The following is a 225,731-nucleotide window of genomic DNA, read 5'->3' on the forward strand; positions in this document are numbered from 1 at the left end:
TGTGGTGGAGGGGTTTGAGTGCCTGAATGAGTCCAGGAGCTATGTTGTCTGGGGTTACATGCCCCTGGTAGGGTCTCCCATGGCAGACAGGTCCTGGATGACAGACGAGACAAAGCGCGGTTCAAAAACCCCTTATGACGAAAAAATCAAGGCGTCCGTTTACCCCGCCCGGTATGGGGTCACCGGGGCCCCACCCTGGAGCCAGGCCTGGGGGGGGGGCTCGCATGCGAGCGCCTGGTGGCCAGGTCTATGCCCACGGGGCCTGGCCGGGCTCAGCCCGAAGCCACAACGTGGAGCCGCTCTTCGGTGGGCTCACCACCTGCCGGAGAAACCGTAAGGGGCCGGTGCATTGTGATTTGGGCGGTGGTCGGGGCCGAGTGCCCGGCCGACCCAAACCTCGGGCGCCAACTCTGGTTTTTGGGACTTGGAATGTCACCTCACTGGCGGGGAAGGAGCCTGAGCTGGTGCGGGAAGTTGAGAGATACCGTCTAGATATAGTCGGGCTCACTTCCACTCACAGCTTGGGTTCTGGAACCACTCTACTCGATCGAGGGTGGACTCTCCACTATTCTGGCGTTGCCCAAGGTGAGAGGCGGCGGGCTGGTGTGGGCTTATTAATAGCCCCCCAGTTCAGCCGCCATGTGTTGGAGTCTACCCCGGTGAACGAGAGGGTCATCTCCCTACGCCTTCGGGTCAGGGAACGGTCTCTCACTGTCGTTTGTGCTTATGCGCCTAGCGGCAGTGTAGAGTACCCGGCCTTTTTAGAGTCCCTGGGGGGCGTGCTGGAAAGCGCTCCCACTGGGGACCCTGTCGTTCTACTGGGGGACTTTAACGCCCACGTGGGCAGCGACAGTGATACCTGGAGGGGCGTGATTGGGAGGAACGGCCTCCCTGATCTGAACCCGAGCGGTGAGTTGTTATTGGATTTCTGTGCTAGTCGCGGTTTATCCATAACGAACACCATGTTCATGCATAAGGGTGTCCACCAGTGCACTTGGCACCAGGACACCCTAGGTCGGAGGTCGATGATCGACTTTGTAGTTGTTTCTTCTGACCTTCGGCCATATGTCTTGGACACTCGGGTGAAGAGAGGGGCTGAGCTGTCAACTGATCACCACCTGGTGGTGAGTTGGATTTGATGGCAGGGGAAAAAGCTGGACAGACCTGGCAGGCCCAAACGCATAGTGAGGGTCTGTTGGGAACGTTTGGCGGAGGCCCCTGTCAGAGAGGTCTTCAACTCCCACCTCCGACAGAGTTTCAACCAGGTCCCGAGGGAGGTGGGGGACATTGAGTCTGAATGGACTATGTTCCGCTCCTCCATTGTCGGTGCGGCGGTTCGGAGCTGCGGCCATAAGGTCTCCGGTGCCTGTCGCGGCGGCAATCCCCGAACACGGTGGTGGAAACCGGAAGTAAGGGATGCCGTCAAGCTGAAGAAGGAGTTCTATCGGGCCTGGCTGGCTCATGGGACTCCTGAAGCAGCTGACAGGTACCGACGGGCCAAACGGAGCGCGGCTCTGGCAGTCGCCGCGGCAAAAACTCGGGCTTGGGAGGAGTTCGGTGAGGCCATGGAGGAAGACTTTCGGTCGGCCTCAAAGAGATTCTGGCAAACCGTCCGACGACTCAGAGGGGGGAAGCGGTGTTCCACGAACACTGTTTACAGTGGAAGTGGTGCGCTGCTGACCTCAGCTGAGGATGTTCTCGGGCGGTGGAAGGAGTACTTTGAGGATCTCCTCAATCCCTCCGACACGCCTTCCGTAGAGGAAGCTGAGGCCGGGGACTCGGAGGGGGACTCGTCCATTACCCTGGCTGAAGTTGCTGAGGTAGTCAAAAAACTCCTCGGTGGCAAGGCTCCGGGAGTTTCTCAAGTCTCTGGATGTTGTGGGGCTGTCTTGGCTGACACGCCTCTGCAGCATCGCGTGGAGTTCGGGAACGGTGCCTCTGGACTGGCAGACCGGGGTGGTGGTCCCTCTTTTTAAGAAGGGGGACCGGAGATTGTGTTCCAACTACAGGGGGATCACACTCCTTAGCCTCCCTGGGAAAGTCTATGCCAGGGTACTGGAAAGGAGAATCCGACCGATAGTCGAACCTCGGATTCAGGAGGAGCAATGCGGTTTTCGCCCTGGCCGTGGAACACTGGACCAGCTCTATACCCTCACTACGGTGCTGGAGGGTTCGTGGGAGTTTGCCCAACCAGTCCATATGTGTTTTGTGGACCTGGAGAAGGCATTCGACCGTGTCCCTTGTGGCATCCTGTGGGGGGTGCTACGGGATTATGGGGTTCGGGGCTCGTTGCTACGGGCTGTTCGTTCCCTGTATGACCGGAGCAGGAGCTTGGTTCGCATTGCCGGCAGTAAGTCAGACCTGTTCCTGGTGCATGTTGGACTCCGCCAGGGCTGCCCTTTGTCACCGATTCTGTTCATTATTTTTATGGACAGAATTTCTAGGCGCACTCAGGGAACGGAGGATGTCTGTTTTGGTGGCCGCGAGATCTCGTCTCTGCTTTTTGCGGACGATGTGGTCCTGTTGGCTTCATCAAGTCAAGACTTGCAGCGTGCACTGGGGAGGTTTGCAGCCGAGTGCGAAGCGGCGGGGATGAGAATCAGCACCTCCAAATCCGAGGCCATGGTTCTCAGTCGGAAAAAGGTGGACTGCCCCCTCCGGGTTAGGGGGGAGCTCCTCCCTCAAGTGGAGGAGTTTAAGTATCTCGGGGTCTTGTTCACGAGTGAGGGAAAAATGGAGCGGCAGGTTGGCAGACGGATCGGTGCGGCGTCCGCAGTAATGCGGTCATTGTACCGGTCTGTTGTGGTGAAGAAGGAGCTGAGTCGTAAGGCGAAGCTCTCAATTTACCGGTCGATCTACGTTCCTACCCTCACCTATGGTCATGAACTCTGGATCATGACCGAAAGAATGAGATCGCGGATACAAGCGGCAGAAATGAGTTTCCTCCGCAGAGTGGCTGGGCGCACCCTTAGGGATAGGGTGAGGAGCTCAGTCACCCGGGAGGAGCTCGGAGTAGAGCCGCTGCTCCTCCGCATCGAGAGGAGCCAGTTGAGGCGGCTCGGGCATCTGTTCCGGATGCCTCCTGGACGCCTCCCTGGGGAGGTGCTCCGGGCTTGTCCCACTGGGAGGAGGCCTCGGGGCAGACCCAGGACACGTTGGAGAGACTATGTCTCCCGGCTGGCCTGGGAACGCCTTGGGGTTCCCCCAGAGGAACTGGAGGAGGTGTGCGGGGAGAGGGAGGTCTGGAGTACTCTGCTCGGACTGCTGCCCCCGCGACCCGGCCCCGGATAAAAGCGGAGGAAGATGGATGGATGGATGGAAATGTTTTTACCCCTTTATACAGCTTGATCATTTTTACGGGAGCAAAGGAGTCGAAGTACCTTGCTCAAGGGTACTACAGAAGGAAGTGGGATTGGAACCTGGGTCCTTTGAATGCATAGCAGTGGATCTAATAATGGGCAGCACGGTGGCACAGCCAGAAGCACTGCTGTCTCACAAGACCTGCATGGTGCGAGAGAACATGGGTTCAATCCCCAGTCAGTCTATGTAGAGTTTGCATGTTCTCCCCATGTCTGCATGGGTTTCTTCTGGGTGCTCTGGTTTCTTCCCACAGTCCAGTGACTTCCAATGAATTCTATGTAGTGTTATTAGCCCACACACCTTATTCACTGCAGTGACTTACACTGCTAGATACACTACTGACACTGGGTTACTAATCCAGACATCAGTGGAACACACTCTGTCTGTCACTTGCACACTATGGGGGTACCTGAACAGCATGTCTTTGGACTGTGGGGAGAATGTACAAATTCCACAAAGACTGACTGGGGATCAAACCCATGTCCTCTTGCACCACCCAGATGCTGTGAGACAGCAGTGCTACTTGCCTTGCTGACATCAGGGGTGGAAACACACAGACTCCACATGGAAGGACACTAGTCAGGAACTGGTCTGAGGGCCAAGATATGAGTGTTTGAATTGGTAGCACTGGGCCACCTGCAGGCCCTGCCACTAGAGCTCATATGGCAGAGACACACATGCTCATGCTGTCACTACTGCTATTTATAGGATCCCAAATTCAAAGTACTATAATTCTGTGGAAGTACTGTTGCTGTGTATAGTATAATAATGATTTTGACTGTGATGTGGATTTGTAAATACAAATCAATATTTGCATATAAAACATTAAAGCAGTTTTTCTATGGGAATAATCTCCTGCTTGGCATATTTTTCTGTCAGAATGGGATTTTTTTCCCCCCCGTAACACCAGGTGGTGGTGTTTTGTACCCTAACAATGATGTTGGTTGACTAACCTAGTACAGAAATCCATACACTAACTCTTCATGGTGGGATGGTGCAGGCGGATCATGTGCTATAGCGAAGTCAGCTGCGAAGCCCAGACATTTGCAGCCAGCAGCAAGTCTTTGTCCTTTGGCATCCTCTGTTTCCATCTCTCCAAGTACAGCATGTGGATTGTTTGTGTTGTATGTCAATAACATTACATGTGTTCTTTTAGCACTTTTCTCAATGCAAAAAGTGCACTACATCAACAGAAGGATCCATTTAGACGTAGACACACAATTCTTGAATATGGTCAGTTTGTCGCATACCACCATATGAATCAGTATACACTACTCAAGTAGCTTTAAAATCATTTAAAAAAAAATTATTATTAAACACACAGTATTTGTCAATCACGCTCTAAAGAGTGAAGGTGATTATGGATTTCAGGAGGAACTCTCCAGCACTCCCCTCCCCATCATTCTCAACAGCACTGTGTCAGTCACGGAGTCCTTCATGTTCCTGGGTCCTACGATCTCCAGGACCAGGACCTGAAGTGGGACACTCCATCGTGAAAAAGGCCCAAAAGCAGTTGCAATTCCTCAGCCAATTGAAGAAGTTCAGCCTGCCATGGGACCTGCTGATCCAGTTTTACTGAGCTATCATTGAGTCTATCCTGTGCACTGCTATAACTGTCTGGTTTGGCTCGGCTACGAAATGGGACAGAAATAGGCTACAAAGGACAGTCTGGACAGCTGAGAGGATCACTGGTGCAGCCCTGCTTACCCTTCAAGTCCAGAATGAGGAAGCATGCGAGCAAAATGGTCACTGATCCCACACACCCAAACTCTTTACACTTCTCCCCTGGGGCAGATGCTACAGAGCACTGTCCACCAGGATAACAAGACACAAGAGCAGTTTTTTCACACTCATGAACAGTTAACACTCCTCTATAGGTCTCCTGTCAGTGCAACATTATCCAACCACTTTTTGTAATTTAATTATTTCTTTACTTTTTTTATTTATACTCGTGTTTGTACACCTGGTAAATATTTATTTATTCTGTAATTCTGTGTCAGCAGTTTGTCTCTTTGTTTGTAAATACTGGAGGCTTCTAGAACCACAGCGAATTCCTTGTGTGCGTTAGCACACTGGCCAATAAAACTCATTCTGGTTCTGATTCTGACAGTAAACATTTATTGAGCACATAGTTCAGGAGAGAAGCAAGTCCAAAAGAGGTGAATTTTGAGGCCCTTCTTGAATGTTGAGAGAGATTCAGCAGTTCTGAGTGAAAGGGAGAGGTCATTGTACCGCAAACCGAATACCTTTTTTCTTTTGATTTTGGACCTTTGGTGGGTATGACCACCAAGCGGACAGAGATGGAGTAATGTAGCAGTTCTGCAGGTTTTTAGTGATTGATCAAATCTTCTAGATATCGGGGAGCAGACATGTTGATGGTTTTTTAGACTGTAACTAGCTTCTTAGTTTGATCTGGGCAGCAATCGGAAGCCAAAGCAGAGACATGAGGAACATGGGAACGCTCTGGCAGGACAAGCATGACTCATGCAGCAATGTTCTCTATCAGCTGGAGATGTTTGTTGGAGGAGGCTTGTAGGACACATAAGAGACAGTTGCAGTGGCCTAGGCCAGATGCCACCATGGCCTGGACCAAAAGATAGATGCATACAGTTTCTTGTGAGATTAGGATGAATCCAGCAGGACTTGGTTCTGGCTTCAATATGTTGAGAGAAAGACAGACTTGATTTAATCATTACACTCATGGTCTTAGCCAATGAAGTAGGAGAAATGAGAAAGTTGCCCATATTAATTGATCTCAACAGTAGGACAGACCAACTGGGAGGTGAAGGATCCCTGTTTCAGAGAGGCTGACTTGTAGGTAGTGATCAGACATCCAGGCGAAGATATCCAAGGAAACATTTATTGCTCAGTAGGGAAAAGAGAAGAAGAGCTTGGTACCATCGCAGCAGCAGTGGTAAGAGAATCCATGGAAGGCGATGACAGGGAAGCGGTGTAGACTGAGAAAAGTAGGGGTCCCAGTACCGAGCCCTGTGGGACACCAGTTGAGAGAGGCTGAGGGGATGAACGGGAGCCCCGTCAGACCACTTCGCACAATCTACAGGATAAGGAAGGACTTGAACCATGTCAGTGCTGTTCCTTTGATGCCAATCTGTCCAAGACAGGAGAGTAGAATCCGATGCTTCACAGTGTGAAATGTGGCAGACAGGTTAAGGAGAATGAGGACAAAGGCGAGGCAGATGGCTCTACCCAACTTCATTAATTGACTTTATTTACTAAACTGTATTTACTACTACTACTACTACTATGCAGTTTTACTGTGCATTTTTTTCAGGAGAATCCAGGTTTGACCATTTTACCTCCAACTGCCACGGAGTTTGGGGCTGGTACTACGGGCGATTTAGTGCCACTAATTTACTTGAACTGCATGTTCTGAACTGAACACTCTGAATTCCCTCGAGTGTGTGAATGTGTGTGTGTGTGTGTGTGTGGTGCTGCATTGTACTGGGGTGGGGTCCAGGGTGCACCCCACAGACCTGAGCTCTGATTCTGGAATAGGTTCAGGACTGATATTACCCTGACCAGGACAAACGGATAATATGAGGGTTGTCTGACCTCTGTCCAGAGTTTAAAATATTAGAGTTTTTTCATAATTTACAACAGTCACACTGAGGGACTGGTGTCTGTGTGCAATCAGCTGAAGAAGTCCACTTTTCCCTTTGGAGTTCAGTAGAGCCATGACCTGTGCTTCAGCTTTGACCCGAGTCAGTCACTTCTGCTCAGATAACAGTGCAAAATACTCACTATCAATAAGTGAAAAGCTTTTCTTTTTGGATATGGGAAAGGGAGCCCTTTTGTCTAAGGAGACTTTCTGGATGAGGGTTCCCAACATCTGTCGGATGGCAGAAGGCCAAATAATGTGTATTGTTACATAGCATATGACCTGCGAATCATCTGCGATCGTATGAAAATGTTAGAATCTGAATTATTAGAAATTTCTGTCAATTCACACTTAATATTTTTGAGAGAATTGGAAATACTAATCTGTTTTTTGTACAGCATAGGTATAGTTGAAGTTTACAATGTTAAGGTAATTACAACTATTTACCCATTTATACAGCTAGCTCATTTTACAGGAGCAATTTAGGGTAAGTACCTTCCTGGAGGGTAGGTATAGCTGGGAGTGGGATTTGAACCTCCAATCTTTGTAGCTAAAGGCAGCAGCTCTAACCCCTGTGCTACCATCCATCCCCACTGTCTTTTAAGACTAATACAGCTGACAAAATCTGTGCTCAGTGTTTATCATTCACATACAACATTCTTTTTATAATAAAAATTGAAAAGTAATTAATCTAATATGGCCTTACATTTACATTTACATTTATTAATTTAGCAGACGCTTTTGTCCAAAGCGACGTACATCTCAGCAAAAGTACAATTCATGCATTACATTAAGAGAAAGAAACATGGCTGCAGACATGTGACTCTCAAGTAAACCTAGTTTCTTAAAAAACTGGCCTTATTAAAAAACTGTTGCAGTCAACTTTCAATGGTAAAAATTACAGTGGTTATGAATGCTCTTTCACACTCTACAGTGCCACTGGTTGTGAATACCATTATTATTATTTAAAAGTGCTCATAATACCAAATTTTAAGTTCATTTCAGTTACTCCTAGGAGAAACCCTGCACTAGCTCAGCTACTAGGCTTTATTTTAGAAAATATGTTGTCAGCATTCAAAATCTTTACAAAATGACATACTTTTTATTTAATTAAATCACTGCAACAAAGGATACAGCATGTTTGTTTCAATAATGAAAACTACATGTACATTCAAAATAAAAATAAAAAAAGTTTTATTAATTTGCTGAGTATTGCTGTTGATCCATCTTCTCTTGAATACTCATAAGGCAGTACAGGCAGTGCAGTACTTGGAATATTTAGAAGATCCAGTGCATTTCCTCAATAGGGATAGTACAGATGGGAGTGAGTCAGGGATGTATCAGAAATAAATAGAAATGACACATTTGTTTTTTGCATTTGTGCAGGGAGCTCATGGTGGCTAAGCGACTCGTGCCTTGCGTCGCAGTTGGCCATGTGTACCTCGTCCTAATGAGACGCCAACACCACAAACATGGCCTGCCACTTGTGAAAAGTGTCGGAGAGAATGTGAAAGAACGCTGGTCTCTTAGCAACAGCACGTTTAGTGGGGAAAAAAAAAAAAAAAACACTGCATAAAAGATGCACTGAAATACTTGGCTTATTATTGTATAATGTGACGGATTTTATGTGAGCCTTCCTGTCTTTTTTTTTTTTTTTAAAGAGAAATGACAATGAAATCGCCACAGAAGAATAGCATCTATCTGATGCCACGCTATAAGGGTGTTGGGTGTACCATGATCTATAGTGTAATTTCGCCGAAAATCCGGTGTTACAATTCAACTGATGTCAAAATGCCAAAAAAACAGAAAAGCAAATGTACAATGACACAGTTGTTGATTCAACACTGTACTTCATTACGGGAACAAATGATGTATTTTTGTGCGAATGTGTGGACTGTTTAGTGAACAAGCGTGATAGGTCACATTGCTCTGTTTGTCTTTGGTTGACGAGATTATTGGACTGCAATTTTACCTCGTCTCCCGGTGGGATTTCGCAGCACAGCTCTCGGCTGAGCAAATTGAGGGGGAAATCGGGTTTCTCCCCCGTCCCCTGGACCCAGCATCTTCGAGAAGCGAAAATGGGTCCACGGAAATCTCTGTCACATTGCTTGGCAGAATCCTGCAGCGCTGTCAGATGCAGCAGATGGTCTATTAAAAGCAATACACCCAGGGGCCTGCGGGGAATTCTGAAAGGTGTGCGGCGTGCGTGTGAGGCTTTTCATGTGCTGTAATCCCACGAGTGCCCCAGGAATGTCTATATCGCACTTTACTTTTGCAATTTGCAGCGCCCCTAAATGGAATGCATTTAAAAAGTGGCAGTATCGAACGAACGTGGAAACGGCCGATAACACCGCTTGTGTGCCACAGGAAAATTAATTTTTGCTCTTTAAAGTTGAAGTCCTAGCAGATGAATGAAAGGTATGGCATGGCATTCTCAGGAGCGGGATGAACACACACTTACTCATCCAGTAATCACATAACTGGTCACTGTGGCTTGGAATTTATCTAATGCTTGTCCAACTAAGTAGCCTCTCTTCTGTCATCATTCTCCTTGACCTGTTTGCAACATTTTACACTGTCGACCACTGGATTCTACCCTCCTTTCTTGGACAGATCGGCATCAAAAGAACAGCACTGAAATGGTTCAAGTCCTTCCTTATCCTGTAGGTTGTGCGAAGTGATCTGGTGGGGCTCCCGTTCATCCCCTCAGCCTCTCTCAACTGGTGTCCCACAGGGCTCGGTACTGGGACCCCTACTCTTCTCAATTTATACCTCTTTCCTGTCATCACCTCCCATGGATTCTCCTACCACTGCTGCTCCAGTGGTACCAAGCTCCTCTTCTCTTTTCCCATGGAAAGTAGCCAGTGCTAGTGCGAGGGTTCTTAGTGCCCTTAGGCAAGAACTTATCCAAGCACTGGGGGTGCTACGTAGATTTCACTGAACTTCCCATTTGTTTGCTTTCAGGCCTGTCGACGCAAATTTGTTCTCTGACTTAAAAGCTCACCTACAATCACATGTCACTTGCTGAAAGCTCTTTTTTTTAAATTTCTGAAAAAAAGGGTGATTGGCAGATTCATACTTGAGCCTGGTGGCTTGTTTGCAGCAAGCCTCAGACTAAATGAAAGTCTAAATGTTTGCCAGTCTTCGTCTGTCCTATGCACAAGCCATTAATGGGCAATCACACCAGAATCCCACCAGACGAAGACGTGACAGCATTTTGTTTGTAGATGTCACTACAACTATCTTTGATTAAATTTTTTTAAAAATATATTTCATACACATAGGGGGTGCGGTGGCGCAGTGGGTTGGACCGCAGTCCTGCTCTCCGGTGGGTCTGGGGTTCGAGTCCCGCTTGGGGTGCCTTGCGACGGACTGGCGTCCCGTCCTGGGTGTGTCTCCTGCCCCTCCGGCCTTACGCCCTGTGTTACCGGGTAGGCTCCGGTTCCCCGTGACCCCGTCTGGGACAAGCGGTTCTGAAAATGTGTGTGTGTGTGTGTATTTCATACACGACTTCCTTTATTTTGTGTGGAAGGGGTGTTCAGGTGGTGCTATAGCTTTGCAGTTATTTTTATCCTTTTTATCTGGCACTTTTGTCCAAAATAACTTACAGTTTAAGATAATAAGCTGGTTTACCCATTTACACAGCAAAGTATTCTTACTCAGTTCAAGGTAAGTACAAGAGAAGTGCAGCAAGAGCCGAGTTTCAAACCCAGACCCTTATATTGCAAGCGAGCACTTCTAAACATTATGTCACCTGCAGCCCGAACTGACACTGCAAGATGAAAATAGTTTAGTGGAAAACAGTATAGATTTAAAACATGCAGTGCATTGTTTCATGTCCCAGCTATTGTAGCTATTAGAGAGCTACCTCACCTCAACTGTTTCAGTAAAAATGTCATGGGTTGTGATAGGTAAGCTTTTGAGTAAGTAATGGTGTAAAAAAATGGTCCTGCAGAATTGGATGGTGAAAGTGTTTCTCCATTAGACAGCAAAGCTCTTCAGGCTCCTGGAATGCGCATCTGCTTTATGCAACCACCTGCAATCGAAAAGCGGCTAGGGGAGGGGCACCAGCGTCATGAGCTGTAAAACGGCTACTCAGTTCAGCACTGGACAGCTCCCATGCAATTGAGGTACTCAAGTAGCAGTGATTTTCCTTCCCACCAATGTGTCACCGCCTGACCTAATGTTCACACAATGGTCGTTTTGTGTAGCGGCCAGTGTTTGACCACACAAAATCAGCCACGAGTACATTTTTACTGCTCATCGCTTACTGTCGGATGGGACTGCATGTAGAGGACAGAAATACAATCGTGTAAACACTGACTGACTTCTGCATTTTCCTGCTGTGTTTCTGTGGAACTCAAACATTTTTTCTGAACTGGAATTCACTTCATTTTCCTTCTCATTTTCTGGCAGACTCTTCTCCCAAAGCTGCTGGAAGTTTCCTTGCAATCTCAGACTCATGAAGATACCAGGTTACACATTTTCTTCAAATAGTACATTTTCCATGGCTTGTAGTAAAACTTCAGTCAGATATCTGTCCAAGCAAGAGAATTTCAGTACTCTTTAAATCCAGAACCTTGCGCATGACAGAATGCTACATCTTGGCCCCTCAGCAACACTTAAGCCCATTTTATACATTTATGACACCTTTGTCCAGCGCAACCTACAGTATCAGCTTTGTACACATAGCTACATACAGTTATTTAGTCATTTATAAAGGGCATTCTTACTGTGTTATTTCAGGGTAATGCCTTGGTCAAGGTTACTGCAGCAGGAGCAGCTCCACATTTGGAAGGAAATGACTGCAACCACTGCTCCACCTGCTGTTAGATCCCAGCTGTCATCAGCGATCCTAATCTGTGGTTTGACCATAATTTATTTATTCTTATGTCATTTTTCTTTGTAAAGCCTTTTGCTTTGCTCTTTGCTATGAAATGCATTAAAGTTTTGTTATTATTTTTTTACTTTTATAGGCAGCTTGTGATGTGATGTGTGCTGGCAAAAACAGTGGTATCGGGTTAACTGGCTGTGCTTTGGTGATTGTGTGTTAGCTCGATAACTTTGTATGAGGGTGAATGTCTTGTTGGAGAAAAGAGTTTGCTAAATGTGAATGTATTTATTCAGTTTTTAAGAGTTATCGTTTTTTGACCCAAGAAATTAGCAATGCTATTGGTAATGTCAAGGTTCAGTTACAGTCATGCCTCTCAGGCTCTAATTCCTCTCTGAAGGTCTGTCTAGAACAAGTTCACAGTGCAGCTCATCAGAATTGTCATCAAAAGACAAAAACGGACCATATTGCAGTTATTCAGTGGACACATTATACAGCACAGTACGCCTCTGAGATACAGCACTCATTTCAAAGTACTTCCTCTGACATACGAAGCTCTGCACGGACTTGCCTCTGGCTATCTTACAGATATACTTACACTACATAATCCAGCTAAGACATGCCCTCGTCTCTCTCCCAACATCACCCCCGAAAAATCCCTGCATCTGATTATCTAAACCAAGTTATGTACTGTGGAATAACAATTACAGCAGCGTGCTCTTATTGTGCACCCAATGTACTCCTACTAATACTGGCTACTTTCAATAATTATACTGGCTGGTGGGGGGATATCAAGGGCAGCAGGTTGCCTCGCTGTTAGAACTAAAGCCTTTGACTCAAAAGATTTAGGTTTATATCCCACCTCCTGCTGTATTACCCTTGAGCAACTTACCTTGAATTGCTCTTCTAAAGATAACCCAGCTGTATAAATGGGTAAACTACAGTAAGTAGCTAGGGCTGGTGGTTAGGTTTTTAGTGCCCTTAGGCAAGAATCAATTCGGTACCTCTTAGACTTCTATCCGTAAATTCATACGGAAATATGGCAATTTTTTTTTAGGGAACGAGTAGATATATACTACTTACTGTGTAAACTGACAGATGATTTCATAGGTGTTTACTTTCAAACCGCAACACTCCAAAGACAAGGGGCAGCAATGCGTCACACGATGTGTACAAAACATACAAGGTGGCAGATCTTCAGTTTTGCAACAAGTCGTATTTATTAGAAATTAATCTTTTAAGAAAACTTCCTTATTATTAAGCGAGGATTTTTGATGATTTTATTAATTTTCTTTCATTTTAGTAGGCCGCGATATTTAGCAATTGTAGAGGTTTGCTGAATTATAAAAGCAGCCCTACAAGTACAGCAGCATAGCACTCTGTCAGTATGGAGAAAAGCGGTCGCTAAATGAATAGATTTAAAAAAGCAGGGTTGCTGTAAGGTTAACTTAAATGATCCACAGGAGCTGTTCTAGTGTACTGTGGTAGCACACACAGTAATAGGGCGCTGTCACCTTACTGTGTGCCGAGCCCCGCGGAACAGCTGGCTCCCATTACGCTGCACAGGTTCAGGGACGGCAAAGCACCAGCCGTTGCACTTAGGGAGAGAGACATCACAGGAGCACATGGGGAACAAAGACTTCCCTTTGTTTCTCTGTGCTTTCTGCTCACAGCAGCCTTCACATCAACTGTGTTTCACTTTCCACCTTTCTACCAGGAGTAGGATAGTGATCATGATGCATGTTTTTCTATTATTCAGTTGTGTTCATTAGACTTTCCATAGCATTCTTGTTCAAACCAGCTCTGCTGACACCATCAATTTATCTGCCACTGACTGTAGTAACTCTCAACTGGCCCATGATTATCTGATGCCTTATTATGGCATTTCTCATTATGCAAGTGTATTTCCATGCAGAGGCTAAAGTAAACACGAAAATATCACTCAGCACTTTCTGTGTAGCTATCAGAGCCTTATCGTGAGGCTCATTACGAAGATCAGAGAAAATGTCTTGGAGATGCTGATTGCTAAGGAGAGGGTGTGCTCTCTCACACCCCACTTCCAGTCCCATAGGGAGAGTTTGATCTTCAGCCCTTTCAGCTGCAGAGGTGCTGCTCCTGAGTTATTGATGAGCTGATGAGGATAAGATGTCCTCATGATTCTGGTTTCATCAGTGAAGCCTGGTTTAGGTGGTACCCCTCTCTGAGCCCTGTGAGAGTTGCTGGATGTGTCACTGAATGTCCCACAATTCGTGATCTTCAGTGGGCTCAGGAAGCTGAAAGACAGGGAGGGTCCTGTCAGAAATAAAGTGACTATTCCAGGTGAATTCTGGGAAATAAATGAAGGTTGAATCTTGGAGTCCTAGTAGCTGGACCTACAGTCAAAGTCAAAGCCAAGACAACCAGGGGAGAAGAACATCTTGGACTTAACCTGTAGACAAGGGATACTATTCAGGATTTAGGACCATTTAGGACTTGGAAACCCCTTCAAAAAACATCCAACAGGAATAGTACCTAAGAAATGAGCTTAATGGGTTCAAATCCCAATGGGTTCAAATCCAACCCCGTGCTCTAGTAACCTTGAACAAAATGCCTTTCCTTAAATTGCTCTGGTAAAAATGAAGCAAATGTATAAATGGGTAAATCATTACAAGTAGCTAAGTATTCAAATGCGACATTATAAGTTGCTCTGGAAATTATTTTCAGATGAATGAACAAATATGAAAAGGTGCAATTATGAATTCGTACATGAGAAAAACATCCATTTGGGTTTTAAACTGAGTGCAGGGCTCCCAGGTTGGTATGCTTGCTTTCAATTTTGTTTTGTTCTATTTTTTACCAGCAATGGACTCTTCTCCTCTTTGAGACGTATGTGTGAGTCAGGGGCGGAGGTGGAGAAATAGACAGATGCAATAGGATTTGGAAAATTGTTCTGTCACAGATGTGGAGGAAGACTTTAATGTACTCGTCAAGGAAAATCCTCACCCCCGTGCCACTATAAACTTGAATTCACGCAAGTGCCAGGGCAAAATGTTATATAAATGTTGTGTATATATGAAGTCTGGACATGCAATGTTCATACAAAAAAAGTAGTTTAAGTTAACCACCAGAAATGCTTCTGTGTGCATCATTCTGATCTGAAAATATAAATTCAAACAATTTTAAAGATAAAGGAAATGCTTGCATTATGGGACCTATCAGACTGTGTGACTTAGGATTCATGTAATACAAGAAATAAGAAGAGTCAATTTATGGATTTCAATTATGATTTCGCCATGGAGGAAATACACAATAATAACAAAAGTGTTTATCAAGGTTCAAGGATGTTTGGAAAAATCCCTTTTAAGTTTTACCTGTTGAAACTTGAGCCCACTGTTGTAGACTGTTGTCTCTTCCATGTGTTTCACACTGCAGTGATCTGTTCATGGAAGGATCTGAATTGCTGGCTAATCCTACATGTATTTATTTAGCTGACACTTTTCTCCAAAGCAGCTTGTACTGTTATAGTATTTACAATTATTTATCCGTTTCCAAGGAGGTGCGGTGGCGCAGTGGGTTGGGCTGCAGTCCTGCTCTCTAGTGGGTCTGGGGTTTGAGTCCTGCTTGGGGTGCCTTGCGATGGACTGGCGTCCTGTCCTGGGTGTGTCCCCTCCCCCTCCGGCCTTATGCCGGGTAGGCTCCGGTTCCCCATATGGGACAAGTGGTTCTGAAGGTGTGTGTGTGTGTATCTGTATCCATTTCCATAGCTGGGTATTTTTTTATTGGAGCACTTTAGGGCAACAACCTTGCTCAAGAGTACTACAGATGGAGGTGGGAATTGAACTTGCAACCTCTGGGTCTAAAGGGAGTAGCACTAAGTACTACACTATTATTATTATTATTATTATTATTATTATTATTATTATTATTATTATTATTATTATTATTATTGTTACACTTTGTCCAAAGTGGGGATTTGAACCATGTTGCTCACTGTTTTCTACTCCATTTAATGTGGTAAGAAATAGAATGTTTCTATTTACCCTCTTTGTATGTTATTTGACAGTAATAATATTTCAGCTAGTAAACTAAATATATGCAAAGGTACCAGTTCTTTGCAAAAATTCTTTTAAAATATTCTTATGCATTTTGTCTCAAGTGAGATTCGTGAACCTATACAAAAATAGAAATTACAGGTAACTGTAAATTTAAAAAGGAATTTATATAATGTATAAAACTGAATAAATAGAAAAAGGCTTTTCAGTGCTGTCATTAAATGTAATACTTGTAATGATGAAACAGGCATGTAAAGCAGATGAGACACAATTCACACCAGGAGCTGCATGGAGAAATCTAAATGTAACTGACAAACTCGCAGTTGCCTGAATTTCTCCCAGGAAACAGTCAGATTAAAGACAATGTCTTTTCATTTTGATCAAAGCCAAAGAAACATGCTCAAAATATTGAAGGAGATCTGAATAAATTACATCATTGTGGTTTCTTGGAATAACTTCACAAAATGACATATGGGCTTTTTTGGCTCTTAAGCATGTTTTCCTTCATCAATATATTTATTTGTGCAGAAACAAAAATAGATTAATCATTTTTTTGTGACCGCGTCTTGATGATGTCCCTACATCTCTAATCCACTCTGTTTCCACTAGTTTACAGATACGAACAGAGGCAACTGAGTAGGACAGTAGATTCATTGTAATTAACTTCCAATAAATTATTTACGTGGTGCTTTTTTTGCATTGTTCAAACTAGCAGGCTTATTTTCAGTTCCTTAAGACTGTAAGCAATATCATTTCTGTAGCATCATTTTTGCATACACACAAAAATAGAAAATATACTGTAAGTCCATCTGTATATGTTTGCCTTAACTGGATTTGAGACGCCGCGTATTTCGGTGTGGGTGTCAGGTGTCGACTTGCTCCTCCACCTCAGTGCTCGTGTATCTGCATTTTTTGCATGCATTTTAAAATGAGAAGCACCCACAGCCTCATTTTTTTTTTTAAATGGCTTATTTACGTTCAGAGCTGCTCTGTTAATCCACTCTGTGTGTGTATGTGTGTGTGTGTGTGTGTGTGTGTGTGTGTTTGAGTGGAATGAAGCACACTCTGTGGGATGAGCATGCACGCCTTCCACTGTGCCATCTGCGCACGTCTATCCAAGGCTTGACGAACTACCGGTGCATGTGCACATGCCTCCCTGCTAGATGCAGGGGGCGCCAAGGAGAACTAAATTTCTCTCCACCCCCGAGCCACCCCTGGCTGCAGCGGATCAGAGCTCCAGTTTTGGCCTCCTGCGAGTTTTGCGCAGGCAGCAGTGAGCTGTGGAAGGGGGTGGCTGTTGCCCCCATTGCTAGGCAACAGAGGCGGTGTGTCCCGGCCATGGCGGTAATGAGCTCCCTCGCTGTACGGTTCAGTTCACAGGGGCCCCACCGGCAAGCAACCACTTCAACAGTCTTCAAAGAGCCCCGTCAGCTGCCCTCCACCCCCAAGGGTGCTATCTCTACAGCCACTGACCAGCCAGTACACCACCTGAAAGTAACAATCAGTACCTTTCTCTCATGACACAAGCTTTGATGTGCAAATATATATATGTGTGTGTGTGTGTGTGTGTGTGTGTGCCTTTTTTAAATCTGAGGATCGAAGAACCCGCTGCAAGCAACTGGCAGATCCGAGGTTCCTGGTGCTTTCCTCTATTCTTGTATTAATATCCAGATATATTGGGGCTGAAAGAATCGCTAGAAAATTCCAAGTCACTGTGGACAGCGGATGTCGCACTGACTCCATCTGCGCATTTACATTTGGGAAATGCAACCTTTCTGAATACATGTACAGCGTTTTTTGCGTTCTTTTTTATCGGAAACGTTACACAAAAACCGTACCCTGCTGTGTTTCGCGGCATGTTGTCCTGCGCATTTCTCAACAATTTTCCATTTAGTGCTACATGAGCTTCAATGACACCCTGGTAATGAAGCACTTAGCACAGAGAAGAGCTCTTCCAGGGCAGGATTTAATATTAGCATTCACACACTTTGTTATACGCCGCAGCTTTTCAATTAATTATTGCAAACAATTCATTGTGTCTCGCTTGAAAAAGCATCTCTTATCCATACCTCATTAATCACATAGTTGCAGTTTGAGCAAGAGAATAATCCTTTTGCAAATTATCCTTATAATCCTTATTACCATTTGGGATATTTAATTTATGGTTGGAACTAATTAATTAGTGGAACAGGAAGTTCATATGCATGAGAAACAGTTAGATATTGGGTTTGATTAGGAGAAACAGACAGGGGGTATCGCAGATGCATTGTGACTATACAGGTGCAGCGCATGGATTTGACTCTCAGGGAGAGAGCGACAGAAAGAGACAAAAAGAGATGTGAAAACAGAGCTGCACTTTGAGCTCCCAGAAACACACGCATCAGGTAGGCTTACAAGCCCAGATGCACTAAGATGATGCTAGGTTTTACTCGGCTATGCGAGATCCACGAAGCCCCAGCGGTGCTGAGCGAGGAAAAGTGGACGTCCGCAATAGAAGCTCAATGTGTGTCTTTCCTCCCTAGCCTGGGGGTGGGAAATGTGAATTTGAGTGGGAGAGCTGCCGAGGGACAAAGGCCAGAGATGGCAGCAAATTTTCATTGTTATACCCCTTCAGATTGAGGCCCACCTTCCTGTAGACATGACACAGGCATGCTGCTGTTCAGTTAATTTTTTTGCATGACACAGATCCAAAGCAGCCATATGAGAGCGCAGTTTGGGACAGCTGGGAGCGTAGTGGTTAGAGGTGCTGTCTTTGGACCTAAAGGTTGTAGGTTTGAGCATCACCTGCAGCTGTAGTACCCTTAAGCAAGGTATTTACCCTAAATTGCTCCAGTAAATTACCCAGCTATGTAAATAATTGTCGATGCCTTTATATTGTAAGCTGCTTTGGAGAAAAGTGTCAGTTAAATGAATAAATGTAAGTAGCTCTCAGGCTTCCCAGGATATGTCACTATTGGCAGTTCTTAGAAATATAGCTATTACTTGACCTTGTTTAACATCACCTAGGGTGTACCTTGATTGCCTTAGTGCTCACTTGTATTTTGATAGACTCTGGATCACCATAACCATAACTTGTACAAGTGGTAATAAGTAAGCGATATTTTGCAACACCAGGTTCATCTTGTTTTCATTCATTCATTCATTCATTCATTGTCACTAACACCTTGTTCAGTGCAGAAACACAGTGGTCCAGAACCTATCCTGAAAACACAGGGCAATCACATACGTAGAGGGAAATTCTGAGTCACTATTTCACCTGAAACACGTTTGCTTTCATAAATACCAGGTTTATTATGTGCATTTTTCCAAAGCACATAGAAACAATTCTAAAATGATCAAATATTTCTATGCTCACATCAGTAAGTGAGGATGTAAAAAATAACAATATTACAAGGCGCCTCAGTAATATGACTTAAGTCCCACAGAGCTTTATGTGCCTGTCTAGTGAGATGCCAAAAGCAGCAATTTCCACCTCTGTGGAGGAAGTGTGAATTGGATGAAGTTCTTCCTGAGGAATCATGCCAGATTCCTGGAGGTGAGTTTCCATCCTTTGTTAACTCCATGGACATGGATGTTCATGTAACCCTGGTTACAGGCGGTACCTACTGCCTACTAAATGATATTTTAAATATGCCTTAGTCTTCCTAGCAACCACTGTTGAAGACAATATCAACTTTAGTATCTAGGAGCATTAGGGCTGTGCTAGGTACATGTACGTATGTATAAAGCTTATTGCAGTTTTCTGAAAGCATTAAAAAAGGGTAAGAAAAAAAATTAATTAAAAATGATTAATTTTAAGATAAGATAATACTTTATTCTCTGTTTACACAGAAATTTGTCTTGCTTCTCCAGCTCAGCAATCCATTCACCTTATTACATCACAAAAACACAAATAAGACAGAAACAACTTGTCAACTTGTCAATTTTTCTGTTTTGTGTATTGTTGTATGTAACTTGTTTCAAATAGCAGTTTTGTAATATGATAAATTCAGAATCAAATTGGAAGTCTTCTCTGGTTGAAAAAAAAAATGTACAGACGATCCTCGAGTTATGATGGTCCAGCTTATGATTTTTCAACTTTACGATGGTGCAATAGCGATACGCATTCAGTAGAAACCGTACTTAGAATTTTTCTTTCCCCCCGGGCAAGCAATATGCAGTACGATACTCCCTCGTGATACTGGGCAGCGGTGGTGATCTGCATCTCCCAGTCTGCCACGCGGTCACTAGTGTATTCAACCAATGCTCTACAGTGTACTCTGTTTCCAGCGTTTTTTTTGGAGACCCCCTGTATTTACGTTGTGTTTTTTTCATCCATCATGTCTACAAAATGCCCATTTATGTCTCCTGCTGCTGGTGAGAAGAAGAAGAGGAAGGCAATTACTCTTGAGGAGGAACGTAATATAACTGCCCAGCGTGAAGGTGGCAACGATAGGTGTATTAAATGCATTTTTGACTTATGATATTTTCGACTTACGATGGGTTTATTGGAACGTAACCCCATCATAAGTCGGGGACTGTCTGTACATCTGTCTAATTCTTCAGCTTTTGAACTTACATGATCACATAGAAAAACCACAAATAGAGACATTTTTCTCAAAATATAGTTTAAGAAATAACTGATATCAGCTATCATTTTGACTGAAAGAATAGGAAAACCTCAAAAATAAATGAACAAAAAAAACAGAACAAAATACAAGCTTATAATTTTCATACTGTGCACCCAACTATTTCCATCTTATAAAATTTCTGTTGTCTATTTTAAGATCAAGTCCGCAAATAACTGGCATACAAAAAGCATAATCAGAAGATGCTGCACTTAAAATGCATTCATTCAGTAATGTTCGGCGCTCAGAAAATGAAAGGAATTATACTAACTATATGACATATTCATTACCAGTCAGATCCTAGCTAATGTATGTTTATACAATAATGTAAAAAAAAGTTATAAACTGAAAGTGCTTTAAAACTGTTTAATGAAGACTGTTGAGTAGGGGTGCGGTGGTGCAGTGGGCTGGACCACAGTCCTACTCCCCCGGTGGATCTGGGGTTCGAGTCCTGCTTGGGGTGCCTTGCGACGGACTGGCGTCCCATCCTGGGTGTGTCTCCGGCCTTGCGCCCTGTGTTGCCGGGTAGGCTCCGGTTCCCCGCGACCCCATATGGGACAAGTGGTTCTGAAAGTGTGTGAGTGAGAAGACTGTTGAATGACTGTGAGCTTTGTAAGAAGTAATCAAGACTTGTTGTCTGACTCCAGACAACAACTCCCATATGGCACCGCAATATTACATATCCTTCCTGGAACTTAATGAGGCTGTAATTTTTGTTGTATTACAGTTTGACTTTGAGGTCACGTCATGTGTATTTCATCTAGTTTCCTCATATTAACATTAATATATTATTGATACTGCAATAATAAGGGCAGAGCAGTGCTGAATAAAAAAGCATCACATGCAAACATGATAAAGTCAAAAAGTAAAAAATAGTGTTGTGTCATCATTAATTCATTAGGCCCAGAGGGAATCGTCTCATCCTCAGAGACATCATTTTTTTCCACGACAATGGCTCAGAAAAAAATGAAGAAAATAAAAAGGAATGATCCTCTGCATGCACTCCAAGAAAGACAGGGATTATTGGCTGATCATTCAGGTCTTCCTTGAAGGTGTTGTGCAGCTAGAATCACATCTTTTCGTAGCTATTTCTCTGCCATGGCTGCATGCCCAAAAACATATCCCCAACACCAATTTTTCCAGGTACCAGGCTGCTTCTGCTCAGCTTGGGTCAGTGAGCAAACACCATCGGGGACAAGCATGGTAATGAAATTTTGTTCACGAGATGCATTGTGATGATTAATGCCCCTGTCCTCCCCCACACTTGAAACTCATCTAGGTCTCTGTAGGTTCAACTAAGGCACGACAGGAGCTGGAGAATATCTTGTTGTGTTTGCAGGCAGCGACAGACCTTGAGCAAAGAAAGGTGGGGGAAGAGGTCTGCAGCTCACTGCTGTTAATGACTCCCTCGGAGGGGTGTGAACCAACAGCATGGCAGAATGATAACTGACGAGCGGGCTCAGACATCACTTTGCATTCATATCTGGGACACAATGTCATATCTGGGGTGGGGGGTGCAGTGTTTAAGGGCCTGACCTCGTTGACAACAGGTGTCTGGTTAAGGTCGCAAAAGGAACTAGGCTGAAAAGCATAAAACAAGCAAGGTGCTTCATATGAATATACGAACCTAAGAAACATCCACCGCTAAAACTTCATCACAGAGCCGAAAATCTGTATCAGCGGGCTTTCTACTCAATGTCTCGTGGATCTGAATTCACGAATCCCACACAGCAGTGTGGACAACCACGCTGATAGTTTGCCGTTGAAAGTCTCGGAATGTTTATTGCATTGATAGTTAGATCATCATTCTCCAAAAAAAGGAACTTATTCCTCCTTTCCAGCTTATTCCCGTTCATTAAAATCAGTTAATAATAAACAAATGGCTGACATAAGCTTGAAAACAGGGCTTGAGGTTTAAGACTTGTTGCTAAGAATTAGTGTAATTGTTTGAAAATAATTCCCATTTTACTTAAGCTCAGTTCTGAAACTAATATCTTCGCTTTAGAGAAAACAAATGCTTTTATAATTATCTTTCGCACAGGACAAACCAAAAATATCTTACAAAACAACATTAAAAAGTAATGAGAACGCATCCTGTCTTTCTTCTCGTATTCTTATTTTTTTTTTGACACGATACTGCTTATTTTGTCTTAACCTTCACTCTTCCTTACATGGCAAAAGGCACAGAGTTAATGAAGTGTCGTATTAACTTCTCAGAAGTATCTAAAGCCCTGAGGTTTATCCAGCAGCTCTCATTGTAATTCAGCTCCTGCAGCTTCCAGAAAGATCACACTGAAATGTGAAGTTTCTTTAGCACTAAATCAGTTAAGCCATCCCTAATAAGTGCCAGTGTTTGATATTTCTGTGCTGCCTTTGTAAGGAGCATATTTATGTCCATGTAATTCATAATATTAAGCGGGTCAGAAATCTGTAACATTCAGGTCTTGTATGTTTCTTTGAAGATACTGGGAGGAAATGTTGAATAGCAGAAAAATCGTGAAATAATGAGTAATAAATTCCTTCAAAATATCAAGCTTACTTTACCTGAAACAAATAAAAAAGTGACTCTGACCCTTTGTCTGAACACAGAGGAACACATCCTTCTGAATGTGATGGTCTCATATTGTAATCAGAGCTTCGTTCATTCTTCACACTTGTGTGAATAGTCAATAGTCAAAACCCAGTAGTCGATAGTCAATAGTCAACGGTTAATACTCAACAGCTTCTATGATCCTTTGTGCTTTAATGTTTGTAACCCATAGAACTGGAAGGTGGGTGTGTCTGAGTTATTGACCCACCTTCCACGGGGGAACATCATTAGGGTGGAGCACTGAGAAGAGGGGTTAGCGGTTAGGTTGGAAATGATCGAAGGGCAGCAGGGTAATGAAACTCCTTCATGTATTTCCAGTTTGTAAAGTTAAGGTTTAATGTGATTCTTGGAACATCCTGGCCAGTAGATCAGCTCAGTTTTGTCGCACTTCTTCTGTTGCTACTCATGTCAAATTTTTGGAAGCCTGATAGATTTCTTTGTGTGTTGTGTCCTGTGTCATGTGTGTGCTCTGCCTTTTTAATTCTAGGGCCTTTACACCCTGTAAAGAAACGGCTGGCTCCCCTTATCATCGCATCTCCCAGTTAAACCTGACTGGAGTTTAACTTTTTACCAGCTTGTTAAATATACATTGCAAACTCTTTCGCTCATTCCTAATAAAACATGGATGTGACACTAAACAGACAATTAGTGTATTTTGTAAAATAAAGTGTATTTTATTTTGCTTATGAATACCTGGTAGATTATAGATTATTACGAGATTCAGCACTACACAAAAAAAGTGAAAATTAATTAAATATATTTTGGGAAAATGTTCCTTCCATAGACTGGTGATACACACACACACACATTTTCAGAACCGCTTGTCCCATACGGGGTCGCAGGGAGCCGGAGCCTACCCGGCAACACAGGGCGTAAGGCCGGAGGGGGAGGGGATACACCCAGGACGGGACGCCAGTCCGTCGCAAGGCACCCCAAGCGGGACTCGAATCCCAGACCCACTGAAGAGCAGGACTGTGGTTCAACCCACTGCGCCACCGCACCCCCGGACTGGTAATAAAAAAATTAAATTAAAAAAATTAAAAGGCTGGTTGAAAACCATTTTTTAAACTGTGCATCAGGTGTAACCTTGGAACAGTGTTCACATACTGACAGCAAAGGAAAAATGCTGCATTTAGGTGTGCTAACCTGGAGTGTCTTTCTGGATTTTCTTGAATATTTAACATACAGAAGTTTTATTTGCTAAACCTCTGTGGATTAACTGAATAGTGGCTGAAATACCCGAGGTGTTAATTCCCTACACCGTTGCATTAAAAATGTCTCTTCTGCTTGCTGCAAGGCGGATGATGTGAAAAGCTTATTTTTATCACAGAACGGTGAATAATCCCAATTAATTTGCAAGCAGTACCACATCTGAAAATTTATTTAACGCATTCTGCTTGTGGGTTCCGCACATGTGTGGATTGTATGGATTAGATGTAATATCGAACACTGCATATCATGAATATACACATCTGTGGTGTATGTATGCTCGTAATCCGTTTACTTGTGTCCTTATTCAAGGAAAATTTAAGTTGCAGCCAAACTTACTAAAGACTTTTTAAAATATGGACTTTTTCATTTGGAACACAGATCTTAGTGGTACTTTGAGATACGCAAATAATTTAACCGCATGCTTTTTGCCACAAATTGTGAATGGATACTTCTGTTGAATTTAACAGTGAATTTTATTCTGAACAAGTAAACAAACGAACATGTTGTTTCAAACGTCAAGCCATTCAAAATGTGTTGCTTTTACTGCCTTGTGCCTTTTAGATTGTCCATTTCTGGTAGCACATGGATGTTCATCTAAAATTGATGACAGTTTTGGGTTGCTTCCCCATTAGCACTCGAGACCTTGGCCGGGTGGGGGGTCCTGGATGTTTCCCCACCGGTTACTCATTCAGTGGATGCCGTAGGAGTGAGCTGCAGCGGGCTATTTTTACTGCATCAAACTGCTTTCCCAGCAGCTCATGAAAAAACTGGGCCACTCTGTTTTTACAGAAGGCGCTCATTTATATCAAAGAGTTCCTGCAAAACTTACACGGTTGCACAGATACTGTTGGTGTTTGAGAACCTGAGCAATCTGCGGCGTGGATGTTGGCGAAACACCTTCAAAACTCATAAATGCCACAAGAAGAATAAAGAGGAAAGGCCTGAAAATGCTTGATATGCAGCAACACTAAGAAACATACATTTAACTTATGTGTTCTGCCTTTTAGTTTTGGGAGCTGCCAGCCTTGACAGAATGAGACACATTAAAGCACATGCTGAAACAGTGAAAGCACTAACCCAAAGTGCAGGACATCTCAAGACCCTGTTGTCTGTCTGCTCTCAGAAACAGTCAAAAATGGCTTGAGGGACTAATAATAACTTGAGCACAAAGTGAAAGCATCGAGGGCATCACTTGGACGCTTAATAATAGCAGAAATGACAGCGGGCTTCCTGCAGATCGCCCCAAAGCCTAATAATATGGATGAACGAGTGCTGGCGCCGTACCGCAGTATTGCATCAAAATAATGACCTTGTGCTAATTCCGCCCCACGCAACCTGTATTCCTGTAGAAGCACAGATTCTGACAAACACACACACACACACACACACACACACACACACACACCTACATCTCTCTCCCCTATTCAGTCGTACCAATCTTTTTCACTTGCTACACACATACTAGATTATCACATTCCCTATTCAAGTCTTCCTGATTCATCTTCACCGACTAGTTACGCTCCCAGTGAGAACGGTGTGCGTTTGAGTCTGCAGCTGCGTACGTGTGTGTTGGTGTATGTCTGCGAGATGGTCCCAGGCCAGCCCTCTGCAAAGCGTAGGATCCACCTTTTTTTCAGAAAAATCCTGCCGCCCACACTGCAAAGGGTGCCTGTGTGAGCAGCCCCTCCAGAGCCCCCCAGTCAGGGAAGGGAGCCCCATTCAAACATTACCCTCCACTGGAGCTCGGAGCGTCTGCATGCTGTACGCACTCGCAGCCTGCTGGAGAACGGCGCGCTGAGCTCTTCTCAGAGCATCTACAGAGCTGATTCAGTTCTCTGACCAACCATCCCCACCCACAGCCGAGGGGGTTACGAGCAGCCCTAGACCCTGAGCCACTGCGCCTTCAACTGCGCCGATCACTCTGTGAAGGATCCAAAACACACCTTAGCTCCTGCAAATACAGGTAAGAAGACTGCTACGAAAATATAATAGGATTACACTCAATGCTCGTCGTGGTCGGTGCTCTTTTGGTCTTGCAGGAAGCATAAGATCACGCTGTTTAGGAATACAGCATGCATTATTAATTACTCTCGATCAATATTGGATTAGGAGTGTCACAGAATCCCAAGTGAGCAAGGCACCTGTTTCTGGGGGCGTTGTGTGTGAACTTTGCTCTGAGGTGGAGCAGGGCTTTGGGGATGACGCTAAACACACTTCTAGCTTCCTTCCTCTTCTCTCGCCGCTCTTGTCCATTTTCAGCATAGCTTCATACATAGAGTCTTTTCCAGCACATTTCGAACTGCACCAATTGCTATGGAAGCTGCAGCGTTGGGTAGTTTTTGTTTTTCTTTTCGATGCTGTGTGTCTGTTGATGATGTGTCTGCCTCGTGCTTTAAACGTCCAGGTGGATCCCACCCACATTTCCGGAGAGCAGAAGAGGTGGACGCTGATGATAATTACCATTTTATACGAGGATTACTAATGAAACACATTGTTGCTGGGATCTACATGGTGTTTAATAACAACATCAAAGGGTAGATGCGTCTGAATGGAGGGAGTGTTATACTATCAGGAGCCTCTCAAAATCCTATAGCAAAATGACATCATTTTAATCGCCTCTTTCCACAAAATATTGAAGGTTAAAACGTCCGATTCCGTTCTTCAGTAAATAATGCAATTTAGCATTATGCACCTTGTTTTCTGAAGGTTTTTTCTCTCTCCCAGGCACTCCTGTTAGAAAACAGCAGTCAAATAAAATTTTCAAAAAAGCAGACCTGTAGACCAGCTTTCAGCACAGTCCCTGAAGTGTCGCTGGATGCTTTCGTTGTTCAAGTGTGTAGAGATCTGCACCGCAATACTGGCAAGCTTCTCCATGTGCAACATTCATTGTTCGCTCAACATCAACGGATGCTGTTAATACTTTCTCAATGTAATCAATATCATGAATGCTTGCGATTCTGAGAGCACGCAGCATGGGGAGAGGGGTGCTTTTCTTCAAAACAATGCATTCCTGGAACACAACCGTTGTGCACGTTAAGAAGCTCTTCGGGCTACTTCAGAGTTGCTCACCTGTCTGAAAAAGACGCTTTATCTAAAACAAGTCTGAACCTCTACAAAGGTGTTTTGCAGAAGTGGCACATGACTAGAAATCCCAATTTGTGTCAGCCACAGACAAGCGAGGAGATGGCATCTGGTCAGAAGCGGAGAATCACGCTCTTTTAATTAACATGAGTGATTAGCCTGGATATCTGGCAGAGAAACAATATTATCCTGGAATTAGCAAGGAGAAGCAGAATTCAATTGCTGGCAGATCTTTGTCATCGGTGTCTCAGCTGAGACTAAGTACAAACCCCCTTGTTCTGCCTCTCCCCATTAAAAGCAAATTGGATCTACATTTCATTCCCTTTGTTGCTTGCTCTCGAGCCAGGAACCCCCACCCACCCCTGCCTTACCCTACACCACCCCATCCGCACACACTTTGAAATACCTTCTTGAAAAGCTTTACATTTAACTTTCCGCGAGAAAACCACAGCAACAAAGGACTGAAATCAGATATGTGAGATTTCCCATTAAAACACATTCCTGAACAGCATTCATTTCCTTGTTGACTCTGAAAGGGAAGGTGAAAATTAATTATTTTTTCCCTGAGTCCCTGCTCTAAATTTCCATTACAATATGAATTCTGTTGAGACTCTTGGTTGAATATGACGCACTGGTATAGCTGAATTAAAGCTTCAAAACGGACAGTGAAGCGCAGCTGTATTACGCCGTACCATTTGTGAAACGTTATCCCCATATTGTTGCCCATGCACATCAACAGCTCCTCTCTGAGTGGGGATGTTAGGTTATTGGCTTTTGTACAAAAATCTCTGTTATTTACATTTATGGTTATTCGTTTAGTGGACACTTTCATCCAGAGTCTTAAATTTTAAATGTCAACAAGTACAGTAAGTGTAGAAAACAAAACAGAGGTCCTGAGAACAGACACATATTCTACATGGTAGACTTGAGAAGCAGATCGATGTGTATGGATTTTTTTATTCCGCCTCCTGGACAATACAGAGGACTTCTCCTTCCTTGAGTATGTGATCAAGTGGGAAGACACATTGATCGAACGCTTCTGTATACTGTATTCCTGGAGCACGGCCGAATAAATTAAAGGGCTTTGCCTTCACTGGATGAAGTGTTTACAAGATCAGTTGTTCTAAGGGGTAATCTTTTCATCCAAGGCTTTATGAAGGCAGATACAAGTAGGAATCGATGAGGTCAAAGACACAATGCTTTCTCCTGGGCATTCACATGTAATAAAGCTGCTGAAGTGAGCATTTTTGTTGGTGGAACAGCAGTTCTATCTATCACTGGCAGTCAGTTAGTTGACGTGAAAACAAGTCAATCATGATTCACTTATGCATGGAAGTGCCATCAAGTTCAGTCTGACTCGTAGCAACCACTCATATGGTTTCCAAGGAAGGGAAGAATAGAAATGGTTTGCTGGTGCCTTCTTCCGAGTATAGGAGAAACCCCCCTCCCCCAGGACAAAACCACCCCAGGACAATAACCCCTTCGGAGAAATAATTAACAAAATTCTTCTGATTATTAGTAGCTTATAAACGCTTCTCTGAATTGTAAAATATTACATTTATTATAAAATGGCACCGCAGGAAGGCATTGTCGGTATTGTATTGTAGCATATATTAATACTTGCATTATAACTGTACGGCTCACTGTTTCACAACATGAAATTATTTGTACAATCATAAAAAAGCATAATTAAAAGAACATAATATTGTATCTTTCAAAAATAAAAAAAAGCAATACAGTAATACCTCTCTCTACGTCGTTTCGTGTTGCGTCGATTTAGACTTTACGTCACCTTTTTGTTAAATATATATGGAAAAATACAATTCGTCTTCAGTCGGCCGACGCGACTTTAGGTCAGTAGAAAATATTAAAAATTGTTAAAAACTTAAAAATCACTTAAAAACAATAAAAAAGTATAAAATCAAATAAAAATAAACATTAAAATATGTAACACAATATATTGTAATCTATAAAATCAATGAAAAGCTTAAAAAGAAAAAAATTGTCTTATTTACCTGCCATTCAGCACCAATAACATTGAGTTTTTTTTGTTTGTTTCTTCTTTACTTTAGCATTAATTGAAGTGTATACACTTAAGGGGAATGCTTATTAGGGGTTCATAGGGGGTCTAAGTCGGTTTTTTAGGAGTTATTTCATTTTCCGTCATTTTTCGACTTAAGTCGTGCCCTTTGGAACCAGTTAACGACGTAGGGCGAGGTATTACTGTATAAACAACATCACTGAGTGTTTCTGTAGCCATCTAATATTACGGTTCAAAGAGTTAAGTCTACTAATGGCACAATGAACTTCAAGTTGTTGTTGACATATGGCATTTGTAACAATATGTGCAGGTCTGACCCTGCTGGTCAAAGCGACTGTTTTTCTGATGCTCTTTTCCTTGCCTGCTTCCATCTTGTTAGGATCTGGGTTGGGGTTATGCTCAGTCACAGAAACTAGTTGCTTTACCTTCAAATCTGTAATAGCGGAACCTTTGCAAGAAAATGCATTCCTCTAAGAACATTCCCAACATGTTTGTGTATTGTTTGAGTTCTTCTTAGCGTATAAATAGTCTTCTATACACAATGTAGGGCCTCCTTTATTGTTCTTGATGATCTCCATAGATCCAACACCAAGTTTTTTCTTACTTTACAGAGGATTTTGTCCTCCTTTGCGTTTCAAAAGAGGGGGTTTTGTCCTAGAAATTTTTTTTTTTTCTGGATCCCCCTTCTTTCATGTGGGGGTGCAGAATCAGGGAGAAATATCCAAACTGCACATACCATCTACTGGACTCATACCCCATATCCCCTAAGCAACCCAGCTTTAGCCTTTGTGCCCCCACATCCCCTGCTTGTTTAGAGCTAACCACAAAACATTACATACATGAATATTTATTTAATCCTTTACTAGTCCATTAGTGTTCTGGCTCTTAAAATTGAAATTGAAACAGCATATGGCATTTTATTACTGAGGCAAAATGAAAGATGAAAAGAGATTTTGACCTTCCTTCCATTTTAGATTTTTATACAAGAAAGCTTTTAGTAGAAGCAATAAAAATCTTATCTCTCATGTTCACTAAAAACTATTCATCACATCATGTGCTCCAGAAAAAAAATTGGTTGGGTCCAAGTTGCAGTCTAGCTGCTTTAATTTTCTAATATTTAATACAAAAATACCAAAAATAGTTCCTCTCTCACAATACTTTGTTTCATATGTAGTAATGCCCATATTTGCAGTTTATTTTACATCCTCTTAGGACCAGTCAGTAAAATCAGTGGTGTGAATGTTCTTCTTCAGGGATTATGAGGTGCAAGACAATTAGTGTGTATATTTTCCATTTCAGTTATTAGTAGAATCGTGCAGACCACCAGGGCTTGGTTTCATTCCACTTTACAGAGTGGAAAAAAAGTAGGGAAAAGGCATTTTACAGTTACAAGAGCAATAAAAAGTATCATTAAAAACAAGCAGGGGAAATAAAGAGAGTAGGATTTCGCGTGTCATTTGTGCGCCGTAGTGTGTTGTCAGTTACAGAAATGGTAGTGTTTTTTTTTTTTTTTCAGCTCTGTCAGGTACAATGGAGATCATTGATGCATTTTGCAAAGGCCTGCCAGTGCTTTTCTACTTCCTAGGGGGGCAGGATGGGAGGGGTTGTTTGGGGGGGTCTTCAAGCCGAGGAGTGGCACTCTCCTTTGTTTGTTCTTTCAGAGCTGGCAGTTCAGAGACAGCGCCCCAGTCTTCCCAGGTCCTCCTTACATGCTTTGTCATAGTCTCCAAATAAAACATGATACTTAAGCTGGATGCAATAAGAGCAGTGGGAAGGTCACCCAGTGATACAATCTTAGAAGGCAGTGCCCTCAGCAGATAGAGGAGCTTTGATGCCTTCGTCACCTTGCCTTGTATTTTAATGAAGTTGAAGTGCGGTCTGAGTATCACTCTGAGCACAAGGGTTTTGAAGCTACACTGACATCCCCCTCTGTACACTGATATAATGGCCTCATCAAAGGGAATTTTTCGCTCTAGCAAGGTACGCCTCAAAGCCCCACTTGGCATTTGGGATGATGTTGTTCCCCTCAAGGCGTTGGGTTATCATATATGTGATGAGACACGGCTGGGAAGACCTAGCCAAGCGATGTCTCCAAAGCCTGAGATCATAAGCATTATCAACACTCCCTTTGTCGTTATCTAGCCATGTCAAACGCAAATCATTCAACTTAATATTAAAATATTAATTGGATTCATGATTTGCAGACCACTGTTGTCCACTGTGCGTCTTAACTGCACTGCAACATCAAAGCTGCATTCTTAAATGCACGCTGCATATCTTCTGCCTTCAGAAACAGGCTTCTGCTACTCGGAAAGTGTTCATTTATGAACAAAGTTTTCAAAGTAAATGATTCTCTTTGTCTTCGGTGGGCTCACCACCTGCCGGAGAAACCGTAAGGGGCCGGTGCATTGTGAGTTGGGCGGTGGTCGGGGCCGAGTGCCCGGCCGACCCAAACCTCGGGCGCCAACTCTGGTTTTTGGGACTTGGAATGTCACCTCACTGGCGGGGAAGGAGCCTGAGCTGGTGCGGGAAGTTGAGAGATACCGTCTAGATATAGTCGGGCTCACTTCCACTCACAGCTTGGGTTCTGGAACCACTCTACTCGATCGAGGGTGGACTCTCCACTATTCTGGCGTTGCCCAAGGTGAGAGGCGACGGGCTGGTGTGGGCTTACTAATAGCCCCCCAGTTCAGCCGCCATGTGTTGGAGTCTACCCCGGTGAATGAGAGGGTCATCTCCCTACGCCTTCGGGTCAGGGAACGGTCTCTCACTGTCGTTTGTGCTTATGCGCCTAGCGGCAGTGTAGAGTACCCGGCCTTTTTAGAGTCCTTGGGGGGCGTGCTGGAAAGCGCTCCCACTGGGGACTCTGTCGTTCTACTGGGGGACTTTAACGCCCACGTGGGCAGCGACAGTGATACCTGGAGGGGCGTGATTGGGAGGAACGGCCTCCCTGATCTGAACCCGAGCGGTGAGTTGTTATTGGATTTCTGTGCTAGTCGCGGTTTATCCATAACGAACACCATGTTCATGCATAAGGGTGTCCACCAGTGCACTTGGCACCAGGACACCCTAGGTCGGAGGTCGATGATCGACTTTGTAGTCGTTTCTTCTGACCTTCGGCCATATGTCTTGGACACTCGGGTGAAGAGAGGGGCTGAGCTGTCAACTGATCACCACCTGGTGATGAGTTGGATTCGATGGCGGGGGAAAAAGCTGGACAGACCTGGCAGGCCCAAACGCATAGTGAGGGTCTGTTGGGAACGTTTGGCGGAGGCCCCTGTCAGAGAGGTCTTCAACTCCCACCTCCGACAGAGCTTCAACCAGGTCCCGAGGGAGGTGGGGGACATTGAGTCTGAATGGACTATGTTCCGCTCCTCCATTGTCGGTGCGGCGGTTCGGAGCTGCGGCCATAAGGTCTCCGGTGCCTGTCGCGGCGGCAACCCCCGAACACGGTGGTGGACACCGGAAGTAAGGGATGCCGTCAAGCTGAAGAAGGAGTTCTATCGGGCCTGGCTGGCTCATGGGACTCCTGAAGCAGCTGACGGGTACCGACGGGCCAAACGGAGCGCGGCTCTGGCAGTCGCCGCGGCAAAAACTCGGGCTTGGGAGGAGTTCGGTGAGGCCATGGAGGAAGACTTTCGGTCGGCCTCAAAGAGATTCTGGCAAACCGTCCGGCGACTCAGAGGGGGGAAGCGGTGTTCCACGAACACTGTTTACAGTGGAAGTGGTGCGCTGCTGACCTCAGCTGAGGATGTTCTCGGGCGGTGGAAGGAGTACTTTGAGGATCTCCTCAACCCCTCCGACACGCCTTCCGTAGAGGAAGCTGAGGCTGGGGACTCGGAGGAGGACTCGTCCATTACCCTGGCTGAAGTTGCCGAGGTAGTCAAAAAACTCCTCGGTGGCAAGGCTCCGGGGGTGGATGAGATCCGCCCCGAGTTTCTCAAGTCTCTGGATGTTGTGGGGCTGTCTTGGCTGACACGCCTCTGCAGCATCGCGTGGAGTTCGGGAACGGTGCCTCTGGACTGGCAGACCGGGGTGGTGGTCCCTCTTTTTAAGAAGGGGGACCGGAGATTGTGTTCCAACTACAGGGGGATCACACTCCTTAGCCTCCCTGGGAAAGTCTATGCCAGGGTACTGGAAAGGAGAATCCGACCGATAGTCGAACCTCGGATCCAGGAGGAGCAATGCGGTTTTCGCCCTGGCCGTGGAACACTGGACCAGCTCTATACCCTCACTAGGGTGCTGGAGGGTTCGTGGGAGTTTGCCCAACCAGTCCATATGTGTTTTGTGGACCTGGAGAAGGCATTCGACCGTGTCCCTCGTGGCATCCTGTGGGGGGTACTTCGGGATTATGGGGTTCGGGGCTCGTTGCTACGGGCTGTTCGTTCCCTGTATGACCGGAGCAGGAGCTTGGTTCGCATTGCCGGCAGTAAGTCAGACTTTTTCCCGGTGCATGTTGGACTCCGCCAGGGCTGCCCTTTGTCACCGATTCTGTTCATTATCTTTATGGACAGAATTTCTAGGCGCAGTCAGGGAACGGAGGGTGTCTGCTTTGGTGGCCGCGAGATCTCGTCTCTGCTTTTTGCGGACGATGTGGTCCTGTTGGCTTCATCAAGTCAAGACTTGCAGCGTGCACTGGGGAGGTTTGCAGCCGAGTGCGAAGCGGCGGGGATGAGAATCAGCACCTCCAAATCCGAGGCCATGGTTCTCAGTCGGAAAAAGGTGGATTGCTCCCTCCGGGTTAGGGGGGAGTTGCTCCCTCAAGTGGAGGAGTTTAAGTATCTCGGGGTCTTGTTCACGAGTGAGGGAAAAATGGAGCGGCAGGTCGACAGACGGATCGGTGCGGCGTCCGCAGTAATGCGGTCATTGTACCGGTCTGTTGTGGTGAAGAGGGAGCTGAGTCGTAAGGCGAAGCTCTCAATTTACCGGTCGATCTACGTTCCTACCCTCACCTATGGTCATGAACTCTGGATCATGACCGAAAGAATGAGATCGCGGATACAAGCGGCAGAAATGAGTTTCCTCCGCAGAGTGGCTGGGCGCACCCTTAGGGATAGGGTGAGGAGCTCAGTCACCCGGGAGGAGCTCGGAGTAGAGCCGCTGCTCCTCCGCATCGAGAGGAGCCAGTTGAGGTGGCTCGGGCATCTGTTCCGGATGCCTCCTGGACGCCTCCCTGGGGAGGTGTTCCGGGCTTGTCCCACTGGGAGGAGGCCTCGGGGCAGACCCAGGACACGTTGGAGAGACTATGTCTCCCGGCTGGCCTGGGAACGCCTTGGGGTTCCCCCAGAGGAACTGGAGGAGGTGTGCGGGGAGAGGGAGGTCTGGAGTACTCTGCTCGGACTGCTGCCCCCGCGACCCGGCCCCGGATAAAAGCGGAGGAAGATGGATGGATGGATGGATGGATGATTCTCTTTGTTTGGAATTCTGTTTACCGACCAACGCCTACAACTACTTGTCTCTAGCAGGGTTGCGGTGAGCCAGAGCCTACCTAGCAATACAGGGCGCAAGGGATACAACCAGGACAGGACACCAGTCTGCAGCAAGGCACCCCAAGCTGCGGGCGCTGGCCAAACCTGCCATGCCACCACACCCCCAATTCTGTTTACTGTCCTAGTAAATAAATACCATTCCAAAAACAGGGCTACCTGCTTCTAACAGCTTTCAGTGTAGTGGTTAGAGCTGCTGCCTTTGGACCTAAAAGTTGCAGATTTGAAACCTGCCACCAGCTCTAGCACCCTTGAGCAAGGTAATTACCCAATTAAATGGGTAAATAATTCTCAGTAGCTTAATATTGTAAGTTGCTTTGGAGAACGGCATTAGCCAAATGTAGATGTGTGTTGTGCCCCTTCATTTAAGGGTGATTGTTCAAGCTGTTAGAAACGTGAATGACTACAAATTGCTTGAGAAATTGACACTAAAATCTAATTAAAACTCTAAACCTTGAAAAGCTGCTGATTGCTATTCAATTAAATTAAATTGCATGCTCATTTTCAGTGTTTTTTCTTTCGGAAGAAAACACAGTTCTCGAAAGTCTTGTATTTGGCTACAGATTTCTATTGATTTTTCCCCAAATTGCAGGTGGATCAGTGTGTGTCTCTTTGTCTGTTAAGAATATAATAAGATATGATCTGCCATGAAATGCAATGCATCAAAATACTATACAGTGGAAAGTTAATATAATACCATTTTAGCTGATGACTAGGCTGGTGGACTGTGTTACCAATCTAGTGACCTTGACTTGGGCGAGTGGTTGACAATTCTGAAGGACAGCGAGTGAGTGTTTTGGCTGAGGCTATTTAAATTCAAGTAAAATATAGAATAAAGCTATGTCAGATCACTAGCTGTTTTCCTTTATTTACAAACATAGTGGAATTCATGTGTTATGAACAAGAGACAGCAACTGAGCGTTGTGTGAATTAAATTCACTAGGCAATAAACAATCAAACTGACTTCAGTGCATAAACTGGTGCTTTCGTGTGTTGGAATGTATGTCAACAGCATGTGTGGAAAACAATTATCTCCTGTCCTCGGAGAAAATAACAAATGGTGTGAGCTTCTTGTTGCATCAGTTGGGAAACAGTCTATATCTCTGTAATACGACATGTCACACTGAGTCCAGGCAATAAAGAGAAATGGGCTGGTGCTGAACAGTCCATCATTTGAGTGTTCCACCATTCAAAAGTTGGACAAGTCACAAAAACCTCAAATAGGTGAGCGATGTCACGGGTTTCTCAGCAATACTGCTGAGCGCTGATGAACGATTCTTTTAGAGGGGTCAAAGTGGAGGAGAGACACGCCATCCACCATCCCCATGCATTGAGGCTGGGAATAATCCCTTTCTGTCCATTGTTTCTTCCACACTCAGTGATTGTTTGTGACTTTCAGAGCCAGCTCTCTGAGTCTGTCCCAGCTGTGTCGGTTGGGTTCAGCTGCCGGCAAGGCTGGAGAAATAGGACAGCTACCCAGCGGGAATACCAACGACTGCAAATAGTCAGCTCACTCATATAGATCTGTTACTAGGGGACAGCTGGTAGTCTAGTGGTTAAAGCTACTGTCTTTGGCTCTAAAGGTCACAGGTTTGATCCTCACCTACAGCTCTAGTGCCCTTGAACCCACTGTTTACCTTAAGAAGTGCTCCAGTAAAGCTACCCAGCTGTACACATAGGTAAATAATTGTAAAAGCCTTAACCTTGTGCATTGCTTTGGAGAAAAATGTCGTGTAAATCTAGTGGCTTAGAAGAGGGGAAAAAATGCACTGGATGTCTGAGAATGTAATGTAAGATGCTGCACCATTTACTAAGGTTTGTGTTTATATTTCAACATCTTTGATTAGCTTTGCAAACAATTGTACCCAAAGTGACCCACACACTTTGCTGTTTTGCCCAGTTTATAAGGTCAGATATTTACTGAGGTAATTTAAGTCAGATACATTTCTGATCTTCTGTAAAGTTGAAGTCTGTCTCCAGGGGACGGAACCTAGTCTTTTGTTCACAAACCCAGGTAAAGCGACACAAGGCCTGGAAAGTGTTCTATCTTGCTATCAAAAATCAATAACTGAGGTTTCAATTTTTTTACGATACACAGTACTATATACATATTTATTGTCCATATACTTGCCATAATTGCAGTCGACTTTGTAACCCAAAAAAAAGAGTTTTGCTTTTCTCTCCGTGTTTTGAATTCATTTGCCCAGTAGGAGAACAAGTGATGTAAGTATAAGTTCTAAGCTCCATTTTCAATAACGCCGGGCAAGGGGAAGCACATAGTGCAGCAGCCAGTATGATATTTTCTTACCATGTCAGCAAGGGAATTAGGAGGAACAATGTCATTTCTGAGACAGGCTACTGCTCAAGCGCATCTAAGCCTTTGTGAAAGTGTTGTGCAGCCTGGAATCACAACTGGGTGGTATAGAGACTCTCTTGGCCAGGCAGGGAAGCTCTTTCTCCTCTGTTGAGGCCTGCTTTTGATAACCTTTGCAATTTTTTTTAATTATAGCTTTGAAGTGTCAGTTTTACACACTGTTTGGTATTCACCTTATTTATGTTTTTTTTTTTTTTAAAATCATCACAACATGACAGTCATCTTCATTATTTATACTCTATGATGAATCACTGATGCTTTCAGGAATGTCAACAGTGAGTGTTGTTCAGATGAAGCACATTCTGAATTTCTCTGCCCAGCATTAGTTCTGCTGCCAGGCAAATAAGAATGTTATTGCTGGAGACAATTTTGTTTTCATATTGATTGTCAAACGATGTTTTCCTTCGTGCTGAAACAATGGCCATGTTAGAAATAGGTCGTGTGTCTAAAAAAATTCTGCCATCATGTTATCTTGTTAGCCCCTTCGGGAATCAAAGACAGAAGAAGAAGTTTCCTAATCAAGTTGCTAGAGCCTTAAGTATTAACATTAATATTATAATATCATTAATATTTTGGTGAACTGTTCTCACATGGTGTACGTGGTGATGAAGCAAACAAGGCATTAGTATGAGAAACAGAATTAGGTTTTATTTGCCAAGTGTGCTGACGCACACAAGGAATTTGCTTTGGTGCTTTCAGAATTACAGACATGTAATACAGTATATGGTCAATAATACAAAGTGAAGTTTATAGGTATATACGTGTATACTGGAGTCATACAAGAGATATACTTTCTCTTTCTTTTGCTTTTCTGGAAATGGGGGGGTGCGGTGGTGCAGCGGGCTTGGCGGGGTCCCGCTCTCTGGTGGGTGTGGGGTTCAAGTCCTGCTTGGGGTGCCTTGCGATGGACTGGCGTCCCATCCTGGGTGTGTCCCCTCTCCCTCCGGCCTTGTGCCCTGTGTTGCTGGGTTAGGCTCCAGCTCCCCGCGACCCTGCTTGGGACAAGTGGTTTCAGAAAATGTGTGTTTTCTGAAAATATTAGAAAGTCTTTCATTTTCACATTTATATTTCAACAGCTTTCTGCATTCTCAGTGTAAGAGAATGTTTAAAATTCAACTTGAACGTTAGCATGGTCACTCAAGCAAACATTATGGTTGCCCTGCAACTCAAAAATAAAGAGGGAAGTGCAAAGATCACACTAAGGGAAGACAGAGGCTGAGAACACATTCCCCGTGGGCACACAATGTCAGCACAATGTCTGATTTTGATTGTATGGCAGCTTGGGGGTGGTGTGGGGATCTGTAGCCACAGAAAGCAGGACATGAGCAGCACAGAGGTTGACTAAAAAAAACCTTGTCAAGAAAAAGTGACAAAATAAGGCCTTACCTTTCAAATGCACATTGACTAGCCAAAATAAGAAGGGAAACAGAATGTTTTGTAGTCTCCTTATGTCATTTCCTTACAAAATGAACCTCCTCCCTCCTTCCTTCCCCTTCACTCTGACTTCCTTTCTCATTCTCTATCTAACAGCAAGTACTTAAAATTTTGAATGCATGCTACAGTAGATTTTCAGTCACCAGCCACTCTATTAGGTATATCTAGCTACCAGGTGGACCGTCTTGTGCCACTAGAAGAGTGTGAGTTCAGCAACAAGATGCTGGATCCATTCCACATATTTTTTGGTTCGTGATGGCTTGACAGCTTCAGACAATATCTGCATATTGTGCAACAGTGTATTTCTTCTGCATTTTACTTCATCCCAAAGATGCTTCATTGGCTTGGTGGGAGGCAACTGTGCCATGCATGGGAGTAAAGGCATTCTTATGTTTCTGGAACTATCCTGAGAAGATGTGTGCTTAGCAACAAATTAAAATATTTAGATTTGCACATTATCCTGCTGGAAGTGTCAGTTTGAAAAACTCTAGGCTGGCCATGAAGGGATGCATCTGTCAGCAACAATGTTTTGATACTTTGTGGCTGTCATGGGGAACAGAGGACGCAGGGAAGGCTGGACCCAAGTGCAGGACCATTTATTTAGAACCAAGGGATCAGGCGTGTTCTTGTTATCGGGGATGGGCGAAGAGTTGGTCGATCGGCTGTCAGGGTGAGGGTGAAGAGCCGTAGCTGAAGTCGGAAGGTGAAGCGAATGGTCAGGAGCCAGGGAACAAAGGACAGGATACGAGGACAAAGGGGAACAGGACATGGAATGTGGTGGGTATTGCTGGCGCAGAGCGGACGGTTGTCTCAATGAGATTCCGCAACTATCAAGAGGCTGAGAGGTATCTTAATAGCTGAGTGCTCCGATTAAAGCCAGGTGCTTAATCGGAGCCAGGTGCCACTGGTTGAGGTGCAGGTGTGGTCGTGACAGTGGCATTCAAACAATGTCCAGCTCATACTAAAAACTTAATGCATGCTAAAAAAACACTCCCCACAGCAATACACTAACACCACCAGGGAGGATGGATCTATGGATTTGTTCTTTTTATACCAATTTTTTTAATCAGCACACTACAACAGACCAGGAAACATTTTCCACTCTTCAATCATGCACTTTTGGTTTCTGCATTTCCACAGGAACCTCATCTTTTTCTTCTGAAGTCACATGAGATGCACCATGAATAGTCTTCTGCTGGTCTAACCCATCAGCTTCAAGGTTCAATAAGCTGTGTCCAGAGATATCATTCTGCACAATACTGTTGTACTGAGCTTTTTTTTTTTTTATTAAATCCCAGTTCCTACAAGATATTTACTATGAATGCTCCAGTAAATTTATCAAGCTCTCTAAATGAATAAATTATTGTGAGCTGCTTTGAAGAAAAGCATTAGTAAAGTATTAGCTTTTGGCCTTCCCGTTTGCTTTAATGAATCTGCCATTCCAGTCTGACTTCTCTCATTGTTAAGGTGTTTTCACGTTCAAAAATATCCCTTGAGTGGATCTTTATCATGCATTTCTCTGTAAACCATTGACACTGTACTGTAAAAATTTCTAGGAGGGTGGTTCTTTCTGAGAGGCTGGAATCAGTGCTCTGGCACCAACAATCATACTACATTCAAAGTCACTTAGGCCACACGTCTAACAAGCATTTGAAGCAGTAACTTGGAAACTGTCTTTATACTTTATTTGCTTATAAAATATTTATTTCATATACCGTGCAACTTGGATTCTCTGAGATGGGCTGTACATGTGGCCGTTGAGTGTATGTGTAATGCTCTTGGTGCTGTGTGTGTGGTCAAGGGTTTGCTTTGCATAGTCACAGAGATTCTTGGAGCAAGAGATTTCACCAGCAGAGATTTAACCGGCTGGGCTGAGAATTAGCGTGTATTAGCGTGTAGCGAGTGTACCCAGTTCACTCTGTATAAAGCTGTTGCACACATGGATCATAGTCCAGAGCTAAAATCACTGGTAAACTTAAGCAAAACATCTTTTTTCCTGCAATAACTGCCTTTCTCTTTATTGCTCATCTGAGCTTTGAGCTGGACAGCTAACATGGTTGTGTTACCTGTTATACAGTTTACAGAGACCTCTCCCAGGCCTGGTTGGTATTGACTGGCTGCTGTTCACATCTTGCTTCAACTTCATCCTTCAGGTGTGAGCTCAAGTGGAAAAGCTATAGATTTTTGTTCAGTGTTGACTTGTAGACAGGGTAGGCTAAATTCAAAACAGTTAATCTGGAAATAACATTTCATTATAAATGACTGAGTAATACATCTATAGATGCAGACATGCACAGCTACATGCTAATAAATGGACTGTTGGGTGCGTTTCTGAAGCCGAATAAGGCTGTGGTCACAAGAGTCAGTTTCAACATTAAATTTAAATATATATTAATATTAATGTTTGGAAAGGGGTACGGTGGCGCAGTGGGTTGGACCACAGTCCTGCTCTCCGGTGGGTCTGGGGTTAGAGTCCCGCGTGGGGTGCCTTGTGACAGACTGGCATCCCGTCCTGGATGTGTCCCCTCCCCCCTCTGGCCTTACACCCTGTATTACCGGGTAGGCTCCGGTTCCCTGTGACCCCGTATGGGACAAGCGGTTCTGAAAATGTGTGTCCCCTCCTGCCTTACGCCCTGTGTTGCCGGGTAGGTTCCGTGACCCTGTATGGGACAAGCAGTTCTGAAAATGTGTGTGTGTATTAATGTTCGGATCATGTGGGAATTATTCTTGTTTCATCCAGGTGGCTATATTGAGTACAATTCTGCAGATGCAGTCAAGGTTAGACTTGTATACACAAATTATTGACTTATTATCAGTGCCCAATTGTGTGATCACAGATGTTACATGATGGATGGCTTTCTCTAGCCCACTGAAGTTCCAGGGAATGGCTTAAAAACTTTCAGATTTGATTTCCCAAGATGGATTACTTTGTTAAAGAGATTCCTTGATGCTATCATCATGTGGGCACCATGTACATTGACTTGTACGTATGATATTGAAGGTAAGGAAATGTGTTACTCAATGCATTGTTGTAAATTAGATATTGTGGTTTGGACCCAGGCCTTGGCTTATTCAGATCTGACATGAGATAGAAAATTAAATATATTAGTTAAAAAATAATTTGCAGTGACAGTTATCATTTCATCACCAATATTTTAATGACTGGGGGGGGTGGTGGCACAGCTGGCTTGGCCAGTTCCTGCTCTTTGCTAGGTCTGGGGTTCGAGTCCTCTTTGGGGTGCCTTGCAATGGGCTGGAGTCCCGCCCTGGGTTTGACCCCTCCCTATCCATCCTTACGCCCTGTGTTGCCGGGTTAGGCTCCGGCTCGCCGCAACCCCCATTGGGACAAGCAGTTTCAGACTGTGTGTGTGTTTTAATGACTGCTTTTCATTCGTACAGAGAACTCCCTTAGAAACTCTGTAAACTCATATCAGAAATTCAAATTTTTTGTGGTCGTTACTTTTACATACAAAACATCAAGGGAATGGAAAAAAGGAGAATGCGGGATAGTTGCTTGGTGATTGCATACTGATGCTGCAGAACTCTCCTTGCCAGTAGATAGTTATTGGTATTACACAAGTATTCCTGATTTTATACTTTTACAGCAGAATTCATCAAAAAGAGCGATGCATGCATGTTTTAACGTCTCATGTCTAGCTCTTTGATGAATTTAGCGATAGAAGTGAAAAAGTATTTTGGTTTGCTGGAGAAAAAATATTTACTTACATGGCCAGCATGAGATGCCTTATTTCCAGATGTTATGTGGATGTAAACAATTTTGAAGCACAAAGGATGGAAAACAATACAGAAGCATGTACCTTGATGACTTTCTGCATTCCTTGGTTTTCTTTATGTAAGGTAACCATTCGAGGAAAGCAGGGAATGCACACTCACGTAGGAGTAGCTTTCTATACATAATTCGTTGCACTACAACCCCACCATGGTATAGAAACCTGGGGCCCCCACCTCCGCTCCCCTGCTGTATCCACCCAAGTGAATTGACTCCCTGTGTGAAAGAGAGGGTGCCATTCATGGTCCGTCTGCAAGACCTGTCCTTACAGCAGTAACCAGATTCCTGTAATGAGAGGGAAAAACACAGCGATGCCTGTTTCCGCTACTGACTGTCAAGCACTGTGTAGCCAGGGCCTCCACGGGCCGAGAAACTCAAGCCCTCCTTAAGTCAGCCCTCGTGGCAAAACCGGAGAGCATGTTCATTGTCAAAAACACTGGGAACTGGGGAAGATGTGTTTACCACGAGCTGACGCCTCTGTTTTAGCTCACAGCCTGATGCATAAAATTAGCTATTCCAGTATAAAGAATGGGGCCACAAGATTTGCTGGGATGTGTGAAGGTGCCATTTAATGTGCTACTAATTAACAGAGTTAGTATTGTGTTTTAAGTTGCTTGTCAGACAATCTTGCTCCCAGAATCTTACATTTATTTAGCAGACACTTTTCTCCAAAGCAACTTACAATGGATACTATGTAGTGTTACCAGCCCTCACATCTTATTCACTCTGATGATTTACTCTGCTAGATACACTACTTACAGTGGGTCACTCATCCATACATCTATGGAACACACACACACACTCTCTGTGTCACTCACACACTATGGGGAACCCAAATAGGATGTCTTTGGACTGTGGGAGGAAACCAGAGCATACCCACACAGAAAGAACATGCAAACTCTGCACAGACTTAGCAGAGATCAAACCCACATTCTCTCACACCACCCAGGCACTGTGAAACAGCAGCACTACTCACTGTGCCACTGTGCCATCTGTACCTTGGGTACAATCTTAGTGAAGAGTCTTACAAAAGTGAAGTTTGATGTAAGCTGTGATAGTTCCTCATTTAAACATAAACAGAACTATCTCACTCAGGATCATAAATTGCTTATCCAAGTCGAGATTGCGGTAGATTGGATGCTATCCCGGAAACACATAAAGCTAGTCAAGGTACACGCTTATATGATTCATTATATAACATAGTCCTGTTATGGGGGGCATGTGGTGCAGTGGGTTTGACCAGGTCCTGCTCTCTGGTGGGTCTGGGGTTCAAGCCCAGCTTGGGGTGCCTTGTAATGGACTGGTGTCCCATCCTGGGTGTGTCTCCTCCCTCTCCAGCCTTATGGACAAGCAGTTTCAGTCACTGTGTGTGCATATGCTTATCATACATTTGGTAATACAGTGGTGTAGAGGGTTGGACAAAGATGCCAGCTGAAGAGTTGCTAATAATCACTAGACAACACCTTAGAGAATGGTATCTGCCAAATGACTAAAAGCAGATCTATATGTATTTGTTTCTTCGCTCTATGCCTGTGTTCAAGCGCTCTATAAAAATAAATTGAATTGAATTGAAGTAGATATTACGGTGCTGAATAGCTAACAATTTGTTCTCTTTTTTAGGAACTATGAAATCTTTTCTGATTGGATTAGTTTGTCATCTCACCTTTGCATGGGCATCAGCCTATTTGCCTGAAGGTGCAATGGATCAGCGGTCAGCCTTCTCTGTTGCTCGAACATCCAGCATGGAAGGGGGTCCCAAGATGGTGGTGACCTTCGACAAAGTCTATGTCAACATTGGCCATGACTTTGACCCCAAGACTGGCATTTTTCGCTGCCGCATCCCTGGGGCTTACTACTTCTCCTTCACTGTCGGTAAGTTCCCACATAAAGATCTATCGGTGATGCTGATGAAGAACAAGAATGAGGTGCAGGTGATCATTTATGATGAAAACTACGGCGAGGAACGCAAGGTGCAAAGCCAGAGTGCCATGTTGCAGCTTGACTTCGGTGACACCGTCTGGCTCCGACTGCATGGGGACCCCAAGTACGCTATCTACAGTAACACCGGGCACTACACCACCTTTAATGGCTACCTGATCTACCCGGACACCTACCCCTATCAGAAGCCCAGCCATCAAGACACCTTCCACAGCTATGGCAAGGAAGAAGGCCACAACAGGGCATTTTCTGATCACATGCAGTCTGACCAAACCATCCACAGAGCTGAGGAGGAGGAGGAGGGAGGGGAGCAGGATGAAGATGACATTCGATCGGCTTTTTCTGTGGCCCGCAGTCAGAGCATCGTTGGAGTGAACATGGACATTGTCAGACACCTGCCCATTACCTTTGACACGGAGTTTGTCAACATTGGCGAGGACTTCAATGTGTCCAGTGGCATGTTCACCTGTCGCATCCCAGGTACTTACTACTTCTCCTTCAATATCGGCAAGCTGCCCCACAAGATCATGTCTGTCAAGCTAATGAAGAACCACCTGGAGGTCCAGGCCATGATCTACAATGATGGTGATGGCAAGAAGGCCCTGCAGAGTCAGAGCCTGATGCTGCCATTGCAACGTGGTGACACCGTCTGGCTTTTTAGTCACCAGCACGACGGCTACGGGGCCTACAGCAACCATGGGAAGTACATTACCTTCACCGGTTTTTTGGTCTACCCTGAGCTTCCCAAGCACAGACCACAGTGGATCAAGAAGCCTGACAAAGACATATGATAGTCCCTGAACTTTCACATCCAGTTTTTTTAAAGGAATGAATGCCTCTTTAAGGAATGCATCATTGTCTGATTTATTTTGCGTTGCATGGAGTTTGAGTTGTCCTTTTCCTTCACTTAGAAGGCACGTAAAAAGATTTGGCTGCCCTCACCATTCTGTTATAAATGTCAGATTGCCTTCTCGATCTGGAGAGACCTTTCCCATGGTGCATCCATAAAGCTGACAGTGGAGAAGAAATAACATGCATTTTGGACAGTAAAAAAATTAAAGATCTTTCAGCCTGTGCTTTCTCGCATGTCTTTCATGCTGCTTCATTTTCATCCAAAATTCTAGAATGCTTTTAACCTCCAGCACAAAACCTTATGTTTCCAGGAGGTGCTTCAGTTTTTTCTTTTCCTTTGTCTGTGTGAACTATTGAAGTACTGACTGTTCCAACATCCAAAGCACTAAATTTTCAGCACAAATGCAGGATCTTTAATGCCAAACCTAAATCCATTTTAAAATGTCATGTTGCACTAAATTGAAACAGAAATCTATTTATTTAAATAGACTGAGCTATCATGATTGGTGTGTAATTAGACCTGAACGCTGAAAGAAAACTAATGATGGACCAATATGTTATTTCAGCTCACCTGTGTTGTGCAGTCAGTGAGATGAATAAAGGCAGAAAGCAGGACAAAATAGTTTGTTCATGTCTTTAATATATTAGATATATTGCAAGCATATTTTCCTGATTTTCTGCATGCTGATATATTTGAAGCTTGTACAGTGCAAAAAAATGACAAGGAAAAAAATAAAAGAATAAAACTGTAGCAGTTGTAACTAGTGTAACATGTTTACAGTTTGTAGCTATTTCTATTATTTCACCCAGAGGTGAACATTTGTTTTATAAGGTATGTGATATTTTGGTAAACTGTATGTTAATTTGTGGTTATAAAAATGGAAAGATGACAGTCACAAGGTTGTATTTTAGTAACTGATCCTGGATTTGTCCTCTTATGTACAGTGTAATACTTTCTAACCATCAAAGGTTACATTAAAAATGTATGCTTTGGTGAAAAATGCTTGACATTTGCAAACGTAATAAACTGATATCAGACTAAAACCTGAGGACTGTCTAGGAGTGTTTTCCAATCACATCACTGCTGGGGTACTGATCCTCATGTTTTGGACCTTTAACTACATGGGTCTCATTCCTTATTTCCCACCATTCCAAATTAGAACATCATAAGATTTCCGGTGAAAGGACACATCCACAAGCACGAGAGAAATATAGTCTTTTCCTTCAGGAAGTTTGTGGTGCCGATCGTAGAACGTGTACTTAAGAGTAACAGCAGTTTCAGCAAGAAAACTTTTGACATCCTGAAAGGCATATGTAGTTTAAACTGTTGGCAAAAAATATGGTTTTGGGATCTATAGCATACAATTCACTGGCGCTTTAACAATGGAAGGTAGTAGCACTTCACTGTAAATATCCTAGAAATACTAAGTTCAACTAATGGTATGTTACTAATACTAATATGTACTGATGTGTCTGTACATCATTTACATTTAGATTTGACACATTATCTTTTTGTATTGCTTTTACATTTAGCTGACATACAGTTGCCAAATCATTGTTTTAATTTAAAACATTCCCAGAGAAATGTTTTACTTTATAATGCTCTATTTACATAGAACATAAAAAGGGCAATCAGAAAAAATACTGTGCTTTTATGTGCCAGGGAGGGTTGTGCAAGCCGTTATGCAGAAAGTCGAACATTTTACAACTGGACCAGCATACAGCATAAGAGGAAGGCAATTCTATAATTTTCAAGATCCATAAATTTGTACCCTGATGTAGATGTCATGGGGGGCCGAGAGAACCGGGACGGCAAGACTCAAGTGCAGAGTCGTTCGTCTGGATTCAGGGGATCAGGCAAGTTCTCGGTGTCGGGGACAGGCGAATGGTCGGTCGATCGGCAGTCGGGGTCAGAGCAGGGATCCGTGGGCAAGGTCAGGAGACGAAGCGAAGAGGCGGTCGTTTGGCGGTCGGTGTTGAAACGAAGATCCGTGGACGTGGTCGGGAGACAAAGCGAAGAGACGAAAACCGGAGGACGAGAACTGAGAACAAGGGTTGCGTGTGAACTGGACGTCACGAAGGAGGGCGCTTGTCTCTGACGAGATTCCGCAAAGGTATGGGAGCTGAGGAGGGTCTTTTAAAGGGTGAGCAGTTAGTCAGGTGCTGGACCAGAGTCAGGTGTTGTCGGTTGAGTTGTAGGCATGGACGTGAGAGTAGGTTATTAGATCAAGCTAAGGCTGTAAAATTACTAACTGTACTGTAAAATTATTAACACAAAACAAACATGCTATCACAACGTAGGAGTTAGAAGGCATGTGCCATATCTAAAATCACTCTTCTGTTACAGTTGGTCCTGGAGCTCTGGCATATTTTATATTGCTGACTATTTTTCAGATGATATCAATTAAATTAAAATTGCTTTCAAAATAATCCTTGCAGTTGGCTAAGTAGGATTTCAAAAAAAATGGAAAGGGGAACTGTGAATAATGGTAACTAATTGGAGATGGCATTGGTGCGCAAGTCGTGGAGGGTAGTGTTGGCCAGTCGGGCTAAGACCCCACCCCAGGCCTGCTGAACATCCTCAGATGTCTGCCTGCGCATCTGGTATGCAGAGTACACAGCCCCCAGGACAAGGGTCTCGAAACGCAGTGGGTCCAGCACCTTTTTCCGGGCCTCGACTGAGGTTAGCAGCCTCTCCATGCCAATGAGGGTCTTGGGCACATTGTCATTAAAGTAGGCGATGAAGGCGCGGCCTTGGCGCATCGAAGCCAGCTCATGGTCAAGCAGGTAGACGTTGTCATCTGCATCAATCATCAGGCCACCCAGCAGAAACTGGGGTGAGTGGGTGGGCAGGTGTGAAACAAACACAAATGTCAAACATTAAATCTCCCTGTCACTTGCATGTGTTATGTGGTGTGCTTTCGGATAAACGAAGAGTCATTTATAGAAATTATGTGAGAGACACTGAACGCGATTATGGCCAGTAAAGTATTCAGATCTGTAAACTTTAACACTGTCAGCTGCTTTAGATGAAAGTAACAAAATAAAATAACGAATATGTGATTTTAATTGCATGAAGATTTTTCATTGAAATACATAATTTATTCATTTAAGACAGCATATTGTATGCATGCCTCCCGACATTTAAACCTAAACCTAATAATTTACTAACCAAGACTTTTGAAACTCATCTTTAGGTGGGCAGTCACACTACTTTTTTCCGTCCTGCCCACAGGGCAGCAAGTGGCATATTGAGTACAGCACTATCTTTAATGGGATTCACATCTCCCCTTGAGCAAAGGTACTTACCCTGAACAGATAATAAAAGTAAATAAAGATTACCCAGCTGTACAAAAAGGCTACATTATTTAAAGTAGCTTCGTGTGCAATAGCTGAAATAAAGAGCCTTGCTTAAAATTAACAGCATGCTTTGCTGTAAGCCCAAAACAGCAAAACTGACATAAAACAGGTGCAAAGCCGATCATATATCTCAGAGTCAAGGTATCCCTGGAACATAAACATTTCGAAAAGGAATCCGAGCAGACAGGTGGAGTTTTTCCAGTTTACAGATGAAAAGTCTCATCCCTAAAAGCTGCCAGTTTCCAAAAGAAACCACAGGGGAGCATCTTTCCTCATTAAGTTAATTATACCCCTCTTCTGCCTAACGATGAAACAGCTACGCCTGTTAGAGCGAAACTGGCTGAGAGACAATTGACTGTGAAATTTTCCTTCAGATCGGTTGCAAGGAAGAGGATGTGGATCGGACTGCGGGAACAACGGTATATTCTGTTGGACGTTTAACTCTTTGGATTAACTAAAAGACAACCTCCTTTCCAGGCGCTCATTCACCTCTGCAGTTTTGGGCATGTAAATAATACCACATTAACTGACACGGTTCAGTGTCCACTGCACTGTGGAAACCCAGCTGTCTGTGAATTTATACTTGATGTTATGGACTTATATTTTAAATTTTGTTTGGGGCTGTTATTTTTCAGTTCAGCATCAACGTGTACATGTTTTATATCAACATTAAAATTCATACAAAACTAGCGGAAACATCAAGTCAGGTGTGAAAGATTCAAGGAAAGTCTGCACTACAAATTTCCATATTGTTTGCACTGGGTCACCCTGAACCTGGGATGAGCTGCAAAGGCTTCCAAAAATAAAGATGTGAAGTTTTAGTTTAATCTCAGGGCAAAACATGCGCCATAAAATTCTGAAAACTGTAGCCACATTGCCATCATCTGGTCAGACAGCCTTCGCCAATCCAAAAGTACTTCTCTGGCCAATTTCCTGGTTGCGTTCGGCTTGAAAAGACGTCAAAGGTGCTGCCAGTAAAAGACTCTGGGTGCCTCCAGATGTGCATAAACAACACAAATTTTCGACTATTTGGTGAAAACTGCAGCTAGTGGGGACATACTGAGGAGTATGCAGAGGAGCCGGCCAGGACCGTCACGGCATAGAGAGTCATGTGAGAAGCATCTGTTTTTCATTTCTGAATGTCCTGAATAGTCCAAGCAGTCACAGCTGAAATTCTGAAAATATAACCTCAACGTGGATTGACTCGCTGTCAAATCTCTGAGCTGCTATTCATCTCACATTGCTATAACATGTCAGATTGTTATATCTATGTAGCATCCAGTTCCGTTTCCTCTACCTTAAAAGATATATTCTTGATAGACATAACCCAGATTCTGCTGTTGAACATGAATTATTCTTCTACATTTGGCAAGAAAATGTATTGCTACCGCACGAGAAGTGCCCTAAAAACATACAGGATTCACCCAAGGGTCTCATTTTCTTCTTCTAAAAAGCTAACATCTGTCCTGCATCATTATTTTAATGAATTCTGGAATGTCTGCTCAACTTTTTGGAACTTTTTACACGCAAATGCAAACTATAATATTGTTATCCTTGCACTGTAGTTAGAGCTACTGCCTTTGGACCCAAAGGGCGCAGGTTCGAGCCTCATCTCCAGCTGTAGTACCCTTGAGCAAGGTACTTTCCCCAAAAAATTGCTCTAGTAATATTACCCAGCTGTATAGATGGGTAAATAATTGTAACCTCAACACTGTAAGTCGCTTTGGAGAAAAGCGTCAGCTAAATGTATTGTACTAAGTTTCTCCATGTACAGTATTTACAGTATCTCAAAGTACTATTTCTGTGTTTCTGCTGCCATGACAGCTATTTTATTTTCTGTTTTTAGTCAATAAAAAAATGTATGGGACTTTCTTATTCTGCGCCGTGCATTGCAGGGGGGTGCAGTGGGTTTGACCGGGTCCTGCTCTCCGGTGGGTCTGGGGTTCGAGTCCCGCTTGGGGTGCCTTGCGATGGACTGGCGCCCCGTCCAGGGTGTGTCCCCACCCCCTCCAGCCTTATGCCCTGTGCTGCCGGGTTAGGCTCCGGCTTCCTGCGACCCCACATGGGACAAGTGGTTTCAGAAAATGTGTGTGTGTGCAGTACATTGCCCATCTGCAGGGATACAGTATATAAAAGAAAATACCCCTCCTGGTCATAAAGCACCTATAACCTGAGAACCTGCAGTACACTGTACATTACAATATGCTTGGTCAAACAAAAGCAATTTAAGCACATGACAAATTTGACTTGTAATCATTCATGTTGATAAAATGGCTGTATTAAGAAAATTGCAGCCACTACATTTCTTCTAATTTCTTCTTGTAATGTTCAACACCTTACAAAATCCTTGGAAAACACAAGGCCAAACTGAGCGTGTTTATTTATTTTTTTTTTTTAACTGTTCATGTGTTTCTAGGTGTTCTATCACTTCGTGAGCAAAGTCCTGTACAAACCTGACAAATCAAAACAGCCAAAAGTTCCAGTTAAGAGCTAGAGTCCACACGAAAAGCTCATCTCCTACCAGGTGTAGATGAAGAAATAAAAGAGACAAAGGTGTGGAATGCATTCCAGAATCGTTTCCATGTGGAGGTAGGTTTTCTTACCTCATACATCAAGTTGGCATCGCTGAGTGACTTGGAGAAGCCCTGGTTAGCAGGGCCTCCGTGCAGAACAAATGGAACATCTTTAAGAAGAATCACACAAGAAACTGCACTAGTCAGGGAACATGTTTCAAACACGCTGCATTCATCAAATGTTTTTTTTTTTTCTTCTCTCTTGAACAACTTATGCATTTTTAAGTAACTTGCCCAAAAGGACTCCATGAATACATAAGGGCTCGGTCCCTATCACAGTAGCAGTGCAGCGCTACTGTGTCCACATCGAATCGTCTCCTAGAATCTCGCAACTTAGTCAATCAGTTTGCATCCAAGGTATGTACCATACTGCTTACAAGTTACTGTACAAGTTCTATTATCTGCATCAACTCTTTCTTTATAGAACTTAGAGAATAAAAACGTTCCAGTGTGCAGAACCCTTAGCATCCGAATCAGACAAAACTTCCAAAAAAGAAACATAGACAATCCAAACACATCTGATACCTTCCTTCCACTAGAACGTTCAGATTCATAAGATCATTTTATGAACTTCATTAGAGGAAGAATAAATCTACTACCACTACTGCTAATAATAATAATAATAATAATAATACATTGGTCAAGGAAAACTCGAACATCTAGATGTCAAATTAGCGGCTCATAGATGGAACCGGGGACACTGAGTGAATAATTTACTATATCAAACGGGATCTGAATTTTACATGCCAACAAATAAAATGATACATTAGTGTACACGTGTATTTTGAACAACAAATGATCATCTTAAGAATGATAACGCAAGTGTGTCAAATGAAAAGAAAAATCGAAGCCAAGACGCGACAAAACCACGAAGCATAAAAAATATATCTTGAGCATAAAATGCAAATTGAAAAAACACTACAGAACGGCGGACACAGAATGAAACGACTAATCCTGTCCCCGCACCCACCGACCCGCCCCCCTTTTCAAAACTTTCTATCGCTACAGCGGAATTTATGGAGCCGAATTATGCACAACGAGAGCCATGATGTTACACCGCTAGTATTGCGAATTAAACCTCCTACCAGTGTCCTTGCGGGACCCCCCCAGACCGCAGAGCCCGAGGGTCACCCACACGCAGAACCTGAGCGTCGCCTCGGCCGACATCATCATCATCGCGCTGGACTCTCACGTGGACGCGCGCGCGCTCTGCAGTTTCCACTAAACATGCCACGAATTCTTGCAGCTGCGCTAAGAGGGTGAGGAAAAAGGAAAGGAACGGCTAGAAAGCGGCTGAGCGAGAAAATAAAACCCGAATGCAAAAGTGACAAGTGCCTGAAAAACGTCTGCGGTGTTACTAAGAGGCCAAAAGCTGCGCCCTTTTCAATACTCTAGACTAACTTAAGTTAAGAGCAGCTCGCGCTGGGACGTTTTTACTTAATTTTTAGCCGAGCTAAGTGACTCTGACTTGCTGGAGAATCAGGACTTTGGAATGTGGCAAGACAGGACTAAGGAAACAGTTCAAAATATGTTTACTGAAACACCATCCTGGAAAAACATGCTCCAGGGTTTCTCATTAAAGAGACACAAACACATCATTTTACACTGTAGACTTTATTTACATAAATAACGGGGAATAAGAATAAAGCGACCCGTCTATGGTAACGACGCAAGCAATGAGCCAAGTGCTACAAGGATGCCATCTCAGGGTCACTTGCTCTCCGGCTTCTTGTCTCCAGCCTCCAGTTTCCCAGCGTCTGCAGGCTCCCGGTATGCTGGGAACACCTCCCAAGGGCTATTCAGGTCAAACTTGCGGAACTCCTGGGACAGCTCCACGGGCTCAGCCACCACCCGTTTCACCTCGTCGTCATATCGCACCTGGAGGGAAGAGGTCCCCAGAAGTTTAGGCCCAACATGAAGCATGGAAGGTCAACAAAAATCTAGAAAGACATCATTAGAAGCACCTGCAGGTCACAAGGGTAACAAGGGTCACTGGCACAGACCAAGAAAAAATGCAACACACGCCCACCGCTGCCATAAATCATTAAGTTGTTAAATAATTCCATGAAATCACCAAATTACAAAAAATCAAGCTGGGAGGAAATAGTGTTATTTGTTAAGGAAGAAAAAATATTTTTCTTCTAGGGGAAGCAATTTTTAAATATTGAATTTTTTCTAGGGGGGTGCAGTTGCGCAGCGAGTTTGGCTGTGCCTGCTCTCTGGTGGGTCTGGGGTTCGAGTCCCGCTTGGGGTGCCTTGCGACGGACTAGTATCCCGTCCTGGGTGTGCCCCTTCCCCCTCCAGCCTTGCACCCTGTGTTGTCGGGTTACATTTACATTTACTCGCTTAGCAGACGCTTTTGTCCAAAGCGACTTACAACGGATACTATGTAGTGTTACTAGCCCACACACCTTATTCACCAAGGTGACTACATTCCTAAATACACTACTTACAAGGGGTTACACATCCATGCATCAGTGAAACACACTCACACATTATGAGGGAACCTGAACAGCATGTCTTTGGACTGTGGGAGGAAACCGGAGCACCCGGAGGAAACCCACGCAGACACGGGGAGAACATGCAAACTCCACACAGACTGAGCGGGGATCGCACTCACGTTCTCTCACACCACTCAGGCACCGTGAGACAGCAGTGCTACTTGCTGTGTCACCGTGCCGCCAGTTAGGCTCCAGCTTGCCGCGACCCCGCTCGGGACAAGTGGTTTCAGTGTGTGTGTGTGTGTGTGTATTTTTTAATTAATCTGTCTTCACACCTTTTCCCAAAGCCTTTTTTCTCCCCAACCACATAACAGGCAAACTGTAGATACGCTGAGTTGGAAGTATACTGTATGAAAAAAGGGTATATAAGTTTCTGTAGCATTTTCATTGTAATGGACTATTATGTAAAGGAGTGTATTTGCCCGTGCACACACTTTTATGCCCACATAGCATTCGTCCTTTTTAAAATATTTTTGAACACAAATTACACAGTAGTTTAACGATGCAAGTTAGACTGCAAAAAAATACCATCTACTGGCTAGAAACATCACCTTTTTCTACCGCAGTATGAAAAACTACCAAATGAACAGAAACAAGTCAAACTAGATCAAGAATGAGTATTCAGAATTTTTCAGAACACAGATTTAAAAAAACAGAGAAAAGTAAAGCGCACTTAGACCCCTTCACTTTTCTCAGCATCCCCCCCCCCCCTCCCCATAATCTGTACTCAATACCACAAAATGACAAAGCCAAAACAGGATAACAATTTCTGCTAATTTCTTAAAAATTAAAAACTGAAATATCACATTGACATAAGTATTCAGACCCTTTGCTTAGAACTTGGTTGAAGCCCCTTTGGCAGCAAGCAAGCAGTGCCACTTACGGACAACTCTGTGAATGTCCTTAAGTCACTCGTGTTGTTTTTTGCTTTGTACTTAGGGTAACTGTCCTGTTCTAAGGTAAACCTTTGGCCCGGTCTAAGGTCCAGAGCACTGAGGAGCAGTTTTTCATTAAGGATACTTTGTTCCATTCAACTTTCCCTGAACCCTGACTAGTTTCACAGTCCCTGCTGCTGAAAAACAACCTCACAGCATGATGCTGCCACCAGCATGCTTCACTGTGGATGGTATTGTGCAGGTGATGAGTGGTGCCTGGTTTAGACATGATACTTAGAGTTGAGGCCATACAGTTCAATCTAGGTTTCATCAGGCCAGAGAATCTTGTTTCTCACAGTTTGAGAGTCCTTTAAGTGCCTTTTTGTGTTTTTTGCTGAGGCACTTAAAGACACTGCTATAAAACCCAGATCTGTGCAGTGTTGCAGTGCTGGTTGTCCTGGAAGTTTCTCCTGTCGCCGCCACACAGGATCTCTGAACCTCAGCCTGAGTGACCATTTGGGTCTTGGTCACCACTCTTACTAAGGTTCTTCTCCTTCGATTGCTCAATTTGGCTGGGAGGCCAGGTTGCGGTTATTCGAAAATTCTTCCATTTAAGAATTAAGGAGTCCATTATGCACTTGGGAACATTCAATGGTGCATAAATTTTTGTAGCTTTCCCCAGAGCTGTACCCCATCACAATCCTGTCTGTAAACTCTGCAGGTAATTCCTTTGACCTCATGGCTTGGCTTGATACAGATTGTCAACTGTGGGACCTTATATAGACAGGTGTGAGCCTTTCCAAATCATGTTCAATCAGTTGAAAGTACCAGTGGTGGACTGCAAACAAGGTGTACAAATATCTCAGAGATGATCAATAGAAAAGCAAAAATTTCTAAAATCCTGTTTTTGCTTTATCATTTTGTGGTGTTGAGTGTAGATTGATAAGGGGGGAAAAAAATTAATTTTAGCATAAGGCTGGAGCATAAATGTGAAAAAAGTGAAGGGGTCTGGATGCACTGTATTTACACAATATCAGTTTTAATTGTTAACTATACTACAAATCACTTTGGGGGGGGGGGGGGGTTAAATAACCAAATATAAATAAATGAATAAATTAACACATTATATTTCCACCAGCACTGATGTGGTTGAACAAAAGCTTTTTCTCTTATGGCATACACACATTTTTTTGTTCTAACTGTAACTATATAACTGTGTTCCATTAAAAATTGAATAGACTTGAGTGATTGACTATGACCAAGTCAAGGATATACTGTAAATTTACTGAAATAAAACATGAAGGAAGCCCCAAGTCTCTGATTGCAGAGCTAAGTAAGTTTTAAAAGTTTAACATAGGTTAAAAATGGGCAAGGGCATCAGAGCAGAAACTTAAGATGCTAGACAGGTCAAATCCAAAACATATCTCACGCCAAACTCAGTCTGTCCTGAAGCCCTCTTTTAATGCCTTAAACTAAAGTTAGCACTTTTTAATATCCAGTCACTTACCAACAAGTCATTCTTATTTAATTATCTTATTTCTAATCACCAACTAGATTTTATGATTTTAACTGAAACATGGCTTGTGACAGCGCTAGCTCAAGAGTCCTCATTGAATCAGCCACTCCGACCTTCAACTTTTTAAATATTTCTCAAGTTGCCAGGAAAGGTGGGGGTGTTGCTGTTCTGTTTAAGGATGCTTACCAATGTAAGCAAACATAACTAGGTGAATTTGCCTCTTGTTAATATCTCTGCACCATTATGAAGAGCAGACCACGATTTTCTAGTAACAGTTGTCTACAGACCTCAAAAATACTTGTCAAATTTTATCAATGAGTTTTATGAATCCTGTCTGTCATCTCCATGGATTGAAAGCTTTCTTATAACTGGTGACTTTACCACTTCAACACACTTTTTTTAAAACACTTTTAAGGGTTTTATAAGTCCCAGTCTTTTTGTCATAGTGGATATTTAGATTTGTTTTTAAACTTGGATATTTACCACTCTTTGTATTAGTCAAATGAGATGTTTGGATGAGAGAATAAGCTATCATGTTTATGTTGAGAAATGTCTTTATGATGAAATATTTGGATGTTATTTCGTGTTTGTGATGTAAAATATTGGAGGGTTTTAACTTTTATTCTTATGGTATCAAATAAAATATGGGGAAAAAAAGAAAACTAATATCCATGTAGATAATCCTACTGACAACTTTGCTAAAGAATTTCTTTCCCTGTTTAACATGTTTGATCTATTGCAGCACGTAAAAGGTCCTACTCATTCTCGTGGTCATACCCTGGACTTGGTTATCAGTATGGGTCCCAGTATTCCTACTACTGAAATAAGGGGATCTAGCTCTGTCAGATCACTTCTGTATTTTCTTTGCTCTGTTGACATCTCCAGTTATCTAACCCAAAACTACAATTAGGGGAAAAAGGTACATTAATGAAAACACTAGTGTTTTCTTTATGGAAGTCATATCTAGGTCTTCATGTACAACAGCAGGCTCCATTTATGACCTTCTTGAAAACTTAAATAGCAGAATTATCAGGGTTTTTAACATTATAGCACCAGTTAAGGTTAACATAATATCTGGCATACAAAAAGCTCCATGGAGAAACGTCTCAGCAGTTTCTACTGAGAAGAGAGAATGCAGGAAGGGTTGTATCTCTTATTGTTTGGGTTGTTGCTGTTCGATGTTGTGCGGAAAGGCGTTGTTTGTATTTGGTTGCCAAATTGTTATTGCTGATGAGTGGTTTGCAGCGAGTTCAAATTGTACAATTTGGAGTGCGATTTACAGAACTGCCACTAGATGGCCATACGTTAATAACATTCTTTGTTTAGCGAAAATGCGATAGAGTAGAGAAGAAGAGCTTGTCTCAGAGTGTGCACGAGTGGAGCGACGGATGTTTTGTTGGCATTTTAATTAAATGTAATGTTGTTATTAGGAAAGCCAGAAGTCGAGCTCGTCATTTGTGAAATCAAGAAGCTGCAATGGGGTTAGTGACAACAGGAAGGCTGAAAGTAAATGGAAGAAAAATAGGCTTCGGATCCACCTTGACACTTATAAAGAAAGACTTTGAATGCTTAACTTGGAGCTAAGCAAGTCTAGACAAACCTATTTCTTTAATATAATTAATGAGAACATAAACAGTAGCCATGCCTTATTCGCCACCGTGGACAAGTTAACTAATTCTCCAGCACAGTCAGTTCCTGAGTTCTCTTCTGCTGAAAAGTGTAATAAGTTTGCATTGTTTTCCCACAATAAAATTACAAACATTAGATCACTCATTTGCTCCACTCCCTCAGACAATGACATGACGACCATCTTACTGCATAAGCAAAACATGCCAGTCATGCCCAAACCCTAGAGGAAATAGTGCAGCACCTTAAACCACCTACCTGCTGTCTTGATATATTGCTTGCTGATTTTCTAAAAGGGGTATTTAGTTGCCTTTCATCAGAATTACTACAAATAGTCAATAGCTCTCGCCTATCAAGCATTTTCCCCATCATCACTGAAAACTGCCATTATTAAGCCTCTCCAAAAAATGAGAAACCTGAATCCCTCCGTGCTTAATAACTATAGGCCTACTTCAAATCTTCCATTTGTGAGAAATATTGAGAAAGTTTTTACTCAATTTACTAACTTCCTCACAGTCAATAACTGCCTTGACTGTTTTCAATTAGGCTTCCGTCCACACCACAGCACTGAGACTACTCTAATAAAGGTAATAAATGACATTCGAATAAATGTGGATTCAGATAAATTAACTGTCCTCGTGTTACTGGACCTCAGTGCAGCTTTTGATACGGTTGCCCATAAACATACTGTTAGGTTTGAAAACTTGGTTGGCTTGTCTATCGGGAACAGTCCTTAAATGGTTCAAATCGTACCTAAAAGGCAGGGATTATTTTGTCACTATAGGCAATTATGAGTCCAAATTCACTGCCAAGACATATGGAGTCCCTCAAGGATCAGTTCTGGGGCTCGCTCTTATTTAATCTGTATATGTTGCCACTGGGACAAATTCTTAAAGATAGCTTATCATAGCTATGCAAACAATACCCAGATTTATTTAGCTCTGTCGCCAAATGACTACAGTCCAATAGATTCACTGCCTGTGCCTGAAGAAAAATGAGTGGATGCAATAGAATTTCCTTTAATTAGACTACAATAATGCTTTTGGTAATAAAACTGAAAGACTCAAACTAAATTAATTCCTGGACTCTAGGGCCCTAAAGACTACAGGCCAAGTCAAAAATCTTGGTGTAGTAATAGATGAGGAGCTTAGTTTCACTAACCATATCAAAGCCATAAGTAAAGTGTCTTTGTACCATCTCAAAAACATAGCCAAAATCAAAGGCTGTGTTCCTAAACAGGACCAAGACAAACTCATGTATGCATTTATCTCCAGTAGACTGGACTACTATGACACTCTCCTGACTGGTCTTCCCCAAAAGACCATCAGACAGCTTCAACTTATTCGAAATGCTGCTGCCAGAATCTTAAATACCAAAAGGAGAGAGCACATTAGTCCATTTCTCAGATCCATGCACTGGCTCCCTGTCTCCTACAGAACTGACTTCAAAGTCTTACTTATTGTTTCCAAATCGCTAAATGGTTTAGCCCCAAATTATATCACCGATATGTTTGAAGAATACAAGCCGGGTAGCTCAGTAGGGACTGGTCAGCTACTGGTATCCAGAATTGAAACAAAACTGGATGAAATGGCATTCAGTCATTATGCTGCCAGACACTGGAACCTCTTTCTAGTGAATATTCCAGCCCCAAATACTTTCAAGTTCTTACTGAAGACAGTTTTATTTTCTATTTCTTTTACCTTTATTATGTAACTGGCACTTTTAATGTCTCTTCTTAAATGTCTTACTACTTTATACTATATTCCCATAATGTTCGTATTGATTTCTAATTTGTGCTTTTACTTATGCTTACTTTTATTTTATGCACTTTCTTACGTCTTTATTTCCGTAAAGCATTCTGAATGACTATTGTGTTTGAAAATGTGCTACACAAATAAACGTGACATGTGCAGCTTCATTTAAAAAAGGACTTCTAATTCCACACTCCTGTTTTGTATCAGAGGAGAAGTAGATATTCTAAGTTAATATACTCAAACAGCTTTGACATTAAAACTGTGAAATTCAGAAAAGCTGAGTAGAACTGAAATGGCACAAAAATTCTAAAGCATGAATTCTCAGTATGTAAATCTTACCTCTACATATCCTGACAGAGGGAAATCCTTTCTGAATGGATGTCCCTCAAATCCATAATCTGTGAGGATCCTTCTCAGATCTGGATGGTTTGCAAAGAAAACCCCAAACATGTCCCATACCTGAGGACAGAAACTCTAATATTAGACTGTGCCTTACAGAAGCATCAACATTAGCATCACCATTGAACAGTGTTATAATAATGACATACTCCCTGAAGTATCAAATAAATACAATCTATTGCATAAGCTTAAACACCTTTTCCTTGTTGTTCAAGCAAACAAAAACAAGACACAGATAACATCCAATCCAAGACAGTGAAGCTGACACTTGGTGCAAATTTTTCAAATTGTAAATTAAACCTTGAAAACAAAGGTTTGCTTGTAAATGGAATGTACAAATGTATATAGAATGTGTATGAACGTATAAATACAACATTTATTTTGTTTATAATTTAGTGTTTAAGTATGGTAAAAGCTTACATCTCTGTAGGACCATTTCCCATTTCAAATAAATGTGATGCTGAAGACTTACCTCCCGCTCATACCAGTTGGCAGCCTGGTGAACAGAGACTGAAGAGTCCACCGGGGTCAACTCATCCGTGTAGGTCTTCACACGGATTCGGGAGTTATAGCGCAGAGACAGGAGGTTATACACGATCTGTCCCAAGTCAAGCAAGAAAAGCCAATGTTAAATGATAAAGGCAGACTTTTAAACAAAGTGTGAAGAATAGTTCTTCTCAGAAATTAACCTTGTTAATGATTCTGACCATAAGAGTTTAATACCTTAAATAAAAGGATAGACAATGTGATATATTTAAATAGCAGGTTATTTTACTGGACCAGTTTTACACAGCAAGGCTGTGTGCTGAAAAGCAACCAAACAATACCAGCTGCTCTCTTTTCAAGTTAAACTATTACAAAAAAGTCATGTATAGGTAGAATGGGTCAGCACCTCAAAGCGATTCTGGTGTGTGGGAATGTCCACTGCTGTGAGGTCCACCATGTTCTTGAACTGGGCATTGGTGTGGTCCCGGAGGAAGGTGAGCACAGGGATGACTCCATCTGGGTGTATCATAACCTCCAGCTCATCGAAACAAGTCACCTTTGAAACAAAAGAAGTCTCATGGAAATGACAGATAATCATGTGTCCTAACTATGCTATGTGTACAAGAATGTATAATTTTCTAAGAGCACCGAAGCAAAAAAAAAAATCATAAGACAGACATTTGTCCTGCAAGACTTCATAGCACAAAGACTTATGTGTTGAATGTTAACGGTAGTGGGAAACTACGATGAGTGAAATGATTCTGTTGCCTAGTTACCCATGTTGCTACTAAAACTGTCTTGTAGCAGCATAGCATACAAAAAACTACTTAAAACACTGCTACATTTCAGGTCTCATGAGTCATCACCTGAATTGTAGCAGGAGGATATGAATCTACAACCTATAAGTCAGGGGAAGTCAAGTGCTAGATCAAGCCTCAGCATGTATGATTTTTACCGTTTAGGTGACATCTTTGTCCAAGATGACAGTGTGTGATGAATGTAAAATAAAAAGACTGCTTATTTAGCTGATGCTTTTCTCCAAAGCAACTTAGAATGTTAAGGTTACAATTATCACAAGCTTACAATTATTTACCTAATTATACAGCTGGGTAATTTTACTGGAGCAATTCAGGGTAAGTACCTTGCTCCAAGATACTACAGCTGAAGATGGGAATCGAACCTGCGACCTTTAGAGCCAAAGCAGCAGCTCTAACCACTGTTGCTACCAGCAGCCTCCAGCTTTCACAATGATGTAGCCATTTATACAGTAGGGCATTTCTTTCCAGGGCACTTGTCAACAGACATGTCTGGGTACGTACATTGAGAAAAGATACTAAAGCAGGTGCTAAGACTCAAAATGACAGCCTTCAAACTTCACAAAACATTACAGTCTGACATTATCAGTAGCATTTTTACCATGAGTTCCCTCCCCCTACCTGCACTTGTTGAACATACTTCGGTAGAATCTCAGCAACATATTCTCCGAAAGCTGACAGCTGGTTGTGGGTGACAGCATCCTTAGGTCTCACGGTAGCTGAATGAGATGAGTAGAAGATACACAATCAGACTTAGTGCAAGCAATGCTGTACAGCTGAAAGAGATGTAGCCTGGACAACTTGAAAGCCAACATTAGTAAACCTTCAGACAAGGCACACGCTTCATATACTTTATTGTACATAATCACACGACTTCCTGCTCTACCCACTACATTTACATTTATTTAGCAAATGCTTTTGTCCAAAATGATTTCCAGTGAAATCTACGTAGTGTTATCAGCCCACACACCTTATTCACCAAGATGACTTACACAATGCTCGCTCATCCATACATCAGCGAACACACTACATCTGTCACTCACACACTATGGGTGAACCTGAACAGCATGTCATTGGACTGTGGGAGGAAACCGGAGAAAACCCACACAGACACGGGAAAAACATGCAAACTCCACACAGACTGAGTGGAGATCAAACCCATGTCCTCTCGCACTCTCCCCAGGTGCTGTGAGACAGCAGTACTACTGGCTGTGCCACCGTGCCACTAAATTAAGCTGTGCATTACAAAATCAAAATTCTACTTAATTACCAGTACACACAACTAGTTAACATTGTAAAATCATTCATAAGATTGTGCTTAATAAAACTGCATTATTAATCTTAGCACTGTGCTGGGCAGCTGGTAGCATAATGGTCAGAATTGCTTTAGAGACTGTAAAATATTGCAGGTTCACATCTGACCTCCAGCTATAGTACCCTTGAACAAGGTACTCACCCTAACTTGCTCCAGTAGTGTAAACTGGTACATAACTGTAGGTAGATTAACATTAAGTCGCTTTGGAGAAAACTAAAAATAAATGTAAATGTTGATGAAATACTGTATCAGGCTACACTCTTTCAACGCACAATATAGTTTCAAGTTTATTGTCATAGGTACAAGTACCGTGTACAAGTATCATGAAATTCTTCTTGAATGTTTCTCCACAGACTATGTAAAAAGACAACAGAAATACTGCACAAACAAAACAATGACAGCGAGTAATGCTAATAGCAATGACAATAAATAATAGTAACAAGAATAACAATAATACCAGTAGACAACCAGAGAACTCAGAATATGAGAATGAGGATGCTTAAAGTGACAGTGTAATTTACCAATGTGCTCGGAGGGAACAGTCCAACTCTAGTGAAGTTTGAACATTGGTGGGTGTTGTATACTCTTACAGCGGTGGGGCAAAAGCTGTTCCTGTACCTAGCTGTGCGGGTTCGAATAGACCCGAGCCGTTTTGCAGATGGTAGGGAAGAGAAGAGCGCCCGTGCTGGGTGACTATGATCTTTCATGATGCGCATCGCCTTTCTGAGGCAGCGCGTGGTGTAGGTGTCCTCGACTGCTGGTAGCTGTGTGCTAATGGTTTCCTGAGCTGTTTTGACCACCCTCTGCAAGGCTTTCTTCTCCTGTACGGAGCAGCTGCCACACCAGGATGTAATACACCCTGTGAGGACGGACTCCACATGACACCTACAGAAAGCAGTGAGGACTGTAGTGGATATCCTGGCTTTCTTCAGATGTCTGAGGAAGTGGAGATGTTTATGGGCCTTTTTGATGCTTGGTGCTGTGTGCTCAGTCCATGTGAGTTTGGCAGTGAGGGTGACTCCTAGGAATCTGAAGCTGTTGACCCTCTCATATGGTATATATTTATACTACATTGAATGCCTGGACAGACAATCAATGCAGCCCCACCCCAAAAAAACCCCACGGAAGAGTGAAAAATGAACAGTAAATTAAAGACACTGAAAATGTAGAAAGAAAAGGGCAGAAGTTTTGTCTTACGTCTTGTCTCGGTCGTCGTAGCCTCACACCTCGCGGACACCACAGAGGAGCTCCTGGTAACTGAACAGGTTACACGACACGACTCATTTCCACTACATGATGATTAACCCGCGTTGTCGGTACAATAAAGAATGCTGAGGACGTAATCATAGATTAACAGGGCAGAATGTTACGGATGTACAACTGCTGATGCTAATGCTAAGATTACGCTAAGTATTTGAATGGGAAGGTCAACGAACAGGCAAAGCTAGCACAATTAAAACTTAAGTGAAAGAAAAAGAGCTGCACTTCAAGTTCATTTGCACTGTGATAACTGATGTCCTACCCTTACATCGAACACACGAAAACATTGCAAACAAATTATTCTCTCAATTTAGGAACTGTCCCTTACTGTTAAAGGACCTCGTAAGTCCGCCGCGGACGAGACGAACAAGTGACGCCGCCATCTTTAACCGGAAGATGGACATTAGAATACCGGAAGTCGTTCTTCTTCAGAGGATTTTTCACGTATTTCCAACAGGGGCAAACAGCGACATCTATTATTATAACAACGTAAGCACACTGTAACGACCCGCCTTACCTTAAGTTTGAGCGGTAACTGTGTTTAATGTAAATAGTTGGATTATGGGTAAATTGTGAATAACGTGTTCAACCACTGGGGGCACTCCTGGGGAAAATGCTAGGGTGACCATGACAGGGAAGACTGGCTTCAGGCGTCGGTGGCTTAAGGAAACGGGATCGGATTGAGAGCATTATCTTCCTGGGCCAGCATCATCAGGATGGCTGAGCGGTCTAAGGCGCCAGACTCAAGGCTGGGAAACCTTCCATACAAATGGGGCCTCTGGTCTCTGAATGGAGGCGTGGGTTCAAATCCCACTTCTGACACATTATTTTCCTGTGCCATGCCCATCAAAGCCCAGAGTACCCCAAAGGATACAAATAGGAAAAGGAGTAAAGGCCCTACTCTAAAGGAATACAAGAAGAGCAGAAAAGAGGAGGGGGTGAGCAGCAAAGATGGAGGAGGACCGAGATCAATGTTTGCTGGTAGGGGACGGAAGCCATACGGATTGGCTGGTTGTGACTGCACCCCCCTACAGTATGATGAGTTCCCCTCTTTATTCAGACCAGAATGATGATATCAGTGAGCAGCCAGATGTTGCTGTAGATTTCCAGAGTATGATAGAAATGTCGGGAGGGGAATGACTTTGTTTTAAATTTGTTTTCAATGAATTTTAGTAGGGTTTTACTGTTCTTATGGTTGGTTAATTATTTAATTTGCTCCTTTTATGGCTGATTTTAAAATTTTAACCTTAAACGTCAGAGGATTGAAGAATGTCTTGAAAAGAGCAGCAATGTTTGATAGGCAGGGGGCGCAGTGGGTTGGACCGGGTCCTGCTCTTCAGTGGGTCTGGGGTTCGAATCCTGCTTGGGGTGCCTTGCAATGGACTGGCGTCCCGTCCTCGGTGTGTCTCCTCCCCCTCCGGCCTTACGCCCTGTGTTGCCGGGTAGGCTCCGGTTCCCCGCAACCCCGTATGGGACGAGCGGTTCAGAAAATGTGTGTGGGTGTGTTTGATAGACTTGCATCCTCTGCCTTCCAGTTATGTTTTTTGCAGGAAGTTCATCTTCGAGACCAGCGGGATGTGGCCGTTTTCTCTTCAGGTTGGAGGAAAGATAGATCATACTGGAGTGTGGGTTGCGTCCACTCAACAGGTGTAGGCATTCTTTTCGGAGAACGAAGTTTTGAGAATGTAAGCACGTTTACAGTTCTACAGGGTAGAGTATTGGAAGTGGACGCCACCTGGAAGGGACAACGCACCCGTGCGATGTGTGTCTACGCTCCAGTAGAGGCCACATCCTGCATATCTCTCTTAGAAGAGTTGACCCCCTTTTGTGTCTGTAATAGACACTTAATAATTGGGGGGGATTTTAATATATATCTGGAGGGTAAAGAGGATGTTAGCATCAGACATTTTAAGAATTTTATGCTCAGATTTGGTCTTTCTGATGGTTTTAAAGTATGCAACCCCAGTCATCCGGGCATTACCTGGTCTAATAGTAGAGGAGCACAAAGTCGCCTGGATTATATTTTAGCTTCCGACTCTGTTGTTTTTAAACGGGTTCACCTCTCTTCTCATTGGCCGACGGACCATTTGATGGTAGAGGCTACAGTTTCCATAGAGTCCCCGTTGCACAGTCCTGGGTATTGGAAACTGGACGTAGATGTTTTAAAGGAGAAAGAGTACAGGGACCTTTTTTATGAGCATTTTAAGGTATGGCAGGAGCTCAAATCTTTCTGTAGCTCTGCCTCGGATTGGTGGGAAGCCACCAAAACAAAGGTGCAAGCCATTACTAGCCAGTACTGTGTTCGTAGGAGGGCTCAATCTCGCAGAGCTATGCGGAAAGTGGAGGAAAAGTTGGGAAAGCTCTATGCCAACCATAATAATGGAAAAGATTTTAACAGTGACAGAGAAGCGGAATTAAGACGACTGTATGACCAGAAAGCTAGTGCTCTCCTTGCAAGAGCCCGAGTATGAGAATTAGAGGAAGATGAAAAATGTTCTTCCTTCTTTAATAAAACGAAGGGCTTTCAACATGATAGGGGTTTTTATTTCTCTGCGAACTAGGCAAGGAGAGCTAGTTAAGGATACGGCCCGGATGATTGAGGTTGCTACAGAATTTTATGAAAGTCTTTTTAAGGGAAGGGAAACTGACCCTGTCACAGGGGATTCTTCCTTACAGCATTTGCGGGCGACCCTCCCGGCTGAGTCCCGGGCTTGCCTAGAGGCACCCATCACTCTGGGGGAACTGTCTGATGTGCTCTCCAGAATGAACCGGAGGAAAGTCCCAGGCTTGGACGGACTGCCGGTGGAATTTTATTCCACATTTTGGGATGTCCTGGGCCCTGTCTTCCTTGAGGTTGTCGAAGAAGTGCTGACCCGAGGTAAGTTAACGGAGAGCATGAGGTCGGGGGTTTTATCCTTGTTGCATAAGAAAGGCAATAGAGCCGACCTGAGCAACTGGAGGCCCCAGACCATGCTGTGTGTTGACGTAAAGTTAATTGCTAAAATCCTTACCGAGCGTCTGAGGAAAGTGATGACCCTCCTGCTCCATGAAGACCAGACGTGCGGGGTTCCCAGGCGCACGGCAGTCTGGATTCTACATCTTTTTAAAGACGCGATCGCCTGGGTGGAGGATCGAAAAATTCCCCTAGCGCTGGTCAGCCTGGACCAGGAGAAGGCATTTGATCGGGTGGACCATACTTTCATGTTCAATGTTTTGGGCAGATTGGGATTGGGCCACGCCTTTCCTCGGGTGGGTCAGGATACTTTATAATGAGGTTGGTAGCCGGATTATTATTAACGGCTTTCTCGGGGAGTGGTTGCCCCGGACGAGTGGGGTCGGACAGGGGCATCCACTGTCTCCCCTCCTCTACGTTTTGTATGTGAAGCCATTGGCGGCGGCAATTCGGGCCCACCCGGGAATAGATGGGTTGCACATTCCAGGAGGTGGGGGCAGGACTGTTAAATTGGCCCAATATGCAGATGATACAGTCCTGTTTGTATGTTCCGACCGCTCACTCGCCCAGGCGCTGCGCCTGACTCAGACGTTAGGTAGGGCCTCGGGTTCGGCGCTCAACCTCGGGAAGACAGAGGTGAAGTACTTTGGATTCTGGGGAGCGCGAAAAGACACCTTTGGTGGTCTCTTGCTTTGTAGCGGTCCCCTCAGAGTGCTGGGTGTGAGTTTTCTTTCAAAAGGAGCAACCTGGGTCAACTGGGAGGAGCGTCTTGCAATAGCTAGGCGGAAGATGGGGTTGTGGAAGGCAAGGTCCCTGTCCTTCCTGGGGAAAACACTGATTTTGAAAGTTGACGTCCTCCCGACCTTACTTTATTTGGCTCATATCTACCCCATGCCTCGCAATTTAAGGGAAGGGTTTGTGAAAGACGTGTTTGGCTTGGTATGGGGTGGGAAGCATGAGTCTGTGAGGAGGGAGGCGATGTACCTAGGGAAGGACAGGGGCGGAAGGGGGGTTCCTGATTTCCCCCTAAAATTTGTCTCTTTTTTGCGCAGCACTGTTTCCGTCTGGCAGCTCCCCTGGAGCACCCGCACAAACATTTTATTCGCCTCTGCCTGTCTTTCCCGTTGCGACATTTGGTGAATTCGTGGTCCAATGCTGGACCAAAGGCCGAGTCTCTGCCAGATCACCTCAAACAAATGGTGAAATGGAGCAAGATCATTCCGAGAGACACTGACGCAAATACCCTCCTCAAGCACAAAGTGTTATATAATGCCTTGTTGGAGAGGAGGGGAATGCGAGTGATGTTAGGCCTTGGGGAAGACATTTGGGCCCGAATTCAGCCAAAGGGGCTTGACAGTAGGCTGCAGGATTTAAACTGGCAGTGCCTCCACGAAAGGCTACCTGTAATGGAGAAACTTTACAGGTACAGGTTGACCGGACGTCCCGACTGCCCGCGACCCCAGTGTTTGGGTGTGGAAACAATTAAGCACGTTTTTTGGGATTGCGGTTATGCCGGGACAGTCTGGTCATTGGTTGAGCCCTTGTGCGGAGAGTTAGACGGCGAGATGGCATTGACTTTTGATAATATCATGAAGGGACTGTCCCCCCAGGTAAGCAAAGCAACCTCCGGTAGGATTTGGTTGATAGTGAGTTTGACAAAGAAAAAATTGTGGAATGCACGCATTAACCTTGTCCGAAAGGGGTTGAAAATGGGAGCTTATGGTGCCTTTTTGAAAATTCGAGCTGAACTGAAGTTCAGAATAAAGCAGGATCCGATTGCCTGGGGCTACCACAAGGCACAGGACAGATGGAAAGGCCTTGTGGATAAATGTGTCTGAAGCTCTGAGGATGGACATCTGCTTTATGGAACTGCATTCTTTTAAAACATATTGTGCTTTCTTGTATTTTACCCCTTTGTATATTTATTTTCTTTTATATTTGTTTGTGTGGTTTTTACTTGTACAGTATTTATTTACAGATTTTAGTAGTTTTGTGTTGTTGGGTTTGTGCACTTTTTAACTTGTGTGGGTTTTATTTGTATAGTGTTTTATCTACAGATTTTAATGGCCTTGTTTTATCAGGTGATTCTGTGCACTTTGAGTTTTTATATTGATGACTACTCATGTGTATGTCTGTTTTGTATTTGTCTGTTTGGAGTATGATCAAGTTTTATACTGTAATTTAGAAGTATTTCATGCATTTTGAAGGAAGCATGCATGTATTATGATATGATGACTTTGGTTGCGCTGCTATTGGGGGACAGTCCTTTTGCGGGTATGTTGGTGTGGGGAAGACATGGGTCAGTTATATTTTTTGAAGCCAGAAAGGGGATTGTTATGAGAAAGACTTTGTCTTGACAATGTATTTTATATAATGGTTGCTTAGTAATTTTGTTGACCAACTGTAGGAAAATGGTGCTGGGTTTGTGTGATTGTGGATTTTTAATGTATTGTTTTGGTTGTGTGTATTATTGATAACTTTATTAAAGTTTGGAAAGAAAAAAATTATTTTCCTGTGCATTTTTTGATGTTTGTCCTTGGTTATGTATTTTACTGATAACTTTATTAAATAAAGTTAAATTAAAAAATATTTCCCTGTGCCCAAATGAAATATTCACAATGAATGCTACCTGTGCGTCCTTCGCCCCATCTGAACCCAGGGCGGCGCCTGCCACAATACATTACACTTAACAGTAGTGTACTGCGCGTTGGTTTCTTGGGTTGTGACGGGTGTAATTATAAATCTTACATTTTCCAGTTTCAGTTTCTTTGTAGTCATTTCCTCGTCTATTTTCTTACGTTTTTGTTGGCAAGGAGCAATCTGACCTGCTTTTCCAAATCCAGCCTATAGGCGGCAGTAATGCGCAATGAAACAACGGCAGCCACCTTCACAAGACGAAGAACTCACCTCTAAAGTTTGCCAGCATACATCATACTGTAATTGGCTGTAGTTGGAACACAACAACAATATACAAACGGTGAAAGACAAGACAACAACAATACACAAAAATCACCCTGTGCAAGTAATAACCAGCAGCAGGATTAAGGAAGAGCAGTACTCCAAATGAGATACAGCAGTTCTGTTGACAGAAGTGTACTGATGGATAAGCAAACAGGAGGCTGTCCGTGGAAATCTACCAGCATCTCTACTGCCTTGATGGTGTTGAGCAATCAATTTAAAAATTTTATGTAAATTGCCAGACATGAAAGCTTAAGAATGCTGACATACATGGGCCTACCAGCTGTAATCACTGATGAACTGAAATCGTATTATTTCTGCATTTTGCTAAGGAAACCAATAGATCAAACTTTACCTTTTTTATATTCAATAAACTAATAACTCACTCAAGAACAGTAACAACCATTTATATAAAAAAAATGCTTAGACTTTGAGCTGTAATTGTACTGAGATTTTTATAATATTGAGGAATCAAATTGAATTTTACTTCATACAAAACTAGGACCTATATACAGTCCAAGATTTTCATTTCTTCTGAAATCTCAAAGAATTTTTAACATAAAACATTACCGAACCTCAGTCCTCACATCTAAATTAAATTCTTAATCCTGAGTACTTCGTGGTTCCTTCACGCAAGTTAAATTACCTTTATAAACCAAAGATTCAACAGTTTAACATACTTAGATTAGTCTGTATACTTAATATTTTTAAGGGAGTTAAATGTCTACCTATGAATATTTTACAATTAAATAAATAAGGCACTAGGAAACAGTCTTAGCATGATTACCAAAAAAGCTATTAAAAAAAAAAAAAAACCTCATTTTAAGGTGTCATGCAGTCTCCATGACACACTTAACTTTCTTACTTGTGCCTCTTCAAGTTTGTTTTAAATAATTTTGTTCCCAAAAGGAACAAAAAAAATTCCTAGACAGTCATTCTGTGCACAGAGTAAAAATATAAAACTGGATGGTAATTGGTAAAGCCTCAACCAAGTAATTACCAAATAACGTAAATCACATCTTTTACCACACTGAAACCACAGAACTGATAACTTCAAAATGACATCCTCATTGTTTTTTCCAAGTCTGTCTTGCATCTTTAGCTTACCGTGGCAAAAAACCCTGCTAAGGCACTTCTAATAATTACACTTTCAAATGATTTACTCAAACAACAAAATCCCAAGGTCATTTGATTAATTTACTGATAGGATTGGGAGGTGAACTGATTTGGAGAAAGTCCATTGATCATCCACAATTCCTGAGTAGTTCAGGATTTTTCAGAAAGCCAGCGCTTAATGGCTTTTCAACGGCAGGCTAAACATAGTGCAAGAAATTGACATAAGGAGAGGGGAAAAGACATTTCCAGTCAAAACAAAAATTAATAAGGAAAATGACCTCCATTGCCTTTTCCTCTTAAAATGTACAAACAGTAATGTAACGACTACATTTAAAACAAAAGCCCATTCAGACATATGAATACCAGAATTTTCTTCATAAAAATGTTATTTTGTCCATCTCTTCTATATGGCATAAAAACAATTGCACAAGCTGCCATCTGCATGTATTCCCATAACTTCACAAACTCAAGTTCGTTTAAACTTTTAGCTCTTGCCACATGATTCTTAGAACCTCTCCTGGGATGATCAGGTGCTGCAGACCTGCTTATGATACTGGTGCAGCATGTTCATCTGGGCACTTCGGACCAAAACATGTGGACGGATGGACTTCAGAGCCTGGCAGGCTTTCTCAGGGCTCCAACAATGGAGCTGTGGATAAGAAAGAATCAAACTGAACTGTGGCAGGGGTTTCAACAGATCACTTGTCTCCTGATCTGCACTCACCTGAATGAGATACGCTGCCACCAAGGTTGCGCTACGGGAGCGGCCGGCCTTGCAGTGCACGTATACGCTGCTGCCCTGCTCCTTGTGTCGCAGAACAAACTCTACACCTTTGTGCAGGTCTTCCAGATTTGGCACCCCAGTTAGGTCCACCGTGCTGAGCTGCAGCTGCTCTACGCCAACTGCCTTCCATTCCTGTGGAGCACATGCTTCTCATGCCTTACCTGTGATTCACTAACCAAGACCATTAGGAGGTGCATTGCATGAGACAAAAGCTCTCCATTACATGGCACACCACCAGCAAAGCTTTGTTTTTGGCTTACTGTGTAGTTACTAATAGCCCAGCAATTTCTTAACATGTTTCCTTTGGGATTAATAAAGTTCTTCGCTACAGGATTAGAGACATTTAGGCCCTACTTTTTAAAATAAAAATAAAAATAAAAATAAAAAAACCCACACACAAATAATGAAATTATCTGTGCGAAACTAGGAGGGTGGCTGTCAACATTTCTTACTTCTCCATTCAATATGGAATGGCCTGAAAGACCTCAACTACAAGACACCATCCCCTCACCCCACTCTGCAGGCAATCAACAACTGGCTGACAACCTGAATGTTTTTACCTCAGGTTTGAAAAGGTCAGCCTCACACCCTACACCCACTCCAATCTTCTTTCTGCACGACCATCAACATCCCCTGCCCCCTCTTCCATCAACACTTCCTGCACCCCCCCTCCTGTTACTCAAACTACTCTGAGGATCTGTGAAGAGGATGTGTGCTGGGTGTTCCAGAAACAGAAGACAAGGAAAGCACCAGGCCCTGATGGCATCCCACCTGCATGTCTGAAAGTCTGTGCTGACCAGCTGTCACCCATCATCACCCGGATCACTAGAGCAGTGCAAAGTCCCCTCCTGCCTCAAACACGCTACCATCATCCCAGTCCCAGAGAAACCAAATATCATGAAGCTAAATAACTATAGACCTGTTGCCTTGACATCTGTAGTCATGAAGTCATTTGAGAGACTGCTATTGGCTGCTAAAAGACATCATTGGACCCATGCTGGATCCCCTCCAGTTTGCCTACAGGGCAAACAAGTCAGTGGATGATGCAGTCAACATAGAACTGCATTTCATCCTGCAACACCTTGACAGACCAGGCACTAATGCATTCGTGGACTTCAGTTCGGCATTTAACACCATCATCCCAGACTTCCAGCACCTGCACAGTCAGCAGTGGCACTCCTCAGGGCTGTGTGCCCACCTCACTACTCTTCTCCCTGTACACAAATGACTGCACCTCCAAAGACCCCTCTGTGAAGCTCCTGAGGTTTGCATACGCTACAGTTATCGGCCTCATCCAGGATGGTGACGAGTCTGCAGACAGGAGGGAGGTTTAACAGCAGGCGGGCTGGCTGGTGCAGACAAAAAATTAAAAACCTGGAGCTAAACATGCTCAAAACAGTGGAGATGATTGTGGACTTCAGGAGGAACCCCCTCCTCCCCCCAAGGTAGGCATTACAGAGGACTGTCCACCAGAAGGATCAGATACGAGAAGTTTTTTCTCAAGCCACCACTCTCATGAACATTTAACACTCGTCTACAGGTCTCCTGTCAGTGCAACAGTATTCGACCACTTTTGTAATTTACTTCTTATTTACTTTTATGTATTTATACTATTTACACTCCCATGTTTGTATACTTAATAGAGCCACAGCAAATTCCTTGCGTGCATCAACTCATTCTCTTACCTACCTCGGCAGAGTTACAGAAGTATTTCGTCTCATATTCCTCATTCATGGTGACAACCCCTCTGACATTTTCTCTGTGTACCAACTAGGAACAAAGAAAAATGGGTGCAGAAGCAAAACATTCAAATTCACAAAGAAAGAGTCAAAGACTGCACTGCTGCTGCCGGCAGAGTAACAAGATTATCACACTTTAATTACATAATGAATAACAAGCTATAAGTAGAACATTAAAAGCAGACGAGAAGGAACTTGAACAAACTAAGATTAGGAATTAAAACTCACTAATGAGGTGACACAACTTAGCTAGGCACTACCTCATCTGTCATAGACTTAAAGGGGAGAGCTCCGAGAATGACAGTCTGGTCCACTCGGTCAAACCACCTTCTCGATGAAATTTTCTCCATAACGACATTGTACCCAAGAGTAGGGTAAAACAGCAGTCTGGCCAGCACTCCAGACATCGTGGACGCTTACAAACAAAGTCGGTAGATATAAGCGCATTCCGGCGCCCTCCAACCGGCCTAAATCACCGGTGGTGGAAAGTAGCAGTTGTAGCGCATAGGCGAGGTGCGAGTTCAGCAGTGCAAAGATGAGGTTTTCTCCTCGTCGCCCTCTGGCGGGTAGGAGGACTACCTGCACCGCTTTTCATGACGTCATGCAGTCTCCATTCGTCAACGCTGTAAGAAATCAGTATGGAGAAGATGGCTGTAAATAAAAGAACGAATCGATTAATTAACACCGTTTGCACTACACTTCAGACCGCCAGTATAGAATAAGCCTCGGTGTATTTCGATTGCTCACTCCCAGAGGTGTAGTCTAGAGCTGATAGCGAAATACACAGTGACAGTGGAGTTGGAAAGGAAAAACTTATATTGATTGACCATTAAATTGAAACACGCACGATTTGATTTAATACATTTTAACGGTGTCTTGCAAACGAGTACCCGAGAGTGTTCTGTGGGTGGATAATCCATACCACAACAAGCCAAAGGATACAGTACATCATCATTGTCTCGCGCCAGGGGTGGTTCATGCAGCCTGGTAACTTACTCTGGTCGCTGCAGTATGTACAGTAATACGAAGCTGTCCCATGCAGTCAGTGCGCTCATAATGACACGTTAGACTAGAGGACCATTGTTTCCCGACACCCTTTCATTATCCAGTGTATCTGAAATCAATGAGAGGTTACAAGTTTAGGGTCGCCGTGGAAACTACCGTCATAACTTTGCTAATCATGTATTACAGGCTACTCCATAGATATACAGTAATTCTGCTACTGACATCCAGATCAATAATCACAATTTCTCGGGATCGGATGGTCTGTTACGGCTAGTGGAAACCAGTGGAAAAGAATGGCACCACTGGTGTGTAAAAATTAAGTTTCCATCACACGTCTGCATGTTTTTTCAGTAAGTTTTGTTAACCGATGAACTTGAAGTATAGAACCAAGCAAAGTACCAAGCTGTTTCGTGTACAGTTATTATGTTATCGTATGTTTATTTCATATGAGATAAGCGTTCATGGTGGCGCAGCGGGTTTAGCCTCTGCCTGCTCTCTAGTGGGTCTGGGGTTCGAGTCCCGCTTGGGGTGCCTTGCGATGGACTAGCATCCCGTCCTGGGTGTGTCCCCTCTCCATCTAGCCTGGCGCCCTGTGTGGCCGGGTTCGGCTCCGGTTCGCCGCGACCCCACTGGCGGCTTCGGTGTGTGTGTGTGTGTATAACGGCGTTTATTCTCGCCACTGATGTTTCATTTTGTTCTTCATAAAACTAGTGCAGCCGGATGCACATTAAATATTATAAAGCGAAATACATGTAAAATCAATTACATAAATATTTATTCAATTTCATGTGAATATAATTTGCATATTTAAAAGATACGCCGACAGATCACGTATTCACGGTCGGTTTCAACAGTAAACTCATGCTTAAAAATTTAAAAAAAGGTTCTTTTTTTACAAGGAAAGTAACAGATTAAGTGGTGACATTAATATTTTCATATTAAATTCACACAGACACGATGTGTTGCTCTTTTCCACTGTGGAGAAAACGTTAGTGAATGAACCATTGATGGGGGAGCGACAAAGAGAATCTCTATAATTTGCGCACAGTGGCCGATAAATAAAATGAGCTTTCGGGCGATATTTAGTTAGAAAGATTACAGTAAACTTTCGTCGCATCGTCACGCATGTAATCGCTGTTGTTTAAAAAATATATAATTTTGTCGATTCCGGCGCCTCCCCTCCATTGTTCCGATGGAGGATGCAGGAAAGGCAGCCATTTTGCAGAGTCCCCGTGCTGGAAGGTGTAGCTGAAGAACATTGCTCAAGAGGGAGAATTTCATGAGGCAAATTTTGTTAGTTATTTAGTGAGCTTCGGTGCTAACGGTCACCTTCGTTCACCACACGTAGTAGTACCGCTCGGCAGTTTCCGTTTACTTTCTTTAAAAAATAAGGTACAAGGGTAAGTTGGAACTGTTTATCTTGGCTTGTTACACAGCTCGCCGCCTCAATAACAACAAGGCGTCATGACGAAGTTAAACATGCAGGAGCGTCCAGTATTTATTTAGAATGGAGTGAGTGCGTGAGACGGCGTGCTGCGCTTATCCCCCCCTCCCCTCTTTTGTTTACAGGCTATTCTAATGTTTGTCGTCAGCGCTTCGCTTCGAGCTGCTATATCGCTGCAGGAAGTCAAGTTAGCCGGCTAAGCTAGTTAGCTCGTCTCGCGCACGTCACGGGTGCTTGTTTTCGGGGATCGTGCCGCTCGTTGTAAGGCCACATTTCGAGGTGCAAATCTAATGAGCCGGCTGTCTCGGCCAACTGCTCGCTTTTCAGTCAGATGCTCGTAGAGGTTCTGTAACCAAGTGAAGTGTGAAGTACTCGAGTCTTGTTTGGTGGGTAGTCATCATGATGATGATGATGTCTAACTGTCGTGTTCTCGGCCTGGCCTCAGACTCGGGGAGTTGCTTTTGAGAAACGCGCTGACGCCGGTCCGAGTGACTTGACGTGTCGTGTTCGTTGTTCTCGAAATGCTGCTTCACGTTCTTTTTGCCGCCTCGGAGGCTGCGAGGACATGACGTTGTCGTTGTGCCTCTCTCTGGCCTGCCTGCCTGTCTGCCTCCTGCCGTCCGCCCGCCAGTCACATGAGGGACTCGGGAGGCCGTCGACGTCGGTCGGGGAGGGGGAAGGGACGGCGGTCCGCCTTCGCTCCCGGCTCCATTTTCAGCAGCCCGACTGCCGCTACACGACGGAAAAAAGGCGGAACGCGAACGAACACACTACACTTCGGCCACCGGCTTCGGCTCGCGTTTGAGGCCCAAGTTACGTCCTAATGCGGAAAAGCCCCCCGTTTGGGTGTGGGCTGAGTTGAGTCCCGACCCGTGTTCGCGATGGAGGGCAGAGGCAGAAGGCAGAGACGTGGTTTCTAGGCCCATGGCGCTCAAACACTGTCCGAATGGTCCTTGTATAGCTGTGCAATGAATGTAAAGCAAACATGGCCGACCCGCTCCTGGCAGGTATCGCATGAACTACACCATGACTGCCGTTTCTCTTTCAAAGAACTGTTGTCATGTAAAGCATCCTGTTCAGTCACCTAACCTGCACCTCATATTTTTTCGTTTTTCCTACGTTAGAAGTTCAAGATTTTTCACGTAGGCTCTACTTTATTGAATCAGGGCATGGTGGTGGGGAGGTCTAGCGTGGCCATGGCATCATCATCCTACATTTCCAGTTTTGCGGTTGAGGGATGGCGGAGCATTCTTTGCAGAGGAAATCTCACGAAAGCATTTGCTGCAAGTGGAACACAATGATCGAGGAATTGAGAAGAGATGCAAGCGTCTTTGAACTTATACGTTAGGTCTGATTTTGTGGAAGGTAAACTGGATCTCACCGTCCTTTCTTAACAAATGCCAAAGGTATATGTACAGTATGAATATCTTAGTGCAGAGGCTCACAATTGATTGCAAAGTAGCTGATAAGATATCCAATATGAGTAAAGTATCTGTACGATGATGTTGAAGTAAACTCGCTGTAACATAGTTTTCATGATTTTCACTGTAGATGAGGGTTCAGAGGTAGTTTCTTTACCTTCCTCCATACATGTCTTTGGACTATGGGAAGAACATGCACACTGCCACTAAAGTACTCATAAACATGCAGTTTTTGTCACTGTCGAAACCTGAGTTGCAGCGTGATCCTGTATTCCTCAGAATTCCTACCAGCTTGGTGGAGGAGGCAGAGTTGCATGTTCTAATCCAGACCGTTCCCTTAATGTTTAGGGAGTGACTACTGCGAGAAAGACCTTATTCTTGTTCCTCTCAAAACGCATGCAACTGGGTCACTGCCGTGAAAAACGCTTCTGCAGGAATGCAAGAAATGATCTACATTTGTGCTTATGATAGAAATAATACACTTGGAGGGATGGTGTGCTTAGTCAGTCTTAATTATTTTTAACCACTTGACCCTCTTACTGTTTGTGAAGAACTGGAAGAATGGGATTTTTTTGACTTTCCCCATCTTTGCCGGCACTTACTCATCAGGACCATAGTCAAGCAATTCATCAGACAATGTCATGGTCCTCCACTGCTCTGGAGTCTTTTGCCTCTGCTCTTCATGTAAATTCAGTGCTTCTGGCCAACTTTTTGTATGGAAGTATAAAGTCTGCTTTAAGTTTCTTCTGATGTGCTAGGTTTTTTCCCCACAGAAATATCTACTACACACTTGAGCACAACTCAGGTTGGGCTTTACTTTTTTCAGGAATAAGGTGTTCCTTTGCTGTCAGACTGGTGCATGATGCGTAACCTGAGGTACCTAGAATTGTCAAACCTTTCGTATGTTGATTCTGTGATGACTGCGTTTGAATATTACGTATCCAGCTTCCTTTGCCCCGCCTACTCCCTGTATACATGGGCCTACTTACAATATGGCTTGGGCTTGCATGTATATTTTAAGTTATTCTATCATTGTGCTGCAGTAAACAGTGTACGAAGAACTAGTGCTTCTCTGATCTTGTGTGTTGCAACATGCAGTTCAGAATCTCTTTTAAAAAAGTTGTCCAATGACTATATAAATGTGTCCCCAGTTATGTGTTAATCTGACACCAGTGCCTCAATTTATGGTTTAAGAACAGTTGAAGTAGCTGTATGTGAATGGAGCTTCTGAGCTACAAAATATTCTTGATCAGTTCTGGTTTTATAGTTCTGATAAGAATGAATTTTTAAAAAAAAAAAAAAAAAAAAAAACAGTTGCACAATCAGTGCCTTACAATGTATCTAATTGCGCAATACTTCTGAAAAGCCATATGAGCGCACACATATTTCCAGATCAGTGACTGTCTGATTGCATGGTGTATATAATTGCCACCTATACTTAAGGAGCTGCCATTTGCTCCAGTTCAGACAGAACATGGTGTGAAAATGTTAACATGGAGTTTGTTCTCTGTGGTCTTTCATACAGTCGAGTGGCTAACATTTTATGAGCTTTGGTTTGAATGGTAAGTATCTTTTATATAATTAGCTGAGTAGTTCTTCATATTGTCTTTCGTTCCCTTCCATATTAGTTTATGGCCAAACTGGTGCATCTTTATTCTGAATTTAGTCATAGCTATTTATAATGTGGAATCCACATACTGGCTGTCTATTATAGCAGGGCCAGACTTGAATGCCCTGTCTAGTAACTGTTTTTAATCTCTTGGAGTCTTGTGCATTTATTTACTAATAAAACTTAAAAAGAAACACTAGATTCTGTCTAGGGGTTGCAAAGCTCAAGTTTTGAGATGAAAAATATTGGCATCTTTTAGATATTGCTAGACCTTCTGGACATATTAGTCAGTATTGGGCAAGGAATGTTAAGTAAATTGGATATAAAGCAGCACAAATCAAATTGATTAGTCATGCAGTGCTTAACTTCTGCCCTGTTCTCAAAATATAGCTCAGTAATCATAAGATGTCAGTTGCTAGTGATAGGGGGCAGCTGTTGGCTGGGAGAAAACACAATGGCTCAAACATAGTGGATGGGATTGGTAAAATTTCTCATTCAGGTAAATGTATGTAGCTGAAGTTTTAGCTTCTAAGTGTGTTTTTAAAAATGGATTCTTAAATTTGCTCAGATTAAACAACCTCCATCCTATTTTTGGAAATTATCAAATGCGTTGACCTGCTGTCATGTACTAAATGGTTTTCTTTTTACTCTATTTATAGTCTTGTATGTGTTGTTTTTAGTGGTATTCTGAATGTTTTGTGCTACAGAAAAGTAGATGTTGGTTTTCCTGACCCCTAGGCTTTTACAGAACAGTTTAGTGTTTCAGATGAAACAAAGTGGGAATTGTTTTCTGTTGGTATAAGAATCTTATAAATGTCCATGATTCAGAGATATTTTGTTGACTGGACATTTTGTACACTAACTGGTGGTTGTCACAGCAACAAGAATATTTTCAATGTACATTCATGAAGGTGTAGTATGTAGATCAGTGCTGTTCTCGCTTAGAAATGTGTGGTGGCCGAATGGCACACAATCGGTGGTAGTTGGGTTGTACGTGCTTGTTTTAAATGGAAACGTGAACTGATGCTGGAGCTCAAGAAATGCTGCTACACTTGAATATTCTATTGCAGATTTTATCTGTCATGTTTACATAATTCTTTTTTTTTTTACTTTTGAAAGAGCTGTCTTGCTTTTCTTGTCCTTGATATGAAAACCTTTACAGGTATGCAGTGCTCATTTCACCTCTACTATAATCCTTCAGATTTAGTATTTTTTTTTTTGAGATTGAAAGACACCTAACAAATTTGAGCCTTCATTTTAATCCCATATCCATTTTGTGGCAAAGATGGACCTGATACAGCTCATGCCTTTTTGTATCTACAGGTTTTAATAAATACTCTGAGCATTGGCCCAAATGACATTTCTTACTTGGGTTTACATAAGTGTGATTCAGGCATCTTGTGGCTGCTGCCTGTCGCTCGTAATAAATGACAAAGTAAAGTGCTAGCTTTTGTACTGTTGATGAAAATAATGAAAATGAGGTCCTTATTGTTCTTGTATTGTGAATGTTAAATATTGCAGAGTTCAGAATTCTCTGTCTGAATGATCTAAACCGAAAATCCAGATACGGAAGTGAAACTGGTGTATTAAGTGGCGCTGTGTGGGCAAGTGTGCTCAAAACAGCAAGTATCATACGTGCTGTGGTGTACATTTCATCTCGTTTGACGTAATTTCTTATACAAAGTCGTGACGCTTGAGAAAGACCCAAACACGTTTTTGGGATCCAGTTTGTGAAAGGACATGGTTCAAGGGCCATATTGCAGTTAGCTTTTGCAAAATTGAAATTTTAGGGGGGGGAAAGGCAAGAAAAATGTAATCAGCTGTTGCTTTTTTACATGTGATGTCAGTCACTGTGGGACTTTTCAATTCCCTACAGTTGTTTGAGACAGCATAGTCAAGTGTTTTCATTGTCCTCTTAACAATTTGGTAAATACATTTGCAAAAGTTTTGATTTTGCCTTTTTTATGGTGAAGTTGTGGTTTTGTGTGTTGGGTTAGCAATAGAAATATTAGTGGTTACCATGTTATCCATTAAAAGGTATGTTAACTTTATTAATCAGCATTAAAATTGCTGGTATGTTATTTATTTTTGCTATTGCACATTGCCTCAACAGCTTGAGTGAAAACCTTATTACACTGTTAGTCAGTGACTTGTATTTCCCCAGGCAGTTGGTTAGCAGATATTTAAACCCACCTACATAGCTTAGTCTAAAGCTGTAATAATGAAAGTACCAGTCTGAACACCAGTGCAGTTTTTAACGGTTTGTGTATGCTTTTTATAATGTTGTATTGCAGGTTTCTATTTACATTCTAAACATTTTAAAAGCTGAAGAATGTCACTGTCAATTCTCTGGAGTAAATTACATATTTTTGCTTACTCACATAACCTAAATTTGTCTCTGTTTGTTGTCGTAAATGTCCATCTTGACTTCTTGTTAGCCCCCCTACAATTCCTGTGTGTAGACGGGCAGTTTATCATAATTACAATCACCATGCTATCGCACTAGTTTCTAATTGTTTCATTTTTTTTTATAGAAATACTGCATGTTTTTAAAGATTTCATTGCATGTGTATTATGCTGATAGTCTTAGACGTGCTTTTTCAGTAGCACAAGTTACAGTACTGCAACATCAGAATTAGTCTTACTAATCCCCATAATTGCATTAGTGCGTTAGTGCAGGGGTGATGTGTAAGAGTTGCATGTCAGCAGGGTTTTGGCTAGTGTGAAAACATACAAGGTAAACAGCTTTTTATTTATTCTATTCCATCAGTTTGTTACAAAAGATGGGGATGTGTAGTGGTAGTGGTGAGAATTCTGGGGGCAAAGGTGCAGTTTATCAAGGGAAGTCTTTAGTCTGCTGCAGAAAAGAACATCAGCAATTTAAGATCCTGTTGGTAGCTTGTTCACAACAGGGTATTTGTGATGGCAAGGAAAATTAGAAAGGTAGACCTGGAGTCTTGCTAAGAGTCAAGAGTTCTGCGCTAAATGGCTTTGCTGAAATCTAGGGACTAGTGATGGAATATATTTATTGTATTGCCCTCCCAAACCAAAAGTTGTTTGGTGGAAAGGATCCATGATTTTAAGATGTACAAAATTTCAAAATGGGCACCATTATCTGGACTTGTCTGGTTGCCCAGGGGTTCACATTTATAGAGGAGATTATTTTGGCTTTGCAAGTTGGAAAATGCATAGAGAAGCAACACTGTAAAGGGTGGGTTGTTTGAATGTCTTAGATGTAGGTGTCTTTGGAAAAAGTTGCAGCTTGTAGCTACTTGTGAGAAATGCATTTTTAAGTATTTTTTAATTTTCAAGCATTGGGTAACCTTTGCATCAATTTGAGAGTCACAGTTGGAGTCATAACTGAATTTTAGAATTATTTAAAATCCTAATTCTTTAGCTGGAGGTGTTAAACTCAGCTGCCTGGGAAGATCATCCATGTAGCTTTTTGTTAAAATTTATTTTTTAAGATTCATGGTTCTAGCAAGTACTTAACTGTTCATTTTTAACTAGAATGGTGTTAATAAAATCATTTTATTGCCATAGTTGTTGGTATTTTATAGAGAATTTTCTGCAGATAGATCAGTTCTGAAACTGATTGTCTAAAAACAGATTAATGCCATTTTATTAAACATGCTTTGTAACTTTCACTAACAAAAATTAGCAACAGAGGAAATGATTTACAATTTCTACATACTGTTATATCCTCATAAGTTTTGTTTAGCTGCAATGTGCAGCAGTTCATTCCTAAAGAGCAAAGAATCATGGGGTCTACTGATGATTAACAAGACTTTTAGGACCTTACAAATTATAAAAGGAAAAACTCCTGGCAGCTGCAAATCAAGGGAGCAAAAAGGCTTTCGGATTGAAGTTTTTCTACTGGATTACCAGTCATCAGATGGTGTGATACCTGACGTTCACTACCCTGTCTGTTTTTATGTTTTTCTATGTTGTGTTGAACAGTCCTGTTATTGTTGCTTGGCTGTAAAGACGCTCTCTGCAAACCTGCTACCGAGGGAGTTGGGGTGTAATATCCCCCGTGGCTTGAGCACTTATGCTTTTGAAGCAGGGATTTGCTACAAGCGGTAATGTCTTTGTGTAATGGCCCTCCAGCCAACTTTCCTTGTAGAAGGCATGCTTGTGCTAATTAAATGGAAGTGGCCAAATTAGTGTTGTTTGAATTGGAAAGGACCTTCAGGAAGTTCAGGCAAAATTCAATTAGTATGTTCTACTTTTGTGGTTTCCATAATGGACAAATAATTTCAGAAACTAACTGAAATTGCCGTAACTCTTTAAAGCTGGTTAAAATGCTTGAGCTGTGAGGAAAAATGCTAAAATGCTCATGTTGATTATTATGTGAGGCTTGTCGCAAGGGTAATATAGGTAACGCAATTGTTAATGTTTGGTTAAGTTTGGAGCAAAATGTTTAAAAGTGAAACAGCTTTGTCTGAAAGCAGTAGGTTTTTGAACAAACGATTTAAAACATGGCTGAGAATTATCCTGTGTATTATGGAATTTAATGCTGAAAGGTGGCGATACCTGTTAATATTGCATCATTGATCCTTACAAGCTTTGTATTAAAATCCCAGGTTGTTGGTGGGTGTAAAAGTACATGGGTTAACTTATTACTTCCCTGACTGTTTCCTCGCAGTGTTTTTTTGAGTGCTTGATTTTGATGTTTCATTATAGTAATAATCACATTTGTCAATAACTAAAGTTACTGAAGTTTTCTACATCAGACCCAGAATGTCGTTTTAAATGCTCTGATCATTATTCTCTAATTGTGTTGCATGAATCTTACCAACTTGAACAGGCTGACTTAAATGGGGGAATTTACATTTATTCATTTAGTTGATGCTTTTCTCCAAAGCAGCTTAGAATATTAAGCTACTTATTTACCCATTTATACAAGTTTTTTTTTTTTTTTTTTTTATAAACTGCAGCATTTTAGAGTAATTGCCTTCGTCAAGGGTACTGTAGTTTGAGGTAGGATTCAAATCTGGATCTTTGGGTTCAAAGACAACAGCTGTAACCATTATACTACCACCTTCCCAATTTGTAACTTTTGTTTTATATGAAGGCGAATTAAATTTGCACAGTATTTGTGTAGTAATGATGTAAAAGCAATCTTAGCCATTAAGTGAGCAGTTCACAGGGAAGAGTCTCCCAGTCTTTATTGTGCCGTTTTCAATCTTTTTTTTTTTTGTGGCAGAGAAAAAACTGCTGTCATACACATTTTGACTTAACATTAAATGCGTTTCAGTGCTAATGAATACTACATAAAAACACATGGCAAGGGCCTTTTTCTTCCGGTCCTCCTCATCCCTTTTGAAGTTGCTTTTTCCATTCCTGCTTTTCCCATAACGCTGTAACCAAGTTTCGTCATTTCCGCGACTTTTTGTGTGCCTTTTTTGTAAGTCATATTTGTCTTCTGTGCTGTTTGGTGTATTTCCGTAGTGATTGTCAATCTCACTGGATGGATAGCATCGACCCCGATGTCCTGTATCTGTCCTCGGAGCAGCACGGGCAGCCACAATGTGAGCTTCCCCATACTGCCCTGGAGGTACCAGTTCTCGGGGGGTAAGAATGATCTTTCTCTGCTCCTCCCTTTTGCCTTTTGCCCGCAGGGCTGACGCATGCTTGCAATGGAGTCAGCCAAAGCTGTACTTAGATTCAAGGCCAGTTGGTTTCTACCGATGGTTGACGCTTGACTGCTGCATGGTATTGTCCCTTATCATGTCCACACTGGGAGTTAATAGGATTTTTGTTAAATTTGGTTTTGGTGGAAATGGAAAAAATTCCTATTTCATTCAAATACGTGGAAGTTTGGGGAAAAAGTGTTTTCCTAAGGTCTGTTATGGACAAGATTTAAAAAAAAAAAAAAAAAAATGACAAGTCTCATTTTATTGTGAAGGCTTCCTTTTTTAAAAATGTTTGCTCTGTTGTGCATGTATTTTTTTGAGGTACAGGTTTGCTGCTTTGACACAACCACACTAGTCTAGTGTTCCCATGACTCCTGCTGCTGAAAACAGGGGAACGTGCCCCCCCCCATACCCAATTGTTTTTCGTACTGCGCATTAGTCCAGGATTACACATTCGTCACTATCCTCATTCACTTCAGGCTGTCACATGCTCTTATCAACATCAATCTGACACTCTATTTATCTGACACTGCACCCAGTACTGCTTGGATAGGAGAAACGCTCACAAAAAAGCAAACCCATCAGCATTTTGTATTGTGGACCCTTGTGTGACTGCGTTTGGCCTTTGGAACTCTGCTGTTCATCCTGCCACTAATCTACATCCACATTTGGGACAGGGAGGTTTCTCCCAGTCTGTACTGTTGTGTATACCCACTTGTGTATGTTGTTGGTTACTTCAGTTTGTGTGTGTGTTTTTTGTTTTTGTAGTTACTTTGGATCATCTTGGACATCCAGCTTTTTTCCTTTCTCCTCATTTTGGATTTCTTTTTTTTTTTTTTTTTTTTTCCTCCATTTAACATTTTGTGTAAAATTTCACTTAAAAGATTGGGGTTGGTGTTTTCTCGTTTCTTGTTAGTTTCTTTGGTACAGCTTTTTCCCCTCTCGGTTTGGGTTTTTAGTGCTTTAACACAGCAGCATGGCTTCTTTTAAACTGGACTTCTTACCTGAGATGATGGTGGATCATTGCACTTTGAATTCTAGCCCAGTGTAAGTAGCAGCCATTTGACTGGCAATGTTTCTTATTTCTGACAGTTTGTGGTATCTTTGCTTTGAAAAGGAACTGAAGTGTTGTGGGTGAAATTTTTTAATTGTTGAATCCAAGCAGTCTTCAAAAATTTACTTTTTTTTAAAAAAAAAAAATTTCAGAAAACAACTTAATATCCAGTATGGCTCAGTGTTAAGTCCCTAACCCCATTGAGATCTGATTGTCACTTTGTTCAGCTCAATTAACAATTTCTGAAGCAGTTCTCTATACCAACAATGGCCTGGACAATATGGAGACATTGTCAAAATTATAAGCTTTAATATAGTCAAGTATTCACTGTGATGTTATAGTGATTCAGTATATTCAGAAATGTTCCGTTTTATTAGTTTATGTATATATTCCTGCAAGTGATTGAGAGTTTAGAACTTTTGACATTTAAGCAAGTGGTCCTTTTTTGAAATTTTAACCCCCCCAGACAAAAGTGAGGCAAAACATCCTAACATTTAAGCTCTGTTTCTTCTATTGTTCTCTCTTGCTTTGTACCCCGGCAGTACCACTTGTAGTATTAATTGGCAGAGTGTTGATCTTCAGTACTCATACAAGAAGTGTAAGTGTTCAGTCCTGTTTCCTTGGTCTGGGAAACAGTTTTATGTATGTTTGCTGTTTTGAACTCCCTGTGCACTCACATTGTTTTGCTTGGACATCAGGTAGGTGTATCTGGTGGTTTTTAGTCAATGGCTCTCTGTCAGAACTTTGGCATTTCCATCATTGACCTCTCAGTAACTTAAAGGGTTTCCTGAAGAACTGTTATCAGTATGACTGAATTCCATCCCTGCTCTTACATGGTATTCACTTCTTGCTGCCCTAGAGTAGCCAGATTCAGTGTTCAAGCAAAACATTTAACTTGTGTGGTCATGTTTTTAGTTGACCTTAGGTGTACACATGTTCCTTGTGTTTTTTGCTACTTGAGTAGGGATATTTTCAGAAAAAGGCCCCATTTTGTGCTTTTCCTCAGTAACGTGTTGATCATTGTAACACTTTTTAGACACAAACGGGTTCTGCGTTAAATATAATGTCTTTAAGGCTGTTAAAGTATATTGTAGCTTGTGGGATATCACTGCTAAGAATTGGGACTTGACGAACTAAATACCACCAAAAATGTCTACAGTAACGACAAATTCTGTCTCAAACAGCAGTGTTCCTGGAGTCTTATAACCATGATAGGTCTTTATGTACATTGCCTTCAGTCTTTATCTATTACTACATACGTAGTAATAGCTGGTAGCGCAGCGGTTAGAGCTGCTGCCTTTGGATCCGAAGGTTGTAGGTTTGATTGCCACCTCTCTCCGTAGTACGCTTAAGCAAAGTATTTACCCTAAATTGCTCCAGTGAAATTACCCAGCTGTATAAATGGGTAAATAATTGTAACCTTAACACTCTAAGTCCCCTTGGAGAAAAGTGTCAGCTAAATGCATAAATGTAATAGTTGCATTCAAGCAATGGCAAAAGGTTTTCAGATTTACTACTCAAGCTATAGGACAGTTTAGTGAAAAATAATTTGTCACTTATTGCTTTACAAATATCATTCCTTAATACCTGATCTTAGTCAAAAAGTTACCAAGCATTGTGACCATCTAATGGATTTAATATGTTGAGTGCCACTTGACAAATATAATAATACATCTCTGAAACTATTATAGATTGCATTAACATTGAGAATTTATTCAGTGAATGGGTTTCAGTTATATGATATTGTATGCTGTATTGCATAGCTAAAAGCAACTTTGTAACTAGAAGGGCTGGCTTCAATATAGCGGTTATGTCTTGAGGAATTTGGAGGCTTGAGGTTTTTTTGTCAGTATTCATGATGTATAACTGAAATTAGTTAGCTTATCTGTGTCCGGGCCATCCAACTTGATCTCTTCCTAGTAAAGTGACTTTTTGTTGGTCTTTTTCTTAGTCATGTTATGTTGGCCTGTTAGCCCATATTCACTTCATCACGCTGCATTATTTGAAATACTATTACCAAAATAATTCTCTAATTGCCTTTCTTTTTATGACTAATTTATTCAAGTGACAGGCAGTTGAGGAATTTCTGAATGGTTTTTCCATAATTCAGAATTTAAACCACTCAATGAATTATGCTTTTACCTTGGTGGGAATGTGTAATAATATGTATGCTCTGTCTCATCAGTGCATAAATGGGAAGCAAAACTAATACAGCGTGTATGGAATTTCAGTTGGTTTTGATTCCTGTGATGCTGAATGCTTGAAGTCAGGACAATATTTGCAACAACATCCAATGATTCTTCAGTCACTTGCTCACAGTATCTTCAGATCATAAGTCTGGTTTGGACTGTAACTGGTGCTGTATTTAAATTTTTGCCTTTGATCTGCAGAATATGATCTTGTTTACAATTTTGTGCTGTCAGTCATAGTGCTGTAGTGTAGAGGAAGCAAATGTTAAGACATAAGGGGTTTACTGGCTCCCCCACCCCTTTAGTATTTAAGTGTTAAATGGGGTTGTGATCTCCTTTCTGCTCTTATCTTTAAAAGCAATATAATGTGTAGTGGATAGTATAGTGGTTAACTACTTGATCACTGGCCTGGAAGCTTACACATTATTGCAAAATTTAAAATAACTTCATGCAAAATAGTAAAAATTTTGGCATAAATGAGTAACGGTAAGTCACTTTGAATATAAATGCCTATTAAGTAAAAATGTTATGTTAAGACAGTAATTATGATTTTTTGTTTCCAGAGCAAAGAAAATGAATGGGACTCTGGACCACCCAGACCAGCCTGACATGGATGCCATCAAGATGTTTGTGGGCCAGATCCCTCGATCGTGGACAGAGGAGCAGCTCCGTGAGCTCTTTGAACCCTATGGTGCAGTCTACGAGATCAATGTGCTGAGGGACAGGAGTCAGAACCCCCCACAGAGCAAAGGTTAGTCTAAAGCTTCTGTTTTTCCTATTATGCTTTTGATTCAAGCCAGTAATCCCTTAATTATAATTAAGGGATTGTAATTCCATCCGTAAAGCCTTAAAAATACAATGCCAACGCTTATTGGTCATAAGAAAGCAAGCCTTTGTTACTGCTGATAGTAAATTATTTTTGGAGTGCTGTGAGGCCAGAGCCCAATGACGGCACAATTGTTGTACCACTGCAGCTTTTCCGTAATTGTTAGGAAACGTTGTTAGAAGGCAGCAGAAATATATATTAGAGGCAGAGAGTTCATAATAGAGAGTAATAATTCTTGGAGGATCAGCTCTTGTCCTGTTGTGTTTTAATCACTAGAGGGGGCCAGCACCCCACCAGCTTGGCCCGGTATTAGTCAAGGCATTCTTGTGCCACATGACTTAACTAGGAAAACACCAGCTATTTCTAGTGCAGTAATATACCCAGTGATCTTCTCGTGTAACCATCAATACGTGTAGTTGGCTGGACACATTTTCAGTAAAGTTTTCAGTTGTTCCATTACTTCTAATGAAATCTCAATCCTTGACATGCATGTAGACTAGGATTTAATAGTATTTTAATTACTAGGTTCACTTAGTACAAAGAAATTAATGTGGCATAAAGTTACCATTCTTTTTAGTATGCCTAATATATTAAGGTGGCATATGTAATTAAGGTGGCTTAAATCTGTTTGTATACCCTTTTTTTGCAGGTTGTTGTTTTGTAACGTATTATACTCGTAAATCAGCATTAGAAGCACAAAATGCCCTCCATAATATGAAAATACTGCCAGGGGTAAGTACAGCTTCTCTCTGGTACTAGAGCTAACCAATGTTAAAATTATAAAAAAAAAAAAAAAAAAAAAAGACATGTATACCTACAATAGTGTATGGTCAGTTTTTCCTCTCATCTAATAAATTGGATGGTTAAAGTTTCTGTATGCGATGCTGTGCTCCTCCATAAAGAATGTCATTGACACTAAAAAACTGTGCAAACTAGAATCAATGAAGCGTTTGCGTTTTGCGTGTAATATGTATATTGTCAGACGTATCTGTAGCATTTTAACCTGAGTACCTACGGTAAGATGCATTTTATGAAATCCTTTGTGTCACTTTTCTTATGTAGATGCATCACCCAATCCAGATGAAGCCTGCAGACAGTGAGAAGAATAATGGTAACTATAAGTCTAAATATTCCAATAGGGTTTGGAGTACGAATAAAGGAATGAACATACCACAGACTTCCTTTTTCTAATGATCCCTATTAGGACAGTGCACAAATCAAGAAACTCTATCTTCCCTGCTAAAAGCTCTGCATTGTTTTTCATTTTTTTCGTATGAATTCATCTATTCGTCCCTGAGTTTGCATGGCCAACCACGTTTTTGCATTCTTTCATGATATTGTGACAGTGGCTTCAAAGTGTTATTTTGAGTTTTTTAGTGCGCGTGTCATATATGGTTCTTTATGTATTGATAATGAAATATTGGTAACGTTGATTTAAATGTGCATTATTGTCCTACTTTGACAGCTGAACCATGTGTGCTTTTCTGTTTTGAGTTTTCTAGGTTGGTTATACATAGCAAACTAAACGTAGAGGTGCACTGGGTCATCTGATCAGAAGCATACCTAATACCCTACTTGCCAACAGTGCTTGTTGTATTTCTGACTTTCTTTCAGCAGTCGAAGACAGGAAGTTATTTATAGGAATGATCTCAAAGAAGTGCAATGAGAATGACATCAGGCTTATGTTCTCACCATACGGACAGATTGAGGAATGCAGGATATTGCGTGGACCAGATGGACTGAGCCGTGGTAAGGCAGCTTCATCCCACCTCCACTTATAGCTGTAACATGTTGAGGAATGTGCTCTTTGAGGACAGTTATTTTAGACTTTGCTTTGTGTAATGATCTGTCTGCATGTGTATTGCAGGCTGTGCATTTGTCACCTTCACAGCAAGGCAGATGGCTCAAACGGCCATAAAGGCCATGCATCAGTCACAGACAATGGAGGTGAGAGCAAAACGTACACCACACAACTTCAATTTTTTTAGTCCATAGTAAGAATTACATTACAAGTAATCCTGCAAGTATGATTGCTACACAACCATAAAACCATATTTAATGTTGTGTTCTGCAGGAATTGGGTTACCTTTTCACAAAATTACCTAACTTACATTTACAGTTTTTCCTAATTTTTTAATTCTAGTTTTGTTTAATGGAGAACTTAAGTGTAAGTACTGCATGAAATGAGGTCCATTGTAAAAGTGTAGTTTTAAGACTGCATCTCCATACCGTTATGCACCGCCCTCTCTCGAACATAGGGCTGCTCATCCCCCATTGTGGTGAAGTTTGCTGACACCCAGAAGGACAAGGAGCAGAAACGCATCGCCCAGCAGCTCCAGCAGCAGATGCAGCAGCTCAATGCCGCATCCATGTGGGGGAATCTAACAGGGTTGAATTCCCTTGGGCCACAGTACCTTGCAGTAAGTGGTTTCTCTCCCCGGCTGTAATATCAACTGGGGTTCTCTATTCCTCTTCTTTTTTGTTACTAATGTGTGCTGATTGTTTTCTTTTTTTTTTTTTTCTAAAACCTTAAATAAGAGATTGAATTGTGAACTTTTTTTTGAGGGGGGTAATGTTGAAACTGGTTAATTTGGTTGTTGAACACAGTTTTTGAAATTGCATGACTGGGAAAGACTTTTTGCAATATTTTAAATGGAAATAAAGTTTGGTTTCTGACTGTCATAATGAGGCTGCAGAAAAAAATTAATGAAATATGCACTTTGTGCATGTTAGGTTTCATAATGCTTGGCTTCATAAAGGACATGTATTACACATTAAAAAAAATGCCCTCTATAGCCATTAGTGTCCTATCCAGTTGGCACTTTTTGACTCTGTGTGCTGCACTGTGGTTACACACCTATGTTGGACTGGTCTTTTCAAAATATCTGATTTGGCTGCAGAGAGACAAGGTTCTTCAGGTTTTCTATATTTTTAATTTTGGTTCTCAATCTATGAAATTTGAACTGTGACATGACTCAAGTCCAACACAGATGTCAGGCATTGTTTTGATGTTAGTGCTGCTCCATGGGTGTGCTGTGAAAATCTCTACCACCTTTTTCTGTCTTTCCTTCCTTCCCCTCTTTCTTTCTTTCATTCTTTCTTTCTATCTATCTCTCCTTTTCCTTCTGACTTTCAACTTTTCTCCTCCTCTTTCTCCAGTATTCACCAGAATGGAAGCAGTCCTGACGCTGTCTGTTCTCTGTTTTGGTGTAATGTCTAGCTTTATTTGCAGCTCCTCCAACAGTCGGCATCCTCTGGGAACACGCTGAACAATTTGCATCCCATGTCAGGTAACCCTCTCATTCTTTTTCTGGTATTTTTTTTAATTTATTTTTTAAATACATCTGGGTTCTTGCTCTGCATAATCACCAAATCACCACGATTTATTATGAAATGACTCTTGTTCGAACCTGCAGGTAATCCTAGGTGGCAGCTCTGGCAATCAGATGATCCTGCCAGGACAGCCCAAGTAACATTTCCCTAAAACAGAGGTTGAGGTGCCTGTCTCTGACAACCTGAAAGCAGCAGCTTGGTGTCCTTAAGATTTGACGTGTAATGTTTTGTTGGTACTGCAAAAATTCCAGTGGTGTATCCGAGTGACAGTTTCAGGATGTCTGTTTTGTAATATCGTATTCACAAAGTGGTATCAGTAATAGAATAATAGTCGTAGAAGTGCAGTTAATGTATATATGTACATTTTGGCTTAGTACTTCTTGAGGAAATGTGCAAGTGTATAGAGATTAGTAAATGCTTTGTTGGTCCCGAAGGAAATGGCATAAGACTGTGCCAGCATGCATACAATAAAGTATGACAGAAGATACCGGAATAGGAAGATACCACACCCAGTCATGCACAAATATATGTGCAAATAGAAGGGGAACTGCAAATAAACAAAAAGCAGCACTGACAGTTCAGCATGCCCAGTGACTGCTCTAGGGTGCCTTCTCAGAATTCTTCTGACCATAGTGCTAATGTCACATGATATTTTCATATTAACAAGAAAAATGACATGAAAACATGCAGGGCACATTGTGTGGACAGACAATGACTATATTCATTTGTGTTTATTCTGCAGATTTTTGTCTCAACCACAATACGTCTGGTATTACATTAACTTTTGTTCACAGCTAGCATAACACCCCTGGTTTCATTCACTGCTGGCGATCTCCATCAGGTCACACATTCCAAAACCTGTTTATAGTCTCTTCTGCAGCCCACCTGGAACATCAAACCTCCAAGGGACAAGCATAGGCAGCCTGCTCAGGAGCAGCAGGGGGGATGTCCTCTGTGCACAAAAAAAGAACTCTGTGGCTGTCACAGCTGCAGCTGTGTGTGGGATAAAGCATCAAGTAAAGCAAAAGCATAACAAATAAGCTCCACGGCTGCTGTGCAGAACGGAACAGATGAAACATTGGTGTAGCTGTGGCAACGAAACTTTGCTAGCAAATCTGCTGATGTCGCTACAGCAGTACAGAAAGACAAACACAATGTAAAAGTACATAGAAATGGCGCAAACTGCTGATCTGGCAGCCCCCTAGTATGACTGTACACGTTGAATGAAAGCTCTCTCTGCTGTGTTGTAGGCTTGAATGCTATGCAGAACTTGGCGGCTCTTGCAGCAGCAGCTAGTGCAGCCCAGTCCACCCCAACTGGCTCCAATGCTCTCACCACCTCAAGCAGCCCCCTCAGTGTCTTGACTAGCTCAGGTACAGGCCAGCAGGTCCATTCCTCTCAGGAAGTTTATAAGGGTTTGTTCAACATATTTTTCAGCACCATATCCAACATTTTCCTTTTGCTCTACACTGATGTTTTTACAGTCAATATGCAGTTACTACAAAGGGCTCGATATTCAGTGGAAACTCGACTGCTGTGAGCAGTGTCTGATCTGATTATTTTCTTTGTGCTTACAGCAGGGTCATCTCCCACATCTAGCACCAACTCCTCAGTCAACCCCATGGCCTCTCTGGGAGCCCTTCAGTCCCTTGCAGCTGGTGCTGGGGCAGGGCTTAACATGGGTTCGCTAGCTGGTGAGCACAGCCCGCAGTTCAGAAATGCAAATTCTTGTTTCGTCACCTGATTTTAAACCGGTTTCTTCAGGAATTTTCACATGTGTAATTCACTAGGGTCTGCCTACCTGTATTTTAATGTTACCCATTTTTTATATTGAATATAGCAGCACAGTGGCACAGCGAGTAGCGCTGCTGTCTTGCAGCGCCTGGGTGGTGCAAGAGGACATGGGTTTGGTCCCTGCTCAGTCTCTGTGGAGTTTGCATGTTCTCCCCGTGTCTGCATGGGTTTCCTCTGGGTGCTCCGGTTTCCTCCCACAGTCCAAAGACATGCTGTTCAGGTTTCCCCATAGTGTGTGTTCCACTGATGTATGGATGAGTGACCCATTGTAAGTAGTGTATGTGGCAGTGTAAGTCACCTTGGTGAATAAGGTGTGTGGCCTGGTATCCATAGTATCCATTGTAAGTCGTTTTGGAGAAAAGCATCTGCTAAATAAATACATGTAATGTAAATGAATAAAGTCACAAACCACCTTTTTGAGCATTAATGTTATGACTTCAGGTGACTTCCACAATGATGGGAAGCCATGGAGTGAACCTGCCACAGAGCAGAGATGGGGACATTGTACTTTCAGTCCACTTCAAATATGTACAACAAATGTGCTAAATTTTGGTTTTCTGGAAAATTTTGTGTAGCAGGATCCCATCCTTTTCTTAATCTTTAGGTATGGCAGCTTTGAATGGAGGACTCGGGAGTGGTGGCCTGTCCAACGGCACGGGCAGCACGATGGAAGCACTGACACAGGCATACTCGGGTATACAGCAGTATGCAGCTGCTGCCCTTCCCAGCTTGTACAACCAGAGTCTGCTGTCCCAGCAGAATGTGGGTGCTGCCGGCAGTCAGAAAGAAGGTACGTGTTTTACCAGGCGCTGCAGTTAAGAGGTCTGCCTCTGCCACAGCCCGTTCATTAATTCTTAATGCCGGAAAGGAGTGATCGATTTTGCTGTAGTTTTACACTTCTACCTGTTAACTCGTTTTTCTTCAGTTCATGTCTTCTACTGACATATCCCTCCAATCAGTTTCAGCCCAGCCTCTGTTTTTCAGTTTCATGTGATGGACTGTCAGTAAATTAATAGTATCGTAGCCTTTTATTCAAACAGGTGACGATATGTAATTTCAGTAGGAATGTTTAAATGTGTTGTCACCTTCTGCTGAGGATTCTATCTTGTTTTAAATCTGCTGCAACAGCAAGTGAGAATCGGACAACGGGTAAGGTTTTACAAATTTTTGAAATATTGCTTCAGTAAAAATTTTTGATGTGTCATAGCTAAACAAGAAGAAATCCTTAACAGAAGGCCCTAATTTTTCTCTAGTTTCTTTTGGTTAATATAGCCAGTGTATAACTATTCTTTGTATATAATCACTTATGCGTAAATTGTTGTAACTTTCTCCATTCTCACAGTTTTCTGGCCCCATAACCTTTTATTTACATTATTTCTCCTTGCCAAGGTCCTGAAGGTGCCAACTTGTTCATCTACCACCTACCCCAGGAGTTTGGAGATCAAGATCTGCTCCAAATGTTCATGCCATTTGGAAACGTTATCTCTGCCAAGGTGTTCATCGACAAGCAGACCAACCTTAGCAAGTGTTTTGGTAAGAAGAGAACAAAATTTTTTTCCTAAATTTTTTCACCATATTATGATGCGGCTGGATCACATTATAGGAATTATGAATCTGAAAAAAGTTTGACTTCCTTATGGTTAATAAGACTGTGGTATTGTTTGCTGACAAATATTGATAGTAATCATATCACAAACATACTTTTGTAGCACAGAATTAGGAGATGCTATGACGGATCTGTTCATGTAGTTGTAAAGCCCTGCAGCCCCACAATTTCCCTTAAGTGTTAACCTCTTTGAACAGGCACATCATTTAAACTAATTAAAATCTCAGTAATTGACAGCTGTTAGAAATGAGAAAATGACATTCAGCACTTTTAACAGCCAACAAACTGGGATTGTCCAACCAGTTGGGAAACTAGTATTGGAACAAATTTGGTGTTTATGAACAGTGTGACTGACATGATGTTTGTTGTGTTTCTAGGTTTTGTAAGTTATGACAATCCGGTCTCATCTCAGGCAGCCATTCAGTCGATGAACGGTTTCCAGATTGGCATGAAGCGACTAAAGGTTCAGCTTAAGCGATCCAAAAACGACAGCAAGCCATACTGAGTGCTTTTTCTCTCAAATGGACTTGGTTAGGAAATGTTTTCTGGTAAGTGGAGTGTGAAAGTAAATGACAAACCCCATTGAGTATTTCAAAAACCTACATTCCTCTGGGGTTGCCTGTGATTTTTCTGTAATAAGGAGAAAGAAAAGCAACAAATGTTAATTTCAAGATTTTGTTCAACGGAAAATGGGTACTTTTGTTGTGGTTTTCACTTGAAAAAAGTTTTAAGATGCCACATCACATAGGAGTTTGCTGTGTAACAATTAAGTCTAAAAGGTGTGTTACACATTGAATTCTTGTAGCCCAATTTTTTTTTTCCTCCTGCTGTCATCCCTTAGATGAAATTCATAGCAAGGACACATTGAATAAGGCCTTATGTTTTCTGGAAAAATTTTTTCCCCTTATTTTCCAGTGATGAAACCCCCCCATTAATGACTCAAGATGTTTGCCCCTGTCCTAAATTTGTCTGAACACGCACTTGAAACTAGAGGACATTTAGACATTTTCACAACTCTGAAAAAAACTCCAGAAGTGTTCTGTTTTATGCAACATTTCTGGCCCATTATCCCAAAATGTGTGGATAAATTATATCCTGTGACTTTTATGAAGCTTATGGAAATTTTGTATAATGTTTTTCTGAGAAGCACTATTATGTATTGTTTAAGATTGTTTAGAAAGAGTTGAGCACAGCTGATTTCAGGAGTTTGTTTTGGAAGCTGTGGGGGGTGTTCCTTTCTGCCCTGATAGTTTGTGTGGAAGTAACGTTCGAGTGCATTTGATACTATACAGACACACACTTTTTACTAAGACTTTTATTTTGCCTGGAAGTACTGATTTGATGCTACAAACTATGCACTCTTGGATTTCTTTAAATTGTGTGTGTTTTTAAGGTTAAGGAAGACATTTGTGGTTACAGATCCTGTTATGGCTTTTATTATACCACAAGCATTTCTGCCCTATCAAAATATACCCTTTGGACTTACGTTTTCATCATAACTTTCAGGTGTGGAAATGTCTTGAATGTCGCTCCTCTATTTGATATTACCCATAATATTTTCTTGCAGCAATAATTTAGTTTTTTTTAAAGAGTTGCAGTGAGGGAGGGTGAATCTTAGTTTGAAAATGTTCTAATTAGAGAAATTCAGTGATCAAAATGATACCACTGTAAAGGTTTCTTTTTGTACATTTGGTTAGCAACTAGTCATTCATCAATATTAAGACTAGTTTGTGCTACCTCTTACCTTTCAGACACAGACGAACCCACAGTACCCATTAATTTTCCTATACATTTTTTTTTAATGTGAGTATATACACAAGTTCTAAAAGCTCCTCAGTCTTTTGAATTGGTGACGTAAAATAAATGTTATGTACTTAATAAAAATGGTAATGACAAATGGAGTTCTTAGACATCCAGGGTCATAAAAGGTGATTTTTATACAAATGGAGAGAAATTGTCCAGATGTATATTTCAAAATTATGCCTTTTCTATTTTTATAGGGGTTTTATATTTCTCCTCAGTGCTGGAGACTATTTATTGCGTAAATTATTTCTCTGAATTAAATTAATAAAAATTTTTACTTCAACAGTATTTTTTAGAATTCTAGTGTTCAAATTGGTTAATGTATTGATATAAATTCGGGTGTGCAAGGTTTAAGATATTAACCTTTTCACTTAATGGTGTTTATACACAGTAGTGAAAATGGTTAACTATAAATGGAATGCTGTACCATGCTGCTAAAGATTTCAAACCATTCTTGGTTTTCAATATGAGTCAACTTGCACAGCTTAAATCAGTGTTTGTATTATTAGATGTGTACACACAGCTCTTCTGCCCCCTCTACCCATCATGATCTCTTCACAAAAGACAGTGATAACAGGAAGTTCAGCAGTTGATACAGAATAGCATGGCCAAATAGTGGTTTTAGAGATTTTTTTATGTTTGTGAACGGCTCTTTCAGACACTATTTCTAAGTGCAATAGAAGCTTTATAAAAAACAGCTTACTATATAATGTGTACAACAAAGTGTTGTACATCCTTACTAAAGGCACATATTCTTCAAATTAATAGTAAATTAAGTTAATAAAGTAAAATCTTTTTATCTTGATGTAAGCTGATCTGAAGCCTTAACTTCTTACCTTCTTTGAATATGTAAATAATGTGCCAAATGATTTCAACTAGGCAAACTTTTCCTTGGAGGCAAATATTCTTATAGACCAGGCATGAAAACATGCACGTTATAAAATGCCAGTTCTGTTTTTTTGTTTTTGTTTTTTTTTTTATTGCCTTTGTTTACATATTTCTTCACTGTTAGCGCTTTCTCAGTTGAGTGGTCAATGTATAGTAACAATGCACAAAATTTACCAACATTGATTAAACCCCACATAACCATTGACGACTATACGCTTAGCCTGGTGACTTTCAGGTGCAGCTTTTGTGTAGTGGATATTTCAGCAGAGCTATTGCTTGGCACACCATGCAAAAAGGGGAAAATTTAGTTCATGCAAGTTGGTATTCTCACCCACACACATATACATGCATCCCATGCATCCACACACACACACACTCTCTCTCTCCCCCCCTCTCTGTCATATATAAATATATATATATATATATAAAAAAAAAATAGATCTTATATTGTGTGTGTATATATGGTTCTGGCCTCCGTTAATGAATTTTTTTTTCCAAGTTAATATAGTAGAAAAAAGGCTACTCATTTGTCAGTTATCTTTTGACAGGGATTACTTTTACCATTTTGTCTTGAAGAAAAGTTTCCTCTAAAGCAATACCTACCATGAAAACACCAGGTCACAGATTTATCTGGACTAAGCAGTCTGTGTGGTGTCTTATTGTGTGCTGTCAGTTGTCATCTGTAGCCTCCTTAGCATGTTGCTCATAACCCCCCTGCCCTTTTGTCTGTTCTGCATTTATTGTTCAGTGTTTAAACAATGTGTGAAGTCCCATGCAAAGATAATCATTTGTGATCTTCCTTTTCCTTTCCTTGTTTCATCGCTGCTTTAACTAGGTTGTTCTCCCTGTTGTTTTGTTTTATTCTAGATATCTTCGTTCCCGTTTGTTCATCGTTTGCCTAGCATGTCGATGTGACGTCAAAAGTTCATCGTCCAGTCGTTGTCCTCTGCGCTTCTCTGATGCTTGAAATTTCATCTTTGACACTTAACTTTTGACGCTTATTAATTATATAAGGTTTTTGTTTGTTTTTGTGTGCTCTTCATTACTGTTGATAGTGCTGCCAATTCAGTGAGTTAGAAAGACTGCTCTTTTTCAAGAAAAATGTATAAAGTTACATTTAAATATTGTTACAAGCAAAAAGAAAATCTATTTTTCTAGAACTTCCTAACGTAACCACTAGATATTGCAAAAGTGTAATTTTTGTAATAGTTCAGCTTGTTTAGAAGTTTTTTTTTTTTCTTTTTCCCCTTTTGTGTTTAGAGCAGTCTTCCTATTCCTTTTTTGTCAGAAACAAATCAATTTATAGAATTTACTTTGTGTGTGTGAGTGTGGATGTGTTTTCCTTGTTAACGTTTTAGGATGTCATGTCACATGCTTAAACTGAGGATGACTTGTAATTTTGTGCTAGCTTTAGTTGACATGATGTATCTTTGGGAGTTCATATGAATAGTGTCATTTCAAAACATGGATTTGCCTTTTTCTCTTCAGTGTGTCCAGCCACCACAAGCACATAATTTGCTTTTCTTTGGAAATCAGCATTTGTCTGAAGTAAATATAAAAGAACTAAAATGGGCAACTGAGTTACTTGTCACAATTTAGTTTAGCATATATCTTGCATGCGTACTTTTCGTAACTGCACTGAAATCTTCAGCAAAATGTGATTTATTTTTGTTTAGAAATTATGAAAAAAGAATAAACTAGTGCCAAAAGATAGCATGTTACTGTTGGTCACTTTTTTGCCTTTCCCAGTAGTTAATCCTTGCAATTAACATTAGTAGTGGTTTTGTTTAAGATTTACTTAGTGTTGCTGTGACTAATCAAAACAGGTGCCATTTAAATTCTTATCAGGTGAGTTTAGATTATTTGAGACCCTGGTATGAGGATTGTGTGCTGTCTAATTGAAACATTTTTTCATCTATCAGAGTTCAGAAAGATTGCTGTAGGAGAAGAGGGTTGTTTGTCATCAGACATTGAAACATTAGTGTTTCTGTCATATTAGTTTTGGTAATTTTTCTTAACTTTTGAATGTGCCCAAATCTTCAGGCTGCATATATTCATGTTGGGATTCCAAATAAAACATCCATCCTATCATACTATAACTTACACGTCTCATTACTGACCCTAGTAAAGATTATTGCTTTGAGGAAATTTTTAAGTATTTCATTTAAAAAGCATTTTGAAGTGTTGTGTAATGTTCTATACTGCTTGTTAGGCAAATATTGCATCTGATGTAGATTAGTTTGTGCAACAAATTTCACCTCAATGTTTTTGAATGGGAGACAGTTTTGTCTTGCGTTAATACATGCATTTTGTTTTTCAAAAGGCACAACTCATCTCAATATGTTCCATGTTAACAAGTGCTTAATTTGTTTTGATGGCACACGGTATGTTCTTGTCAATGAATTGGGGGGTATGTTCAATTACACTTTTAAAATTTTTATTTCACCTTGAAATTACAATATTTGGAGCTGTGCTTCACATGGAGCAAAATACTGCATTAAGGTCTGCAGTGGTTTCAGGGTGTTTTCATTGTACACTATGTTTAAAACCAGGGATTTGTATAGCACATGCCTTACAAAGCTCTTTGAGTGGGATTTTCCTTTGTGATGTTACTTATTTCCCTCTTTGTTATAAATTAGTATGGTGTGACAGTCAAAACAAAAAGCTGTTTTTAATCTTAAATTGGTTCTGTAAATTCTGAAGTTAATGACATTGGGGGTAATCAAATTTAAAACGATTTTCCTCTATTCGGGAATCACAGGCTTCTTAGATAAGTATACTTTGCTGCTTTAGTTTGATGCCAAAAATATTAAGAATCTCTGCTTTTGTGGACATAGCCCCACATCCCCATGCCTTGTTAATGTAGCCAGAATGTTAAAGAAGCAAACAAAGTGTAATCTTTTGGTAGATGAGTTGGTTTTAGTTGAGACTAGAATTTTTAGTTTCCGGCTGCTCTTTTTTTTCCTTTTTTTTGTTTTGTTTTGTTTTGAACGAAACCTGTGGAGTTTTAAGTATAATGATTGATTGTATTTCAAAATAGGTTTTGTACAGTTTCTGCCTTTTCTACTAGGGAAAAATGTTAATCTGTTTTACAATGTGAAATCAAAAGTGAAGCCTTCTAGAATTTGCCTCTATGACCAAACTAAAGTCTGTCCTTCAGTAATATTGAACATTGGGTGAAGACAAATGCCAGTGAAGCTTTTTGACAAAATGCTTTTAAATTTTTTATGTAAAGTTTAGGAGTTATTGAATTTAGATTACTTTTTAAATTTGATTTCTTTAGACTGAGTTTGAAACAAGCATTTGTTTAAGCATAAATTGACAGAAGTAGAACTCTTGGTATGGGGCTAAAAACACTGAACTCAAGCTGTCATTTTGTATGCCATGTGTGGTACCTCCTTTTTGTTTTCGTATGATTAAATAGTTTGAAGATTTATATGCATTTGTCTGAATTTCTTGTCTTCCTTACATTAGCACAAACTAGTACAAGGATTTAGATACTGTTACATCCCTAGATGTCTAAGAAAAGTTTATGCCAAATGACAATGTAGATTATCCATCATCTGTAGCCTAGGCACCACCTTACCACTTCAGAATCAGAACAAGCTTTATTGCCAAGTATGTTCACACATACAAGGAATTTGTCTTGGTGACAGGAACTTCCACAGCACAGACAGAATGACAGTGACAAGACAGATGAGAAGATAAGAGTATGTGAATAAGGGATAAAAAATATATAAAAATATGAAGTACCCAATATACAAAAATACACTAGATACAAATGCAAGGGAGTGTGAGTAGGAGATATGATGTGATAAATAGTTATAAATACAAATATAAATAGCATTATGTATTGCACTGGTTTACTCTCTAGGGGAGAGATTTAGGTGTTCATGAGGTAGATGGCCTGAGGAAAGAAACTTTTCTTGTGCCTGGCTGTCTTGGTGCTCAGTGCTCTGTAGCGCCGGCCAGATGGCAAGGGTTCGAAGAGGAAGTGGCCTGGATGCGAGGGGTCTAGAATGATTTTGCTAGCCCTTTTACTGACTCTGGATGAGTGCAGTTGTGCCGATGATTCTTCCAGCAGTCCGAAATATCTGCTGTAGTCTTCTGATGTCTGATTTCGTAGCTGAGCCGAACCAGACAGTTATAGAGGTGCAGAGGACAGACTGGATGACTGCGGAGTAGAATTGCAGCAGTAGCTCCTGTGGCAGGTTGAACTTCCTCAGCTTGCTAGATCATTACATAAGCTAAGGCTTACCTCTTGTACAAGTAACGAATAATGTTCCCCAACTGTCCTAAAACCATTAACCAGACCATTCTAGGATGTACATGATGGAAAGACACACTGAAAACATGCTGATACCCTGGACTAGCACACTAGCTGCAGTCACTGGTTTGACAAAGGCAATGTTTTGGCAAGAATATGATTACACTGCCACGGTATCGCTTATTTTTTTCTGCTCTGTGATGTGAAAAATTCTCTTTCCCGTTCAACTGTAGAGGACCCTGAAAGAAGTATGCTCAGACCCACACACAGACTTTTCACAACAGTGCCTGATGGGAGAGCCCTGGAAGTTGGATGTCTCCCCGATCATTCCCCATCACCCTTCTTTATTTTGCAGAGCTCATACATAATGCATTTGTAGGTGTTACAACAGGTATGTCCACCTCTCTGGTCTCAGTAAAACATCCAACCTCCACCATCCAGTTTTTCTTAAACTGACCTTGCTTGCAGGCAAGGAAGGAACATAACATCTGCCTGCGATAACATGGTCTTGGTACGCAACCAGAACCACTATTGGGCCACCTTGACCTGGTACTGGTACAGCCTGTTTCACAGTGATTTTCCATTTTTATACAGTGCACAGCCTTAACACACAAAGAAATATTACCAATCACCGTGCTTAGTTTCTATGATAAATTTATATGACTAATATATTTGAACACCACAGTGGCATCCCATGTTAGAGACACCAGTCCTGTCATAATAAAGGAAAAGTAACTGGGATCAGGTAATTTCTCAACACTGTGAGAATGACTTATTAAAACAGGAAATAGTCCTTGCAAAACCTACACTCTTCGCTGTTTCTGTTTAAAAGCCAAGCAGTCTTCAATTATATGACCACGCTTGTGACAATAGAAACATTCCTCTTTAGGATGTGACTGAGGGGTTGGGTCTATTGAAGGAAAACTTGGAGCTGGAGTCTCTTCTCTGTGCATGCAACCCTTTTTGTGTTTAAGAACAAACCCATCAGCCAAAACAGCTGCTTGAGTCAATGAGTTCACTTTCAACACAATGAGGAAGATGACTCACACACACACGGTCTGAAACCACTTACCCAGGTGAGGTTGTGGCAAACCAGAGCCTAACCTGGCAACACAGGGAACAAGGCTGGGGGCACTTATGATGGGCAACTCGAACTCCTCCAATAAAATTAGTTCACGCAGTGAATTGAGACCACTAACTTTGCTTGCACCACACCACATGAAAGAATTATTTTTTCATGCAAATTCAGCAAAAGTTTGGCTAGACGCTTTTAGATTTCGTAACCTCTGTCGGCATGCTTCAGGAGTGAATTTGTATGCACGACAGATAGCTGCTTTCATAGTATTAATGCAAACTTTCTTCCAATGAAAGTGAAGAACAAACATCTTGGGCCTTACCAATCAACTTGCATTGTAGCAAAAAAGACCTCACACCTCTTGGCCAGTGCAGAGATGTGGCAATACGTTCAAATGCCCTAAAATAACTGTCCTCTTCCATTTCCCAGAATGAAGGAACTAAAGCAACATGCTTCCTGACATCAAAAGAGGTTGTGGAAGGACTCGAAACAGGTAGCACACAAGAAGCTTCATAGGGGTTTGACTGTACAGGTGGAACAGGGCCAACCTTCATTGCCTCTAGTTCAAGCTGCCGAAGTCTAACCTTTGTCTCTGCCTCAAGTTCTAACCTGTGTATTTTCAGATGTAAACCCACTTCTGCCTGTTGTGCTTGTGCCGTCTTTTGCATCCAGCTGAAGATAAGCCAAACGTATTTTAAAACGAGCATCAGATTGAGACCCTGAAGAAGTAGGCAAGAGTAGTTCAAAGAGCGGCAAACCAGCTTTGTCAGCTTTCACGTCAACCTCAGCACTAGCTTGCACTACTCCCTCGCCCAGTTCAGCCGAAGGGGAACAAAACCTCTCCTGCAGCAGCGGGTAGAGCCTCAGCAGGCACAGAAAGATCAGGCACGGTCAGGATCCCCCACTCAACCAATCTATTTAAGAGAAATAAAAAGTGTTTTAAGAGCAAGCCTCAAAACCTGAATACGTAAGTTGTCTGCTGAGACAAATGAGCTTTTCGACACTTCTTGAATTGTTCAAAAGTAGGGTTAGGAATAAATGTTTGTCAAACAAGGCCATAATTATTACAATACATGCAAGCACCACACAAGAGCAGAGAGCCAAGTGAAGCAAACAACACGCCAATAAGCAAAAACACGTAATCGGGTTGAACCCAAAACCACCACCACACAAGAAAAAATGGGATGACTAAATCGCTGGGCAACAACATATTGGATAACCAAATTCACAGGCAACAAGGCCCCAAAAGACCAGATTCACAGACAGAAATATTCTGGGCAACCAAATTCTCAGCAACAGCATCCTGGACAACCTCAAAAAAAGCTTCAGGTCTCAGTGATAAGATTCCTGATGAGTCCCCATTAATCTTATATCCCCAGGCATTTGGGGGTAGCTAGGGTGTAACATCAGGTAAGTGGTGACCAGTAATAGCAAGTGGCCAACAAAATCACATGTATGAGAATGAAGTGGTAAGTGCAGGTTCTTTTACTGTGCTAAGTGGTGCAGATACTCGGGTGACTTTACAATATTTACAAAAACACATGCACTTTCCAGTGGGAAAAGGGACTAAGACAGGTCCAAAGCAAAGCTGTGCACTTGGATGCAAGACACTTGCTTAAATTAAAAATGTTCATTTCCCTGATGACTGCTTAGAAATCTTGTGTGAACATCTTCCATGTCTGCCCTTTTTAACTTGCAGCTGAAGGTGTAAAAATTAAGTCTTGATGAACATAAAGGGTTTTCACCCATTCATAGCCCATTAAGTTGTATCACCTAGGTTCAGTTTTGGGAAGTATCAGGAATATTACACTGAATTCAGAGGGACTGCAGCTTCTCCATCCTTGAAATACAGACCATAGCAGTTGGAAGCAAAGATTTCTTTGAAACAAAACTGTTGTACTGGAGGTTCCTGCTCAGAGAAACAGTGAAATGCATGCAAGTGTGTTCACCTTTTTTTGTTGGAAACGTAGATTGTACATTATAAAGGTACTGGGGATTCACTGAAAAAGTACAAATCTTTGTGTAAAATGTAAATCAAGTACATAGTAGCAAATAAATGTCAGTGGAGATGGACAATTACTGCAATGCTTTTCAAAATTTCATATTTTAGGGTGTCATTTTCACATTAAGGTAGCAGTGACTCATGCCATAGTATTTGCAATATCTATAATGCAATTTCTACAGCTGCAATCAGAGGGGCATGGCGGTGCAGCGGGTTTGGCCAGGTTCTGCTCTCTGGCAGGTCTGGGGTTCAAGTCCTGCTTGGGGTGCCTTGTGACGGATTGGGGTCCCGTCCTGGGTGTGTCCCTTCCCCATCCAGCCCTGCGCCCTGTGTTGCCAGGTTAGGCTCCAGTTTCCTGCGACCCCGCTCGGGACAAGTGGCTTCGGACAGTGTGTGTGTGTGAAGCTGTAATCAAATTTACCTGCAGTATAGCTCTATGTTATCATTGTTCCCTAACACTGCATTTGGGGGCCTTTTCAGTTATAGAAAAGAAGTCCAGGTGAATGTCTCAGAAAATGACATCTGAGACAGCAGGAAGTATAATAGGCTGTCAGTGATATGTAGGTCCCTGCTTCAAATTCAGATTCCTGTTGAACATTTGACAGGGTTTCTCCTGAATGGAGAAGTTTGTAAAGCAATGTGTTCAGTAATATTGAGAAGCTGATTATCCATGCAAGCTGCTTTGGAGATGGGGGGGGGGGAGTCTGCATTACCATTCCTTCTACTCCAGTAGGTAATTGGGGGGGCTTATAGATGGTGCAATACAAAGCATGTGACAAACAAAGCTCTGTACCACACATTTTATTTGAAAGTTTGTTGCAGCCCATGCACACCTGCCTTAAATTGGTTTTCAGGAGGCAGTGGTTTCCCCACATGATGACTAACAGACCAAATTCAAGCACAACCGGGGAACCCTGGACTTCCTTCTTCAGCTTGAATCCAGCTCCCACATCAAAGTTAGCAAAGGGTACAAAGATCAGTGGCTTCTCTTCCAGAAGACCCTCCAAATGCTTTTGCCATTCTTTCAACATGCTCTTAAGAATCACTTCAGGGAGATGCCCAGAAAATTTGTGGTACCAGGACCTGGAGCCCAGAGTAATGCAGGATGCCATTCTATGGAAGAGAGTTGAATCACTGTCCATTTCAGATATATATTATGGGTCTATGTATAAACAATTCCCAAGGCAAGGGGTGACGGTGAAATCACTGGTCCACAAGGTACCAGACAGTACAACGTCTACAGAGTGTCAAGACTATAGCAAGAACAACATGAACATTTAGATTACATTTATTCACTTAGCAGACACTTTTCTCCAAAGCAACTTGCAATGGATACTATGTAGTGTTATGAGCCCACACACCATATTCACCAAGGTGATTTACACTGCTAGATACACTACTTACAATGGGTCACTCATCTATATATCAGTGGAACACACTCTCTGTCACTCACACTATGGGTGAACCTGAACAGCCTGTCTTGGGAATGTGGGAGGAAACCAGAGCACCCAGAGGAATCCCACGCAGACAGTGGGAGAACATGCAAACTCCACACAGACTGAGCGGGGATCGAACCCACATTCTCTCGCACCACCCAGCACTACTCACTGTGCCACCGTGCTGCCAAACCACACACCAAGCTAGACTGGGGGGAAGCCAAAGTACCCAAACACAGTCTAGGTGCTCTGAGGAACTTACCTTACTGACTCAAAATATGTTATTGATGACAAAGATTTGCTGACCACAATTTCAGTCATTAGACTAGCTCCTTAGAAGTGAATCACCATTTCTTACTTGTAGTGACCACAGTGTGATATTGATGTCTCCATTAATACCATCAGCATGACACATTGACTCATGTGAGCCTGTTGTGAAGGACATCATGGCTTTCTTGTCCTGCATAAGGGACCAAGAATCAGTTAAACTGCACAAAGTAATCTAGAATGCATCTCAAGGAAATATAAGCAAAAGCTGCCATGCAACATCAAGCCAATTACCAGTTGTACCTTGAAAACACCTTCATTATGCATCCTCCTTGTGTGAAAACCCAGTCAATCCATCCTTTCAGAATAGCTGGCATGCTGAACCAGAGCAAGGGAAACTGATAGGGATGAGAAGACACTCAGCAGGATAACCATATGTTGTGTTCATATTAGCTTTCCATGGGATCTGATTATACTATATATAGGGCAACCATGGCTAAGGTTAAGGAGTAGTACGAATACACGTCAGACCTGGAATATGATGAGCTCTACTTCCTTCACTTTCTGTTGCTTCTCAACGTCAGCACTGAGCCAACACTCTTGCCATGTGAGCATGCTTTCCTCACCATACTATAAATTGTCTGGTTTTTCCAGAGTCCCTGAAAGCGTAAGTATTTCAGAATTATCTGAAAACATGACATGCTCAAACAGACCCAAAACCTGTAATATGTGGTCATAAGTAGTCAGAGGGACACATGGAACTCTTACCAGTTATGTCTTCAGCAGTGGCAAAGGCTTTGAACTTCATCGCATAGAGATCAGACACCACCACATTACAGTTTTGTGCCTGAAGAGCTTTTACAGCAGTGTCTAAAGCAGCTCCATTGAAGGAAGTTTCACTTTGATGGGTGTACACGATGAGCACGTTCTTAGCTGTGGAGATACATATAATGACAGGTTTAATAGCTGTATTGATAGTCCTCTTTACACAACTTCTAGTCACCTGCTTAACTCTTAAAATGGTTCTAATTTTGGTGTTCAAGCTGATATTATGTTTAGATTCTCTTCTCTAAAGTGATGCAATTTACTAGTTGTAACTTTCTCTGAGATGTACGTCAAGAGATTAGTCAAAGCCATTATGGAACATAATTACTTTAAACATTAGGTCTAACCAACTTTGTTACAACTCAGAAGTCAAATATATCATTTTTGGAGTTTAGTCTGTAGACTTCATTTACCTGAGGTGATAAACACCTGAATCTGGCATTTTATACCTTTTTCAGTTTATAGTGTCACCCATTCATTTCTTACAGCTAAATCTGATTAGACAAACAAGAGACATATGAAAAATATAGTGGTGAAACAAAAGACGGTTTTCGGGGTTCTGATGGCTAGTGTGTGTTAGAGATCATGAACTGGCAATAAGATAGAGGAAACAGTAAGCTATTTAGGATTGGGGTTATACACACACACACATTTTCAGAACCGCTTGTCCCATACAGGGTCACAGGGAACCAGAGCCTACCTGGTAACACAGGGCGTAAGGCCAGAGGGGACACACCCAGGACGGGACGCCAGTCCATCGCAAGGCACCCCAAGTGGGACTCGAACCCCAGACCCACCGGAAAGCAGGACTGTGGTCCAACCCACTGCGCCACCGCACCGATTGGGGTTATAAATGGGTCAAATTTGAACAGAACAAAATTTAAGGGTTATTTTTACTACACTTTAAAGAGTCCCTTGTCTTAGTCTCAAAGCAGAGATAGTTATGCGCTAATAAACCCCAGTTCATCAGTTCTAGTTCAGTTCTGTATGGTTAGTAGTTATGTATAGAAGTAGGTAGTAGAGGCAGATAAAACAATGGAGACATCAGTGAGGTACACATCAATAACTTGTCTCATCTGAACTTTAGAAAAGTTAAGGATTCTAATGTTGACAAAAAAATAGAGAGAGAAAAACTCACCCATATTTACCAGTCTATCCACTACCAATGTGAAAAGAAAAATAGGAAAAACCAAATTAAGCCCATGTCCTTGCCCTAATGGACCGCACCTGCCCCAAATCAGAGCAGCAGGATATAAAAAAGCTATTGCTGCTCCCCTGGGTGCAGAATCTCAGCTGGGAAACACAATCTACTTACTTGTCCTTCCTTGACCCTTGTGTTCCTCTCTCCCTCGTCCCGTTTTCGACATCCATGGCTCCCGACTCCAGCATCCCTTCCTCGACCTCGAATCCAGATTCACCCTGAGAACCACATCTGCACATCGACCTACCCACACCTGTCCCCGACCATGACTCTTGCCTGTTCCTCTGTGTCAGTAATAAAAATCCCACTCTAGAGTCCATACAGACTCCTCGGTATCTTACCCTCGTCATTGACAATTACTGCTAAGACTCCACTGTTAAAAAGGCAATTAAAACTGTTATAATCAGGAAATCATTCAACATTTTCATCTAAATTATAACTTGTGTTTTTATTCCTCTTGCTTTTTATTGTTATTACTATTAAATTCTTGTCATTTGTACTGTTTTCTGCGTTAATAAAAATGTAGTAATCACCCCTTTACTTGTCTTTCCAGTGGCCTCACTAGGGGGTGCGGGGAATCCAGACCGCACCAGGTGACACCATCAGGGCGGGTGACACTAAAATGAATGTCTATAAAATTTTTGTGCAGTGTTTCAGCAGAAATTTATTTTTTCTAAAAAAAATCTCTGTAATTAGTTATAACAACAAAAACATTTTTCGTAAGCCCAGCTTACATGTCTCAGCATATGTACAAGGCTGAAACTCTGAAACTCTATTTTTACTTTTTGAACCTTCTAATGTGCTCCGGTCAGAGCTATCATTATCACCCAATTACAATGATGCTTCGAATCACGTAGTTTTGTCTGCACGCGTTATAAGAACACGCTGTTGTTTTCGTTGCTGCTGGTGTTTTTATAGTCGCTGATTTTATCAAATTTTCTCATGTTTAAGCTACAATATTCTGGCAATTATTATTTATGAACCTACATCAATAATGTTAAAATAAACATAATTTTAATGTAGTTCTTAAACATTTTTACTTCTAATTCTATTGTTTTCAAATCGAATTTTCACTGTAACCATGTCACGCCCACACCCTCGAGCCAACGAGGAAACACCTGGGACGCGGCACAGAGTGGGGCATAAAACGCTGCATCAGACCCGCAGCTGATGCGGAACCTTGTTCAGCCTTGTTGTTTGCGATCTCCTAGCTCCTAGACCTTCTACTTCCTGTTCCCAAACACCTTCCTCGATCCCGTCCCTTGTTCCCACGATCCTGTACCTCTCTGAGATTATTGACCCCTTGCCCGTGTATCGACCCTGCCTATCAGATTCCCCTTGTAACAATGTTTGCGCCTTGAAGATCATTTGCCTGTCCTTTGACCTTCGCTCTTGGATTTCCCTGAATAAACCATGAATTCTGCTCTGCACTTGGATCCACTGGTTCCTTCCGGAACCAGCCATAACAGAAGGTTCCGCCACGAATTTGGACCTACAACAAGGTCACCGACCCGTGGTAGAGTATGCCATAGAATTCCGTACCCTTGTGGAACGCAGTGGTTGGGGCGAGAAAGCTTCATTAGTAGGTTTTTGCCGCGGTCTGAACTGCCAAATCCGCAAAGAAATGGTGTTCCGGGGAGAAAGTTGGACCCTAGATCAGTTCATAGAAACTGCAGTGCCCTTGGATAACCAGCTCCGAATCCGTGAACCCGTCCCAGAACCTGTCCCAGAATGCTCCGGTCCTGCTCAGGACGAGGCAGAGCCAATGCAGTTGGGGCATGGGTGCCCAATGTGAGGAGACCTGCTTGAAGTTACCTTGCCAGGCTACGTCAATAGAAGGATCAGACTCTGCCCCACAGGTGCCAGTTCCCCCGAGTATCAAGACCTGGCCAAGGTTTTCAGCAAAAATTTATATTTATATATAATATTTATATAAAAATTTATATGTATAAAATTTATTTCCCTTGTGGGATCAATAAAGTATATCTATCTATCTATCTATCTATCTATCTATCTATCTATCTATCTAAAAAACAAGCCTCCAAGCTACCACCGCATCGCCAGTGGGATTGTGCAATCGACCTCCTTCCAGGTACCACGCCTCCTCGCAGTCACATTATCCTCTGTCCAGACCCGAACAAATAGCCTTGCAGAAGTATATTTCTGAAGCATTAGAAGCAGGAATCATACATCCATCCACCTCCCCTGTGTCGACCGGGTTTTTATTCATCAAAAAGAAAGATGGTGGACTCCGCCCGTGTATTGATTATCAGGGGTTGAATAGCATTACAATAAAATATCCACATCCCCTACCCTTGATCACAGCCGCCCTAGAGAATGTCCAGCAGGCGCAGTGGTTCACAAACTAAACTTCAGAAGTGCTTATAATCTGGTCTGTATCCGGGAGGGTGACGAATGGAAGACTGCATTCAGTACCACCCTGGGTCATTACGAATACCTGGTCATGCCGTTTGGCCTAGCTAATGCACCCAGCGTCTTTCCTTGGGTACATGATCAACAATGGGGTACTTGCATACCTCGACGATATCTTGATCTACTCTGATACATTGGCCAGGCATGTACTAACTGTCAGACAGGTGCTCCAGCGACTGTTGCAGAACAGACTATATGTGAAGTTGGAGAAGTATGAGTTCCCTAAGAAGCAAGTCTTTTTCTTATTGGTATGGAAGAATCCATGTCTGTCAGTAATTCTAGAAAGCGTTTGAGGTCTTACTTGTCTTGTGGGCTAGGCATTTTTTTTATATCTTTTAGTTTGTCTGAGTCTAGTGAGATTTCATTTTTGCTGTAAACATTCCCAAAGAATTCAATCCATCTCTGTTTTATGAAGCATTTATGCAAGTTGAACACCAGCCCTGTCTCCTTTGCCCTTTCAAGAAGTAACAGTAGGTGTTTGTCGCGCTCTTCCTCTGTCCTGCAAATATGCAAATATCATCTACAATTCCAACACACCTTTCCAGGCCTTTGAAAATTTCATCCATGTGCTAATGAAACATGTCTTAGCTTATGTTGAGCCCAAAGGGTAGGCATGTGAAGCAATAATGCCCTAGGGGTGTGCGGAATGTTGTAAGTACCTGTTATTGTTCATCTAGTTGGACATTCCGGTACCCAGCTTATTGTTGAGCTTGCTGAACCACCTTGCCTTATGGAATTCTGAATTTATTTCTTCTAGTGTAGGGGTTTTGCGAGGACATCTTTTAATCACTTCGTTAAGTCTCTTAGGGTCCAGACACAAACGAAGGGACCCATCTTTCTTGAGGCTACATGCCATACTGGAATAGCAGTCTGTGTTCTCTCACTTTCTTGATGACCCCTAGTTTCTCCATGCAACAGATCTCATCTTTGATTTTTGGTTCAATATATATCTTGAATTTTCATGGGCAATCAAGATGTGGTTCTGTATCTTCCTTCAAGATGATTCGCGCTGGGCCTTCTAATTTACTGATTGTGTCACACTGCGCTGGGTATAATTTCTCAAGATCCTCTGTAGCACTTATCATTATTGGGTTCTTTTCTATAGCTTCAAGATTGCAATTGAAAGTGAGCAGATTCACGGCAGTGCACATGGGCAGGGACATACTCCTTGCCTTCGGGGGTGTCGACTGGACCAGGTTCCTCTGTTTGGGCCCTCTGGAGGTCCTGGATGAACTGCCAACGCACAGGAGTCACTGGGCCATTAGCGTCCACAACGTGGAATTCTGTGTTCACCCACCTGGACTTATTGTACTTGTATTGCATAGGGAGCTTCCCCAAACATGGTATGGAGTCACTATAAGACATCAGCTTCATCATACCTGTCGGTTTGAGGACTTCTGTCAGCTCAATGTCACCATACATCTGTCGGAATGTATGGAGTGGGAGTGCATTCCCTTGAGCACCTGGATCTATTTTAATCTTCATGATTTTTCAGTTATTGCAGCCAGGATATTTGATTATAATTGATGCATAATCCTCGGCTTGGGTGTCAACCTTTGTGCTGTGTATGTCTATGCCCTGAAATTTTTCAGCAAATTCCTCTTCGGAGCCTACAATGTTTCATTGGTTGCCTTGGACCTATTTTTGCTTGCCCTCACAGCATCGACTCTCTTTGTGATCTTCTTCTTCCTTTCATCTCTCTTCCCAGGCCTGTTTCATTATTCATTACCTTCTCTTCTTTTTTGAATCGACACATCTTCTTCCAATGTCCCTTTTTCCCACAACCGTTGCAAATGTCCTTATATGCCGGGCGAGATCAGGGTATGTGGTGCAGTCCACATCTCCCACATGGATGTTTCTTCTCGATCTGATAGATTTTTTTTTCCTGCAGAATCTGCATCTGGTGGGTGATGAGCACAGTTTCATGTTTTCTGCCTGCCATGAGCATTTCCTGAAATGTTAGGCCTTTTTACTTTCCCAACAGCTCTGCAGAAGTTATCCATCAGCATGCTCATTATGACAAGCTCCACAATTCTCTCCTGCATTTCATCCTCAGAGAATTCACACAACTGTGTTTGTGCTCAGGCTCTAGTGACAAACTCATCAAGAGTTTCATTTTCCCACTGTCAATATTGCATTAAGCTTAATCTGTGGATCCTGAAATTCATAGCAACCTTCAATTGCTTTCCGAATAACTACCATAATTTTTTGGGTTGTTTCTGCTTGTCGTCAGCCATGCCAGATGCGTTCAGTGTCCATAGGCCTTCATTGCCGATCCTTATTTTGATCTTCCTCACTCTATTAGTACCATTTGTGATTCTATTATCCTTGCACACCAGCAGCATTTTCTGCTTGAATAGCTTAAATGCTTCTGTGAGATCAGCAGAATCCCACTGCATAATGGGATATTTCGATGTCGTGCAGAAAACCATGTGATGGGAAGTGTAATTGTAATTGGGCAATAACGACATCTCTGACTGGAGCACATTATAAGGTTCAAAAAGTAAATTAACATAGAATTTTAGCCTTGTATGTACATTGATACATGTAAGCTAGACTTTCGAAGAATGTTTTTGTTATAACTATAAGGATATTTTTTACAAAAATACATTTCTGCCTAAACACTGCACAAAAATTTTATAGACAGTCATTTTGGTGTCATCCTCTCTGATGGTGTTAGCTGGTGCAGTCCGCATCCCCTGCCTAGTAATGCCACTGGTTGCCATAATTACATTTCCTTTAAAATGTGCCGATGTGCTTGGATGAGGATTAGCAATCAACGTGTTGCCACTCACCAGCACCACCTTAATGTCTTGGTACCTCTACAGGGATTATGATTAATTTCATCGTACATTATTTCATTTAATGTTTCAGTACTTTATTAGCACATGGGCAAACATTTCAGGTGTCTTGTTTTATTCCAGTAAATATTTTCTGTAGTCCTATAAACCATTGAAGTTAATTTACTGGGTTGCTTTATACAGGTTAATTTCATATTTGGCAACATGGTTGAGTAGAAGGCATTGACTTGAATCTAGCTCAATCTGGGGAGTTTACATGTCTGACTCTGCATGGGTTTCCTCCCACACTTCAGGTTAATTGTAAATAGCGTGTAAAGATACACATTTAGGTGGCTACTATTTCCAAGCACTGAAAAGAAAGATCCCTGCAACGTGTGCGGTTGACACTCCTTGTCATGTAATCAGTAGCCTTAGAATACCACTCTTGAGCTATATTAACTGGTATAAACGTTGAAGATCTATTGACAGAGTTTAGAGCTGCCTGGCTTATACCCTTTAATGTCATGCATTTCTCCTCCATTTGCCAGACAAGCATTTCAGAGTCTGTTTACAGGTGGAATATCTCTTTCATAAGGGGAAAGGGACAAAGCTGCTATGTCAGTGTGAAAGAAGTTTGCTACAGTGAGACAACTTTTAGCATATACACAATGCCCCTCCATAAAGGAGGATCCTAAGAGCATGTAGTTTAACCATTTATCTAGCAGGCCAGTTTTATGTAAACTGTTTCTAATGAGTACCTTGCCCTACAGCTACAAGTAGAGCAAGAACCTAATTTCTAGGTCCAGCAGGTAGTAGGACTAGCTCCCCTTCAGGCACACTTCCATGACTTGCTTTAAACTGGTAAATTTCCATTGTAGAAGGGGAGAATATATATATGTATAAATAAAAGTTCTCTGCAGATTAGTTAATACAGCAACTAACTTTCTTTCAAAAGTGGCTGCTGCAGCTATTAGCAAATCACTGATTAATTGCAACTGCTTTCAATAGCATTTTAAACTGCAGCTCAATCCTTGTCTGTACAAGAGGTACAGGGGGGGTTAAAAGGCCAATTAAGTTCACAAGTGAAGTAGCTAAGCACTACAGCTTTTATTTTGAGAAACTCAATTCACATCATACAGTTGCTTTAAGTTGGTTGTCAGGAGGCAGTGGTTTCCCCACATGATGACCAACAGTCAGACCAAATTCACATGTAGCCAATGAATCCTGCACTTCCTTCTTGAGCTTAAATCCAGCCCCAACATCAAAGCTTGTAAAGGGTGCAAAAGTCAGTAGCTTCTCTTGCAGAAGACCTTCCAGACGCTTCTGCCATCCCTCCAGCATATTTTGACGTGCTTCTTCAGTGACATGTTCAACAGCCCAGAATATCTGTGGGGCCAAGACTTGAAACCCACAGTAGTGCAGGATGCCATTCTAAAAAGACAAGGGGGTGGGAGGAAGTTGGTTCTGCTGGAAACCCTTTGGCAAAGGGCCAAGCCATTGAACAAGTCTTGTGACCACTATGACCAGAGTTTAAGTGCCAAGACCTTCTCTGTTGTGCTTATGCAGAGTCACTGCAGTAAGTACTCCCATTATCTTACATGTTTTAGTGTAACCAAGTTACCTGTAGTGGCCAGAGTGCAATATTGATATCACCATTAATGCCATCAGGACAACACATTGACTCATAGGAGCCTGTTGTGAAGGATAAAATTGCTTTCTTATCCTGCATGGGGTGAGGGGGAAGAGAGGTACAGATTACATTATCTGTACTGGACTATTACATTCAAGGCATCAATTATCAGTCACCAAGCTGGTGACAAATTCACCTTATACCTTGAAGATGCCTTCAGTATACATCTTCTCTGGTGTATAGGCAAAGCCTTGTGTGAACACACGGTCAAACCATCCCTTCAGAATAGCAGGCACAGTAAACCAGTACATGGGAAACTGGTTGAGGCAAGAGCAGTAGAGGGGAAAAAAAGAATAATAATAATAATAATAATAATAATTCAGTAGAAGGCCTTTTAAGCAGGTTGCCATAAACACAATTCATTAAAATTAATGAGTTGACACTCATACCTGGAATACAACAAGCTCTGCCTCCTTCACCTTTTGTTGCTCTTCAACAATGTCAGCACTGAGCCGACCCTCTTGCCATGCCAGCAAGCTTTCCTCACCATACTGGAAGTTCTGTGGGTTCTTCAGTGTTCCTGAAATCACACAAGTACATCAGTTGAAAGTACTTTAATAAGCATCTTCAATCCTATACAGGAAGCATAGGAAACTATAGGCATCCAACACCTCAAGTCCTTACCAGTTATATCTTCAGCAGTGGCTGAAGCTTTGAACTTCATTGCATAGAGATCAGAAACCACCACATTACACTTCTGTAGCTGAAGTGTTTTCACAGCTGTATCCAGAGCAGCAGCGTTGAAAGACGTTGCACTCTGGTGGGCATACACAATGAGCACATTCTTTGCTGCAGGAAAGAAGCCATAGTTACAGATCCATGGTAGTTTGACAAGGGCACTTTTACACATGGGGTTAGTGCCCCTTCCTTTACCAAGTAAAAGGTAAGGCAAAAGTAGCCATCAGCTCTGAAGTTAAGTTCCTCCACATGCAAACCTTGTAGCAGTTTGACTTTGCCACACACCAACTTACTTACCCATCCTTGGCGTTCTTAGAAAGAACCACTTTAACAAAGAACTTGAGCCAACACTAGTGACTACGTAGGGAGCGACTCTCCTTCCCTTGTTATAGTAACAAACGCTGATTGACGGTCGACTCACTTTGACAGCTGGCAGCAAACAACCGTGAATCTTAATTTTAAAATATATTCTTCACGTGAACCGATTTAGCTCCTCCACCAAAACCACATAAAAGAGTCCTCCATTTAGAAAAGACGTTAAGGACTTCATAAACGATTTTCACCACCGTATTTGTTAATACCGCAATTATTTTATTTGGTAAACCAATTACAATAATCAATGATGAACATATTATTGCTATTGGTCTATAGTATTATTAGGGTTAGACAATTAAGGACAAGGACAACCAAAACGAAGGAGGAAAAAATAACTTTTGTGACATCGGTCGGACGACTCAGTCTCAAGGAATGAAGGTCTGCGCTCTCACCGCTGCAATAATTAATTATGTAACATGAACTTTTACGGTTTGCTTTTGTATATAATGACTGTTTATATTATTAACGCATTTCTACGGCTTTTCATGAGAGAAATAATGATTATATTGACTCTTTGTTTGGGGAGGCTGCGGCGGAGCACGGGTAACGCTGTCGCCTCTCACGCCTCAGTTGGTCGTAGGTTCGAAGCTCCCTCAGTCTGTGAGGAGTTTGTGTTTTGTGTTCGCGTGAGTTTCATCCGTCAGAAGACATGGCTTTCAGTTTAGTTTGTAACCGAATCGCCCGTGATAGGTATGTCTCGAGGGGGGCGGCGCAGCGAGTTTGGCCGGGTCCCGCTCTCTGGCGCGTCTGGGGTTCGAGTCCCGCTGGGGATGCCCTGCGAGGGATTGGCGTCCCGTCCTGGGTGTGTCCCCGGCCCTCCGCCCTCTGCTGCCGAGCTAGGCTCCGGTTTGCCATGACCCCACCTTGGACAAGTGATTCCTGTCTGTGTGTAGGTGCCCCTCCAAAGCAGGCTAGCAATGTGTTAGATTAGAAATTATCTTAACTTCTATCTCAGCCTTCTGCCACCTCACAGCCGTCCAGACACCAGAGATCAGTGATCACCGGGAGGATTAGGACACAAGAACAAGCAGTGTTTCGTTCCAAATCCTCAAGTTTATTGTGTGTTCACATAGATTATATACAATTTTGCAGAACAAAGAAATAAATTTTCATTGGTTTAAAAAAGTGAGTCAGGGTCTAAGGACAAAACCACAAAAGGTAATGTCAAGCAACAGAGCACTGTGATTGGTTATACATATAGAGAGGATATATGATACTTCAGTCGCATCCGTTGGCCCTTTTACCTAAAACAAAGAGAGAGAAATTAAAAGAAGAACTCCCAACGTGCACTCACATTCTTGACAGGTCTGACACAAACCAGAAGAACAGGGAGGACGGAGAGGTCAGAGAGGTCAAGGTAGAGAAGAGACACAAGAGCCAGTTATTTCTCATACAGTGACTCGGGAGCTATAGCTCAGACTGCGCGACCCTCACAAAGACAAGCGCTTGACGGGAGTGATTACACATGCTTGGCCGCGCAACTATAAATATTGTGTTATTTTCAGATACCGATGCAACTGAATTAAAAGTGCTGACTTAGAGCAGCTAAAACCATTTTTTTTAAATTCTATTTTGAATCCTCCAGGTACATTTTGTCCTTAGCATTATCTTCCTTTTCCCTTTTTTTTTTTTTTTTTTTTTCTTTTACCACCGTGTCCATCAGCAGACTGCAGATCTATTGGTCAGAGTGCTGCTCACCTTGTTCCGTTCACTGATGCTCCTCTCTAACTTGGTCACATTGTACAGCAAGTGTACAGCAGTACTGTAGTGAGAGGAGTGGAATGGGGGAAACGTGCAGTGAAATATGCTGGACCACGAGCGAAGTCCAGACAGTATTTCTTTTCAGATCACCACAACCCCCAGACCAGCAAACTGAAACCATTTTTTCTTCCTATAACCTCATTTGCAATGTGTGACAAACAGTAGTTTCAGACACAGCAGGCAGCCCAGTATCTGTGAAGCTGTTGGAGATCAAAGGAATACTTTCTCTGAAAATTGAGTGGTCTTTGGATGCACTCTGACATTTATTCACTTAGCAGATGGTTTTCTCCAAAGCAACTTACAATGGATACTATGTAGGGTTACCAGCCCACACCTTATTCACAAAGCTGACTTACACTGCTAGATACACTACTTACAATGAGTCACTCATCCATATATCAGTGGACCCCACACACACACACACACACACACACACACTATGGGGGAACCTGAACAGCATGTCTTTGGATTGTGGGAGGAAACCCACACAAACACAGGGAGAACATGCAAACTCCACACAGACTGAGTGGGGGGTGAACCCATGGCCTCTCACACCACCCAGGCACTGTGAGACAGCAGCACTACTTGCTGTGCTACCATGCTGCTCTTCCCCTCCTGAAGGCATTTCATTCTTTTTAGAGTTAGTGATCCACACAGCTAGTTTCTCACTTGGATATTATCTAGGAACCTGAACCAGGCAACAGTTTTCCTAGATAATGAATGGTGCCTAAACCATGCTGCACACATGTCTTATCAGTGTGCACTGAATTGATGTGTGTCACCTGAACTTTCATCCTGTCACGCTATACTCAGTGGTCTTTTTTTTTTTTTTTTCCCCTCTCACTGTAAACAGAAATACAAGAAGGCATTAACTCTGGAATTGCTTTTCTGCAATCCACAAGTAAGGTTTGTCATAAAATTGCATGTGCCCTACAACTGTCTTAGCCACTAGTTTTCATCTGGTTTGTGGTGTTGGTATAAAAAAAAAAAAAAAGGTAGATTTTTGTCAATGAAAATGATTTTCTTTTTCAGTAAAGTTTTCTATTTTCCTTATGAGACCCAGGGTTACACATATGATCAGTTTACATCATAACACAATGTAGGAGTTCCAGTGCTCTGTGGGGTGAGAAATAACCCAACGTGTATCCTCTCAATGCTTTAGAGGGCACTGTAACTGGTTAATGTTCTGCTCACATCTAAATAAACTCAACCTAACAAATCTATTGACTATACATATGTAAACACTTTATTGATATAGTATTACATAATTTATCAGGTTTGGGAATTTTAGGTGCACTGAGGTCTAAGGTGGGCTTCACAGAGCCCAGTGTTTACTACTACCTCAATATCCACCACATGTATCCTTTGGAACAGTCACAAAAACTTAAGGTTGCTTTCTTCACCTTGTCCAGTATGTCAGATCCCACACATTGATTACTGTCCGCTGTACTCAGTTTTATAAGCAGTGTACTTCAGACAGATGCATTCAGCTACCTTTCTAATAGTGATTATAGACTTAGGGCTTGTAGTTCTCAGTATCTACAACATAAACTGAGTATAAACACTGCCACCTGCACGTAACTGTACATGCCCTTTGGCTTTTCAAAATTTGGCCGAACTTATGTCTGCGTGGCAGAGGCTATATCCTTATCACAGGTCGTGGTTACAAGTGTCAAAATGCACATTTCTGGTACTCTCTTTTGTCAGAATATTTTTCAGGTGTTGTTAGATTTAAAACACAGATTGGTGTGTGCAGCATATACAGTATCTGTAGGGGATGATATGCTGCTATACTGAGTCATTAAAGCCATTGACATGCACCTCAAAAATGATCTGTTGAAACTGACAAATCTCAAAAGAACTGATGTGTATGTTATGCAAGTTATTTCCAAAAAGACAAAAGATTTTACATTAACCTTAAGACAAGATTTACTGCACATTATTGTGCAGTTTTTATAGGTGAATAAAATGTGCATGCAGATGTACAGTAAGGACATAATGTCCTTGCATACGAGTATGGAAATTACCATGTCTGTTATATGATATGTGTAATAACAGGGAGCAAAATCATCCATTCAATTGCTTGTCCAAACAGGGTCATGGTGATCTGAAACCAGTCCCAGAAAACACAGGATACAAGGTGGGATATGCTCCAGACAGGACACCAGTCCATCACAGGGCCCTATCTCACACTTGTCCACACACCCCAAGGGCAATTCAGTCAACATTTGACCTGATCTGCATACCTTTTGGCAATGGAGAAACCACCCATAGGATAACATAATAATTTTGTTCATCATCAAATGCATTTTTTTAAATGGCATAAGGAGAGGTTAGGCTGTCTACATTTGTACTGTCTACACATGCAGGAAATTACACTTTATGCAGAGTAGTAGCTATTATATTTAAAATAAGTGTAGCCTGGAACTCTGAACTAGAGATGTAATTAATACATTATCATTCCCTCTTATCTGAAAACACATAATCTAAAGGAGATTTTAAGAACCATTTGTGCTCATTGATACGTTCGTTTTCTGTAGAGGCTTCTGTCTAACTGTTGTATAGTTGCGGGTTCAAGTTGGAGTACATTTCCCTGATACGGATAGTTTGAAAAGCAGACATTAAAATCCATGACACATACCAATGTGACAAGATGCTGCAAAAATATAACTTAAGGACAACCTGATGGTAGTCTTTTCCTTCCTTGGGAAGACTGGCTTACTTGTTGGCTGTACTCACAGCTATTAAAAAGCTCTGGGGGTACATGTACACTATTCTGCTGAACAAGAGGGGTGTCATTTGCTTCTTCAACACCTTTTTCCACAGAAATTTCCAACTCCAACTTAAGACCTCACAGACCTGCATGTATTTTACACACACATAGTCACACATTTGCAGCTATGTGTCTTTCTCCTAAGGTAATGCACAAATTGTATTTTCTATGAGATGTACATCGCTTTGGAGAAAAGCATCTGCTAAATGAATACATGTAAATGTATTTTAAACAGTGGTGCCACACACTATTCAAGATCATTTTTAACATGTGAATAAAACCTGCCTGACACCGAGCAAAGTACAGAACGCATGAGAGAAACAAAGTCATTAAGCAAAGACATGGCTATGCACACACATTCACCACTGGGTTTTGTGTGACTATACTTACTTTCTAGATGGAGATGAAAAGTAACCAAATGGAACATATAATGTGACTCATGTTTCATGGATTTCATTTAGTTAAATTCTTTCATTTTAAAGAAGAACACACAAAAAATACAAATATGCATATTAAAAAATGCAAACAGAAATATGAAAACCCAAAATAAAGAGGTAGCCCCAACCCACTGATTAAAGCCACGTGTCCCAAACAGGGTTACGGTGAGCCAGAGCCTAGCCCGGCAGCACAGGGCGCGGGGACACACCTAGGATGGGACGCCAATCTGTCGGAGGGCACCACAAGCAGGACTCAAACCCCAGACCCACCAGGGAACAGGTACAAGCCAAACCTACTTCACCACCACACCCCCGTTAGTTCCAACCACACTGTAATCAATTCAGATGTTTTTCAACTAGGTAGTCATCATCAAATATATTGTAACGACCCGCGTTACCACGAGTTTGAGCAGGAAACCTGTTTATTGTAAATAGTTGAATTATGGGAAAACTGCAAGTGCGCAACCACTGGGAGGACTTACGGGGAATATAGGAAGGGTTTTTTTTTTTTTAAATTGAACAAATCACACACAATACCAAAACATCAACCCAGAACAGTCAACCCAGCTAGGGGGAATTTAAAAAAAATAAATAAATAAAACTTAAATTATAAAACACTCCTATAACCAGACATTACATCAAGTCCTTAAAAATATCACAATAATAAACAGTCTTAATAGCCTTCTTATTATCACACTCCTTGATAGTGTCTATGTATTGCTTAACATCTTTAAGAGAAACAGAAAATATAGGTTTATTTATTAGCGAATTTTTACCTGTGTATATGATATTTAGCCAAAATGATTAATAAATTAATGATATATGCTTGTTTCTCTGTATGCCTTTCAAAATGGAAGAACCCAACAGTACATATTCATAGTACAAAGCAAAATCCTTACACAATTTATCAATAATAAATTCTGAGACATCTCTCCATAGCTGTTTGGTATAATGGCAGTGCCAAAAGAGGTAAGGCACCATTTCTGGGTGCAGGCTACAAAAAGAACAACTTACATCAATCCTATCCTTGAATCGTCTAAGAAAATGCTTGACAGGATAGAATTTGTGTATTATCTTGAAAGAGATTTCCCTAACCTTGTTAGTTGAGAAGTATTTGTGAGTCAACAGCCAAACTTTCTCCCATGGGACCTCATCAACAAAGGTGTTCCAATAAGCAGTGACATAAGGTAAGGTGGCAACTTCTTTCCGAAACAAAGACCGAACCACTCTGCTATTATTTCTGAGAGACTGCGAAAAACAGATCCTTCCACATGGAGTATCGACTGGGTTCGCTATAGAAACAACAGTAGGGTAAGAGACCCCTCCAAGCAGAGTCACAGAACCGTTAGGAAAAGCCTTCATTAACAGGCCAAACTCTTTCTTTGTGACATGAAACCCAAAACATGACACAAATTCAGTGTAACTCATAAGAACTTCTCGTGAGGTCACCAACTGGCCCGCCAGAAGGATATTTCTGTCGAACCAACTCCTTAAAAAAATACTCCTACCCTTATACAGGATCTCACCATTGTTCCAAGTATAATAGCGGTGTGGAGAAAAATTGTGCTTGTAAATTAGTTTCCAAGCCAACAGAGCCTGTTTGTGAAAGACTGACAATTTAACAGGTAAGTTCTCTACATTGCACATCAGAAGGAATGAGAGACCGCCGAGTTGGTCAAAAACAAATTTCAGAATGAAATTCCAGATGGAGGGATCGTGTCTCAGAAATTGCCTCCTCCAGTTAATTGTAAGAGTGGAATATAAGAAGGTGACTGGTATCAGAATCAGAATCAGAATCAGAATGAGCTTTATTGCCAAGTATGTTCACACATACAAGGAATTTGTCTTGGTGACAGAAACTTCCACAGCACAGACAGAATGACAGTGACAAGACACAGATGAGAAGATAGAATATGTGAATGAAGGATAAAAAATATATAAAAATATAAAGTACCCAGTATACAAAAGTAGTCACTAAACATTGTATGTATGTACAGGTATGTTCTATACAAATGCAAGGGAGTGTGAGATATGATGTGATAAATAGTTATAAAAATAAATAGCATTGTGTATTGCACTGGTTTACTCTCTAGGGGGGAATTTAGCTGTTCATGAGGTAGATGGCCTGAGGAAAGAAACTTTTCTTGTGCCTGGCTGTCCTGGTGCTCAGTGCTCAGTAGCGCCGGCCAGATGGCAAAGGTTCGAAGAGGAAGTGGCCTGGATGTGAGGGGTCTAGAATGATTTTGCTAGCCCTTTTACTGACTTTGAACGAGTACAGTTCTTGGAGAGCTGGGGGGGGGGGGGGGGGGGGGCGATGATTCTTTCAGCAGCCATTGGCACACTGGTCGACTGGTAGTGGAAACAAAAAAAAAAAAAAAAAAGCCTGATGGGGGCTAAGAAATTCATGTTTCCCCGCTTCAAAACGCACAAATCTTTCGCTTGTACTGAAGATGTCCGTGGAAAGAGGCGCAGGTCCTTGAGGAAATCGAGTGCTCGGAGGCGAGAGAGCATTATATTTCACTCACTGTGTTCGTAATGAACGCAGCCTGTTTGTTCTCCTTCGCCTCATCCGAACCAGTAGCGCCACATGTAAAATACCTACGTTACGACAAATATTCAATTTGTCTTTACGTTAAAATACTTTTTTCACTTTACCCTCAGAGCTGCAGTCAACACAAAATACTGATAGTTGTTTTATACATAAATTAACTTGACAAAATTCGAGCATGTACAGGTTAAAAGGGTAACGTAGAAAGTGAAACGTCAAACTATATACACGGGAACCACTCAAAAAACAAAGAATCTCTACTAGCGTAGCCGAATCTTTGAGAACCGGAAATAAAGGACACGAAGACCACGTGACGTCAGAACTTTAGCGCCGGGTTTTTCTTTTACAGAAGGTTCCGGATTTTGCAATATTGACAGTTTCTAACAGATAGACAGTTAATAAGCGAAGAAATGTCGTTGTATTACTAAAGCGAGTAAATGCCTCGAAACACAATTTTAATCTTATTTTAATGAATACAATTATTATTTTCAGGGGGCAGAACGCACTAGAGGCAGCGTATTGTTTCTGGGGGTGTACCTATTTTCGTAGTACCGACCTTGCCTTCTACCCGAAGATGGCGGTGGCTTTGAAGGCTGCATGTAGAGGACCTTTCAGAGTCTGCTGGAACTTTGGAAGAGCCGGTTTCCCGTCGCTTCTTCAGACACAGAGAGGTGTTTTTCAAGTCTTTATTTCATTGACGCTGTTTCTGTGGGACCTCTAGGCTAGCCTAGGGAAACGGAACGAGTGGCATTCACAATCAGGAATCTCTCTCAGTCAGTTCACTTCTTCTAGACTAAAGATTAATCCCAGGCCAGTGGGCCTGCGTATTTAAGGAAATGAACTTGTAACGCCTGCCCTCAGATATAAACACAAAACAGCTAAGTAAATAGTATTAAATATGTTGCTTTGATAAATGGTTTGCTAGGCAGCTAATTGCCAATTAATTTACAACATGAATTCTCTGCGAAATTAATAACTTAGAAAGAAATTCACTGACATTTTTATTTTTTTTTCCTTTTTCCAGAAATTCCACTTCCACTTGTGCGATGTCAGGGTTCACAAAGCATCAAATCTCCGCCCCGGTAATACAGTGTACCCTCTATGACTCTCTGTTACTATTAATGTGTGTTGCCTGTTTCTGTTTATCACGTCTTTAAATGCGGCAGCATGGTGATGCAGCGAGTGGCACCACTGCTTTGCAGCACCAGGGTGATGTGAGAAAACGTGTGTGTGATCCCCACTCGGTCTTTGTGGAGTTTGTATGTTCTCCTTTCTGCCTGGGTTTCCTCCCACAGTCTAAAAGCATGCGCTTCAGGTGGATTGGTGACATGAAATTGTGTACTCGGCCTTGTACGCGTTGCTTCCAGGACAGGCTTCAGTTCACCGTGACCCTGCTTAGAATAAGCGGTTACTGAATGAATGCGTAGTGTAGTTGTCATGTCAATTAAACTGCAGTTTATCTGAAATACTGCCAAGAACAACACTGTAACGTTTGTTGTCTAGAATAACTGGCATGTACTACACATCTGTACCTCTGTAATTAATGCTGTATATCCAACATGTAATCTTGTTTCCTAGGTCATGTGTTCCACCAACATCTTTGTCCAGACCACCCTGGCCAGAGGTCTCAATCATTGATCCTGTGGAAGAGGCCAAACAACATCAAGGTAGGGCAGTTCTGGCCAAGCAAATCTGTTTTTTAGACTTTGTATAAATTTGCATTAAAAATTACTTCCATGTAGTTCCTTCTGTTTTAATATACTCAAAATACACGGCAACTTGTTAGAGTTGCTCATATACAAGTTATAGGTGGTCTTTGATTTACGATGGTTCGACTTATGATTTTTTCGACCTTACGATGGTGAGCTGACGATAAACATTCAGTAGAAACCGTAATTCGAATTTAGATTCCCCCCCCCCAGGCAAGCGATATGCGGTGCGATGCTCTCTCGCTATGCTGGGCAGCGGCAGCAATCTGCATCTCCCAGTCTGGCACGCAGTGTTGTGTATTAAATGCATGTTGGACATACAGTATTTTCAACTTGCGATGGGTTTCCCTGAGCAACGTAACCCCATCATAAATCGGGTACCACCTGTATAATGTTTCAAAGTGGTATCCAAGTTAGTAATGCAAAAATTGCTCATTTTTTCCAGATGTTGTTTCTAAGGTCAGCAACATCCTTGCTGAAGGAAAATACGGAAGGCTGTTTGCGGTTGTCCATTTTGCGAGTCGGCAGTGGAAAGTAACAAATGAAGATTTAATACTCATTGAAAACCACATAGATGCTGAATGTGGAGACAGAATAAGACTTGAAAAGGTTCGCTTTTTTATTTAAGTCCCAAGTAGAGTGAAATTATAATGGAGTAAAGTTATAAAGAGAACATTGACTAGACAGTACAAAATTTTATATTAATTGATATGAGAAGCTTTTAGTTTTTCATAAATGAGTGGGTTTTTGTTTTGAATAATTTTTAATTTAACACATTATGGATATTTTTGGTTAAAATATATATATATTTCAAGCAAAGATGGCATCATGTATGCTCTTCTCTAACTTCTTCCGTATGCTCTCCTGCCATTTGTGATAGATGTTGTTCTTAAACAAATGCTGTAAGTCTGTGAAATATGAAAAGTTTAATTGAAATTACTCAGTGAATAACTGGTTAAAAATTATTTTGTTACCCCTAGATTTAGATGATACATTTCTAATTGAAATTTGTAGGTGTTGCTGGTAGGTGGTGAAGATTTTACACTGATTGGAAGACCACTTCTTGGGTTTGTTTTTTTTTGTTTGTTTTCATTAAACAGATCACTATTTAACTGTTGTCAGGGTGCTAATGTTGTTGCTTCAAAACCTTGACCTTTTAATCAGTTTCAAATTAACTGCATGCAGGTTGCTGCACTTCAGCATGTTAGTATACATGCATATATGTTTCTGTGTGTATTATGTATGATGGAATTATCAGACAATTTTTTTAATGAAATGAGATCATATACTATATACATACTTATATAACAAGTCATTCTGTAACGTTGTGGTTACAAACTGATGTGGGTGGCCCTTGATTTTTTTCATTGTTTTGGGGTGATCGATAACCAGAGTAAATTGTGATTGAAAGATTCTGATGTAAAAGTATGCTACAATCGTTCAGTGCTTTTTGACAAAATCAAGATAATATGGATCATAATACCAAATACTCTTCTTTTTTCCACAGTCGAAATTTGGTTAGAGTTGAGGCTACGGTTATTGAGAAGACAGAATCCTGGCCACAAGTGCACATGCGGTTTTGGAAAAGACACAGATACCAAAGGAAAAGAAGTATGCTTTTAATTATTATTTTCTTTTGTTTCCTCTGTGGATGAAAGCAATGGCTGTGGGTCTGTTGGTGCATACTTAATACCAACATGTAATTCACAAAATTCTCAGAGCATATATGTGACTCAAATATGTGGAAAGGTATTTTTCTATGACAGTGCCTGAATTCCTGCAATGCAATCCTTACCAATTTGTTTCCTTTCTTTTCACTCTGCAAATCACTCAACTCAGTGTAGAAGCTTTAATGTTGATTGAAAATGAGCTCTATTTCTTGCTGTCTGCAAATGCCGGAATTGAATCACTTGGAAGTTTAGCATGAAGATGTTGTATCTCTGAAATGCTATAGACATATTTTAATACTACAGTTCTCCGGTCACAACTGGATTGGATTTTTTTGTACTTGAACCACAGGAAGTTATAGGATATATGTTTATACTGCCTGACCCAACAGGAAGCCATATTACTGTGAATCTAATGTTTCTTGTAAATTTTTTGTTTTGCAGTTATTGTGCAGCCTCAGACAGTGCTTCGGATCAACACAGTAGAAGTAGCCTCAGGACTGTGTTAGGATTAAGCCTTTCCTTGTGCATTTTCTAGTTTGTGACTCTGTAACTGCTTCTTTACGAAATTAAAAATGTTACTCCATAAATGAAAACATGGCCTCTTTTAGACTACCTTTTTTTCCTATGATTTTTTTGAACTGTATAAAAAATTGACTACTGCATGACACACATCAGCATATATCAGATTTTGCACGTTATGTAATGAGTGGACTGTGGACTGTATGGCCTTACTCGATCAACAGCTACTGCTCAAACAGGTCATCAGCACTATTGTTATAGTAAAATCTTCTGATTTCCTTGGTGATATGGAATACTTAAACAGATACCGAAATTCATCCCAGGAGGCAGAGGTTAAGCAAGTTGCTGTCCATGGTTCTGATGTCCCCCTTAGCAGAGAGATTGTGGAAAAGGCTGCTCACGGTACTCGCCAGCTGAGCAGTTCGCCTCATGGAAGTGCAGCTATTACTGGGAGCAGTCAGGATAAAAGCATTACAAAGTCACTGTTCGGAGGTCAAATTACATCTGTTGATAGTCATTTTTGTCCGCATAACTCTAAAGCGTACAACTGCAAAATGTGAAAAATTTTACATTTCACAAGCTGCACTTTTTACATCCATTTAAGAGCATTTGTTGGCGATAGATCACTGTGGTGCTGAAAGTTGACCAACCTGCAGTATTCTTTTAAAAATGTCATAGTATTTTATGATTGCAGTCCAGTTATTTGTTTTCTTATCCATTTTATGACTTAAAAAGTCTGCTTTGTCTAAAAATGCATGTTTTTCTAATTTTTTTCTTTTTTTTTTTTTTTTTACATTTATGCAACCATTGATATAACAGGAATTTAGTTTTTGTGATCTTTATTCTTGATGAAAGTAGCCTCATTTGCAGGAGACCTGGTTAGATTTTTCCTAAGAGTTCTTTATTTCTATTCTGGTTCTGTAATGTTACCCACTCTTCACAGACGTGCCAGATCGTGACACGTGTTGCTGTAGGTTTAATTTATATATAATACCGAGGTTAAAAATGAAAATACTGCAGGCACAATTCAGTTCGATTCAATTAATTTTTATAGAGTGCTTTTCTCACAAAGTGACACATTTGCATTTTTTTAAAGAAAAAAATTATATAATTCAGTTGCATAATCTCCTTGATGAACAAGTGTACTTGATACTATCATTTTATAAGAGGACTTGCACAGAAGTAGGAAGGGAATGCCACGCCGTTATCTGAGCGGCGCATGTCGCAGTACCGTAATCACCTTTTCAGGAGCACACGAAAACCTGCTTTGTTGCTCTTGAAGCTTTTCTGACCACGATCTGTCTTTCTGTAAACATATCAGTAACCTTGTCCAAGTCATTATCAAACATAAGGAAAGATAGCCAATCGGAGGAGGAAATGTATGAATGAACTGGAATCTAGCGCGTTTGACATTTTATTTATTTATTGTTCTATGCTGCGGCAGGAAGGAAAAGAAAACTACCGTAATGTCTCACGAAATGCGCACGTCAAAGACCCCGCTCACCAGAGCTGCGGGGTTACTGTAGGGTATTTCCCAGTGGTGAACTGAAGTAGAGTGGATTTTTTTTTTCCAGAGAATCTTTCCAACATATAAAGTACTTTAGGTCACCTCAGCCACCTAAGCATCTCTAAACCCCAGCCCCCTCCCCCGCGCTCTTTCTTTGCCCCTCTTTCATTCTGATTCCCTTGAAGTCGGAAGAGCGGTTCTGCACCAATTGCGAGTGCGCGGGCCGCCCAGAAGGGGCCGCCGATTGGACCAGCGGCTCTCGAATGATCTGCCTGGGACCGAGAACCGGCTGAATGGCTGGGTGGCGTCAGCTAAACAGCCAAATTCTGGGGACTTTGTCACGGTCCACACCGGCAAAGGGAGGACACGAGGGAAGAGCGATCGGCCATATTGTCTGAGGATGGAAGCGTGAGAAAAAAGGCGAGACAAGGAAGGACAGGTGAGTGGAATTGAGGGGCTCCTTGAGGATTAGAAGCTTCCGAACATCACGGGGTCGCGCATCTCTCTCTCTCTCTCTCTCTCTCTCTCTCTCTGTGCGCACATTTTTTCGAACGAGCCGAAAGAAGAGAATAATAGAGGCATTTAAATAATGCAGGTTGCAAGTCTAAGAAATGATTCGCAACAAATTATTAATAAGCAATTAATCATTCAGTCAAACTGTTGCATTTTTCGCAAAATTATGGAAACATAAGAAATGTCGCTCAGTATACTATAGTCTAGTGCAGAATGAAATACACTGACTGCGCAGGGGGGAAAAAGTCGGATGTAGAAGACGTGCATTTGATGATTGTGATCTGAAATTGTACGCATTATTATGATAATGATTAAAATGTTATTCTCCCCAATATCACCGGTGGCATCCTATGTATGTATATTAAATAATGTAAAAACACCCAACGAAGCGAATTAGTGCATAAATAATATTTATTTGCTGGCAAATTAATTATTTAGAAGATCTACACAGTGTAACTGTAACTGGAGATGATGAGATGCATGAAACTTGTATTATTAATCAGTGATTTCACCCAGTCATTTTATACTGCTTCAGAATATCTTGTTTTTGTGTGCACATAGTAGTGAAACAGCCTGTGCAGAATGAGGGAGCATGTTTAAAAATATTATAAAGCCACATTAAATTTAATAAAATCAGTCATATGTAAGATAAATGTATGCAACAATCTTAGTATGTGTTTATTTAGTTACCAAGGTGCTTCTGTCCAAAACGTTGTTGTTTGACAAAAGTGGGAAATGTGGGTTAAAAGACTGAGTACTGTACATCCAAAAGGGATTATTTCCTAATTTATGTGTGTGAGCTACAATACAACATAAATTACACATAGGATGCCATGTAAAGTACGGTAGATTGTGAGACATTATAATATACAATAGATTAGTCAGAGGATACAAAGTAACGTACAGTAGATTGTGATACATTGTAATATACAATTGATTACTCAGAGGATAGAAAGTAACATACAGTAGACTGCCATGTAGTGTAATATACAGTAGATTGTGATTACAGTGCAGATTACAGAAGCTACTGTGTAACACACAGTACAGCGTAGTTCAGCATAAAAGGCAGCAGATTACAACGAAACTACAGTGTAACGTGCACCAGACAATACTGAGATTTACCAAGGCTACAAACACACTGCAGTGTGTCGCATATTTAGTAGTGTGCGGTGCACAGCACAACCCCACTGTGTGTCCATACTGACTGCACCATCTTTGTGTTCCATTTTATTTCTCATTAGTCCGATGATGATTTGATTTACTCTGCAGTGATTTCGATAAGCAGGGAGATGTCCCTCCCACTGGCACGTGCTGTGTCTAGATCCCCCCTCCGGCCCTGACAAAAACCGATGCCCTCTCCTTGCTCATGGCCCCACCGTGAAGATGTACTGTTTAGAGAAGTCACAGCTACGCCGCTCTTTCCCCTTTCTCAGCCTGAGCGAACCAACGAGACTCCGCCGGAGAGAAGAAGCGGGAAGCGGAAGGCAGGAGGCGGGGGGGCGGACATGGGTGGCGGAGGACAGCAGACGGAGCCCGGCTCCTCGGGCGGCCGCAACGGCGTGCTCTACACATGGGAAGAGGTCCAGAAGCACTGCCACAAGATGGACAAGTGGCTCGTGATCAACAGGAAGGTGTACAACATCACCGAGTGGGCCAAGAGGCACCCGGGCGGCATGCGGGTCATCAGCCACTACGCCGGAGAGGATGCCACGGTAACCATGGGGATTTACATCATATTTACATCGCATTGCCTTTGAATTGCTGTACGTTTGCATTTACTCGTGTGACTGGAGCTGCACTGAGTTAAAGCTGAAACACCCTCAGACTTCTTGCTTTTAACTTTGAATATAAAGCCAGGTATGGAATAGTTACATTACTTATTGAAGTTAATCTGTTCCAGTTGGGTTGTATTCAAGATTATGGGTTTAAAGCGAATAAGTAGAACCAAAGCAGCGTAGACGTTTCAAGACAAAACTGTAAACTCGTGATTTTATTTATTTGCAAATGGATTCAAATATAATTTTACATGGTGTGTCTTTATAATTCTGTTTATGTATAATGCTGTCTTAGAAGTGTTGTAAGAGTATTGAAATATACACTCCTTCAGTCGTCTTAGTTTTCTTTTTCTTATTTAATCCTTGATTTGTCACACTGCACAGAATTTAAAGTAGATTTCACATGATTTAGAGGCAAATTTTCCAATACTACTTTACAAATACTTTTCTATAAAATACTTTAAAAGGCCTTCAAGCACATTATGGCTGAGTTAACAGTAATTTAATATACATTTGATTGCACTATTGGCACATGTTTTGCCTATAAAAAAGACTTAAGTTATCTGATTTAAGATTTCAATACATTTCTTGCTACTAAAGTGCTGTATATCTGGAAGTGGCAGTAAACCTAAAAATCATTTAGTAAATATTTTCATTAAAACAAAACACCTACTGATTTCATAAAAGTTGACCACTTTATTTTAGAGTGAATGATTCAGAAATTTAGGCTAATAGCTGAGATTTAAGAAACAGTGAGGATATGATACAAAATTAAATTGTCTGATGGATAATAAACTGCACTAGCACCAGCTTTTGCTTTGCAGCACCACAAACACACACGCATTGACAGAAACCGCTTGTCCCGAGCAGGGTCGCGGCGAGCCGGAGCCTAACCCAGCAAACACAGGGCGTAGGGCTGGAGGGGGAGGGGACACACCCAGGACGAGACGCCAGTCCATCGCAAGACACCCCAAGTGGGACTCGAACCCCAGACCCACCAGAGAGCAGAACAGGCCAAAGCCGCTGTGCCACCGCAAACATTTTTACATAAAATATATCAGTTATATAAAATATTACACTCTGAAGACACACAGAAAGTGTAATTTGCGTTTAAAATCATGAAACTAATTTTCATCATTGCAAACTGTTTAAATCAAATGATTAGTGCTGCTACTTTTCTTAACACTGTACATATGAAACATATATTCAATATCTTGATCGTTTTTTAAAAAAATCCTATTGTGGTTCAGAGCATTTTTAAAATTTCCATGTTTTACACTTGGTGTTTTTTAATCAGAATAGACTTAATTAGCACATATACCTGTTAGGTTCACAGCGTATTTGTACTTTTGTTGTATTCTTATCCTCTTCACCATATGAATACCTGTTTCATTTTTAATTCTTGTAAAAAATAATACCAGTTTGTGAAAAAAGTAGTAATTAAGCAATTGCCATTTCCTTGACTTGGTCCCTGCAAATGTATTTACTTTAAGGTGAGAATTTCAAATAAAGAGAATTCACACTCTCTCTTATACCTTTCCTTCTCAGATGAATGTTAACCTGTTTATTCAGCCATAATCAGTCAATGGTGATACTCATCCTCTCCATCTCTAATTATTAGGATGCATTTCATGCGTTTCACCCAGAGCCAGAGTTTGTGCGGAAATTTCTGAAGCCCCTGCTGATTGGAGAACTGGCTCCTTCTGAACCCAACTTAGATCGCCAGAAAAATGTGAGTAGAGCTCTAAAGCAGGACATTTCCTTGCAGCTGCACATGTACCTCAACACATAAAAGGTTCAGCTGTACACCGGTCCAGGGATGTTAATATCGAAAACATCTGCTTTCTGAATTATGACCATATTATGGACCCCCTGCAGAACAATCCTACTATTTTTTTTCAATGTCTCCATAGATATGATCCTAATGTCCTTAGACTTACACTAAGTGTTGGTTGCAGCTCAGCTGACAGCTTCGGAAAAACTATGAGTCTGATAGAACAGAACTTCAAAAATGCAAATTTTAAAGATGTTTTTGTCTAGTATTTGTACCCAAGTCTGTGCATATTAATAGTTTTGAGATCAGGTGCTTCTGCTGCTGTGGATTTAAAGTCAGGCATTAAAACGAGGAATTTAAGTTTATTTGCTGTGCTGTTGCAGAAGCAAAGGTTTTTCTTTACATCACCTTACTGTGCTTTGACAGTAGTTTATAAGTAGGTTTCTACTGTCACGTCCACGCCCACAACACCAGCGACAACACCTGACTCCGCACTAGCTCCTGAGTAATCGCTCACCCTATAAAGACGCTCTTCAGCTCCCGTACCGTTGCGGAATCTCGCTTGAGACAACCGCCCTTCCTCGTGTTACTACATTCTTGCTCTGTTCACGATCTCCGGTTTTTTGACTCCTCGCTTCGTTCTCCGACCACGTCCATGGATCCTCGTTCCTGTCCCGTTCGCCGATCGACCGACCCTTCGCCCATCCCTGGTTTTGAGAACTTGCCTCTTCCCTCAACTTCAGACGAACAACGCTCCACTTGGGTTCAGCCGTCCCGGCTCCCTGTGTTCCGCGTGACAGCTACGTACTTGGACCCAGCTAGGCAATTTAATAATAATAAGAGTTTGCCGCCTATAAGTGTAGTGGTAGAAGTCTGTGCTCTGTTTCCTGCATCTTGAAATTTTTTAAAAACTTTTCAGGTCATGCCCCTTGCCCCAATCTGTACGTTTCATATTTGCACTCTAGACTCATTTGTTATGGCATTAGTACATCTCAGAACACAAGGATTTAGGATTCCGAAGGATTTTCAGTTCGTGCTCCATTTTCAGGCGTCGTAAGACTGTATTGCGTACACTTGTGATATTTTAGTAGCCAGCAACAAGAAAATACTGATGAGGAAATAGAGGTACTGGTTAAGAGATCACTACTGTTTTGTGGCTCATTTAGCCTCTTTTGCTTTTGCACATGCTGCACTAAATGTCATTAGTATTAGTACTCATACTAGTATTAGTATTAGTCTTTCATTATCCCCTTTCTGGTTCCTCCTCTGTCTTTCTGTCCAATCCCTTGCTTTTATATGTACATCTCTTAATTTTTTTGTTAATTTTCTGTATTCCCCTCACTTCTGACCTCTTTTCTCTCATCCCCAGGCAATTATAGTGCAAGATTTCCGGGCCCTCCGTGAACAAGTCGAAAAAGCAGACTTGTTCCGTTCAGATCCTCTGTTCTTCTGCCTCTACCTGGGGCACATCTTGCTCCTTGAAGCCCTGTCTCTGTTTCTGTTGTGGAATTGGGGCACGGGCTGGACCCAGACCCTACTGTGCGCAGTGATCCTGACCACTGCCCAGGTACACTGACATCGTGTTACGATTCCTATCGAGTTTCCATCATATTCTCCATCAACAGAGGCATTTATGTAATTGTTGCCCTGGCGTCTCAGCTGAGTCGTGGCAATAATGTCGTTTCCATGGCATCATGCAGGTAAAAAGTGAAAAAAGATGACAGGGAATGCAGGAGCAATAGTAAAGAAAAGTACAAGAAGACACACACACACACACACACACACTTTCTGAACCACTTGTCCCATACGGGGTCGCAGGGAGCCGGAGCCTACCCAGCAACACAGGGCGTGAGGGGGAGGGGACACACCCAGGACAGGACGCCAGTCCGTCACAAGGCACCCCAAGCGGGACTCAAACCCCAGACCCACCGAGAGCAGGACTGTGGTCCAACCCACTGCGCCACCGCACCCCGCAAAAAATTTTATTAAGAAATTAATTACATGCTGGAAGTGATGAAAGTAATTGATCTATTCTGTACTGAGAGTCATTTGTAGGTCACTTTGTAACACACTGATATGTTCCCTAACACTCGCAGTCCCAAGCTGGATGGCTTCAGCATGATTTTGGCCACCTGTCTGTCTTCAAGAAATCACGCTGGAATCATTTGGTGCACAAGTTCGTCATCGGACACCTAAAGGTACTCAAGAGGGCGGACTTCCGACTTCTTCCTTTCTCTCCTGTTTTCTTTCTGGCTTTCATCTGTGCTTAACACAAGAAGTTCAGACTCACTGACCCCGTCTCCCTCTCCTCAGGGTGCTTCTGCCAACTGGTGGAATCATCGGCACTTCCAGCATCATGCTAAACCTAACATCTTCAGCAAGGACCCTGATGTCAACATGCTGCACGCCTTAGTACTGGGAAAAACGCAGCCAGTGGAGGTCTTTCCTTTTATGGTGTTTAAATAAATTGTACATTGTATTATTCAAACTTTGGCAATGGTTTCTCATCATAAAGGCTGTGGTGAATTCTGGAAGGGATACTGTACGAAATGCATTTAGGTGGCAGAAACTTTCCTGATAATGTGGTACGCGAACAAAAGTCTCATAACACAACAAATAAAGTCAGTGTGAGGGCATTGTTTAGACGGGACAAATAAAAGTTCACTACATGAAATTACAAGTTGTTCAGCCACCCAAAAACTTGTTGATTTTTTTTGGATATGATCCCCAGGTCACTTCCCTCTAATAATCGTGTGGATCTCTTATAAGAGCTACTATGCATTTTCACCATCAGTGAATTAATGTATTTAAACTCAACAATGTGCTAATGTGCTTGTATTTATATGAAGCTAAGACAAGTGTTTACACGTGTTCTTATGTCACTTTGATATGTTTTTCAGTATGGAATAAAGAAGCTGAAGTATTTGCCTTATAATCATCAACATCAGTACTTCTTCCTAAGTGAGTCACTCTCATTATCCTTAGTTTGAACAGGGGTTCTGGTTTTCCAGGTCTTTTATCTGATTCAGCTTATGGTTTGTGTAAATTCTGAGCAGTGGCTTTCATGGACAATTAAAAACGGATCATTTGAAATACTCTGAGAGTATTAATAATAATTCTTACAACAATTATAAGATAATTCTTATGAAAAGGGGGGTGCGTGGTGGCACAGTGGCGCAGTGGCGCGGACCGGGTCCTGCTCTCCGGTGGGTCTGGGGTTTGAGTCCCACTTGGGGTGCCCTGTGGTGGCTGGCATCCCGTCCTGGGTGTGTCCCCTCCCCCCTCCAGCCTTACACCCTGTGTTGCTGGGTTAGGCTCTGGCTCCCTGCGATCCTGTATGGGACAAGTGGTTTCGGTCAATGTGTCTTATGAAAAGATAAATATAATTATGTAAATATACCTCATAACAATTATACGATTGTTAAAATTCTTGCATGTGTCGTCGGGGAAGGATGGTACTGTAGTGGTTAGTGCTGCTGCCTTCGAACCCAAAGGGCACATGTTTGAATCACACTTCTAGCCATAGTACCTTTAAGCCAGGTACTTACCTTAAGAATTGCTGCAGTAAAATCACTCTGCTGCATAAATAATTGTAGGTGGCATAATTTTGTAAGTTGCTTCGGAGAAAAGTATCAGTTAAATGTGTAAACAAATCTTAAAATAAATGCAAATAGTTTAACATTCATTGAATTGGTCAGTGTTTAAGCGTTTTTATCCTCTCTTTCAGTTGGGCCACCTCTGCTGATTCCTGTGTATTTCAGCATTCAGATTATGCATACTATGTTCTCTCGTCGGGACTGGGTGGTGAGTTTAACATCATATTAAAGTAATTAGTACAATAAATTATTTAAAATTACTCAGCAAATTATTTAATATCTTCTGTCTCTCTGCTCCTCTCCAGGATCTTGCATGGGCACTATCATACTACTTGCGATACTTCTATTGCTACGTCCCCTATTACGGATTCCTTGGCTCAATTGCACTGGTCACGTTTGTAAGGTAAGGTATAAACGCTGATTTTTACGTATAAAAAAAATGAAAAATGCATTAGTTGTAGTTATTTAAATACACAATAATAAGTGTCTACAAGACATGCTCACTATACAGGCAGTCCCCGAATTACGAACAAGTTACATGTCCTCAGTCTGTCTTTAAGTTGGATTTTGACGTGAGTCGGAACAGTTAGGTATGGTGGGTGTTTAATGTCAGTTTGTCAAATGTTTGTCTTACTATATTGTATATCGTGTACCTTTCTATGCATAAAAAACATTAAAGAAACACTTCCGGATACACTAAAACATGTTTAATATAACAATACAGTAATAATAATAATGCCAACAACAACAACAGTAATAATAATAATAATAATAATAAATTTAACTACAGTGTTTATATTAGAGAGAGGCATAGAAAGAGATAATAATAAATATTACTATTATCGTGATGAACAGAGGACACGGAGGAGGCTGGACCCAAGTGCAGGACCATTTATTCAGAATCAAAGGACTAGGCGTGTTCTCGTGGTCAAGGACGGGCGAATGGTTGGTCGATCGGCGAACTGAACAGAGGCGAGGATCTGAAATCGTGGTCGAGGGACTAGGCGGGCAGTCGTTATCAAAGAGACGTGGAACAGGACTGGGGAACGATGAAGGACAGGACTTGGCTTAGCAAAGCAAGGTAGGTTTGAGAACGCAGAGGGGACAGTTGTCTTGGGTGTCTCGGTTCTCAGCACATTGAAGCCACAATCCGGACCTGTAGATACATCCTGCATAACATCCGCAGGATCACAACTGACTCTGCGCAACTACTTGTTCAGGCCATGGTGACATCCCGTCTGGACTACTTCAACTCTCTCTTGTCTGGCATCCTGCTACTGCCATCAAACCTCTACAGCTGATACAGAATGCTGCTGCCCAAGTTGTGTTTGACTTGCTGAAGCGTTCCCATGTATCTCCTCTACTCGTTTCTCTGCATTTGGTTCCCATAGCTGCCCGGATCAAATTTAAGACCCTGGTTATGGCCTACAAATGCATGAATAGAACTGCTCCCAGCTATCTACAAGACTTGATCATTTGCTACACGCCAGCCAGACTGCTACGCTCTTCCACATCTGCTCGCTTGGTGGTCTCACGCATGAAAATTAAAGCACGGGGGTTCTCGGTTCTGGCTCCGTTGTGGTGGAATGACCTCCCCCTCTCACTCAGAGCTGCTGAATCTTTGTCCACATTAAAACGGGTCTTAAAACTCATCTCTTCCGGACTCGCTTCGCCCCCAATCTCTTAAGTTCACGTAAGGTATAAATGTTCATGATCGTGCTCGGATCAATCCTTTACACAGCTACTCCTGCAATGTAACGTAAATGTTTATATGTATCTCAAAAAAAAAAAACTTTTAGGAAGGTGGTTAGGAATTATCGATATTCCGGTTTTATGCAACACACACACACACACACACACACACACACAAAATGTCTACACCACTTGTCCCAAGCGGGGTTGCAGCAAGCTGGAGCCTAACCCAGCAACACAGGGCACAAGGCTGAAGGGGGAAGCAACACACCCCAGAAGGGATGCCAGTCCGCTGCAAGGCACCCTAAGCAGGACTCGAACCCCAGACCCACCACAGAACAGGCCCCGACCAAACCTGCTGCGCCTCCGTGCCCCCCTGTGTGATGAACATGGGTGCATATAGTGAGGGAAACAAACTACTTCTACTTAAGAATCACACAGCTGCAGTTATGTCTCTTTCTCCTAAGGTAATGCACAAATTGTGTTTTCTATGAGATGTACATCGCTTTGGAGAAAAGCATCTGCTAAATGAATAAATGTAAATGTAATCTGGATCAGGGAACGAGACGAGTGGAAGACGGCGTTTAGCACTTCCTTGGGCCATTATGAGTACACAGTCATGCCTTTTGGTCTTGCTAACCTGCCCGCCGTTTGCGAGCCGGAGCCTAACCTGGAAACGCAGGGCGTAGGGCTGGAGGGGAAGGGGACACATCCAGGGGGGATGCTAGTCTGTCACGAGGCACTCCAAGCAGGATTTGAACTCCAGACCCACCAGAGAGCGGGACCCGATCAAACCCGCTGCGCCACCAAATCCCCCCCAGTCCTTGTAAATGAGTGTAAATTTAAATGTAATCGAGTGAGATTCCGCAACTGGGAAGAAGTGTCTTTATAGACGAATGCTCTGATTGAAACTGATGGTTGAGGTGCGGATTTGGTCATGACAACTACAGAATTTATAATAGAGAGAGAGTGTGTGCGTGCGTGCGCTCGCGCGCATGTGCATGCAAAACATTAAAGAAACTTTAATGTCCGCTTTTGCAATGTCTGTTTTTGTTTCACCTTTTTCCAGTCGCTTTATTATTTCCAATTTAGTTTCAATTGTGATAGTTTTCCTTTTCTTGGATGCATCACCATCACTTGCATCACATTTACGCTTTGGTGCCATGGTTAGGAGGGTAAAAACAAAAAATTTAAGCCAAATACTGTAACACACAAGACACTGTTAACAGCAACATGGTCTGACTGAAAAGAACGAAGTTTTTCCTACCCCAGGCTTATACTTTAAGCTACTTAAGGGTGACAAAAAAAAATTAACTTCCGGTCACTAAAGGGGTGGTTCATAACTATGAGTTGTATGTAAGTTGGATGTTTATATCCCGGGGACTGCCTGTATTTACTGTGACAATTTGCTTACTTGCTCAATAGAGGCATTTACTCATTTAATATATACTTGCAGCCCAATTTCAAACAATTTGTAACCATACAAAATCTGACATGCTGACAAAGTTTGTTGCAAGCTAAAGGAATCATTATGTGGGACAGGTTTATGGAGAGCCACTGGTTTGTGTGGGTCACTCAGATGAACCACATTCCCATGGACATTGACCATGAGAAGCACCAGGATTGGCTAACCATGCAGGTATTGTTTCGTGCAACTTGCTCTCTACTCCCTACGTACATGCTATTGTTTTTCCAGGCAAGAGAAATTCCATACGTTGTTTTTAAAATATATTCAGCTATATATATATTGAATAAACATAGCTGAATAGTAAGTTAGAAGGATTCCTTAAAATTTCATTTTCTAAGCCGTTTTCAACAAAACGGTAAAAGCGGGTGGTTCCGAAGACCTAAAATTCATTTGTCTTCTGAAGTTGAAACTTTGTATTAAGCAAGCAACTTCTCAGTTTGTCCATGTTAATTCCTTGCTGTGCTCATTTTAAGCTGGTTGCCACCTGTAACATCGAACAATCATTCTTCAATGACTGGTTCAGCGGACACCTCAACTTTCAGATTGAACATCAGTAAGTGTAGCACGCAATACGACGCATAAGAAACGTCAACCATTTAGCCCTAACAGTGCTTTCTACACAACTCTGCTCTGTTAGACTCAAAGCAACACACATGCCACACACTCCATACTATGCTTCTTTTCCTCCTTTAGTCTGTTTCCCACAATGCCCCGGCACAACTACTGGCGTGCAGCCCCGATGGTCCGCGCTGTCTGCGAGAAGCACGGCATTCCTTACCAGGTTAAATCGTTGTGGCGGGGCTTCGCCGATATTGTAAGGTAAGCCAGCCTTATAACCCATCCTGATCCTAAACCACTCTCTCACAGCATCTCATGCTCAACTAATTGCACTCATGCTAGTGTCCTTTTCCTTCTATGCTGTACTCACATTTTCCTTTTGTCAATTTCTCAGCTCTCTTAAGGAGTCCGGAGACCTTTGGTTAGATGCATACCTCCACAAATAACCCCGACGATGTTACCTGGTAGGGTTTTGTCACTGAAGAGAAGACGTTTTATCGGAAGCGAAACATCGATTCCCAGTTGTGGCTTTACTGAATGTAATGAGGCCCTAATTTGGTTAACCTAATCTACCTTTTGTATCTAACAATGATAGTTTTGTGATTTTCTAAAAACTGCAATTGTTGTATTTTGCTTTTTGTAGCTGGGAGAAATGTGGAAAGTCCTGTAGACATATTCAAGATATTTCTAATTTTCTGACACTTTATACTTTGGTGGGAGACTGATGCAAATCCTCTATCTTGCCACTATATTACCTTCGTACCAACAAAGCTGAATGGCATTTGCATTTTAGCAAAGGATATTCTGTTAAACAGCAACAAGCAGGAGATAGATTTCTAAAGCACTTACAAAAAAACGCAAAGAACAGTTCCAGCCATAGACCAGGGATTGTACAGCTAAAACAATAAAGCTCAGCTGGGTGTATCAGTCTCTCAGTGCCTGCCTTCGCACAACATGGAGGCAATGTTAATACATTTGTTTTGTTAAATGGGACTCAGGCAACCAACCCCTTCACGGCCTTCAGGGCTAAGACAAAGCCCTCAGAACTTGCATTTGAAATCGTGCCTGACTTTCAGCTTCTAGATGGGTTCTGTAAGGTCAATTTTCTTTATACAAATGTGAGAAGACATTGAAAATGTTAGTTGACTTTTCAAACAATCAACAATTAAAAAAAATACAATTTGTGGGCTCATTGCGTGGAAAATCTATGCTTTTCTTTTTCTTTTCTTCTTTTTCTTTAAGTACATTTTCTTTAACAACCATATGGGATTTATTTATTCAATGTAAATGATAAGCAACAAGTTCCATGGCAAGTGGATCTCGTGGCTGCACATCTTAAAGGTTTTGAGACTGTATATTGGCAAAAAAGCAATCTTAAGTTGTATTATAGTACTTTCTATTTTTTCCTCTTCATATAAAAATGAAGGGTTATAAATGGCCAACCACTTGAAGCCAGAAAAAGATATAAGGATGTCTTTGTGCTGTAAATCATAGATATGTGATAATGGTTATGACATTCTGCTTTCGTGTCCTTTTTTACTGTTAATGTTTTACAAAGTAGTGGACTGATGCATTTGCTATTTACAGTGAGAATTGCCAGGGAATGGCTGCTTTACAAAAAGCATTTAGTTTTTATGACACCTATTTATGCTTTGAAACACGTTTGATTAACAAGGTGAGCAGTTTTCACAGTGCAGTTTATGCTCTTGCAATGTTTCCATTAAACATCTCCACCTAAGTACTTCTATTTGAAATTGCTTTCACATACATTTGCAACTGTCCCTGCAACAATATTTTCTTTCATCGTGTGAGAAAAATGGTAAATCCTTAACTTTTGGAAATCTGATTACTGTTTTCCTTAGGTTTATCTTTCGGTGATCCTTTTTATAGTGACTAACAGGGAACGTGTAAAGACACACACACACACACACCGTCTGAAACCACTTGTCCCATATGGGGTTGCTGGGAACCGGAGTCTAACCCAGCAACACAGGGCACAAGGCCGGAGGGGGAGGGGACACACCCAGGACAGGACGCCAGTCTGCCACAAGGCACCCCAAGCAGGATTTAAACTCCAGACCCACCAGAGAGCAGGACCCCGCCAAACTCGCTGTGCCACAGTGCCCTAGGTTATAACCACACTCTTAAATTTGATCCGGAAAGCCAATGCAGAGAGGCGAGGAGGGGAGATACGTGGCAATGCTTTGGCAAGTCAAACAACTCATGCAGCAGCATTCTGTATCAGCTGTAGAGGTTTGCTGGCAGTAGCAGGAAGGCCAGAGAGGAGAGAATTGCAGTAGTCCAGGCAGGATATCACCATGACCTGGACAAGTAGTTGCACAGAGTCTGTTTGATAAGGACGGACCCTGCAGCTGGTGTGCAGGATGTATCAGGGTTGTGGCTTTAATGTGCTCAGAGAAAGATAGACTTGAGTCAATCATCATTCCCAGACTCAAGTGAGTTGTCCAGTTTGATAGAGTTCACGACAGGAAGACAGGTCAGCTGGAAAGTGAAGGATCTCTGTTTTGGAGAGGTTGTGTTGTAGGTGGTGATCAGACATCCATGCAGAGATGTACAAGCGATAGTTTTTCTTCTTGGGTGTTAAAGCTGAAGACTGAACTCTATTTGAAAAAATATCACTTGTGATGCTCAGGGACTTTGTAATGTGGTAAAGCAACACAACAGCTATGATCATTGTGGTACCTACTGCCTTCAGTAGGACATATACTGTGTATAGTCCTGTGTGGGGTCACAATGAACTGGAGCCTATCCGAGAAACATTGTGTGCAAGGTTAAGGATGTACTTCCTAGGTGCAATGCAAGTCCATTGCAGGACAGCTACACACTCATTCATGCACACACTTAAGACAATTTAATCACTAATCTCCCTGAGCTGCATGTCTTAGAACTGCGAAAGGAAATCAGAGTACCCAAAGGAAACTCATGGTGAAGAGCTTCAAACTGAACACAGACTCTGTGGGAGGACCAAACCTATTTTCTCTCGTATCTCCCAAGCACTATGAAGTGGCAACGCTACTCACTGTGCCACCATGCTGCTCTAAAATACAAATTTCAGATTATTTATTTTAAAATGCATTTTGTCCTCTCACCCATTAGCTGGCAGTGAAACACAAAAGTCAGTATTTTTACATACACACATCATCTGAACCACTTGTCCCATAGAGGGCTTTGGGGAACCAGAGCCTAACCTGGCAACACAGGGCGTAAGGCTGGAGGGGGAAGGGACACACCCAGGACGGGATGCCAGTCCGTCACAAGGCACCCGAAGTGGGACTCGAACCCCAGACCCCCCCAGAGAGTAGGACCTGGTCCAATCTACTGCGCCACCGCTCTCCCCTTATTTTTACATATTACAGCTTTATCCAGAACTTTACAGAAGGTAAGCTATAAATAAATCAAAGAACATCTGTATGATCAACCTGATTTTTGAGATAAAAGGCTAGAAGCTGACAAATGTTGTACAGTTATGGGATTCATCAGTCACCATTTTGGACTGTGTAGAAGGTTGGTAATTTGTTAATTTTAATATGGCTTGAAATCTGTAAAAATAAGAGAAATTGTTAAATTACACTTTTTCTGACAGCTCCATGAAGTTGCCCCCTCTACAAACAGTACAGATTCACCCAGCCAGGTCGACACGACCAGTGGAAAAAAGACAACTGTTAACGTTGAGGTTCTCTCTTTTTTTTGTAAATGAACAACAGTACTGAAAACGTACAATGTTTCCAGCGCATTTCTTCATTTGTGCCGTTTGTAGGGGGGCTAACTTCACGGTTCCAGGTGACGTCACGAGAAATACTATTCTTTATATTTAAAAAAGTAAAATAGATAGGGCCGCAATTCAAATGGCACAAATGATGCACTAAGAAATGAGCCTGAATTTGAGTTTCTCCGGCATTGTAGGGTGGCTGGAGTGAGGTCACATGCCATGGGAACATCCTTTAATATCTCCAGAATGGCACAAATGCAGCCCTAATGAATGAGCCCGAATTCGAGTTCCTGCGGCGTTGTAGGGGGGCTGGAGTGACGTCACTTCCGAAATAAATAAATGTTAATATCTCAGAAACTGCAACAGCACAAATTCCAATTTTTACGGCACAAAACGGCAGAAACGTAGCACTAACGAATCATGAGATTGTTTTCATTTGTGCTGTTTGTAGGGGGGCAACTTCACGGAGCTTTTTCTGACATCTTTGCAGAATGTAACCACAAAATAATTTGAAGGGTGTCTGTATTACATGATAAAGAATACAAGAACACATTACTGGAGTAAAACACCATGGTTGGTAAAAAGGAACTTATATGAAAAGAGAAGAACAATTTTTTTTTAAATTTTACCCAGCATCAAATGTCACTCATTTCAGAGATAGGAATAAAAGCCTAGGAGGACTATTTTAACAAGGCAGACTTCTGGTGATTCACATAGGGTAGACATTAACCTGTAATGACCCACAGATATTTCTGTCACTTCTTTGTGTCTTCACCTCTTTGCATGGTAAATTTTGTTGCAGCCTACTGATTTATTCACTTTAAATTTCAAATGATTAAAACAATGCAGATTCATCTGTAATAATCTAACTTTAACAACTGAAAACTAAAATAATGGGATCAGCAGAACACGATTTGAGAAGTTTTTTTTTTTTTTTTTTATTTTATTTTATTTTACAAAGAACAGCTTAAGTGACAACCTAACAAACAGTTGCAATGAAACCGAAAACAGAATACACCACAGATACCATAAAAATCATGGGAACAGCCAGCCTAGAAGACAGTATTGCATAGACTGTCATAAAGCACATACCACAGCTGCAATTGTGCACAACCAGCATGTATCTTATATCAAAGTATAGTTAAAGTATTGGCTAGAGAATGGACCTTCAATCTAGATGGAGAAACGAGCAGGATATACAAATGATTACTAGCTGGAGTGTGGTTTTCATGCAGTTATTTCCTAGAAAACAAAAAAACAAGAGAAACTCATGTCCACATTTATGAAAGTACTGGCTGTTTTGCTTACTAAAACAAAATGATTTCCTAGTTAAATCCTTACAAAGATTTTAAAAGGAAAATTACAAAGCAGTCGTTTTTCTTTGTTTTTAGTCTTATTAAAGCAGGAGAAATTAAACCTATGCAGTAATCATTGCTGTCATTTTTCAACACTGACAGCCTAACATATTTGCTGTTTTACATATTTTATACTGCAAACTATCTGTGACATGCACACTTTTTTTTCCTAGAAAATTCAGATAAAATGAAGCCAAATTTATTTAAAAAAAAAAAAAAATGCAAATTTATAAACAGAAGGAAATTCTGAGAGTGACCTTACCTGCCATTAAAAAGCAAGATGAGATTGTTGACTGCAGCTGAAGTGGATTGCTGGTTCTGACCTGTCACAAGGTGTCTATCCAGAACCACATGAATGGCATCCTCTATGCTGGCTGTTAAATGGGATTTTTATAAAACAATAATACAGATCTTTATGGTCAGCCATTCACTTAATTTGTTTATGCCATTTTTGATTAAAACTAAGGGGGGCAGGTGGCGCAGCGGCCTTGGCCAGGTCCTGCTCTCTGGCGGGTCTGGGGTTCAAGTCCCGCCTGGGGTGCCTTGCAATGGACTGGCGTCCCGCCCTGGGTGTACCCCCTCCACCTCCAGCCTTGCGCCCTGTGTTACCGAGTTCGGCTCCGGCTCGCCGCGACCCTGCTTGGGACAAGCGGTTTCAGACAATGTGTGTGTAATTAAAATTACAATTTCTCAAAGAAGGCAACACTGTCTGCTACGTGAGCAGCCAAGCCACACACACACACACACACACACACACACACACACACACACACACACTAAAACCGCATGTGCTGAGCGGGATTGCGGCAAACCGGCGCCTAATCCGGCAACACAGCAACAGGACACAAGGCTGTAAGTGGAGGGGACACACCCAGGACGGGACGCCAGTCCGACGCAAGGCACCCCAAGCAGGACTTGAACCCCAGACACAGACAGCGGGACCCGGCCAAGCCCGCTGCGCCATCGCACCCCCCCCAACCAGGCCAGACACTACATAGTCTAAAGAAAGAAGTTGGAATCAGCTGGACTCACCAGTGTAAGACCCACCACTGTCCTTCACAAAGTCTTCCACTATAAGAGGCAAATTTGCAAAGTTGGAATGCCGGACCAGTTCAAACACTGATGGCTGAAACAGAGGTACATTTAGAAACTACAGCAAACAAATATTACAGTGCTTAAGCAGATTAACTAGATTTCATTTGACTAAAGAGAACATGATACAGAAATCAGAATGATAACCAGACTTCTTTACACGCATAAATATATGAAGCATGCCAAGTTATAAAATGGAAAAGACAATTTTGAATGACTTATCAGTAGCAAACAAGGCAAATTTTCCCTAGCAAACAATAAATATATTTAGAAAAATACAAATGACAGATGTGATCAAATTCTCCTAGGTCATCTAAGGTCTACAAATAACCTTTAATGCATTTACTACACTTCTTAATTTACTTTGTGTAGCATAATGGATGGATTGGATTGCGGCTGCAGAGACAGAAATTATACCCAAAGTGAGAGTATAATGGATCACAAAAGGGCCAGAAATCACATACCCCTGTCATACTATAGCCACTGAAAATCCACCGCTGTTCCTCTGTGGCGCAGCACAGCGCAGAAACGCCATGTCCAATGGCACAGACGGGCTCTGTGGCGCATACACACATCACACACTGTAAAAGGGCTGTGTCTTCATCTTCGCCATGCACTGGCCCATGCTAAAATCACTAGTTCCTTCCATCTGCACTACAACGCACACATTACATGTTCAGCTAACTCAAGCCAAAAAAAAAAGAACTATAAGTAGAGTGTTTGAGCATGCTAACTCAGAGGTTTACTTTAAAACATAAGTTCTTAACATACAGTTCATGGACCCCTTTAGGTTCAAGGGTGGGTATTAGAAGAGTTTGTAAAGCACAGGCTTCCTTTGAAAATAAGTGTTCTTAAATTTTAACAATTTTACTTGTTACTAGTAGGCAGTTATCGAAGTTTCATTGGACTAAACTGAAAGCAGTATTGCCATTGAATTCATTTTTGGTCCTTACCTGTAATTCTTAAAGGGGTTCATGCCCAAAAGATTAAGAACCGGTGGTTTACGCAGATTTCAAAAGTAAAACATTGGAAGGATTTTGCTTTAAACATTATTTGAGAGTCTAGGCAGAATTAAGTATAGGAGCATTAGCAAATGCAGGAAAAGGTCAACAGATAATTAGGCTTAAACTAAGCAACTGAACATCTGCCTCACTTATGGCATAGGCCTCAGTAAATCTGAAAAAGAGAGTAACAGCACAACAGCACAATTCACAGAACCAAGGAAAAACTACTGGGTTTTATGTAAAGAAGAAAAAATTAAAATACAAAGTTTAAAAGACTCACTCTGCTGGGAGACAAAATGAGCAAGAATGCGGGCCAGGGACCCACTGTGTGCCAGGTCACCGAGCGCACCGGGGCAGTCTGGGATGAGCAGGGCATTGTACCGTGCTCCTACAGTGCAAATCCACGTAACACTTTCAGCCACATAAATGCAAAGGTAATTTTTAGGCTTATGATTGTTATAATAATAACCACATTGTACTATGTGTAATGTGTAACAGACATGCAGGGTACAATGTGTATCTGGCTATATTGGCCATGTGCTAGCAAAATGAAGAAAATGTAAACTATGAGATGTCTGACCATCTATGGACTCCAGTTTTGCTGGGTTGGCGTAAGGCTTCACGCTGAATTCCTGGACCCATCTCGAAGAGCCTTCGTCAACCCCGACAAAGTCAATAGGTTTACCCTGTAATATACACAGACCAAAACCTGTCTCCATAGAGTGTGAAATACTGCATATGCTGAGTTTATTCAAATAAAACACCTTTTAATACCTACCTTACACCTGGAAAAAAATATTATTGAACAGTTCCGAAAATATCGAATGCACAGACTGAGGTGTATATGGTTTAATCTTCGACGAAATGGAAGTATCCCTTCCTGAAGAAATTCACTGTACCCCACCACACTTTCCAAGAAAAAAAAACAAGTTCCATAAGTCAAGGGAGGGTAAAATTATAAGACACTTAAATATAAGATACTTTATTTATATTAATATGTGTATATGCAAACATTCTGGGGATCGCAACTGCAGGTTTTCACCCAAAGCGGCAGCAGATGTGGAATTCATGGTGGAGCAGTTGATCTTGAGCTTGGTTTTGCATGCATGCACTCATTTTTTGTTTCTTGCTCGCACTTACCCCAGGTGTTGCTGTCTGCACGTTGAAGGCAGCGCTGCATAGGGTGAAGGACTGCAGGAAAGACTGGGCAGAGACCCCTGGAGGGCCAGGGAGGGAGAGCTCCGATAAACAAGTATATAACCACAAACCTCTTGCCCATACAAAGAGATACAGAGCTACCATTTTTATATCCGAACGTACATCTAATCCGATTCTTTCCTTTACTAACGAACAGAAAACGTTCAATCATATTTGCTTAGCTTCAATATAAAAAGAAGACTGTTGAAAACTTCATGATCATAGAAAGAGTACTATTAGGATGACCTCAAGACTCAGCTAGTCTCTACACCCCACCAAGAGTCCTGCAGTCCTCCAGCTCTGGCTACTGGTGGTCCCACAAGGTCCAAAATCAAAAGTTATATCTTCTCGGTGATAGAATGAGGACCAGCACCCCCCACCCCCAATCCCAATCCCCATCCCCAATCCAAATCCCTTCCAGCAGCATTCAAGAAGAAGACCGCATTTCTCTTTCGAAACAACTTCTCTTCCCTCCTACAGACAGGGCCATAATTTGCACGACAGCATTCGTTGCCTTTTGCATCATGATGATCATGATTCCCCCAGATCAGAGTCGATTCTGTGGCAAATCATGAAATGAACTCGACAAACTAAAAACTGGGCTTCTTCTGTATCATGTATGTAAGCTTTTTGCTGTTTACTTCCGAGGAAAATCGTGTGCTAAATGTGAAAAGTAAGTCTTGCCTGTAAACAGTAAAGAGGATTTAATCCAGAAAACCAACCTTGAGCAGCTCCACTCGCCACTATGAGACAGGTCGGTTTGGATGACATGACGGTGACGTCGTCAGCCGGTTTATTAACTTAAGTCTTAAGCAACTCTACCGAGTGCAATTCTGCAGAGATCGATCAGACTGGCTTCTTCTCCGTCCTTTTTCAATGGAAGTCCATCAGCGTTTACTAAACCGATAAAACGAGAGGCCCAACAACTGATCGTTAGTAGCGTACAACCTACAACGATAGTACGTAACACAACTCGTCTGCAAACTCCGTTAGGCGTGCGCCTTGATTCTTTGTCCCTCCAGGAAACAAATGGAGCTGAATGGTTCCGTGGTACTATAACTACTGACGCAGCGAGAGGGAGACCAACTCGGCAACCGATAAACTCAGTTATATACAGTTTTTTTCCCTCTTTTTCAAAACGTTATTAAATTCCACAAATTTGAAAGACACTCCAAAAATACAAGACACTTTAGCACATCTTCCATTAAAATCCTTCTTTTTCATTAGATTGTAGCTAGAGATTTTTTCACTCATCTGTGTGCTCTACACAAACCCTTGTAGTAAATACACAGACTAAATGTCAGAGGTTAAAACAACAATTATAAATAACCACATTAAAGATAACAACTTGAGACTTTAAAACCCTATAACTTAAAGCTTTTTTATTGGCTTTATGCATAGCACAGGGTCAAAGAAGCACCAAGAAAAAAGCAATTATGTCCACATACATAGATAGAACGAGGGCTCATGGTCAGAAGGTATGACATCATCATAGGTATGATCATGAAGAACTTTCTAATAACTTTCAGAAGGCTGTCCAAACATTCCAGAAATCATTAAAATTGTCATGCAAACTGACCTGGAGACTTTGCATTTAAAGCACAGCTGTGATGTCCCCCGGGAAAATCGGAGAAGGTCAAGGTGCTGTGAAGTGAGACAGATTCTGTGAATGAGCTTTCATTTCTTCTTGGATGCTGAGGGTGGTGCAGACAGGGAAGATTTTTGCACATAGCCTATAGATGACTATTCATGCTTGCTAAAAGACAAGAAGGCAAGGTTCAGTTCATGAATCTAGCTCAGTGCATCAAGAGAGCCAGTACCAGTATTTGATTAAAGGTATATAATGCAGAACCCCCTCCCCCACATGGAGCTACTGGAGACAGGGTTCTTGGACAATGCTCTTTCTTTCATGGATCAGAATGGATTACCAGCCCACCAAAGGTGTCTGGTTCCACGCTGTTCAACTCAACAGGTAAAAATTTCTCCATTCATCATTTCCGACAATTAAAATGTTTCTTAAATAAATAAATCCTAAAAAACCGTCATGCCAATAATAAAATGTAAAATAAAAAAAAAAGAAAAATCAGTAAAACCAACTAATATAAAGAATACATGACAGGACCCTTAAAACACTAAAAACATACCCCTAGGCTTAAAACCATAAATAATTAAAAGGAACTTACCCAGTAACTCTACTGCTCAAGAGGGGCAGTCCCCTTGCCTTTTTCCAGGGTGTTACCATACACTTTACCTACCGCTCTTGGATGTTTTCCTTTTCGCAACACATCTCCCCTGTTGACATTTTAGTAAAACAGGTGAACAGTACAATACATGTACACAATGAGGAAGAGTTAAAAAACACCCACACCATAAACTAACCTACACTACACCACACTAAACCACAAAATAAACAACAACAATTAATAAATGAATTAATACAAAACACACCACACATGTTGTCATTTAAAAATGACTACTTGAAAGTGCAATAAGTGCAATAGGTTATTTTTTAAAAAATGTGCAATTAAATAAATTAATTCATTTTAATTCCCCTGCTTGCTTGTTCTTCTAGGGTTACCGTGGCAATAGGGAGAGCAGAGAAGCCCAGACATCCCCGTCCCTCCGAACTTCCTCCAGCTCAACACGAGGGATCCCCAGCCGCTCCCAGGCCAACTGGGAGATATAATCTCTCCAGCGGCTCCTGGGTTGCCCTTGGAGCCTTGTCCTGGTTGGCCGTACCTGGTATACCTCCAAAGGGAGGCGCCCAGGGGGCATCTTTACCATATGCCCGAACCACCTCAACTGGCTACTCTCAATGCGGAGGAGTAGCGGCTCTACTCTGAGTTCCTCCTGGATGGCCGAACTCCTCACCCTGTCACGGAGAGTGAGTCCCAACACCCTGCGGAGAAAACTCATTTCAGCCACTTGTATCCACATTCTTATTCTTTTGGTCATTACACAGAGTTCATGACCATAGGTGAGGGCAGGGACGTAGACCGACTAGTAAATACAGAGCTTTGCCTAATGGCTCAGCTCCCCCTTCACCACTACAGCCTGGTGCAGCATCCGCATTACTGCTGCTGCTGCTCCCAGTCTGCAGCCGATCTCACTCTCCCTTGTCCTTTCACTCGTGAACAAGACCCCAAGATATTTGAACTCCTCCACCTGGGGCAAATTCTCTCCCCTTACCTGGAGGGGGCATGCCATCCTTTTCCGTGAGAGAACCATGGACTCAGACTTGGAGGTGCTGATCCTCATATCAACCGCTTCACACTCGGCTGCAAACCGTTCCAGTGCGTGTTGGAGGCACCCATGTAATGGCGCCAAAAGGACAACATCATCCGCAAAAAGCAAAGACATCACCTTCCGACTCCAACAAAGAATGCCCTCCTGACCTTGGCTGCGCCTTGATTTCCTGTCCATGAAAACCACAAACAGGAGTGGGAACAAGGCACAACCTTGGTGGAGTCCAACATCCACACTGAACGAGCTTGACTTAATGCCAAGTATGCAGACACAGCTCTCTCTCAGTGTGGACAGAGACTGAATGTAATTGCCTGCAGTAGTGGCCCCGGCAACCCATACTCCCAAAGCACCTCCAACAGAATTTCTTGTGGAACACGGTCATAGGCCTTCTCCAAGTCCACAAAACACATGTAGACTGGATTAGTGAACTCCCCTGCCCCCTCAATTATCTGTGAGAGGGTAAAATGCCTCCTCCGCGAACCGCCACCTTAACGTGGTGGAGGGGTTTGAGTGCCTGAATGATCTCAGGAGCTATGTTGCCTGGGGCTGAATGCCCCTGGTAGGGTTGGCCAGGTCTATGCTCACGGGGCCTGGCCGGGCTCAGCCCGAAGCCAAGACGTGGAGCCGCTCTTCGGTGGGCTCACCACCTGCCGGAGAGACCGTAAGGGGCCAGTGCATTGTGATTTGGGTGGCGGTCGGGGCCGAGTGCCCGGCCGACCCAAACCTCAGGCGCCAACTCTGGTTTTTGGGACTTGGAATGTCACCTCACTGGCGGGGAAGGAGCCTGAGCTAGTGCAGGAGGTTGAGAGATACCGTCTAGATATAGTCGGGCTCACTTCCACTCACAGCTTGGGTTCTGGAACCACTCTTCTCGATCAAGGGTGGACTCTCCACTATTCTGGCGTTGCCCAGGGTGAGAGGCGGCGGGCGGGTGTGGGCTTATTAATAGGCCCCCAGTTCAGCCGCCATGTGTTGGAGTCTACCCCGGTGAACGAGAGGGTCGTCTCCCTGCGCCTTCAGGTCAGGGAACGGTCTCTCACTGTCGTTTGTGCTTATGCGCCTAGCGGCAGTGTACAGTACCCGGCCTTTTTAGAGTCCCTGGGGGGCGTGCTGGAAAGCGCTCCCACTGGGGACTCTGTCGTTCTACTGGGGGACTTTAACGCCCACGTGGGCAGCGACAGTGACACATGGAAGGGCGTGATTGGGAGGAACGGCCTCCCTGATCTGAACCCGAGCGGTGAATTGTTATTGGACTTCTGTGCTAGTCACGGTTTGTCCATAACGAACACCATGTTCATGCACAAGGGTGTCCATCAGTGCACTTGGCACCAGGACACCCTAGGTCGGAGGTCGATGATCGACTTTGTAGTTGTTTCTTCTGATCTTCGGCCATATGTCTTGGACACTCGGGTGAAGAGAGTGGCTGAGCTGTCAACTAATCACCACCTGGTGGTGAGTTGGATTCGATGGCAGGGAAAAAAGCTGGACAGACCTGGCAGGCCCAAACGCATAGTGAGGGTCTGTTGGGAACGTTTGGTGGAGGCCTCTGTCAGAGAGGTCTTCAACTCCCACCTCCGACAGAGCTTCAACCAGGTCCCGAGGGAGACTGGGGACATTGAGTCCGAATGGACTATGTTCCACACCTCCATTGTCGGGGCGGCAGTTCGGAGCTGCGGCCATAAAGTCTCCGGCGCCTGTCATGGCGGCAATCCCCGAACACGGTGGTGGACACCGGAGGTAAGGGATGCCGTCAAGCTGAAGAAAGAGTTCTATCGGGCCTGGTTGGCTCATGGGATTCCTGAAGCAGCTGACGGGTACCGGCGGGCCAGACGGAGCGCGGCTCTGGCAGTTGCCGCGACAAAAACTCGGGCCTGGGAGGAGTTCGGTGAGGCTATGGAGGAAGACTTTCGGTCGGCCTCAAAGAGATTCTGGCAAACCGTCCGGCGACTCAGAGGAGGGAAGCAGTGTTCCGCCAACACTGTTTACAGTGGAAGTGGTGCGCTGCTGGCCTCAACTGAGGATGTCCTCGGGCGGTGGAAGGAGTACTTTGAGGATCTCCTCAATCCCTCCGACACGCCTTCCGTAGAGGAAGCTGAGGCTGGGGACTCGGAGGGGGACTTGTCCATTACCCTGGCTGAAGTTGCTGAGGTAGTCAAAAAACTCCTCGGTGGCAAGGCTCCGGGGGTGGATGAGATCCGCCCCGAGTTTCTCAAGTCTCTGGATGTTGTGGGGCTGTCTTGGCTGACACGCCTCTGCAGCATCGGGTGGAGTTCGGGGACGGTGCCTCTGGACTGGCAGACTGGGGTGGTGGTCCCTCTTTTTAAGAAGGGGGACCGGAGATTGTGTTCCAGCTATAGGGGGATCACACTCCTTAGCCTCCCTGGGAAAGTCTATGCCGGGGTACTGGAGAGGAGAATCCGAGCGATAGTCGAACCTCGGATTCAGGAGGAGCAATGCGGTTTCCGCACTGGCCGTGGAACACTGGACCAGCTCTATACCCTCACTAGGGTGTTGGAGGGTTCATGGGAGTTTGCCCAACCAGTCCATATGTGTTTTGTGACCTGGAGAAGGCATTCGACCGTGTCCCTCGTGGCATCCTGTGGGGGGTACTTCGGGATTATGGGGTTCAGGGCTCGTTGCTACGGGCTGTTTGTTCCCTGTATGACCGGAGCAGGAGCTTGGTTCGCATTGCCGGCAGTAAGTCAGACCTGTTTCCGGTGCATGTTGGACTCCGCCAGGGCTGCCCTTTGTCACCGATTCTGTTCATTATCTTTATGGACAGAATTTCTAGGCGCAGCCAGGGAACGGAGGGTGTCTGTTTTGGTGGCCGCGAGATCTCGTTTCTGCTTTTTGCCGACGATGTGGTCCTGTTGGCTTCATCGAATCAAGCCTTACAGCGTGCACTGGAGAGGTTTGCAGCCGAGTGCAAAGCGGCGGGGATGAGAGTCAGCACCTCTAAATCCGAGGCCATGGTCCTCAGTCGGAAAAAGGTGGATTGCCCCCTCCGGGTTAGGGGGGAGTTGCTCCCTCAAGTGGAGGAGTTTAAGTATCTCGGGGTCTTGTTCACAAGTGAGGGAAAAATGGAGCGGCAGGTTGACAGACGGATCGGTGCGGCGTCCACAGTAATGCGGTCATTGTACCGGTCTGTTGTGGTGAAGAAGGAGCTGAGTCGTAAGGCGAAGCTCTCAATTTACTGGTCGATCTACGTTCCTACCCTCACCTATGGTCATGAACTCTGGATCATGACCGAAAGAATGAGATCGTGGATACAAGCGGCAGAAATGAGTTTCCTCCGCAGGTTGCTGGGCGCACCCTTAGGGATAGGGTGAGGAGCTCAGTCACCCGGGAGGAGCTCGGAGTAGAGCCGCTGCTCCTCCGCATCGAGAGGAGCCAGTTGAGGTGGCTCGGGCATCTGTTCCGGATGCCTCCTGGACGCCTCCCTGGTGAGGTGTTCCGGGCATGTCCCACTGGGAGGAGGCCTCAGGGCAGACCCAGGACACGTTGGAGAGACTACGTCTCCCAGCTGGCCTGGGAACGCCTTGGGGTTCCCCCAGAGGAGCTGGAGTTGGTGTGCGGGGAGAGGGAAGTCTGGGGGGCTCTGCTTAGACTACTGCCCCCGCGACCTGGTCCCGGATAAGCGGAGGAAGATGGATGGATGGATGGGTAAAATGCTGGTCCATTGTTCCACGGCCAGGACAGAATCCACAGTTTTCCTCTTCAATCCAAGGTTCAACTATTGGTTGGAGCCTCCTTTCCAGCACCCTGGCATAGACTTTCCCAAGAAGGCTGACAACTGTGATAGCCTGGTAGTTGGCACACACTCTCCAGTCTCCTTTTTTAAAAATAGTGACCACCAACCCAGTTTGCCAGTCCAAAGGCACTGTCCCCAAGGTCCATGCAATAATGCAGAGGCGTGTCAGCTATGATAGCCCCACAACATCCAGGGCCTTAAGCAGTTCTTTGCAAATCTCATCCACCCCTAGTGCTTTGCCACTGTGGAGCTTTCCAACTACCTCAGTGACTTCCACCAGGGAAATGGACTCTGACACCTTGGAAGCCTCTGGCCCTGACTCCTGTAAGGGAGGCAAAGTGCTCCTTCCACCTTCCCACAATGTCGTCATTTGAGGTCAGAGTTTCTCCACCTTTGCTGAGCACAGCTTGAGTGAAGCTCCTCCGATCCTTCCTGAGCTTCCTGAGGCCTGGCTCTAGGGTTAGGTCCCGGTGACCCTGTCCCGGGCAGGGTGCAAGTTGTACTCTTTATCTCTTTCATGGGGATTTTTGAATCATGTTAGTCTGGATCTCCATTCCAGACCTGTTCACTGTGGGAGACCCTACCAGGAGCATATTGCTCCCGACAATATAGCTCAGGAGATCCCTAGATCACGCAAGCCCTTCCGCCACGACATGGCCCTGATCCAGGAAGAGGCAATTAAATAAAGTGTGTTAAAAAAGATATGAAAAACCCTATACCTAACATAAAACACATAACACACCACAAAACACAGCTCTTACATTCACCAAAAATAGGGGTTGCGGTATTTTGTAAGTGTCAAAAGACCTGTGTTACTTATCCAACGACGTAGCATCTGCCACAAACCTGTGGGGTTACAGCCACCTTTCTTTGGCTTCTAAGTAACCCCATTGCATGACATCTTTCTCCAACCTAAATGTTTGGTCAGCCTAGATTTTATGATATACACCCTGGATGCCCAAGTCTAACCCTGTCTGGAACAGCTGGGTTCTTGTGTTTCAAAGCATTTGCTTGGCTATGCTGATCACCTGCCACGTCCAGGCAGCTGCTGCCTTCTGAGCGCCAGGGTTCCATCCCCTCCAGACTTTGTCATAGATCAAAATCATCCGTGGATCAATCTTCCTGCACAGGCAGGTCGCCAAACGCCAGACCTCCTGCACCTGTCTGCAGTCCCAAAAGGCATGTGTGAGAATTTCACTCTCACCGCACTGGAGTTGCGGGCAGAGTGGGTGGTTGGTAAATTTGTGCTTGTACAGGACTGCTTCGACCAGCAACTTACTTTATAGACAACGCCAGTTCAAATCTTGCAGATGGTGGTCGAGCTCCTTTGGCTTAATCCTGACCCGCGTGCCCTCCTCAAGCCCCAGAAGAACTCGAGTTCCTCTCCTCTCGAGCATGGCCTTATACAAGGCCTTGTGCTCAAGGAGGGTGTCTGCCTCGACCCTGGCCACCATGGTCTTACTCCACTTTACAGCATAGCTGTAATGAGTGGGTCGTGTCTCGGCCTTTGGCCCGGTGTTGGACCAGGACTTCGCCAACTGGCACATCGAAAGGGCCAACCAAAGATGCACAAAGTACTTGGGGGATGCTTGATCGGAGCTGTGAATCGGTTACATAACTGGGAGAAGAAGAGACAATCCAGTTTAAGAGGAATGTTGGGCACATTCCTCCCTCCCTCTTCCTTCGGAAGGTACATGACCTCCCTCCTCACATACTTGTATCTGCCCCCCCAAGACAAGGCTGAAAACATCTGTCGTAAGGCCTGTCTGCATCATGTGGGGCAAGGGGTACACCTGTGCAAGGCAGAGCAACATAGGGAGAATATCAACCTTCAGCGCCAGCATTTTCTCTATCAAGGAGAGGGACCTGGTCTTCCATGTAATCATTTTCCATTCAGCTTTGGTCAAGCATTCTTCCCAATTGACCTTGGTGGCACCTTCCAAAAAGAAGTTGGCCCCCAACACCTTGAGAGGACCATCGCATCAGGAAAAAACTACCGATGCAGTCCTCTCTGTTTTTCCAGCTGCCAAAGAACTTGATAAGAGACTTGCCGAGGTTTAGTGCTGCGCCGGTGGCACGCCTGAGCACCCGAACCAGGCCAAGCGCCTGACCGAGTGACTGGTCTGAGCACAGGAACAACGTAGTGTCATCCGCGTACTGGGCAAGAGTCACCACCTCACTGCCGTTCCCTGGCAGGAGTAGGCTATCGATTCCCAGGTGGGTGTGAATGACGGCTGCCAGCGGCTCAATGTAAAGAGCATAGAGGAGCCAGGAGAGCGGACAGTCCTGCCTCACTCCGGTGAGCTGGGACACCCACCCACCGAGGGAGCCATTGTTGGTAACTTGGCTACCTACCTTGGTATAAAGCACATGCACCCACCTCAGGTAGTTGGAGCCAAAGTCCAATCTACTCAGGATATTAAACAGGAAGCGGTGAGCCACTCGGTAAAATGTCTTCTCCTGGTCCAAAGTGACTAGCGTGAGGGGGATCTTTCAGTCCTCCGCCCAGGCGATCGCATCCTAGACCAGAGCAGTCATTACCTTATCTTCTTCAGGTGCTTGGTAAGGACCTTTACGATAATCTTTGCGTCATCGCAAAGCATTGTGAGGGGTCTTCAGTTTGCAAGATCGGCTTTATCGTTTTTCTTATACAAGGAGAGCATCCCTGTCCTCATACTCTTAGGAAGCATGCCCCTGTCCAGCAAAACACGGCCCCAAGACGTTCCAAAACGTGGAATAAAATTCTACAGGTAAACCTTGCTCCAATTCATCTTACCAAGCACCTCCGACAGCTTGAAAAAAGTGATGGGGCTGTCTAAGCCACCAAGGACATCCTTGGTAACCCTCGATGTCAAATTCTCTAAAAAGCTCCTTTCTGTTACTGGGTCCAAATCCCTAACTGTAAAAAGATTTATATAAAAACAGAATGCAACCTCCAACACCTGGTTAGTGTCGGTGAAAAACTCACCCTGCTGGTTCCGCAGAGAGGTAAACCCTTGCTTGCGTTTGAAGTCCTTCACCTTCTTAAAAAGTAGGAGGTACACTTCTCATTCTCCTCTACCACCTTAACTCTGGCACCAAACAGAAAGGCTTTGGCCTGCTGCTCATGCAGCCGCCTCAAAATAGCCTTTATCTCCATGGCCCTATCATAATCGAAGGTCCCTTCATTATTTTGGTAAGAATAAATCCTCTGGAGTTCCCCCTCAAGCGAGCTGATATCCTGATGTCACAAAGCGGCATGTTGGATACAATAGTTGATGGTGAGAGTCTTGGCGTTTGCGTTGACCCCTTCCCACCAATCAGCCACTGAGGGGTAAAAATCCATGGAATCTTGCCACAATGAAAAATTCTCGTAAAATAAGTCTCTATACTCCTTTTTTTGGAGGACTTCAATATTCATCTTCCAGCAGCCACGACCATGGGCCGGCCTCAACCATCATATGGTCTGTGGGCCACTAGGCAGTCAAGAGAACCTTCTTAAAAGTAACGGACGGTGATGCTAAAATGTAATCTATACGACTGCAGGTGCCATGGCTGTTGTGCCAGGTAATGACCGAATTGGTGGGGTTGCATTTTCTAAAACCATAAGTAAGTTAAAACTGCTAAAAAAACTTTTAAAATGTGCAAAAGTATTCCCACGCCTGTAGAGTGAACACCACCTACGCTCCAATAGAACTCATCCTTCCTCCATTTTTAAGAGAAGAGAGTCACGTCCAGCTAGTCCTGGAGGTGGACTTCCTGCAAATAGCACAGGTTGAAGACATAGGACTCAAACTGATTAAACAAACCAGGAGTGGATCACTGCAAGTCGGCTCCGTACTTACCCAGCGATTAAGATTCTGTGGAGTAGGGAGAACATCGTAGGTGGCTCCAATGAGAAACTTAATACGACCGGTGTTCATCGCCCACAGATCACACCAGCTGATCTTCCGTTTTTCCACATGCTCCCAAGCCAAACATTGCCCTTGCACACCATGTGATGTCGCAGTTACCCGCCTCATCTCCTCTTCCTGCTTGCGGATAAAACTAATCACCATCTTTCTCCTCTCCGGCAACTTAGCTTTACTCCACAACTTTACTGGATTGCTGGCACCGAGCCCCGCCCTACCTACTTGCACCTGACCGACCACATCTTTGTGCTCAAGTGCTGTCTGCGCATGTGCAACAGCTTCCCGTGGATCCCACTTACGTCCTGTTTTTAAACTTACAGGAACCGATCTCACCACTGGGTCTCTTGTGCTTGATAGTGTTAATTCCAAGCCAACCTTGGCACACTTGAATTCTTCTACAACACTAGTCAGTGGTAACTCCAAAATCCCCTTTCCATACAAAGCCACACTACTCAAACAATAAGGAACCCCCAACCATCTCCTAATAGCTTTGCTCATAACTAGTCTTTCAACCCCGACATAGAAACCTTGTATATAGTTAGCGGCCATCTAATATGAGGCAATAAACCAAACTGCAGGCACCAAACCTTCAACTTCCCTGGTAAAAAAGATTTATCACTCCTATTAATTGCCTGCACTACATCCTCCCTTAATCTTTTAACCTGCTCTCTGTCTCTTAGTGAGGAATCATACCATTGATCCAAGCTCTTAATTGGCCTTTCAGCGACTGACGGAACCTTTTCCCCATCAATCTGAAAATTCTCCTGCGATAACTTTCCTTTAACTATTGACAAGCTCCTGCACTTGCTAGGTTTAATTTTCAATCCGGCCAACTTTAGATTTCCATTCAACTTCGTTAATAAGCGACGAGTACACGGGACAGTAGTAGTAAGCACAGTCATATCGTCCATATATGCTCTGATTGGCAGGAGGCGAGAACCATCCTTCAGCCTCATACCCCAACCACCCATCTCAAAGCCCTTATTATCACCTCCATAGCCATGGTTAAAGCCAGGGGCAAGATTGTGCATCCGGCCATCATGCCAATCCCCAACCGCTGCCACGATGTAGTGTATTGTTTGGTACAAAAATAAAACTGGATGTCTTCAAAATACACCTTAACTAGTCTCATAATAGACTCTGGAATTTCAAAAAAAATCACATGTCCTCCACAACAAAACATGCGGCACTGAACCAAAGGCATTCGCCAAGTCCAAAAAAATCACGTGGAGGTCTTCACCTTCCATCTTGGCCTCCTTTATCTGGTGCCAGATCATCCTACAATGCTCTCAACAGCCTGAAAAACCCGCAATTCCTGCTTTCTACACAGATGTATCAATTAAATTGTTGGCAAACAAATATGCAGACAGCATGGACAGCTTCAACGGGGTCAAAGGGGTTGAAGACGTGGACGGTGATTATTCTTCTGTCCGTCCACCAAAGGTGCTTGACTCTGTATTGTTTCAGCTCCCCATCTTTCTCCTTCTTACAGATTTCTACCACCACCTCCTTCACTGCTCCTCATCTTGCAAAGATCCTCCCAGGGCAGCAAAGCTCCTCTTCTCGGGCCTGGCCACCTCTTCTGCAGGTGAGGCTATCGTTGCCTCCACCCCCACAGTCATTGTGTCCGCCGCCATCTTTAGGTTGGCTGCTGCCGCCACCTCCACCACCAGTCCTCCTCCAGTCCGCGTCAGCGTTGCGGCTCCCTCAACGAGAGGCTCCAACATCCCTGACAGTCCTTGTTCCTGCAGGGAGCTCTTCTGACTGGGCGAGCTCTCAGGGAAGCAGCGTGGTGCTGCTTCCCAGGAGGTGACGGCCTCACCTACCCCCCAGCGGTTGTTTTCATCCTTGCTGCCATCTTCTCCACCGAGGCCATCATCACCGACATTTCCTTCCTCAAGACTGTCGTCATCTTCATTGCTGCTACTGCCGGCATCATGATCCTCCTTGCCAGTGTCTAGGATGCCTTCATCCCCCAAGTACTAAAAAAAGCCATTAAAAGGCCTGTGAAAATGCTCTTTGGCATCCTCTGGTGGTAAACCACAGTGCTGCACTTGATTTTCACCAAAAGGCTGAGAAGCAATGTCTTTCCTATAGTAATCTTAACAAAGAGAGTACAAGACAGCCTGCTGAACACTGGAGAGTTCCCTCAGGTCACCCTAAGCCCCTCTGCTCTACACAGTGGTTAGGTGGTCACCCCTTGAAACCCGCAGAATTCCCCCATGGCAAACTAAGCATCAGCAATATAACAGCCAATCAGAAACAAACACGGGACTATGTGCAGGAATAGACACTAATACCAACTATTTACATTAATCCACATCAGCCCCCACAGTGCCATTACAATATTTTTATGTCTGTATTCCCACAGGTTGACATTATTCCTTAGAAAGTTAAAGCTCAGCAGTCATTAATTTGCAAATAAAAATGAAATATCCATGAAAAATCTGTTCTAGCCTGGAACCAATGAGGTATTTGTTTAATGCATATAGTAAATATAGTAAAATCTCATATTTGGTACAGAAGCCCCACCCTTATCTTTCGGTTGACAAAGTTTGGACAACCAAATTCTAAGCCCTTTTTTTATTAAAAAAAACTCCGCAGTGTGGAACGCCACAAACGTCAGGCGGACCGGCACCGGCGTACCCTTTCCTTCGTACCCGGGCAAAGAGTTTGGCTCTCCACCCGAGATCTTAACCTGAAGGTCCCCTCAAAGAAACTCGGGGCCCGTTACATCGGCCCCTTCAAGATGTGCGACGAGTAACACCGGTTACTTACTGCCTTCGGTTGCCTCCTGACCTCCGAGTACACCCAACGTTCCATGTCTCCCTCCTGAAATCGGTAGGAGTGTCCCTACACCAGCTGCCAGTCGACACCACACAAACTCCTCCGCTACCTCTTGATGGGGACAGAGTCTATGAGGTCCCGGCCCTACTGGACTCTCGCCGATGGAGGGGCTGGTTGCAGTATCTGGTAGATTGGGAGGGGTACGGCCCGGAGGAACGCTCGTGGGTAGCCGCTTCGGATATCCTGGACCCCGATCTGATTGCTGCCTTTCACAGGGACAATCCAGAGTGCCCGGCCCCTCGCCCCCAGGGGCGCCCTCCTTTTAGGTCCAGGGTGCCCGGGCCGCCAGTGGAGGGGGGGGTACTGTCACATCCCCCACACCCGGCACATCGGCGACACCTTCTGGTTTCTAGTAGAAACGGCTATAAAGAGGGACGCCAAAGAAGCCTGGATGCGGAACCTTGTTTTGCCTCCTTTGTTTCCTCTCTAGCAGTGTCACAGTGAACCTCTTCCGACATCAACCTTTGCCTGTGTATTTCCTGACCATGTTCTTTGTCTAGCCCTCTGTACTGCGTTTGCTGATCGCCTGACCTACGCCTGTCCCACGACTTTGTTTTTGGATTCCGATTTGGCTTTATTAAACATATTTACGAAACTCTGCACTTGAGTCCGTCCTCGTGAAGCGCAACCATGACACTATCACTCCACTAGAACTCCGCTGCAGGAAAAACAGATATCCAGACACTGCCATTTACTGCCTAGATGCCTTCATCGCACAGGCAATAAAATTGAGATGTGTTTTCAGGTCCCGAAAATAAAATTTATAATAACAATAAAATGATTTGTAAGTTCTCGCAGGCCACATAAAATGAGGGGGCTGGCCGGATTTGGCCCATGGGCCTTGAGTTTGACACCTGCGATTTAGACAGTATTAATTCTACCAAACACTGAAATAAGTAAAGAAATTCAAGAGGCTAGATCCTCTTTAATTTTTGTAATTAGCGGCAAGTACTTGGTGTCAAGGAGGCGATTGAGATTGGGAGTAATAAATATATCTAGAGCTCAAAAGCCAGAATTTGCCAGTTTAAACGGGAAACACCAGGTAGAATTAAGAGGGGTATTCAGTTGCATGGGAAGAAATTTAGAGATATTAATTTTATAACCTGATATCTACCATTATGGGGTATTACCTTCAGTACTACTGGAACTGGTGTTTCAGGGTGTCTCAGGTATAACAGTATATAATCAACATATAGAAAAATGGAAGGCAGCTTAGGATGTAAAGCACTCACTCTACACATCTCCAACACTCTCTGATAATGTTCGTTGGCTGCTAGCGTAACATTGAAGGAGAACGACGGACCGAAGATGGAGAAAGATAACCCCGAATGAAAGCAATGTGCTCTAGAAATTCATCAGTGTCATTCCAGTTCCTCCAGCAGAAGTGGATGGTGTTCTTCAGAGTCTTGTATCCTTCAAGCTGCTATTCTTGCTCCAGAAGATATCCAGTAGTCCTCCCTAGGGTCTGCTGTCTCATCAGAATCAAAACTACTCTGGGCTATATGAAGTTAAAAACACAAAAAAAATTCTGTGTCACCCTGCAGGGATGGTGGACAAGCCACCCAAAACCCTGCACCTAAGGCTTAACAGCCTATCCAAAATAAAATAAATTAAATCCTATCATGGAGCAGAGTTTCCTCTCAAGGATGCTGCGATCATGCCACACACAATCCAGTGTTAGACCCTGTTCTGCCTCCAGTGAATATCTCTGGTGCTGCACTAGGTCTAAGCCAAAAGACAGAGGAGCAATTACCAGTTAAGGACCGATGCAGAGTTGTGGTGGTCTGGAGCCTTTCCCACAGGTATATGAAATGAGGGTAAAAAGTATGGCCAAAATGGGTCAAAACTGATTTCCAGCATAGAACAAAATGATACAAATTGCTAAAAAAAAACAAAAAAAGAGACAAAGTGTGAACTAGGAGCAGATTAACCACTAATAACATGTGCTTTGTTACCTGCATGTTTCAATTCAATCCCATAATTGCAGTACAGCTGTGCAAGATCATTAAGTTACAGATGCTATTCACTAAGATATGGCACTTTGTAATAAGATAAGATAAGATAACACTTTATTGTCTGTTTGCACAGAAATTTGTCTTGCTTCACCAGCTCAGCAATCAATTTACCTCAGACATCACACAATACAATAAAAAGCCATTACATAAATACAAATCCATAGAAACAGCATGAATAAATATGCATTTGCATTTAGTGCAGATACATCAGTCAAAATCCAAACAATCAATGGGGTGTATGTGCGTGTATGTGCGTGTATGTGTGTGTGTGTGTGTGTGTGTGTGTGTGTGTGTATGTGCAAATAAGCGTGTGTAGGGTAGAGGGGGGGTTACCTCCTTGACCTGCTCTGTTGAATCAGTAATGTGATGGAATGAGGAATAAAAGAATGTTTGTACTTATTCCTCTTACAATCTGGCACCCTAAAATGCCTCTCAGAGGGCAGAAGCTGAAACTCCTCATGTAGAACATGAGAATGGTCTGTACTGATCTTCTCGGCCAATTTGAGGGTATGCTTGGTGCAAGGAAAGATTGACCCACCATCTTTGAGCAAATGTTCAGCAGTCTTAAAATTCTGCTTTTCAGCTGAACTGAGAGGCCACAGAGCCAAACCGGGCTTCCGTATAGCAGAATGCTGCGAATTGTGGAACAAAAGAATAAATAAAGAATCTCCTTGCTGACACCAAAACATCTGAGTCTCCTCAGAAAGTAGATTCTCTGTTGGACCTTATTACATATATAATCCACATGATATGACCAAGATAGGGTATTATCCACATACACTCCCAGATATTTGAAAGTTGAGGACTGCTTTATAGGTTTGTTGTGAAATAATATCAATGATACCAAATAAGACATGTAATATATGTAAAGGACACAATAAATTGCTGATAATTGGCTGTAACAGATGCACGCCAGAGACTGCAGGTGTGGTGCTCTTGTCTGTATGTATTTTGTGGTTCACCAAGGATTGCTCCCTATCACCTGTCACGGGGAGGGAAGAGGAGGAAAAGGGGAAACAGGGAACGGGTATGATGGGGCTTCTCCGTGGTCGTTCGAGACAGGGGCCGAAGTTTGGTTGATCAATGATCAATGAATCTCGGTGAAGCAAGTGGTAGGTAACAAACTAGGTTTGCTTGAGACTTTAATGTCTGCAGGTATGTCTCCTTCTCTTGATGTACTTAATCATCATAAGTACATAAAGTACATAAATTGTACTTTTGCTGAGATGTACGTCGCTTTGGACAAAAGCGTCTGCTAAATGAATAAACGTAAATGTAAATGTAAATGCTACACTGTCCGCGTACTCGTGCTTGTGCTCTCGTCCTCTATCTCTCTTCCTCACTGTAAGGCACGGGAAGAAAAAGGGTGCATGATTAGCCCCAGCTGTGGTGACTCCATCCCTCTCTCTGACCCCTTCCCTGGCTGCCCCGGCATGCCACAGTCCTCCACTGCTGCTTTCAGGCCCCCAACGGGGGGGCCGCAGGGTCACTACCCACCCTTCCCCCTCCCCACTGGGAGAGGAAGTCGGCGACTACCAGATCCCGACTCAGTCGATGGACAATCCAGAATTAATAGAGCTGCAAGGCCAAATACCACCAGGTGAGGCAGGGGTTGGAGTCCTTCATGGAGTGCAGCCACTGCAAGGGGGTGTGGTCTGTGCACAGTTGGAACTCCCGTTCCAGGAGGTAAAAGCGGAGGGAGTGGACTGTACACTTAATCGCGAGGCACTCCTTCTCAATGGTGCTATATTTGCGCTCGGGTACGTCAACTTGCAGCTAATGTACAGTAGGGACCGCCACTCCCCCTTTACCTCCTGGGAGAGGACTGTCCCCGAGCCTCGATAGGACGCATCCATCTACAGGAGCAAGGGGAGAAAGAAGTTAGGACAGGACCCCAACACAACGTTTCTTTAATCTTCCGAAAAGCACTCTGGCACCGTTCCTTCCACTGGACCGGATTGGGGGCCCCTTGGTGGGTGAGATCCGTCAGGAGGGCAGTTAAGGTAGAGAACCCTGGTATAAACCAGCAATAGTAATTCGCCACCCATAGAAAAGAACTCAACTGTTTTTTGTCTTGGGGACCGGACGAGCCATAGTCGCAGACGTTTTGTTAATTTGTGGCCGAATCTGTCCATCTCCCAAGACGAACCCCAGAAACTGTCCCTCACTCCTTCCAATTGCACACTTCACTGAGTCTGCTGTGAGGCCCGTGTCCCTCAGAGACTGTAGAACCGCCCTCAAGCAGGCCATGTGCCTCAGCCAGTCAGGGCTGTGCACAATGACGTCATGCAAATAGGCCGTGGCATAACTGGCGTGGGGCTCTAGGACCCGGTCCATGAGCCTTTGGAAGGTGGCTGGGGCCCCATGCAAACCAAATGGGAGTGAAACAAATTGGTATAACCCAAAAGGAGTGGAGAAAGCTGAGATGTCCTTGGACTCTGGAGACAAGGGAATCTGCCAGTAGCCCTTGGTGAGTTCCAGTGTCGAACAGAAAGCGAGGAGACCCCAGTCGGTCCAGCAACTCATCCACCAAAGGCATGGGATAAGCATCAAACTTTGTGACTGCATTGACTTTATGGTAATCCATACAAAAGCGGACAGAACCGTTCGGCTTCAGTACCAACACTACCGGGCTATTCCAGTTGCTGTGGGATTTCTCAATGATTCCCAGCTGCAGCATTTTCTTGAGTTTGTCCTGTATCATTTTTCGCTTATGGACAGGAACATAGTTCAGGTGGCTATGCACTGCCCTCCTCACAGGTCAGGCAGTTCTGGACCCAACTCGTCCCGCACTGGATCCGTGGTGGCTAGGGAGGCGACTGGCGCAACTTTCCAGTGTTTCAGGAGGTTAAGGTGGTATATCTGCTGGGCTCTGCATGTATGTTCGAAGACCTCAAGAAAGGTCTCTTGATCATCCTCCAGGGCCATTTTTGGCAGATAGATGGGGGCAATCACTGGCTGGGTGGGGCGGTGGACGTCCAAGACTTCAACTAAGGCACGGTGCTCCGCCAGCTAGACTGTCATCAGCGCGTTTAGCAACTCCTGCTGCTGGAGCTGTATCTGCTGGAGGACGGCTCCATCATGCGAGAGGTCCCGGGTTTCGGCACCACTGTAACAGACCCATGCCAGAGACTGCAGGTGCATCCCTCTCTCCGCCCCCTTCCCTGGCCGCCTCGGTGTGCCACATTGGCATAGGCACGAAACCTTGAAAATTAAAAAATAACATTCATCGATAGACCTCAAATCGCTGTTTGCAAACAGTTTACAACCATTACTTACACCTTAATAAGCGAGCTTTATGGGAACAAAAAAGTTACCTGCAGATACCTCCAGTTAGGTCCTTTCGAAACCAGACCTTCAGCAGAATAATTTTAAGAAAAATGGGCTTCTGAGTGTTTTTTGTCAAAAAAATGGAAATACAAACTGCTTGAGAAATGAAAGAAAATAATTTTTCATTTCACAACAATGCATCATTACACAACAAAGCATTATGACACATATGCAAAATACCAAGGCGAGCAAAGATATGCGTATATGTATATGGTAATTGTCTATGGATAGAAACATAAATTGCTCAGAATGCTACATTATACATTTACATTTATTCATTTAGCAGATACATTTCACCAAAGCAATGTGCATCTCAGAGAAAATACAATTTGTGTATTACATTAGGAGAAAGAGAGACATAGTTGCAGACGTGATTCTTCAGCAAACTTAGTTTGTTTCTTTCCACTTTATACACCAATGTTCATTGCACAAGTAGGTGCATAAAATTCAGAACAGCTTAGTCTTCATCACTGTGCTACATTTTTTTACGCAAACATTTACATACAATACAGGAGTAGCAGCTGTGTAAAGGCTTATCTGGGCATGATCATAAAGTTACGGTGCATGCACATTTACGGCATACATGAGCTTGAGAGATCTTGTGTGAAGTGAGTCCGGAAAATGGTGAGTTTTCAGAATGTAGACAGAGTTTCAGCAGTTCTGAGTGAGAGGGGGAGGTCATTCCACCACAACAAAGCCAGAACTGAGATCTTCCGTGCTTTACCTTTCGTGCACGGGACCACCAAGTGAGCAGAAGTAGACAAGTAAAGTGGTCTGGTTGGGGTGTAGTGGTTGATCAAGTCTTTAAAATAACTAGGAGCAGTTGTATTGATGCAACACATAATGCACACATATTACTATGTTAAAGAGAACGGTCTAAAAATGTTATTTAATTATGAAGTTCTTTTTCCCTGTCACATTACTGGTGAGTAGAAGAACTGGACGGGAGCAGTATGCTCCTGGTAGGGTCTCCCAAGGTGAAGAGGTCTGGAGTGAACATCCAGACTAACACGATCCAAAAATCCCCACGAAAGAGATTCAGAGTACTACGTGTAACCTGCCTGGAATAGGGTCACCGGACCGGGACCTACCCCTGGAGCCAGGCCTGGGGGTAATTTTCCTTGGCGAGCACCTGGTGGCCAGGCAGCCCACATAAACCAACTTGTGGGGGCCATATGGGCCCACCAGCCACAGGGTCTAACGTAAGGGTTGGGTGCAATGCCTTTCAGGTAGCAGGAGGGTGTAGGGTGGCGCATGACATCCTCGGACACTCGCAGCAGAAACTGGCTCTTGGCACATGAAATGTCACCTCACTCGGGGGAAGAAGCCGGAACTGGTGCAGGAGCTTGAGAGATACCAACTAAATATAGCTGGGCTCACCTCCACTCACAGTGTCAGCTCTGGAACCAAACTCCTCAATAGGGGGTGGTCTGCCTCCTACTCAGGAGTTACACAGGGTAAGAGGTGCCGGGCAGGTGTGGGGATACTTACAAGCCCCTGGCTGGCTGCTGTACAGTTTGAGTTTGTTCTGGTGGACGAGAGGGTCGCCTCAGTCCAATTTAAGGTCTCAGAGAGGAAAACTCTGACTGTTGTGTGTGCTTATGCACCAAACAGTAGTTCAGTGTATTCACCCTTCTTGGAGAGAGTGGGTGGGGATCTGGACAGGGCCCCACCTACAGACTTCATAGACTTGCTGGGTGACTTAAACATTCATGTTGATAATGACTGGGAAATCTGGAGGGGGATTATTGGGATGCACAGCTTTCCCAATCAGATCCCGAATGGTGAAGAAAAGGGACCGAAAAATATGTGTCAACTACCGGGGGTAGTACACTTTTCAGCCTCCCTGGAAAAGTCTATGCCAGGGTGCTGAAAAGGAGGCTCCAGCCAATAGTTGAACCTTGGACTGAATAGGAAAAACGTGGATTCTGTTCTGGCCATGAAACAGTGTACCACCATTTTACCCTCCCACAGATAATTGAAAGGGCAGGGGAGTTCTCTAATCCAGTCTACATGTGTTTTGTGGACTTGGAGAAGGCCTATGACTGTGTTCCACAAGAAATTCTGTTGGAAGTGCTTTGGGAGTATGGGTTGCCAGGACCACTACTGCGGGCTATTACATTCAGTCTCTGTACACACTGAGAGAGAGCTGTGTCCGCATACTCGGCATTAAGTCAAGCTCATTCAATGTGGGTGCTGGAGTACGCCAAGGTTGTGCCTTGTCCCCACTCCTGTCTGTGGTTTTCATGGACAGGATATCAAGCCGCAGCTGAGGTCAGGAGGGCATTCTATATGGGAGTTGGAAGGTGATGTCTCTGCTTTTTGCGGATGATGTTGTCCTTTTGGCGCCATTACATAGATGCCTCCAACGTGCACTGGAACGGTTTGCAACTGAGTGTGAAGCAGTTAGTATGAGGATCAGCACCTTCAAGTCTGAGTCCATGGTTCTCTCATGGAAAAGGATGGCATGCTCTCTTCAGGTAATGGGAAAGAATTTCCCCCATGTGAAGGAGTTTAAGGAAGGTCATGTCTCTGCTTTTTGCTGATGATGTTGTCCTTTTGGCACCGTCACACGGATGTCTCCAACATGCACTAGAACAGCTTGAAAGAGTCTGAAAACGTAATTTGAAACGGAAGCATTCAGTTGTGTCCATCTTGGTCAGTAAGTGCTTCCTTTTGAAATAGTTTTGAAAATGTACTGGTTTGTGTTTCCCTGGACAACTGATGGCTGCAGTGACTTCATTTGCTCATACAATAAGCCTCCGATTTTGGTTTTACCCTTTAAAGGATCTCAGTGTTTCTTTAATCCCTGGTAGTCAATCCGACTCCTATCTCAGCTGTAGCACTCTTCTTTTGAATTGTGGAGAAAGTGCTACCAAGCTGTGGTAAGATTTAGAAATGGAATTCGGCTTTTTAGCGAATGCATACACTCAGTCTTAATTTCTCTGTGCTCGTTTTGACTGAGATACAGTTTTCAATATAATTCATTGATCTGGCTGGTGTCTGCACCTTGTAAAATGCAAGAGCATACTGTCTCCGATGCTTTGTCTCACTGAAAGCATTAACCTTATTTAACAGCTTGTTATCGCTGCTTAAGAGGAGCTAAGAGATTCTCCTATTTTAACAAAGTTTGAAGGATAATCTCATCAAATTACTTAAATGAGATAAGGTGAAATGTTTTCAAGTTGTTTAAAATTGTTAAATGTGATACGTGACATTGTCATGTGTCAGCAGGAACTGGGATGCAAATGTTAACAGATCTTGAGGGTGAAGTTGAAAGAGATGGGAGTGTTGACTCTTAATTGTCTTCGGGACGAAAACTTGCGTGGCAATGGTCTTGAGAAAGAAGAGAGGGCACAAAGTGACTTTTGAGCCCCTGACATTTAAGAGACATTAAGGGACATTGCAGCAGCTCGGTCGATAGAGGCACGGGACACTTGGAGGATGAAGGAAGCAAGGCATTACAGACTTGTGTGATGAGATGGCCAAGTGGTTAAGGTGATAGACTGCTAATCCATTGTGCTTTGCATGTGTGGGTTTGAATCCCATTCTCATTGCTGTCCCTCAACTGCAAGGTCAGCTTCGGTGTCTCTGAAATACCAAGTGGAAGCACTGGCCCTTTCTAGGGAAAGTTGTGGTCTCATAGCAGCATAAGAAAAACAGCAGCTTGTTTTATACTTAGTGGGTGCATATCGAATTCCAATGTGATATGAGTCTCACATCAGTTTGTGCCTTCACAATAGAACATGATATGTAAGTGTGATCAATTGTTATGGTAATGGTGCTTTAAAGTATCGCCAGTACCAGAGAAAGCATAAAACACACACACACACACACATTACCCTGACAGTGGCGCTGATTTGTTTTCCCCTTTTCTCTGTTGAGTATCTCTGTATCATGTACTGTACCTTTATGTTAGGATTTGCCGATAGGTGATGCTGCTTTAGAAAAGTCTGAAGGTAAATCATGTCAACGTAGTCCAGCAGGATCTCTGAAGAAGTTGTTGGTTTCTCTGACAAATTCCTTTGTAATGTGAAACATTTACACAATTTCAGGTAGAAAATATGGAAGACTGGTAAAGGACAACAGAAAGAGCTTCTGCTTTGAACGGTTCGCACCTGACGATGATAACAATGAATCCCCCAACCATAGCTCCAGCCCTAACGGTAGCTCCTGCCGTAACCCTAGCTCCTTCCCAAACCTTAGCTCCAGCCCTTACCCTAGCTCCAACCTTAATCATAGCTCCTGCCCCAACGATAACTCCTACCCTAACCCTCGCTCCAGTCCTAACCCTAGCACTAGCCCTAACCCTAGCCCCAACCTTAACCCCAGCTCCAGCCCTTACCCCAGCTCCAACTTTAACGCTAACTCCTGCACACAACCATAGTTCCAACCCTAACACTAGCTCCTTCCCTAACCCTAGCTCCATCTTTAACCCTAGCTCTAACATTAACCCTTGCTCCTGCCCCAACCATAGCTCCATTCTAATGGTAGCTCCTGCCCTATCCCCAGTTCTAGGCCTAACCCTAGCTCCTGCCCCATCCATAGCTCCAGTCCTAACCCTAGTTCCAGCCTTAACCCGACCTCCAACCCTAACACTACCTCCAACACAAACCCTACCTCCAGCCTTAACCCTAGCTCCCATCCTTAACCCTAGGTTCAATCCTAAATTCAGTCCTAACCCTTGCTCTAACTATATCCGTAGCTCCAACTCTTACTCCAACTCCTGCATTAACCCTAGCTCCAATCCTAACCCTAGCTTGAACCCTAACTCTAGATCCAGCCCTAACCCTAGCTCCATCCTTAACCCTACCTCCAGCCATAACCCTATCTCCAACCTTAATCACAGCTCCTGCCCTAACCCAAGCTCCAGCCCTAACCCTAGCTCCAACCTTAACCCTAGCTTCAGCCCTAACCCTAGCTCCAACCTTAACCCTATCTCCTGCCCCAACCACAGCTCCAGCAATAGTGATAGCTCCTGCCCCAAACATAGCTCCAGCCCTAACACTAGCTCCAACCTTAACCCTAGCTCCTGCCCCAACCACAGTTCCAGCCCTAACAGTAACTCCTGCCGTATCCATAGTTCCAGGCCTAACCCTTGCTCCAACCTTAACATAAGCTCCAGCCCTAACCCTAGCTCCAACCTTAACCCTAGCTTCAGCCCTGACCCTAGCTCCAACTTTAACCCTAGCTCCAGCCCCAACCCTAACTCCTGCCCTAGCCCTAGCTCTAGCCCTAACCCTAGCTCTAGCCCTAACCCTAGCTCCACCCTTAACCCTAGCTCCTGCCCCAACCACAGCTCCAGCCCTTACCCAAGCTCCAACCTTTACTGGAGCTCCCACCCCAACAGTAGCTCCAGCCCTAACAATAGCTCCCTGCCCCAACCATAGCTCCAGTCCATACCCAAGCTCCAAACTTAACTGTATCTCTTTTCCCAACCATAGCTCCAGCCCTAATGGTAGCTCCTGCCACAACCATAGTTCCAGCCCTAACGGTAGCTCCAGCCCTAATAATGGTTCACCTCACTAATGTTGCCCATGTTGTAAATGATGCAGCCCTTCTTCGGTTACAGGGCAAGCAACATCAAATGTCCTGGCATCCAGCAGTTGTAGTTTCCTCGTCATTTGCTAGGAAAACATCCCCCCCACACACCCACTGCCACCACAAATCGCAACCTTAAAACCCCATGACAACCAAGTCCTCTTTGCTTTGCCTGCGTCCTCCCCATTGTAAATCAGGTGGAAATAGCTTGCAGGTGTCAGAATTAAACAATATTCACACAGGACCTCAAGCCCAGAGGCCAGCTGGGTCACTCCCTCCCCTGCTTTCTTGTTGTGTTTCATTGTTTTTTTTTTTTGCAATCTTGATACAATATCAGCTGAGGGAGTGGGCCTGACCTGAATCGGGTCCAAGCTACACTGAGATCTGTACAAGGGCCCACGTCCCATGGCCACATCATGCTTTGGATAACTGACACCTCTGAAGCCAGAACCCATCTGTCTCATATTTGTGCCTGCAGTAAATTTAGCAGCTGAGGATATAATGTAAGTGGGCAATGTACTGTAAATTGACTCAGGGACATCAGTCATCATTAAGGAAGTTTATAATGAATTCTTTTAGGGATTAGGCCAGTCTCTTTTAAGTGAAAAACTAAAAGCAGACAGATTTTAGTCCACACACTGGATCTTAAATCAAAGTGAAATCTCAAAGAATGTACTGGAACTGTATTATAACATAACGTAATGATTCTTAACTTAATGTAATTTTAGAGATTACCATTGAAAATGTTTTTGCCAAAATGACAGAGAACTTTTTTATTGAAAGTACTTAAAATGTTACACAAAATATACAACAAAAGTGATAAGTGAAGACAGATGGCAGAAAAACGGAATGCCAAACAGCTTTTGCTTTGTTGTCAGCAATTATGAATCTATGATTCAGTTCAATTCAATTCAAAAAAATTTAAGAAAATTTCAGCAACTCCCCAAGTGTGATACAATGTACAAATATAGAAGACATAGTACTGCAAAACAAAGAGGAATAATAAATAGCAGAATAAAGCCAGAATAAACAGTATAATAATGGGCTTAAGGGCATATTTTACATGAGTATCCAGGTCACAAGCTTTCATATGTGACATTTGTATGTGGGAAAAACAAAAGTTCAGCATGTGATGTACCCCATGGTATTGTTATTTCACAAGGTTTGGAATATTATTTATATCGATAAAAATATTTATAGTTATCTAACGCTTTTCTCCAAAGCAGCTTATAATTATTTCCCCATTTGTACAGCTGAGTAATTTTACTGGAGCAATTGAAGGTAAGTACCTTCCTCAAGAGTATTACAGTAGTAAGTGAGATTCAAACCAGCAACCTTTGGACTACCACTCGACTAACCACTCGACTACCTGTTGTATGTTAATGAATGTCAGCACTGACAGATGTGTCATATCCTGGAAAAGAAGCTCTACAGAAGGGAAAAAATGGTGACAAAGGTACCCCACACACAGACTTTTATAGCCTTTGCTGAAATTATTGAAAACATGGTCATTTAGAATTTTCGCATCAGGCTTCAACCCAGAAGATGTTTCATTCCCAGCCCAGTAGAAAAGACACATTTTAGACAGAGAAGTGAGCAATAAAGACAAGAAACCATGAATAACACCCATTCTGCTGTTTTGTCCATATTTTATTTACATTTACATTTACATTTATTCATTTAGTAGACGCTTTTGTCCAAAGCAACATACATCTCGGCAGAAGTACAATTTATGCATTATTTGACTAGGGTTTCTGCTTTTCCAGGGGTTGAGTGAGTCCAGAAAGAAAATACATTTACATTTATTTATTTAGTAGATGGGGAGAGGGCTTGGTGGTGCAGTGGGTTTGTCCAGGTCCTGTTCTCCGGTGGGTCTGGGGTTCGAGTCCTGCTGGGGGTGCCTTGCGACGGACTGGCATCCTGTCCTGGGTGTATCCCTTCCTCCTCCGGCCTTACGCCCTGCATTGCCAGGTTAGGCTCTGGCTCCCCGTGACCCTGTATGGGACAAGTGGTTCAGACTGTGTGTGTGTGTGTTTATTTAGCAGATGCTTTTCTCCAAAGCGACTTCCAATGAACTCTATGTAGTGTTATCAGTCCATACACCTTATTCACCAAGGTGACTTACACTGCTAGATACACTACTTACAATGGGTCACTCATCCATACATCAGTGGAACACACACACTCTCTCTGTCACTCACACGCACTATAATTTAAAATAAAATAATTTATAATGTGATATGAAATTCATGACCTGTGTAAACAAATGTTACATGGTTGCCATTGCGCTTTTAAGACATTTTACTACCTAAACAATGAGTACAATGTGGGTGAGGATTTTGCATTTGAGAAAAGAGTGGCTCAAATGTGTGAGAATGAGTGAAGAGCATAGGAATGTATTAGTATTGAGAGCGCCAAACTCTTGCCATAATGAAACTCAACATCCACCCATACACGTGAATACTTTGTTGTCCTGCTGAGGAAGCAATAAGCGTCTTTGTTTCTCTCACAGTAAAAGAGGCAGTAGGCTGAAAGACAAATGAAAATACAATACACAAACAGCGCTTGTACCCAGTGTAAAATCTGCTGGACAGGGCCAGAAACATACTGTGAGCAACTGCAGCTGGACAGCAAAACTGGGGACGAAAACTAGAGTACAGCTTGGGAAACCGGTGCTGTTCCTGCTGAGGCAGAGTCATAGTAAAGCGTTGAGTATCTCTTACTTTGCAGAGTTATGTCACTTGAAAACACAAGAAAACAGTCCTCATGGGTATCATTTCAATCTCATCAAAACTGCTTCAAATATCTGTTCATCCCACCAAGCCCAACTCTCTCTGACCAATTCCTACCAAACCAGTGAACTTTGGATGTAGCACAGAAGCACAAAAAAAATCACTGACAGATTCACTTTCATATCTGGAGGGGCAAAACCCATGATCACCTAATAATAATGTCTTTAGATTCAAGTGATGTTCTGAAAGCTTTACCAACAAGGAAAGAAGGATGGTGATTGTGAAGATGGAGGGAGCAAGGCTGCCATCTGGTGTTCATTCACATTTACTGTGTTGGGTTTCCACTTCCCAGACCAGAAGTAACCAAGGTGCATGCACGTTATTTTTTAGTGTGTGTTACTGCGGCCTTCAGTATGTGGACAGCATAAGCACAGTGACTGCAGATGACAGGCACTGTTTTGTAAAACTAAACTGGTTTTTTAAATATAATTAAAGATAGGGAAGGGTAGGGTAGGGTAGGGTAGGACAGGGTAAGGTAGGGTAGGGTAGGCTAGGGTAGGGTAGGGTAGGGAAAGTCCTGTTGACTTAAAAGTTAACTCCACATGGTCTGCACACTTAGTGAGTAACATGACTGTGACTTGACACATAAAACATTCATACGAGTTCAAGAGGTACAGTTACTGTTCCAATGAACTTTAGAATGGACAAGATGTGTGATCTAAGTAACTCTGCATGTGGCATGATCATCAGTGCCAGCTGCACTGGTTTCAGCATTTCAGAAGCAGTCACACTCCTGGGATTTTGCATGTTACTGTCAAGGGTTCACTCAAAACAGCATCACAGCAGCACTGCTATGGACTGAAACTCCTTGTTAATGAGAAAGCTCAGAAGAAAATGGCCAGGTGCAAATAACAAGGTTTAGAATACAAGAATAACAGCTCAGCACAACAGTGGCAAACAGAAGTCCCAGAGTGCAGAAATCATCAAGCCTTAAAATGGATGGACTACAGCAGCAGAACACAATGTTGGGTTTATCTTTTGCAAGCTCAGAACAAGAAAACAAGGTTCCAGTGGATATGAGGTCACCAAAACTGGACAAACTGGCATTAAAAGAATGAATGCATGGACCCATTCTGCCTTGTGTCAATGGTATGTACTGATGGGGGTGGTGGTAGTGTAATGTGTGAGGAGTGTTACAAATTGAGCATCATCTGAAAGACACAATGTATCAACACATTGTTGCTGACCAAGTGCATCCCTTGATGGTCATTCAGGCCTCTCTCAGACTGATACATCCAGGGCAATGTGCCATGTCACAGGGGCACATAATCTCAGGATGGTTTCACAACCATGATAGTGCCTTGACCTTACAACAATGCTCTGCACAGTCCCCACATCTCAACCCAGGAGTCCATCTTTGAGATGGAATGTTGGTAGAAAGAATGAAAAAAATACATGCTGTTCTGGAGACATAAGAGTGTCCCGCTTGGTGCGACACAGGTCTACTTAATAAAGTGCCAGGTGACTGTGGTTATCTGTGAAGCAAGGAGTTGCCACTAGCTAGATGTTTAAGGTTAAGGTCTTAATAAAATTATCTTAGGTGAAGTATGCTTTTTTCACAGATTTTATTGAATACCATAATTAGAAATTCATACCCTGGGCCAGAGGTGTGGTAGCACAGTGGGTTGGACCAGGTCCTACTCTCTGGTGGGTCTAGGGTTCAAGTCCCACTTGGGGTGCCTTGTGATGGACTGGTGTCCTGTCCTGGGTGTGTCCCCTCCCAGCCCTATGCCCTGAGTTGCTGGGTTAGGCTCCGGTTCCCCCTGACCCTGTATTGGACAAGCGGTTCTGAAAGTGTGTGTGTACCCTGGGCCAAGCACACAAAGCAAAAGAAGGCAATCCCTTGCTCTAGAGAAAGGCTCCCCAGTGAATTCCAACTATAGATCCAAATACGCCCCTGATGTCTCTTAAGAATGCAATGTCTAGCATGTAGTCTATACTCCTTACTTATATTCTCTGTACTCATTTAGCCTATTAAAATGTACATTATTTTGCATTTTATGTTTTCTCCCTCCTGCCAAGATCAGTCCTGTTCTTTGTGGGACATGAGCCCTCAGTTCTTCAATTAAACACATCATGTGAACTCTTCAAAATGAGTTATTCTTCTTTAGTGTGGGATAAGTGCTTAGCAAAATGTATGACCAAATCTCAGACAATGAACTTGAAGCCATTCTTTAGAGCATGTGGCTCAGTCTTGACTGACTGAATTAGCATTCAGATGTCCTTGTACCTTAAGCAATCCAATACTCATGTGAAAAAACTTTCATTTTATGTAAGTAAAGGAGAGTTAATTAATAGCGGTAGAAGGAACATCCTTTTAGAGCTTGATGACATATTTATTATTAGCAGTTGGATTATTAAGAACAGAGGGGTATGGAGTGTATCAGACCAACTGTCTAAACATGTCATCCAGATGTTTGTTTAAAGGCATTCTCATCCATGCCAGGTAAAAATTACAAAGGGTTATCGAAGAGCATCAAGAGCTGAGTTCTACCATCTTCAGTTCTCTCTAACTTCCTTCCACCCCGAGCACTCTTCCCGCCCATATCTTTGAAGTTTTCCCACTAGATCAGATTAAAATTCCAGAGTCGTAATAAAAGTTGTTATGTGACGAATTGAGGGAAAGAGAGAGAAAGAGCAAGAGGAACTTGTATTCCTCTGGCGTGTTGATGTTGGCCACCCTTACCTATAAGGCAGGGCTGAGGGCTTCGCTCACAATCTGTCATCTCTGTCAGATGCCATCCCATTACATTGTGGTACTCCAGGGAAACACAATGAAAATCTACTCCAGATGCTCAAATCAAACCACAGGCAACATTTACTGGAAGTCCTTTAGTATTACATTACCCAGTGTTCAGACCTTCTGTACTCTCTACTGCTTTTAGGTACTCAAATACTTCCACTTCCTTGATGGCTGTAGACTTCTGGACCAGGTCGTGCGCTTGTTAGAGCCTTTGTCTCGCAATCGGATGACCTGGGTTTGACTTGCTGCTGTAATGCCCTTGAACAAGGTTCTTACCTTGAATTACTCCAGTAAAAATATCCAGCTCTATAAATGGGTAAATCAATGTAAGTAGCTTAGAATATAAAAAATTAAAATGTACTCTTTAAAAATGTTTAGGACTGTGGCCTGTAAGGTACTGACTTCTCTCCTGGTCCAACGTGTGTGGTTCTCCTGAAGACAGGAGTTCACTATGTGTGTGTTGGAGGTTCTGTTTGTCGTAATTGCCAGGCACCATAGAGATTCTCAGAGTCATTTGGGTTCTGCTCACCCTGAGCTCACTGATGTTGACTTTGTCCAGTGACGTTCTCCACAATATCAGCCCAAGCCAAAAAGGTCTTTTGTCCTAAGAGTAACACAATTCGATGAAATGGAAGAAAACTGCTCTGGGGTGTGTTGCTATACTAGGTCCATCTTGAATGTGCTTATTATTCAAAACTGGAGAAGTTGCTGTCAAAGCTGTGAAACTGGTATACAATACCATGCTCCCTTGGATAGTTTCACCAGCCTTCTGAGCTCAAATCCCGTGATTCTGCAGTTCCTACATTGTCACGTTTAACTGGCACTTTTCTACATTTCATTAGCAGCAAAAACAAAGATTGAACACCTGCAGATATCTAAATTTGCAACATGATACCTGGCTAGGTGACGGTTAAGTAGTTCAACTGTGCTTTAGTACAGTGGTGCACGGTGGTGCAGCAGTGACGGTGGTGCCTGACAGTACCTGAGCTGCATGTTTAAACAGTGGTTTAAATGTGGCTCCGGGCATGAAGAGTTTACATGTTCTTCCCACAAACCAAATTGCACTTGGTGACACGGACCCCTTTACCCTTTATATCATAAAGAACACCTCTTTGGGGTCTCGCTCTCACTTTGTCCTCCATGTGACCAAAAGCAGCCAAAAGTAGTTGCCAGTACTGACATAAACGTCATGTGTTACATGTAAAATATGTGCAATCACACATCTTGCACATAATAATGAACATGTTTTGCACACAAAAAATATTTAATTGCTTTGAAAGTTATGGGTGCTGTAATGTCTCTTATGATATTTCAGCTACCACTGATCTGATTGGAGATCAATCACTGTTGTACTGATATTCAGCTAATGAAATACATTAAAAAAGGTTTTTCGGTGTGTAAAAGATGCGGTTCCCAGTAGGTAACATTCCATTCCATCTTCCTCCGCTATCCGGGGCCGGGTCGCGGGGGCAGCAGTCCAAGCAGAGTCCTCCAGACTTCCCTCTCCCCACACACCTCCTCCAGTTCCTCTGGGGGAACCCCAAGGCGTTCCCAGGCCAGCCGGGAGACACAGTCTCTCCAACGTGTCCTGGGTCTGCCCCGAGGCCTCCTCCCAGTGGGACAAGCCTGGAACACCTCCCCAGGGAGGCGTCCAGGAGGCATCCGGAACAGATGCCCGAGCCACCTCAACTGGCTCCTCTCGATGCGGAGGAGTAGCGGCTCTACTCCGAGCTCCTCCCGGGTGACTGAGCTCCTCACCCTATCCCTAAGGGTGCGCCCAGCAACCTGCGGAGGAAACTCATTTCTGCCGCTTGTATCCACGATCTCATTCTTTCGGTCATGATCCAGAGTTCATGACCATAGGTGAGGGTAGGAACGTAGATTGACCGGTAAATTGAGAGCTTCACCTTACGACTCAGCTCCTTCTTCACCACAACAGACCGGTACAACGACCGCATTACTGCGGATGCCGCACCGATCCGTCCGTCAACCTGCCGCTCCATTTTTCCCTCACTCGTGAAGAAGACCCCGAGATACTTAAACTCCTCCACTTGAGGGAGCAACTCCCCCCTAACCCGGAGGGGGCAATCCACCTTTTTCCGACTGAGAACCATGGCCTCGGATTTGGAGGTGCTGATTCTCACCCCTGCCGCTTCGCACTCGGCTGCAAACCTCCCCAGTGCACGCTGCAAGTCTTGATTTGATGAAGCCAAAAGGACCACATCGTCCGCAAAAAGCAGAGACGAGATCCCGCGGCCACCAGAACAGACGCCCTCCGTTCCCTGGCTGCGCCTAGAAATTCTGTCCATGAAGATAATGAACAGAATCGGTGACAAAGGGCAGCCCTGGCGGAGTCCAACATGCACCGGGAACATGCTCCACGCAATGCTACAGAGGCGTGTCAGCCAAGACAGCCCCACAACATCCAGAGACTTGAGAAACTCGGGGCGGATCTCATCCACCTCCGGAGCCTTGCCACCGAGGAGTTTTTTGACTACCTCAGCAACTTCAGCCAGGGTAAAGGATGAGTCCCCCTCCCAGTCCCCGGCCTCAGCTTCCTCTACGGAAGGCGTGTCGGAGGGATTGAGGAGATCGTCAAAGTACTCCTTCCACCGCCCGAGGACATCCTCAGTTGAGGTCAGCAGCGCATCACTTCCACTGTAAACAGTGTTGGCGGAACACCGCTTCCCCCTTCTGAGTCGCCGGACGGTTTGCCAGAATCTCTTTGAGGCCGACCGAAAGTCTTCCTCCATGGCCTCACCGAACTCCTCCCAAGCCCGAGTTTTTGTCGCGGCGACTGCCAGAGCCGCGTTCTGTTTGGCCCGTCAGTACCTGTCAGCTGCTTCAGGAGTCCCATGAGCCAACCAGGCCCGATAGAACTCCTTCTTCAGCTTGACGGCATCCCTTACCTCCGGTGTCCACCACCGTGTTCGGGGATTGCCGCCGCGACAGGCGCCGGAGACCTTATGGCCGCAGCTCCGAACCGCCGCCCCGACAATGGAGATGTGGAACATAGTCCATTCAGACTCAATGTCCCCCACCTCCCTCGGGACCTGGTTGAAACTCTGTCGGAGGTGGGAGTTGAAGACCTCTCTGACAGGGGCCTCCGCCAAACGTTCCCAACAGACCCTCACTATGCGTTTGGGCCTGCCAGGTCTGTCCAGCTTTTTCCCCCGCCATCGAATCCAACTCACCACCAGGTGGTGATCAGTTGACAGCTCAGCCCCTCTCTTCACCCAACTGTCCAAGACATATGGCCGAAGATCAGAAGAAACGAGGTAGGTAACATTTTAGAACAAAATCTTTTTGTTGCTCTTGAAAAGTAACAGAAAGTCTTTTAGTTTACTGTTGTAATTTGCAAATAACAAGAGTCTAAAAACTTTGATGTGTAAACCTAGTAAGATTTTCTTTTATTTCCAAGAAAGCTACAGAACAGAGAATGATACACTCAACGTGTTGAGAACTGTGAGGGGAACTGAGAAGAATCTGAGGAAAATTCAAATGCTGAAGTTCCAGATGTACAAAACACAAAAAAATATATAATTTTTCACTATTTGCCACAAATTATGTGATTATTTTGTTTTTTATAAAGAGAAGAGAATTTCATGAGATGTCAATATGAGGCACATGAGAGAATTCTACTACACACACACACACACACACACACACACACACACACACAGTCTGAAACTGCTTGTCCCAAGGGGGGTCGCAGTGGGCCAGACCCTAACCCGCCAACACAGGTCGCAGGGCCAAAGCAGGAGGGGACACACCCAGGATGGGACGCCAGTCCATGGCAAGGCACCCCAAGCAGGACTCGAACCCCAGACCCAGAATTCAACTATTACTCCAAAAATAATTGTTAAAGGTTAATGGATTATTACTTAATGGCTTTCCCTGAAATATGTTTTAATATTTCAGATCAAAGGGGGTGCGGTGGCGCAGTGGGTTGGACCGCAGTCCTGCTCTCCGGTGGGTCTGGGGTTCAAGTCCCGCTTGGGGTGCCTTGCGGCGGACTGGCGTCCCATCCTGGGTGTGTCCCCTTCCCCCTCCGGCCTTACGCCCTGTGTTGCCGGGTAGGCTCCGGTTCCCCGTGACCCCGTAAGGGACAAGCGGTTCTGAAAATGTGTGTGTGTGTGTGTGTGTATTTCAGATCAACCAAATAGCATGTAATTGTGGCATTAAAGTGTCTTTAAAATAAATTATTACATTTCCGAGTCAAAAAGGAAACGGTCATCTTTCATAATAAAACTACCATGGCACATTTTTCACTGTCGGAAGAAAATAGTGAGCTCACACTACACTGTATGAGAGTGCCGAACATTAGTTAAAAAGTAAAATAATGAAAAAAAACGTAAGATTTGGAAATAATCGGAGCAATAAAATATTAGGCTAATCTGTCCTGGGATAATTTATACAACATTTCTCATCTAAAATGCCAATATAAACTTGAACAAAAGTATAACTATTCAAATTTCCTAAAAATATGATACATTATCAATATGTTATTTTTAACAAATACAAAAAAAACAAGAACATGCAACATACAGTGTAGTAGTAACCTATCCTTTTCACTGCTCTTGAGTGCTGTACAGGGTGAATAAAGTATCTAACATATTTAAGCCCCTAAATGTTTTACCATCCCAGAAGGATGCAGGTAAAGACCTTTGTGGAGCACTGGGGTGTGACAGCAGACTTACTTCCTCCAGCTCCATTCAGGAGCATCATGAACCCATTCAAATCATGCTTTGTTCCATCTTAATTCTTGCAGATATTTACACGAGCTTCATGCATGACCTTTATATTCTTGAGGCCGTAGACCTGGGCTATGGATCCCGTTGGGAACTACTAGAATGTTCAGGGGATGAGGGGACTGAGACGCTCTGTGCCACTCAATGCTTTTCTGTGTTCGAGAAGGCTGAGCCAGACTGGGCTGGAGCGAGGGCTTCAGAGGTTGACTGTGTTGGACAAGTTGCTATTATACTCCCCCTGGAGACACTGGACAGTCAGCCTGCACTCTACTGCAGCCCGGTGTACTTGAGTTCACCGGAATCCACTCTGCTTGGCAGTGATGGACGGCTCTTGACTGGCCTCGGCTCCCATTCTTCTTGTAGATGCATTTCAGCACTATGGGAGTGAAAGAGGATATCTTCAGAAAGCACATTATGGAGGAAGTATGAAAAGAGGTTTTCGATGCTACTGGGATTGTCGTGACACTGATCTCTACCTGAAGGGGGGATCGCATCCAACGTCTCTAGTAGGCGCTGTACTGTTAGTCACGTTCTGCATCGACAAGAAATAGTTCAGCTTGTCCTCCAGTTCATTGTTCTACAAAAAAGAAACAGTCGAAGCTAAAAGTTGAGAATCCGAACATTTTCGTAAGCGTAAGCCTATTTCGTTGCACGATGACATAAGGTGTCTCTTATGTAAAGGGATTTATTATTGCATGTCCTGCCATCACACGTGCCCAGAATGTGAAAGCCAAAGGATGCCAAAGAGCTGAGATGCACTAATACATCAACACAAACCTTACCTCACACTCCACGATGGCAATTCTGTCCAGCAGCTCTGTAATGTACACGTCCTTCTGCGCCACTTTGGCTTTTAATGCATCAACCTGGAGTTCCCAACAGCATAAAAAATAGGGCGAAGTGAAGTTGAAGTAAGCAGCTGCTAGAGGGCTCTGGGTTTAAATCCCGATTGAAATCCTGCTGCGTTATGCCTGAGCTACACACTTATCCCATAGTGTTCCGGCAAGTGGCCAGCGCTCATGTCTCCAGTTATGATCTGCCAGGGCAAATACTTTCATGCTGTATTACAATTATCATCATATTGTACTGATTGATCTTCCTCCTTAACGTGTGCTTCTAAAGTCATGTCCTAAAGAGGACCTGCATGCTGTTACTTGAAAGATGTGACATCAGTTTAGGGGGGCACTGCTTCACAGTGCCTGGGTGGTGTGAGAGAATGTGGGTTTGATCCCCACTCAGTCTGTGTAGACTTTGCGTGTTCTCCCCGTATATGCATGGGTTTACTCCGGGTGCTCTGGTTTCCTCCTACTGTCCAAAGACATGCCATTCAGGTGAACCGGTGAAACAGAATTGCCCTTAGTGTGTGAATGACTGTGTGTGTAGCTACCCTGTGATGCCGAGCCGCCAGGGTGACGTCTCCCCCAACCCCGGACCCCTGCCATCTCGTTCATACGCTTATTGAATTTGGATGGATGGACATCACTTTAATTTCCAGCCTGACTGGTCTAGAGCTTACAATGCAAAATGACACAGGAATGTTCTGTCATCTGCATATTTTCCATTAATTTGTGTGTGTGTGTGTGCGTGTGTGTGCGAAGGTCTTCTCTCCATACCTCCTTGATCAAACCCTTAACCTTCTTCTGCTGACTGAACACCATGTCGTTCAAGTGCTTGATTCGATCCTTCAAATCTGCTGCTTCCTGCGCCAACTGCTGGGACCTAAGGGGTAACCAGACAATGAAGGACAATCGCAGCCAAGGTGGAGACTCCAGAGCCCAGGATCCAACAGCACTGATACCAGTCATGTATCAGGAGGCGGACTGAAGCTTTTAACAACATGAGATACACAATTATACAGGAATATATAGAAAGGCAGGAATGCTATTTGCACCTGCTATTTAACCTGAAACTCTACCCGTATAATAACACGGGTATTAACAGCATACCTGTAAACTTATAAGCTTCCAGTTATAATAGCTGCTCCGAATAAAACCATGTTTTTAGGAAGGAAATTATGTAAAATAAAAGTAAAATGTGACACCAATTTCCAGTCCCGTGCTGTTTACCTGAGGACTGCAGCAGTGTCCGCATGATCTGCACGACGCAGTCGGCACAGGAGCTGCTCACACTCGTGCAGTTTCTGCTCCAGCTGGCTCTTCTCCTGTACGAACAAGGTGCTCTCGGTCAAGGACCCTGAAGCAAGTGATGCTGATGGCCCCTGGGACCTTTCAGCCAGGGCACATACTTGAATGTCCTGGGCAGTAAAGTTATGCTTCAAGTTCTCAAGTTTGTAACGGGACTCCTCGTTTCTTACCTGGACCATGCAGCTGAGCAGACGTTCCACTTCACCGATTCTCTCGTCTTTCTCTGCAATCTGGGCTTCTGCCACCTTGGCTTTCTTCTCAGCCTCTTCAATTTTCCACATGCACTCATCCAGATGTGTCTGGCATCAAAAAAAGCACACTTAATGCATTTATCCTTCTATGAATATAAACATAAAAGCAATTGTTGATGCAAGTCCTACATATGACCCTTAGAGGGATTCACCTGTCCATCCAAAGGTCACAAAGCCTATTTGTCCACATCAAAGGCTACCATTTTACAGCAATATCTATTTACACTATTTTTACATGACAGATTTTCTCATGGGGGGCGTGGTGGCGCAGTGGGTTGGACCTCCTCCTGCTCTCTGATGGGTCTGGGGTTCGAGTCCCGCTTGGGGTGCCTTGTGATGGACTGGCGTCCCCTCCTGGGTGTGTCTCCTCCCCCTCCAGCCTTACGCCCTATGTTGCCGGGTTAGGCTCTGACTCCCCACGACCCCGTATGGGACAAGCGGTTCAGAAAGTGTGTGTGTGTGTGTGTGATTCTCTCACCCGGAGCAGTTTACACTGTGCAGGATCTTATCAGAGTCTTTAGAGAGCTGCAAGCAAAGCACTTTAATGTGTTCTTATATTTACACTTATTCATTTGGCAGATGTGACTTACATACACAGCAGCAGTTCTCCACCTGGCAAATGCACGTGGGTCATTGAAAACATACTTGCTTTTTAACATATTAAGTTTGCATGGTGCAGATAAGATGCTGCTGCTCCCTGAAGGTCGGGTTACCACGGCTACCTGTGACACAAAGTGCCCTGCTGCCCTGTGGAAACCATACGTGATACAATCAGGAGACTAAAGATGCTGGTGTACCTGGAGAGCCTTGATCTCCTCCCCGTACTTCTGCTGCTCCTCATGTAGTAGAGCCTCAAACTGGGCCTGAAGGCTTTGGGTCAGGTCACGCAGGGCTTGGGAGTTGGCTTCCTGGGAGGACTCCACCTAGTACAGGGACACAAAGTCAACACCAAGAAGTCATGCTGTCCTTCTCCCTGTTCATATTTTCCAATCTCAGGTAAACGGTAAGACCACCTGCTCGCTCCTTCATAAAACATTGTCTCTGTAGTCCCGATCCGAGACTTATTAGTTGCTAAAATAATCCTTTTTAAATGTAAATTGCACATTTTCGCTTCCGTTCCTCATAGAACTTGCGGTTAATAAATTAAGAAATTAATTTTAACTTAAAAGTGAACCACTGTCCACAGCCGGGCGTTTCTAAAACAATTTTCAACGCCAACTAGCTCCCTGCTGCCCCCGCAGATGTGCGCCTGTAAGAGCGGCCTTTTCCCCGTCGCGGATCCGATGAGGGATGTGCGCGCAGTACCTGCAGTCGGAGAGCGCGGTTTTCCTCACGAGCTGTGGCCAGCTGCTTTTCCATGTCCTTCAACCTCTGCTCCGCCTGCTCGAAAGAGCTCTGCAGAGCTCTCACCTGGCTCTGGGTTTCTGCGCGATCCGTGGGCTGATCTGCCAGGGGCTTCTGCAGCGGATCGTTCCCAGGCAAAAAAGCACCAAGACATCAGTTAATAATACTCGAGGAGGTTAACAGAGGCTCCATGTAAAGCAGTAATTCCTGTTTTCGGAATGGATTTGATAGCACAGCTGTGGCAGCTGGAGGTGGAATCTCAAGGGAGCGTTCAGGGTGAGAACCACAGTCCCTTCCCAATGAGTGGCGACAGCACCGTCTACCTGCAGGTCACATGGCGAAAGAGGTGCAAAACTGCGATCGGTACCCTCACCTCAACTTTTAGGTTCCACTTCCTGGAGTTGGTGCTCTGTCAAGAGGGAGGGAGAGAGATCCCATGAGGAAACTGGTTTTGCATCCCTAAATGTTAATCATGAGACGCAATGGGAACGGTGGCCCCCATTTCAACTTGGCTTCTCACCCTCATCTGCTGCGACAGTTTCTGCATCGACTGCTGCATCCCGTCAAACTGACCGTACATCCTCTCCCTCACCATCTCCAGGGACTGCCGCACCTGTGAGACGGAGACTACAAGGCCAGTGTTGAACAACTTCTTTCCCTAAAATGCAAGGTTGTGCCAGAAGCCTCTTTGTTTTGTAGAAGAGGCCCTTAAGGTCACATAAGGGCAAAGAAAACAGGAGTCCTCCTCAGATGGACGCGTACAGCCCTGTGGGAGTGGAGTGGTTAAAGTGAAACGGCACCTGCCTCAGTCCTAATATGCTAAAGGAGACAGTGTTGAGCGGAAAGCAAGGCGATGGGGTCGCTGTGGGTGGGGTTCATGCTGTTCTGGGCCTACTGTTATTCTGCGTGTTGAAGGTCATGATGGAGAGAAGCTGGTTCAAGAGAAGCTCAGGTGACCAAGTTTGAGACCCACAGAGCTGAAGGCATCAGACAGTAGAGACAGACACATCGGCCCCAACAGGACCCTCCCTGCTTTCCCGTCCCCAGGGAACGTGTCTCATTTGCCCCCAGACCTCACCTCCCTGATGTAGTCCATCTCGTCCCTCAGGTGGCTGACGGACCACTCGTACGCCATCACCTCCCGCTGGCTGTCGCTGCCCGTCCTCTGCACCACTGCGTACACTTTGGGCCCAGGCTCCGGCGCTGGCGAAGGCTCCACAGTCCCATTTGTTGTATCGGACCGGTGCTGCGGGACACCACATGAACCAGATTGGGTTTCAGAGTAATGGGGCATGTTAGTGTGCACCTGTGTTCTGACCTGTGTGTGTGTGTGTGTGTGTGTGTGTGTGTGTGTGTGCATTCAGCCGTTAGTGCCAAGGCTAAAGCCGAGAAGTAGGAGCGTTAAAGAACAACGTCCAGGATGGGTTGCAGCCCTGTGCTTGCGTGCTCTGCTGAATGAGCTTCTGCTCTATACTGAGCACCAAAGTCCTTCAGAACCACATACTGCTCTTGCTACATGTGCTATAGTAAAACAGGGCATATACGCCGATCCATCAAAAATGAAGAGAAAGGATTTGTTACAAGTTAAGGTTTGACCTCTTGGGCCTGAGGAAGATTTCAGGTGGCCTGAAGAAGTGCGATATACAAAGCCCAAGAGACTCGTAACAGCCCAAGGATGTGGGTAAAGGCAAGCGGTGGTTCCTACCTCTGCAGGTAGCTCCGCCCCCACCGGCCTCTCTCGCTGGGCATAGCCGCTAATCTTCTTCTTGGAGATGCTGGAGCTTGTCTGGCCCTGCTGAGGTGCACACACGCACACACACACACGCACCGTTGCTGATGGATGGCGTTAACGTGTAAGCGTGAACCACTTTAAAGCTGTGCTCAGTCCACTCGAATTCCTCTTCCCAAGTCGCGCGATGCAAACATTCGGGTTTTTCGACGCGAGCTGGATTCTGAGAGGCCACCAGACTTCTGGGGAAGCGTGATCAATGATCCCCATGCGTTCTCAGCCTCCAAAGCTGGAAAAGTGGTCACGTTACATCCCCACTACCCAACTGGCCAACATTAAAAGAAGCCGCTTTCTTTAACCCAAAGCACGGGAACACGCAGCGTCCACGCCATCCTCTCCTTCGGTACTGCTGACGCAGAGAGCAGATCGAGGCGACCGTGGCCGGAACACCGCACTGTAGTTTTCTGCGAGATGGACGTCACTTTGGAGGAAAGCGTCTGTTAAATGACTAAATGTAACATATCGTAACACCCAGGAAACGTGCCTCCCGGACGTGGGGTCACTCAGTTTTTACCACGTTGTCTCAGCCGAGGTGAACCCAGCGCAGTGACATTCAAAGCACCTTCAACAAGGAGCGCAGGTTCAGCACGTTCTCATCATCCCTCGGCTCCCACACGGCCACCTAGAAGGGAGCGAGGACCTGAAAGAGGACAGCTCCTGGCATGAGGGAGTTATTTTGTCCAACCGTCAATCATTGGCTGACCGGGCCTCTTCCCTGCCAACTTTTCCACGTTTCCAAACTCTAAATCCCAACACTGGATCCATGGAGTGCTGGACAAAGCTGCAGACCCTGAAGGACTTCCCTGAAGGGCGCCGACACGGGCGCTCCCTCGAACCCGTTACATTATTCATTATTATTCATTATTCATTCATTAGCTTAGCGGTCACACCCCCCACTGCAGCAGCGTCCTTCGCCAGCTGTCTCGCTAGGCCCGAGGGCACCAATGCCGGCGCTCCCTTCAGGTTCAGGTGCTGTTTTTCTTCAACGGTGTCGCTTTAAGGTACAACGGCACAACTCTGGCTTCAGTTCCGCTCCACAGCGACGCTTTCCTGCTCCGCGAACGGACGACTAAGCGCCGGGTTCCGACCTGTGTCATTCGGGAGTTCCGAAGCTGCGGTCACACCCTTTCTGAGAATCCGGCCTTGCTGCTGAATGTGCGTCAACTTCTACCTGTCGCAACGTCACAGTGTAAGAGTCATGCGCACGCACACACACTCGCACACTCCTCTGCCGGGCCGCTGTGACGCGTGTGGTGGAACCTCCTGCTCTCAATACAGCGTATCCTGCAGTCAGTCCCTTTCTCTCTGCCACCTCCCGTCTCCAGATGTGTCCCGTTCGCCTGCTGTCGTGGAAACAAAGCGTTTTTGTTCCCCCCGTTTTCCAGAGCTCGCCTGTCAACGTGCGTGTCACTGAAAAGAGGTGTGTGTCCATGTCCTGCGCTACTCCGGTGCCACATTACACACCATCGTGGTGAGAGTAGGACAGGGGCTTGAGCTGCTGCCTTCGGACCCAAGGGTCACAGGTTTGATTCTCACCTCTAGCTGTAGTACCCTGGAGCAAGGTATTCACCCTAAACTGCTCCAGTAAAGTTACCCAGCCATATAAATTGGTGAATAATTACAAGTACTTTAACACTGTGAGTTACTCTGCTCCTTATTTGCGTAGGAGATTAGAGTGAGGACGGAGGAGTGTATAAGAACGTGGTACTCAAGGCTTTTGCAGACCGATAACCATGAGCCTCGAGCCGTTGACCCCTGCCAGGGCCACGGAGCAGCACTGAAACCCAGTGTGTGACATGTAACAGCCCCCGCACTACAGCAGGCATCACAGACACCGATAGCTCCGTTCACCTTAGTTCACTTTCTGCTCTTGGCAGCTGCAACTATTTTTAAATCTCCGTACAGAGCTGATGTACCTTGTTATCGCAATTTCCATCTCAGTCTTTTATAGAAATTTCTCTGCAGTGTTTACTTTATATTCATTTTCTCCTCAGCAGTGCCTCCGCTGGAATGTCTTGGCGCGCTGCCTGCCTATCGTGGAGAGAGAGTCGAACCCGCAGCAGAGGACGACTAGTAGCAGGTAGAGACCCAGGCTTACGATGTGGAAAGGCTGGGGTTTCATGGTGTGAAACATAGTAAGAAATGTTTGTTTGTGGGTATGACTTGTGTCAGTCATGGTTTTATATATATATCTATATAAAGAAAATAAATAATATATTATATATATACACAGCTCTAGACACTTTGACTGTGACCCAAACTGATATAACTGATATACATGAGTTTTTTTGCATCCCTTCGTGGCTGAAACACCACTTACAGTATGCATGTGTGTGTGTGTGTGTGTGTGTGTGTGTGTGTGTGTGTGTCTGTATGGACTTACTGTGTCGGTGCCACTTCTCCGAGTGTCGTCCTGTTTGCCGGAGCTCTCGCTGGGATTCAGGGTCAGTCGCATGCGACGGACTCTCCTCTGGACACACGGGAAAAAAAGCCTTGAGAAAACCTTCAGAAATCGAAGTGAACCCGTGCTCTGCTTCATGGCACAAAAATTCAATGTGCCGGTAATTTCTAAGAGAAAGAGCGATGATGATGACGACATTCAGTGATGTGAGATATCGACCTGGACCCTTCTTCCCATTTGCTTCTACTTTCCCTGGACATTCAAGGTCTTACGTACATCAGCCAATAAAAGTTTGACCTGTCGACCCCTTCAAGGGATCTCTACGCCAAAAGCCAAAGCAAGTGTTCATGGGAAATTGAACCATCTGGTGCACATGTGTATTTGGGGTTCTGAAATACACAAGAACATGTGGCACATGTACTCTTCACGCCCCCCCACCTCCAGCATTGTTCAGTTCACTGTTTGTTCTACACCAGTGAGACAATAAGCCTCATTGGCAGATGATCAAGATAAAAAATGATTGTGTCCAGCAGTGGTAATAAACCCTCGCGTTTAACTTTGCGCAAAAACCATCCCTTCTGAATTATAACAGAATAAAAAACTGGACAGTGCAGCAAACCAAAGAGTAATACTATTGTTTGGAAAATTTCAGATATTAAAACACTTTCTTCACATGAAAAAAAATATAGGCATGACTCTGATTGCTGGATTTTTCTGGAAAAAAGAAAACTGCAACCACAGACACGTTGCATTAAGTGACGAGGTGATCACAACCGATAACACACCCTGAGGCTTTTGTGTGTGTGTGTGTGTGTGTGTGTGTGTGTGTGCGCACTGCTAACACAAGCCCTCACTGGGGGTGAGTGTCCAGCAGCTCTCGCCAGCCTAGCTGTTCCCGGACGTCCACTTCTCAGTCTGGGACACAAGCAAAACCCTCTGACGAAACACACAGAACTTTGCTTAATGTCAAACTACGAGACCAGGTTGTGTGACACAGTATCAGTCCACTGCAGTTCACAGAAACAGTTTTCGGACGTCTCTCTCTCTCTCTCTCACACATTGGCTAAGAGGGAACCTTTAACCATCTGTCCAATGACACCACGTGCGGGGGGCTCTGCCTCTGAGCTCCTCGGCTCTCAGAACGGCCACATCATGGTAATAAACTGGTAAACAAACACACAAACGCACCACAGCATTCCCGCATCAATGCCTCCTCCACCCCACCCCAGGGGGTCTCCTACCTCTCTGGACCTGTCCTGGGTTTCGGTGGTCGTGGTGACCGTGCTCCAGCGGGAGCCGTAGCTCAGCATGGCTGCTCCGAGAGGCACGGCGGCTCTGGTCTGTTTTGCTCTACCTGGAACACACACACATGCTCAGGCTGTCGAGCGGGAGGGAGGGACCGAGGGGGAGGGAGATCTCTCAGTCGTGAGAGCTACGCAGCAGGATCCCTCCCCCCGCCGATACACAACAGCGTAACACCCACCCTGGCACTCCGCAGCTCCTGAATTCCGGTGCCACCCTGCGACTCGAGGCACCTTGACCGTGACACCCTCCGGTGGCGCCACACCCGGGCCGTAACCAGACAATCGGGAAGCGTCGCTGGGCCCTGTTCCACTCGACGCACCTGTTGGGCTGCGTTTCAGCTCCGTGATGGGGAATCCGCACGGGCGCCCATGGCTGCCAAAGGGCTCTCGCACCCGGCAGGAGGCGAGGCTGGTGTGAGATGCATCAGCTGAGGGACAGATTGCAGCCCGAGTTCAAAGGTCACCTCATGGCAGGTTGGCTCAGCCAGTGAAACAGCAAGGGGTGGCACTCATTAACATTGACTCAACACTTTCTGAGAAAGCGACTCACGCCGTTAAACGAGCCACACTTATTTACCCGTTTCCATGGCTGGGTGACTTTACTGGAACGGTGTAGGGTAAGTACCATGTTCCAGGGTACTACAGCTAGAGGTGGAATTCAAACTGTGACCTTTGGGTCCAAAGGCAGTCGCTCCAGCCACTACACTACCAGGTACCACATTTACTCCCGAGCGATTTGCCTCTCCTCCCGCGTTGTTCGTGACCTCCGTAAGGTCGCTGTCACCGTGCCGTCGTGACCATGTTCTTTCACTCGCTAAACACAGGGAAAGGGTTCGAAAAAGCGAAGACGGCTCAGGAGCTCTCAGAGTGCGGCCGCAGGAGCGCTGCGGAGTCTTCTGTGACAAGGAGTGCGTTGTCTCGAGTCGCACTGGGCTCCCACTCGACGCTGAGTGGGTGTCGCGCTATTTGCGAGCGCAGCAGGAATGTGTCACGCACAGCAGGGTTTCGTTCGCTCTCGTTCGCTCCAGCGGGGACGTGGATGTCGGGGCCGGAACCGTGTGAGAAAAACAGGACGGGGCACATGCCAGAGAGACAGACAGGACGCAGGGCTGCATTCTTGATGAGGACACACCCACCCCAGGTAGCTGTATGGGGGCCCAAGAGCACAATGGAGAACTATCGTCCCGAATGGCATCAAGACACCGAGAAATGCAAGCCTGCAGGACATGCAGACGAAAATGTGTGATTGTTTCATGAGCATGATTTTGGCCACATCTGACTATAAACAGGGCGAAGAGCCCGAAAGGATACCGCGCTCACCGGCAGTATTAGTGGCGCGAAAGTTATCCGTCCCGTCGAGTAAAACGTGCAGAAGAGGGACGGGAGAAGCTCGTTCGCAGAAGGGCGGTCGCAGTTCGCCTCCACCTCAAATCCCTGTTCAGGTTTATTCTCTCTGTTTCATAACCTGTCCGTGAAATAAACATCAGTATGAAGCGCCGTAAGGGGTGTTTAGCGTCATTCGCTCTCATTAAAATGTGCAAACCTGCCTCACAAGTGGAGCTGGGAGGACGAGAAACGCGCATTGTAATGTACCGGAGTAAAGGTGCTGCACCCACCTGGACAAGGGAATAACAAGAGTTTTATTGGGGGCTTCCTCAGTGGGGGGGGCACCGCGGTAGGACTGCGTGTTTGCGTCGGCCTCCTGGACTGTGCTGACCACCTGGGGTGGGCTCGGTGTAACGCCGTGCGTATCGCCTGATGTGTGCCAAGGGTCACTGCCCACAGTGGACGTGTCCTTCCGCCACGTCCAGTTTATATGGGGAAAACCGCCTGCTGTTCCAGGACCGAGGCTGAAGGGTGTGCTCTTGTCGCCGCACACTGACGCCATCACCACTGAAAGCTCCTGCCTGTCACATAGGAAACAGCCCTCTCTCAGGGCGTGAGCCCTTGTCGTGCGCTCGGTACATTCCGCGACGGAACCTGTCGCTTAGCGTTTGCCCTGCGTTATTGAAGGTTAAAGGCGTACATAGTTTCAGCAGCTCATTGTTGCTGTGCATGTTGTTTCACATCTGTGTGGTTTCTCATTTTTTCAGTTTCAAATCAGACCCCAGTGTTTCATGTTTTATAATATACAGAACTGTGCAACAGTCAGGGGGATGGACTAGTGTGGTGGCATGGTGGGTTTGGCCAGGTTCTGCTCTCTGGTGGGTCTGGGGTTCAAGTCCTACTTGGGGTGCCTTGTGATGGACTGGCATCCCATCCTGGGTGTGTCCCCTCACCCTGTGTTGCCAGGTTAGGCTCCGGTTTGCCACAATCCCCCTTGGGACAAGTGGTTTCAGACAATGTGTGTATGTGCTTTCTTTAACGACACACAAAACCCTTACTATAATATCGTAACTTTTTGAAAAAGCAATACTTGGAAATCTAAAATATGCTCTTTCCCACTGACACCAATGCAGAAGACATTAAGTAACTGTCTAAAACAAATATTTTTGTGAAACATCTAAGTGCCCAAGACTTTTGCACACTGCTGTATATTTCATGATATATTTACACACACACTGTCTGAAGCCACTACTCCCAAGTCAGGTTGTGGTGAACTGCAGCCTAAGCCGGCAGTGCAGGGCACAGGGGAGACACCCAGGACGGGACGCCAGTCCATCACAAGGCCCCCCAAGCAGGACTCGAACTCCAGACCCGTCACATGGCGTGCAGCGGCTGAACCCGCCATACCGCCGTACCCCCCTCTATGATATATTTATAATATTTCATTTTATATTGTGCACATATATATGTATATATACATACAGAAAAACACACACCCGATATACAGTATATTTATTTATTTTTTATTTTTTTGCAGACAGTGATGCAGTAGCTTTGTAAACAGATTGAAGCATAACTCTGAGAGTAAAGTTCAAAACAGAGCTCAAGGTAAAGAGCTTGTTTCTGGCAGCCTGGCCTTGGAGAGAGAGGTGTGTGTGACCTTACCGAGTGTGGAACCTCCTTCCTCCTTGCGCACTGGGTCACAGCCCAGCTAGACAAACAGTGTGTGGCGATAGCGTGCCCTGCAACGGCAACGACTTGTACAGGTAATTCAAAAACACACAAGTGTGTACGCAGCAGGACACACACGAGTGCAACACTGAACTGCGGGATGCTCTGTGAATGTGTTCATAGGTGTTTCCCTTGTCCAGTTAAAGCGTCCTGCAACACACAGGTGATGGTCCACAACAAACCAGGACCGCGGAGACAGAGACAGGGAGAAAGGTGGGGGGCAGAGGGAGCGAGACGCAGCGAGGAGACGGACGGCAGCAGGTGGAGTAAAGGTTACAGTTAAGAACGTGGATTCGAACCCCAGCTCCTGCTCCGGTGCCCTTGAACTTACCCTGCATCGGTAGAGTAATGACCTCACGGTATAATAAATGTCAGTAACTGTAACCATCTCGGTCCTGTACCCAAATAACGGAAGCTGCCTTGGACAAAGGTGTCAGATGAACGTTTAATACAATAAAACACTTGACCCTCAAATAAGGGGGTTCCGTAGGAGGAAAAGCCTCCACGATGTCTTATGAAAATATACTTTTTTCTTTCTTTTTCAGAAAGCTGCAGGTCACTTCCAGAGCGTACATGTAAATCCCAAATAAGAGCAGGTTCTCCTTCCCTTCTTACCTCCTCCCTTCCGCCGACAGCACGTCCTTCCACGGCGCAAATCCGCTGGAGGAGCACTCAGTCCCGACTCTCCCTCATTTATCGAGTGCCGCAGGCGGGGTCGCGGTGGTCCGGAGCCTATCCCGGAGGCCCAAGTCTACTTTGTGGAGTCCTGGGACGAGTTGCCCTTCGCATCACGGTGCAGACAATTTGGATTTCCCAGTTCACCCACAACACACGTCCTCGAACGGAGCCGGATTCGAACCTACGGCCGAAGAACGAGAACGTGTCCCAGAGCAAAAAGCTGTTCAATCCAACCATCGTCAACAAATGCTTGCCCTGAGCGGTGAACCGGAGCCTATCCCAGAAGCACAGGGATGAGGGGGGAGGAGAAACACTCAGGATGGGACAGCAGTCCATCACAGGGTACCTCAAGCAGGGCTCGAACCCCACACCCACCACCCAGCAGACACTGGCCAAACCCACTCTGCCACCACATGCCCCAATATCCATGCATGACTAGTTGGTTATTCACTCATTTATATATTTAGGAACTTGTTGCAGATGATTTTCGTTACAAATAGAAAATATTTCGCCGTTATCATTGTCACGTATAAAACACATTTTATTTTGCCATTGCAGTTAACTTCAGGTGACATATTTTGGGTCTGGGAAACGTCGCTTTTGCCGTAAGAAGCAACGGGATTTGGACTCCCTCACAACGGGATTCTCTGCTTTGGGGGTGTGATGTCACAGAACGAATTAAAGCCGTTATGCGAGGAATGGGTGTAACAGCGGGTGGTCAAGTTACACGTCTCCTTTCTTTTTATCTTCCTTCATACACATGATGAAGCCTGCCTATACCAAATACTGGCACACAAGTAGTATTTAATATCGATACAAATCGCAGCCAATATGATTTGCAATGCGATCTAAAAGTGACTCCTGCGGTTTGTGGGGAACTTGTCGAACTGACAGCGTGATCACTCCGCTGCACTGTGATAAATTACAGGCTAAACATTTGCATTTGGCCCTGAACACAGGAGAAGAAGCCATTAAATACGTTTAATCACATTCTAGGGTGTCTGTCGGAGACATGTAATGAGCAAGTACCGTCCCCAAGGTCACTGCTCCGTCTCTCTCTCTCTCTCACACACACACACACACACACACACACACACACACACACACACACACACACACACACACACACTCGTCTGTCATTTTTAGTGATACTTGTGAGTGGCGCTGTTTTACAGACTTGTCGCTAGATGGCAGCAAAGTATAAAAGCGTCACAAATGTGGACTCAATCCATCCATCCAACCATCCGTCCATCCATCCGTCTGTCCGCCCATCCAACTATTTGTCCATCCACCCATCCATCCATCCGTCCGTCTGTCTGTCCATCCGTCCATCCAACCGTCCGTCCAATCATCCGTCCGTCCGTCCGTCCATCTGCCCATCCATCCATCCATCCATCAACTGCTTGTCCAAATCAGGGTCATAGGGATGCAGAGCCTATCCTAGAAGCACTGGTCGTGAGGCGGATGGGGGTTACACCCTTGATGGTACACCAGTCCATTGCAGGGTAGCCACACACACTCGTGCAGCGGGCAATTTAGAGTCACCAATTCACCAGAACAGCGTGTCTTTGGACTGTGGGAGGAAACCAGAACACCCTGAAGGAAATCCACGCAGACATGATGAAAACAGTCAAACTCCACACAGACCGAGTGTGGATCGAACCCATGTTCTCTCGCACCACCCCATGTCCAATACAGTATTTCTGAATATTTCAAGTCATGGAATACCATAGGATAGACAGGGTGTGCCACATATTTATAATGAAATTACTCTCTCTAAATTATTCTAACTCCCTTAGAGATGGGAAACCCAGTGGCAGCAGCAGTTCATGTCTCCCGCTGAATAAGAGGAGGATAGGAACAAAAGGGACAAAAATGCCCAGAGGTCACACTTTTTATTAGAATTATTATTTATATTCCACTTCAAAATTCCTAACAAGGAAAAAGTCACACAGTAAATAAACTCTCCATCTGCAACAGAACTCAGCGTTCAAGCAAAACACCGGTCCAGACACGCTTGGACATCTTCAGCTTTTAACAAGAGCCGCATATATTTCTCCACTCAGATAAGTTATTTACTGAAGGGCACAACTCCTCAGTCAGTATGAGACACATAATTTACTCTCTTTCCCTGGTCCTATAGAGGAGACCAAAGGAGTTTGAGGACAGCATTGGTCAGCACACCGGTAGCTGGTTGACCACCAGCACCAAGTTTTGTCTCAAAAATATCTGATAGACACACCCGTAAGCACACAAATAAGCTACTTGTTTTGGACATCACACTGAACAATTTTTGAAATCAGCGGGATTCTGAGGATAACTTTATTTCCTTACTTCCTTAGCACACACGCTTTCTTTTAGTCACTTAGTGTAAAAGGTTTGCATTACCCATTTTAACAGGCCGATACTGTATTTGTACAGAGGCAGTTAGCTGCTGCTGCGGCCCACGTCTCCCCCAAAAGAAAAGCAAATGGTCCACATGACTGAAATGTGGTCATTAGGAACACAACTAGAACTAATGACTTTGTGGTTCTCAGAACGGCTGTAGGCTGGAGCATGTGGCACCACGTGACTCCGTGGCCTGGTGCTGTGTGAGGAATCGGAGAGGAAGGCAGTGACGCGACGTCCTTCCGGCGCTTTCGGCAAGGTCGTGTCCCCGGCGACCACGAGACAACCGGGCTCACAGAGGCGCGGTACATGGGTGTACCACATTGATCCAGCGAGTCTTACAGCCCCACCCGAAAACACAGCAGCGGGGATCTCGACGGTGTGTCATCTCATCAGCTATTGCTTTTACATCCTGAAAGATGCGAAAGAATTCCGCAAGATACACAACTGCCTGGGAAGCATGTTTGCTCATGTTTACACTTTTCTGCTTCGGAATGTTGAAGTCAACATGGGTGGTACTGACTGGCTGTCACACGGAACACAGGGAGCCGAGACGGCTGAACCCAAGTGCGGCGTTGTTCGTTAGATGTTGAGGGAAGAGGCAAGGTCTCAAAACCAGGGACGGGCGAAGGGTCGGTCGATCGGCGAACGGGACAGGAACGAGGATCCACGGACGTGGTCGGAAAACGAAGCAAGGAGTCAAAAACCGGAGATCGTGAACAGAGAATAGAGTAAGTGTGTGTGTGCGAAGTAATGCGAGGAAAGGCGGTTGTCCCGAACGAGATTCCGCAACGGTACGGGAGCTGAAGAGCGTCTTTATAGGGTGAGCGATTACTCAGGAGCTAGTGCGGAGTCAGGTGTTGTGGGCGTGGACATGACACTGGCTACTTCTTCAGGTCACATATTCATTTTATCGTGAGCAGGTGACATCACAGTCAGTATTGATGCGTCAAGGAATCCATATTTACCTCAAATATTTGAAACCCCAAAATACAGTTTTCTCTAAAGCAAACGGCTGAAAAATATTTTGCATTTTGGTTACTGGATGAAAAATGTTCACTTAAGCAGCGCGATGACAGCATTTAGAACATAAAAATTATTCCACTTCCCTTTGCTAATAAGTACAGAAACAAGACTACTAATTATATGCGGTTTAAAAAACATAAAAAAATTTACCGGTATATGCAAGACTAGAAAGAAACATCAAATATAATCCCTCATAATCATATTCCCTTAAAAACATTTGTCCTCAACACCTTAGTTTTTTTAACAATAAATAATAAAATGTCTAGTTTTGTTACATCCTCTTGCAAAAGAACGAAAGATATTTTTAAATTTAAAAAACATATGGCTCAATAAAATATTTGTGAATTATGTTAATGTTCGTGCTACGAAATGACAGTAACGAGGCGAGAATTAGTTCGCTGAGCTCAAAGCAGCGTTTGTCACCGTACAGCTGCCCTCCAGGCAAGTCGTGAAAAGGACGCCTGCGTCAGGCCTGAGACGAGGGCCAAAAGGCCACGGTCACTAGGGTTCCGCTGCTCTTCCACCGGTACCGAGTCCACGTCCAAAGCCACCGTTCGTCCAACAGCTCCACGGGACTCATTTGTTTCCCGAAGCAGAGTGGTAGTACGTGTCTCCATCGGTGCTCATGTCATCGTCGTCGTCATCGTCGTCGTCATCGAGGTCATCATTCAGGATTGGTGCAGAGGTACTCTTGCGCCTTAAGAAGGAAGAAGGGAGCTGTCGCTCAGGGAACTAAAGGCGTACAAACAGGTGAAAGGTACTCTGGCAGTACAGCCCAGGCCCTTTTCCACACCCGCGAGCTAATATCGGTATGTTAGCATTTCACGTTCACGTTGCAGAACACCTGCAGCTCTCCCCCCAATACTGTGTGTTTGCAAGCCCCAGCTTTCAAACGCTCAACCCCACCTCATCTCATTGCGAAGGGCCTTGATCTGGCTCTGGAGCTCCTCGTTTTGCTCCATCTGCTCCTCCAAGTCCCGCTGCAGCTTCTTCTTCCCGTGCTCCAGGCGTTCAATCTCCTCCTCCGCCTCGTCCATTTGCCTCTTAAGAGTCTTCAGGCGCAGGTTGAGCTGTGGTGAGTGCAGGGAGTGAGGAGCTAGAAACGTAGGCCATCGCAGTGGCCCCTGCCCCGGCCGAGTCCTCCAGGAATGCAGGGCCTGCTCGTTTTCTTACAAGCATCAGATTTATCAAGATGGAACACGCTGCTTAAAGCACCTGGACTGTAATTGAACCGTCAGTGGAACGAGATGAAAGCGGAAAACCCTGAGGAGTTCCCTGACCACAGACCTCTGAGAAGAAGCTTAGCTACTGTAGTTTAAGTGAAAAACTACCAGTAACTGTGGGAACGATCATGTTTTTCACTCACCTGGTCCTTCTGGTCCTGCAGAGATTTATGCTCATCATCCACATGTATCATCATTTCCTTCACCTTCCTCTCCAGCCGTCGGTTCGCCAGCTGCAGGTTGGCACGATCCCTGCCAAAAAATGGCACCTGGGTAAACGGCCCAGCAAAATAAAGCGCTCACGTTTCAAGAGCACGGCACAGCTTCCGGATGTGGTTTCCATAAACAGAACGAGCTTGCAGACAACTGGTCATTCTTCAGGAAAAACAGCCGTGCATGTGATCTGAACGCTGCAGGCCACACACAGCGCTGGGCAGACCCTCGAGCCAATACCTTGACTCCCCCTGCAGCTTCTCTTCCAGTTCCTGGATCCGATCTTCCAGCTGGGACACCATGCTGCCCTTGCTGGACTCCTGAGAGCACTCCAGACGAGCCACCCTGCTTTTCAGTTCTTTGTTCTGTGTGGGTTTGAGGTCCAAAGGGTGGCATTTTTAGATAAACTAGAGTGTACTTGTGTAGCTCACCTCTGTATCGTAAACTCTTGGTTTCCTCCAGGTTTCCTCCAAAACAATATACCCCCTTACACTTCCTTAATAAAAACAAACAAAACATCTTGAAAACCTCATGACTATGGTTGGGTTAGATAAAGCTGATTTTTCTTCCCGAGGTCTCAGAAAAATTCCCTTTTATTTCTTTTTATTGACCCTAAGAGAAATAAGTGACATTTTTCTCAAGAAGGAATCCTCGCTCTCTGTCCTCCAAGCAGTGCTGCATAGTGCATCATGCGGAGCTCTGGCTGGGGGGGGGACACACCCACCTGTCGTTCCAGCGTCATCTTGTCACATTCCAGCTCCTGCTTTGCTGCTCTCTCTTGAAGGAGATCGTTCCTGATCTGCTCTATCTGTAAATGGCATGTGGGGGGGAGGCTAAGAACCACGTGTACTCACCAAAAATACACACAGGTTTCACCTTGAGCTATACACACACTCAAGCTTCCGACAAAATTTTACTACTGCAAGACCCATGGTGGCGGGAGCTCCGTGTCCCAGTGTTTTCAGGTGAAAAAACTGTATGTGAGCGTCGAACGTACTGCAAGCAGGTAATACTGAAGGTTAATGAATCTCTAATAACGAGAACAACCTTTTAAAAACACCAAGAGGAATGTGCTGGATCTCTTCCACTCCTCAGGACAGAGGTCATCAGAAAGTCGGGTAGAAATCACCACCTAAATGTTAGCAATGGAATGCAATTTCCTCGAGAAGGTTCGACCCTGATTCGCGATACATACTATGAAAGTACTTGACTTTCAGTTATGTTCTGAATACATTATTTTAAACGGAGTTAAAAGCGCTCAACAAAAACTGTTTTAAAAACCTCTGCTTTAAGACATTGCATCTGTACGTCAAATATAAAAAAGGCTCTCGTCAATAAGACCGAGAACAATGAGCAGTGTTACAGAGGCTGCCCTGCAATGACATTGACCTCTGATCGATATGGGATATTTGGCTCTTGTACAGCGGTGAGAGTGAAGACACACACACACACACATTTTCAGAACTGCTTGTCCCATACAGGGTCACGGGGAGCTGGAGCCTACCCGGCAACACAGGGCGCAAGGCCGGAGGGGGAGGGGACACACCCAGGACGGGACGCCAGTCCGTTGCAAGGCACACCAAGCGGGACTCGAACCCCAGACCCACCGGAGAGCAGGACTGTGGTCCAACCCACTGCACCACCGCACCTCCTGTAGAGTGAAGACATTTCTGGGTGATACTGTCTGCCTATTAAGAGCTGGACGCAGCCCTGTTTGAAGAACGATAGTGTTGCTGCTCCACGCAGCCCAGCAGAGCTTGAGGGATCTGAGTCAGCAGATGGGAACAGGCGACAAAACGAATTAGCTTCAGGAGCGCCGGCAAGAACGAGGGGGTGGGGGGGTCTTCTCGCTCAGGCAGAGAGGTGCACCTGGTGCCAGGAGGGACGCAGGTGTTCCTCCTACTGCTGTGCTCGCTGATGGGTTCCTCTAAAGACCACCCAACCCCAGCTCACAAGTCAGCACTCCTTTGTTTCCTTGGTAACGCTGCCTGGACCAATCACGGCACTCCTGACTTGGATTCCTTCCTCTGTGCCGTGGGATTAAAAGGCAGCTTTTGGAATTCTCCTTTTTTTCCACATCACCTACGTCTATGTGCTTCCCCATAATGTCCTGGGGCCGATTCTCACTTTCCTACTCGCGTACGGAGCAACGCTGTGCCGGTGCTACAAAAAGTGCAGCGGGGGGGGGGAGCAACCAATTTGTTCATCTATCAGACGAACACGATCGGGTTGCCATGAAAACAGCGAACGTGTACATTTCTAAAGTTCTGACCTATGAACTGTATCCTCGGCAGAACGAAGCTTCGGCTGCACCGGATCTGACCGAGCGCCATTCGAAGCATTTCTCCTCCACTGTCTCAGTCGTACAGGACAGGCCCTACGACGTCAATGTTGTGGGACTCGACGGCTATACAGCTGAACTGCAGGAGGTTTCTCCACGAAACAGCAACACGACAACTGCACAGACTGAGGTTCACAAACAGAGATGGGCGGCAGCTTGCAGGCTTTAAGCTGGACGACTCCCCACAAGCGAGTCCTTGAGACAGTGCCTTACTTTGGAGATGCGAGAGCAAGCCATTTAGTGGCATCCTCTTAGCCAGCCTTGAAAACGTACTCCAGAATGAATGACAAAACCGAGGGCACAGGATCTGGACACAAGTTAAAGCACACAGGAGGATTCAATCATCGGAGTGGTTCTGTGCTTCCGGGTGAGAGCTGTCACGTCCACGCCCACAACGCAACCGACGGCACCCGATGATGCTCCTGCACCTGACTGATCACTCACCCTTTAAAAGACCCTCCTCAGTTCCCATACCTTTGCGGAATCTCGTCAGGGACAACCGCCCTTCTTCGTGACGCTTCGCTAGCTCTTGGTTCACGTTCTCCGGTTTTTGACCTCTTGCTCCGTTTCCCGACCACGTCTACGGATCCTCGTTCCTGTCCTGTTCGCCGCTCGACCGACCCTTCGCTAAGTCCCCTGACCTCGCTCATGGATCTTAGCTCTGACCCTGACCGCCGATCGACCGACCCTTCGCCTGTCCCCGACAACGAGAACTCGCCTCATCCCTCGACTCCGGACGAACGACGCTGCACTTGGGTCCAGCCGTCCCGGCTCGCTGTGTTTTGCGTGACAAGAGCCTTACTGCCGAACTACAGAACTAGTTTCCAGAGGCACATCTCCAAAACTCCATTTCAAACTACCTTACCTAAGCACAACGTCCATGACCTGAGACACATTTTCCTATTGGCTTAGCAGATGCAGATTATCTGGGGGAAATTACTTTTAGTGTATGACCAAAAATAACACTGATATTGTTAATTCTACTGAACTAAATTAGTCTCGGATGCATGGAGTTACACATGGGCTAAAACACCTGCTGGAAAAAAAGAAAAATGGAATGAAACCACTTCACATTTCCGCTCTCACACATGCTGGAGCGTATTTTCACACGGAAAGCCAGTTAGCAGGTGCCAGTTCTGAGCCGTTCGTGTGGGCAGTCGAGCAGGTTGTCAGATCAGCGAGATCACTCGACAGAATGAGGGCCCAGCTGCTTTTTTCACTGGACACCAGCCCCCAGCAAGTTACACTGCACAGTGTGTCTCTTCTGATGTCTGAGTTGACGTCTGGCTGGAGAGTAACAGACAACTGATTTCGGTCCACAGAGCAGGTTTTAACCCAGGAAACTGGGGGGTTGCGTGGGGCTCACCTGTTCCTTTCCACGCTCAAGCCTGTCCATCAAAAGGTCCCCATTGCTACGCTCCTCCTCCAAGTCCAGCTCCAGCTGGGAGATCCTGTCCTGGAAGACAAAAGGAAACGCTGCCTGTTTCACCACCGGCATCGCTGCAGTTTACAAAAGGATAACACGGCGGTCCTGCGAGATCTGGGAACAAAGTCACAGGTGTGTTTCACAATCTCCTTTTGCACAGCTAAGATGAAAACAATCCTCGCTTTTTTGACCTTTAAGGGCCTCATCATGTTCTGCGCTGTTTGGGGAAACATTTGGTTTCCATTTGTGATGTTTTGCTATAAGCAGAGTGGTCAACGACAGCGTCTGCTGTTCACATGTGGGACCCAGCTGAGCCCTTACTCCCCCTCGTTCACCGAATGGGAGACAGACGCTGAAGGACGCTGGCGGACGAGCTTTCGTCCTCAGCCGCGTCTTTGCTGCTCTCTGTTTTTTCAGGGATTCCTCTGCTGCGCGAGGGCTGCCTTTGGCACGTTTGTTGATTTTTCACATCTTGCTATGTTTGCGTCATCTACGCGGGTATTTCTGATATGGTCCAAGTATAACAATAATGACACGTGCAGCTGTCATATCACTTCCACGCACAGTACCTCCAGGAGCTTGATCCGCCTCGACCGGTCCTCCTTGGAGCGGGACTTGGCCTCCATTTCCAGCTCCAAGTCGTGCACCTGCTGTTCCAGGCTCTGCCCCCTCAGCTCCGCCCCCTCCCGCTCTTCTTTACACTGCCTCAGGTCCTCCTCCAGCCTGGACAGCTGCACCCCCGCATCGAAGCAAAGAGGAAAAATGCCTATTGAGGCCGAACGTATTCTCGACTCCGTTGCACTCGTACCCATCATCAGCGCTGCAGAGTTTACCTGAGCTCACATTTTCAACAGTTATTTGTGTATCATTTCCCTTTCAGTTTTCATCCACCACTGCAAACGATCTTCAGTTATTTTAGTAAATTACATTCATAATATGAGGGTACAGCACAAAGTAGAGTATATGCAAAGCGTAGATATTCTTGACAGCTCCCGAATATCTACTTTTAATTTTGTCTTTTGCCTTTCATAATTTCTTTCTAAAGCTGCTCCGCCAAGGGAGGGGACATGATAACATGCACAAACACGTTCAAATAAGACAAACACTACTGCTTCCTAATGTTGAAAAATACATGAAGCAGGGACAGCTGACAACGTAGCGGTTAGAGTCACTACCTCTGGATCCAATGCTTGCAGGTTTGATGCCCACCTCTGGCTGTAGAATCCCTGAGCAAGACACTTACTCTAAAATTACCCAGCTATTTAAATGGGCAAATAATTGTAACCTTAACATTGTAAGCCACTTTGGTGTCATCTAAATGATAAATGTGAACAGAAACCCTGTATGTCATCTCATGCTGGATATGTGGAGTGTACTCAGATATGTAAGCACTGTCATGCACAGCTTGCTAGTTGAGCAAATAATGATCACTTGGGCTTTACTACAGTAATAATGCAACTGAACTTCTTTAAATGTGAACCTGTATAAATGAAAGAATGTCATTCAAGAAAATTACTACAGCTGTGCTGTAGTAGGTAATACCGTCTAAAGAAATTAAGAGAAAATTACTGAGAATTTTGGGGCACCCCCTGCTGAAAACCACTTCACTGTAGTAACTGGAAAGTTCTCAAAACTGCCTGAAAACATAGGCAAATTTCAATAGTCTGGTATCAACAGCCCAAAAGAGAAAACATGCAGGGGTTAATTCATGTAATTGCACGTAATTTTTTTCTCTACATTCCAGCACTGAGACGGCAGGTACATTACACCACATTATGCATGTGGCTAGTATCAATCACGAACACAAAAGCTTTTATATATACGCGACAAGAACTGCTCCGCACAAAAGAGCCTACTTCTAACAGCACGTTCTCTTTCTTCGCTTTTAGCATTAACAGCAAGTTAACCATACACCAGGGAGCAACGTGAAGAACACTTAAACCAATTACTTATGTTTTTAAATCACTGGGGAGTGTCGGGCTTTCAGAGAGACTTCAGTGGCCTAGGAAAAATAGACCTCTGCTCTGATTTTCTATTTCCACGGACTTTGCCCAGAGCTCTGCCACCCAGGTTAATCCCTGTGTCGTCCAGGGGTTTATCTGGGCTGCTGAATCCAAGCAGCTGTGCCCCAGTGGTCAAGTATAGGGTGGGCTCAAGAGCGCGATGTGGCCCTGAGAAGGGCCCGCAGGCCGACGCACCTTCTCCTGCAGCCTGTCCAAAGCCTCCCGGGACTGCTCCAGCTCCGCAGCCTTGTCCCGCAGCTGCCTCTGCAGCTCCGCAAACTCTCTGCGCTTCCTCTCTTGCTGCTCGTCCATTTGCGCCTGCAGCTCGGACGTGGCTGTCTGCGAGGCCTCTGCCAGATGACACATCTGTGGGACAGAGGGCAGTGACTGGGCCTGCAGTGGTATACAAATGGGCTGTTTCACTAACCTCATCACCCCAAGTGGCTTCGATCAGTGGTGCTGCATTTCCTTAAGCTGGACACACACCACTGGCACAGGCTCAGCTCCGTCATCAGCCCTCCCCGCCTCCCTCTGTCCTTCTGTCCCCACTTGCCTCCTTCCGCAGCTTCTCCACGGTCCTGCTCAGAAACTGCCGCTCATCATCCACCTGATTCTTAGCCTTCTTGAGCTGCTCCTTTTGGATTCTCTCCTCTCTCAGCTGGTCACTGAGCTCCTTGTGCTGCTGCGTCACTTTGGTCAAGTCTTTCTGCAGAGCAGTGAAGAGTAATGACTTTTAAAATGTGTCCTGTTTGAATATTCATTTGCTGTAACCCTCAGGTGCCATCTCTGTCGATATTTAAATTATCCACTGAACCAATGAATTATGTGATGAAACAAAGTAAGTATTTAAAAAGGTTTATTTAAGGGTCATACTGTAGTTGGGAAGAACTACAGGGACAGGGCAGACGTCAGTTGACATCACTGACACAGCAAGCCTTTGTGACCTTGTGTGCCACCAGTATACCTGTATGTCTTCCAGCTGAGTGGTCAAAGCTGTGTTGGCACGGGTCAGCTCCTCCTCCTGCCCTTTCGCCTCCACTATGGACTCCTCCAGCTGCTCCTTCTCCTTCTGCAAAAGCACGCAGACATCAGCCGATCTACTCCAAGGCAGATTCCTCCAAACGCCCAGGAGATCACTTACCTGGGGTAAGAAAAGCAGTGTCTAGTATCAGTCAGCAGACTGATTTGGAGCTGCAACTTCGATTTCGCACAAGTTAATAACCGCGTACCGCACAGGCACGAATGAGCTAATCCTCCGGGTAACTAATGTGAGGAATGGCACGCGCTGCGGTTTACACCATGGGCTAAATCGGTAAAACGTGGTAAAAACAGATCGTGCTCCACAGACTCCGTGCAGCTGTGACCGCAGCCCTGATGTGACTCGCCTCCAGACGGGTCACGCGGTCACCGAGCAGGCTCTCTTTCAGCTTGGCCTCGTCGATGACGCGGTTCAGCTCGGCGATCGCGTTCTCCAGCTCCCGCTCTCGTTTGCGGAGCCGCTCACCCTCCTGCACCAGGTGCTCCGCACGGGCCTCCACCTCTGCCCGAGCTGCCTCCACGGCTGCCTTCTCCTGGGATGTGGTGGCATTGCGCTGGAGAGAGAAGCGATCAAACAGTCCTGAGCTGCAGGTCTAGTCCAACTACACCAGTCAGCGCTGGTATGCGAACGGTTTCCGAGGAAGTTTGAAAAAAGACACGCTCAAATGCATACGCACACACATGCACAGACAGATGACACCTGGAGGCATCTCTGACAGACTCCCTGACAGACAAAGGCTTCGGCACAGGCTACAGGTTGCACGCCACGCGACCTGGATCACATTCAGAGCTAAATGACAAGTGTCTGGAAGGAATCTGGAATATGAGCAGCCTCGCGACCAGTGATAAGATCGCATTTCTGCGGCTACGGCTGTCTCATCACAGACTAACTCATGCGGCTCTGTTTGTGTAGTCCTACTTCTTTGTATTCGCTTGAAACAATGACCGAGAGGAATTGTGCTTCCTCTAAGTTCTACAAAGAGAGTACCCCCTAAGGCCATTTCCCCGACTGTTTTCCTTTGTATAACAAAATGCTGAAAAAGAATGCAAAATGGCCAGTTTCGCAGTTCATGGTCCATGTGTGAAATGGAATGAACTGAGCAGGCGGCAGCGTGGAGTCATAAGGGAAATTAAAAGTAAACCTGGGGTCTTAAGGTCAAATTCCACTGGAGTTGCATGGGTGGTTCAGGGATCAGGCTTTCATTTCTGGCATCAGAGCAGGTTACCAACTGTTTGTGAAAACGCAGATATCTTTCACATCTACGGAATGCATAAATTTGCAATTTTCAGGTGATACCTTGCATTGCTATAATGTCAAGAACTGCAGCGCTCATGCAGCTGTAACAATGAGAAATGTTCCATGACGCTTCTGTCATAGACTGGAAGCCTTTTTTCGTACATGACTGCACGTGTGTCTCTAACCCACGGCCACGTTACATGCTACTACAGCAAGCTACTCATTAGCTGCTAAAAGATGGGCTTCTGTCTCCTTTGGAGAGTTCATAGTCCAGCCATTCCTCAAGTCTCAATTCGCCTTGAAGCAAGACCACACGACCCTTTCTTCAGGCTCCCCAGCATAAATGTAAAATACACACACACACACACACACACACACACACACACACACACACACACACACACACAGAGGATGAATCCACTTATCCCAAGCGAGGTCGTGGCGAACCGGAGCCTAACCCAGCAACACAGGGCGCAAGGCCTGAGGAGGAGGGGACACACCCAGGATGGGACACCAGTCCATCGCAAGGCACCCCAAACAGAACTCAAACCCCAGACCCACCAGAAAGCAGGACCCAGCCAAACCCACTGTACCACCACAACCCCCTAATGTACAATACACACACACATTTTCAGAACCGCTTGTCCCATACGGGGTCACGGGGAACCGGAGCCTACCCGGCAACACAGGGCGTAAGGCCAGAGGGGGAGGGGACACACCCAGGACGGGACGCCAGTCCGTCGCAAGGCACCCCAAGCGGGACTCGAACCCCAGACCCACGGGAGAGCAGGACTGCGGTCCAACCCACTGCGCCACCGCACCCCTTAATGTACAATAGTCTAATGTAAATACTCAGCACACACTGACAGATCATTAACCACGACCAGGCAACAGCACTCTTCTGGAGTAAAATCCCGTATCACTTCTTTCATTCTGATATTAGAAATTGATTTGAAGCCGTGCAGAAATGCCCGCTGAAGACTTAACCGAGCTTAACTTTTAAACAGCACTTCACCCCCTCCCAGTGCTGTCGAGGGCACGGCGAGGCCCGGTCGAAAGAGCTGAGCGTCAGCAACCCGGCTCTCTCGCTCTGCTCCTGGACTTCGTTCCCTTCAATGAGTGTAAAACAAAGTGGCTGAATTTGCGTACATCGCATGCCTACCGATAACCTACTGTGGGATGTTACCAAGAGGTGGGATGTCTGTGAAGCTGAGCCGGAAACCCATTTTACACACAGCGCTCGGAATGTCTGGGAATGGAAAGCAGTGCAATATTTGCGGGTCGAGCTCATTTTCGGAATGCGTCTCCATCGCCCCACCCCAGCACTGTCCCACTTTCAATTCTCGGACCTCTGGAGTCCCGCTCAGCCTTCTTCGCTCGTCGTCGGTGAAAACGAGGCCATGTCAGCGCAAAAAGCATCGTGGGAAGCATTGTCCACTGTGTTTGTTTTGTTTCATGAACCCCTCCCCCACGTTCCAAGCCCTATCGGCCCACTACGAAAGCCAGAACAATTGAGGAACACTGTTCCAAGGGCCATTGTGTGCTTTTCACTGTTTATTTATAGTTTAGCATTAACGGGCACTGTGTCCACTTGAAAAGAGTGACACGAGAAGCACGCTGAGACGTGGGCCAGTGGAAGGGCCCCACCCATGTGCCCTTGCGCATACACTCGAAGACTGGTTTGCGCTTGTAAATAAAGCCACTAAATAAAGCACCATTTAAAGGCCGTCAGTGGATTCCGCTATTGTACGCGTTGCTGTACACGAAAAACAATGGCCTCGCTCCACGCTGACTCACACCAGCTGCTCACAAGGACGATCACAAGGACAAGGACATTTCTGAGCAGTGGCTCCAGTGGGACAACACGGGGTCCCAGGGTATGAGGACACATGAAGGGGAAATGGGAGTCTCCCAATTCTGCAACGTCCTTCGACCCTGCATTGCAGACACAAGCTAAATTTTCAGAGCTTCCCTGAATATGAGCTTATTTTTGGCACAACATTTTCATTTTGCTCATCATCAGGTTCACAGACAGGACATGGACAAACTGAAACTTAAAAGAAATCAAAGCAAAGCGCAGAGTTTACAGATGCAACGAGAGCAACAAGGGAGAGCTCGGGTGCTTTACTTCGGTGTGTATGACATGTGTGCTACTCATACTTATCGCTGTTCGCCGAACACCCCATCTGACCTCGAACAAGTCTTGGCACACAGAGCCAAGACAGAGATCTGCCGGACATCAACGCCACCCTCCTCTGAAACAAAAGGTGCTCAGTCCTGAGATGACTCACTGAAAGGCTCTTGGAAATAAGTGCTGTGCTGGACACATGCTGACTTCTCTCGAGTCCCTGCTCTCCTTAAAACACAGCACAGAAGACCAGTCCGCTCAAGTTCAAACTGAAGCACTTTAATGTGAATCGAAAGGCCATTTCCATCACAGAAATCTGCATGAAGCACTTCGGATACGACGGTGTGAACCGAATCCGCGCATCCGTCACCGTGGGGGTTTCGAGAAGAAACGAGGAAGGCTTCAAAAGGCCAAGGAAACACATGCTCTTAAAACAACATAAACATTCCGACCCTGGATGTGCGAGCAAGAGGTTATAACATCATATAATAAGCAGCGAATTCCATCAGAACTTTGCACAGAGAAAAAAAAGGAAAGGCAAACCAATAGCGCTCATTGTCTTCCTCTGTTGAGAGACGGATTCTGAGAGGAGCCCCCAAGTCGATGACCCACGGACTGTCTGATAATCTGGACGAGGTCCACTGACCGGTCTGCAGCTGACGTTGGAAAAGCGAGTGTCAAGTTCAGACCGGACAAACGGGACAGACATAACCTGCCCCTTGAACCAATAATACCCACCCATAATGTGAGCAGGGGATCGTTGGATGTCCACTCAGCAGAAGAACATGGCTCCCAGTACTTTTCAGCAGCATGGCCCCTGCTTTCACCACAGCTGCTTTAAAATCTAAAATCTCTAATATTTTGCCCTCACAGACATCCCACCTCTTGGTAACATCCCACAGTAGGTTATCGGTAAGCCTGCAAACTTTCACCTGCACCTCAGAGCTCAGAAGGCTTTATCGCCAGTACACAGCACACTGGAACTGGATGATATACGAGATAAGTTCCAAGACGGTGAAGGAGGTCTCGTATATTATACATCTGTGGGGTCTGCACAAATTAAAAGCCCACCCGCAGCACTAATTCCACCCGCCCATCTCTGCTCCGCTGGCAACCGCTAGAGTCACAACTGCCCACAAGCTCGTTGGCACTGACGAGCTCTGGTTGCGCCAAGCTGCAGCCCAGGAGAACAATGGAGATGAGAGTCGAGGCCAACGGCACGGGCTGCTTTCAGTGAAACGTGGCTGTCACGCAGCACAGAGGATGGTCCGTCACGCACGCAAAAAGGGAGCGCTGCGCCAAGAGACACGAAGAGCGAACGGCCTTCGGTGCTCGATCAACGCTCACGCGCCCTCTACGCGCTCCGACTTTACCGCTGCGCTCTCGTCTTTCCTATGGAGACACGTTCGTTCCTGAATACCGACCTGAATAGCGAGCCTGTTGTACCATCAGAGGCTGAGCTCAGACAGGAGGATGCACTGGAATACACAACTATTAGCTGACTTGCCAGCGCAAACGCTGCACGCGTGACACGTGAGGGAAAGAAATGTCGATGGCAGCGCTCGCTCTCAGACACAAAGCAGAGCGCTTCGCACATGCCTTTGCACCCCAAACAAATGCCTTAAAAACCTCTACGGTACAAGTTCCGCTCTGTAATCAGAACACGTGGCGTCGAAGCAAGAGGATCCTCGGGGCAAGTTTCCCATGAGAAAGTGATGATGGGAGGATGGGTCACAGCACTGCTGAGTGTGCTGTTTCCGCTGTGTTGCTGCTGTAAACCTAAGCTGTGGTGAGAACCTTGCCACCATGGTTACTCTTTAACAACCTGCCGCTTCGAGCCCTTTGCGCATGTCCACGGCGTGGCTCCCGATGCACCGCTAGTGTAAATGTCACATCGCTAACACTTGCCAGCCAAGCGGTGAAAGACGGAGGCGCTCTTTTGCCTGCAACTGTATGCGTTCTCGTAACGGTTGCTGTCAGACTCTTGAGTGAGGCGCTTAACCCTCTTAAATGCTTCGGAGCTTATCCAGTCATGCAAATGCAGAAAAAGACGAGGCTGCACAAGATGTTCTGACGCGGTCTGCTGGTTGCTATCCAAATGTAAACAAGAATCAACAAGCAGTGAAATATGGACTAGATGATGAGGCAAATGGAAATCAAGAAATACCTCCGACTTCTCTCATTGCTGTGCGCTATGCAGCTTTTACGTGCAAGCATCGCTACGTTGTTCCCTTTCCCTCACTTTATTTTAAATAAGGGCAAAATTTTCTCCGTTTAGCCTATATCCACATACAGTTCCGCAAATCTTTCAGGAAGAAGTCGAGGAAAAAACAAAAAAAGAACTCTGAATTCCAACTCCAGACTGAGAATACTTTTGATGAAGAGGAGACAAGTTGAAAGTCTGCGCTCACGTAATACTCTTTCTGTACTGTTCTCTGTGATGTACACGGCTTTGGAGAAAAGGGTCACTTAAGTGAATAAATGAAAGTGTGGCAAGACTGCAAACAGAAACAATGGAAAATTGATGGAAATTCAGATGAATCACAGAAATGTGCAATGAAAGATGTTTCTGGAGAATTATAACGACGGTGGACTTTGTTCAGAAGCCAAAGAATTTACTGTCTTCGGGAGGACACGAAAGTCACATTTCAATAGATGAACAGGCCTGTCATGATGCTCACTAACAATAAGAGCAATCTGTGGGATGAGTGGCCTGCCTCACTCCCTCACCCGTTTGGCCTCCTGCAGAGCCACTTGCAGCTTGTGCACCTCCTGCTCGTACCGCGCCCTCAGCGTGTCCACCTCCTTGTCGTGGGTGGCCACCTCCTCCTTCAGTGCCCCCTTCAGGGCGATCAGCTCACGCTCCCGCCTCCGCAACACTTCATCCTGGTCCTCCTTGGACTGCAGCACCTCCTGGAAGTCCAGCTTCATCAGCAGAAGGTCCTACGAGACAAATTGTGGACAGGACAGATCTCACCTTATCTGAGTCACATTTACGCAAAGCTTCCGAAACTCACGTGAAGCCATTGCTGTATACTTTTTGTTCGAAAACTTGAATGAATGATTCTTACATTTCCGGGAAATGAGGTGAAAAAAACAACTGGCTATGTATGCTGCTCAGGGGTGGAAAAGTCCTGCCTGAAACTTCAAACTCTAAGCTTTACATCAAAACCTTCCTGCTGCTCTGTCACCAACACATCACGTCCTTCTTAGTGGACGTTCTGTGACCACAGCCAGGACCGGGAACACTCGGAGCAGCTTAGTGAACACCCAACGGAAGGTAGCCACCTAGGAGAACCGCATCTTCTCACAGCTCCGAGGAAAGCGCACCTCAAGCATGGCATCCTTCACCCCACTGTCGATCACGGCCCTCTTAGCACCGTCCAGCTCGTCGTGCATTTCTGACAGCTGCTCCTGCAGGTCTTTCACCTCCGTCTGGGACTGATCCCTCTCCGTCTTTACCTGGCGGAGCCTGATGGGACAAAGGACACACTCAGTACTTCTGTACACTGCCAACACAGCAAACCGCTAACACACACTACACCGTTGTGTAATAATGCAATAAGGCAATAATGCAGCTCGGTATGGACAGTGGTTATCCGTACAGAAAAAACATAACCGGAGAGGTCATGCCAGCACAGTGTGAAGACAAGCAGCGCATTCGACGTTCAACAGCAGTTAGCTGAGTATACCTGCAAACCGTGCTTGTTACATTTGTTACAGCGCTAAACAGCCTTACTCCTCTGTGGTTTTACGCAGCTCCTCCTCTGCCCTGGACAGCTGCTCCCTGAGCTCTGCACTCTCCTGCTGGCTCTTGGCCAGTTCTGTCTGCATGTTCTCCCTGTCCGCAGCGGCCTTGTCCTGGGCCGCCACCATAGCGACCAGCTTCTGCAGAGCACAACAATCACAGCTGAGGAAAACACAGAGCAGACCTGCACAGGACTATGCAAGTGTACAGTGACAGAGGCCTCCCTCCGGCACTCTCACACACACACACACGTACACATACACACACACTCTCTGAAGCCACTTATCCCAAGCGGGGTCATGGCGAGCCAGAGCCTAACCTGGCAACACAGGGTGCAAGGCCGGAGGAGGAGGGGACACACCCAGGACGGGACGCCAGTCCGTCGCAAGGCACCCCAAGCGGGACTCGAACCCCAGACCCACCGGAGAGCAGGACCCGGCCAAACCTGCTGCACCACCGCACCCTTTCCTCCAACACTCAGAAACATTTCAGAACCGCTTGTCCCATACGGGTCACGGGGAACCGGAGCCTACCCGGCAACACAGGGCGTAAACACTCAGAAACATTATTTAAAAATTCTTTTGCCATTAAGTTCTTTTTCTATTCCCCTGCCAACGTATATTCTTCCAGTAGAGTTGACAGTAACTCCCTGCAACGTGAAGAGCAACTCTTCTGAACTTTCAGTGACATTGTACCTTTTACACTGAACTGCTAGCCTAAGGGCCTGCAATAAAAGTAAAAAGCAGGTAGCAAAGACATTTACATTTATCTGATGTGTTTCTCCAAAGTGACTTACTATGTTAAGGCATTTACAATTATTTCCCTACTCATACAGCTGGGTAACTATTACTGCAACAGTTTAGAGTAAGCACCTTGCTCTAGGACACTACAGTAGGAGGTGGGATTTGAACCTATGACTCTTGGGCCAAAGACAGCCGCTCTAATAACTACGCAACCAGGTCCCCATGCACTATTAAGAATGATAATCTTAAATTAATACAAGATCATTATCACCATGACAAATGTTACGGTTAATTTCCAGCCCATCGCAAGTCATAGGTGCGTCCCAAGGGTTCGAGAGCCTAGGTGAGCACAGTATCTCCTTGCTGTCGTACTACCTCGGTCTCCTCCTCCAGCTGTTTCCGCAGCTCTGCGGCGCTCCTCTCCAGCATCTCCTTCTGAGTCTGCAGCTCCCTCAGCTCCCTCAGCTCCGCGGTCGTGTCAGCAGACTGCCGGCACACGAAGCAGAACCTTGTTCATAGCACAGTACCAGACACAAGCCTTTCCATCGCTGCTTCATGCACTGACTCATCCCAGGTGTAAAAGCAAACTGCGGAAGCCGCTCAGTTCCTGCAGACTCAGCTGCCTGATTTTGCACAGTTTGTTTTGCGAAGAAACTCTAGTTTGTCAGTCACACAAATCCTCAACATTTTACTTGTAGAACTGTCTCTTCTGCACACTTGAAACATTTTTAAATGGCTACAGTCGGTCATGTGGAAAAGTGCTGTCTCCACATTTCAACGCTTGGATTCTTCAACGTGGAGCTCGCCACCTGAGCTACAAGAAAGTCTCACTTGGGTGTTCCGTGCTGCCCTGGACTTCAGTGTCTGGATCTTCTCAAAGACAAGGTTGACCTTCCTCTTGGTGGTGTCATCGTTGTCTGAGCTCCTGCGAACATCACAGAAAAAGGTGCGCTTGCAAACGGGGCTACTTTAGAACGTCTGCCTTTACGTTTATTGATCTCCAACATTTTTCTCCAAATCGCAGGATCAAAGTACATTCAGCACCAAAGGGCTTCAGAAAAAGACAATCTCGACTGCTCTATCTTCCAGCTGTAAGAGCTATTCTTAATGTAGGTGGCCCACCACATAGGATCTCCAACACGAATGAATAGAGCACACAGTAAAAAACGTGACCGAAGTGTGTACATCGTTCCGCCCCGGATTCTTTGTTCCAAAGCGACAGAACTTACGGTCTTCGTGTGGACGTCAAAGTCACGTTTCACGCAATAAAAAGCCCTACGCTCCTCAGTGTGGGGGTGAGGGAGCGATAGAGAGAATCCAGTGGTCCAAAGCTCAACCTGTCACAGCCCAGGAGCACAAACACCACCGCTTCTCTCATAATCTGTCCTTCCCAAATAAGTGTGTGTAAATGTTTACTTGTGACCTGATCACAGTTGCAGGTACGCCTGTTACCCATACTTCGGTTAAAACGACCAGTTTACATATGTGCTTTATAACCATGCCAATGCATACCGCATAAAACTATTGTTAAATGGCATGTGAACAGCTGCAACCAAAGTGGAAAAACCGCTGCAGCCAGCTGGACTTTGCCGCATGTTCCCAGAATATTTCAAGCCGACCAGTCAGACGGCTGACCCGCACTGTTCCACGGGTGTATGTCACTTCATGAAACTGTTAATGACCAACTAAACACAGGCGTGTGTCCTACATTTACACACTGTCTCCAGTTCATAATGGATGCTGTAGATACCCAAACCTGCGTGGGGACAGCTGGTAGTATAGTGTTTGGAGGTACTGCCTTTGAACCCAAAGGTTGCCGCTTCAATTCCTACCTCTGGCTTGTAGTACCCTGAATTACTCCACTAATGTTATCCAGCTGTATAAATGGGTAAACAGTTGTAAGTTGCTCTGGAAATAGGTGTCAGGTACAAGAATATGTAAATGTGTGGCTGACCAGAATTTCTGTGACCCCCATCCAACCCCTTGATTTCATATCTACTGAGATAAAAATGTACTTACCCATCCTTTAGGTAATTAAATAATATCTGTTTTGCCGTCTCTTCGTTCGTTTGTTGTGAGAGCTCCTGCTGACCTTTCAAGAGATCAGGGGTCACCTGGGCAAATCAACAACATATTCATTGCAATAACATGAAAAGTGTCTCACAGCGCATCTCGCAGCAAGCAGCATTAACGTGATAAAAGTGAGGAACCTTCATGCCATCACTGTGCCCCCCACCACCCACCCCCAGCACAGCCTTAGAAGAATTAGGCTGCTGACCTGAACATTTCTTTCAGCGCTTGTCTTCTTGTGGTTTTCCACAGGGGCCTTGGACAACGACGTTGTTGCCATGCTTGTTAGAACTTTCACAGTTCGTGAAGACGTCTCTCCATCCCCACCACCAACCTCTGCTAACGTGGTGGAGGACTTGCTCAGTAATTTCCTGGAGCTCAGCAATGAGGTTTTTGCTACGGAAACACTGCCTTGTGGAGAAGTAGAGCCACTGCTGTCTTGTGAGGAAGCCCCGGTGCCGACGTTGCCTCGGACAGAAACGGGGCTGCGGGGGGTCTCCGAGTTCTCGGGGTCAGAAGGTGGCACCCCATTCCGGTGTTTCGACTCCGAGGGGAGCAGCCGGCACTCACCGGAGCTGATTTTGCTGACCCGGTCCGGCCAGTCTGCCTTCCCCCTCGGGCCGAAGGGTAAGGCACTGTCGACACTGCGGGACCGCTTGCGCTCTTCGGCGCCGATGCGGTTCCGCCGGCCCGCCCGACCTCTGCGCTGCTGGCCATCCCTGCTGTCAAACTTGCTGATGAGCTCATCCACGCTGGGGATGGAGCCGGTGTCTATGTCGCGGCCCGTCCCTGGCAAGAAAGGGATGTAGCGTCGGTTCTCGTGCCGATTGATCGTGTCTGCGTACAGCGCCTCCTGCAGGTATGTACAAGGAGGCCTGGTCGTGCCGCAGGAAGGGGGTAACTGAAGCACAGGGCCACTGGAGCCGTGCCGGCGCAGGGGCAACACGTCAGGCTCATGCCGACCGCGCTCCAGGCTGGAACTGGAGCTGCTGCTGGCGGTGCTCAGAGACCTGGTGGGGAACGTCCGGGAGACCTCTCTAGCAGGTGAGGGCTGCAGCCGGTCTTCATCTAGGTGTGCGGCTGCATCGGGTGAGCCTGGAGAGCGCGTGCGAGGGAGCAGTGGAGAGGTGGCTCTGGGCAGTGAACACCTGTAGACGTCCCCAGGCTCAGCCAGCGAGGCTGGCCGGCGTCGGGGAGCGTGGCAGCGCTCCAGACTCAGTGTGTTGTTCTCGGGGTCGTAGGGCATGAGCAGCTCTGGATACATCTGGAAGTTCAGCAGGGTCTTCTGCATCTGCTTCTGGGACCGGTACTCTGCGAACGGGTCGTCCGTGTGCGATGCCCCGCCGAGCCCTCGGAAGTCGTACTCGTCGTAGCTGTCGAGGAAGGAGCTGTTTGGCACCCCGTTACCGGTGGGTTCTCCGTGGTTAAGGCACTCCGCGCTCTGCTTGTTCAGGACAACAAACGGTTGTCCGTCAATGCCCTGGACACGGACGCTGAGGCCGTAAGAGCCTGTCACGATGCTCTGCGCTGCGTTTGGGCGCTCAGCATCCCCAAGTCGACCGCCTGGAATGCTGCCAACTTTGTGGGATGCCATTGGTGTAGAAAATAAGAATCGAAATCCCTCTTCTTGGACAGCGTTCACGGCTGCAAACAAGAGCATAATCTCATTGTGGGTCAGAAACAAGATGCCGCCTGATCTGATGACTTTTCCATAAATGTTCTACGACTCGGAGGCTAACGCAACTTTCAAGAGCGTGAACTTTTGCTTATGTCTGCTACTTTAGTCACTCTTAAGCTCCGAACGATTTGTTTGTTCATCTAGCCATTTAAACCGCAAACAACACTTTCCTGGGAAAAACACTCCAGACACTGAAAGGAGGGTGACACCATGCTGGACCAAAATCTCTTTAAATAATACATGCTACCAGCTCATCCAAGGAAGGAAAACACAAGAGCGGTACAATACCGTGGTATCCTTCAGGTGAAACAACAAAGGCACAAAGCACACAAAATACAAGAGGAACTACATGTGGTCAAGTTGTTAAAAAAAAAAAGTTTTACTGGCAAAACTGAACATGGCGTACAATGCACACGCACACACACCTATCCAGACATGGTGCATGAACGTGCCTGTTGAACTATCGCACACTAATCCTCACTGCAGCTCCGTGTGGCTTGGAGCATCTCCCGGGCACCGCATGTGGGGGAACTTCAACTCCGGGCCCAACAAACAGGTCCAACCAGAATGACAGCAATACAGCTGAGGAATTTCTAATTTGAAAGTTTGAGGAAGTGGGGTGTGTGTGTGTGTTTTGGAGGGTGATGAATGTGTTAATGAGGACCCTAAAAGAACCTCAAGCTTGATTTGCCCATTCAGCCTTTTCCTACCATTGTTTCTGTGACAGTAGCTTCCCACTGTGGGGGGTCTATTCCCCTTGATCCCGAAAACATCTGCTGAACCTGCGAAGATTTGGTCTACTTACTGAATGAGTATGTCAAGGTGGAGGAATCAGGAACAATTTTCAAAAACTTTAACTGTGCTGCATACTTTGTTTTGATCGGTTTCTCAAGCCAGTCCAAGCAGGTTTTGTGAAGTTGAACAAAGACGTCAGACGAATGTACAGTATAAACGTATGAATCCACTGAACGACACAGTGACAAAAGACTCCCTCCAAGCAAATGTGTGAACAGAGGGCAGCAGGTAACCATAGTGATGTGGAGCAAAACCATAGATGACCTTTAACATAATCATGTTTTCACATAAGTGGTTCTGAATACATGGAGTTGATGGTAAATCTTGACAGTTAACTATGTCTGCGAAATCAAACCAAACCAAACCAAATCAAATCTAATCTAATCTACGTATCTATGAGGAATACAATGCTTTATGATGTCCTGATATAAATTCACATTATTTCAGTGGACATGGATTCATCCTTACAATTCCACTGTCACCCACTATCACTGCAGTGAAGGCACCTGTGAATCCAGTGGAATACCAGACTGTACAGTGAACCTGACCACTGGAATATCGAACAGTACGGTGAACCTGACTGCTGGAACACGGAACAGTACAGTGAATCTGACCACTGAAACGCCGGTACAGTGAACCTGACCGTTGGAAGGCCGGACAGTATAATGAACCTTACTACTGGAATATCGAACAGTACAGTAAACCTGACCACTGGAAGGCCAGACAGTACAGTGAACCTGATGACTGGAACATCGAACAGTATAGTGAAACTGACCACTGGAGTAACGAACAGTACAGTGAGACTGACCACTGGAATACCGGACAGCACAGTAAACCTGACCATTGGAAGATCGAACAGTACAGTGAACCTGACCAGTGGAAGGCTGGACAGTACAGTGAGCCTCACCGCTGGAACGCCGGACAGTACTGTAGAGTGAACCTGACCACTGGTACGCCGGTACAGTGAACCTGACCGTTGAAAGGCCAGACAGTATAATAATGAACCTGACTACTGGAATATCGAACAGTACAGTGAACCTGACCACTGGAAGGCCGCACACAGTACAGTGAACCTGACAACAAAGCAGAGAGAGAGAACACAATGGGCGCACTGAGTTCGCGCACCACATCATGATCCGACACCGACGTTCGTCCGCGGCCCTGAATCTGTGGCACTGGACACTCAGTGTGTGTGTTCTTCGCGCGTTGTTTTTTTTTTTTTTTTTTGCTCTTTCTTTTTTCTTTTTCTGTACCTTATTGAAATCCCATCTCGGCTTCGTTTCGTCAACATCCCCCTCCCGTTCACCTGAGGAGCGCAGCGGACTCAGACACTAACGAGGCTCCGCTACAATTCCGAACACACCGCTCCAGGTGATGCGCGCGCACGCCACCATTACCATATCGCACGCGCTGCGAAGGTGACACTCGGCACGAGGGGAAGCCGCTGCACCGACAGACTAGTCTGAGCGCGACGGACCTCGGCGGTGAGGGGCGGCAGCGGCGCAAAGAAACACGCGAACTGCGGCAAAGTTTCTCCACAAAACTGCACATTTACCACACATTTACCGCGAACACGTCGAAATACCAGTGTAAACACGCGAGTGTCACTGGAAAGGGAGCTCTCTGAGGTTGCGGACACATCGCCGCGCCTTCTTTCCTTCTTCCTCGGGACACTTTTTTTTTACCTCAGCCTCAGGTGGACGAGACCCAAAAGAATATTAGCGGTGTAATATTTTACTTGGACAGGTGTAGCGGCAGAAACGCGCACACACACACACACACACACACACACACACACACACACACACACAGTAGAGTAACACAGAAAACAAGTGAGAATTGAATTTCAATTGAATTGAATTCAATTCAATTTTCATTTCAATTTGAAATGTCAAATGACCACGCTAGTACTTGAATCCAGATTTAACGTTAATAATTACGATATTAATGCGTTAAATTGCGTTGCTATAGGAAATTCTATGCTACAGTTTTCCTGGGATAACTTATAATTATTTATTAACGTTATTATAACCCAGCGGTGCTTCGTCGGAGCGAAACTGGAAACTGTAAAAAAGAAAAAAAGAAAAAAAAAAAAAAAAAAACTGTGAGCACGCTGAGAAATCATGACAGCCGCTGTGCCACAGGAGAGGTAAAAGAGGAGACGTAACTTACCACTGCTTTACCCTGGTCGGTGAAAGTTCCAGCAGCGGCGGTTTGCTGCGCGCACACAGACGCTCATTCTTCGGCGCCGCGTGAGGTCACACTTGTTGCGGACCGTGCGCGCGACGACACGAGGCGCCTGGAGCTCCAGGCAACGCGCCCCTCCCCCTCCTCCTCCTCCTCCTCCTCCTCCTCCCCCCCCGCATCCATTCATCCGCGTGCTGGTAACGATTGGTGGTCCTTCACTTTCAAAGTGGCCCGAAGAACGCGGTCCGTATGAAGGATAAAGTGGAATTTACTCTCGATCGGAGGTCACTGTACAGATACGGAGACGTACTGTGTGATCATTATGTGATGATATAAGCATCAGATCTGATCCTTCCTCGCGTTCATATTTTTTGCGTATAATGATAATGTAACACTGGTCCAGCGTCGCGGGTGGGTGGGTTTTAACATCAGTTCCATCACCAGGCACCGCTGGACCAGGACCGCGTTGATTTTACCTGAGCACACTGGTCAGGAAGAACATGGTCAGCAGTATCAGTATACAAAGTATCTACAAGAACATGACAAAAATCCGCTATAAAAGTAATTCGTCAGGCGACGTGAATTATTTCAGACGTTTTTGTTCTTTATTCTGGAGGAAAAATAACAGGAGGCGGGAGAGTGAAACAGAAACTGAAAACAAGAAAAGTAAGTTTGAGCTTAAGGAGAACGCACACATTGTCACGTGACAAACATTTAAATCGATATGGGAGCGCTCGCGTGCTCGGCGGACCCCCAAAGTGGATCGTTCGTCCGTCGGCGGCGCGCTTCCCGGCCCTTGTGTCGATGGCGCCATCTGGTGTTCATTAGCAGCCGTACAGTTACAACTGATTCCAGTCATACAAAAGCTACAGAAAACTAGACATCGTTCGTGTAGTCATTTTTTTAAAAAAAGACTAATTGTTGTAATTATTGATTTTTCACGGCAATTATGATTTTCACATGTAATTACAATTTCCAAATTTGGTCACGTGTAGATGCTATACTATGGGTACACGAATGTCATGTAATGTTACCATAAGCATGCCATCTATCTTGCTTGTACTGGTATCTATTTTCCCCTCGCGGCTCTTAATATATATATATTAGAGATATATATATATATATATATATATATATATATATATACACACACACACACACACACACGTCTCTGGAAGTCTGGTATTTCTGCACATAATGTTAGTGCAACCCATGTTATGGAAAAAGCACAAAATCTGAACAAGAAAAAAGTTTATTACTACAGTTCTAACAAACTTACCTTTTTTTTTTTTTTTTTTTTTTTACAGACATTGTAAATTTATGCAATCTCCTTCGGAGTTAAACTTCTGATCGATCCAAAGCTCTTCAGCGAATACAAAGAAACGGACCAGGGTGCCACTGAAGGGCATCGGGTTGGGCTCAAAATACCACTGACTTTTTACAGCTATAACTCATATGAACACCCTTCTCCTGAAGGCAAATAAAACAAAAGATAAATGACACAATGTAGTGCAAAAACAAGATCAGTGTATTGGTTTTAAACCCTCCCCAAAGTTTTGAATTTCAATAAATTACTTTTCATGATGTGACCTTGTAAAACACAAGCAACTGTGAGGCAGGCTGGCGTCCTGTCCAGGGTGTCCCTGCCCTGCGTGCCCAGGATACATTCTGGACCACCGTGACCCTGCATTAGTCGAACTGTTATTGATTACATCTGTTTTTAATGGGACTCCCCAGGAATTAAATTCTTCAGAAGAGATACGATAAACGGCCTACTGATATTTTTCCCCCTCAGGTGTTCAATGCAAGGTCTATCCTTGCACCGCTGGTCATTGAGTACACATTTACTATTGTTGAGGACTCTATGGTTGCTGGTGTGACAGAAGAGCCATTAGGTCCTTATGATGTACAAAATGTGTGGCTTCATTAGGTAGATGGACGACGTTCTTCTTCACAAGACAAAACGCCAGCTAAAAAAAGCAAGCAAAATCAGCAAGTTAAAGGCACAACCTCATTAAA

General features: G+C 44.1%; 11 protein-coding genes, 1 non-coding gene and 1 pseudogene across 22 annotated transcripts; 5 read left to right on the forward strand and 8 right to left on the reverse strand.

Moving 5' to 3' along the window:
* The first annotated feature begins 25,744 nt into the window (after positions 1-25,744).
* c1qtnf4 (C1q and TNF related 4) lies at positions 25,745-46,787 on the forward strand. Its single transcript, XM_018743407.2, has 2 exons — positions 25,745-26,213; positions 44,077-46,787. Exon 2 carries the CDS (start codon positions 44,082-44,084, stop codon positions 45,183-45,185), a length of 1,104 nt encoding a protein of 367 aa, XP_018598923.1. The 5' UTR covers positions 25,745-26,213; positions 44,077-44,081; the 3' UTR covers positions 45,186-46,787.
* Positions 46,788-47,382: 595 nt separating this feature from the next.
* On the reverse strand, positions 47,383-52,354 carry LOC114910978 (protein FAM180A). The gene is made up of 3 exons (XM_029253769.1): positions 52,265-52,354; positions 51,210-51,289; positions 47,383-48,078 (listed from the first exon to the last, which is right to left on the reverse strand). Exons 1-3 carry the CDS (start codon positions 52,350-52,352, stop codon positions 47,740-47,742), a joined length of 507 nt encoding a protein of 168 aa, XP_029109602.1. The 5' UTR covers positions 52,353-52,354; the 3' UTR covers positions 47,383-47,739.
* Positions 52,355-52,787: 433 nt separating this feature from the next.
* On the reverse strand, positions 52,788-64,152 carry ndufs3 (NADH:ubiquinone oxidoreductase core subunit S3). Of its 2 annotated transcripts, none has more exons than XM_018743409.2 (7): positions 64,055-64,152; positions 63,664-63,723; positions 61,773-61,870; positions 60,743-60,892; positions 60,323-60,448; positions 59,791-59,910; positions 52,788-53,057 (listed from the first exon to the last, which is right to left on the reverse strand). In XM_018743409.2, exons 1-7 carry the CDS (start codon positions 64,128-64,130, stop codon positions 52,890-52,892), a joined length of 798 nt encoding a protein of 265 aa, XP_018598925.1. In that variant the 5' UTR covers positions 64,131-64,152; the 3' UTR covers positions 52,788-52,889. The 2 variants fall into 2 exon arrangements, with proteins under 2 accessions (XP_018598925.1, XP_018598924.1); XM_018743408.2 differs by having other exon boundaries at positions 63,664-63,731; positions 64,054-64,145.
* A 6,181-nt stretch (positions 64,153-70,333) lies between these two features.
* Positions 70,334-73,773, reverse strand: ptpmt1 (protein tyrosine phosphatase mitochondrial 1). 2 transcript variants are annotated; one of them, XM_018743335.1, is made up of 4 exons: positions 73,537-73,773; positions 73,227-73,307; positions 71,478-71,669; positions 70,334-71,402 (listed from the first exon to the last, which is right to left on the reverse strand). In XM_018743335.1, exons 1-4 carry the CDS (start codon positions 73,681-73,683, stop codon positions 71,280-71,282), a joined length of 543 nt encoding a protein of 180 aa, XP_018598851.1. In that variant the 5' UTR covers positions 73,684-73,773; the 3' UTR covers positions 70,334-71,279. The 2 variants fall into 2 exon arrangements, with proteins under 2 accessions (XP_018598851.1, XP_018598853.1); XM_018743337.1 differs by having other exon boundaries at positions 73,697-73,750.
* Positions 73,774-75,486: 1,713 nt separating this feature from the next.
* On the forward strand, positions 75,487-100,937 carry celf1 (cugbp, Elav-like family member 1). 7 transcript variants are annotated; one of them, XM_018743345.2, is made up of 15 exons: positions 75,487-75,681; positions 84,210-84,332; positions 88,201-88,388; positions 89,113-89,195; positions 89,526-89,574; positions 90,078-90,212; positions 90,331-90,410; positions 90,722-90,883; positions 91,684-91,753; positions 93,047-93,169; positions 93,374-93,490; positions 94,195-94,380; positions 94,980-95,123; positions 95,574-95,744; positions 98,755-100,937. In XM_018743345.2, exons 2-14 carry the CDS (start codon positions 84,229-84,231, stop codon positions 95,699-95,701), a joined length of 1,569 nt encoding a protein of 522 aa, XP_018598861.1. In that variant the 5' UTR covers positions 75,487-75,681; positions 84,210-84,228; the 3' UTR covers positions 95,702-95,744; positions 98,755-100,937. The 7 variants fall into 7 exon arrangements, with proteins under 7 accessions (XP_018598861.1, XP_018598863.1, XP_018598865.1 ...); XM_018743347.2 differs by having other exon boundaries at positions 93,377-93,490; XM_018743349.2 differs by having other exon boundaries at positions 91,696-91,753.
* A 5,095-nt stretch (positions 100,938-106,032) lies between these two features.
* LOC108929041 (NAD(P)H dehydrogenase [quinone] 1-like) lies at positions 106,033-112,815 on the reverse strand (annotated as a pseudogene).
* A 2,461-nt stretch (positions 112,816-115,276) lies between these two features.
* LOC108929040 (NAD(P)H dehydrogenase [quinone] 1-like) lies at positions 115,277-116,647 on the reverse strand. Its single transcript, XM_029253763.1, has 5 exons — positions 116,488-116,647; positions 116,253-116,383; positions 116,007-116,120; positions 115,795-115,896; positions 115,277-115,604 (listed from the first exon to the last, which is right to left on the reverse strand). Exons 1-5 carry the CDS (start codon positions 116,525-116,527, stop codon positions 115,305-115,307), a joined length of 687 nt encoding a protein of 228 aa, XP_029109596.1. The 5' UTR covers positions 116,528-116,647; the 3' UTR covers positions 115,277-115,304.
* An 8,292-nt stretch (positions 116,648-124,939) lies between these two features.
* On the forward strand, positions 124,940-128,407 carry mrpl21 (mitochondrial ribosomal protein L21). Its single transcript, XM_018743341.2, has 7 exons — positions 124,940-125,106; positions 125,460-125,517; positions 126,014-126,102; positions 126,590-126,753; positions 127,159-127,211; positions 127,652-127,755; positions 128,256-128,407. The coding sequence occupies exons 1-7, from the start codon at positions 125,010-125,012 to the stop codon at positions 128,318-128,320; spliced, it is 630 nt and encodes a 209-aa protein (XP_018598857.1). The 5' UTR covers positions 124,940-125,009; the 3' UTR covers positions 128,321-128,407.
* A 1,642-nt stretch (positions 128,408-130,049) lies between these two features.
* Positions 130,050-142,611, forward strand: LOC108929076 (fatty acid desaturase 2-like). Its single transcript, XM_018743392.2, has 13 exons — positions 130,050-130,279; positions 131,787-132,065; positions 133,750-133,860; positions 135,272-135,469; positions 135,999-136,100; positions 136,216-136,341; positions 136,803-136,863; positions 137,630-137,706; positions 137,804-137,901; positions 140,733-140,829; positions 141,132-141,211; positions 141,352-141,477; positions 141,611-142,611. Exons 2-13 carry the CDS (start codon positions 131,859-131,861, stop codon positions 141,660-141,662), a joined length of 1,335 nt encoding a protein of 444 aa, XP_018598908.2. The 5' UTR covers positions 130,050-130,279; positions 131,787-131,858; the 3' UTR covers positions 141,663-142,611.
* A 3,318-nt stretch (positions 142,612-145,929) lies between these two features.
* gatd1 (glutamine amidotransferase class 1 domain containing 1) lies at positions 145,930-150,601 on the reverse strand. The gene is made up of 8 exons (XM_018743340.2): positions 150,317-150,601; positions 149,538-149,614; positions 148,978-149,083; positions 148,678-148,785; positions 147,858-147,949; positions 147,334-147,427; positions 146,564-146,675; positions 145,930-146,188 (listed from the first exon to the last, which is right to left on the reverse strand). The coding sequence occupies exons 1-8, from the start codon at positions 150,363-150,365 to the stop codon at positions 146,182-146,184; spliced, it is 645 nt and encodes a 214-aa protein (XP_018598856.1). The 5' UTR covers positions 150,366-150,601; the 3' UTR covers positions 145,930-146,181.
* A 21,547-nt stretch (positions 150,602-172,148) lies between these two features.
* Positions 172,149-172,230, forward strand: trnas-gcu (transfer RNA serine (anticodon GCU)). The gene has a single exon. It is a non-coding gene; the product is annotated as a tRNA-Ser (tRNA).
* An 11,690-nt stretch (positions 172,231-183,920) lies between these two features.
* Positions 183,921-193,789, reverse strand: LOC108929034 (myocardial zonula adherens protein-like). Of its 3 annotated transcripts, none has more exons than XM_018743323.2 (14): positions 193,671-193,789; positions 192,412-192,498; positions 189,945-190,031; positions 189,318-189,485; positions 188,760-188,852; positions 188,613-188,648; positions 188,201-188,353; positions 187,693-187,818; positions 186,815-186,943; positions 186,567-186,661; positions 186,114-186,219; positions 185,283-185,366; positions 184,977-185,077; positions 183,921-184,876 (listed from the first exon to the last, which is right to left on the reverse strand). In XM_018743323.2, exons 1-14 carry the CDS (start codon positions 193,737-193,739, stop codon positions 184,768-184,770), a joined length of 1,443 nt encoding a protein of 480 aa, XP_018598839.2. In that variant the 5' UTR covers positions 193,740-193,789; the 3' UTR covers positions 183,921-184,767. The 3 variants fall into 3 exon arrangements, with proteins under 3 accessions (XP_018598839.2, XP_018598837.2, XP_018598840.2); XM_018743321.2 differs by having other exon boundaries at positions 189,945-190,034; XM_018743324.2 differs by lacking the exon at positions 189,945-190,031.
* A 7,320-nt stretch (positions 193,790-201,109) lies between these two features.
* Positions 201,110-223,785, reverse strand: LOC108929081 (cingulin-like protein 1). Its single transcript, XM_018743404.2, has 19 exons — positions 223,698-223,785; positions 219,261-220,696; positions 219,002-219,096; positions 217,814-217,907; positions 217,358-217,468; positions 216,231-216,379; positions 215,822-215,963; positions 215,222-215,434; positions 209,474-209,680; positions 209,053-209,157; positions 208,642-208,794; positions 208,284-208,454; positions 206,655-206,816; positions 206,026-206,115; positions 203,043-203,126; positions 202,559-202,683; positions 202,249-202,357; positions 201,789-201,952; positions 201,110-201,579 (listed from the first exon to the last, which is right to left on the reverse strand). The coding sequence occupies exons 2-19, from the start codon at positions 220,644-220,646 to the stop codon at positions 201,459-201,461; spliced, it is 3,681 nt and encodes a 1,226-aa protein (XP_018598920.2). The 5' UTR covers positions 220,647-220,696; positions 223,698-223,785; the 3' UTR covers positions 201,110-201,458.
* Positions 223,786-225,731: the final 1,946 nt, after the last annotated feature.

This window comes from Scleropages formosus, chromosome 7 (genome assembly GCF_900964775.1).
Source record: "Scleropages formosus chromosome 7, fSclFor1.1, whole genome shotgun sequence".
Taxonomy (NCBI): domain Eukaryota; kingdom Metazoa; phylum Chordata; class Actinopteri; order Osteoglossiformes; family Osteoglossidae; genus Scleropages; species Scleropages formosus.

Coding starts and splice junctions, on each gene's coding strand:
- c1qtnf4 (XM_018743407.2), top strand. CDS start 44,082: ATGAAATCTTTTCTGATTGGATTAGTTTGTCATCTCACCTTTGCATGG.
- LOC114910978 (XM_029253769.1), bottom strand. CDS start 52,352: ATGATGATGTCGGCCGAGGCGACGCTCAGGTTCTGCGTGTGGGTGACC. Junction 51,290..52,264: donor GGGGTCCCGCAAGGACACTG/GTAGGAGGTTTA, acceptor TTCTTCTTAAAG/ATGTTCCATTTGTTCTGCAC. Junction 48,079..51,209: donor ATGCCAACTTGATGTATGAG/GTAAGAAAACCT, acceptor CACTCACCCCAG/TTTCTGCTGGGTGGCCTGAT.
- ndufs3 (XM_018743408.2), bottom strand. CDS start 64,130: ATGTCCATCTTCCGGTTAAAGATGGCGGCGTCACTTGTTCGTCTCGTC. Junction 60,449..60,742: donor CACACCAGAATCGCTTTGAG/GTGCTGACCCAT, acceptor GACTTGGGACAG/ATCGTGTATAACCTCCTGTC. Junction 59,911..60,322: donor CCAACTGGTATGAGCGGGAG/GTAAGTCTTCAG, acceptor TTCTGTCCTCAG/GTATGGGACATGTTTGGGGT.
- ptpmt1 (XM_018743335.1), bottom strand. CDS start 73,683: ATGTCTGGAGTGCTGGCCAGACTGCTGTTTTACCCTACTCTTGGGTAC. Junction 73,308..73,536: donor TTAAGTCTATGACAGATGAG/GTAGTGCCTAGC, acceptor CTTTGTTCCTAG/TTGGTACACAGAGAAAATGT. Junction 71,403..71,477: donor TGGCAGCGTATCTCATTCAG/GTGAGTGCAGAT, acceptor TCTTATCCACAG/CTCCATTGTTGGAGCCCTGA.
- celf1 (XM_018743345.2), top strand. CDS start 84,229: ATGGATAGCATCGACCCCGATGTCCTGTATCTGTCCTCGGAGCAGCAC. Junction 84,333..88,200: donor GAGGTACCAGTTCTCGGGGG/GTAAGAATGATC, acceptor TTTTGTTTCCAG/AGCAAAGAAAATGAATGGGA. Junction 90,213..90,330: donor ACCAGATGGACTGAGCCGTG/GTAAGGCAGCTT, acceptor TGTGTATTGCAG/GCTGTGCATTTGTCACCTTC.
- LOC108929040 (XM_029253763.1), bottom strand. CDS start 116,527: ATGAAGTTCAAAGCTTCAGCCACTGCTGAAGATATAACTG. Junction 116,121..116,252: donor CAGAGCTTGTTGTATTCCAG/GTATGAGTGTCA, acceptor TGCCTCAACCAG/TTTCCCATGTACTGGTTTAC. Junction 115,605..115,794: donor TTGCACTCTGGCCACTACAG/GTAACTTGGTTA, acceptor TTGTCTTTTTAG/AATGGCATCCTGCACTACTG.
- mrpl21 (XM_018743341.2), top strand. CDS start 125,010: ATGGCGGTGGCTTTGAAGGCTGCATGTAGAGGACCTTTCAGAGTCTGC. Junction 125,518..126,013: donor AGCATCAAATCTCCGCCCCG/GTAATACAGTGT, acceptor CTTGTTTCCTAG/GTCATGTGTTCCACCAACAT. Junction 126,754..127,158: donor ACAGAATAAGACTTGAAAAG/GTTCGCTTTTTT, acceptor TGAAATTTGTAG/GTGTTGCTGGTAGGTGGTGA.
- LOC108929076 (XM_018743392.2), top strand. CDS start 131,859: ATGGGTGGCGGAGGACAGCAGACGGAGCCCGGCTCCTCGGGCGGCCGC. Junction 135,470..135,998: donor TGATCCTGACCACTGCCCAG/GTACACTGACAT, acceptor TAACACTCGCAG/TCCCAAGCTGGATGGCTTCA. Junction 141,212..141,351: donor AACTTTCAGATTGAACATCA/GTAAGTGTAGCA, acceptor TTCCTCCTTTAG/TCTGTTTCCCACAATGCCCC.
- gatd1 (XM_018743340.2), bottom strand. CDS start 150,365: ATGTCATCCAAACCGACCTGTCTCATAGTGGCGAGTGGAGCTGCTCAA. Junction 149,615..150,316: donor GGCGAGTGGAGCTGCTCAAG/GTTGGTTTTCTG, acceptor CTGGCCCTCCAG/GGGTCTCTGCCCAGTCTTTC. Junction 148,786..148,977: donor AAAACTGGAGTCCATAGATG/GTCAGACATCTC, acceptor TTTGCACTGTAG/GAGCACGGTACAATGCCCTG.
- LOC108929034 (XM_018743321.2), bottom strand. CDS start 193,739: ATGCTGAGCTACGGCTCCCGCTGGAGCACGGTCACCACGACCACCGAA. Junction 190,035..192,411: donor GGAGAAGTGGCACCGACACA/GTAAGTCCATAC, acceptor TGTGCACCTCAG/CAGGGCCAGACAAGCTCCAG. Junction 184,877..184,976: donor GGATGCGATCCCCCCTTCAG/GTAGAGATCAGT, acceptor TCACTCCCATAG/TGCTGAAATGCATCTACAAG.
- LOC108929081 (XM_018743404.2), bottom strand. CDS start 220,646: ATGGCATCCCACAAAGTTGGCAGCATTCCAGGCGGTCGACTTGGGGAT. Junction 217,469..217,813: donor GGGCAGCACGGAACACCCAA/GTGAGACTTTCT, acceptor GTGTGCCGGCAG/TCTGCTGACACGACCGCGGA. Junction 215,435..215,821: donor TGAAGGATGCCATGCTTGAG/GTGCGCTTTCCT, acceptor TTTGTCTCGTAG/GACCTTCTGCTGATGAAGCT.